Source organism: Muntiacus reevesi, chromosome 3 (genome assembly GCF_963930625.1).
Source record: "Muntiacus reevesi chromosome 3, mMunRee1.1, whole genome shotgun sequence".
Taxonomy (NCBI): Eukaryota; Metazoa; Chordata; class Mammalia; order Artiodactyla; family Cervidae; genus Muntiacus; species Muntiacus reevesi.
Window position 1 is genome coordinate 105891493 of NC_089251.1, and position 243793 is coordinate 106135285.

Here is a 243793-nt window from a genome sequence, read left to right on the forward strand (position 1 = left end):
ACAATAAACTGTTTGAAATTCTGTAAGAGATGGGAATACCAGACCACCTGACCTGCCTCCTAAGAAATCTGTATGCAGGTCAGGAAGCAACAGTTAGAACTGGACATGGAACAACAGACTGGTTCCAAATAAGAAAAGGAGTACATCAAGGTTGTATATTGTCACCCTGCTCACTTAACTTATATGCAGAGTACATCATGAGAAATGCTAGGCTGGGTGAAGCACAAGCTGGAATCAAGATTGCCGGGAGAAATATCAATAACCTCAGATATGCAGATGGCACCACCCTATGGCAGAAAGTGAAGAAGAACTAAAGAGCCTCTTGATGAAAATGAAAGAGGAGAGTGAAAAAGTTAGCTTAAAGCTCAACATTCAGAAAACTAAGATCATGGCATCCGGTCCCATCACTACATGGCAAATAGATGGGGAAACAGTGACTTACTTTATTTTTCTTGGCTCCAAAATCACTGCAGATGGTGACTGCAGCCATGAAATTAAAAGACTCCTTGGAAGGAAAGTTATGACCAACCTAGACAGCATATTAAAAAGCAGAGACATGACTTTACCAACAAAGGTCTGTGTAGTCAAGGCTATGGTTTTTCCGGTAGTCATGTATGGATGTGAAAGTTGGACTATAAAGGAAGCTGAGCACTGAAGAATTGATATTTTTGAACTGTGGTGTTGGAGAAGACCCTTGAGAGCCCCTTGGATGGCAAGGAGATCCAACCAGTCCATCCTAAAGGAGATCAGTCCTGGGTGTTCATTGGAAGGACTGATGTTGAAGCTGAAACTCCAATACTTTGGCCACCTGATGCAAAGAACTGACTCATTTGAAAAGACCCTGATGCTGGGAAAGATTGAGGGCAGGAGGAGAAGGGGATGACAGAGGATGAGATGGCTGGATGGCATCACAGACTCAATGGACATGAGTTTGGGTGGACTCCGGGAGTTGGTGATAGACAGGGAGGCCTGGCGTGCTGCAGTTTATGGGGTTGCAAAGAGTCGGCCACGACTGAGCGACGGAACTGATACTGATACTGATTATTATTACATGGTGATGTATAATAGACCACTCACCATAATTCAGAATCTGATAGGAGGCAGAACTTGGGTAGTAATGTGTGATGGGGAGCAGCTGTACATACAAATGAAGCTTCCCTTGCTAGCCTCCTGCTCACCCCCTGCTGTGTGGCCCAGTTCCTAACAGGCAGCGGACCGGTACCATTCCATGGTCCATGGTCCAGGGTCTGGGGACCCCTCTTCTAGTAGGTGTGTAATGACATCTCATTGTGGTTTTAATTTGCATTTTTCTAATAATTAATTACATCAGACATTTTTATGTGCTTGCTTGCCACCCACATATTTTTGCGAGGGAACTATTTGCTCAAATCTTTTCCCTATTTTTTAAATTGAGTTGTTTGCTAATTATTGAGCATTCTTTGTATATTTTGGATACAAGTCCCTTACAAAACATGTGATTTGCAAACATTTTCTTCAGTATTGTGGCTTGACTTCTCATTCTCTTTGTCTTTTGAAGAGCAGAAGTTCTTGATTTTTATGAAATCCAGTTTGTCAATTTTTTTTTAATGTATCATGCTTCCAGTATTGCATTAAGAAGTCTTTGCCCAATCTAAGACCACAGTCATTTTTCTCCTAGGTTTTCTCCCAAAAGTTTGATAGTTTTAGATCTGTGATCCATCTTATTTTTTCCCCAGTTTTATTGAGAAATAAAACATCCATCACTGTGTAAGTTTAAGGTATAGAGCATGATGATTTGATTTACATATACTGTGAAATGATGACCACAATAGATTTAATTAACATCCATCATCTCATATAGATACTAAACAAGTTTTTTTTAAAATTATCTGTGTGATGAGAACTCTTAAGATCTGCTCTCTTAACCACTGTCTATCACACAAGTTAATTTTTGTACGTGGTGTGCCAAGCACCGCCCTTTCCAGCCCTTCTCCCAGCTGCCTACGAACTGGTTAGGTACTTTTTTTTTAGGCCGTGTGGAGTGCCAGGTGGGATCTTAGTTCCCCAACCACAGATCAAACCTGTGTCCTCGGCATTGGGAACACCAAGTCTTAATCACTGGACTGCCAGGGAAGTCTCATTAGGCATTATTTTCACCCCCATTTTACAGATGGGGATCACTGAGGTGAAGATGCAGCTTACACAATTTTATCTTTCTCCAGACCTCCATGCCCAAGCACTAAACTCTTCTGACTTTTACCTCGTTCATGTTGTTTGACCCTAGAAACAACCTGGTGATTGGTGGGAGTCATTTCCCACCCTGAATCACAGACATTACTCCTTTTCGAAGAGTTATTCAAGAACAGTACATTTGGGAAACTAGCCTAGAAGACAGGATTCCACCAAGAAAAAGGAAAACAATTTGTAAAATAATCTCTAAGGGCCCTTCACCTCCCTATTTCTGTCTCTGGTATTTTCCCCGGGAACAGGTGCAGTCATTGCTGCAGTGGATACGTTCAGCCACAGCGGGGCACCAAGAGCACGGAATGAAGAAGGCAATCGGAAAGCAACAAGGCCAGGGCCTAGAGCAGGGAGATGAAGGAATAACGGCCCAGGTCCTAAGATTTAAAGGGAACCCTCAGGCTAACTGTGGCACCACATGGGGCTGTATCAGGGGCCCAAGTAAGCCCTAAGCCCTGTGTCTACCTCTGCCTCCAGCCCCACCTGGGAAATGCCGAATCCTCCTCCCTTCACCCCCATCCCTCTCCCCTCCCACCCCCCATCACCCATCCTTAACACCCACCCCTCTTAATTATTAATAGCAGCTGTTTCTTGGTGTATTAGGACAGGATGACTCAATTCAGGCTTGGGAGTCAGGTGCTAGGAGTCTTCCATCAGCTCTTTGCTTTGCTAATCACGTGCTTGCTGTCAAGGCCAGCACCTACCTGAGTCTCGGTTTCTCATCTGTAAAATGGGAAAACAGGAGTAGATGATTCCCCTGGTGTCTTCCAGCAGGAGTTCTATGGACCATAAAGAAGGCTGAGCACTAAAGAATTGATGCTTTTGAACTGTGGTGTTGGAGAAGACTCTTGAGAGTCCCTTGGACTGCAAGGAGATCCAACCAGTCCATCCTAAAGGAGATCAGTCCTGAATATTCATTGGAAGGACTAATGCTGAAACTAAAGCTCCAATACTTTGATCACCTGATGCAAAGAGCTGACTCATTAAAAAAGACCCTGATGCTGGGAAAGACTGAAGGCAGGAGGAAGAGACGACAGAGGATGAGATGGTTGGATGGCATCACCGACTCGATGGACATGAGTTTGAGAAAACTCCGAGAGATAGTGAAGGACAGGGAAGCTTGGCATGCTGCAGTCCATGGGGGTCACAAAGAGTCGGACACGACTGAGCGACTGAACAACAACTGCTGAAAAGCAAATATTACTACTCAGACAGGGTTTCCCAGGTGGGTCAGTGGTAAAGAATGTGCCTGCAATGCTGGCAACACAGGAGCTCTGGGTTCAGTCCCTGGGTTGGGAAGATCCTTTGGAGTAGAGCATGGCAACCACTCCAGTATTCTTGCCCAAAGAATTCCATGAACAGAGGAGCCTGGTGGGCTACAGTCCATGGGTCACAAAACGTTGGACACAACTGAAGAGGCTGAGCACACATGCACAGTACTCAGATTTACACAATATAGAAGTTTGCAGGAGAGAAACATTCCCCAGAAGCTCACTGGATAGGGAATATCTATAGTAGTAACAATTACTGAACTATCTACTATGCGCCAGGCACTGACTAAGTATTTTACATAGAAAATCATAAGTCTTTGATTCGAAGGAATTTTAAGAGTCATCCTACAATATCTGTAACTATATATTTGTCTGTATAATTATTCACTCAAGGCCCAGCTCCCCTGCTAACCTCTAAGCTGAATGACCCCAGGAGTATTTCTGTCTTGTTAACTGCTGCATCCTCAGTATTTAGCCCAGTACCTAGTATATAGTAGGTACTCAATAAATACTTGTTGAATAAATAAACAAACTCAATCCAAACTCACTCGCAATAGGAGAAGCCTTTCTACGTTGACCCAGAGATGGTCATCCAGTCTTTGCTTGAATGGTTTCCCTTGCCACTGGTTCTACTTTCTTGAGCTTTTGTCCATTTTGAGAGAGAGGCTGAATATAGAGTCCTTCTGCACACCTCAACAACATCGTTTGAGTTCAGCAAGTCATTAACTACCTAATTCTGATGAAGGAAAGAAATTTGGTGGCTAGGAAGGGTATAGGGCCGGGCGCGGTGGCACGCGCCTGTAATCCCAGCTACTCGGGAGGCTGAGGCTGGAGGATCGGGGAGCTCAGGGGTTCTGGGCTGCAGTGTGCTATGCCGATCGGGTGTCCGCCCTAAGTTTGGCATCAATATGGTGACCTCCCGGGAGCGGGGGACCACCAGGTTGCCTAAGGAGGGGTGAACCGGCCCAGATCGGAAACGGAGCAGGTCAAAACTCCCGTGCTGATCAGTAGAAAGGGTATAGGGTCAAATGAAGAGCTTTTCCTAGAGGTGGAAGGGAATTGTCTATATGCGAGGCAGATGGGATGGAACCTGAAGAGAGAACAGACTGTGGACACTGGTAGGAAGGGACAAACATAGGACCCATTGTGGGACCTTGTGCAGCAGGGCAGCCGACCTTGGCTCAGTCCCAGCCAGTCGTGATGGTCTCCCCCTCCTTGCCAGGGACTGGCTTGGGAATGAACACGTGATCCACTTCTGACCAATGAGCTGGGACAGAAGGTCTGCAGAGGGGCTTCAGGGAAGTCCTCTCTTAAGAAGCACAGACTAAAAGAGATGGTTCTTTTTATTCCCCTGACAAATGCAGGAGTTAGCATTACTGTCAGGCACAGCTGGTTCTGGTACCATTAGTTTCAACAAAAATTCTGGAATTTGAGTCTCATGGACTGCCTTGGCTCACATATCCATCCCTGAGCTAATTACCGAAGCCAGGGCAGGCAAAACACCTGCTAGTCAAGAAGAGAGCAAAAAACTGGCTTGAAACTCAACATTAAATAAACTAAGATCATGGCATCCAATCCCATCACTTCATGGCAGATAGAAGGGGGAAAAGTGGAAATGGTGACAGATCTTATTTTCTTGGGCTCCAAAATCACTGCAGACAATGACTGCAGCCATGAAATTAAAAGACCCTTGCTCCTTGGAAGGAAAGCTATGACCAACCTAGATAGCATACTAAAACAGCGGAGACATCACTTTGCCCACAAAGGTCCATATAGTCAATGCTATGGCTTTTCCAGCAGTCTTATACAGATGTGAGGCTTGGACCATAAAGAAGGCTGAGCACTGAAGAACTGATGCTTTTCAATTGTGGTGCCGGGGAAGATTCTTGAGAGTCCCTTGGACAGCAAGGAGGTCAAACCAGTCAATCCTAAAGGAAATCAACCCTAAATATTCATTGGAAGGACTGATACTGAAGCTCCAATACTTTGGCCACCCAATGTGAAGAGCCAGCTCATTGGAAAAGACCCTGATTCTGGGAGAGATTGAAAGCAAAAGGAGAAGAGGGCAGCAGAGGATGAGATGTTAGATAGTATCATCCATTCATTGGACATGAAGTCAAGCAAACTCAGAGAGATGGTGGAGGACAGAGGAGCCTGGCATTCTACAGTCTATGAGGTTGCAAAGAGTCAGACATGACTTAGCAACTGAACAATAACAGCAAGCCAAGAAGAAATGACACACCCGCTATTAGACATGTACAAGGAGATGGGAGCCCAGCGATCAAGGTGCAGTTCAGTTCAATCCAACAGATAACAGCTGAGCGCCTTCTATGTAACAAGCAGTCTCCTGGGCACTGTTACCTAAGGAAGGAGGGATGACTTCTCAGCATCCATTCTACCAACCATAAGACAAGTTAGAGAGACAGAAGCTCTGAGGTTACAAATGATATCTGAACAAGTTATAATCAACACAGTCATGTTCCCTAATTCGTGGCTTGTGTTACAACCAAGCCAGTTGTTGGCAGTTGTGAAATGGGTCACAGTTTACTTTCTTAGCCTAGAAACCTACTGACATTGACCCAGTTGTTTGTGTTCTTCAGGCTATGCCCATTAGTATTTAAATGTATTCGGCTAATTTGATCAAGTGATATGTTTCTAGCTTGCAATGACAAAATATAAGCAGAGTTTTTATTAGCCAATAATTCATTCAGTTACAAGTCATTGAAACTCAAGTCAGGCTAAAGACCAAGGTGCACCCAGGAGGAGTCTAGAGTACAAATTTAAGGGTACTCATTCTGAGGAGCATACAAGCAAGCCTGCCTTGCTGCACTCCTGGTCAGACCCAATTCAAACTAGCTTAAGCCAAAATAGAAAATTATAGACTGAATATTCTAAGCAGAAGAAGCACATGGTGAAGCCGGTCTCTAGGACACATGGATCCAGGGCTCAACTGCACCAGCATTTGCTAATTCTCTCCTTTTCTCCACTTGCTCTCTCCCTTCTCCTTGCTGCTGCTTTTCTCTGCCTTTTCACTTCCATCTCTCACCACCATTAGTCTTTCTCCTTTCAGTTAGATCACAGTTGCAAGCAGCATTAGGCTAAGGTCTTCATTTTGCAAGAAAAACTGGCACAGGTGAGGCAAAAGAGGCAACGATGAAGGGAAAAAAAAAAATCTCAGGGAAGACTTCCCATTGGCTATCCTGGGTCACATGTCTGTGCCTGGACCAATCACTGCGACCAAGGATAATATAATTGCCCGATCTGGAACAAGTGCTCACCCCTGTGGTCTAGAGGCTGAAGGTTGGGACCACAAGAGAGGAGGGTCTGGTGGGCAGACAAAGACAACTCTTACTATTTTAAATCTGAGACACTCTAGTCTTTGTTATTTTTCTATTGAAACAATTATTTTTAAACAACATAGCTTGATAACCTGAGGTTTCTAAAAATTGTACCAACTGACTTACAGAAAAATAGATTCCACCCTGGATCAGGAAAAGGTAGTGGCAAAAAAGACTGAAAAGATACATTAGAGCCAGATCATGGAGGTCCTTTCATTATTTCAGTAAATCTGTGTCCAAAGCCTTAGGTACCAGGAACTGTGGAGTTTGAACTCTCTTCTGTAAGCAGCAAGGCGCTTTTGAGCAGAGGCATGTCAGAATAAAATAAACTGCTGAAAAGTCACCAAATGATGTGACCATCAGCTGTCAAGGCTGGAAGAGAAATAACACACCCAGTTGCTAGAAAGGACTGCAGATAAATCTCTGGCTCAAATCTGAGGGAGACAAGGCGGGGAAAGACCACTAAGGCAACCCATCAGCTGAAAAACCCAAGTATCTTCAGCATTTACCACCCAGCAATCCCTTGGTCTGTGAACAACTTGGAACTCGTTGCTTTCACGGCCTTGAGTTTGCAGCCCACAGGCTGAAAGCCTTGCAGTAAACTCATCTTTCTGTTTTGTTGTATTTAGCGGACAGACTTTGGTCTGTCCAGAATGGATACACTGAAAGATCATCAGCCCTGACAGTACGTAGTAGTACAACCATGCTGACGAGGATGCTGAGGCTCTAAGGCGGCCACGGAGCCAGAAGGTGATGGAGCCTGGATGTGAAGTGAAACCAGGCAGTGCCACTCCAGAACCCACCCTCTTTAACTCAACTGCCGCCCAGTGCAGAGAAGTCCCTCGAAATCCTTCCATCTGGAGCCATGTGCTGTGCTGTGCTTAGGCGCTCAGTCGTGTCCGACTCTTTGTGACCCCGTGGACTGTAGCCCGCCAGGCTCCTCTGTCCGTGGGATTCTCCAGGCAAGAACACTGGAGTGGCTTGCCATGCCCTCCTCCAGGGGATCTTGCCAACCCAGGGATCAAACTCAGGTCTCCCACATTGCAGGCGGATTCGTTACCATCTGAGCCACCAGGGAAACCCAACGATATTGGGGTGGGTTACCTATTCCTTCTCCAGGGGATCTTCCCTAAGCAGGAATTAAACTGGGGTGTCTCTAATGGGAAAGCCTGCACTTCTTCAGGGAGGAAATATGAGCAGGAGTCCAAGGCCAGGAAGATTCTCTCAGGTCTCAGGCTCAGCTACTAATGAATATTGACAGGGAAAAAAGAGAAATCTCACTATTCCTTGATTCTAAGACATACTATCAATTTAATTGGAAGTAGGGAAAGAAAGGGTCTCCCTGGGGGCTCAGCAGTAAAGAACCCACCTGCCAATGCAAAAGACTCAAGTTCAATCCCTGGGTCAGGAAGATCCACTGGAGAAGGAAATGGCAACCCACTCCAGTATTCTTTCCTGGAGAATCCCATGGACAGAGAAGCCTGGCTGGTTACAGTTTATGGGGTCACAAAAGAGTCAGACAGGGCTTAGCGAATAAACAACAAAGGGAAATAAACATTTCATTGAATATATGATTGACGATGAAAAAAAATCCTGATTTCAGAAACATTATAACAGGGAAAATGTGCACCTTTGGTTAAGAGAATGGAGTACATAGTCCAAAATGTCTTTGAGAAACTTGTTAGAGATCTTTTCTTAAATGTTCCTCAAATATACATAGTGTGGCCAACCTTTTCTGTAAAAGAATTTAAAGCTGGGTTCTTTGATTTCCACCCCCACCAACATCTGTGCCAGAGCTAATCACTCCCTGCCTGCCCGTGCCTCACGCTCGCCTCTTCCAAGCCACGGAGTAATTTGTGTCTTTCCTTATCTCTCTGAAAGGTTCCGGGCAGGAGAAAGCGGCTCGCCGCCTAAATCACCTCCTAGACTCCTCTGACGCTCCAGCCCAGGACCTGGCACGCAGTGGGCTTTTAGCGAACATTTCCTGAGGGGTCACATGAGTGAATCCAAGAGCCAGTAAAGGCAAGAGCAGATGAAGAGTGACCCCTACACCTGTCACGTCCTCAGCCCGAAGACGGGTGTGTATGCACTACACCTGGTACAACCTGAGCACGTCTCCAGAGGTTTGAGCATCAAAGGCAGAAGGAGCGGAAGACAGACCTCCTTTCAAGCACGGGGGGTAGGGAGAAGCATTGGTTATGTGACCTTGTAGAAAAGAGATGCTTTCACCCTGGGCGGAGTGGGGGGGGGGGGGGTCCAACCTCTGACCCTGCTATTGCTAAAATCCTCAATGTTTCATCAATTCTGGAAGGAAATCTGGTGCTGCTAAGCTCACCTTCCCCCTCCTCACAGGAAGAAGGCAGGACACATTTTCTCCCCCAAAATATGCAGAATGGCGGTTGCCATGAGCACTGGGATCCGCATGTTACTTGACATCCGTTTTTTTAGAAGTTGGGTTGCCATGGTAACAAAATACCATTTGCCAGACTGAAGATACATCTCTGGCTCAAATCTGAGAGAGACGAGGCTCTTTCTAGACATCTCCTGGAGTGGCGGGGCGGAACCAAGCCTCCCACCTCGGGGACTCTGATAAACATCAAAGAATTAAAGTGCACTGAAGCAGCCTGGGGAAAAGAAAAAAAAAAATGGCTGATGGAAGGGAAATGAAGCTCCCATCAGGCTGCCTGGATTGGGGAGCTGCCCAACACACTCTCCAAAGCCAGCCCAGGCCGCTGCTAACACTGCCTGGCACACTGGGGCAGGTGATTTCAAACAGAGTCGCTGTTGCTGGTGGCACAGATCTCAAGGGCAGGCAAACACAGTCACAGCCCAAACAACAGATGTTCATTCAAGAAAATATTTATTGTGCATCTACTATTAGCCATGAATAGCCCTAGGCACTGAGGATACAGGCAAAAATCCTTCCTGAGGAGTCCAGATCCTCAAGGAGACAGCTGATGAAGTATTAATAATATGTGGTTTATTAGGAGGTGGGCTAGGTGAGGGGACTAAAACTACCCCCCTCCAAAGTTGTTCACATCCTAATCCCTGTGAATTTGTGAATACATCACCTTATGTGGCAAAAGGGATTTTGCAGATGTGATCAAGTTAAGATTTTGTTGTTGTTTAGGCGCTAAGTTGTGTCTGACTCTTTTGTGATCTCATGGACTGTATCAAGATTGCCTCAGACATGCAGATGACACCACCCTTATCACAGAAAGTGAAGAAGAACTAAAGAGCCTCTTGATGAAACTGAAAGAGGAGAGTGAAAAAGTTGGCTTAAAACTCAACATTCAGAAAACTAAGATCGTGGCATCCAGCCCCATCACTTCATGGAAAATAGATGGGGAAACAGTGGAAACAGTAACAGACTTTATTTGGGGGGTGGGGCTCCAAAATCACTGCAGATGGTGGCTATAGCCATGAAATTAAAAGACACTTGCTCCTTGGAAAAGTTATGACCAACCTAAACAGCATATTAAAAAGCAGAGACATTACTTTGCCCACAAAGGTCCATCTAGTCAAAGCTATGATTTTTCCAGTAGTCATGTATGGATGTGAAAGTTGGACTATAAAGAAAGCTGAGCATTGAAGAATTGATGCTTTTGAACTGTGGTGTTGGAGAAGACTCTTGAGAGTCCCTTGGACTGCATGGAGATCCAACCAGTCCATCCTAAAGGAGATCAGCCCTGAATATTCATTGGAAGGACTGATGCTAAAGCTGAAGCTACAATACTTTGGCCACCTGATGTGAAGAACCGCCTCATTGGAAAAGACCCTGATGCTGGGAAAGATTGAAGGCGGGAGGAGAAAGGGAGGACAGAGGATAAGATGGTTGGATGGCATCACCAACTCAATGGACATGAGTTTGAGCAAGCTCCAAGAGTTGGTGATGGACAGAGAAGCCTGGTATGCTGCAGTCCATGAGGTCGCAAAGAATCAGGCAAACTTAAAGAAAAAAAAAAAGAAAAAGAAAGTTGGTGGAGCAGGGTGGGAGCAGTGGAGGTGACAGGAAGGGTCAGATCCTGGACACACCTGAAGTGGAGCTGACATGAACAGTTCAGACTGGTGAAGGGTGTGAGGGAAAGAGAGCAGTCCAGACTGATGCTAAAATTCTTGGCCTGAGTAACTAACAGAGAGGCTGGCATGGCCATCCCTGTTTTTAGTCACTTGAATTTTAAGAAGTTTATCTGAGGTCCCAGAGTGGAGGTTCAGAAAGAGAATGGACTCAGAAATGGTCCAGGCTACAGACAGAATTTGGAAGTGAAGTGAGAGTTGCTCAGTTGTATCCAACTCTTTGTGACCCCCTGGACTATACAGTCCATGGAATTCTCCAGGCCAGAATACTGGAGTGGGTAGCCTTTCCCTTCTCCAGGGGATCTTCCCAACTCCGGGATCGAACCCAGGTCTCCTGCCTTACAGGCAGGTTTTTTACCAGCTGAGCCACAAGGGAAGCCCAGGAATACTGGAGTGGGTACCCTGTCCCTTCTCCAGTGGACCTTCCCGACCCAGGAATCGAAGCAGGGTCTTCTGTACTGCAGGCAGATTCTTTACTAACTGAGCTATCAGGGAAGCCCTTAGAATTTGGAGATGGTTAGTTAGTAAAAAGGGACTTCCCAGATAGCTCAGTTGGTAAAGAATCCACTTGCAAAGCAGGAGACCCCGGTTCTATGCCTGAATTGGGAAGATCCCCTGGAGGGGGAGCATGGCAACCCACTCCAGTATTCGCCCCATGGACAGAGGAGCCTCTCCCCAGGGACAGAGGAGCCTAATGGGCTACAGCTCATGGAGTCTCGGAGAGTCAGACACGACTGAGTGACTAAGCACAATCACAGCTTATAAAATGGTATTTCAAGCTAAGGACCTGGATGCGACCACGGAGGGAGCGTGAGGCATTTCCACCTCTCAAGGTCCAGGAGATAGGGAGAACTCAGCAGAGGAGGCTAAGACAAGTGGTCATTGAGAGAGGGGGACACCAAGTGAGGATGTAAAGGCAGAGCGTTCAGGAGGAAGAGGTAAGCTGTATCAGATGCTGCCGGGAGCCCAGGAAGGTCCGCGCTGAGAATCCACCGCTAGATACAGCAGCTTGGCAGTTGCCGGTGACCTTGAGAAGCGCAGTGGCAGCCAAAGCCGGATGTGAGCAGGTCCAAGAAAACTAGAGGGAAGAAACTGGACCTAAGAAGCAGAGAGCTCTTTATCTCATTTTTCTGTACAAAAAAGAAGCAAAGAAATAGGGATCGGCTGGAGAGATGATGTCAAATCCAGGGAGGGTTTTACTTCAGCTTGGTTTTGTGTGATGGGAGAAATGATAGCACGCCGGTACGTGGATGGGAAAATGAAACAAAAGGCAGAGGGGGTGGGTAATGATAGCACAGGAAGAAGTGGGGGGCTCCCTTGGAGTGACGGCCTCGAGGACACGAACAGGGAGAGGCTCCAGGCGCCAGCGGGGAGCTTTGGGCACTTGGCTTTGGGCACTTAGTCCATAGCACCGAGAGGGAGGGTGGATACAACGCAGATGCCAGTGGGCGGGTGGATGTGCGGCTGAGTCTGTCTGCTCCTCATTGCCCCAGTTTTCTCGGGGAACTAGGAAACAAGAGCCTGAGCGGAGAGTAAGGACAAGGAAGGAAGCGTGGGGATGTGAAGAGTGAGGAGGAGGTATGAGCTCATCAAACAGGAGAGGGAGAGAGTGAATGGACTAGGAAAATGTAGCAGAACTGCCTGGCAGGCCCAAGGGTCTACTCAAGACCAGTGGTCACGGCGGACTTCCCTGGTGGTCCAGTGGTTACGAATTCCCTGCCAATGCAGGGGACAAGGGTTCGACCCCTGGTCCAGGAAGATTCTATGTGACTCGGGGCAACTAAGCCCATAAACCACAGCTACTGAGTCCGTGCTCTGGAGCCCAAGCTCTGCAACAAGAGAAGCCACCGCCATGAGGAATCTGGCCCCGAAATGAAGAGCAGCCCTCACTCACTGCATCTAGAGAAAAGCAATGAAGACCCGGGGCAGCCAAAACTTAAGTATTTAAAAAAGACCAGTGGTCATGAATGTGGAGTGAGCTATGGTTTCTGTCTTTCTCCAACCAGGCTATGCTGCACGGGTGCAGACAGGGAGTAAGCAGACAGTTGGATGGAATGAGATTTGGGATTTTGCTCAGGATAGAAATAATAACCCAGAGAGAGGGAAAGGCATTTGAGGGGCTTGTGGGAGGCAGAATAATGGCCCCCTCAAAGATGCCCACATCCTCACTCTTGGAATCTCTGAATATATTAGACTAGGAGACAAAAGGGAATTAGAATAAAGTTGCAGACAGAATTAAGTTTGCTAACTAGGTGACCATGAAATGGGTCTTGAAATGGGGAGGTAATCAGAGGTTATCTTGTGTGGTCTTCTCTTGTGTTGTTGGAAGAGGGTATTTGCTATGACCAGTGCGTTCTCTTGGTAAAACTCAATTAGTCTTTGCCCCGCTTCATTCTGTACTCCAAAGCCAAATTTGCCTGCTACTCCAGTATTTCCTGACTTCCTACTTTTGCATTCCAGTCCCCTATAATGAAAAGGACATCTTTTTGGGGTGTTAGTTCTAGATGGCCTTGTAGGTCTTCACAGAACTATTTAACTTCAGCTTCTTCAGCATTACTGGTCAGGGCATAGACTTGGATTACCATGATATTGAATGGTTTGCCTTGGAAACGAACAGAGATCATTCTGTTGTTTTTGAGATTGCATCCAAATACTGCATTTCAGACTCTGTTGCTGAGTATGATGGCTACTCCATTTCTTCTAAGGGATTCCTGCCCACAGCAGTAGATATAATGGTCATCTGAGTTAAATTCACCCATTCCAGTCCATTTTAGTTCTCGGATTCCTAAAATGTCGATGCTCACTCTTGCCATCTCCTGTTTGATCACTTCCAATTTGCCTTGATTCATGGACCTAACATTCCAGGTTCCTGTGCAATATTGCTGTTTACAGCATTGGACCTTGCTTCTATCACCAGTTACATCCACATCTGGGTATTGTTTTTGCTTTGGCTCCACCCTTCATTCTTTCTGGAGTTATTTCTCCACTGATCTCCTGTAGCACATTGGGCACCTACTGACCTGGGGAGTTCATCTTTCAGTGTCCTATCTTTTTGCCTTTTCATTCTGTTCATGGGGTTCTCAAGGCAAGAATACTGAAGTGGTTTGCCATTCCCTTCTCCAGTGGACCACATTCTGTCAGAACTCTCCACCATGACCCGTCCATCTTGGGTGGCCCTACACAGCATGGCTTGTAGTTTCATTGAGTTAGACAAGGCTAAGGTCTATGCGATTAAATTGGTTAGTTTTCTATGACTGTGGTTTTCAGTCTGTCTGCCCTCTGATGAAGAAGGATAAGAGGCTTATGGAAGCTTCCTGATGGGAGAGACTGACTGAGAGGGAAACTGGGTCTTGTTCTGATGGGCGGGCCGTGCTCAGTAAATCTTTAATCCAATTTTCTGTTGATGGGCGGGGCTATGTTCCCTATCTGTTATTAACCTGGGGCCAAACTATGGTGGGGGCTTCCCTCATAGCTCAGTCAGTAAAGACTCTACCTGCAATGCAGGAGACCCGAGTTTGATTCCTGGATCGGGACGATCCCCTGGAGAAGGAATAGCAACCCACTCCAGTATTCTTGCCTGGAAAATCCCATGGACAGAGGCGTCTGGCAGGCTACAGTCCATGGGGTCGCAAGAGTTGGACACGACTTAGCAACCAAACCACCACCACCACCAAACTATGGTGGATGTAATGAAGATATGGCGACCTCCGTGAAAGGGGCCCATGCAGGCACTGCTACACTCAGCGCCCCCAAACCCGCAGCAGGCCACCACAACCCACACCTCCGCCCATCAGAACAAGACCCAACACAAGAAAAGACTCCACACATGGACATCACCAGATGGTCAATACCGAAATCTGATTATCTTTGCAGCCAAAGATGGAGACGCTCTATACAGTCAGCAAAAACAAGACCGGGAGTTGACCATGGCTCAAATTGTGAACTCCTTATTGCCAAATTCAGACTTCAATTGAAGAAAGTAGGGAAAACCACGAGACCATTCAGGTATGACCTAAGTCAAATCCCTTACAATTATACAGTGGAAGTGAGAAATAGATTCAAGGGATTAGATCTGATAGACAGAGTGCCTGAAGAACTATGGACAGAGGTTCGTGACATTGTACAAGGAGGCAGGGATCAAGACCATCCCCACACAAAAAAAATGCAAAAGTGCAAAATGGTTGTCTGAGAAGGCCTTTACAAATTGCTATGAGAAGAAGAGATGTGAAAGGCAAGGAGAAAAGGAAAGATATACCCATCTGAATGCAGAGTTCCAAAGAAGAGCAAGGAGAGATAAGAAAGCCTTCCTCGGTGATCAATGCAAAGAAATAGAGGAAAACAATAGAATGGGAAAGACTAGAGATCTCTTCAAGAAAATTAGAGATACCAAGGGAACATTTCATGCAAAGATGGGCACAATAAAGGAAAGAAATGGTATGGACCTAACAGAAGCAGAAGATATTAAGAAGAGGTAGCAAGAATACACAGAACTATACAAAAAAAGATCTTCACGACCCAGACAATCACAATGGTGTGATCACCAACCTAGAGCCAGACATCCTGGAATGTGAAGTCAAGTAGACCTTACGAAGCATCACTACGAACAAAGCTAGTGGAGGTGATGGAATTGCAGTTAAGCTATTTCAAATCCTAAAAGATGATGCTGTGGAAGTGCTGCACTCAATATGCCAGCAAATTTGGAAAATTCAGCAGTGGCAACAGGATTCCAAAAGGTCAGTTTTCATTCCAATCCCAAAGAAAGGAAATGCCAAAGAATGCTCAAACTACCGCACAATTGTACTCATCTCACACACTAGCAAAGTAATGCTCAAAATTCTCCAAGCCAGGCTTCAACAGTACATGAACCATGAGAACTTCCAGATGTTCAAGCTGGTTTTAGAAAAGGCAGAGGAATGGAGATCAAATTACCAACATCCGCTGGATCATGGAAAAAGCAAAAGAGTTCCAGAAAAACATCTACTTCTACTTTATTGACTATGCCAAAGCCTTTGACTGTGTGGATCACAATAAACTGTGGAAAATTCTGAAAGAGATGGGAATACCAGACCACCTGACCTGCCTCTTGAGAAACCTGTATGCAGGTCAGGAAGCAACAGTTAGAATTGGACATGGAACAACAGACTGGTTCCAAATAGGAAAAGGAGCATGTCAAGGCTGTATATTATCACCCTGCTTATTTAACTTATATGCAGAGTACATCACGAGAAATGTTGGACTGGATGAAGCACAAATTGGAATCAAGATTGCTGGGAGAAATATCAATAACCTCATATATGCAGATGATCCCACCCTTATGGCAGAAAGTGAAGAAGAACTAAAGAGCCTCTTGATGAAAGTGAAAGAAGAGAGTGAAAAAGTTGGCTTAAAGCTCAACATTCAGAAAACTAAGATCATGGCTTCTGGTTCCATCACTTCATGGCAAGTAGATGGCAAAACAATGGAAACAGTGACAGACTTCATTTTGGGGGGCTCCAAAATCACTACAGACGGTGACTGCAGCCATGAAATTAAAAGACGCTTATTCCTTGGAAGGAAAGTTATAACCAACCTAGACAGCATGTTAAAAAGCAGAGATGTTACTTTGCCGACAAAGACCCATGGTTTCTCCAGTAGTCATGTACGGATGTGAGAGTTGGACTATAAAGAAAGTTGAGCACCAAAGAATTGATGCTTTTGAACTGGGGTGTTGGAAAAGACTCTTGAGGGTCTCTTGGACTGCAGGGAGATCCAATCAGTCCATCCTAAAGGAAATCAGTCCTGAATATTCATTGGAAGGACTGATGCTAAAGCTATACTTCAGCAATACTTTGGCCACCTGATGCGAAGAAATGACTCATTGGAAAAAACCCTGATGCTGGGATAGATTAAAGGCAGAAGGAGAAGGGGATGACAGAGGATGAGATGGTTGGATGGTATCACCAACTCGATGGACATAAGTTTGAGTAAACTCCAGGAGTTGGTGATAGACAGGGAGGCCTGGCGTGCATGGGGACACAAGGAGTTGTACATGACTGAGCGACTGAACTGAACTGTGTGGTCTAGATAAGACCAAAGTAATCCCAGGGTCCTTATAAGCAGAAGAGGAAGGAAGGAGAGAGAGAACCAGAGAAAGGGCAGCATGAGAAAGACACAGCACAAGTTTGCTGGCTTTGAAGACGAGGGCAAGGGCAATGCACCAAAGGATATGGGTGGCCTCCAGGAGCTGGAAAAGGCAAGGAATCCTTCCCTAGAGCCTCTAGAAGGAACCTGGCCCTAGGGACACCTTGATGTTAGCAAGCGAGCCCTACTTCAGACTTCTAACCTCTAGAACAAAAGAGAACAGATACGTGTTGTTGTAAACTGTTAAGCTTAAGGTCATCTGTTAGAGCAGCAACAGGACGCTAATACAGAGACATGCAAGGCGTCAAGGGATTTCAGCTGAGGGAGGAGGAAAATGAGCAATGAGAAGGAGATAAAGGTGGCAAGATCCATGAACTGGATGCGCAGATGGGGTCAAAGCAGTGTGGCTGAACGGACACTAGAAGGTGAGTTCTTACCCTGTGGGATGCTTTAAATTGACATTATGTAGGGCTCATCTATGTATGAACCCTAGATGATGTAGAAGCTAGAAAAATGTAGAAGTTCGAACAGTGACACAAGATGACCCTAATCCCAAGGCAGGAACAGATCTGCATAGACCTAGAGAACGAACGTGTGGACACAGAGAGAGGTAGGGGAGGGCGGGATGAATGTGGAGATTAGGCCTGACATAAATGCACAGTCCCCCAGTGGGAGCCGGCGGTGAGGCACAGAGAGCTCAGCGCGGTGCTCCATGATGACCCAGGGGGGTGCAGTGGCGGCGAGGGAGCCCACAAGTGAGCGGGTGTATGTGTCCACGTAGCTGGCTCACTTCATTGTACAGCAGTAGCTGACACGACTTCGTAAAGCAATTGCACTACCAGTAAAAATAAATAAACTAAAAAACTGACATTATGTAGGGGTCGCAGGTTTTGACAATAGCAAGGTCAAGGGTATGACAGTGAGGATGAGGGCTGAGATGGGTGGAAGACAGGTCCTCAGGGGAGGGACAGGGAGGAAGGAGTGTCAGAGGACCACTCCATGGATGTTGAAGTGGCCAGGCATTAAGCAGGAGTGGCCGAGCCAGGAGCTCGGACCTTAAGAGAGATGGCCCCCGGGGCTGGTGGATGACTGGAGCAAAGAGAAGCATTGGTGGTGTGGTCTCGTGGCCTGGGAGACTTTAGGGAGGAAAAGGGGGTTTTCTATATGCAAAACAGAAAAAGAGACACAGATGTACAGAACAGATTTTGGGACTCTGTGGGAGAAGGCGAGGGTGGGATGTTCAGAGAGAACAGCATTGAAACAAGTATACTATCAAGGGTGAAACAGATCGCCAGCCCAGGTTGGATGCATGAGACAAGTGCTCAGGGCTGGTGCACTGGGAAGACCCAGAGGGATGTGATGGGGAGGGAGGTGGGAGGGGGGATCGAGATGGGGAACACGTGTAAATCCATGGCTGAGTCATGTCAATGTATGGCAGAAACCACTACAATATTGTAAAGTAATTAGCCTTCAACTAATAAAAATAAATGAAAGAAAAAAGAAAGAAAAAAATTTAAAACAATATGAGAAATTTAAATGCTGACTAGATCGTTGATGATAACAAATCAAGTATTTTAAGTACCTGGAGATGCCACTGCTGACTAAATAAACTTGGCATTTTTTAAAAAAAAATAAAAATAAAAAAAGAAAAGGGGGTTTTGACTTGGGAGCAACAAGGACATCTGTTCGTTTAGCGCATGTCCTATGACATATGGCCCCTTCCCAAGCAAGACTGTAAGCTCCAGAGTAGAGGACACGCATATGCCTTATTCTCCTCCATACCCTGTGCCTACACATCAAGTGGTCAGAAACCGTTGGTTGAATGGCCGATTGAGTGAATGAAGATATAAAATAGGTAGACAACAAGGACCTGCTATGTAGCACAGGAAACCATATTCTGTATCTTGTAATAACCTATAATGGAAAAGAATATGAAAAAGAAATATGTCATTTATATATTTATAAATATATATATAGCTGAATCACTTTTCTGTACAGTAGAAGCTAACACAACATTGTAAATCAACTATACTTCAATTAAAAACTTTTTAGTTAAAAAAGAGTGACTATATGTGGTTGGATGAAGGAGGCCAAGCCAGAGGGATTCACAGGGAGATTAGTGTCGGGACAAAATGGAGCCGACCTTGACATTGCCTCCTCTGACCCCGTCTTTGCTCCCACCTGCTCTGGCTCAGGGTCTGGGGGACTACAGTTGGCGCCTCTTGCCTGCATTCCTGAGATCCAGCTGTGTCCAGATACCAGCCTTGGTTTAGGCTGCTCTGTTTTGCAAACATGACTTTGCTTTGCACTGGACTGTAATTTGATGGATGCACCAGCTTATCTCACAAATACAGGTGCGCTGAAGGTAACATTTTCATCCATAACTTTTGCTCCCCTCTTGCATTCATACCACGCAGTACTGAGACATCTGATTGTAGACTAATGCTATTCTGAAGTCGCCTTTCTGCTGAAAATCCTTCAGGGTGAATAGTAATTTTGGTCACATTCCTCTTTTTCTTTATTTCTTAGTCACAAATGCACATGCACAATTTTTCCAAAGGTTAAGAACACGCCAAACAGATTTTAGTTGTGGATCTGTCAGTTACTAGCTGTGTGGCCTTAGGGAAGTAATTTCAGCTCTCTGAGTCTCTGCTCCCTCATCTGTAAGACAGGAATTATAAATAGCAGTAGTCCCTATCTCACAAAAGTAATAATGAGGGTTGGCTCTGATAAAGGAAAAGGTTTTGCATAATTCTGACCACTTAAGTAAACATTGGTTTGTTATTATTAGAAATGAATAGAGCTGAATGAATTACAAATGAAAACAGCTTCCAGAAAAGTCAAACAGTTACAGCTTCAAACAAATCTGCAGCAGACTTCTAGATGTTAATGAGCATTCTAGAGCAAACTATTCTTTAAAAAGAAGTGAAAGTGAAAGTCACTCAGTCGTGTCTGACTCTTTGTGCCCCCATAGATTGTAGCCTGCCAGGCTCCTCTGTCCATGGGATTCTCCAGGCCAGAATACTGGAGTGGCTTGCCTTCCCCTTCTCCAGGGAATTTTCCCAACCCAGGGATCGAACCCAGGTCTCCCGCATTTCGGGCAGATTCTTTACCGTCTGAGCCACCAGGGGAGCCCAATATGCGCACACAAATGTTTACTGATTTATCACCAAGAGGTGTACACACACACATACACAGACACACACGCAGACACACACACACACACGCAGACACACACACACGCAGACACACACACACACACACACGCAGACACACACACGCACACACACACACTCTCATAACTGAAATACATTCACATGGTAAATCATAGCTCACTTCTATTCATCACTTATATAATCGTTTACAACCGCCTGGATACTAAGAAAATTGTACTTTAAGAGCACTGATAAACCTTGCCAGCCTCTCTCTAAATGAGACAGCTTCCCAGCCTTCCAGAGAAGCATTGTACCCAATGCTATCTGCCTTCTTCAGAGAGGAAAGGCAAGCAGTCCAAGGTCACAAAATGAGTCACTGTCGGAAGTAAGACTTTAAAAAAAAAAGTATGTGCTGTCCTTTAAGAAAAATGTACTGACCAGCCATCAATTAAGGGTTGGCTCTAAGCTGTTTTTTTTTTCAGACTGGAGAGAATGAAAACTGAATCAAATAACGGAAACACATCTCACTCAGCTATTCAGCAACTATCTTCCAAGTTCCTACTATGTTCCAGATGCCATTCAGGGCAGTGTGGAGTTAGGAGTGCAAAAGATAGACGCAGAGGACTTCCCTGGGGGTCCAGTGGCTAAGGCTCCACACTCGCAATGCAGGGGGCCCAGGTTAGAATCCCTGGTGAGGGAACTGGATCCCACACGCCACAGCTAAGAGTCCACATACTACAATAACGATCCTGCATGCCGTAACTAGGACCCGACACATAAGTAAGTAAATATTTTTAATAGTAGATAAATATTTTTAAAAAAGAAGAAGAAGATGTATTCCCTGTCCTAGGAGTTCCCGAAGCCTTGGGAGCCTTAGGAGTAGAGCAGGGCAGGAATTAAATAAATGATTGCACAAATAATGAATTCATGACTGTCCTGATACATGTTTCAAGAGATACACCCAAGGAAGTCACGACAGTTCGTCCAGAGAACTATTTTCCTAAGAGAAATGACTTCTAAGACGGCTTGAAAGATGAACAGGCTAGAAGAAGAGACGAGAAAGAAGAATGGGGACCAGAGGGAACAGCATGTGGAAAAGACCTGGGGGGCAAGGTGGCGCTTAGAGGTTAGAGGCGCTGGGTACAGTACGGCTGAGGTCCAGAGATGGGGCAGAGGCACCTTGTAGGGAAGCTGGGCAGGGGGAGAAGGGGGTGCAGCCTGAGCTTTGGAGCCCCTGTGACAGACTGAGGATTATATTCAGTACCTTTTGGTAATCTAGGAAAACGGTACAGATGAACATATTTGCAAGGCAGAAATAGAGACACAAATGTAGAAAACAAACATATGGACACCAAGGGGGGTGGGGGGGTGGGATGAATTAGGAGATCGGGCCCGACATACACACACTGCTATGGATAAAACAGGTAACTAATGCGAACCTGGGCTTCCCTGTGGCTCAGATGGCAAAGAACTTGCCTGCAATGTGGGAGATCTGGGTTCAATCCCTGGGTCGGGAAGACCCCCTGAAGAAGGGAAAGGCTACCCACTCCAGTATTCTGGCCTGGAGAATCCCATGGACAGAAGAGCCTGGCAGGCTACAGTCCATGGGGTCTCAAAGAATTGGACACGACTGAGCAACTTTCACCTCACTTCCATGAGAAACTACTATATAACACAGGGAACTCGACTCCATGCTCTGTGGCGATCTCAGTGGGAAAGAAACGCAAAAAAGATGGGATATACATGTACAACTGTCTCACTTTGCCGTAGAGCAGAAACTAACGCGACACTGTAAAGCAACTCTACTCCAGTAAACATTTTAAAACAAAAATCCAAAGCATAGTGGCTTGAAACAAAAATAACTTTATTATCTCACAGTTTTTGTGAGTCAGGAGTTGGGGAGCAGCTGCTTGGCTGCATGATCCCGATTCAGGATCTCTCACAAGGTAGATGTCAGCTGGGGAGACAATCAGCTCGACTGGCGGGGAGGGTCGGTACCCACAGTGGCACCCTCACCGGGATGGTGACCTGGCGGAAGGCCTTAGCTCTTTGCCAAGTCCTCATGTGTCCTGTGTCCTCATGACATGGCAGCTGGTTTCGGCCAGCAAGAGTGATCCAGGAGAGAACAAGGCTGCTGCTGCTGCTAAGTCGCTTCAGCGGTGTCCGACTCTGTGCGACCCCGTAGACGGCAGCCCACCAGGCTCCCCCGTCCTTGGGATTCTCCAGGCAACAACACTGGAGTGGGTTGCCATTTCCTTCTCCAATGCATCAAAGTGAAAAGTGAAAGTGAAGTCTCTCAGTCATGTCCAATTCTTAGCGACCCCATGGAGTGCAGCCTACCAGGCTTCTCCGTCCATGGGATTTTCCAGGCAAGAGTACTGGAGCGGGGTGCCATTGCCTTCTCCAAAAACAAGGCAGAGGATGGAAGGGATGGGGACAAGGGGAGCAAGCTCAGTGGAGCAGAAATAACGGAAACCCAAAAAGAGTCAAGTCCTGTCCTGCTAAAGAGCCCCAGAAACCGAGGAACCCTACACCCCAGATGTCTCTGGTGACAGCAGATCAGGTATAAAAACTGAGGATCCGGGAGAGCCTGCAGTGAAAGCCCTAGGTACTCTCCCCTCTCTGCAGCAGCCTGGAGATTCCCACCCCACCCCCTGCATCAGAAGATCGGAGCTCTCCTCTCTGGGGAGCCCTAGCCCAGGTGCCTCTGGCCTGAGGACTCCAGGGATAACAGAGGGTTCGGAGACTCCATCCGGAACAGCCGGTCCACCTACTGATCAGTGAGACCTCCAGGAGGCCCCGTCTCCACTCTGCCCCCGGAATCCTGGCAGCCGGGTTTATACAACCCCGCCCCCACGAGCAGGAGGCGCCTGGAGCTCTCCCTGGGGACCCCGGCCAGCCCAAAAGGAGAGACCTACAGACCTCAACACTGGAGGGTGGTTAAAAAAGGAAGTGAGGGACCAACCTGGTGGTCCAGTGCGCGGGAGTCCGCCTGCCAATGCAGGAGACTGGGGTTCGGTCCTTGGTCTGCAAGACTCCACGTGCTGCGGAACATCTCGGTCCACGCGGCACTAATACCCAGACCCCGCGCTAAGCCACAGCTACCGAGCCTGCGCGCTGCAGCTACTGAAGCCCGGGCGCCTAGAGCCCGCGCTCCGGGACAAAAGAAGCCGGAGGACCCCAACGAGGAGTGAATCCTGTTCACTGCAACCAGAGAAAGCCCTTGTGCAGCAACAAAGACCCGCTGATACCATAAACAGGAAAAAAAAAATTTGTTTTTTTTTTTAAATAGAGCCGGATGGTGGTTAAAGTAGTAAAAACAGATTTTGGGGGGTCGGGGGTAAAAACCAGTGGTTAAAAAAAAAAAAGATTTTATTCAGGAATGATTGCAATAGAGAAACCTCAGGATAGAACTGGCATCGATTCCAAATACAACAAGAACAAAGGGGCATTTCAGGGCGGGCAGGGGTGGGGGTTGTAGTATAGGTGAAAGGCAAATTACTAAGAGGAAAAATCATAGCTAAGAGGGGATTCTAACTAAACCACGGAGACAGACCCGAGTGATCAGCTATCAACAGGGGGATTGAGGGGAGGGTGAGGAATTTGAGCAGATATCATCAAGGGTGATCAGATATCCAGGGGGGAGTCTCTCTACACTGACTTAACATGATTCTTCCTAAAATTGGGTGATGCGGGATAGGACAAGGATGGGGGACAAGCATGGGGTCTGGTTGAGAAAAGGATTCAGAGGAGCCTGAGTCAAGTCTGCTCAAGGAGTCTTTTGTTGGGGTCTCTTTGTAACCTGGCTGAGCACGGCATCAGGTAAGGAGGCCCACATATGACAAGTTCTGTTCATCACCCTCCATCTCCCACACAGTGTTTCTACCAGTGTGTGAGCCTCTCAGATAGGACTTAGATGACAGTGATTATCAGACATTAGAGGAAAGCTGGAAGCATGACAGAGTTGGATATCGTTCAATTAAAAAAACAAAAAATCAGGGAGAAAGAACTCAAGGAGCAGAGCAATGCATGAAACTGAAAAAAGAAAAAACCTTTTAAAAACAACTATAACTAGAAAACGCTAAAGATTCCACACACACACAAAAAAAACCTTAGGATAAATAAACTCAGCAAAATAATCAGGTATAAAATCAACACACAAAAATCCGTTACATTTCTAGCCACGAACAATTTCTGAAAAGAAAAATTAATTTAAAAATTCCATGTACAATAGCATCAAAAAGAATAAAATACTTAGGAATAAACTTCACCAAGGAAATGAAAACTACAAAATATTTCTGAACAAAAACTAAAGACAACACAAATAAAGGCAGTGAAGACCCTCGCCCGCATGGATCGGACGCTGAGACGCCAGTGCTGCCCAAAGCAATTTATAGATTTAGTGCAAACCCTATCAAAACCTCAGTGGCATTTTTTTTTCCAGAAAAAGGAAAATCCATCCTAAAATTCACATGGGATCTCAAGAGACCCTAAAAAAGACCAAAGTTGGAGGTCTCACACTTCCTGATTTCAAAACTTATTACAAAGCTAAAGTAACCAAAACAATGTGGTACTGGCATAAACACAGACATAGACCAAGAATAGAATAGAGATGAAAACAAATGCACATACGGTCAAATGATTTTCAATAAGGGTGCCAAAGCCAATCAATGGGAAAGGGACAGTCTTTTCAACAAATGGCACTGGGAAAACTAGATATCAACATGTAAAAGAATGATGTTGTATCTGTACCTTATACCATATGCCAAAACTAACACAAAAATGGATCAAAGACTTAAAAACAAAACCAAAAACTATAAACTCTAGGGGGTTAATATCCAAAATCTATAAAGAACTCCTGTGATTCAACAACAACAACAAAAGAATAATCCAGTTTTTAAACAGGCAAAAGATTTGAACAGCCATCTCTCTAAAGAAAACATACAAATAGCTAATGAGTACATGAAAAAGTGCTCAACATCACTATTTAGGGAAATGCAAATCAAAACCACAATGAGATACCACCTCACGTCCATCAGGATGGCTCCTATAAAAAAAAGAAAGAGTGAGAGAGAGAGGAAGGAAGAAAATAATGACTGTTGGTTAGGATATGGAAAAATTAGAGCCCTGTGCAATGTAAATTGGTGCAGCCATTATGGAAAACAGTATGGTAATTCTTCAAAATATTAAAAATAGAATTATCATATGATCCAGCAATTTCACGTGCCGTTATACATCCCAAAGAATTGAAACCACAGTCTCTAAGAGATATTTACACAGCCATGTTCATAGCAACATTATTCACACTAGCCAAAAGGTGGAAGCAACCCGAGTGTCCATCAGTGGGTGACTGGATACACAAAATATATGTATGCAATGGACACTGTCCAGCCTTAAAAAGGATGTAAATACTGACACATGCTACATCATGGATGAACATTAAGGACATTATGCTAAGTGACATAAACCACTCACAGATGCTCCATGATGCCACTTATATGAGGTATCTAGAGCAGTCACATTCATAGAGACAGAGGGTTAAATGATGCTTGCCAGGGGATGGGGATGGGCGGATTGGGGAAGAAATGGAGTATAGAGTTTCGATTTTGTAAGATGAAAAAGTTCTGAAGATCAATTGCATGACAATGTGAATATACTTAGCAATACTGAACTGTACATTGAAAAATGGTTAAGATGGTAAATGTAATCTTCCATGTGTTTTATTGCAATTAAAATTTTTAAAGCAACTATAATTCATATTTTGAGAGACACAGGAGATAATATTACATCCATGAATAAGTATAGGCTGTTATTTTTTAAAAAGAGTAAGAAATTGCTCTTAAAATGAAAAATTATGAGAAGAGACATAAAAATCCAACTATAAAATTTGGAAGTTAAAGTTGAGGTAACGTCCCAGAAAACAGGACGTTTTTCAAAATGGAAAATTGGAAAGAAAATTTTGAAAAAGTAGAGGATCAATCCAAGAGGTCCAACATCCAACCAAAACAGAAAAAAAAAAAAAAAAAAAGGAATGGATGAAATTAGCACACAGAAATGTCCCCAAGTTGATTTTTAGATTAAGAGATTGGTTTCCACATGGACAGGTTCACCCAGTGCCCGTGATAAATGCACATCTGAAACTTTAGAGCTCTGAGAGATCCTAAAAACATCCAGAGAGAAAAATCAAGTCACACATATACGCAGGATCAGATGTCAGAATGTCATCTGACTTTTCAACAGCAACAATGGATCATCTCTCCAAAATTCTGAGGGCAATTTATTTCTAGCCTAGAACTCTACACCCAGCGAAACTATCAGTCAATGCTACTGGAATACATGCTCTGCCGAAAACAAGGAAATAAATTCTGGCTGGGGGGAAGCAGAATTTATTCTTCACTGTGGCATGTCGGGTCTTTAGTTGGAGCATGCAAACTGTTTGTTGCAGCATGTGAGATCTAGTTCCTTGGCCAGGGATGGAACGTGGGCCCGGTGAATGGGGAGCTTGGAGTCTTAGCCACTGAACCACCAGCGAAGTCCCTGTGTGTTTGTTTGTCTTTAATGAGGTGATTAAATACCTCTAGAAAAGCAAAAATGTTGTCCAATAAGGAAAAATCAGATCATAACACACTTCGAGGTTCAGCTATGAACAATAGTTCCATAGTTATTAATATTATACTTAAACAATGAATACTGATGCAACAGCAATAAAATGCTATAACTAAACTGAGAGGCAAGGAGGGGCAATAATGTGTGGGATGAGATGATGAAGGGAATTACATCTTCATCTTCCATAGAAGGGAGGCAATAGACACAGTTTCAAAAAGTGGAAAATCTGAATTCAATGTGTTATTTAAAAATAAGAAGGCATATGACAGAAGTGCCATCTAAAATGTGTAAAAGAGGCGTTGTCTTTGGAAGTGAGAACTGAGATTGGGGAAAGGATGGGGCAAACGACTGATTTTTTAATTATATGCCTACGATAAATCAGTTACCTGACTTCTTCACCTAATGCGAGCGTAAACATGACAGATGGGCGTCCCTGGTTGCTCAGTGATAAAGAATTGACCTGCCAGCGCAGGAGACACAGAATCGTTCTTCTGACTCTTCTGAAAGATCCCACGCGCGGCCGAGCAACCAAACCTGTGTACCACAGCACCTGCGCCTGGGCTCCGGAACTCTGGAGTGGCAGTGACTGAGGCTGGGCGCCTAGAGAAGCCACCGCAATAAGAAGCCCGTCCTAGGCAACTAGAGAGGAGCCCCCATGGGCCATAGCTAGACCAAAAGCCCATGCGGCAATGAAGACCCAGCACAGCCAAAAATAAATCAATTCTAGAAATAAATTGAAGGTAGAGATTGCTTTGTGAAAAGTTTAAATCTTCAAGCAGCAGTCGGCTGTAAAAACAATTACTTTTCTTATAAACACTTAGATTATTACTGTCATCTGTAAATCCATTTACCAAAAAAGCACACATTACTTTTTTATTGCTTAGAAAATAAAATTATGCTCTAGTAAGTAAAAAAAATCCAACTACATGCTAGACTATGAAGCAGCCATGGTGCTGCTTTGGAACAGTTTGTGGGACAAGAAGCAGCAGTTAGAACCAGATACGGACAACGGACTGGTTCCGAATTGGGAAAAGAGTATTTCAAGGCTCTATTTTGTCACCCTGCTTATTTAACTTCTATGCAGAGTACATCATGTGAAATGCTAGGCTGGATGTAGCACAAGCTGGAATCAAGATTGCTGGAAGAAATATCAACAACCTCAGATATGCAGATGACACCACCCTAATGGCACAAAGCAAAGAGGAACTAAAGAGCCTCTTGATGAAGGTGAAAGAGAAAAGTAATAAAAATTGACTTAAAACTCAACATTCAAAAAACTAAGATTATGGGCTTCCCTGGTGGTCCAGTGGCTAAGACTCTGAGCTCCCAATGCAGGGGGCCAGGGTTCAATCCTTGGTCAGAGATCTAGATCTCGCACGCCGCAACTCAAAGAGCCTCTGCGCCACAACAAAGATCGAAGATCCCACGTGCCTCAGTGAAGACCCAGTAGAGCCAAATAAATAAATAAAATTATTTAAAAAAAAAAAAAAAAAACTAAGATTATGGCATCTGGTCACATCATTTCATGGCAAATAGATGGGGAAATAATGGAAACAGTGACAGACTTTATTTTCTTGGGCTCCAAAATCACTTTGGACTGTGACTACAGCCACAAAATTAAAAGATGCTTGCTCCTTGGAAGAAAAGCTATGACCAACCTAGACAGAATATTAAAAAAGCTGAGACATCATTTTGACAACAAAGATCCATAAATCGAAGCTGTGGTTTTTCCGTAGTCATGTATGGCTGTGAGAGTTGGACCATAAAGAAGGCTGTTGTTGCTCAGTCCCTCAGTCAAGTCCAACGTTTTGCAACCCCATCGACTGCAGCCCATCAGGCTTCCCTGTCCTTCATTATCTTCTGGAGGTTGCTCAAACTCATGTCCACTGAGTAAGCGATGTCATCCAACCATCTCATCCTCTGTCATCATGTTCTCCTGCCTTCAATCTTTCCCAGCATCAGGGTCTTTTACAATGGGTCAGTTCTTCGCATCAGGTAGCCAAAGTACTAGAGCTTCAGCTTCAGCATCAGTCCTTCCAATGAATGTTTGGGATTGATTTCCTTTAGGATTGACTGGGTGGATCTCCTTGCAGTCCAAGAGACTCTCAAGAGCCTTCTCCAACACCACAGTTCTAAAGCATCTATTCTTCTTTAAGGTCCAACTCTCCCATCCATACATGACTACTGGAAAAACCATAGCTTTGACTACACAGACCTTTGTTGGCAAAGTAATGTCTCTGCTTTTGAATATGCTGTCTAAGTTTGTTGTTTGTTGTTTGAATATGCTGTCTAGCTTTTGTTCCAAGGAGGAAGTGTCTTCTGATTTCATGGCTGCAGTCACTGTCCGAAATGATTTTGGAGCCCAAGAAAATAAAGCCTGTCACTGTTTCCATTGTTTCCCCATCTATTTGCCATTAAGTGATGGGACCAGATTCGATGATCTTAGTTTTTTGAATGTTGAGTTCTAAGGTAGCTTTTTCACTCTCCTCTTTCACCTTCATCAAGTCTCTTTAGTTCCTTTTTGCTTTCTGCTATTAGGTTGGTACCATCTGCTTATCTGAGGTTATTGTTATGCAGATAAAGAAGGCTGAGCAGCAAATAATTGATGCTTTTAAACTGTGTTGTTGGAGAAGACTCTTGAGAGTCCCTTGGACAGCAAGGAAATCAAATCAGTCAATCCTAAAGGAAATCAACCCTGAATATTCACTGGAAGTGTTCAGTTCGGTTCAGTCGCTCAGTCGTGTCTGACTCTTTGTGACCCCATGGACTGCAGCATGCCAGGCCTCTCTGTCCATCACCAACTCCTGGAGTTTACTCAAACTCAGGTCCATTGAGTCAGTGATGCCATCCAACCATCTCATCCTCTGTCCATCCCTTCTCCTCCCACCTTCAATCTTTCCAAGCATCAGGGTCTTTTCCAGTAAGTCAGTTCTTCGCATCAGGTGGTCAAAGTATTGGAGTTTCAGCTTCAATGTCAGTCCTTCCAATGAGTATTCAGGACTGATTTCCTTTAGGATTGACTGGGTGGATCTCCTTGCAGTCCAAGGGACTCTCAAGAGTCTTCTCCAACACCACAGTTCAAAAACACCACTGGAAGTGTAACAAGAGGGAAAGGGGCAGGTACAACTTTTGAAAGAGTGACAAAGCCCAAGGACACAATGTAAACCAATTAGGATCAAATGGGAGCAAGATGGCAAAGGAGACTAGACCTTGATCCTCAATCAGCAAGTGAAATGACACACCAGAGGTGCCCCGACAGTTCCAAGGCACTGTCAAAACACCACGGAGTGGGTGGTGGCCTAAATCCTGGAAATCTCCACCCTTTCCCAAAAATAGCTGGCATAATCCTCCCACTCATTTGCATATGAAATTACCCAGCCTTAAAAAAAAAAGAAAACTATGGTGTTGGACAAGACCCTTGAGAGTTCCTTGGACTGCAAGGAGATCCAACCAGTCCATCCTAAAGGAGATCAGTCCTGGGTGTTCATTGGAAGGACTGATGTTGAGGCTGAAACGCCAATCCTTTGTCCATCTGATTCGAAGAGCTGACTCATTTGAAAAGACCCTGATGCTGGGAAAGATTGAGGGCAGGAGGAGAAGGGGATGACAAAGGATGAGATGGCTAGATGGCATCACTGACCCTATGGACATAAGTTTGAGTAAACTCTGGAGTTGGTGATGGTCAGGGAGGCCTGGTGTGCTGCAGTCCATGGGATCACAGAGTCAGATACAACTGAGCAACTGAACTAAACTGACTGATAAAAACTAACCACACTCTGTCTGTGGAGTGTACTTCTCTCTGAATCTGAATAAATCCACATTTTACCTATTATTTTGTCTCTCACTGAATTCTTTCTGCAATGAGACATCAAGAACCTGAGCTTCATTGGGCCCTGAAACCAGGTACTGTGGGTTTTGGCTGGGTTCGAGTCCCAAACTGGGTTTTGCTGGGTTCAAGTCCCAGCCACATGGGTTCAAGTCCCAAGCAGGGTTTTGTCTGCTGAATCAGTCCTGAATATTTATTGGAAGGACTGATGCTGAAGCTGAAGCTCCAACACTTTGGCCACCTGATGCGAGAAGTCTCTGGACTTTCTGGAAAAGAGAAAACTCACTGGAAAAGACTCTGATGCTGGGAAAGACTGAGGACAGGAGAAGAAGAGGACGACAGAGGATGAGATGGCTGGATGGCATCACCAACTCAATGGACATGGATTGACACAAACTCCGAGAGATGGTGAAGGACAGGGAAGACCGACATGCTGCAGTTCACGGGGTTGCAAAGAATCGGACACAACTAGTGACTGAAGAACAATAACAGCCATGGATGGGAGAGAAGGGAAGGAAGACTTAAGGGCAGAGACAGCCTTGAGGTCTACCTGGATGAATGGGACCAGGCTGGCTTCTCCGCCCTGCTGAATACAAAGAACAGTGGAAGTTCTTGGGAAGCTGGGCCTTTCCAAGGAACAAGTTTAGAGGCGGAAGAGCTGAAGTGGCGAGGCAGGGGGGGGGGACACCAAGCCCAAGGGTGTAAGAAGGCCCCTGAAAGGAGGAGCGGTCCCAAGGAGGCTGTGGGAGGAAGGAACCCTAGCCATGGAGACCGAGGTGAGTTGTCAACAAGGTAACAAAGTGGCTAATGATGTCAAGTGCTGCTTCGCGATCTGGAGTACTTAACACAGACAAAGAACACTGCGCCCTGTGATCTCACACTGTCCGGGGTGACTGCCCACCACCACCACCCACAGGAGGCTTTTCCAAGAGCAGTGAGAAGGGACAAAGGCAGGGCTACGTGAGGGCGTCCACACTAGGCTCCCAAGCGCAGCACATTTCCACCCACAGCACCCCGTCCCTTCTAATTCTCTGGGAGGCAGGACGCTTAGTTACTGGATCAAAGGCATGCAATGCTTGGGACACACTTGGCACTAAAGAAATGGTTGGTCAGCAGAGATCTACATTGAACGGGGCTTCCTGGGTCACGATATGGGAACCCCAGCAAGCCCAGGAGGCTGGGCCTTCCCCAAAGCTTGGAGGCAGCTAGGCCGCACAAGTGCAGACTTTGCTGCTGGCCGCTCCCACCTGCCTCCTCATGCTCGTGGGGAGAGGACCTCAGAGGCAGTGAGGTTCACGGGGTGGCTCCTCCTGCCTCCCAGAGCCTGTTTGCTCATGGAGAAAGGACAGGGTGGGGACAGTAGGAGGCTTCCATGTCCTTCTTCAGTGATTTTTTTTTTTTTTTAGCCACAAGCACATATTACTTTTATAATGAGCAACAAAGAATAAAGACATTTTCAAGTTGAAAATAAAATGAGGCTGCAGGAGACTAGCCCATCTCTGAGGCCCCCTCCAAAGCTAAGATGCTGCAATTCTAAGTAATTTCCTATTCTTTATTTGCCTGTCCTGTGAGGAGCATTTGGTGAAGCAGCCTTGTGTGGGGGGTGGGGGATACGTTTGTATTCCCCCCACAGATGCTGGGCCCAGCCGGCTGGCCCCGGACGTATGTTGCCAGGCTGTGGGACATATCATCTTCCCAATGTCCCCACTCTGGGAGGTCACCTGGTGTGACGGGGCCTAGCCCAAAGCTCTGGGCTCATTCCTGGCCTGGAAGACTCCCCAAATGACCTGTTCTAAGGCCACAGAAAGGGCTTGGGTATGGGCCCTGTGGGAGACTCCTGGACCCCCATCGGAGCAGTCCTGGAGTTCTAGGGAGTTTGTTGTGGTTTAACAAATCCTGGAAAGGGGGAGTTGTGGCCCCACGCCCAGGGCCCACTGCCTCTTTCCCAGCACAGGAGAACTCCCTCCATAGTAAGAGCCCCACTGGAGGGTCACAGGGCAGGATAGAACATCCCCCATCCATACCCAGTATATGAAGAACTCACAGAAGAGGGAGGGCCCCCACGTGGCTCAGTCAAGCCTGAGTGGGACCCTAGTTCCACCTCCTATCAGCCCTGTGACCTTGGGCAAGGCCCTTAGCTGAGGCCAGGCTATCCTGAGATAAAGAGGTCAAGAATGCAACGCCCCCAGCCCCGCCCAGGTGGTGGGGAGCAGGAGAGGTCTCACAAACCGCAGTGTAATCTGTTTAATCCTGGGAGGGTCCAGAGGCTGCCCTTTGGCCAAAAGGAGCTTTTAATCTGCACTTCCCCCACAGACCCCGGTCGGCTCTGGAAGTTTCCCCACCCGCAAGGCGTCCCCTCCGGCGTCAGTCCAGGCGAGAGCCACCACCAGCCGCTGCAGCGCAGGACTGGTCTCCCAGCTCCGGCGCGCCAGGCGGGCCCACGACCTTGGAGGGACCCGGGAGAGGAAGCTTCACCGAGCGACAGTACTTTTCCACTGCACTGCTCGGCCACCTCGGCTGACTTTCTGCTGCGCAGATAGGAGGCAAAAGGAGCCAGGCCGGCCCCGGGAGGAACCCACCCGAACTCGCGCTCAGAGATGCGCGGAGGCAGGAGCTGCGGGTAAGGGGCAGTGGGCATCCGAGAAAGAGGAGGGGGGCACCGAACCCTGCCAGAGGGGCTGAGAGGGCGAGCTGAGAAACTTGCACTGTCAAAGCCCTTGGGTAGATTTCAAGCGCTTCCTGCTCCTTGACCTCCGACAATAATGATTAAACCCGACCCACCGCGCCTGTGCCGGGTCTCAGGCGAAGAGCCCCGCTGGCCGGCGCGGGGGGAGGAGACGGAGGAGGGGACGAGAGAGCTAGCGGTCCCGCCCGGTGATGTAGGCAGCCGGGGGAGGTGGAGCCGCGACGCCTGGAGGAGTCCCCACCGCAGTCGCGGCTCTCGGTCTACCCCTCCGAGCAGCCAGCCTCCAGCCCCGGCTCCGGCGACTTCCCCGCCGCCGCAGTTTGAGCGGCTGGGACCGCGGGGTGCCCCCCTCTTCGGATCTGGGGGGCGCGTCTCCACCCCGCCCAGCCCCTGCCCCTCCTGGCTTCCCGGACGGCTGGAGCGACTCCCGGGGGAAGCTGTTCCCGGACGCTCAGGGCCGTCGCCCGGGCATCTCGGCTGCCAGCCCGGCTGGGCACCGGGCATCTGCGAAGCCAGCTAGCCCTGCCTGGCACTGGGCATCTGCGGGCACCGATTGTCCCCGGCGCCGCCCAGCTTCTCGAACGCCCTGGGCCGCGGGCTTCTGGGCGCGCTCCCCTCCCCCGGCCGCCGGGCCGGCCGCCCGCGAGCTCCCGGCGCCCCCAGCCCCTCGGGCCGCCGCCGCAGCCGCCGCGATGCTGCCCTGGAGGCGTAACAAATTTGTGCTGGTGGAGGACGACGCCAAGCGCAAGGCCAAGAGCCTGAGCCCCGGGCTCGCCTACACGTCTCTGCTCTCCAGCTTCCTGCGCTCCTGCCCGGACCTGCTGCCCGACTGGCCGCTGGAGCGCCTGGGCCGCGTGTTCCGCAGCCGGCGCCAGAAAGTGGAGCTCAACAAAGAGGACCCGACCTACACCGTGTGGTACCTGGGCAACGCCGTCACCCTGCACGCCAAGGGCGACGGCTGCACCGAGGACGCCGTGGGCAAGATCTGGGCGCGCTGCGGGCCGGGCGGGGGCACCAAGATGAAGCTGACGCTGGGGCCGCACGGCCTCCGCATGCAGCCGTGCGAGCGCAGCAGCCCGGGGGGCCCCGGGGGCCGCCGGCCGGCGCACGCCTACCTACTGCCGCGCATCACCTACTGCGCGGCGGACGCGCGCCACCCGCGCGTCTTCGCCTGGGTCTACCGCCACCAGGCGCGCCACAAGGCGGTGGTGCTGCGCTGCCACGCCGTGTTGCTGGCGCGGGCGCATAAGGCGCGCGCCCTGGCCCGCCTGCTCCGCCAGGCCGCGCTGGCGGCCTTCAGCGACTTCAAGCGCCTGCAGCGCCAGAGTGACGCGCGCCACGTGCGCCAGCAGCACCTCCGCGCCGGGGGCGCCCCAGCCGGCTCGCTGCCCCGCGCCCCGCTGCGCCGGCTCCTCAACGCCAAGTGCGCCTACCGGCCGCCCCCAGCCGCCGAGCGCGGCCGCGGGGCGCCGCGCCTCAGCAGCATCCAGGAGGAGGACGAGGACCAGGACGAGGACGCGGGGCCGCGCGAGCGGCCGGAGGTGCTCAGCCTGGCCCGCGAGCTGAGGACGTGCAGTCTGCGGGCCGCCCCGGCGCCTCCGCCGCCCTCGCAGCCCCGCCGCTGGAAGGCCGGCCCCCGGGAGCGAGCGGGCCAGGCGCGCTGAGAGCCGGAGGTGGGGGGCGCGGGGCGGATGGACAGGCCTCGCGGCCCCAGAACCGGCCGGCCTGACGTAGAGCCTCCAGCCTCGGCCCTGCCCACTACGGCTTCCCCGTGGTCCCCCCACCCCGCCCTTGTCTCCCTCGTGGTCTCTGTCCGCCCCGCGCCTCATCCTGGCTCAGGGTGACGCCTGACATGCCCTTGAGTGTGGGGGGCGGCGAGCTGGGGGAGCAGCAGTATTCCGTGTTCGCCCCCCACGCCCGGAGCCTGCCGCCGCCCTCCACTGTGGAATTGCCTCCCCGACGCTTAACACCAAGTTGCTTTGCCCATAGGCCACGCCCTGCCTCCCCAAACATCCTCTCTAGAGAAGGGGGCTTGGGGAGGAGACTCTTCCAGAAAACCAGGAAGGTGGCCTTGGATCTTGGCCCCGGGGGGAGACGGTGGGTCTGCCCGTAGCCCGGGTAGCCCTGGGCAGGCATTCTTAGAGCGGGAAGAATAGTGGCCCCGGAGAGCTGAGGCCAGGCCCCAAGTGGCACCTGAGTCTACTGCCATACCACACAAGGAAGCGTGCCCAGACTCTACGCCTGGCCTCTCCACCCCTTGGAGGACTTCTGGGACTTGGCTGCTCTGCCTGTAGAGAAAACGGGGATGTTCCTACCACCCCAAACAACAGACGGCCGGGAACAGCCCTGTGCAGCAGGCCGCGGCCCAAGCCTGTGTCCTGGTGCCCGCAGGCCTCCTCACCCACCCTGTCTTTCTGCATACAAATGTGTGTGGGTCCTCACTCAGCGCCCCACAGCTAGGACCAAGACGTGGCCTCCAACGGAGGTAAGAGGACATCTGGCAGGTGTTTGAGGCACTGACCGGCCAGCAAATGGACAGGGGAAAGATGTCCCCAAGCCAAGGCTTGTCAGAGCCGGAGGGTACTGACGGCACCCAGCTTCTGACAGCAAGATGAGGCTGGAGAGTGCGGTGACCCCACCGGGGGAGCGGGCCCCTGCCCACGTGTCTTTTAACAAGGTCACTAAAAGCCCAAAGATCTATGTGTCACCAAATGATCATTGTAAATAAACCGTTCCTGCTTTTTCAGCCTGTCACCACTCTTGTGTTGTGCTTGATGCCAGGCCTGTTGACGATGAAAAGATGATCATCAGACCCTTGAAGGGCAGGAGAGGTCCCAGGAAGCATCCCCCGTAGCAGCTGGAGCCAACTCTCAGGAGGGGGGCAGAGTTGCTGCCAGGACCCTGTTCCCTTCATGTCAGGAGAGGAGACAGAAGCAGGTGCCTTGCCTGCAAATCACATGGGCTAAGCCTGGGAGGGGTGTCAGCTGTCTGTCTCGGGCTTCTGGAATGTCTGTCTGCCTGGGCACCAAACGCAAGTGTCTCTGGAGCATTTGGGCGGGGAGGGGGCAGGGGGCTGGGGCCTTCTCATGAGCTGTGTATCTTTGAGAAGGGGTGTGTGTGTGTGTGTGTGTGTCGAGGCAAATGGTATTTGCTGGGTCTCCTTGGGGATGTAAAAGAGAGGGGTGAGCAATCCAGTTTGCCTTCAGAGGAGCTGGAGAGGTCTATCGAGACCTTTAGGACAGCCTGAGTCCTGAGCTTGGATATCTTCTTCATTTCTGTGCTGAGTTGGGCACTGATCCCAGGCTTGTCCAGAGCCCAGACAAGCGGCCTCTGCAGTCAGCCGCCATCAGGACGGCTCTGTGTCCCGTAGACCCGAGGGCACCCCTGTCACTTCAGCCTGGCGGAACACAGGGTCAGGGGACTGTGAAGGGGCAAGCCGGGCTTGACTTCATCACGCGTTTGGGGAGTGACAGGGGCCCACTACCACTCATGTGGTAGCGTGTTCACTGCTTCCCTCTTATCAACCTCCAGGGATTTGCTGGGGTTTCTCCCCATACGGAGAGAGAGATAGGAGAGACCTGGGAGCGGAGGAGGGGCTGCAAGCCAGCCCCTGCTGTTGGAGGCAATCTCACCCAGAAACACGGCCGCAAGCACAGCCTCTTTAATCAGAAGTGTGCAGCAGAAATGTACTGAACGCCTGCCTTGGGACAGACGCTGAGCTAGGTCCCAGCGGTCCGGGAGGCCCTTCCCCGTGGCTCACACATTCTCAAGTGAAATGCACATAATTAAAGGAACAGTTGCAATGTAATAATTCACAAGCAGGCTCCCAGTCTTAGCCTCTGTGCCTCCGCTTGTCTCCAGCAGCCTCCCGAAACACGCACGCGCACACACACACACACACACACACACACGACTTCCTTCCCCCGTTCACGCTCTGTTCTCTAGATCGGGAGTTACAGGACCGGACTGCAAGGACTGTCTGCCTCCTTCCAGCTGTGTGATGCTGGGTAATGCGTTCAGCCTCTCTGGGCCCCGCCTTTATCGATGGTAAAGTGGGAGACAGCTGATTCCTGTTCACAGTCTGATTATAAGAAGGAAACAGAATGACGTCTGTGGAAAAGCTTTGGCAAATGACAATGCCCATATGAAGAACCACCATTTTACCCGTTTGTTACTGTTCAGTCACTAAGTCGTGTCTGACTCTCTGAGACCCCCAGGACCCCCAGCACGCCAGGTTTCCCTGTCCTTCACCATCTCCTGGAGTTTGCTCCAGCTCACATCTATTGAGTCGGTGATGCCATCCAGCCATTGCATTCCCTATCACCCCTTCTCTTGCCCTTAATCTTTCCCAGCATTGGGATCTTTTCCTATTTCACCCATAGGATTCTTCTGTTTAGGTTAGGATTTTTAGTCTGCCTTCCCCCAACCCCTACTCCACTCACCCCTGGCAATGGTGATTATAAGTCGTTTTTATCTCTCTCTCTCTCTTTGCCACACTGCATGGTTTGTGAGTTCTCAGCTCCCCCCAACCAGGGATTGAACCCGGGCCAAGGCAGTGAAAGCACAGAATCCTAACCACTAGACCACCAGTGAACTCCCACACCTCCATTCTCATTGTGTGTGATGGAGGGAGGCCCTGGTCCACCTTCCCTCTCGCAGTCGAGGATGAGATAAGCCACAAGCTGGCCGGTACAATGCCAACAGCCACCAGGCCCCAGAGGGGGTGTTGGGGGCAGCTCTAGCCCCCCAGGCCCCAGGCTTCATTGCTCCCAAGGGAGGGAGGTCCAGCCTGGGAAACACCCCCTCCTTCTCTGCACTGACTTTGCCTTTATCCCCTGAGCTTAGACACAAGCTCAAGAAGATCCCTGAACCGTTGAGCAAGCCATCCGGCGCCCATGTCTCATTTCTGGCATCCTTTGCCCACCTGTAAAATAAAAGTGGGAGCATTCTCTGAGTTCTGGGTTTCCCAGGTGTGCCCCAGGAGCTGCTGTGGGGAGTGATGGGGTGATGGAATAGGGAGGGCCCCCCAACCTGCTGTAACTGGAACATCTCTGTTTTCCCTTTGGGGTTTATGGGGTTCCAGTTGAATAATGGGAGCCTACCTCACCACGTCATGTCCGACTCTTTGCTGCCCCATGGACTGTAGCACGTCAGGCTTCCCTGTCTCTTACCACCTCCCAGAGTTTGCCCAAGTTCATGGAAACCTGCAGATTTTTCTTTTTGGAGGTCTTTTTTTGGGGGGAGGGGAGTAGGTTGGCCATACCATGCAGCATGAGTCCATGTAGCATGGAGGATCTTAGTTCCCCAACCAGGGATCAAACCTGTGTCCACTGCAGTGGAAGCATGGAGTCTTAACCAACTGGGCCAGAGAAGTAATGCTGGGATGTGAACATGGCAATGGAGGGCGTCCCAGAAACAACACAGCCAGGGACAACTCCGGCAGTGTGTCTTCCCGGGAGCTCTGGGGCCTTATCTGCTGCTCCCCTGATCCCACTCGGGAGGGGCTGGGCCGTGACCGGTGTGACTGGGCCGCAGCTCACAGCTCCAGCCACCCGTGCCTTCCTGACTCCTGTTCCTCCCCTTCCGTACACAGACATGCTCCCGGGTCCCCAGACCTTGCCGTGTGCGCCCACGTCCAGGCCCAGGCCCCTGCCATTCTCACCACCTCGAATGTCCTTTCCTTTGGCCGCACATGTTCAGCCCTACCCTCTCACAAGGCCCAGTCCCGCCTCCTCGGAACTTTCCTTAATGCACACCCCTCCTCCACTCCTGCCAGATCCAGGGGTCATCTCTCCTCTCAGACTCAGAATGGGGCCTGTGCTGTTCTCGTGGTCCTCATCAGATGACACTTCAGATTCCTGTTTTTATGGAAGTGTCTTACCTCATACTGCTTCGTAGATTCGTACTCATTTCCCCATCCCCTTCAGTACTCCTTGGCAGGAAAGTTATGACCAACCTAGACAGCATATTAAAAAGCAGAGACATTACTTTGCCAACAAAGGTCCATCTAGTCAAGGCTATGGTTTTTACAGTAGTCATGTATGGATGTGAGAGTTGGACTATAAACAAAACTGAGCACTGAAGAATTGATGCTTTTGAACTGTGGTGTTGGAGAAGACTCTTGAGAGTCCCTTGGACTGCAAGGAGATCCAACCAGTCCATCCTAAAGGAAATCAGTCCTGAATATTCATTGGAAGGACTGATGCAGAAGCTGAAGCTCCAATACTTTGGCCACCTGATGCAAACAGCTGACTCATTTGAAAAGACCCTGATGCTGGGAAAGATTGAAGGCGGGAGGAGAAGGGCATGACAGAGGATGAAATGGTAGGATGGCATCACCAACTCAATGGACATGAGTTCAGGTAAACTCCAGGAGCTGGTGATGGACAGGGAGGCCTGGCATGCTGCAGTCCACGGGGTCGCAGAGTCAGACACGACTGAGCGACTGAACTGAACTGAACTTCAGTACCTTGACCACCGCAGAGCAGAGAGTGAGGCTCCACAGTAACTTGTTGAATGAATACGTGAATGAATGAGCCAGACAGAGAGCCATCACAGGATAGGAAACCAAGTGGGTGGAGGAGCGTTCCTTCTGCCAGGCTTCTGCCTGGGGAGGCTGAAGGGGAGCTATCCTCAGATGCCCTGCTCAGGGGGACGGCTATTCTTGGGGAGGAAAACCGAGGCCCAAGAGATAAGGCCAGCGGAAGAGACCGCAGCCCCTGTCCCTGGGGTCCGCTCTGAGTTCCAAAGCCCCAGGTTGGGGCCTCCTCCCTCTCTGGTCTAGTCCAGCCCTGGCAGAGGGCTGCCACTCACAACACAGAGCAGCTCCTGGCAGACACCAGACACCCTCCGGGTTCGCAGTCTGGGCAGCTGGAAGATCATCCAGACAGATGCCGTCTCTAATTTAACACAGGCGGTCAGACCTTGGGCTTGGGCACAGGATGGACCTGACTGCCGGTCCCAGAGCTGCCACTTGATGATGGCTTTATAACTTGGAGCAGGTTTCTGAAAGCTTTCGGTGCCTTGATTTTCCATCTGTAAAAACAGGGGTGGGTGAGTTCCAGATTTTATACAGTGGTTGGGAGAATGAAAGCCTTGCACATCTGAATAATTTAGCACAGTGCCCAATGCACACAATAAGTTGTAACTGCTGCCCTTGTGTTGCTTATTATCATTTTTACCTGGCACTCTCCTTACTGACAGCCCTGGGATGAGGAGATTGGGTCCCTGAAGCACTAAATATGCTGCTTGTTCATGCCTTGGGGTGGCATCATCTCTAAATCACGGTAGAAGATACAGCTTCAGCTTGTCTTATTTTCATCTCCAGTTGTTCAGCCGCATGAGCGTGATTGCCTTAACACTAGATTAGATCTAGTATCTCATGCTTTTGCATCTCCTTCTCGCCTGAGCACCCGGCACAATGCCAGGCGCACAGTGAGCACGTCAGAGGTCAGTGAGTGAATGAAAGATTAGCTGCTGCCTGCAGCAGTGTTGGCACATGGTCTTCCCAGCTAAGGTCTTCAGAAAGCTGGGGTGCCAGTCCTTTGTGGTGATGGGCCAGCTTCCCTCCAGCTCCTGTCTGCCCTTAGCTATGGGCTGTGGGGCAGAGGAGGGCTTCCCAGGTGGCGGCTAGTGGTAAAGAGCCCACCTACTGATGCAGGAGGCATAAGAGACGTGGGTTCGAACCCTGGGTCAGGAAGATCCCCTGGAGGAAGGCACAGCAACCCGCTCCAGTGTTCTTGCCTGGAGAACCCCATGGACAGAGGAGCCTGGCGGGCTACAGTCCCTGGGGTCACAAAGAGTCGGACACGACTGACGTGGCTTTGCACGCCCACAAGCATGGAGCGGAGGAAGGTGCTGCTGGCTTAGAGACCAGTAAAGGTAGCTGAAAAGGATTGAGGGGGCTGACACGTGGATCTGAGGAGTCTTAAAATCAAAACTGTTCTCTCTGTCCCTTTGTTCCACTGCCCGCCTGTCCGCAGAGCAACTATGGGCTTGGCAGCTGATCCAGGATAAAAAAGCCTCCTCATCACTCAATGTAAGAATGCGAAGGAGGTTGGGTAGGCAAGGGGTGAAGGGGGCAGGTGGATCCAGACATCATAAAGGAGACCGCAGCTGGAAAGATTGGGCCAGTCCTGCTGCATGCCAGGGACAAAGGCTGAAGGACTTGGACTGTTCTAGAAGGCACAGGTGGGTCTTGTTTTTGCCTGCCCGGGATTCACCCACCCCTCTTTTAAGGTACAGACTGCCTCCCCTTTCTCCCTGGCACTGAGATGTGGTTATGTGACTAAGCTGTGGCCAGTACAATAGATGAGTGCCTCGCCCGGGGCCTGGACCTAACAAAATGTAACCTTTGCTTTATTCTCCCACAGACCTGTTGGATGTCATCAACCCAGGGTGTCCTGGGAAGCTAAGTGTTGAAGATGACAGAGCCTCCACCAGCCTGGGCCCCTGGATGAGCATAAAAAGTAGAGCCCCAGCCCTGACACCAATGGGAGCAAGAAATGAAACTGTATTGTGTTAGCTGCTGACGTGCTGGGGTGTTTATTGCAGCACGTGGCTTACCTGGGCTAACACACTCTTCTTGAGACCCACTGCCCTGATGCTCTTGGTAAAACCATCATTCTCTGCTTTTGGTCCCTGGGGCTTCAGGTGGAGCTTGACTTCACACACATGGGCTCCAGAGGGGGACATATGATTCAGGCCTGACCCATCAGAATTATCCCATATCCTTAGCCCTAGAGATCAGTTCTGGGGTGAGCATGTGACATGGTCAGAGCCACTGGAACTTTGTCCTGGGACTTCCATTGGAAACTCTTAGGAAGAGAAATGCTCACTTTATGCTGGAGTTGCTGAGAAGTAGGGAGAATGTCTGGTGGTGCTGGCAGCCACCTTGCCACCATGAGGAGAGAGAGAGAGCCAGAGAGCCAGCAGGGAAAAGCAGAGTGGGCCACAAGCCCCACGGCATTTGTTTGAGGCCCTGGACCTCACCAGGCCTGCCCGGGTCTGCCCCTGGAGTTTCAGTGCCTTGAGCCAATTGTTGTCGATGTTATTCAGTCACAAAGTCACGTCCGAGTCTTTGCGACCCCGTGGACTACAGCACTCCCGGTTCCCCTGTCTTTCACTCTCTCTGGGAGTGTGCTCAGATTCACGTCCATTGAGTCAGTGATGCTATCCAGCCACCTCATCCTCTGTCATCCCCTTCTCCTTTTGCCTCAGTCTTCCCCAGCATCAGGGTCTTTCCCAACGAGCCTGGAGCCAATGAGGTCTACTTTCCACCTAAGCCAGTGTGAGCTGGCCTTTCGGCTGTTGCATCTAAGACGGCTCTGGCCCTGCCAGCTATTCCATGTTCTCATCAGCTCAGCAGCTCTGGAAACGGGGGATTGTTGAAGAGCTGCAGGGTCTGTCGTGGGGCCCGACTGTGCGACATCCAGCCAGCTCACCGGATCCAAACGTTCCCGGCCCTCTCCCTCTCTGAGGTCACTGGATCTTCCATCCGGGCTGCCCCTCGCGCACCTTCCCAGGCCCCTCTCCCTGGAGCAGCCTCCTTCGCTGCTCGCAGCACCTGCTCCTCCACGCCTCCAATCAGCACGTGTCCGACCCTGACTCCACGTGCCGCTGCGCTCAGCCTCACCAGTCTCTGGCCTTCCTTCAAATGCTAGAGCTCGAGGCTGATCGGTACAGCCCAGGATGGTCACCACAGATCATGAACAAACCCTGGGCCGCTCTCTTGAGACTGGGGAGTCGGCTCATCAGATGTTAAGTGTGGCTGATTAAGCCAGTCTCCCAGGGGACCATCAATGGTGGAAGTTCCTTTCCTTTTTTTTGGCCACACTGCGCGGTTTGTGAGATTGTGAGATCTTAGTCGCCCTAACAGAGATCGAACGTGCATTCCCTGCAGTGGAAGCTTTGGAGCCTTAACCACTGGACCGCCAGGGACGGGGCATCTCTGATAATAGCGTGAGGTCTCAACAGGTTGATCTTTGGAGTCAAAGGCCTGGAAATGCTTGTTACTCATTTTGGGGACACAGACAAGTCACTTGACTGCTCTGCACCCCCATTTTCTCTGTAACACAGAGGCAACACTCCCAGCCATTCCTGCTGCAGAGGACTATTGTGTAAGGGGCTGTTCGAGTGGTATGGGGCGTGAGAGGGCTTTGAAAAGCATCAAACGCCCCACAAGGGGCAGGGTGCTTCCTTCCTGACGCCAGGACAAGCAAGTTGGAAGGAGGCTACCCTGCAACATCCAGGCTGAAGGGCTCCTACGTGTGGAGAGAAGCCCACAGCCAAGGGGGTGAACACAGACTGCAGCGAGGGTGGTCTAAGGTAGACATCTGCAGGGGTTCCTGGAAGGAGAGAGTGACATGACCCAGAAGTGGCTTCCCAGCTCGGACAATAAGCTCACACGCACCTCCCCGCAGGGCAACCTCGAGGGATGATTGGTTTCAATCAGTCTGCAACCAGAGGAGTGGCCGGGGAGGCCCCGGAAGACCCTTGCAGCCCAAGCGGCCTCTGAGGCCCCAAAGCAGGGGCAGGAAGGAGCAGGAAAGAGCGGGCTGGAGCATCTGCTTCTTGTGATGTCATCACACCTGTGATCTCAGATCCCACAGGCCCTGGGCAGCTCCCGCGCATCTCCAGGCACCAAAATCAGTCTCAGATTGTGAGCGATCGGCAGCCTTTGAAATAGAGGCTCAGATGCCAGGAGGGGAGAGGGACATTCCAAGGTCCAAGTGGATACTGCCCACGCCTGTCCCTCCCTACGTCCCTCAGTCTCCAAAGGACATAAGCTCAGAGACTGGCATCACAGCGCCCCTCTGCCAGAATCTCAGTGATACACAGGCGCAGATGGTGAGCTGGGTCCTGGGAGGTGGGCTGCCGTCTTTAGGGAAAGTGTGCACACACACACACTAGATAACTGATGTTACAGACTGCAGCTTACTCTCTCCCACCTCTCTCCTGACTTGTGAGCACAAACAAACCCACATATGTACATACAGAGATCTTTGTTGTTTGGTTTTCACAAAAACAGAGTCTTTGGCTAACACATCCTGCAACTAGCTTTATCACTTACATCACGCGCCTCCCCCCGGCTCAGTGGCTCTCTGCCTAACTCATTCATCTTTTAATAGCTGCACGATGTATCTGACCATCCCCTGCTAATGTTTGTGCAGGTTGTCTCCTGTTTTCAAAATCACCTAATACATGTCCGCTGTGTGCAGATCCTGGATGAAGGAGCAGACGTGTGCTGAGAAGATCCATATGTGGGCAGAAAACAGGATCAAGAGGAGTTAACACGAATTTCTGGAGCTGGGCTCTCTCAGCCAGAAAGGCCTTTAGAGCTTGTGGTCCAATCTCCTGGTTTAAAAATGAGAAAGGGGATTTGTCCAAGGTCATATCACTCACTACTGAAATATCTGGGGCTATGATTTAGGTCTTCTGACTCCCAGACTAGTAATATCCTGTCATCTATACAAAAGCCGTTAAAATAAAAATTTGAAATAGGGCCAAGAAAGGTTTGTTTAGGCTTGTTGTTGGACACTCTAAGTCGTATCCTACTCTTGTGACCCCCATGGACTATATAGCCCACCAGGCCAACTCTCCATGGGATTTCCCAGGCAAGAATACTGAAGTGGGTTCCACTTCCTTCTCTAGGGGATCTTGCCGACCCAGGGATCAAACCCTCATATCCTGCATTGATTCTTTACCACTGAACCACAAAGTTACAGATGCCTAAAATTTAGGGGTTGAATAAGGAGATAAGATGTTCTCAAATCCCTTAGAGATGACAAAGGGAAAGGGCCTCTTTTTAGTCTTCCTTTTGCCCTTCTCACCAGGCAAATTTGCCCAAACACAAGCTCATTTCTGCCTCAGGGCCTTTGCACTTGCCACTGCCCAGGGAGGGACCACACTTGCCTCAGATTTCTGCTTGGCTGCCGCCTTCTCACACACAGATCTCAGCTCCACCGTCCCCACTTCAGAGAGGCCGTCCTTGCTTCCACCATCCCCACAACTAACCAACCTGTTCAGCCCTCATGTATCCCATTATCCTGCTTGTTGTCATCATCTGTAAAGACCTCAGGCATGTGTGTATCTGTCTGCTCATTAACAGTCTCTTCCTATTAGAACAGAAGCCCCATGAGGCAGAGAACTTGCCTGCGGAGGACCCTGACTGGCACGGGGTTTGTGATTAGCAATGATTTGAATTGACAGAGCCCATGTCTCCTGGCTGCTTGTCCAGGGATGCTCCCACTGCACCCAGAGGTATCTGGGTTACATCGGGGCTAGAGAGGCTACTGGCCCTGGCTCCTGGAGAGAGTGCTGGCTGCCAGCTTCTGTGAGGAAGGGGGCAGGGATCCTGCAAGGATTCAGTTCAGTCAGTTCAGTCACTCAGTCATGTCCAACTCTTTGCAACCCCACGGACTGCAGCACACCAGGCCTCCTGTCAATCACCAACTGCTGGAGTTTACCCAAACTCATGTCCATTGAGTCAGTGATGCCATCCAACCATCTCATCCTCTGTCCTCCCCTTCTCCTCCCACCTTCAATCTTTCCCAGCATCAGGGTCTTTTCAAACGGGTCAGTTCTTCGCATCATGTGGTCAAATATTGGAGTTTCAGCTTCAACATCAGTCCTTCCAATGAGTATTCAGGACTGATTTCCTTTAGGATGGACTGGTTGGACCTCCTTGCTGTCCAAGGGACTCTCAGAGTCTTATCCAACACCACAGTCCAAAAGCATTAATTCTTCAGTGCTTAGCTTTCTTTATAGGCCAACTCTCACATCCATACATGACCAATGGAAAAACCATAGCCTTGACTAGATGGACCTTTGTTGGCAAAGTAATGTCTCTGCTTTTTAATATGCTGTTTGGCTTGGTCATAACTTTTCTTCCAAGGAATAAGCATCTTTTGATTTCATGGTTGCAGTCACCATCTGCAGTGATTTTGGAGCCCCCCGAAATAAAGTCTGCCACTGTTTCCACTGTTTCCCCATCTATTTGCCATGAAGTGGTGGGACTGAATGCCATGATCTTAGTTTTCTGAATGTTGAGCTTTAAGCCAACTTTTTCACTCTCCTCTTTCACTTTCATCAAGAGGCTCTTTAGTTCTTCTTTGCTTTCTGCCATAAGGGTGGTGTCATCTGCATATCTGAGGTTATTGATATTTCTCCCAGCAATCTTGATTCCAGCCTGTGCTTCATTCAGCCCCGCGTTTCTCATGATATACTCTGCATATAAGTTAAATAAGCAGGGTGACAATATACAGCCTTGATGTACTCCTTTTGCTATTTGGAACCAGTGTGCTATTCCATGTCCAGTTCTAACTGTTGCTCCCTGACCTGCATACAGGTTTCTCAAGAGGCAGGTCAGGTGGTCTGGTTTTCCCATCTCTTTCAGAATTTTCCACAGGTTATTATGATCCACACAGTCAAAGGCTTTGGCGCAGTCAATAAAGCAGAAGTAGATGTGTTTCTGGAACTCTCTTGCTTTTTCAATGATCTAGTGGATGTTGGCAATTTGATCTCTGGTTCCTCTGCTTTTTCTAAAACCAGCTTGAGCATCTGGAAGTTCACGGTTCACATACTGTTGAAGCCTGGCTTGGAGAATTTTGAGCATCACTTTGCTAGCGTGTGAGATGAGTACAATTGTGCGGTAGTTTGAGCATTCTTTGGCATTGCTTTTCTTTGGAATTGGTATGAAAACTGACCTTTTCTAGTCCTGTGGCCACTGCTGAGTTTTCCAAATTTGCTGGCAATACCTTAGGAAGCATCACTACGAACAAAGCTAGTGGAGGTGATGGAATTCCAGTTGAGCTATTTCAAATCCTAAAAGATGATGCTGTGAAAGTGCTGCACTCAACATGCCTGGAATACAGTGCATGCTAAGTTGCTTCAGTCATGTCTGGCTCTTTGTGACCCCATGTACTGTAGCCCACCAGGCTTTTCTGTCCACGGGGATTCTCCAAGCAAGAATACTGGAGTGAATTGCCATGCCCTCCTCCAGGGGATCTTCCCAACCCAGGGATCAAACTGGCGTCTCTTAGGTCTCCTACATTGGCAGGTGGGTTCTTTACCAGTAGCACCACCTGGGAAGCCCTGGGATATAGTAGCTTCCCAATAAATCTTTGTTAAGCGAATAAGTGGATGGATGGATGAATGGGGGATTCAAAGAAGAACAGGTTGGAGAATATAAGGAAAGAATAGAGCTACAGCTTTGAGAAGGCTTAAAAAAAAAAAACAAAACTGAAAAGCCACTGTCTTCTCTTTGCCTGTAAGGTTTTGCAAACCGCCTCCTTGGTCTCTAAGCCCTGTGGAGAAGCCCCTCATGGAAAGTCTAGCCAGGTGAGGCAAGGAGCCTGCCTCTCTTCCGGGATGCCCAGTTTTCTTGGCTCTGCCCTCTCAGTGATCGGTGGCCTCTGCGTTCAGCTGGCAGATGGGGAAAGCAGAAACAGGGCTTGCTCAGGGCAGGAATGGTAAAGAGGCTCTCACGCCACTGGCTAGAACACAGTCACATGGCCACACCCAGCAGCAAGGGGAGCTGGGAAAGGCGTGGCCCCTTCCCTGCAGGGAGAGGTGACGGCTATGGGGAGCATCTTGCCAGTTTGCCAGGACCATTTCCAGCCCAGAGATTTTACAACCTCGGAATTTTCCACTCATGGCACTCACTTTCCTTACACCACTCTACTTTTCCTTGATACAAATATCTCCTTCTAACAGAGATTTATTCATTTCCTGTGTTTCTTATTTCTTGTTGGCCCATGGAGACCACAAAGGCACAGAGCTTTGGCGTTCTGTTCACCACTGTCTCCTCGGGACCCTGGATGGGGCCTGGCATGCAGAAGGCACTTAACATTTGTCGGAAGAAGATTGGATGGTGCGGGTCCTTGGTTTGCAGCCTGATGGTGAGGGCACGGTCAGCCCTAGACCGATGGTCAGTTTCTCGTCTGCCTACTGGGAAGCCTGTGCTAGGTGGTGGGGAGTGGCCAGGCCTGGCTGGGAAAGGACGCTGTGTGTGAACTGTCCCAGGGCCACAGCGGTGAACTCACCCTGTGCAGGCCAGCGGCTCTCTGCCCCGACACGGTCCACGCCCAGGATGCCCGGACCCCTGAGTCCATTCAGGCCCAGAGGCTTGTTTTACTGAAGAAGAGGCCACAGCAGCCGAGCCACTGGCCAGCCGTCCTATGCACAGGGCGGTCTGTTCCAGTCTGTTTCCCCAGCCAGAACCTGGTTTTTAGAAAATCAATTTTACTTATTTGTTTTTGGCTGCCCTGGGTCTTCACTGCCGCGCAGGCTCTCCTCTGATTGCTGTGAATGGGGTCACTCTCGAGCTGCCATGTGTGGGCTTCTCATCGTGGGGGCTTCTCTTGCCATGGAGCACAGGCTCCAGGCACATGGGCTCGGTAGTCATGGCATCCGGGCTTAGCTGCCCCTCAGCATGTGGGATCTTCCCAGACCAAGGATCGAAGCCCTGTCTGCTGTATTTGGCAGGTGGATTCTCTACCACTGAGTCACCAGGAAAGGTTTGGGGTTTTTTTCTTAATTTAAAAAAAATGTATTTTATTTTAAATTTTTTTGACCATGCTGTATGGCTTGTGGGATGTTAGGTCCCCGACCAGGGATTGAACCTGCACCCTCTGCAGTGAAATTGCAGTGTCTTCACCACTGGACAGTCAGGGAATTCCCTAGAACCTGATTTTTAAAAATGTAAAACACAAAAGGAGGCTGGTTCTTCTTCTCCAATTTTGAGGGACAAACATGTCCCTCAGGTGGTAACTTCAGGGCATCCGAGCGATAGAGCCGTCCAGCTTTGGGAGCCTTCCTGTGCCTCATTTTTGAGAGGAGGAGACAAAGCCCACAGAGGTGAAGAGATCTGGCCGAGGCTGCCCAGTGCTCCGGTGACTGAGGACTCCCAGAGGCCAAGGCGTCCAGGTCCCCCTTCTGACCTCTCCCCTTCCCTGGGCACAGCACCAGGAATGCCCACGAGCAGGAGAAGGGGGGCTGGGGCACAGGAGACAAGGAGAGCTGGCTTGGGAGGGGGCCGCTCCGAGCTCCTGCTGGAAGCACGTGGTGGGGTCAGCGGCCAAGCAGAGAGGAGGGTGCAGGAAGCAGAGACAGGGGCTCTGGTCCTGGATTGGAGGGGGAGAAGTCGTCCGGATTTGTCACCTTCTAATCCTTGCAGGATTGAAGAAAGACAGTGCCAAAGAATGCTCAAACCACCGCACAGCTGCACTCATCTCACACGCTAGTGAAGCAATGCTCAAAATTCCCCAAGCCAGGCTTCAGCAATACGTGAACCGTGAACTTCCAGATGTTCAGGCTGGTTTTAGAAAAGGCAGAGGAACCAGAGATCAAATTGCCAACATCTGATGGATCATCAAAAAAGCAAGAGAGTTCCAGAAAAACATCTATTTCTGCTTTATTGACTATGCCAAAGCCTTTGACTGTGTGGATCACCACAAACTGGAAAATTCTGAAAGAGATGAGAATACCAGACCACCTGACCTGCCTCTTGAGAAATCTGTATGCAGGTCAGGGAGCAACAGTTAGAACTGGACATGGAACAGCACACTGGTTCCAAACAGGAAAAGGAGTACGTCAAGGCTGTATACTGTCACCCTGTTTATTTAACTTATATGCAGAGTACATCATGAGAAATGCTGGACTGGATGAAGCACAAGCTGGAATCAAGATTGCTGGGAGAAGTATCAATAACCCCTGATATGCAGATGACACCACACTTATGGCAGAAAGCAAAGAAGAACTAAAGAGCCTCTTGATGAAAGTGAAAGAGGAGAGTGAAAAAGTTGGCTTAAAAAAAAAGCTCAACATTCAGAAAACTAAGATCATGGCATCCAGTCCAACCACTTCATGGCAAATAGATGGGGAGACAGTGGAAACAGTGGCAAACTTTATTTTTCTGGGCTCCAAAATCACTGCAGATGGTGACTGCAGCCATGAAATTAAAAGACACTTATTCCTTGGAAGAAAAGTTATGACCAAGTCAAACAGCATATTAAAAAGCAGAGACATTACTTTGCCAACAAATGTCCATCTAGTCAAGGCTATGGTTTTTCCAGTGGTCATGTATGGATGTGAGAGTTGGACTGTGAAGAAAGCTGAGCACTGAAAAATTGATGCTTTTGAACTGTGGTGTTGGAGAAGACTCTTGAGAGTCCCTTGGACAGCAAGGAGATCCAACCAGTCCATCCTAAATGAGATCAGTCCTGAATACTCATTGGAAAGACTGATGCTGAAGCTGAAATTCCAATACATTGGCCACCTGATTCAAAGAACTGACTCATTTGAAAAGACCCTGATGCTGGGAAAGATTGAAGGCAGGAGAAGGGGATGACAGAGGATGAGATGGTTAGAAGGCATCACGGACTCATTGTATGTGAGTTTGAGTAAGCTCCAGGAGTTGGTTACGGACAGGGAGGCCTGGCGTGCTGCAGTCCATGAGGTCACAAAGAGTTGGACATGACTGAGCGACTGAACTGAACTGAACTGAATATTCCAGGCACTGTTCTAGGCGCTGGGGTTAGAGCAGTGAACAGCACAGACAAAAATCCCACCCCCCTGGCATCTCTCGCTTTCTGAGATGGCCAAACTGTGAAGAGTGTTTCTTTCTAAATAAATCCGCTTCTTACCTATCAAACAACAACAACAACAACCCCACCCCTCAAGGGGCTTACATTCTAGCACGGCCAAAACAGACAATAAACAAAACAGTAAGAAACGGGAGTTCTGTTACTAGACCCGTTTTGCACCTGAGCAGCCTGAGGCTAAATAACTGAAGCTGGTTTGATTCTGACTGACGATAATAAAAAGAGTATATCTGGGAGCCTGGTGAAGAGGAACTTGCATCATTTTCCTTTGTGGGGACTTGGTTCCTCACGGTGGGGGCTTAATTGCCTTTGCAAAAAATCTCTGACGCTTGAGAGCCAAGGATTTGTGTTCCACTCTGCCTTTTCGTTTCGTGTGACCTGGAGCATGTTTCTTATCCTTTCTGATTCCTGGTCTCCTCACCTGAAAAACATGGATAAGAACAGAGTAACCTGTCTGACGGATGGTTCAGTAACGGCCTCTGATGAATCCTCTCTCCCGTGTGAGTCCCCTCTCACCCTGACTCTGGGCTTGGCTGTGACTTCCTCTGGCAATGGCAAACGTGACTCAAACAAAGGCCCGAAAAATGCTGCACTTTGGGGCCTGGTGTCCTGGAACTCCGCCAGCCCCCGAAAGAAGCCCAAGCTGGGCTGCCGGAGACACGTGGCCCGGCCGACCGTTCAGCCTTTAGACATGTGAGCGAGGCCACTGTGATCCTCTTGGACCCATCTGTTCCCTTGGATGAGTGCACGTGAGTGACCCCAGGCAAGACCAGCAAGTCCAGTGCAAATTGCTGGCCTGCAGAATTGTGAGCAAATAGAATGGTTGTTCCCTTAAACCACTGCGTGTTAAGGTGGATTGTTACACGGCAATAGATGACTACTGATGCAACAGCCTCAAACTGTGTCTCTGAGGACTGAATGAGAAAATGTCTGAAGGGCATGTGAAAGTGTGTTTGGCCTGAAATGACAGCTCCGTCAAATATAATACTTGTTATTGTCAGACGGGGCCACGTTTCCGGTTTGTGGAACCCTCTCTGTTGGCCTTTCTAGTTACCTAAGTGGAGTGTGCTGACACTGGACAATTCCGTGAGGTCACCTTAAACCTGCCAGTGGTGGCGGCAGACCACGAGGTTACGGGCTGCCTCGGGTGGACTTCAGCCTGACCACTCTTGAATGGGGAGAGAAAGGGATTTCAGACAGAGACCAGGTGGCCCCAACCGGCAGTTATTTAAGGTTAAGCAACCAAGACTGACAAATCGACTATGGACTCTGGGGTCTTTCCTGGAGCTCCGGAGTCTGCCCTGACCTGTACTTTGGGCAGGGGCCGAGTGGTGATGCCCAGATGGCTCAGTGGTAGAGAACCCACCAGCCAATGCAGGAACCACAGGAGATGTGGGTTCAACCCCCGGGGTCCAGAAGATCCCCTGGAGGAGGAAAAGGCAATCCACCTGAGTATCCTTGCTGGGATCATCCCACGGACAGAGGAGCCTGGCAGGCTACAGTCCATGGGGCTGCAAAGAGTCGGACGCAAATGAGCGACTGACCACACGTGCACCTACTTTGGGGGCTTCCTCCCTCCCTTTCACGTTAAACCTCTCCTGTGCACCAGGCACTGGGTGCCCAGGAGGCAAGATAGACATTCATCTGTCATTCTAGACAGACGGACAATCAACTCATAACTGATGCTATCAGATAGCGATAGGACCTCTGAAGGGAAGGAGGGTAACAAGAGAGTGAAGGGGAGATGCAGTCAGGACACGCTCTCAAAGCAGATGCTGTTTGAAGACCCCCAGAAAGAGACATCAAGGAGAGAGAACAACCTGGGCAAAGGTCTTATGATGAGAACATGGTTCTCGTGTTGGATGCGACAAGCCCGTGATCGACTCGCTGAGCAGGAGGCCAGAGAGGTGGGCGGGACTGCCTAAGTCATGGGGAAGGCTTTGGGTTCTATTCCAAGCAGTGGAAACTCGTGGGTGGTTTGTGTTTTCAAAAGCTCACTCGGACCAGTATTTAAAGGATGGAATTGGGAGAGGGAGTCAGAGAGGAAGCAGGAGAACTGATCAGAGATCTAGCTGTGAACCGGTGCTGCCTTAGACTATGGCTGCAGAGGCGAAGACGGGGAGGAGTGGCTGGATTCAAAACAGGTTTTGAAGATAGAGCCAGAGCCGGGGGTGTGAATGGGGATGAAGGAAAGCGAGGCATTGAGGGTCGCTTCTAGGTTTGTGATCTGAGTCACTGATCAGACCTTTAACTGAGGCACCGACCAGGGCCAAGGCAGGGACAGGTTGGGGGTCGGTTGAGGACAGAGGTTTTATTTCAGATCTCCTCAAATCACGAGGCTAATAAACATCCAAGTGGAGAGGCTACGTGGTAGCTCGAAGTGCAAGACTATTTCCAAGAGCAAGGCAGGTAAGTCTGGAAGTGATGACTCTCATGGGAATTTCAAGCCATAATCCTGGGCGCATGACCTGGGAGAGGAGAGGAGTAAATGCAGGCAGGCGGAGACCACCGTGCTGAGGTAGACGAGCAGGAAAGAAGCCGAAGATGGAGACAGCAAAGTTGGGGGGGAACCAGGAGAATGTGGGCTCCCTGAGCGTGGAGGCTGCAGGCAGCTTGTGTCCGGGGCCCCTTAGCTGGTGTAACACCAGGACCCTCTGCACCCCAGAGCCCACCCCAGGGAGAGCAGGAGGCCCCTCCCTTTGAAGAATCAGCCCTGCTATGGAAACGGCCCAAGTTCCACTGAGCTGCCCAGGAGCAGGAGAAAAATTCAGCTGCGTTTTTGCCAAATGTTTTGCTGAACCTGTTTTCCTCTCCATGGATGGCATTTAGAGTCATAAAAATCTTGGGTCAAACCTTGGTTCTGCCACTGACTTGCTTGTTGAAGGACCCCGCACCACAGATGTCACCTCTCAGAGCCTCAGTGTCCTCATCTGTACAATGGGCAGCCTCCTTCCTTTCAGGGTGGCTGTGAGGATGGTAGATGGTCACAGCAGGCAGAGCAGGACCTCACACTCGATGGGCACCCGTCAAACTCGGAGGCCCCCCTTTCGCAGGTGCCCAATCCAATCAATCATTTGGGGTGTGTTTGATTGTCAGCTGGCCAGGGCTTAGAATACCCTCCCCAGCATCCTCTTCTGCTGTCCCCAGAACAAATCCACATACGTGACACTTTAAAGATTTTACCATTAAGGAATTCCCTAGCTGTCCAGTGGTTAGGGCTCCAAGCTTTCAGTGCAGGAGACACAGTTTTCCATCCCTGATCAAGGAACTAAGATCCCACATGCCCAGCAGCATTGCCAAAAACAAAAACAAAATATTTTACCATTAGTCGCTATAGAGAAACAGAAGTGGACAGCATCTTTGAGCCATTGTTCAAACCGTTCCCTCTTCTCAGAGACAGAGTTTTGGGTAAAGTAGAAAAATATAGTTTTATTGCTTTGCCGAGCAAAGGAAGACACAGCAGCTAAAACCCTCAAAACCATGGCCCAACTTGGGGAAGATAGTGGCAAGTTTTACTATAAAGGAGGGTGTGATCAGTTCATGGACAGTCTTCCGATGGGTTGGCAGTGAGGTTAGTAGGAATCAACCTCAAGATTAACTGGTCTGAGGTCTACATGCTTGCGGGCAGCAGACCACAACTTCTGCCATGGGGACAGGCTTTCAGCATCTGAAAAGCCACTCAGAGATGCTGTTGTGCGTATCCACTGGCGGGAAACAGGGCCTTGTCCCAAGGCTGCTCTTGACTCTTTCTCCCTGGTCTCGCATCCCCTTCCTTCCCTAATTAACAGTTGCTTACATCTGCCCATCGGAACTCAGGGAACTTCACGAAGGCTGAATGAAGGCTGTTTCCTATAATCAAAGAAATGGGGCTCAGCAGCCTTGAGCTAAGGGCCCTGCAGGGTCAGGCTCCTACAAGTTCCGGCTGCAGTGTCGGGTCCTCTCTGGGGCTTTAGCCGGGGCCCCCCCCGGGGCAGACAGACTCCTCCTCCCCACGGCCTGGTGGCTGTGACCAGTGAGGGCAGGCAGACGCCGCAGACGCTGCCTGGCACATCTTGGCCAGAGGTGCACCAAGGGGCCCCGCAGAGGGGGTGCCCGGGGGTCCTGCCCTCCTGCCACCTGCCCCACAGGCCGCCTCGGCCCCTCCCAGAGACCCCTGAAGGATCTCATGATCTCAGGGGCAGGAACTCAGCCCTTTGGACTCCCCTGGGTCACGTTAAAAATTAATCTGTAAGTGCCTGGTGCTACCCGGAGTAGGCCGCTGTGCAGAGCGTTCCAGGAGTTGTCCCTCCTCCACCAGCTCTGCCCTCCACCCTCCTGTCCCTGGGCTCCCAGTAGGGAAAGGACTGGCCCGGGAGCTCCCCTGGGGTGTTTGGAGCTTGGGGTCTGTTGTCCCTGGGCCCCAGGATAGGAAGGATAGGGACTCAAGAAAGGATTAGACAGGGGCTTCCCTGGTGGCTCAGTGGTAAAGAATCCACGTGCCAGTGCAGGAGACACGAGTTCGACCCCTGACCCGGGAAGATCCCACATGCCAAGCCCACAGACCACAGATACTGAGCATGAGGTCTAGGGCCCGGGCTCTGCAACAAGAGAAGCACCGAACTGTAAGCTTTGCCACCAACAACCACACCTTCCAAAATGGGACAACTGCACTTCCCCGATGGTACAGAGGCAAGAGTCCGCCCGCCAATGCCGGGGACACAGGTTCAATCCCTGGTCCAGGAAGATCCCACATGCCTCGGGGCTACTAAGCCCATGCACCCCAACTACTGAAGCCCGCACGCCTAAAGCCTGTGCTCACCAACAAGAGAAGCCACGTCAGTGAGAAGTCTGCACACCGCAGTGAAGAGTAGACCCCACTCACCGCAAGTAGGGAAAGCCTGTGCTCAGCAACAAAGACTCAGCACAGCCAACAATAAACAAACCAAACGGTGGGAGGAGAAAGACAGTGAGCACCATCCCTAGCTATATGCATGGCATAGCAAGGAAGGAAGAATATATAGATAAGCGATATCCTTCTCATCTCTGCTGTGGGTCATGAGACAATTGTAACATCCTTTCTCTGCTATCCATTCCATTTTTCCTTTGCCTTCAGCATGCTCCTCATGTGGTCAAAGGCCTTTATCTGGTGGGATCACTTGAACTTCATTCAGGAGGAAACAGTTCACGTTGTCCTACTCATCCTGAGTTGCTGTCATCTTCCGTTAATTTTGACCACTGACCAAGGAATTAGAAGGCAGCCCCAGAGGGTTTCATGGGACCCAGGGACACACTTCTCCCTGTTCCCACTGTGCAGCAAATGTATTTGCCCCTTGATAACTAGAATCGATCACTCCAGTCAGCACAAATCCTCAACCCACCTTTTTCTCCCTGCTCATCCAGGGGATGAGGAATCTGAAATTGCCAGATGTGAGTCTCAATTTCTGGGCTTCCCAGGTGTTGTTAGTGGTAAAGAACTTATCTGCCTGTGCAGGAGACATAAGAGACACTGGTTCGATCCCTGGGTTGGAAAGATCCCCTGGAGGGAGGCATAGCAACCCACTTCAGTATTCTTGTCTGGAGAATTCCATGGACAGAGGAGCCTCGTGGGCTGCAATCCATGGGGTTACAAAGAGTTGGACACAGCAGAAGTGACTTAGCACTCATAGTCTCAATTTCCAAATCAATGGGACTTCTGTGATATCCTGATAGAAACATTCTTCCTTTGCATACCAAGACCTCTAAACTGGCAGAGTCCATGCTCTAGGGAAAGGGGAGCGAAATTTTTTTAAGTCATCCAGCCCAAGACTCCCTGACCCATGGATTTTGGGAAAGAAAGAAGCATCAGAGCATGTGCCAACTTGGGCCAGCACTTCAGATTCACATAAGGTTGTCTTCTGGTCAGTACCAACCTTGTTCCAGGAGGCCATGCAACCCACTCATAAAGCCAGATGACTCTGGTGATAGGGGTGTGTGGCAACACCAGTGAATCTCATATTCATTTGCCAATTCCTTTATTTCTCTTGAAGAATGAGGTCTCTGGTCAAAAGCAATGCTATTTGGACTACCGTGGCTAATTTTTTATATCAATTTAGTTGTTTCAATTGGAGGCTAGTTACTTTACAATATTGTAGTGGTTTTTGCCACACATTGACATGAATCAGCTATGGGTGTACATGTGTCCCCCCTTTTGAACCCCCTCCCACCTCTCTCCCCATCCCATCCCTCAGGGTCATCCCAGTGGACCAGCCCTGAGCGCCCTGTCTCATGCATCAACCTGGATTGGCGATCTATTTCATATATGGTAATATACATGTTTCAATGCTATTCTCTCAAATCATCCCACCCTCGCCTTCTCCCACAGGGTCCAAAAGTCTGTTCTTTACATCTGTGTCTCTTTTGCTGTCTCACATATAGGGTCATCGTTACCATCTTTGTAAATTCCATATATATACATTAATATACTGTACTGGTGATTTTCCTTCTGACTTACTTCACTCTGTATAATAGTACTGTGGTTACTAATAAGGCACCCTGTAAATCTACTAATGAAGTTGCTGGCAGAAGTATGGCCAGCAGAGAATGTAAAACCTTAGCTGGAATAAATGTCTGTTGTATTGAGGGCAAGTCTAAGCCACTTGCATGATGAAAGGAAGCCAGTGCAACCAACCTGCCAGCAGATGGCAGGCCGGGCGTCTATGGGTCAGTTACCATATATGAAGGTTCAGAGCCACCGCTGCTGACAGGACACACCTGTGGTTGGGAGGCTAAGGTAGCGGCTGCTAAGAGTTGCTCAGTGTCCACCATCCTCTTCTTCCTTAGTATTAGTAAAATAATCCTAATGCCGTTCGGGTGATCAATGTGCCCAACCAAATGAAAGCATTTCATAGTTTCCTTCACTACTAGGTGAGACCAAATAACTAAGTTCTGGCTAATGAAGTATAAAGTGGAGGTGCACCTCTTTTAATTCTTCCACCATCCTTCTTTCCTGCTGCTTGGAATGAGTCTGTGAAGGCTAAAGCTCCAGCAGCAATCGTGAGTCACGAGATAAACTTTAAGATGGAAGTTACAACTAAGAAGGTGGAAACTGAATCCCTGATGACTGTGGAGTCCTAGACTAAAAGAGAGATATAATTATATCTTAATTAAAGTATTATCATTTGGAGTTTTCTATAGCATAAGTCAAACTTCATTTTAATTGATATTTATAGTAAATAAGATGGCAGGGAAAATCGAAGATATAGCAATAATTACAGTAAGTATAAATGGTTGAAGTATCTGATCAAGAGATATAGACTTATAGAAGAGATATTTATAACAGACACACAACAAGGGCCAAAATATTAAAAGACAAAGCAAGAGTTCTTATTGTGAGACACATGGACCCCACCCTTCCTGTCCGCTGAGTCACTGGATAGAATTCAGGGAGTCCACAAACTAGGAAGAAAAAATTATGCCTTTAATTTTACTAAGTTATAACTGTTAATAAAGTTTAGCATTCTCATCATTTATAAAGGTAGAGAACACATCACAGAAGTATTATAGTACCTGTAACTTTGTCATCAATATAAACCATATATATAAAAAATAAATAAATAAATAAATAAACCATATATATTTTCACATCATTTATTACAATATTCCCAAATACATTTTATTTCTAGCATGACTTGAAAAGTGACAGTAGTTATTAGGTTTACTGTTAGAACTTGCTATTTAATCTATTAATTTAAAAGTAAACAAATATTTTAACTATTCTGGTAACTGTATTTCTGGTACCTGTATTTCACAACTAGCTTGCTTTGGGGCTTCCCTGGTGGGTCAGATGGTAAAGAATCTGCCTGCAACACAGGAGACCTGAGTTCGATCCCTGGGTCAGGAAGATTCCCTGGAGAAGGAAACGGCAGCCCAATTCAGTATCCTTGCCTGGGAAATCCCATGGACAGAGGAGCCTGGTGGGCTACAGTCCACGCTCACTTTCCAGCTTGCTTTATAATTCTAAGCATTTAAAACATTTTGAGGGACTTTCCGGGTGGTCCGTTGGCTAAGACTCCATGCTCCCAACGCAGGGGGCTCAGGTTCTAGCCCTGGTCAGGGAACTAGATCCCACACGCAACAACCAAAAGGATCTCACATGCCAACACTAAAGATCCTGGGCAGCCAAATAAATAAACAAACAAATACATTTTTTAAAAAGTTTTTGAAAAGAGATTTATGTGGAGTCCTGCCTTGCAAGTCCTGCAAGGCCTTGCACCAAAGCCATGGACACGGAGCCCAGAAACAAAGTCGCCTCTGAAGCTGACTGAGCTCCTATGTCACCTCTACCAAAAGCCCCCCTGATCATCACCCACAGGCTTCCTGACCCCATACTGGGCAAAAATGCCCACCCCAGTACTCACCCTATAGCTCCCTAACCAATCACCTAATGCCAGCCTTCCAGCAAGAATTTTCTAGATCTTGAGGCTATAAAAATTGGCTACTAATCCATGAAAAGTGTCGACTCTCCCTGGTCCAGCAGGAGGTCGGCTGCTGCATTTGCAGCGCCTTGGTTGTCTTTGCTCCTTGCTCTTAATAAGCTCACTCCCTTCTGAAATACTCTGTGTCAGGAAATTCTTTGCCAACTTGGGTTTGGATTGCCATAACAGTTTGTAGGGGAATTCCCTGGTTGACTAGTGGTTAGAATAGTAGCCTTTCACTGCCATCACTGCCACGACCTGTTTAGTCTCTGGTCAGGGAACAGAGATCCCGTAAGTTGTGCAACAAGACCAAGGAAGGGGAAAAAAAAATAAAAAAGAGGTTTATAGACTCACCAGGCTGCCAAAGGCGTCTATGGCACAGTAAACTCCTAAAATAAAGAGGATTTCTAGAATATTAATATTAATATCAGGAGAAATGATATAGGGTGTTTTTTTAAATCATGAGAAACAAAAAGGGACATTATACATAAATATACAATAAATCAAAAAGACATAACGATCACAAATATATACCACCAAAAGATGCAGCTTCAAAAATACATAAAACAAAAACTGATAGGAATATATGGAAAGTATATATAGTAAACACATATATAATGAATAGTTGTAGTCAGACCTCTCCCCCAAACTGATAAATCAATTAGACACAAATAAGAAAGGCATAATTTTTTTTAAGAGCGTGATTAATAAGTCCCAAACATCACATAGAACTTTATGTCCAACAAACCTAAAATACACAAACTTTCCTGTACCTATGGGACATTCACAAAGATCAACTATGTGCTAAATCACAGACAAAGACAGACAGCATCAAAAATTTCAAAGATAGTGAGAATACCATATATAACTTGATGCCAACACTTTTTTTTTATGCCAACACTTTTGAAAATTTAGATGAAATTGACAAAAGCTTTAAAAACACACACACACAGTTTCCTAAAATTGATTCAAGAAGCAATAGGAAACCCAGATAGCTCTATAATATTTAAAGAAATTCAGTTAATGGTTTAATTTTTTTCTTAAAAGAAAACATGAGCCTTAGTACGGTTTTACAGGAAAATTCTTCCCAAAAGTCAAAGAATACATTACTCCAACTTTTTAGAAATTCCTTCAGAGGCTAGAGTTTTCAGCAGATATTGAAAAATTAATCATAAAATGTATAGAGAAGAGCAAAGGCCCAAGTGGCAGGCATGTGGAGGAAAGTGAGGGTATTTGAACTCCAGAAATCTGCTGCTGCTGCTGCTAAGTCGCTTCAGTCATGTCTGACACTGAGCGACCCCACAGACAGCAGCCCACCAGTCTCCTCCGTCCTTGGGATTCTCCAGGCAAGAATACTGGAGTGGGTTGCCATTTCCTTCTCCAGAAATCAACCTTTATCATAAAGTTATAGTAAAGACAGGTGTGATGGAACTTCCCTGGTGGTCCAGTGGATAAGACTCCACACTCCCAATGCAGGGGGCCAGGGTTTGATCCCTGATTGAGGAACTAGATCCCACATGCTACAACTAAGAGCTCGACTGCCTCAACTGAACGGTCCTGTATGTCACGACGACGATGGAAGACCCAGTGCAGTCAAACAAATACATACAAAGACAGGTATGGTATGGGAGTCGGAGCGGAAAAATTCACCGGTGGAACATAATAGAGTCCAAAGCCGTTTCTACTCACATATAGAATTGAAATTTGACATAGCTGTCCTTGTGGCTCTTTGGGGAAAGGACATGCTTTGTTGCTCAGTTCTGTCCGACTCTTTGTGACCCCATGGACTGTAGCCCACCAGGCTCCTCTGTCCATGGGGATTCTCCAGGCAAGAATCTGGAGTGGGCTGCCATGTCCTCCTCCAGGGGATCTGCCCAACCCAGAGATCAAACCCAGGTCTCCCACACTGTAGGCGGATTCTTTACTACCTGAACCACCAGGGAAGCCCAGGAGTACTGGAGTGGGTAGCCCATCCCTTCTCCAGGGGAATTTTGCGACCCGGGAATCAAACCTGGAGTATTCAGTTAGTGGTACTGGCATCACTGGGTATCCATATGGCAAAAAGTTAAATTGGATCTCTACCTCACAACAGAACTAATAACAATGTTAATTCCAGATGAATGAAAGACTTGAAAGTGAAAAGTAACACTTTATAACTTTTCAGAAAATACCCTAATACATATTCCTTTACGGGTACATGTGAGAGTGTCTCAGTTTACCTAGGGGTGAGATCAATGAATCTCAAGGTTAAACTCACACATAATTTCATTAAGTCCTGCTAGATTGCTCTCCGGAAGTATCAACAGTTTGAAACTCCAGCAGCAGTACCAGAGAGTTCCAGTCTCACCCTGTCTTTACCAATACTTCTCCTTCTACTACTTTATTTTTTCTTTTTGCCATTTTGATGGATATAAAGTAACATCTCGTTAAGTCAATTTCATTTTTATGACTCTAAGAAGGTTGAGCAAACACTTCCTGGCCATGTGCATTTCCCTTTCTGTAAGTTGCCTAGTCATAATTTTTGTCCATCTTTCCACAGAATTTCCCATCTTTTTCTTGTTAATTTGCCATGATTTTGTCATACAGTCACTGTGTTATTCATTTGTTACCATCTAGCCATGGAAAGTTATAACCAACCTAGATAGCATATTAAAAAGCAGAGACATTACTTTGCCAACAAAGATCCGTCTAGTCAAGGCTATGGTTTTTCCAGTAGTCATGTATGGATGTGAGAGTTGGACTGTGAAGAAAGCTGAGTGCCGAAAAATTGATGCTTTTGAGCTGTGGTGTTGGGAAGACTCTTAAGAGTCCCTTGGAGTGCAAGGAGATCCAACCAGTCCATCCTAAAGGAGGTCAGTCCTGGGTGTTCATTGGAAGGACTGATGCTGAAGCTGAAACTCCAATACTTTGGCCACCTCATTTGAAGAGTTGACTCATTAGGAAAGATCCTGATGCTGGGAGGGATTGGGGGCAGGAGGAGAAGAGGACAACAGAGGATGAGATGCCTGGATGGCATCACCGATTCGACAGACAGGAGTTTGAGTAAACTGTGGGAGTTTGTGATAGATAGGGAGGCCTGGCGTGCTGCGGTTCATGGGGTCACAAAGAGCGGACACGACTGATCGACTGAACTGAACTGAACTGAACCATGGAAAAGATAATTCTTTCCCAGTTTTTTAACCTTCTGATAGCCTTGTCTATGAAATTAATTGAATAAAACTCCTTAATTCCTTTAAAAAATTTGTTTAATTATTTTTGTCTGTACTAAAAAAAAGTTAAATAAAAAAATCTTTAAAAAAAAAAGTTAAATAAAAAAATCTTTAAAAAAAAATACAGAGTTTTGTTCAATTAACTTCATAGACAAGACTATCAAGGCTGTGCTGGGCTTCCCTGGTGGCTCAGATGGTAAAGCGTCTGCCAGCAATGCGGGAGACCCCGGTTTGATCCCTGCGTCGGGAAGATCCCCTGGAGAAGGAAATGGCAACCCACTTCAGTATTCATGCCTGGAAAATTCCATGGACGGAGGAGCCTGGTGGGCTACAGTCCGTGGGGTCGCAAAGAGTCGGACACGACTGAGCGACTTCACTTTCTTTGGCCATGCTGGGTCTTTGCTGTTGCTCACAGGCTTCCTCTAATCGCGGAGAGCAAGGGGCTACTCTGTCACGGCACAAGGGCTTCCCACTGCAGTGGCTTCTCTTGCTGTGGAGCACGGGCTCTAGGCACGCAGCCTCAGTAGCTGCCGTGTGCTGGCTTCAATGCCCTGCCGCAGGGGGAATCTTCCCGGACCAGGGATCGACCTGCACCTCCTGCACTGGCAGGCAGATCCTTAACCTCTAGACCACCAGGGAAGCCCCCAGTTAATCTGTACAATGATGAAGCTGAAGCTCCAATATTTTGGCCACCTGATGAGAAGAGACTACTCATTAGAAAAGACCCTGATGCTGGGAAAGATTGAGGGCAGGAGGAGAAGGGGACGACAGAGGATGAGATGGTTGGATGGCATCACCTTCTCGATGGACATGAGTTTGAGTAAGCTCCAGGAGTTGGTGATAGACAGGAAGGCCTGGTGTGCTGCAGTCCATGGGGTTGCAAAGAGTCGGACATGACTGGGCAACTGGACTGAACTGAACTGAACTGAAATCTTAGAAACTTACAGACTTCTTTTCACCCCCATTTCTTCTGTAAAATCGTTCAAGTCTTCTGCCTACTATCCTACTATCCTGAAATGTTCATCTTTTTCTTACTGATTTTAGGGATCCTTGATAAATTATGGATCCTAATCCCTCTAAGGGTGTTAATTCCCTAACATTTCTTAAGGTATTTAGTATAGGCTGAGCCCAGGGTATGCTTAAGGTTGGAAGCCAGGATCTCTCCACTAAAGCTGGAAGTGACCTCTGGGGTGGCTCAGGGTATCGAGGAAGCACTGGCAGCATTTACTGTACCCACTGATTAGTTTCCTAGGGCCACCATAACAGAGTACCAGAAACTGAGTGGCTTAAAACAATGGACATGCATCCCTTCGCACTGCTGGAGGCTAGAAGTCCAAGCTCAAGGTGTCAGCAGTGTTGGTTCCTTTGAGGGCTAGGAGGAAGAATCTGTTCCATGCCTCTCTCGCACCTTCTAGTGATGGCCAGCAATCCCTAGCTTGCAGGAGCATTACCCCAATCTCTGTCTCCATCGATATGTAGTACTCTCCATGTGTCTCTGTATCTTCACATGATCAGCTTCTCACAAGAAGAGCAGTCATTTTAGCACTTCCCTAAAATGGTCCAGTGATTTACAAATACAGCGCTCAATGCAGGGGATTCACAGGTTCGATCCCCGGTCCAGGAAGATTCCACCTGCCACAGAGCAACTAAGCCTGTGCAGCGGAACCACTGAGCCTGCGCTCTCGAGCCCATGATCTGCAACAGGAGAAGCCACCGCAGACAGAAGCCCTTGCACCACAATTAGGGGAGTAGCCCCCGCTCTCCACAACTAGCGAGAGCTTGCTCACAGCAGCAAAGACCCAGCGCAGCCAAAAATAAATAAATAAACACAATTTGAAAAAAAGAATGCCAGTCATTTTGGATTAGGAGTCCACCCTACTCCGGGATGGCCTTGTTGTGGTTTAGTTGCTAAGTCGTGTCCAACTCATTGCAGCCCCACGGACTGCAGCACGCCAGGCCTCCCTGTCCATCACCAAGTTCCGGACTTTACCCAAACTCATGCCCATTGAGTCGTGATGCCATCCAACCATCTCATCTTCTGTCATCCCCCTCTCCTCCTACCTTCAATCTTCCCCAGCATCAGAGTCTTTTCAAATGAGTCAGCTCTTTGCATCAGGTGGCCAAAGTATTGGAGCTTCAGCATCAGTCTTTCCAATGAATATTCAGGACTGACTTCCCTTAGGATGGACTGGTTGGATCTCCTTGCTGTCCAAGGGACTCTCCAGAGTCTTCTCCAACACCACAGTTCAAAAGCATCAATTCTTCAGCACTCAGCTTTCTTTATAGTCCAAGTCTCACATCCATACATGACTACTGTAAAAATCATAGCTTTGACTAGACGAACCTTTGTGGGCAAAGTAATGTCTCTACTTTTTAATATGCTGTCTAGGTTGGTCATAGATTTTCTTCCAAGTACAGTGGTTAGGACTCAGCATTTTCATTGCCAGGGCCTTGGGTTCAATCTCTGGTTGGGGAGCTAAGGTCCTGCAACCCACGTGGCACAGTCAAAAATATATATTGTTTATCTATAACTTAAGTCTAAGCAAATTTCCAATCTTACTCTCCCCCTCTAACTAGTTGATCATCCCAAGCCCCTTCTATAAGGAACTCTAGAACCACTGTTGACTCTCAAGCTCCACACAGCTGGGTATGCAATGGTCACTGTCCCCGTTTATGACCATGGGTAGTTAATGAGCTTTGAAGGCGCCAAGGGCCATAAGTAACCTGGAGGTCACCCATGTTCTCTTGGAACTGTGGAGGCTAGTAGTCCAGCCCCTGGCCTGGGTAGGGCCAAAAAGCTGAGCTGGGGTGAGCTGGGGTAGGTTAAGACACGGCAGCGGACAGTAACAGGACTGCTCAGCGAGGCCTCCGACAGGCCTGGCCGGCCGGCAGGGCACATGACTCTTTTTCCCAACCGGGATTCTACTTGACCACCAAAAGCTTTAGAATTATTCCCATGTCAAGTGGGTGCACACTGTCCCAGAACAGCCTTTGCTTTCTTCCCTCGAGCCTTGAGGGAAGGCCCTTGGGGGTGCCTGGGCTGCACAGGGCTGGAGGATAGGGGAGCCCTCCTGCTGCCTCAGACCTAGAAACCACTCTAGATGGTGGTGTGGATGTGTGGAAAGGGGGTGGAGGATCAGAGGAAGGGGAGGGAGGGGGAGGGAAGAGGAATCTCTGCAGCTGGGGGTCCTGAGTGTTCATGATGCTGAGCACACCAGGCTCAGGACACAGAGATGCTGGGCCACAGAACCAGAGAGCGTGAAGATGCTGCCTCATTTCCCCCCCTCCACTCCCCTCCGCTTCCCCTTTCCTTTCCCCACACCACCCGTCTAAGCTGAGAGAAGATGCAGATTCACTCCTGTTTGCTGGGGCTGTGGGGACACGTGATGCCTCTGGATGCCCCAACTGCATTCTGCCCCTCCTGTGTCATCTTGACCAAATCACTTAAGGACAGAACCCAGTTTGCATGGGTGTTCACATCATGACCTCATGGGATCCTCCAACCATGCTCACCGTAACACATTATATCTCATTCAATTCTCATTACAACTCTACAAGATTCTGTTAAGCACCCACTTTACAGAGGAGAAAACAGAGACTTAGAGAGGTGGTGTTAACTTCTCAAGGTCACATGGCTAATAAATGGCAGAACTGGAATTCAACTCAACTCCAAAGTGTGAGCTCTTCTATAATCTCAGAATGGAGAAAAGAGATGATCACTAACTATTCTCACCGTACAGATGAGGAAATTGATTCAGAGAAGTCAAGTCACTGCCAATGATTGTACAAAGGGGAAGTGGTGACGCCAGGGTGCAAACTCATTTCTTTTACCATCAGCCCAATGTCTATGTTGCCAACAACAACAAAGTGAGGCATCCTAAGTAGATGATCTCAGAGAGTCTCCAGTTGAGATCTTTTTACATTCTGGGTTGAGACAAAGAGGAATTGGAAGGAGGATGAGTGTAAATAAAACAGCAACTTGGTCTTATGGCTGTGCCTCACACTCCCCGACTCAGGAAGCCAGTGGGGCTGCCCCAGCCCTGCCCTTTCAATCTCACCACACCCCTCATTGAAGGAGTCATTCAACGAACAGGGCCGTCAACACTTGGAGCTTGGGTTTCCCAGACCACAAGCTGACCACTCCGCAGCCTCTCCCCTGAAGCCGGTGTGTCCACAGTCACGTCCTACACCGTGGCACCCATCCCCTGAGCTTCTCACTCATCAGGGCGTGCCGGAGTGGGAGTGGTCCCCAAAGGAGCGTATAAAGCGCCCGAGGACCCTGGGCATCCACGCTGGGACGGCACACACGCACACCCTCCGTCCCCAGACCTCTCCCTCACCCGCCCGGCCCAGCACCCCGAGGGGTGCACCTGGCCGCCTCCCGCAAGGACACACCCCGGGAGGAGGAGCTGCGGTCGCGGTGGGGCCCAGCCCACACCGGCTGCGAGCTCCCTTTCCGCTTCTCCGCCGGCCCCGGGGGATCGACATGGCCCAGGAGCGTGCCAGCACCGCCCTGGAGCCCCAGCACGTCCAGCGGTTGCTGCTGTCCTGCCAAGAGGCCAAGAAGTCCGCCTACTGCCCCTACAGCCGCTTCCCCGTGGGGGCCGCTCTCCTCACCGAGGACGGCAGGATCTTCTCGGGTAAGCGCGGCGCCTGGGGGTCCCCTCCGCGGCAGCCTGGGCGGGAGGTCAGAGGAGGACGCGGACTGGCGACAGGCGTGCCCCGTCTCCCCTCTCCGGGGGCAAGGCCGCCACACCCCCCGGGCCTGCCTGCTGTTCCAGACGGCCGGGATGAATATACTGCTCAAGCCCCATGGCTTTCCATTCCTGGGGGGCCCGGGAAGCCGAGACCAGATGGGGAAGGAAGGGGGGAGGGAAGACCACACATGCAGAGCCTCGGGCAGCTCCCGCTGCAGCCAGGAGGGAGAGGGTTAACACATCCTGAGTCCCGCCTCTATGTCTGGCACCCGCTGAGACTTCACGGCTGCATCAGCAAGTCCTCACCACCCCCAACCCCCACCCGTCAACGTAGGAGTTATGCCCATTTTTTCTAGTGAAGAGCCTGAGGTCCAGAGAGGTGACATGGCTTGCCCGAGGTCTCAGGGGTTTCGGTGACCAGAGCTAAGTGCGCCCCAAACTCTCCTTTCTTCCCGTCGCCCACCACCCAGGGGGCTGGCTGGGCGTGAGATCGAGGAATCCAGCGCTGACTCCTTAGTCGAGCGTGGGCCTTGCAGAAAAGGAGCCAGGTGGGGTTCGGGTGGCCAGTATTGAGTGCCCGCCTGGGGAGAGAGACAGGAATCTGAGCCGGCACTAATCTGTTCCTAAGCGACTTTTCTTTGGTTTGCTGGCTTCATAGAATAGCTCACTTGAACAATAATTCAGACTCGTTTTTGCTAAGCTTAGGGACATCCCCTTTAATGACAGTGGGAAACAGGGCGTGGAGGTGGCGGGTAAGCAGGAAGGCCAATTGCCCCTTCCCCCCACATTCCCACCGCTGCCCCACGCAGATGAGAACTGGTCCAGATGGATAGATGCGAATCCCCAGTCCTGCCCAGTCCTGCCGCCCAGAATCCCCCTTCCACCTGGCCGCAGCCATTTGAAGGACCAGAGGCTCACATGTGTACATCTCATTGGTAGCCCACACACACCCCAAGCATCCCCAGGTCAAATGTGAGCCCCTCCCCCCCACCACTATTCAGCTGGGAGTCTGGCTGGAGACCCACACCTCCCCCTCTGTGGTGGCCCTTCTGGGCTGTCCTTGATGTTCATCTCATCCCTTGTCTTGAGATTGGAACTTAGAGTTTTTCTGACTCCCAAGTTTGCTTTCCTGTGGGGGATACAAAAATCTCTGTGAGTATCATGTGGAAATTCAGGCCTGGCCCAGTGGCTCAGATGCACATTAAACATTAACCAATACCTCAAACAACACTGCAACCCACAGGCTCAGGGCCTTGAACACGCAATCCGCTATTGATTCCTCCAGCACCTCCATATCCCCTCTGGACGGTGTACAGAGAGGGGCCCTCCCCATCCTTGCATTGATCTATTCATTCAACACATGTTTGCCAAGCACCAATTATGTGCTGGGCAATGTATCAGGTGCTGGAGATGCCGCTGGGAGCAGAAATGACAGTCCCTGCCCCCACGGAGGTCTCTGCTCCTCTTGCACAGGCCATGGCTCCAAGTGGGAGCCTCAGCCAATGATTGTAGGAGAGAACTGATGAAGTGAGCAGAGGTGTGACCTGTTTAAATGGCAGGGAAGGACCTGGCGTCACCAGGAAAAGGGCCGTGGAGGCATTATGGGATGGGGTACAGGCCCTGGAGGAGTTAGAGTCTCCTGGGTTTGCATCCCGGCACTGCTGTTTCTCGGCTGTGAGTGACCCTGGGCTAACCCTCCTGAGTCTCAGCTTACACATCTGTGAATGGAGGATCACAGTGCCCGCCTTCCAGGATGGCGGTGAGCAGAGCTGGTGTTCCTGGCCCAGAGTCCTCCCTGATGGGTGGTGCCCCTGCTGCCTCAGTCATGAAAGATGTCAAATGTCACCCCTGAGTGTGAAGCTTTCCATGAGCGTATGCCTTTAAAGGGGCAAAATGCTTAGCACACAGTGTCTGGCCCACAATAGGACTGTCACCATTAGTGACTGCTTCTACTACTGCTAATTATTGGCATGATGATGATGGTTTAGAGGCAGATTGTGGAGGACTTTTGAAGGCCAAGTGGAGACAGTGAGATTTGATGAGGTAGAAAGTAGGGAGCCAAGAAAAGTAACATGAAAGTGGGGTTTGAGGACAGTGCGTCTGATAAGTACTCCAGCAGGACCGGGGCAGGGGAAAGAGCATCAAGGGGGTGATGTCTGTCTTGCTCACTGACCGCATGTTGCCTGGCCTATAGTTCAGGTTCATTGAATGTATGAAAGAGGGGTTTGGCCTACGTCACTGGCAAGTGGGGTGAAGAGGAAGGAATTATCTGGGAGGGTTGTACAGGACAGATGGACTAGACCTTTTATATGAGAATAAAAGGAAAGAATATCATTCTAGGGTTTCTAGCCAGGGAGACCAGGGGAAGGATGAGACAGAGTTGGATGGTGCCGGGACATCATGGGCAGGGACCAACAGTCATATTAATAACCACAATGGATTAAGTCTTCTCTAATCACTTCTTTGGGGCTTCCCAGGTGGCTTAGGGGTAAAGAATCTGCCTGCCAATGCAGGAGATGCAGGAGAGGTAGGTTCGGTCCCTGGGTCAGGAAGATCCCTAAAGGAGGAAATGGCAACCCACTCCAGTATTCTTGCCTGGAAAACCCCATGGACAGAGGAGCCTGGTGGGCTACAGTCCATGGGGTCGCAAAAAGTCAGACACAACTAAGTGACTGAGCACACACACACACACTCACACACAAACACTTCTATGAAAGATCTTTTTAAATTTCATAGCCACCACATGAGAGGAGACAGTGAGTGTCACATGCATTAGAGCACTTCGTGTTGCAAATGCCAGAAACCAACCAGAACCATAATAGGCGAAAGTAAATTTGCCTCAGGGACAGCTGGATCCAGGAACTCCAACGCCACCATGTTCTTCTTTATCCTGGATGCTGGTTCCTTTCTCTTATCTAAAGGTGGGCGTTCTCCAGGCATCAGGGAACATGAGCGCAGGCATCCCTAGTTTACATTCTTCCAGCCTAAAAAGCAGAGAGGGAAGAACGCTTTCCCACTAGCTCAAGATGGAAAAATTCCAGGGAAAGGCTCTGATTGGTCCTTCTCCAGTCACATGCACATCCCCGGGCCAATCACTGTTGTCACAGTGGGGTAGTGCGATGGGTCCAGCTGATTCATACACACGTTCCTCCTCGATGAAGAGAGGGTGGTCTGTTACCACAAGAAGGAGTGTGGAGGTAACAAGCAGACCTAACCAAGAGTCAAACGCACATTTACAAATGGGATCACTGAGGACCAGTTTTATCTGCTTCCAAATTCCTTGCTCTTTCTGCTGCCCCTCACTGCAGCATGGATGTGCAGGAGGGGGCAGAGAGAACTGTACTGAGGAGAGGGGACCAATGGAGGCCCTCTACCAGAACCCCTGGGTCTCCTTACTTAGAAGGAAAGGGAGGGCAGATGGCAGGAAGGCCGGGCTTGGAAAGGACGGGACATTGAACAACCAGAGGAAACCTGATAGGGCATCAGAGGGTGAATCAGAGATGATTAGGAGACAGACGCTGAAGATGAAGCTCCAATACTTTGGCCCCCTAATGCGAAGAGCTGACTCTTTGGAAAAGACCCTGATGCTGGGAAAGATTGAGGGCAGGAGGAGAAGGGGACAACAGAAGATGAGATGGTTGGATGGCATCACCAACTCGATGGACACGAATTTGAGGAAGCTCTGGGAGTTGGTGAAGGACAGGGAAGCCTGGTGTGCTGTAGTCCATGGGGTCGTAAAGAGTCAGACAGGGCTGAGCGACTGAACTGATAAGACAGGGCACAGCTGAACTCAGACACTGAGTTTATAGCTCAAAGCGTGATGGGTCGGCCCAGTTCTGTGACTCTCTCCAGCCTCACAAAAGACTGGCCCTCCGTGGAGTTACCACCCTCAGGGGCAGCTGGTGTCTTGGCCAACTCAAAAACAAGTCTGATAGCCTTGCTGTCACGATCTGGTCATAATGGTTTTATTTCCTCTGTCACCCCTGACGCCGGCCAGGGCCTTGTGCCCCTTGCAGCTGGACCACCAGGGTGGTAATTAGTAACTCCAACAACTACCTTCTGTGGTTGCTGTGGGGCGAGGAGAAGGGGAGGTGACCGTGGGGGAGAGAGAGCTGCTGGGGGCCTGGGGCAGCGGGACCCCGAGGAGAGTTAGGATGGGACACAAGGGGGTGAGGGTGGAGTCAGCCAGGGCCGCCCAGGAGCTGGTGCTCAGCAGGCATTTGTGGCCGGCCAAGTGGGAGGGGCTGGGGGAGACTCACGGAGGACCACCCTGCGGGCACCACCCAAGAGATGGGGGTTTCCTCTTCAGCTCATGCTCTTGGAATGATGGCCCCTCCCTGTCCTCCTCTCTCAGAGCGATTGTCGCACTCTATGTTTCATTGCCATGGATGGGGGGGGAGGTCATGGAGTCACTTTACTGGATCAGCTGTAATTAATTTGGGAGGGAAAAACCACATTTAAAAAAACTTAAGGCATTCTGGTTAACTGCTGAATGCAGCCTGTCTTGACTTAACCTTTAAAACTGACCCTTCATCTGTCTTCCCCCATCCAGTCCCTGCCCTCCGGATTCCCTCCCGGGCTCCCTTCCTCCCTCAGGACCGCTCTTTACGCTTGCTTTGTACAGCCCTGCTCCGCAGGCCTCCGGGTTCCCTAACCTGCTTTCTCTCCGGATAGCCCCGCCCCCACCCGAGCTTCATCACTGGTCCTCTCCACTGTCGCTCAAAAGCGGCTTATGGCAAAGACGGGCTTCGGAACACCCCTCAGCTCTCCGGGTGAGTTAGGGTAGAATTCATTAGCGAAAGTGCCGCGTTGCATTTGCAGTGGGCAGGGAGGCGGGAACACGGGGAGAGGGGAGTGTTCACACGCATGGCCGTGGCATTTGCCTTGTCCCGTGGCTCTGACGCGTGGTCCCAGACTCACAGCCTCCGGCACCTCCTGGGAACTTGTTAGAAGTTTCAGTTCATGGGCTCTGATCCAGAACTGCTAAAGCAGAAACTCAAGGAGTAGGACTCAGAAATCTTCTTGTTGTTTTTTTAATTAAAAAAAAAAAGTTTATTGGTTTGGCTGTGCAGGGTCTTAGTTGCGTCTCGTGGAATCTTTGCTCTTCCTCGCGACATGTGGGATCTCGTTCCCTGACCAGGGATTGAACGGGGGTCCCCTGCATTGGGAGCGCGGTCAGCCACCAGACTGCCAGGGAAGTCCCTCAGAAATCTTCTAAGAAGCCCTCCGGGAGATGCCACTTGCCTGAATGCGGAAGCCCTGCTCTTATCTTAAGATCCGTCAGAAGGCAGACTGGATGCAGATGGGGGACAGTGCTCGCTTCTCTGGGGGACTGGTCCCAGTCACCTCCTTGGGAATTCCTTTCCCTGGTGTTGTCTTGATGATATCCAACCCCAGCTCTGCCTTAAGTACCAAAACACCTCAAAACCCAGCCTCACTGAAATTCCACCAGGGAAAAGAACACTCTCTGTGTCTGTCAGGCCAGGACATGAGTTGGCTTCCTGCCCCTAGTCTCAGCTTTTACCTTCTGTAAAATGGGGTTATAATAGCATTTGCCCTACAGAACTGTTAAAAATTCCATGGAGTGCCTGGCAGATAAAGTGAAAGTGAAAGTCACTCAGTCATGTCCGACTCTTTGCGACCCCATGGACTACACAGTCTATGGCATTCTCCAGGCCAGAATACTGGAGTGGGTAGCCTTTCCCTTCTCCAGGGGATCTCCCCAACCCAGGGATTGAACCAGGTCCCCCGCATGGCAGGCGGATTCTTCACCAGCTGAGCCATGGGGGAAGCCCAAAGGAAGGCAATAAAAGAAGAGATTAGAAGAAAGCGATTAGTAGTAATAGCACTCTCTTCATAGTATTATTTTTGGTACAATCTTTTCTAATTATGGATTTCTAACTTGGAACCATCCCAGGCCGTCTCTCCTGTATGTTTGAGTCAGTGAGGCGAACACCAGGAATGGAGTTGGTTTGCCTGGATAGATGATGTTTTTGTTCTTTGGGCTCAGGGAAGCAAAACAAAATTGTCTGGCCTTTCAGGATTACAGTTCACAGCCAAGGATTTCCTTCCTCCCTTCCTCCTCTTTCTATTTTTTAAAGCAAGACTGGGAAATTACACTTGAACTTGCTAGGTGCCCAAAATACACTTATTTCTTTTCACCTCAGAAACTTGGCGTCAAAGTGTGAAAATCCAGTCGTTTGATAAGTAACTGAGCGCATCACTGTTCTAGGCTCTGGGCCCAGTGACTGTTCCAGGGCCTGAGTGTACTGTAATGCACTATACAGACCAAGTCCCTACCCTCAGGAATGTATACTTGGGGAGTAATGGGAAAATTAGATAATAGAGACATTTATTCCAGGCAAGTGTTAAGTGTTAAAGCTGGAGAGATGGATTGAGAGAGTTGGAGGTGGTAGAGGGAGGAAGCAATTTTAGATAGAGTAATCAGGGAAGGCTTCTCTGAGGAGGTGACATTTAAGCAAAGACCTAGGTAGAGTGAGCCATGTGCTTAGAGGGGGGAAGAGAGTCCCAGGCAGTTAGAACAGCCAGTGCAAAGGCCCTGTAGCAGGAGTATACTTGGGGAACAGCTGGAAAGCAAAAGGAGATGAAGTCCAAGAGGTAGGGAGGTTGGCACCAGATGACAAGGGACTTTTTGTAATCATGGAAAGGATTTCAAAGTGGCCTGAAGGGCAGAGGCAGGGTAACTGTCACATCGTGTGCAGAAGCAGCAGAAACTCAGCCCCACCACCACCAAAGCCTTGTTCATGCGATTAGGAATAGCCGCTCCAGCTACTGTGGATTTTCTCTGTGCCAGAGGTTGTGGTCATTGCTTTACATGCATGAACTCAACTCGTTCCCACCAGCGGCCTGCGAGGAAGGTGCTGTCATCTTCGTTTTACAAACTGAAAATGAGACATTCAAGGAGGTTCAGTCCCTTTCCCAAATTCTCAGAACCCACGGACTCTTTCTACAAAATCCTATTTGAACAGTAGGGTATGTGAGCGCACTCCCTTCTAAAACGCTTTCTCAAAAAAATTAAAAATGAATAGATAAATAAAACGCTTTCTCCCTCTCCTTAACTGGATCATTGACGTTTTCACACAGCAAAGGAAGCGTTCTCTATAAAAGGTCATTCTGAGCTTCAAAAGCAGACACAGGCAATTGTCTTGAGAGTCCGGACCTCCAGCAGTCTGGCAATTTGCTTTAAGAGCACCTCAGCAAAACCCAAGATTTATGTGAATCACGTCTAATGGGAAGAGTGTCCCTGAATCAGGGACAAGGCAAGGGCTCGGAGGCTTGCTAGACCGAAGTGGAGTGGGGAGCAATTCTCCTGGGAGCAGCAGTCAAACGCAAGGGAGCCAAGTCTCGTCCCGGCCTGGCAGACGCAAGGGCTGGTTCTTTCTGTTTGTGGCATTTCAGTGAGGCTGTGTTTTGAGGTGAGCTGGTGCTTAAACAAGGTCACAGGTCAGCAAAGGTGGGAGGGGCAGGCAGGTGCGAGCAGGTGCGAGCAGGCAAGGATATGTTTAAAAGAAGTCACTTCCGGTAGGCATCAGAAACCTGGCTGGGAGACTAGGTCGGGAGCAGGAAAGACTCGTTCATTTCTTCACTGACCTAGCAGAGCGGCTGAGCATTCAGGGGCCAGCTTTCCAGGCTGCAGTAACTCGCATGTGAATATGCTTTGCCAAAGTAGGCAGTCCATAAACACCAACCACTCCTTTCACGATTACAACTCCCTGATTGCACGCTGTCCTGTATCCCAACTGTATCCACTGATTTCTGTAGGGTTGCAAATGATACAAGGCATGCAAACTGTTTTAGGCAAAAGGAGGCTACACTGGTCCCTATAACTAAATGGTGGCAGGGCTGGCGTGTTTCTATACTTCAGGGGCAACCGGTAGCAGAAGGCCACACTCTTTCCCCACCAGCTCTCATCTGAGTTGATTACCATTTCACTGTCTCCTATTGGTCTCCTCTGTAAAGAGCAGAAACTAGGACGCCAGCAGGATCCAGGCCCAACTTACAATGTTAGAGAACAACTGAAATTCCCTCACAGAGGGGTAGTCTGATTGGCGCAGGGGGTCAGGTGCTCAGCTCTGACTGGCCCAGGGGACCAGGTGCTCAGCTCTGAGTGGCCCAGGGTAGGTCTGGTGCTCAGCTCTGATTGGTCCAGTGTGGGTCAATTGCTCTGCTCTGATTGATCCAATGAGGGTCAGGTTTCATCCAACACTTGCACTCATATCCCATTGGCCAAACCTATAGGACTCTATGAAGCTTCCAGGGAGGCTGGGAAAGCAATTTCTAGTTAGGGATGTGCCCAACTAAACTCCAGTGGATTTTTTTTTTTTTTTTTTTTGCCGCACCTTCTGGCCTGTGGGGTCTTAGTTTCTCAGCCAGGGATCGAATCCATGCCCCCTGCATTGGAAGTGCAGAATCTTAACCACTGGACTGCCAGAGAGAAATCCCTAAACTTAAGTGGGTTCTACTGGGAGTGTGAACACTGAGAACAATTAAGTCTTTGCCATTATAAACCCCCTGTGGCCTGTGAGTATCTGTGTACATCTTTCTTCACACACATTGGACCCACTTACAACTTCCTGAGGGTGACAACCCAAAGTTCACGCAGTCACTGCGTCCAGCCCTAACAGCAGGATCCCTTGGTGGTGCACAGTCCCTTCTCAGGTTGGGATGTGGCCCTGATCATCCAGGGCCTGAAAACTAAAAAACAATCATCTGCCCTCACTCCATACCTGCTGGGGCACTACACAATGTGGAGTAGAAAGACTAACCATCATCAAATCTCCAGTTAGGCAAAGGGAGCACCAGTCCACGCAGTTACCAAGCCTGTGGGGCAAGCGGTGTGAAGACTCTGGTGCACCGGAGTACACCTTGCCTCCCTTTCCTGCCCTGAGGGTAACCCCCTTGTCCACTGAGGCCACTGGCTTTGCTCTCTGGGAGTTTCTTCCTTGACCATTATCATCCTTGGCCGTACAGCCAAAGTGGGTGTCCAAGAGAATGCCCCCCTAGAGGACACACAGCTCTCTGAGCTTACTTCTGATAGTAGGGTCTGGGGGTCCCCAGATTTCTTTAGGGATTGAGCAATTAGGGTTAGGGCTTTTATAGACGACACCTTTGGCTTTGTTGGCTATCCAATTCTGTCACACCCAAAGAATCCTTTCTGCGCAGTAGTTCTTCAACCTGCCAACTCCCGTGTTTTACTAACTGACTTCCCTGCCCAGCCGTGCCCTGCTGCCTCATTTGAACAGTGGCTACCTTGAAGCACCCGAAACAATGGCCAGGTGGAAATGACAGCCTTAATCAGACCTTTGCCACACGGCGGTCTCACGTTGCCAGGTAGAAAAATCCTCTGAGTCGGTAATTTGGTTTGCCTTCCAGTTTTTTACAGGTTGCTGCTGCTGCTGCTGCTAAGTCGCTTCAGTCGTGTCCAACTCTGTGCGACCCCATAGACGGCAGCCCACCAGGCTCCCCCGTCCCTGGGATTCTCCAGGCATTATTACAAGTTGGGGCTTTATCAAATAATCTGCCAGGAGTATCAAGGGCCTTCAGCTTTCCTTCTTGCCATATCTTTGTTTTTTTTCACACTGGTTTAGGTGCTAAATCATGTCCGACTCTCATGACCCCATGGACTGTAACCTGGCAGGCTCCTCTGTCCATGGGATTCTCCAGGCAAGAATACTGGAGTGGGTTGCCATTTCCTTCTCCAGGGGATTGTCCCAACCCAGGGATCGAACCCAGGCCTTCTGCATTACAGGCAGATTCTTTACCAACTGAGCTACAAGGGAAGTCCCATTCCCAACTGCTAAACCATGGCCACTTGGTTTTGGGTTGGTTTTTTTTTTTTTTTTTTTGGTCACAGTTACATCTTATTTTTACTGCCAATTTCTGTTTTAGTTGGATATAGGTTAAGTTACTGTAACCAAAAGATCCCAAAATACAGAGACTCAAATTCTCCCGTGGCCCTGACCTCTGCTGGGAAAGTGACGGTGGGCTCATCAGCCCTGTGACACTGTGCCTGCTCCCAGGTTTTGCTTTAAGATGCCAGCACTGGGTAAGTGATGAGAGTGGGAATTCCTTGGAAAAACCACACCACGCTTGTGACTGTGAGTCACAAGCCGCCCAGTGCTTCTGGTCAAATTGCCCTCTCCTTCCCCTACTTGTTTTGAGTAGCGGGTCCCTCCCAGCTCTGCAATGGGGCAAGCGTCTTACTCAACACATGTAACAGGAAGTGGTTCTGCTGGTAACACAACTGGACTCGCCTCTCTTCTCAGGGTGCAACATCGAAAATGCCTGCTACCCGCTGGGTGTCTGTGCTGAACGAACTGCCATCCAGAAGGCCATCTCGGAAGGGTACAAAGAGTTCAGGGCAATCGCTATTGCCAGGTGAGTGGAAAAGGCCGGTCATAGCAATATTCGTTCATCTATTCAGCCAACGTCAACCACACACCTGTTACTCATTCATTCATTCATCTGCGGTGTTTATTCTGAACTTCCTATGTGCCAGGCACTCTAGGGGCTGGGCTGAGGGCTAAAAGTAGAAGATAAATAAGCAACAGACTCTGCCCTTGGTAAGCCTAAAGAGCAGATAAACAATCAGGACAACTCTAAGACAAAGGGAGGTGTGTTCTTGTTCTGATAATAGTGCAAAGTACAATAACATCCCTACAAGATACAATAGAAAGGCCACAAAGAAACCTAAAGTGAGAGGGACCTAAAAGTCACCTGATTAGACTTCCTGGCCACTGTACCCATTTTACAGTTGAAGAAACTGAGACCCAGAGAGGAGGAGGAGCTTTCCTAAGAATTAGTGGCAAAGCTGGGAGAGATAGATCTCTAGAGTCCGACTCCAGAGCTCATTCCACTGTGCTGTGCTGTGACGGGAAATGAAACCCTCTTCCCTGCTCTCCTTGAGCCGATCCTGGGATCCTGTCTTCACTGTGCAAGCTGACACCTTTGCTTGGCATCAGTCACCGCTAGGTGCAAGAACCAGAATAAAAGGACAGGCTGGTGGGGTGACGGCCAGGCAACCCAGGTTATGGTCTAAACTGATCAGATTCCAGTCTGAGTCCTGGCTGAACAGGAGCACTTATCAACTCTTTCTACATGCCCCAAACATAAATATCCAAGTTCCCACGTGTGCCCTCAAAGGGAATTCTTTGAGTTCTTCCTGGCCATGGACCCAGACTCATTGGCTTCAGGATTCAAGGGATATGAATGGGCTGTTTTATTAATTCAGACCCCCTTACACTTCTGATTTAATGATAAATTGCTCTTGTGTGTACCATTGCATTGTCTATGAGAGAGAGTTCTCTTAGCAGGATAACGGCACAGGGAAAATAGGTAGGAAATGTTGAATCTACCCAGAAAGAGACTACAGGGCTGACCCAGTGTTGGTGTTTAGAGACAACTGGGTGTATGGGTCATGGACTAGGAGTAAATGATCTCTCCATTGTCGGGGAGATGCAGGCCTTTTCTGGCAGAAATAGGAGGACCAGGAGCAAGGCTGATGGGGTCTGTATGACAGAAACCAGCCTCCATTTCTTTGATAAGATCCTCAATTTGGCTCGGTCTGGCCGCTGAGGTGATCCACATTATTGAAGGTTTTTTCCTCTGAGTGACTGGAGCCAAGGATGCGCTTCTGGAGGAGGGCCTCAGCTTCCGAGAGCTCTGCCTGGGACCAAGGTCTGTCCTGGCTTCCCTCCGGCTTTGGGAGGAATAAATGAGGCCACCCTGGGAACATTCTGTGCGGATGAGCGGAGATCAGGATGTGAATTACACTTCAGGGAAAAAAAAAAGAGATGGGGGGGATAACTCAATTTCAAAGCTGATCCAAGAAAATAATGATATTCTGGGGAAAAGGAGGCCAAAGTCAACAAAAGGAGAATGGCGAGGTGGCCCTGCTTTGTTTAGAATGTTCCAGTTGAAAGACCTTTTTCTCTTGTCTACTCTTCAACATGACTGGGTTTTGTTTGTGATGATTAGTCAATGTCCTTGTTTACACCAAAACTGCATTTTTTCCAGCACCCAACTGCTGCTCTCTGGGTGCTCAGCCGGCACTGGCATCCCCCGGCCGGAAAAGCAGTCATTACTGCACTAATGATTTGTTAAATTGAGGGTGTGGGTTTAGAGGGCAAATGGGAAGTGCCAGCTCCCTTGTTAGCGCTGGTGGGCGTGCACCGTCTCAGAGAGCCCCCTCGAGATCTGTGAAATGGAGTGTGCGCAGCTCAGAGGGGATTTGGCTAACGAGGAGATGAGCTGGCCCCACCGGGGTCCCTGCTGTCATCATCAAAGTCAATAGGTTTCCAGCCCATCAAGTCTGATAAGCTGGCCTCAGTGTGAGCCCAAGGTCAGCACAAACCACAGGAAACTGTCGATACCCAGCACGAGGCAGGGGAGGCAGAGGGTGGGGATGAGAGGAGGGAAGGTCCCTGCGCGCCCAGCACCTTCTGTGATGCTTCTTGTCCCGCCTCTCCCCTGAGCCTAATCATTGTCTGCCTGTAGCTGTCACATTTACACACGGATCTGATCTCCCTGCAGGTCCCTGCAGGCGGGGATTCTCCGACGGGTCTTTGTTGCTCCCTCCCAGGCTTACCTAGCGTAGAGCAAGCTCTCAGCCAACATGCCATGAAATAAAAAACAGAGACTTCCCTGGTTGTCTAGTAACTAAGGCTCTGTGCTCCCAATGCAGGGGGCCTGGATTTGATCCCTGGTCAGGGAACTTCCTGGTGGCTCAGACTGTAAAGTGTCTGCCTACAATGCGGGAGACCCTGGTTCAATCCCTGGGTCAGGAAGATCTCCTGGAGGAGGAAATGGCAACCCACACCAGTGTTCTTGCCTGGAAAATCCCATGGACGGAGGAGCCTGGTTACAGTCTACAGACTACAGTCCATGGGGTTGCAAAGAGTCAGGAAGATCTCCTGGAGGAGGAAATGGCAACCCACTCCAGTGTTCTTGCCTGGAAAATCCCATGGACAGAGGAGCCTGGTAGGCTACAGTCCATGGGATTTTCCAGGCAAGAGTACTGGAGTGGGTTGCCATTTCCTTTCTCCAGGGGATCCTCCAACACAGGGATCGAACCCAGGTCTCCCGCATTGCAGGCAGACACTTTACCGTCTGAATCACCAGGGAAGCCCACCCTGAAACTAGAGAAAAACCCATGCAGCAACAAAGACCCAGCACAGCCAAAAATAAATAATTTTTTAAACTTGGTTAAAATAAATAAATACAAAATAACAGAGTCCAGGACTTCCCTGGCAGTCCAGTGGTTAAAATTCTGTGCTTCTAATGCAGGGGGCATGGGTTCGATCACTGGTCAGGGGAAGATCCCAAGTGCTGTACTGTGTAGCCAAAAAAACCCAAGTCCAGCCTCCAAAGAGCTAATGAGAGGCTCTGGCTACAACATCAGCCGCTTGGTAACCAGAAGGGTTCATCTGGCTCATTGTGCATCCTGGGCAGGGGTCCCCACCCTCTCAGGTCCCCAAGGGATCCCTCTGAAGCTAGGAGTGGGAGTGTGCTCAGTGAGGACCCACCTTCCCATGAGCAGAACCTTTCTTTGACTGGACCCCCACAGGTAAAAGAGAGTTGTCATGAGGGTTAAATAAAGCAGCAGCCCTCCACTCTCTCTCCCCTCAGCTGCTTTATTAAATTCACAGAATCTGTTTCTAGCTGTAATTGATATGTGGTTGGCTGATAGGCCGATGGTTTGCTAGTTATCTGGTTCACCTGATTAGTCAAAAACTCCCGAATGCAGTGAATTTCACCTGTTTTGTTCACTGCTCTATCCCCAGCACAGACAGTGCCTGACATATAGTAGGTGCTCAATAAATAACTGTTTGTCAATTAACATGAGATAAACACTATAAAATACTTTGGAGGGTGTCTGGCACTTTCTAGGCATCTATTAAACAATATGATAATTATTGTTAATACAAAATAGGTAAATTAATTATATAATATTATACCATGTAAAGCACATAGTATATAATAAAGCTGTATATGACAAGGTATGAAAATTATGACAGAGCTTATCTATCTAAAGGAGTAATGCCCAGTGACTAGTATAGGCAGTAATAATGTGTGTATAGCATTCTAAAGTTTAGGAAATGCTTTGCACATCTTAGTTCATTTTATCCTAGCATTTCTACAATGTGGATGACATTATTCCCCACATTTTAAAGGCAAAGATAGGACCCTTGCACGGGTTAAAATGACTTGGTCAAAATCACATGCAATTAATGAAAGGAGGAACTGATTAAGAATTGAATTTTAAATCCTGTGATCTTCCAGAAACATCAGAGAACTATGGGTGTTAAAAGCGCGAAGATGATAGTGACTGCTGGCTTAACCTCTGATACTTTATCAGACTTGGAGTTTCTTATAGTTTCCTCTTTCTTTAAACACCATCCTTTGTCCTGCTCAGAACTGGAAGGCTGCCTGCAGGTGCCTTCATTCTCAGAGACAACCCCTTGGCTGTAAGCTTCTCTTCTCCAACTTTCTCAGATGCAAGGTGCCCAGTTTTCTCAAGGACTCACGTGTGTCTTATTCTTTTATGCCTCAGGACCTTTGCACATACTGTATCCCTGTCTGCAACAGAGAAAAACCCGGAACTTCAGAATAGCACTCTGTTACTTCATCTCAGTGAACCTGTGTCCTTGACGATAAAATGGTCATCTGGATGCTCAGGTTATACTGAGAATTACATGAGATAATGTCTGCCACTGCCTGGTCCAGAGCTTGGAGCAGAGCAGGTGCCCACTAATGATGACTTATGAACTCTACACTTCCTCGAAGGACCAGGTCAATGCCACCTCCTCCATGAAATACTCTCCCTCCCTAGTAGAGGATCATCTCCTGCTTACCGTGTGTTCTTGCTGCATTTTGTTTGAAATGATAGCTCATCTAGTTTTCTTTGTCACCCACTGGGCTGAAGGCCAGAGACAAATTCTCCTTAACCTTTGTGTCCCTGGCTTGTGGGTGATGTTAAGTGTTCACTACACATTCAGTGAACACACTAATGAAAAGAATGCTCCTACCCGTGGTCTCGCCCCTTGCAAGCGTGGAAAGCTCTGTCCACTTCTTCTCAGCCTCTAGGACGCGTCTCATCTGTGAACCAGGAACTGCCTGGAGGGATTTGACTTAATCTGCAGGCAGGCAGGGCTCCTGAATTTAAGCAGTCATTCTCATGTCTCCGAAGAGACTGATTCATGTTTTTGTGTCTCTGCTTCCCCAGTGACTTGCAAGATGATTTTATTTCACCCTGTGGGGCTTGCAGACAGGTCATGAGAGAGGTAAGCAACTTCCCTTTCTTTCTGGAATGGATTTCCCCCTGCTCTTCCCTGCTCTTCCAGGCCCCGGCAGCCAAGCCAGGCCAAGCGAAGAGACACAACGACTGTCCTGTTAGCTGGATTGGCTGACTCCTAACACCTTCCCAAACTTGCATGAATCACTGGAAATTATTCTTTCATTCAGCAAATACTTACTGAGTGTCTGCTCTGTGCTAGGCATTGACCTTGCTCTGGCGAGACAGTGGTAAAAAGACAGGCCAGGCCCTACACTCACAGACATTATAGTCTAGTGTAGAAGACAGACAAATAAGGAGCAAAATAAATCAACTGAGTTGCTGAGAGTGATGAGGGCCACAGAGAAAAAAAATGCAGAAGAAAGGAGTAGAGAGTGACAGAGGTGGAGCTGACTCAGTCAGAGTCAAAGGTCAGCAAACAACAGCCCGCAGGGAAATCCAGACTTCTGCTTGTTGTGGTAAATAGTGTTACTGGCATGCATCCACACCCACCAATTCACACGTTCCCTCTGGCTGCTCAGGTCCTACCAGGGAGAGAGAGGAATTACAACACGGACCTAATGGCCCGCAAGGCCTAAAATATTTACTATCTGGCCCTTTATGGGAAAAAGTTTGCCAACCCCTGCTTTTAGATGGCCGGGAAGGGCCTCTCTTTGAAGATAACATTTGAGCAGAGATATAAATAATGAGAAAAGATGAGACAGACCAAGGTCTCGAGATTTGCAGGTGGAGGAAGCAGCAAGTTTAATGCTTACACACTTGGTGAGTTGCATGAACAGTATGAAAGTCAAAGAGGCTAGAACACCGGGGCAGGACTTGGGGGTAGTAATTGGTGAAGACAGGTGGTCAGGGGCCCATCACACAGGGTCTAGTAGGCTGTGGATAGAGGGTATATTTCACTCCAGGAGTAAAGGGAACTGAATCGTACACTTAAAAATGGTTAAAATGATAAACTGTATGTATATTTTATGATATTAAAACTCAAGTTGGGGGAAGAAAAGAATAAAGGGAATTCAGTGGCTGTTTTTAAGAAGGGATTCAAAGGATCTGATGTACTTTTTACAAAGATCTTGGATGGAAGGCTTCAGCTTCTTCAATTCTAAAAACCAAGGGGCTGGATTCGGTCCTTTCTTCTGAATCTGGGCTCAGTGAGGTTCTTGATGTGTATAGGTACATTTGAGGAAGAGGGGTGTCAGCTCTGGTGGACCCTCAAAGGGGCCTGTGCCCGTCAGAGCCCCCAAAGGCTAGAGCCACCAATTTGAAGAGTCCCCAGGCCTTGAGCTCTGATGAGACATCCTCGACCCCTCTAAATACAGTATCTCATTTAATCCCCACGCCCCACATGGAGGGAAGTGTGGGTCGTTATCCCCATTCGTCAGCGAAGCAAGTGACCTGCTGAAGGACACACAGCCAGCCGGTCAGTGGTGAGCTGGCACTCACTATAGCCATTCCGGCCCACACTCCCCGCCGGCCCCCTCGCTCCCTTTAAGGTCCTACAAAAGAGACAAATTATTTTTAGCCACAGTGGAGATAAAGTGATGCTGTGCAGAATCGGAGTAGCTTGTTCCATGGGGGCTTCAGCTTTGGGAGCTGCTGGAATTTGGGGGGAGGTGGGGGGGTGTTTCGGCTTTGCTGTTGCACTTTGCGGGGTTCCTAGCATCTCTGGAACACACAGACATCTTCATCCTCCTGCTGCTCTCCAGGCCTGCAAATCAGGCACAGTTAGCAGGACTCATTTCCCAAATCTAGATGAAAAATGCCACCAGGAAGGCTCTGAATTCACATTAGGGACTTCATTCACCACCCCCGTTAGAGGGGCGCAAATGGCCGCCCAGCACCACGGCGTGTCCCAGGCCACAGACAGCAAGCACATGGGGATGCCAGCTCCCTGACTCCCCAGACCCTGCTGGCGTCTAATTGCTCAAGGCTGTTTTCTCCACACAGATCAGATGTTGGCAAATGAGAGACAGCAAATGGAAAAGCTGAAGGAGAGAGAAGCAAGACGGAAACCAAAATGCAAATAATAAGATCTGAAGCTTGGGGGCTGGAGGCCTGGCACTTAAACTCGCCTCTGCTCAACTTTCACCCACACCCCCAGGCAGAGGCCGCCAAGCAGAAAAATTTCCTTCCTTAAAACATTAGCCTTAAAAAGACGGATTGTGCCTGGTAATAATTTGGTGATTCAGGCCGAAGCATCAACAGCAGGCTGCAGACCTGAGCCATCACCAGGAACCTCTGGCTGTCACTAAAAATGGCTTCCACTGGGTATTTACTACGTGCAGGCCCTTTCCACCCATTGCCTCCAGTGCTCACGGCATCTGGCCAGGTAGAGCCTCAGGCTGTTGACTGCAGCTCCCCAGGATATTCTCCATTACACTGCTGATTTAACTCTCCACCCAGGACACATAAGTCTTTTGTCTCTAAAACCATTTCACAGCTCAAGACACCAAAGAGTTTCATCATTTGCCCCCATGTTACTCTGCAAAGCCTCAGTCTCCTTATCAGTAAAATGGGAATAATATCCACCTACCTCAAAGGGCAGATGATGAAATCCTGCATGTTCATTGTACAGTGTGTGATGAGGCAGGCATGCCTCTCTAGGTTCTCAGGAGTTATCAAGAGGCCCCAAAGGAAGAAGATATGGGTTGTTATTTGTCACAACAGGAGGGGATCTGGCCCCAGGGGTTAGATATTGTTCTTATAAAGTCCTACTGTTGTTCAGCTGCTAAGTTACATCAGCCTTTTTGTGACCCTATGGACTGCAGCACGCCAGACTTCCTGTCCTTCACTATCTCCCAGAGTTTGCTCAAATTCATGTCCATTGAGTTGGTGATGCTATCTAGCCATTTCATCCTCTACCACCCTCTTCACCTTTTGCCTTCAACCTTTCCCAGCTTCAGGGTCTTTTCTAATGAGTCAGATCTTCATATCAGGTGGCCAAAGTGTTGGTGAGTCCTAATCACAGAACAGAGCATTTACTGCCCTTTAGCAATGTGCCAAGTTCTGTGCTAACTGCTTATGCCATCTTTCACTGGCTCCCCCCTCAGGCCCTATGAACCAGGTATGATTATTATCATTCCCATTTTACAGGTGAGAAAACTGAGACACAGGGAGGCACATTAGACAGTAGGAGGCACTCAACCCAGGCCAGACTCAAACCAGGGCAGCCTTCACCCCTCAGCCACACTGCCTCCCTCATGCTGGCTCTGCCTCTTTTCCAGTTTGGCACCGACTGGGCTGTCTACATGACCAAGCTGGACGGCACATATGTTGTCAGGACGGTCCAGGAGCTGCTGCCTGACTCTTTTGGGCCCGAGGACCTGCAGAAAATCCAGTGAGGGATGGAGAGCACCCTCCGCCCGGGAGCCCCTGCGTTCCTACACGGGCTAAAGGGGACGACCACCCGGAGGACTTCATGAAGACATTCTCACAGACCTGGGGACACCTGCCGAACGGGCCCCAACCCCCCGGGCACTGGGCAGAGACGATTTTTCCAATTAACACTCGAGCACCAGGTTTCTACGAAGTGATACCGGGTTTCCCTTCCGGCCTCCCTGGCAACCCGTCTCGTCCTCCCCGGAACTCAGGGCACCCCGTCCCTCTCTCTCCTTCCCGTGGGCCTTCTTTCAAATTCCAACCTAGTCTGGACTGCTTCCCCATCTGCCTTCCCAAGGTTCTGTCCTGCTCTGGGTGACTTTTCTAATGATAAACATCACAAAACATTCAAGAGAGGCCTTTTGCTCCATCTCAATCCTTGCTGTAGCTCTCAGGAAGGGCAGTCTTTATATTAAATAGAAAGACCTGGACTCTTCCTGCCAGGAACAGAATCAGACACCTTGGATCTGTGTAGCTGGTGTGGAGAGCTGAGTTTTTAGGTCTCCAGCCCCTGCCTTCTTCCAATGGGGGTCCGCTGGGCTGGGTCTTACTGCGAACGGCCACTTCCAGAGTCTGTTCTGGGCTAAGTCAGACCCGGGCCCTGGATGCTGTCACCCCCCAAGTATAAAGGTGGGGAAGGGCTGTTTGTCTAGATGGCAGAGCAAACATCTCTATGAGGACCTGCTGTGTGTCCAGTGATTTTACCTGGATTATTTTGTATTTAAAGTACTCAACAACACAGTAAAGTAGCTATCTCCTCCTTCTTACAGTTGGGGGCCCTGGGCCTCAGCGAGGTTGAGTAACTTGCTTTCGGATCACAGCAAAGTTTAAACCAAAATCCAGGTCCCATCACTCCCCCTTGTAAGGTATAGTTCGGGCCAAGGCGGAAAAGGAAAGACGACCTCAACGGAAGTAGGTTACCTTTATTCAGGCAAGGAGGGGCGACAGTCGACCAGGCTGAGCGCCGAGAGGGATCAGGGAGACTCCATATTTATAGAGAGGTTTGTGGAAGCGATAAGGGAAACGTTAATCAGGCGGGATGTTTTGGGTGTTCTTTAGTTGAGATGGCATTTGTAGTTGGGCAGGGGATGATAAGTCTTCTGGGCAGGTGTAGGGGGTGGAAGGTTTCTGGGCAGAGGGTGATAAGTCCCAGATAGTTTAAAAAAAAAAGTCCCAGATAGATGCAACCGGCCTGGAGCTTCAGGGCGGAACCTAAAGTTCTGTTTTGTTTTCTCCGAAGTTAGATGATTCAGCAAGGGCCTTTGAGACTGTTGTTTTCTTTTCTAGGCCCAAAGACTCCTTCACCCCTAGGATCTAGAAACAGTGCCTGCTCTTTGCCATGTGCTGTGATGTAGCAGACCTGGAATCTGAACCAGGTCTGACTCTGAGTCTTTTTCCACTTTTTCCGCAGCTGATGTCTGGCTGCCTATATTTACTGAGTCTTTTCTATATGCCAAATACTGCAGAGAAAGATGTATAAGAAACAGTCTCTGCCTCTGAGGAATTTGCAATCTGATAGAGAGATGTAAACAGGACTCAGGCTCAGAAATACACACTGTGATCTAGGCTGGTAGCAAGCGCAGGGGGCAGCACGCTGCCTTCTGGGGAGTGAAGAGGGTCAGAGAGGGAACTGTTTGTTTCCTTGGTGCAATTAGGAAGGTGAGGGCTGAAAAGGGAAGGAGCTGGGCTGGCTCGGAAAAGGGGCTGGCAGCTCTAGGTGTCCTCCCTGGAGGAGCTGGCCTCGGGGCCCGTCTTTGTGGCTAGGGTAACAGTAGAGCATGGGTTTCCTCTTTCTCCCCTTCCCTGGGAGTCCTTTCTTTTGAGATCAGAGCATCTGCAGGGATTACTGGTGCGTGCGTGCTAAGTCATTTCCACTGTGTCCGACTCTTTGTGACCCCATGGACTGTAGCCCACCAGGCTCCTCTGTCCATGGGATTCTCCAGGCAAGAATACTGGAGTGGGCTGCCATTTCCTCCTCCAGGGGATCTTCCTGATCCAGGGATCAAACCTGTGTCTCATACACCTGCCTATATTGACAAGCTAGTTCTTTACCACTAGCGCCACCTAGGAAGCCCTACTGTCTGATAAGACTGGCTTTTCCAAAAAATAAAAAAATAAAAAATAAAAAAAAAAAGACTGGCTTTTCCATTACCCACCCAAACTTACCTGCTGCCATCTCGAGAGACAGAAAAGTAGTATTTCCAACATTCTACATGATGCAAGACTGCACCCTGCCTTTCTCTAGAAATGGTTGCTGAGAACTTCAGCATACTCTTCTGGATGTTCTCAACCAGGAGAAGTGAAGAAAGAAAAAGAAGAGAGGAAGCAGGAAGAAAACGGGCCAAGACATTAACATCAGTTAAAATTCTGATCAGTGGGAGTCTAGAGTAGTGGGTTATTTTCCGTTGTACATATCTGGATTTTTTAAATTCCCAAAGTATTTCTTTTTCATTTAACAACAACAACAAAAAAGATAGTACGACATAATGGAGTTAAACAGCCTCCGAACCATGTGGCGGCCAAACTGTGTGATTTCATTACCCTGAGTCTCAATTTCCTCATCTGTAAATCAGTGGTGACAGTTCCCAGGGAACAGCATTGTCTATGGATCAAAGGAAAGAGGCCTTATTGAGAGCCCGGTGCTGGGTCCGCAATAAGCTCTTGATACATGCCAGCTATTCCTCTTGTGAAGGGTGACAAATCTGGGTCCTTTGCAGATGGATGTGATTTTTGCAAACAGGCTTTTACACTTGTTTAATAATTTTTTAATTGAGTTCCTGCTGTGTTGTAGGGCTGGGGCCACACCCTGGGGTTGCAGCAGTAAAGATATAAAATCGCTGTCCTCACAGGGCTCTGTCTGCCTGTGGGAAAGACATCTAAGTCAGCGGTTCCCAACCTTTCAGGCACCAGGGACCAGTTTCGTGGAAGACAATTTTTGGGGGATGGCACTTTGCAAAGAAGGATTCCAAAAATTATTCGAACAATGTCCCCTTGGAAGAATGACACTCATTTGGCTGCAGAGAGGCTGGGATGTTTGTTTTAAATAAAAGCACTTTCATTTTGCAGTCCTGCTGTTCTGAGGGCTGTGATTGCAGAGCAGCACGTGTTCCATTGTTTAAGGCTGTCTGTGTTTTTTAGGACCCTAAAGCTAAGTCCCAGATTCCCATGGACATAAATAGAAGCATGTATATCTCTGCTGCTCTTGCCAGCTGCTGCTAACTGCTTATGTAAACTACAAGATTCTTTAGGATTTCCTTTTGGCAGGGAGGAGGGAACAAATATGATTCATAGATGCCAGGGGCACTTTGGGTGCCTGCGTCTGAAATGAAGCCAGAAAATGCTGTTCAAGAATAAATAATGGAATGGCCTAATAAGTCTCACATGTGTGAGTGCATGGGAGAAGGCAATGGCACCCCACTCCAGTACTCTTGCCTGGAAAATCCCATGGACAGAGGAGCCTGGTAGCCTGCGGTTCATGGGGTCGCTACGAGTCAGACACGACTGAGCAACTTCACTTTCACTTTTCACTTTCACCCATTGGAGAAGGAAATGGCAACCCACTCCAGTGTTCTTGCCTGGAGAATCCCAGGGACGGGGGAGCTGGTGGGCTGAAATCTATGGGGTCGCAGAGTCAGACACGACTGAAGTGACTTAGCAGCAGCAGCAGCAGCATGAGTGCATGCTAAGCACTCCAGTCGTGTCTCTGCGTGATGCTATGGACTGCAGCCCGCCAGGCTCCACTGTCCATGGGATTGTCCAGGTAAGAAGGTAGGTTGCTGTACCCTCCTCCAGAGGATCTTCCTGACCCAGGGATCAAATGCACATCTCTTACATCTAACCTGCATTGGCAGGTGGGTTCTTTGCCACTAGCACTATCTGGGAAGTCCAGTAAGTCTCACACATATATAATATTTTTTATTGGATTATATGAACACAGAAAATACTTGGAAGGAATGCTTAGTCTGTTGATAGTTGTTGAGGGGTATGGGAAGGGGAAGTTAAGGGAGGACAAATTAAAAGCTCTACAACTAAACAGAAAAAAAAAATGTCATAATGATAGTGCTAGCTACCTATGGCTGTGTAACAAATTATGCCAAAATTTAGCAGCTTGGGACAACAGAAATTTATTACCACACAGTTCCTGCAGGTCAGAAGTCTGGGATGAACTGGGTCATCTCAAAGTCTCATACAAGACTGCAGTTAAGGCATCACTGGGGCTGCAGGCTCATCTGAAGGCTCCACTGGGGAAGGATCAACTTCAAAGCTAACATGTGTGGCTGTTGGCAGGACTCCTACAGGCTGTTGCTGTTACTATTTAGTTCCTTGTGACATGAGCTGCTCTACAGGGCAATTCACAGCACAGCAACTGGCTTCCCCCAGAAGAAGCATGAGGGGGAGCCAGAGAGAAGCCAGAGTTTTTCGGTAGCCTCATTGCAAAAGTAATATCCCATCACTTTGCCAAATTCTATGCCTTAGAAGATGTCCCTGAAGTCCAGCCCACAGTTAAGAGGAGGAGATTCCACAAAGGCATGGATACTGGCATGGGGTGGGTGTCACTCTAAAGATGTAAAATTTGGGGCTTAGAGTCTACACATGGACATCACCAGATGGTCGACACCAAAATCACATTGATTATATTCTTTGCAGTCAAAGATGGGGAAGCTCTATACAGTCAGCAAGAACAAGACTGGGAGCTGACTGTGGCTCACACCATGAACTCCTTATTGCCAAATTCAGACTGAAATTGAAGAAAGTGGAGAAAACCACGAGACCATTCAGGTATGACCTGAATCAATATGATTGTGACTATGACTATACAGTGGAAGTGAGAAGTAGATTTAAGGGACTAGATCTGACAGACAGAGAGCCTGATGAACTATGGACAGAAGTTCGTGACATTGTACAGGAGACAGGTATCAAGACCATCCCCAAGAAAAAGAAATGCAAAAAAGCAAAATGGCTGTCTGAGGAGGCCTTACAAATAGCTGTGAAAAGAAGGGAAGTGAAAGGCAAAGGAGAAAAGGAACGATATATCCATTTGAATGCAGAGTTCCAAAGAATAGCAAGGAGAGATAAGAAAGCCTTCCTCAGCGATCAATGCAAAGAAATAGAGGAAAACAATAGAATGGGGAAAACTAGAGATCTCTTCAAGAAAATTAGAGATAGCAAGGGAACATTTCATGCAAAGATGGGCTCAATAAAGGACAGAAACGGTATGGACCTAACAGAAGCAAATGCTGTTAAGAAGAGGTGGCAAGGATACACAGAAGAACTGTGCAAAAAAGAGCTTCATGAACCAGATAATCAGCCAGACATCCTGTAATTCGAAGTCAAGTGGTTAGGACGCTTCACTACGAACAAAGCTAGTGGAGGTGATGGAATTCCAGTTGAGCTATTTCAAATCCTGAAAGATGATGTTGTTAAAGTGCTGCACTCAATATGCCAGCAAATTTGGAAAACTCAGCAGTGGCCACAGGACTAGAAAAGGTCAGTTTTCATTACAATCCCAAAGAAAGGCAATGCCAAAGAATGCTCAAACTACCGCACAATAGCACTCATCTCACACGCTAGTAAAGTAATGCTCAAACTTCCCCAAGCCAGGCTTCAGCAATACGTGAACCGTGAACTTCCAGATGTTGAAGCTGGTTTTAGAAAAGGCAGAGGAACCAGAGATCAAATTGCCAACATCTGCTGGATCATCGAAAAAGCAAGAGAATTCCAGAAAAACGTACTTCTGCTTTATTGACTATGCCAAAGCCTTTGACTGTGTGGATCACAACAAACTGTGGAAAATTCTTCAAGAGATAGGAATACCAGACCACCTGACCTGCCTCTTGAGAAACCTGTATGCAGGTCAGGAAGCAACAGTTAGAATTGGACATGGAGCAACAGACTGGTTTCAAATAGGAAAAGGAGTATGTTAAGGTTGTATATTGTCACCCTGCTTATTTAACTTCTATGCAGAGTACATCATGAGAAACACTGGGCTGGAGGAAGCACAAACTGGAATCAAGATTGCAGGGAGAAATATCAATAACCTCAGATATGCAGATGACACCACCCTTATGGCAGAAAGTGAAGAGGAACTAAAGAGCCTCTTGATGAAAGTGAAAGAGGAGAGTGAAAAAGTTGGCTTAAAGTTCAGCATTCAGAAAACTAAGATCAAGGCATCTGTCCCATCACTTAATGGCAAATAGATGGGGAAACAGTGGCTTACTTTATTTTTGGGGGCTCCAAAATCACTGCAGATGGTGACTGCAGCCATGAAATTAAAAGACTCCTTGGAAGGAAAGTTATGACCAACCTAGACAGCATATTAAAAAGCAGAGACATTACTTTGCCAACAAAGGTCTGTCTAGTCAAGGCTGTGGTTTTTCCAGTGGTCATGTATGGATGTGAGATTTGGACTATAAAGAAAGCTGAGTGCCAAAGAATTGATGCTTTTGAACTGTGGTATTGGAGAAGACTTTGAGAGTCCCTTGGACTGCAAGGAGATCCAACCAGTACATGCTAAAGGAGATCAGTCCTGGGTGTTCATTGGAAGGACTGATGCTGAAACTGAAACTCCAATACTTTGGCCACCTCATGCGAAGAGCTAACTCATTTGAAAAGACCCTGATGCTTGGAAAGATTGAGGGCAGGAGGAGAAGGGGATGACAGAGATGAGATGGCTGGGTGGCATCACCGACTCAATGGACATGGGTTTGGGTAGATTCCGGGAGTTGGTGATGGACAGGGAGGCCTGGCGTGCTGCGGTTCATGGTGTCACAAAGAGTCGGACACGACTGAATGACTGAACTGAACTGTGGCTCAGTAGTAAAGGATCCTCCTGCCAATGCAGGAGACAGGTTTGATAGAGTCAGGGAAGATCCCATACGCAGCGGAGCAACTAAGTCTGTGTGTGACAACTATTGAGCCTGTGCTCTGGAGTCCAGGAACCGCAGCTCCAAAAGACTGCACCCTAGAGCCTGCGCTCCACAACCAGAAGAACCACTACCATGAAAAGCTCAAGTACCGCAACCGGAGAGCACTCACAGCAGCAAAGACCCAGTAGAGCCAAAAACAAATAAATAAAGTCATTTTTTTAAAAGGTGTAAAAATTGAAAAGGCACGTGGGCAAAGAAAAGAAAAGATGGGTGGGTAGGGGTGTGCGTTTATGTGTACGTGTGTGACATGATCAGCTTTGTGCCTTAAATAGCTCAGTCTGTCAAATCAGGAGATGTTAGAGATCTGAAGGAAGATAAGAAATAGCCATACGGGCAAAATAGCATGCTTCTGGGCTTAGGGGGAGTTGGAACAGCTGACTGTTTGCTTGTCGTGATGAGTGTATCTCTATATACTGGTAGTCTTTTTCAAACCATGTGTGTGTATTACTTTAAATTAAAAGACTTTAATTTTATGTATTTATTTAGTTTAATTTTGGCTGTGCTGGATCTTCGTTGCCTTGCTCAGGCTCTCTCTAGTTGAGGCCAACGGGGGCCACTTTCTAGTTGCAGTGCTCGAACTTCTCACGGCGGTGGCTTTTCTTATTCCAGAGCATAGGCTCTGGACACTTGGGCTTCAGCAGTTGCGACTTGTGGGCCCTAGAGCACGGACTCAGCAGTGGTGGCCCGCTGGGTTAGTTGCTGTGTGGCATGCGGAATCTTCCCAAACCAGGGATCAAACCCATGTCCCCTGCAATGGCAGGCGGAGTCTTATGCACTTCACCGCCATGAAAGTCCTTAAAAGACTTTTTAATTAAGAAAAAAAAGAATGAAAAGAGAGAAGCTTGTAGAACGGAGGTTCATTTAGCAATAATCTAGTGTATTAGAGAGCAAAGGCAGTAGTTAATTCTATTGGGGGTGGGGGTGAGCTATTTAACATTCCTGATGTTGCTGGACCACTCAGGGAGGGGAAGAGGGACAGCAAGAAAGGCTAGCGCCAAAGAGCGAAGAACATTCTCTGGCAGACTAAGGAGCTTAGGCTTTATCCTGAGATCAATGGGCAAAGTCAAAGAGCCTGTGAAGGAGTTTAAGCAGCAGGTGACATAGCCATATTTGTATTTTGAATAACCACTGCAGGGCAGCAAAGTTATTGGACTGAATAAGCCACGGACTGTGTGAATGTCTCCACAACACTGCACCTCCACAATCCGTCACATCACACTTCTTTCCAGTGAAATCTCATTCTCTGCCCACAGTTGTCTGATCCTAACCTCCAAAAACTACAGCCCAGGAGTTCTAAGTAGCTGGATTTTGATCTGGCAGCAGCTTTGCTCTGTCAACAGTTCTAGCAAAAACTCCTTCCACCTCCGCTGGCAATTTACAGATAGCATTTCTGAGATGGTCTGTGGATAAAGGATGTGGCTGCCCTGGGAAAACGTGTCTGTCTCCTGCCGGAGGAGACAAAGATCTTTGAAATGCTGCCAAAGGACATCGTCCACAAGGGAAGGTCAAACAGCCCTCAACAGTTCTCTTTTTTGCAAGTCTTGTCTTTTTCCATTTTCACATTAGCGTCAGCCTTCCTCCCCACTACACATCCCCCCGCCCCCGCCATGTCCTTTGGGGAAAGGTTAAATGATGCTTCTCAGGAATATTATGCACTTTATCAAAACTATGCAGTCTCGCTGCCTGGAGGGAGAAGGGTACAATGAACACACGCGGGGCCCCCAGAGCAGAGCATATACCAGAAAAGAGTCCTGTGGCCTCTCGAGCAACCCCCTCCATTCCCCGCCAATTCTCGTGGCGGAGCAGATCAAAGCCGGCCTTTGATGTTTAATAAATATGCTCTGAATGAATGAGACTCTCAGACAGAATATTAAATCTGCAGTATAAACAGATATCTTCGCAGAAAACCACATGCCAATTCGTCCACGTCACCTGTGTGGGATACCACTAAAGAGACAGAATATGTTATGGGAGAACCTCAGGATGAGACCCCTGAGACCCGAAACAGGGCACCTCTATGGAAGACTTCCTTCTCAGGAGAACAAATGGGAACAAGGGAAGCAGGGCCGTGATCCCAACGAAAGACAGCCCCTGTGCCCCAAACAATAAGGCTGCATCTCTGCCCTGAAAGGGGAGGACACAGAACCCCGTGAATCCTGACGGCAGCTTCTCTGTGCAGAAATCCCCCCATTTGCCCTTTCTATAGTTAGGCCTGCTGAAGAATTGAACTTCATCACATGCTTGCTTCAGACCTGTCACAAGCAACTTAAATTTTTCTACAGAAGGAGAACCCATCTAGTGCTCTCTGTTGGGCAAAAAACTTCACAGTCTACAATGGAGGGTTAATTAACATCAGCCTGGCGTTTTCATTTCTGCAGGTGGGTAGCTTAAGCATCACAAGTCTGGCAAGTTTATTTGTGGCTTAGAGGAACAAATCCGGAAGCTGATAACAACCACCCTCTTTAACTCAGAAACACCAACACAATGTCTCTTTGGCGAATACATGTTACAGGCTGCATAGTCATCACAAGCCTTGTGGTAAAAGGTTACATTCCTAGTGGAGTAAAGAAAATCCTTTTAGTTAAAATATTAAACATCTCAGAGAAACTCTTGCTCCTTTTCAGTAAATATTAACAAGAAGAGCTGTAATGACAAGAACACACATCAGATGGGTAGGCTTAAACTTTAAAGGAGGTCTTTGCCACAACTGACTAAGTTTCCATGGGTGAGCCTGTGGTCACTTGCATGACATTTGTGAAGTTTCTCCAACCTTCTCTTCCTTACCTTTCTCCAAAGGACAGTTTCAATGGAGCACTTTAAAATTGTAATTTAAAACTCTCTGAGATCAAGCCAAAAACTTAAAGATAATATCTGACTTCCATGCACCTCCATAAATAAATTGGAAAGAAATTCATCTGTTTACCTACTTATGTCTCTCCCAAATAAACATGACTGCATATGACATGGGCCCTGGTGTTTCTCCCCATAGGAGAGATCAAAACACCCATACTGCTGAAACAGTCAGCCACCTGTCTCTAGCCAGGGATCCACCCCATGGCCAAACAAGCCTGGAGCTAGAGCTCTTCAGAGGACTGAAGATCCCTCCAGCAACAGCTGCTATGTACCTGTCCCTTAATTTCATATATAAGTAGGAAGGAGGGGGCGTGAAGCCTTTTGCATGCTCTCTCTTGGTGTCTTGACTTCCATCACACCCTCATCAGAACAATCAGAGTGAAGATGCTCCCCAGTGTTGGCTGGCTTTGAACAGTGGAGAGTCCCACCCTCTCTTCATTCAGGAAAAGGCAGTTGAGGTATACAACATAGTGATTCGTATGCTTATAGTTATTATATGCTTATAATAACTATGCTTATAGTTATTATAGAATATTGCCTGTATCCCCTGTGTTTTACAATATACTCTTTTGCTCATTTATTTTATACATAATGGTTTGTACCTCTTAATCCCCTACCCCTAAGTGTCCATCAACAGATGAATGGATAAAGAATATGTGGTATGTTTATACAATGGAATACTACTCTGCCATACAAAAGAAAAAATTCTGCCATCTGCAACAACAATGGATGGACTTGGAGGGTATCAAGCTAAAGTGAAATAAGTCAGACAGAGAAAGACAAATACTGTATGATGTCACTTACATATGGAATCTAAAAAATAAAACAAACTAGTGAAAGTGAAAGTTGTTCAGTCGTGTCTGACTCTTTGCAACCCCATGAGTATAGTACACGGAATTCTCTAGGCCAGAATACTGGAGTGGGTAGCCTTTCCTTTCTCCAGGGGATCTTCCCAACCCAGGGATGGAACCCAGGTCTCCCGCATTGCAGGTGGAAACAAACTAGTGGATATAACAAAGAGAGAACAAATTAGTGGTTACCAGTGGGGAGAGGAAAGGGGAGAGGGGCAAGATAAACTGAATTTTTCAAAAAACCTTTCATTATATCAAGAAGCTTTATGTAAAATGTTTACTCAATCACCACACAGAGAAAATTGCACAAATCGACTGTACATCTAGGTGAATTTTCATCACATGAACATACCCAAATCAGGAAAGAGCATGTCCTCAGCACCTCAGAAACCTGGCCCCTAACACTGTAGATTAATTTTTTCTGCCTTAGAACTTTGTATAAATTGAACCCCATAGAATTTATCACTTTTTTTTTGACTGCCCCCCCGCGGCATGTGGAATCTTAGTTCCCCAACCAGGGATCGAACCCAAGCCCCTTGCATTGGAAACACAGATTCTTAACCACTGGACTGTCAGAGAAGTACCTATTTATTGCTTTTTAGGTTTGCTTTTTTAACTGATCAGTGTATTTATAAAATATGCCTATATTGTTGCCTATAGTTGTAGACACTCTTCTGGCTGAATATACCACAATTTATCCAGTCTACTAAAGATGGTCATTTGAGTTGTTTCCAGTTTTACACTATGTAGAATAGCATTGCTATAAACATTCTTGGGGAAATTATGTTTGCATTTCTATGGGTCTATGCTTAGTAAAATTACCAGTTTCTCATTACATGTATGTGTGTGTGTGTTTAAATTCACCAATTCAAAGATGGATCTTTTTGCAGTTGCCTTATTTTTACTCCTATTTACTTCTATTTTTCCTTACTACTCTACAGCACAGAACCAGGGCTGTGCTGAAGGTCACAAATGAGCCCCAAAATAAATGGATTAGGTTGCGCCTTTCTACCCAAGCAATGCTGAGATAGTTCTCTCACGAGACAAATGTCTCCTTGCCCCGAAGCTCACCTGTCACACACAGATATTCATGGCTGTTCATTGTTTAGTTACTAAGTCGTGTCTGACTCTTTGTAACCCCATGGACTGCAGCAGGACTGGCTTCCCTGACCTTCACTATCTCCCGGAGTTTGCTCAGACTCCTATCCATTGAGTCAGTGATGCCATACATACATGGCTACACCTACAAAAACATTTTATATCTTTTCCAGGGTCTCTGATCCACAACTAGCCTTAGGGGTAAGGAGAATGTTACTGAATCCAAGCTCAGTCGGCTTGTTGAAGACTGATTGACCAAGAGACTAGGAGTTGAGGCAAGAAATACAACTTTATTCAGAAAGCCAATTGACCAAGAAAAAGGCAGACTAATGTCTCAAAATAACTGTCTTGTCAGGATTTAGATGCCAGGTTTTTTTACAGGACAGAGATGGGGAGGAGTTGAGGAAATAAACGAGTCCATCCTAAAGGAAATCAGTCTTGAATATTCATTGGAAGCACTGATGCTGAAGCTGAAACTCCAATACTTTGGCCACCTGATACGAAGAAATGACTCATTGGAAAAGACCCTGATGCTGGGAAAGATTGAAGGTAGGAGGAGAAGGGGACAACAGAGGATGAGATGGTTGGATGGCATCACCAACTCAATGGACATGAGTTTGGGAAAACTCTCGGAATTGGTGATGGACAGGGAGGCCTAGCCTACTGCAGTTCATGGGGTCGCATAGAGTCAGACACAACTGAGAGACTGAACTGAACTGAGGAAATAAAGATAACTATCTTGCAAATATCTCCTGGAATGGACAACCTCAGGGAGGAGAAGTGTTAATCTCTTCAGGCAGAGATTCCCTCTTCAGGCAGGGTTCCCTGAGGCAGGTCATTATATACAATTACAATAACAAAAGCAATGAAAAAAAAGGTTAAAGTCAAAGAAACAGATTCATCTTGGAGTCAGAATTGGCTCTTGCCTGCAATAAACAGAGGTACCTATTGTCACAGCAACCTTTTTTTAATGGAAGCACAATAAAACATACCTCCTTAGCTTAGGGAAGGCACAGGGCTTTTTCCAAGTGGCTCAGACGGTAAAGAACCTGCCTGTAATGCAGATTTGAGTCTGGGTTCGACCCCTGGTTTGGGAAGATCCCCTGGAGAGGGGAACCACAACCCACTCCACTATTCTTGCCTGGAGAATTCCATGGACAAAGGAGCCTAGCAGGTTACAGTCCATGGGGTCACAGAGTTGGCCACCACTGAGCGACTTTCACACTTCCAATATTCTTGCCTGGGAAATCCCAAGCACAGAGGAGCCTGGCGGGCTACAGTTCATAGGGTCTCAAAGAATTGGACACAACTGACTGACTGAGAGAGAGCAAGAGAGATGGAAACCTTGTCTGGATCCCAATTTGAGTAACTGTAAAATAAAACAGCACAATAGGGAAATTTTATATTGACTGAATAATAAATGATAATATGGAGTTAATGGTAATATTTTTAGTGGTGGTGGTTCAGCCGCTCAGTCGTGTCCAACTCTTTGCAATCCCTTGGACTGTAGCCTGCCAGGCTCCTCTGTCCATGGGATTCTCCAGGCAAGAATACTGGAGTGGGTTGTCATTTCCTTCTCCAGGGGATCTTCCCGACCCAGGAATTGAACCTAGATCTCCTGCGTTGCAGGCAGATTCTTTACCAAGTGAGCTACAAGAGAAGCTCAATGGTTTTAGAGCTGATAATAATATTTTTGCTTTAAAGTTGGGGGAATGGGGAGTATGAAGATCTGCATAGGTGAATAAAATAACGACTATTTGTTGATAACTGTTGAAGCTGCATGATGGGTACATGGGGTTCACTATATTATTTCATTATTATGTTTTTGAAAATTCCATGTTTAAAAAAAAAAAGGCAAGAAAAAAGAAATGAACAGGAATTCCTTTAACAACCATTCCTAATAGTAGGAATGGGTAACAGGGCTCTGCCACTGACAAGCTGTGCAACTCTGGGCGAGTCACTCCACTTCCCTGAGACTCAGTTCCCTCTCCTTCCGGTGTGATTTCTCCTGGGGAGTGTCAGACACACTGGGGGAGTGTCTCCTGAGAAACCAGCAGACACTGGAGAGGAGCCTCCGGGCACTGAGGGATAAGGACTCTGCCACCAGGCCAACGTGAACTTTAACCTCAGTTCTGACACTGATGCTTTTCAACTGTGGTGTTGGAGAAGACTCTTGAGAGTCCCTTGGACAGCAAGGAGATCCAACCAGTCCATTCTAAAGGAAATCAGTTCTGAATATTCATTGGAAGGACTGATGCTGAAGCTGAAACTCCAATCCTTTGGCCACCTGATGCGAAGAACTGACTCCTTGGAAAAGACCCTGATGCTGGGAACGATTGAAGGCAGGGGGAGAAGGGGACGACAGCAGATGAGATGGTTGGATGGCATCACCAACTCAATGGACAAGTTTGGGTAAACTCCAGGAGGTGGTGATGGACAGGGACGCATGACGTGCTGTGGTCCATGGGGTGGCAAAGGGTGGGACACGACCGAGCGACTGGACTGAACTGGCATCGCATATGACCTGGGACCCTCGCAGCCCTTCCCTTGCTCAGTATTTTTATCTATAAAAATGACATTCCATCTCATTGGTGGGAAAATTAACAAAGGTAGAGTGTCTAGCACAGTGGGGGTTACTCAATAAAAATTCCCTCCTCAACGACTCGATTTTGTTAGAAAGCAGCCAAGTTCACACCCCTGACGTCCTGGACAGGCCATCCCTTAGACGCTGCGGGCAAAAATCTGAAGAGTACGCGCCGGCAGGTACGGGCACAGCGCCCTCGCGCGTCCAGCCGGGAAACTGCCGGAGCGACGGCCCCGCCCACCGGCGCCCGCGCCTGCGCAGAGGCTCCGCCCCGTTGAGGCGTTGTGTCAGGCGCCCCGGACGCCGGCAGGTCCCCAGGGACCGGGCGGCGACGCCATGGCGGTGCGACAGGCGCTGGGCCGGGGCCTGCAGCTGGGCCGAGCGCTGCTCCTGCGCTTCACGGCCAAGCCCGGCCCGGCCTACGGCTGGGGCCGGCCGGAGCGGCCGGGCCCCGCGGCGGGCTGGGGCCGCGGAGAGCGCCCGGGCCCGGCCGCGGGACCCGGCACGGAGCCGGGCAAGCTCGGGCTCGGGCTTCCCGGCCGCTACCGCTTCTTCCGCCAGTCGGTGGCCGGGCTGGCGGAGCGGCTCCAGCGGCAGTTCGTGGTGCGGGCCCGGGGCGGTGCGAGCCCTTGCGGCCGCGCTGTCTTTCTGGCCTTCGGGCTGGGGCTGGGCCTCATCGAGGAGAAGCAAGCGGAGGGTCGGCGGGCCGCCTCAGCCTGTGAGGAGATCCAGGTGAGTGCCGGCGGCGGGCGGGGCGGGGTCGGCCGAGAAGGGGGCGGGGCCCCAGTTGGGTGCGGGGCGGGGCCGGGGAGGCCGGACTGGGGGCGGGGCTTAGTGCGGGGGCGGGGGCAGAGTTGGGGGCGGGGCGGGACTGGGAGGCACTGACTGCCTTGGGGCCTGGTGTCAAGATTTATCTTGTTGAGTTCAGTCCAGTCGCTCAGTTGTGACCGACTCTCTGCGACCCCATGGACTGCAGCACGCCAGCCTTCCCTGTCCATCTCCAACTCCCAGAGCTTACTCAAACTCATGTCCATCACGTCGGTGATGCTATCCAACCATCTCTTCCTCTGTCTTCCCCTTTTCTTCCTGCCCTGTCTTTCCCAGCATCAGGGTCTTTTCCAAGGAGTCAATTCTTCGCATCAGGTGGCCAAAGTATTAGAGTTTCAGCTTCAGCATCAGTCCTTCCAATGAATACTCAGGACTGATTGTATTTACCTTGTAGCTGGGAATTCCTTGGCAATCATTGATTAAAGCTCATTTGTTACTGATCTTCTGGTGCCGGGCCAGGACCTCACTTTTGTTTTACTATCTTCCCTTCCTCAAACGGGGCTTTCCTGACAACTCAATTGGTAAAGAATTCGCTTGCAATACGGGAGACCCCGGTTAGATTCCTGGGTCGGGAAGATCGGCTGGAGAGGGGATAGGCTACCCACTCCAGTATTCTGGCCTGGAGAATTCCATGGACAGTCCGTGGGGTCACAAAGAGTCAGACAGGACTGAGCGACTTTCACTTTCACTTCCTCAAACAGCATGGTTTGAAAGATATACTAATTATATAGCTCCTGTGGCTCCAAGGCCAATGACATTCTGTAAATTTTCTAAAATTTAAGGACAGCTAAATCCTAACCCTTATGTTCCAGAGGTAGTTGTCATCCCCAATTTATGGATGAGGAAACATACTTAGGGAGGTGAAAAGCGAAGTAACTTGCTGAAGTCACAAGTCTAACTTGCACAGAACCTGTGTTGTTAACCACTTGCCAGCCAGGCAGCCGCCACAGTTTAGCCAATTAGTGATAGAGCTGAGGTCGCAGTAAAAACCCAAACAGCAGGCCTAACGGTTTTTATTTAACAGCCTGTATAGAGTTATCAGGGGTGACTAAGAGGCTTAGTTCTTGGGCTTTTTAAATGTTTTAAAGAGCTCAGAGGATTCTGTTTCTACTCAACCAAAATCTCTACTTCTCCAAAGAAACAGAATGAATAGGGTGTGTTTATTAAAAGGCAGCTTTATTTGAGGGCATTGCTGTTCCCAAGTCTGGCAAGTTCAGACTGCAGGGCAGGCAGGCAGGATGGACACCTGGGGAAGAATCATTGTTAAGTTCAAGTCTGAAGGCCATCAGCTGGCACCGTTCTCTCCTCTTCAGGGAGGTCATTCTTCCTGGGGTTTGGAACCATTCGCTGCCTTAGTACAGCCCCAGCGTTTCACAGCTTAGCGCTAAGGTGGTGCAAGGTGGGGTGACCTGCCCAAGGACACAGCCAGTTAAAGACCAAGCAGTGTCTCCCATGTTTCCTGGCTTTCAGTCCAGGTCGTGTTACTCATCACCAGAGCGTTTACGCTCTGGCCCCTTTGAGGCAACAGGTGACGCCTGACCTAGTCCCCAGCCTCTGCCCCTGTCTTTTGTTACATACAGCTCAGCCGGCAGAAGACAAGGGCGGCCGACTTGACTAACCCTACTTAAAATTACAGCGGCTGTTTCTAAACTGAGGAGCTTGACCCTCCTAAGCTTACCATCTCCAAATCCTTTCCTCAAACTTCACTCTTCTGTGTCTTAAATTTTTTAATTAATTACCAATTAATTTGAAAAATTCTTGCATTTGACTTCTTTGGAAAGAAAATCAGAGTACCAGATTTGGCAACGTGTGTGCTAAAATTCTAATTCTAATGCTAATTAGAATTAATTCTAATGCTAATTCCATTTGGTGTCATACTGGAATAGAGCAGACTAGTCCCTTTAGATGCATTTGGAAAGAATTTTGTGGGGAGAACCCTTTATAAAATAGGCCAAAGATATGCATATATATTTCACCAAGAGGAGATACAGATGCCAAATAAGGATAGTTCAACTTCATGAAACATTAGGGAAATGCAAATTAAAAATACAATGTGATATCTCTGCATACTTATTAGAGCAGCTAATATTTTAAAACTAAGCGATAATAGCGAGTGCTTATGAGGATGCAGAGAAACTGGACCAATGGTGAAAATATAAAATAGTATAACCATTCTGGAAAATAGTCTGCGGTTTCTTACAAAACTGAACATACATTTGTTTATCATATGACCCAGCCATTGCAGTCTTGGGCATTTACCCAGAGAATTGAAAATTTATGTTCACACAAAAACCTGTACATGAGTAGCTACTATGGGAAACAGTATGCCAGTTCCCCACCAAAATTAAAATTGTGATCCCAGCAATTCCACTTCTTAGTATATATCCAAAGGATTGAAAGCAGGGACTTTGAACAAATATTTGTACACCTATGTTCATAGCAGCATTATTCACAATAGTCAAAAGGTAGAAGCAACCCAAGTGGCCATCAATGGGTGTTAAATCTTGTACACTAGTGTTTATGGCTGCATCCTTCATAATAGCAAAATATTAAAAACACAAACATCCTTTAGCTGGTGAATTGTTAAACAAACCCTGGTATATACAGTGGAATACCAGGAATAAGAAATTAAAAGGAATCAGCCATTGATACAGGTAACAACTTCAGTGAACCTCAGGGGCATTATGCTGAGTGAAAAAAAGTCAGTTCCAAATGGTTGCATCCTGTGGTTCTATTTATATAACATTCTTGAAATGACAGAATGGTAGAGATGGAGAACAGGTCAGTGGTTGCCAGGGACGTGGTTACATGGGGCATGGCGGGGGTGGTGCAAAAACAAAGAGGCAGCTCAAAGGAATTCTCCTGTGATGGAACAGATCTGTATCTTGATGGTGATTACATGAATCTGTAGGTGGGGTGAAATCTAATAGAGCTACACCACATGCACACGAGTGAATGCGGGTTAGAAAAGATGGTGAAAACTGAGTAAGATCTGTAGCCTAGCTGTACGTCAGTTGGGGGAACTGGTGAAGGGTACACAGGACACTTTGTTGGTTTTTTTGGGCAGCTTCCCATGAGTCTATATTTATTTCAAAATAAAGCTTTAAAAAATTTATCTCATTCTCAAAACTGTGGTTGACTGAGGATTACACAATAGTGCTTCGGCTCCACAGAATTTAGAAACTGGTTGGTAAGGCAAGACAGACTTTCATTTTTTAAAAACATTAAAAGTTCTCATGTGAGCTATTTTAGCTTATAGACTCCAGTGCTTTAGGAATCTTACAGAAGGAAAGACTGTTGCGGACAAGGTTGTCAGCCCTGGTTATAGGGGATGCAGGAGCTTGAGTTGGGACTTGTTGGATGAGTAGGGATGAGCAGGCTGAGCAAAGACAATAGAAACAGGGGGCGAGGAGAGGGGAGCAGTTTGAGCAAAGGCTCCGGGAGAGGCATGTGAGAGACCAGCGTGGGCGGTACAGACCGGCCTGCAGGACAGTTTTCACATGTAGGAGTGTCAGGACCAGGACAAGGCGCTGAATAACTCGTAAGGTAGACTTTTTTTTTTGGTGGTGCTGGTCTTCCTTGCTGCATGCAGGGGCTAATCTTTGTTGCAGTGCACAGGTTTCTCATTGCGGTGACTTCTCTTGTCATGGAGCAGTGCTCTAGGGTGCACAGGTTCAGTAGTTGCAGTACACGAGCTCAGTAGTTGTGGGGCACTGGCTTAGTTGCTCTGAGGCTTGTGGAGTCTTCCCGGACCAGGGATCAAACACACGTCCCCTGCATTGGCAGGCAGATTCTTATCCACTGGCGGCTGCTGCTGCTGCTGCTAAGTCACTTCAGTCGGGTCCGACTCTGTGTGACCCCATAGACAGCAGTCCATCAGGCTCCCACATCCCTGGGATTCTCCAGGCAAGAACACTGGAGTGGGTTTCCATTTCCTTCTCCAATGCATGAAAGTGAAAAGTGAAAGTGAAGTCACTCAGTCGTGTCCGACTCTTAGCGACCCCATGGAGTGCAGCCTACCAGGCTTCTCCGTCCATGGGATTTTCCAGGCAAGAGTACTGGAGTGGGGTGCCATTACCTTCTCCCTTATCCACTGGACCACCAGGGAAGCCCATCAGTTAGGTTATGATGTGACATTTGAAAGCAATGGGCTTTCATTGGACTCAGAAGCAGGTGAAGGAAGGACCTGAGTGGGAAAGTCTGGAGGCAAGTGCCTAGCCATAGAAAGGGAGGGATCAGCAGCTGAGACGGGATCTGAGGAGGAAGGCAGAGTTTGGGCAACTGGAGGAATGATGTCACCTGCCTGAAGTAGGCAAGAATCCCAATTTGGGGGAAATGGCCTCTTTTCCCATGCACCCCCACCTACACTTCCATCTAGTTCCATCAGAACTTTTGTACTCTTTGTCTCCTTTCTGTAAACAGAATGGCCCCCCAGCTTCCTAAGAGGTAGAAACAGGGAGACAGATGTATGGTCAGACCACTGAAGATCACAGTTCTCTTGCTCTCTGTACATCCCCTGTGGGACCAGTCCCTGCTTCAGCTACATCCTCCTCACAGGAATATGCTTGCCCCCTGTCCCAGCTATGATTGTTCTCAGCTTTGGGCCAGAGCAGCTCCACCTGCTAATTAATTAACAGCTTACTGACCAGAGACATTAATAATACGTCTTTTGTTACCTAATTGTTATTGACCAGAGTCGTCTTTTAATATTCACTTATATAAAAATCGCCAGCACAGTTGTTAATTTCTGCAAAAATCCCCTAATTGATAATATGTTAAAGGGAAACATCTGTCCTCGTGATGGTCGTTAACCCAAGGGGCTGTGAGGGACATGCCCCAGCCACCGGTTTCCCTGGTGACTGATGAGCCAACCTGACTTCAGTTCCTCCTGTAAATAGCAGTACCCCACAGCCCCCGGCAGTGAAGGTTGCTGCTGGGTCCTGCCTGCTGCACACGGCGGGGTGTTGCTCAGGGACCTTTCGCTGTAGACATGTAAGGTTCTCTGTCACTGTCTCCGGGCTTTTTGCTTCAGTCATCTGAAGCCTGGGCAACTACAAAGCCTGAGGGCCTTGAGGGTGCCACCTAAGAATTGGTGAGCTGGCCGAGAGGCCGAGAAAGTGCCCGTAAACACCAAGATGTCAGGAAGGGACAGGGAGCTTTGTTGGGGAAAGGAAAACTGTTGGGGAAATCCCAGGGTGGCCGCCCACCAGCTTGTGAGCCCCTGTGACAGCTGACTACCATGAGCGGTATCTTTCTCTTCGATTATATCACTGCTTTCCCCGTTAACCTCAGAGTCTCTTTCTTGTTTAAATGTAGCAGCCCCATGCTCATGGTTCATCTGATTGCACAGGGTTGGCTGATGAATAGACAAAATGCAAGGGCCTGGATTGTTTGTAAAATACAAGTATACCCCTGACCCATCACCCCCAAACAATTTAGACACAGGTTTAGAGTTATTAACTCAGGGACAGGCTTGTGAATTGCACATGGCCAGTTTCTTGCAAAGGCTTGTTTGGGGCCTGTGGCAGTGGCAAAACAATTAAAGCATACCCTTGGGCTTCTGGTCCCAGCTTTGAAAGGGAGCTGAGCAGTGATAGTAGTGTGACGGAGCAGCAGTGATACGCAGCCTACAATGCGTTACAGCTGATGGAAGACATTACAGAAGGCCTTCCTGTGTCATCGAGTGACACTAAAGACCCACCTTACCAGTCACGAAGTTCAGAAGTGGACCAAAAAAATACGTAACATACACTGGCACGTCCATCTGCCTTACAGCCCCACTGCACCTGGGCTAATGGTACAGATGAAAGCGAAAGTGATGGTCACTCAGTCATGTCCAACTCTTTGTGACCCCATGGGCTATACAGTCCATGGAATTCTCAAGGCCAGATGTAGGTAGGTAGCATTTCCCTTCTCCAGGGGATCTTCCCAACTCAGGGTTCAGACCCAGATTTCCCACATTGCAGGTAGATTCTTTACCAGCTGAGCCACAAAGGAAGCCCCAAAATACTGGCATGGGTAGCCTATTTCTTCTCCAGCGGATCTTCCCGACCCAGGAATCGAACCGGGGTCTCCTGAATTGCAGGCAGATTCTTTACCAACTGAGCTGTGAGGGAAGTCCAATGGGAGGGATAAAGGAACTATTTCAACAACGATTAAGATGTGAAACCCACTCTCTCACCGTGTGACCACATGTGACCCAGGAGGGTGACTCCAGCCCTACCAGCTATAACTGAACATCTCAGGAGTGACCGGCCCCCTGCCTCTGCCACAGTAACCCAGAGGCTGCTTGTCAACACCCTCTAAGTTCAGCTAAGTTCAGCTGTTGACCACCAAAGGACCAACCCGCCAGGGAAATATTGTAAAGTGGTCCTGGGACTGGAAGATAAGACCCTGGTGGCTTGGGCTTGCCACCCTGTGGGGCATGGGATTAGAATGGGATTTACAGATCTCACCTTCTTATGGATCTTCTACCCAGCCCCACCTAAGACTACTTAAAGGAATTAATCTGGGTCCCTACTGGAGAAAGGCACCATTCTATTAACCCTGGGGTCTGTCACACCACCTCCCCAGGACTGGCATCGGTCGTGGGGACTGAGAGTGGGCCGGCGGTGTGGTCCCACAGGCCTGGCCAGGACGGAACCACAGGACGGGTGGGCTCTCACAATGCTGGCACTGCTTGTATTTTGCCTAGTGGTCACGACGTTCCCTATATTATGTGAATGTAAACATCCTACGTTTTGTCCCTTGTCTGAGCAGAGAGAATCTGTCTGGGGACTGGGCGACCGCGGTGGCCTAACTGTGAAATGAGTCTGGGAATTTCCCTGGTGGTCCAGTGGTTAAGAATCCGCCTTCCAGTGCAGGGGACGCGGGTTAGATCCCTGGTTAGGGAACTAAAATCCCACATGCCACGCAATGAAGCCCTTGCGGCCAAACTAAAGAAGCCAGCACCAAAGACCAGCATGCCTCAGAAGAGACCCAGCACAGCCAGAAAAATGAAAAGCGTAGAATTGAGTCTGACCAGCGGGTCTCCAGCAAGATGCCCTGTCCTGCGCGTCCCTGGGCCTTCCGTGCTCTTAGCTGCTGGTGTTCGTGTTGCGTTTGTGGTGTTTGGTTGCACTGCACCTCTGCATACCTGACCCCAGGAGAGGGCTGGACCAAGATTGTAAGGGCCGCGCAGGGTCTGTGGGAGTGGAGTCTGTGGTCTGGCCACTCAGAATGGCCACTCCCTTGCTCTCGGTTCATCCCCTGCTGGACCTGCAGGGCCAGGGGCCTGGACCAGTGCCTGCTCCCCTACAGCCTCTTCACAGGAGGTGTTGACCCCCTGCCCCAGCTATGGTTGCTCTAAGTCTTGAGCCAGAACCGCTCCACCTGCTGGTGTATTAAAGGGAAACATCTGCCCTGGTGATGGTCATGAACCTGTGGGGCTGTGAGGGACGCGCCCCACCCACCGGTTTCCCTGGTTACAAATGAGCCCACCTGACTTCAGCTCCCCCTGTGAATGGTAGCTGCCTCCTCCCCAGAGTAGCGAAGATGGCTGTCAGGTCCTTCCTGCTGTCTGCTGCACACAGTGGGATGTTTCTCCAGGACCCCCTGCTGCAGACATGTAAGATTCCCCATCCAGTAAACCACAGACGTCATTGTCACTGGCTCCAGGCTCTTTCTTCAGTTGCCTGGAGGCTGGCCGTGTACAGGAGCTGCAGGCCCTCGGGGTTCAGCCCAGCAACAAGCTCCAGGGAGCCTCCTGGTTTTCACCCACTTGCTTGCCAGAGCAGCCCAAGATCATTCACAAGGAGGAGGGGCGGCTGTGACCACATGCTCCTGCCCGTTCACAGCCCCTGGTAATAGTCCCGTAGCCGCCTGCCGAGGCCTTTGCAGAACGAACCGTCTCCATAATCGGAAACCTCCAAGGTTGGGCTGGTAGCCTGACAGGCAGCAAAGGAGCAGTGTGCCAGCTGCAGAACTGGGGAGTTGTGACCTCTTAACTAACACAGTGTTCTGTGTTGGACTGTCGCGGTGGCTGCCATGAAGTGACAGTTTGAGAAGTATTCTGAATAAGGAGAGAGAACACAGGCTGGCTTGAGCCCAGGACCAACAGTAGCACCCAATTTTAGTTGTTTTATTAGCACTCAATCTTGTCAGTGGAGATTTGGCCTCGCTGTACCGCTCCATCCCTTCACTGAAGCCTCACGGGGCTCCCGAGCTCACAGTGGCTGCTCGTTTTCTTCACAGGCAATTTTCACCCAGAAAAACAAGCTGCTCCCGGACCCGCTGGACAGCAGACGCTGGCAGGGTTTCCGGCTGGAGGAGTACCTGATCGGGCAGTCCATTGGCAAGGGCTGCAGTGCCGCCGTCTATGAGGCCACCATGCCCGTGCTGCCCCAGGGCCTGGAGGAGGCAGAGCGCCTGGGCCAGCTTCTTCCAGGGAAGGGCCTAGAGATCCTTCCACGAGGAGAGGAGGAGGCGCCGGCCCCACAGGCCCCGGCCTTCCCCTTGGCCATCAAGATGATGTGGAACATCTCGGTAAGGGCGGGGCCTTCCATCTCTAAAGTCATCCTTTTTCAAAATCACCTTCTTGTGGGGGGGTAACCTGACGACACTTTTTCCCAGGAAATAAATAGGAACCAGCAAGATTCTCCACAGGACAGGCGCCTCGCGCTCTTGTGCAGCGGTCTGAAGCAGTGTGTCTCAGATTGTAACATGTCCACACGTCAGCTGAGGTCGGGTCAGAAGGCAGGTTCTGAGCGCAGGTGTGAGGTGGAGCCCGAGTCTCGCCTCCCTGATGAGCTCCCAGGCTGCTGGGCCGCGAGCCACACTGAGTGGCAAGGACCCGGGGCGTCCAAGCCAATGAGCGCATTTCAGGGCTGCGGTCTGCTCCGTCCTCTCGGTCCCTGACCTGGTCGTGGGGAGGGAGAAGCCACGTGCCTTCCTCTGAGCTCACCTCCCACCACACTCCAGACCCAAGGCTGGTGTGTCAGCTCTCTGCTCTTAACCCTTGCAGAACTCAAGGCTCTGGGAAGTTGAGTATTTTTCCCACCCCAAAACAAAGATTTCTGTCCATTTAGAGTAGTTTCTTTATCTTGCCATTACATGGTGGGAGGAGGGTTAGGAAATTCATCAAGAGTTGATTGTATTTTCTCCTGTCCTGAGCTTCTCTCCAAGGCTGAGGTGGGACACAGCCACATAGCTCATGCTGGACCCTGAAGGATGTGGTTTGTGCCTTGATTTGGGGAATGAAGCTTATTAGACTGTACTTCCAAGCAGGGCTGATAGCTAACAAGTAGCCAACCCCCCACCCCACACCCACCCCCAAGAAACATCCAGTCTTAACATCAAAACTCCCACTGGTTGGGGCATGACAGCAAGTGCATTCACAGAAGCTAAAAGACTTAATTCTTAAAGGATTCTTTATAAGTGTCGCCAGTCCTAAGGGCTGTTCATAATGAAATGAGGAAAATATGGTGCTTTTCCTCATTGTTGCTTTTTGCTGGTCGATAGAAGGCTGTTCTGTGATTCAGCACAAGCTTATCCAGGGCAGGCTTGTCGGGCTCAGCCTGTCTGCTGAAGGGAGCCTTCACAGGTGAGCGGTAGTGCTCAGTGGTCCGGTCTGAGCCTGGTGGTGCCCGGGGGCATCTGTGGCAGGAAGAGGAGCCCCTGCCACGGTCGTCTCGGCATCTCCTCTTGCCCTGGGCACCTGAGCTGCCGAGAGCTTGAGGCATGGGCAGCATCCTCTGGGTTGGCATGAATGACAGCTCTGCCTCTGCTTGCCACTCAGAGAGGTTATGAGCTTGGAGGTCAAAGCCAGTTCCAGGCAGTAGTTGTCCTGGTCCAGATTACAAGGAGGGTCTGGACTTCTTGGACCCATGTAATTCTGGACCCGCTGTGGATATGTTCCAGGCAGGCTCATCCAGCGAAGCCATCTTTAGCACAATGAGCCAGGAGCTGGTCCCAGCCAGTCCAGTGGCCTTGGCCGGGGAGTATGGAGCGATCAGTCACAGGTAAGCAGCCATCTGCCCCTCCCTCCGCCCCGTCACAGAGCAGAGCCCCCTGTGCCCTCCGCCCAATGTTTGATGTGACACACACACCCACAAATACAATAAACGCTCACTGAACAGTGTAGTCAGTGATTGGGTTTTCAGTTGGTGGATAACTGGGAAAGACTGTAGATAGTCTGACCCCAGCTGGAGATGCAGGTGGCTGACTCACGCTGGAGCAGGGAGAGAAGGCCATCGAAAACCATTCCCCATCCTTCCGAACTGGGCGGATCTGATTTATGACTCCTGAGTGATTCCCAGGTAGAGCACCACCATTTTGTACGAATTGAATTCTGTCTGTCCCCAGCAGAGGCAACACTCATTTTATGAATAACCGCCATGACCTGATGGTGCCGAGGGATTCTTTTTTAATGGCCTATTCCCCGAGAGTGCTCTTGGTGGTGGAGGCGCCTGAGAAGAGGCAGCAGAGTCCAGCGTGGTCAGTGCTGGGACGGCGTATGCTCCGGTGTGAGGGAGCCCCGTGGCGGCGTGTGTGCAGGGCTTGGGGGCCACTCAAAGGCCTCTGAAGGGACAGTTCATTCTCTCTTTTAAAAGATGGCTAGCTGTTAGCTTGGCAGAGGAGCAGGAAGAGAGACGCCCTCCACAGAGGGAAGGGCAGGTAGACGGCAGCTTAACCTCACCGCGGCTTTGCAGACCCACAGGTTGTAAACGTTAGCGCTTATGGCAAAGGAGATGCTGGGCTCACTTTAGTGTTTGTAGACCACGGGAAGAGGTGGCTGCTGAGCTCTCGGTGGCTTACTCAGGGTTGGCTTGTAGATCAGAAGAAGGAAGGTAGAGACAGAGACCTAAGGACATACACACGGGAGTCCCGTCCCGGGCTCTGAAGGTTCCCGTGTGACGGAGGGTCGGTGCGGGCCTCGAGAAGCAGACACTCGGTGGGCTGAGCCCTGACCTCCTCAGCTCCTGATGCTTTTGTAGGGACGGCTGGGTGTCAGCCGACCCCTAGGGGCTAGTGTGACCCTCCGGCGCCTCGTGGTGCTGCCCTGCAGCTGTGAGCGTGTCGTGTCTCTGCTGCCCACATCTCCCATCTGAGGCAGGCCCTGCCACTCTCCAGTCCTCTGCCCACTGCGTTGTTTCATAGCATTTGTCTCTATCCGTCTTAAATCATAGGTGTCTGTTTATTCACCACTCTCCGGCTGAACCGGAAGCTCTCCGAGGGCAGCACTTTTATGTTTGCTAGGTATGCTCACAGCTCAGTGAATGTCTGTGGAACGATTAGCTGAACACGCCAGGAGGTCTGCTACCTCTAGTCCTGATGGCATCAGCTCTGTCTCAGGAGAAAGACCCTGAGAGCACTGGGTGGGTTTCTTCCTAGCCTTTGCTCATCTAGGGCCTCAGACTCAGCGTGTGCGGTCTGCTCGGTGCCTGCTTCTCCCACCTGCTCTCTGATCCTATCCTGCTCATACCCTCTGCTCCACCACACTGAGATCATGTGTCCCCACCCCACCCCACCCCCAGATGACTACAGGCTGGCTTGTGTGTACGGTTGGCTAGGCTTGGTCCGACCCCGTCAGGCCTCCTGTCTGGCTCCAGTTTTCCGTTCCAACACACACGCCCCTCCCCCGTGCAGCCACACGCCTCCCCTGGGCTCTCGCGACAGCCAGGCCGCACTTTGCCACTATGGCGCCCACAGCCTCGTGCTGGGAGCCTCGTTCTCCTGGTGGCTCTAAGGGCCCCAGGCCGGAACGATGCTCTAACGCCTTTGATAACCTAGGACAGGGGCCCATGTGGACAGACCCCAGAGGAGCTGTTGGAGCCACTCATGGCCTGGCTGAAAGCTCGAACCTGAGGCAGCTCGGAGGACAGGCCGGGCGTGGGGCTCTCCCTGTTGCCTCCATGTCTCTGGGCTTCCGCTCCATCCGCCTCTCTCTGCCACCCTGCGTCCTCATTTCCTGCCCAAAGCTTTACTTCCGGCTTCCCTCAGGTCTCGTGGTATTGTTACCAAAAGCAAACTCCTGTGCCTGACGTACAGTGAGGCCAAACAATACCAAAATGTCAGAGTTTGGAACAGAGAAAGGTTTATTGCAGGACCATGGAAGGAGACGGGTGGCTTATGGCCCCCAAACGTCAAATTCCCCGAAGGGTTTCAGCAAAGTATTTTTAAAGGCTGCATAAGGGAGAGGGGGTCCCAGGGTATGTGATGGGCTCGTGAACAATTCGGTAGATGGTGAGGTGACAGGGCAGTGTCACTGGTTAACAGACTCAGTCCTCAGGCTCCAGGAGGTCTGCAGGCTACCTGCTCACGGTCACCAAGCAGTCAGCATCTTCATTTGGTGGGGGTTTTAAAATCTGTGAAACAGCTCAGGAGATGTGCATCAGATACTGTTCAGAGAGGAGCTCAAGCGCGGTTACAGCATCCTTTCAAAACCTCGGCTCCATCTCCTGTGCAGTTACTGCCGGTTTTTCCTCACGCTCTCACGCTCCACGCAGAGACCTCCCCTTTTCCTGGCCACCACTGGGACTCGGGCAGGACTGCAGGCCCTTGGTCGCCCTTGGGTCAGGTGCGCACGCTTAGTCCCGGCAGCTCTGGGCAAGGGCGGGGCTGTACCCAGCGGGCAGTCCTGCGGCCCTGACAGGGCGTCCCGAGGGTAGCCTCTGTGTCTGAGCAGGGCGGTGGGCTGGGGCTCCCGGAGCGGCAGAGGCCTGGGCAGGGCATCTGACACGGCAGGGGAATCGCTTCTACAAATGGCCTCCGTGTCGGCTTACTCAAAGGCTGACTGAGCTCATGCCAGGTGTTATGCTGGGGCCTGGATCAGGGAGATTCTGGGTCCTATTAACCACCTTACAGGGTATGTTACCACTCTATGCCCCTTTTGCATTTGAGACTGAGCCCAGAGAAGTTGGGCAGTGTGGCCAAGGACTTGGAGAGGCAGGCGTGGGGTTCAACCCCAGGCAGCCCGCTTCCAGGGCCTCCTGCCCCGTGCTCTACCTCATGGGACGGACGGACGGTGGATGGACGGGTGGGGTCAGCAGTGTGATGGGTCATCGCGGGTTTCCCTTCCAGCACCCTGCTCTGCACTTGGCACACACTTGGTATAAATACGGGTGGAGATGAGTGTCAGTGTTGATTGTGGCCTCAGGCTATTGTATTCTCAAGTGTCATATCTGCTGCTGCCCTCCCGTTTGTCCCACCTGGCTGAGACAGAAGACCCAAGGGAGGTCCCAAGCAGCTGGCCCCGCACCCCAACATCATCCGGGTCTTCCGAGCCTTCACCTCGACGGTGCCGCTGCTGCCAGGGGCCCTGGTCGACTACCCGGACGTGCTGCCCCCGCGTCTTCACCCCGAAGGCCTGGGCCACGGGCGGACTCTCTTCCTTGTCATGAAGAAGTGAGTGGTGGGACCTGGAGTGAGTGGGAGCTGGTCACTGCCTCCAGGAGCCTGGGGTCACAGGCAGGAGGACCCTCTCTCTGGGAGACAAGGGCAGACTGAGGGCGTATGTCTGCCCTGAAGCGCAGTTCCCTTTGGGACGGCCTTTCAGGAAAACAGAAGTGCATGTTCAGTCAGGTCATCCCTTCCATCTAGTGCTCTCAGTACCTTTGACCATCGCCCCCTCTGTGCTCACCTTTCTCCTGCTCTTTTTTTTAAACATAGACTCTTCTCCTTTCCTCCTCCTCTGTGCCTCTGGCATTGCTATGTGAGTGTTTTATGGAAACGAGAAGCTAGCTGTCCTGTGACTTCTAGCGTGTGAGGCCCCAGCTCTTACTTCCTAATTCCAGGACGGTGGATAGAAACAGAAAGGCTACTTAGGGAGAGAAGGAACCAGAAGAAAGGCCGTCACCCTAAGAGGAAGTAAGGTGCTCGGGGTGCGTGGCGCGCGGTAACTCGTGCCCTGTCACGCTCCCCACCAGCTACCCCTGTACCCTGCGCCAGTACCTCCGCGGGAACACCCCGAGCCCCCGCCTGGCCGCGGTGATGACTCTGCAGCTCCTGGAAGGGGTGCATCACCTGGTCCAGCAGGGCGTCGCGCACAGGGACCTGAAGTCTGACAACATCCTTGTGGAACTGGACTCCGGTAGGTGCCCCGCCCTCTCTCCTGCAGGATGGAGACTCTTTGTTTTGGTCTTTGTATTGTAAGAATATTTTCAGTGAGTACTGCTTGACTGTCAGCCCAACTGCCTCTGGCAATGAGCTCCCCATCATGGGAATCATTCAGGCAAAGCTGGGTGGCTACTTGGCTGGGGGTTCTGTAAAGGAGAGTCATTGTTTTGTTGTTGTTGAGTCGCTAACTCGTGTCAGACTGTTTGCAACCCCGTGGACTGTAGCCCGCCAGGCTCCTCTGTCCATGCGATTTCCCCGGCAGGAATACTGGAGTGTGTTGCCTTTTCCTTCTCCAGTGGATCTTGACCCCGAGATCAAACTCGTGTCCCTGCAACACAGGAGGGTTCTTATTTGGTCAATTTTGAAATAAAGGACTCAGGATAATTAAATATGCAATTAAATTCTAGAGGAACTGACTTTTAAAGAAAGTCTGCGTGAATCCTTTTCCAGATAACTAACTGATAAGGCACTGATTTTGTCCAGTTCTTGGCTGGGGGACCTTGATTTCCTGGAGGCACATCCATATTTGTGTTGCTGGTCCCACTCAGCTCTGGCGAGTGGGCAGCTGTCCAGGCCTTGCTGGCCTGTGTTCCTGGGTCAGCATGTCCTGATAGTGGCTTTTGTTGTTGTTCAGTCACTCAGTCAGGTCCGACTCTTTGTGACCCCGTGGACTGCAACACGCCAGGCCTCTGTCCATCACCAACTCCCAGAGTTTACTCAAAGCCATGTCCATCGAGTCGGTGATGCGATCCAACTATCTCATCCTCTGTCGTCCCCTTCTCCTCCTGCCTTCAATCTTTCCCAGCATCAGGGTCTTTTCCAAGGAGTCAGTTCTTTGCATCAGGTGGCCAAAGTATTGGAGTTTCAGCTTCAGCATCAGTCCTTCCAATGAGTATTCAGGATTGATTTCCTTTAAGATGGACTGGTTGGATCTCCTTGCAGTCCAAGGGACTCTCACGAGTCCTCTCCAACACCACAGTTCAAAAACATCAATTCTTTGGCACTCAGCCCTCTTTATGGCCCAACTCTCACATCCATACATGACCACTGGAAAAGCCACAGCCTGACTAGATGGACCTTTGTTGGCAAAGTAATGTCTCTGCTTTTTAATATGCTGTCTAGGTTTGTCACAGCTGTTTTTCCAAGGAGCAAGCGTCTTTTAATTTCATGGCTGCAGTCACCATCTGCAGTGATTCTGAAGCCCAAGAAAATAAAGCCTGTCACGGTTTCCATTGTTTCCCCATCTGTTTGCATGAAGTGATGTGACTGGATGCCATGATCTTAGTTTTCTGAATGTTGAGCTTTAAGCCAACTTTTTCACTGTCCTCTTTCACTTTCATCAAGAGGCTCTTTAGTTCTTTCCTTTCTGCCATAATGGTGGTATCATCTGGATATCTGAGGTTATTGATGTTTCTTCCAACAGTCTTGATTCCAGCTTGTGCTTCATCCAGCTTGGCATTTCGCATGATATACTCTGCACATGAGTTAAATAAGCACAGTGACAATATATAGCCTTGATGTACTCCTCTCCCAGTTTTGAATCACTCTGTTGTTCCATGTCTGGTTTTAACTATTGCTTCTTGACCTGCATACAGGTTTCTCAGGAGGCAGGTCAGGTGGTCTGGAATTCCCATCTCTTGAAGAATTTTCCATAGTTTGCTGTGATCCCCACAGTTGAAGGCTTTAGTATAGTCAATGAAGCAGAAGCAGATGTTTTTCTGGAATCCTCTTGCTTTCTCTATGATCCAACAGATATTGGCAATTTGATCTCTGGTTCTTCTGCCTTTTCTAAATCCAACTCGGACATCTGGAAGTTCTCAGTTCACTTACTGTTGAAGCCTGACTTGGAGAATTTGAGCATTACATTGCTAGCATGTGAAGTGAGCGCAGTTGTGCAGTAGTTTGTTCCTGGGTCAGCATGACCTGAGGGTGGCTTTAGTGGAAGTATAGGAGGGCCTCGAGGTGCGGGGAGGGGAGGAGACTTGGCCTCTCACCTCTGCACTTCTCCCCGCAGACGGCTGCCCCTGGCTGGTGATCACCGACTTTGGCTGCTGCCTGGCTGATGAGCATGTCGGCCTGCAGTTGCCTTTCACCAGCTGGTACGTGGACCGTGGCGGAAATGGCTGCCTGATGGCTCCCGAGGTGAGTCCCACTGAGCGTGTCATGTGCCACCAGCAGAGCCTCTCCCACCAGGTTTCCTCCCTGTTTACTCAACACTTCAGTCTTTTCTGACCCATGATTTATCAGAAGTTCCTTCCCTGCCTCTTTGCCTAGAACTGACGCCCCAGGAGAGATGAGTTTTGTCAGCCTGAAGTAGGCAGCCTGAGCACATTTTCTTGTATCTGAGCTACAGTTCACTCCAATTCTGGGTCCCTTGGGTCAGAGTCCAGACTAGTCTGCAAATCAGGTGCCGTGCAGGAGCACAGATAGGTTTCAAGTACCAGCAGCGTGATTGCTCACTTGTTGCTTTCCAAGCAGGTGTCCACGGCCTGCCCCGGCCCCAGGGCAGTGATCGACTACAGCAAGGCCGACACCTGGGCGGTGGGTGCGCTCGCCTACGAGATCTTCGGGCTCCCCAATCCCTTTTACGGCCAGGGCAAGGCCCACCTTGAAAGCCGAAGTTACCAGGAGGCTCAGCTGCCAGCACTGCCCGAGCGGGTGCCGTGGGACGTGAGGTGCCTGGTGAGGTCGCTGCTGCAGCGGGAGGCCTACAAGGTGAGGCGGTGCAGACTTACAGGGGGCTTGTGGATGGGAACCTCACGTCGAGTTCCAGAGTAAAGGGCAGGGCTGGGCAGGCACTGGAGTGAAAACTGGCTCCTCTGTCTTACAGAGGCGATGGCCATGGACAGGAGAACACACAACAGGCTGGAATAGAGATGGGAGCAGGGGAGCTGGCCACCAAGTTCGGAGTCAGGATTCTAGCAGTCAGCTCCTCTTGGCTTTAGTCATGTTTAATAAAGATGTAGAATCAGCTGAGATCTAACCAGACAGGTAGGATGAACTCTCCTAGGGGATCTGGACATTTTGAAATTAGTCCAAAGGCTAACATATTTGAAACCTTAATAGGAGTGGCAGGGCCAGCGCGGGTGGCATGTGGAGTGGAAAAGGATGGACAGACCAGGGCTCAAACCCACCCCACCACGTGCCCCTCACCATGTGCAGCAGGCTGCCACATAGTATACACTGCCGTCATGAAGTTAGGACAGCTCCCCTCACCACAGACACAGCTCCTGGGCCTTCCAAAGGCCCAGGAGGGACCTCCCTGACAGTCCAGTGCTGGCCTCCCAAGATTCCAATGCAAGGGACACATGTTCGATCCCTGCTTGGGGAAATAAGATCACATATGCCATGCTGCATGGCGAAAAAATCCTAATCAAAAAAAGGCCCGGGATGGGGAGGCTATTCCAACAATGTCCCCTCCCCCTCCCCCACCCCAAATCTTGTACCCCTGGGAAAGCCTGGGGCGTGGGTAGAATCGGCCAGTGTGTGTGCAGGGTGCTGCAGGACAGGAGGGTGAAGAACATGCTCGGGGCCAGAGAAGGGCAGACCCTGACACAGGCGGCACTAACAAAGCAGGCCGTGGGTGAAGACTGTCAGAGGTGTTCTAAGCTCCGGCTCCCCTTCCTGTTACAGAGGCCATCCGCCCGAGTGGCTGCTAACGTGCTTCATTTAAGCCTCTGGGGTGAACACACGCTCGCCCCGAAGAACCTGAAGCTAGACAAGATGATCGGCTGGCTCCTCCAGCAGTCGGCTGCCACTCTGCTGGCCAACAGGCTGATGGAGAAGAACTGTGTGGAAACAAAAATGAAGATGCTATTTCTGGCCAACCTGGAGTATGAAGCGCTGAACCAGGCGGCCCTCCTCCTCGACTCCTGGAGGGCGGCCCCGAGACAGCTGCTGTAGCTGGCGAATTACTAAAAGTTTCCAGTATCTGTGTTGTGCTGGTCTGTGAATGCTGAGTGAGTGCCTCCTGGGTGAGGGGACGGGGGAGTCAGAAGCAAAGATGGCACGCGGAGGGTGAGTCAGCGAAGAGAAGGCCTCAGGTCTGGCAGATGGAAGGAGCAGCTCGAGGTTGCGCTTTAGCCGCTAACGCGTTCTAGCTGTGTGATTTTGTCTAGCTGTGTGATTCTGATGCATTGTCCAAGTTCTCTTACCTGTGAAATGAAGACGCTGCTCTTGATAGAGGTCAGCAAACTTTTTCTGTCAAGGGCCAGTGCTCAGGCTGTCCCAGCTACTCAGCTCTGCCATCGTGGTGCAAAGGCAGCCTTCAATGTGTGAACAAGTTCAGCTTCACTTAGGGACCCTGAGATTTGGGATTTCGTGTGTCACTAAACATTCTTAATTTTTTCAACCACTTAAAAGGTAAAAACCATTTTTAGCTTGCAGGCCTACAAAAATCAGGCAGCAAGCCAGACCGGCCCACAGACCAAGTCTGCCAACCCCTCGTCTAGATGACCGCAAAGGGCCTAACCCTCAAGAGAAACGCTACCCAATCACCAGGCTCCTTTGTGCATCAGTGCTGACCACGTGACCAGCCCTGGGCACACAGATCCCAAGGATGAGCTCTGTCCCAGGCGAGAGGCGGCCCGGGTGTAAACCGCTGACCAGAGTCCTGCCTCCCTACACCTCTGAAAAGTCAGTGGCCGAGCGGGTCTTTAGGTGAGGCTGAGCTGAGGAAGGTCAGACCTGTGCTGCGGCCAGAGTTCACGCAGGTCAGGACAGTGGGGTGTCAGAGTGAACAGCGCGTGAGCGAGCCCCGAGGCAGGGGCCGCTGCAGTCAGTCACGTGTCCCGGAGCAGCGCTGGGTGCTGGTGACAAGCATCGCGCAGAGCTCGCGCAGCCGCTGACTTGAGTCCAGCAGAGCGCCGGTGACTCATGAAATGGAGATTAACAGTGCAGTGTTCCGAACCTGCTGATTGTCCCTTCTGACTAGCATTTCTTACAGGAGTTGTGACGAATTAAATGTATACTGACAACTAAAAAATATGTAAGTGCCTCAAACTGAATACTTGGCTCACACTATAAAGACAATCATAGTGGAAATGGATCATACAACTTTATGTGTGCTTTTTAGAAACACAACTAGTGCATAAAGCAAGGTGAATACGATGAAAGGCTCTTTTCAAACAAGCAGTCTATAATTCTATTAAAGTCAAGTGCTGTTACCCTAGCTTTCCCATCTCTGTGATGTCCCCACTGGCCTTTATTAACCTTATTTTTCTCCCCTTGACATTCAGCAGCTCTGTAATTTCCAGACCAACAAAACTAAAAACGGCCACTTACTACTTTCTACCCCGTCATTTCACAACAGCACCCTTCCATCAGCAAAGTACAACAGGGGCCAGATGAAATGTGAGGACCATGTTTCTCTTTATTTTAGAAATGAGAGTTGATGTCACATATGAAAAAATACACTTAGCGTTCAAGGTGAAAAAACAAATTATTCCCTAACCCTCCACCCCTTGGTATTCAATGTTCCATCTCCCACTGAGGTAAAGCTGTACCATTGTCCGTGGCTTTAAAAAAAACAAAACAAAAAACCGCCATAGAGGAGGAGGAAAACCAATCCTGTGAAAACCCTCCGCCTGTTCCCAGGAGTGCAGGGCGCCAGCCCCTCAGTCGGACTTCTCCTTCTCCTTCATGTGCAGGAAGACGACGCTGAAGATGAAGAGCCCCAGCATCATGGAGAAGGCGCTGGCGTAGTAGGGGTAGGCCGAGGGGATGAAGCGCTCGTACTGCGTGTGCTGCAGCGGCCGCACCGACACCTGCGGAGGGCAGCGTGCTGGGCCCCGGCCACACGGGGCGGCGCGGGGTGCGGGCAGGGAGCCGCCAGCTTACCTGAGTGGAGGAGTACAGGTGTGTGTAGCCTAGCCGGTTGTAATCCACTTTGAACTGGAACACACCATACACGTCAGGCAACTTGAACTGGACGCTGTATTTGCCACCTGGGGAAGAGACAAGACCCATAACCAGGAGGGGCTTCCCAGGCAGCCCGAGGCAGGGATGGGCTTCCAGAGCTGTCTCTCGCCAGAGCTGCGCTCACCTTTCCTCTTCAAGAAGGTCCTCACAAAAGGATCGATGCGGACAAACTCCAGCTGAATGTCATCGCCATCAAAGGGGACCCACTTGCCGTCCGAGAGCTGCTCAATGACGATGCTGTACTCCTGAGACCAGCAGCCGGGGTAAGCCCGGTGGCCACTGACCGGAGGACAGCCTCGCCTCCTGCTGCACTGAATCCCGCCGTGTCTCGGGCAGGAGCCCCCCAGGAGCCTGACAGCTCAGGCAGGCCCCCCAACCCCAGACAGTGGAGGCCGCACCCAGCTGGCCCAGCCCTCTGACCTGCCCGCGGGAGCCCGCAGCAAACCGTCTCCCTGAACGCACCGGCACGCCTGAGCGGCCCTGCTTCCACAGTCGCCACGCGAGCCTTTCCTGACCGATTCTCCAGACCCCACTCAACGTGAATTCTACTCCCAGCGGAGTAAACCAGCAAAGCCCTCCCCACTGCGCTCCCACAGCAAAAGCACACCTCCTCCACAGAAGGCCGCCTGTTAGGGTGCGTTTATACACCAGGCTCTCTGCACCCAAGCTGACTTCTTAGGGTGAAGATGAACTTATTCAGCCCTGTGTAGGCGCTTCAGACCCAGCACGGGAGTGTTGCGTGCTTTTGAGTGGAATCAACTTGGCCCAAACCCAGGGGCCCTCCAGCGCCAAGCTCTTACCACTAGGTCAGTGACGGTGTAGGCGTTGGGTGGCGCTGTCTCGCCCACCCGATGATGGGACACTGGCCCCACCCGGAGGACCCCCTCCTCCTTGAACACCCAGCGGGAGAGGGCCACAGCCAGCTCGTAGTTGCCGGTCTGGGAGTACCTGCAGAAGGGGGAACGGGGAGGCTGCAGCCGGGGACCAACTTCCCTCCAGCGGTGCCTGGTAAACCAGTCACCACGCACCGGATAGACCACACCCAGCCAGGCTCTGCCTAGAGGCCACACATGTCTAGGGGTCCTGCTTGAGGGGAACACAGGAAAGGACGACAGGCGTGATACGCTGCTCTGGGTGTCACCCACACAATAAACACACAGCTACCGGAACATCAGTGACAGGAGTTTGAGCAAACTCCAGGAGGTGGTGACGGACCGGGAAGCCTGGTGCGCTGCAGTCCACGGAGCTGCAGAGTCGATCCGACTAGTGACTGAACCACCACCACTACATCTCCAGATGAGCCATCACTACTGTGAACAGTCTAGGTTGCCAACAGCAGCAATATAGTGACAAAGTCTTCAAAAAAGCATCTGAAGATACTCAGCCTCCAACACTTTTAGCTAAAAGGCTCCTTCCTCCCCCTTGGCACAGACCCACCCTCGGCGCCCCCAATCTCCCGCATCTACCTCTGGGAGCCAGGTGTGGCCTTCTGCACCGCCGAATTGAAGAAGGCGTCGCTGAAGAAGTCAAGGGAGCCGCTGAAGATGACCCGGGCGTTGTTCCGGGCCTGCAGCCCCGCAATGAGAAGGGTGTTCTTCCCCACGGCGTGCGGGTACTGGAGCAACAAGAGGTCGTCGGCCGGGAGGGCTGAGACCCACCCTGTTGCTGCCCTCACCCCCGCCCACCCATTTCTCATCCCACTGCCAAGGCTTTCCTGCTTGCTGCCCACTTTCAGATAAAAACTGCTGCTGCCCCAGGCCCAGGAGCCGGAGGCCTCAAGGCTGCAGAGGCCCTCACCTGGGTGATGGGTTTATCCGGGAAGAAGGAGTAAGAGGTGGAAGAACCTGTCAGGATGTCCAGCACCAAAGGATTGTCAGGGTCGGCCACCATCCTGGAGAAGGAAAGGAGAATCGCCCAACTCTGACCCCAAAGGACCAGGGTCCCCCAGGAGCCACTTCTTCACAGGAGTTCATCACACTTCCTAAAAGCCAAACCCCGAGCCCTCCTCTTGCTGTGACGATGGAGTCTGACTCAGTGTCACATTTAATCTCACCCACGTGCTCCAAGGGAAGGAAAGCCTCCAGACAAAAGTGACTCCTCCTTTCCCCAGGCTTCTGCTGGCCCCTCCTGCTCACTCACCCCACACCCCGAAAGAGGATGGGATTCAGAGATGATTTCCCAACGATGGTGGGGGCCTTCAGCAAGTTCTCCGTGTCGGCCACGATGAGCGTGTGCTGCCCGAGCAGAGGAATATCAAATCAGGAGACGGTTCCTCAGGCGGGAGGGCGCCTCCCAACCCCCTCCTGGTTTCGAGGCTGAGCTGGTTACCTGGCCAAGGTCTGAGACGTCATAGTTGTGATGGTCGATAACAGCTGTTTTCTCCTCGTCGAACTCAATCCCACACTCACTGCCCAGCTCTCGGAGAGGGTCGCCTGCAAAGACCCGACAGATGCCTGACTGAGCCCTGAAGCCGGGACCCTGGGGCGGGCAGTGTCCCTCCTGCCGGCATCCTCACGACTCACTCTACCAGTCACCCCCGGGCCCCGCAGCCTCACCAAGCCGGGCGCAGCCCCACGACCCCTGAGCAACAGCATGGTGTTCTGCCTGCGGGAGTCAGAATCTGAACTAATAAACCACCACCACCTGACCCCTCGCCTCAAGTACACAGTGATCTTGGTTCTGCACAAAAACTTGCTTTGAAGCAAAGTAAATACCTTGGGCAAACTTCATCTGGATGAGCCGGGCTAACAAGGTTTCTCTCCTCTTCATCATCATATGACCAAGAGCCCCACCCAACACAGTTTTAAAAATCTACCCACACTGGAGGAAAGGAAACAAGAGTTGCCGGCGGTGCTCACTGGCGCAGCTGGTGGTTAAGTACGTGGGGCTCAGGGTCCTACTCCCCTCTCCCTGCTTCTAAGTACGTTTGAAAATGTCCAAAGTAGGAAACAAAAATCTGTTAAATCTTCCCTCTTGCCTTCTCTTTGTAAGAGCCGCCAAAAAAACAAGAGAAACAAAAGGAAAAAGCAAAACGAAGGAAAAGAGAAACAGGGGTCCCAGCTCTTAAAACAGGACCTGCTTCTCACCTCCCTGGCTGTGGTCACGGGAGTACAGAAGCGACTGAAGGGCGCTGCAGTCCCCTCCGTCCCTGGCGGGGCTCCCCCACCGCCCCACCACGAATGCCCCCTTGGCAGCTTCCAAGTGTAAAGCTCTCAGCTCCCGGGAGAAATGGTGGGAAACACCACAACCTCCCGGGTCAGACTTACCGATGTCTGAGCTGGCAGCTACCAGGACACTGCCTCCACCGTCGATAAAGGTACTGATGGTCTCCACGTTGATATTTCCTCCAAAATCTGAAAGAAGCACCAGACTCAGGACCCAGAAGGTTCCTCTCACTACCTCTCTGACATCTGGCTGGGGAGGATGACCCGCAGACTATGCTAAGTTGCTTCAGTCGAGTCTGACTCTTTGTGACCCCAGGACTGTAGCCCGCCAGGCTCCCCTGTCCATGGGATTCTCCAGGCAGGAATACTGGAGTGGGTTGCCATGTCCTCCTCCAGGGGATCTTCCCGACCCAGGGATCGAACACTGGCAAGCAGGTTCTTAACCAGCTGAGCCACCAGACACCAGGCATGACCAATTAGAGAATAGCACCCTCTGGAGGCCCAAAGTAAGAGGGACCTCTACCATACATGTCCCGACATAGGACGATGTTTCCAGTTCCTCAGTGTCAAGATCCAAGAATAATGGCTCAAATTCATAAACCTTTAGAAGTACAAATGAAACACTGAAACACCTGCCAATTACAGCTGTCAAGTCAGTCATACACATTTCAAGTCACACATGAACTATCCATCCAGAAATGTCACGTTTTTTTACTCCCATTTCATGAAACAACTTGCAGCTTATCACCTGCACCTTTCACATCAGTACCTTCATCTTCACTCTAGCCACTCCTGAGGCCCCTGGCAGTTCTCTAGAGTCCATCAACCTCACCTTCAGTGAGCCCGTCTGAGAAGGAGCACTCCTGAATCTCAGAATGATGCTGTCCCGTGACACGGGCAATCCTCTGCCCAACCTGAGAAGATTTTTCCCGTTAATCCTACAGATTTAGGTCTAGCAGTCATAACAGGACCACTTCATATACTGTTTTAAAGTGAGCACCAAAAAGGCACGTGAACTTTCAGCACCTGTAACTGTAAGATCATACCCTTTTCTGGTCAGTGGGTCAGGAGAGGCCGTAGCATCCAGAACCGGCACTGAGTGGGGCTGCTGCAGCTCAAGTGCTAAGTTGCTCAGTCTCTTGTGTGACCCCGTGGACTGCAGCCCGCCAGGCTCCTCTGTCCTCCACTACCTCCCAGATCAAATCCATGTCCCCTGAGTTGGTGATACTGTCTAACCATCTCATCCTCTGTCGTCCCCTTCTTCAATATTTCCCAGCATCAGGGTCTTTTACAACGAATCACCTCTTCGCATCACGTAGCCAAAGGATTGGAGTTTCAGCTTCATCAGTCCTTCAAATGAACACTCAGGACTGATTTCCTTTAGAATGGACTGGTTGGATCTCCTTGCAGTCCAAGGGACTCTCTCAAGAGTCTTCTCCAACACCACAGTTCAAAAGCATCAATTCTTCAGTCCTCAGCATTCTTTATGGTCCAACTCTCACATCTGTATGAATGAAACTTAGATACCTGGGCTTAACTCCAGGATCATGCCTTGAAAACCCAGTGAACAGCATGAAAAGGCAAAAAGATATGACACTGAAAGATGAACTGCCCAGGTCAGTAGGTGGCCAATATGCCACTGGAGAAGAGTGGAAAAATAGCTCCAGAAGGAATAAAGAGGCTGAGCCAAAGTGGAAACAATACCCAGTTGTGGATGGGTCTGGTGGTGAAAGGAAAGTGTGGTGCTGTAAAGAACAATACTGCATGGGAACTGGAATGTTAGGTCCCTGAATCAAGGTAAATTGGAAGTGATCAAACAGGGGATGACAAGAATGAACATCGACATTTTAGGAATCAGTGAGCTAAAATGGACAGGAATGGGCGAATTTAACTCAGATGACCATTATATCTACTACCGTGGGCAAGAATCCCTTAGAAGAAGTGGAGTAGCCCTCACAGTCAACAAGAGTCTGAAATGCAGCACTAGGGTACAAACTCAAAAATGATAGAATGATCTCTATTAGCTTCCAAGGCAAACCATTCAATATCATGGTAATTTAAGTCTATACCCCAACCACCAATGCCAAAGAAGCTGAACAATTCTATGAAGACCTACAAGACCTTCTAGAACTAAAACCAAAAAAAGATAATTTCATTATAGAGGACTGAATGCAAAAGTAGGAAGTCAAGAGATACTTGGAGTAACAGGCAAGTTTGGCCGTGGAGTACAATATGAAGCAGGGAAAAGGCTAACAGAGTTTTCCCAAAAGAATGCAGTAGTCATAGCAAATACCCTCTTCCAATAGCACAAGAGACAACTCTACATATGGACATCACCAGATGGTCAATACCGAAATCAGACTAATTTATATTTTTTGCAGCCGAAGTTGGAAAAGCTCTACACAGTGAGCAAAAACAAGACCGGGAGCTGACTCTGACTCAGATCATGAACTATTTATTGCAAAATTCAGACCTAAATTAAAGAAAGTAGGGAAAACCACTACACCATTCAGATATGACCTAAAGAAAATCCCTTACACTTACACAGTGGAAGTGACAAACAGATTCAAGGGATTAGCTCTAATAGATAGAGTGCCTGAAGAACTATGGATGGAGGTTCATAACACTGTACAGAAGGCGATGATAAAACCATCCCCAAGAAAAAGAAATGCAAAAAGGCAAAATGGTTGTCTAAGGAGGCCTTACAAGTAGCTGAGAAAGAAGATAAGTAAAAGTCCAAGGAGAAAAGGAAAGATAAACCCATTTGAATGCAGAGCTCCAAAGAACAGCAAGGAGAGATAAGAAAGCCTTCCTCAGTGATCAATGCAAAGAAATAGAGGAAACAATAGAATGGAGACTATAGATCTCTTCAAGAAAATAAGAAACAACAAGGGAACTTTTCATGCAAAGATGGGCACAATAAAGGCCAAAAACGGTATGGACCTAACAGAAACAGAAGATATTAAAAAGAGGTGGCAAGAATACACGGAAAAACTATACAAAAAAGATCTTCATGACTCATATAACCACGAATGTGGTTATACAAAACTATACAAAAAAGTTCTTCATCACTCAGATAACCACTCACCTAGAGCCAGACATCCTGGAATGTGAAGTCAACTGGGCCTTAGGAATCATCGCTATGAACAAAGCTAGTGGAGGTGATAGAATTCCAGTTGAGCTATTTCAAATCCTAAAAGACGATGCTGTTAAAGTGCCACACTCAATATGCCAGCAAATTTGGAAAACTCAGCAGTGGCCACAGGACTGGAGAAGGTCAGTTTTCATTCCAATCCCAAAGAAAGGCAATGCCAAAGAATGCTCAAACTACTGCACAATTGCACTCATTTCACACGCTAGTAAAGTAATGCTCAAAATTCCCCAAGCTAGACTTCAACAGTACACAAACTGAGACCTTCCAAATGTTCAAGCTGGATTAAGAAAAGGCAGAGGAACCAGAGATCAAATTGCCAACATCTGTTGGATAACAGAAAAAGCAAATTCCAGAAAAAAATCTACCTCTGTTTCATTGACTATGCTAAAGCCTAAGACTGTGGATCACCACAAACTATGGAAAACTCTTAAAGAGATGGGAATACCAGACTGGTCCAAATCAGGAGAGGACTACGTCAAGGCTGTGTACTGTCACCCTGCTTATTTAACTTCTGTGCAGAGTATATCATGAGAAATGTCAGGCTGGATGAAGCACAAGGTGGTATCAATATCAATAACCTCAGATATGCAGATGACATCACCGTTATGGCAGAATGCGAAGAGGAACTAAAGAGCCTCTTGATGAAAGTGAAAGAGGAGAGTGAAAAAGTTGGCTTAAAACTCAACATTCAAAAAACTCTTGATTGTGGCATCTGGTACCGTCACTTCATGGCAGATAGATGGGGAAACAATGGAAACAGTGACAGACTTTATTTTTTTGGGCTCCAAAACCACTGCAGATGGTAACTGCATCCCTGCAATTAAAAGACACTTTCTCCTTGGGAGAAAAGGTATGACAAACCTAGACAGCATGTTAAAAAGCAGAGACATCACTTCGTCAACAAAGGTCCGCTCAGTCAAAACTATGCTTTTTCCATTAGTCATGTACAGATCTTAGAGTTGGACCATAAAGGCGGCTGGGCGCTAAAGAATTGATGTTTTTGAACTGTGGTGTTGGAGAAAACTCTTGAGAGTCCCTTGGACTGCAAGGAGATCAAACCAGTCGATCTTAAATCAATCCTGAATATTCATCAGAAGGACTGATGCTGAAGCTGAAGCTCCAATACTCTGGTCACCTGATGTGAAAAGCCAACTCACTGGAAAAGGCCCTGATGCTGGGAAAGAGTGAAGGCAGAGGAGAAGGGGATGACTTCTCTGCCATCATTACCATCACCAACTTGATGGACATGAGTTTGAGTAAACTCCAGGAGGTGGCGATGGACAGGGAAGCCTGGTGTGCTACAGGCCATGGGGTCACAGAGAGTCAGACACGCCTGAGTGACTGAAGAACAACAAATCCAGGCAACCCCTTCACCTTTCTGAGCCCACTTCCCCATCTATAAAACAAGGACCCAGCGTTTCCCGGGCACAGAGGACATGGTAAGGATCCTTCTCGTGTAGTCATTACTGCATGTGCCTTCAGAGCTTCCAGATCCCAGAAGAGCAAGGAACCCGCCGATACGTGGAGGAGGAAGCCAGGCCCGTGTCCTCACACCTGAGAGGGCCTAGTGCTCACAGTACCGCAGAAGGGCCCTCAGACTGGGGACCACCACTTATCCTGAACACCCCTGACCTCCAGAACATGCTAGCCTTCTCCCTAGGGGTGTCTGAGAGGGTTTCTTACAAGAATGGTCCCCACCTTGCAAGAGGCAGGAAAGTTCACCACAGAGATGCCAGGCAGGGCTTCAAATAACACCGAATCTCAGAGACACTATTCCATTTCGTTTCCCTGCTTCCTCCATCAGAGAATGGGCACAGTTCAACACTGGCCTTAACACCTCTCTCAACCAGCTCATCTCCCCTTTTCAGAGGAAGCCTCAGGTCCAAAGCCTTCAGCAGTTCAAGAATCAGCTAGAACTTGACAGCGCTGCGCTCACTGTTATATTTTCCTCTTCAGAAAGCAAATGATAGTCCAGTACTGGCTTTCCATTTTCAGTGGTGACAATAGGTTCGTTACCAGTTTTCTTTTAAACTGGGTTATGTTTTTTTCTTTTTTTCTAAGCAGGTCAATTTGAAGAAAAACATTACTGGCACAAATATGGAAAGTGGTAAAGATCACAAAGTGGGGACAGAAATGAATCCGATTTCTGAAGCAGTATCTTGGGCTCTGCCCCTTCTCCCACTGACAGCAGCCTACCTCAGCCTCCTCAGCCCACCTACCACTTCCCTCCCTCTCAGTGACCCTTCAAAGCCCAACTCAGACAGTCCCTCCCCTCCATCTGGGACATTCCAACATGTGGTCTGGTAGCTCATCTCAAGTCCTTGTTTATCTTTCCTCACAGACAGGCTGAGAGAGTCCTGAAGGGCAGCCTGTCCCTATTCAGTACTGCTTTCAGAGTTCCAACACAGCAGCAGTCCAGCAAACACCATTTAACCAGCGACAGCCATCATTCGCCTGCCCAGCCAACTTGAAGATTTTAATGCACAACTGAACTTGCCTCTGAAAAGCTAATTCCAAAGGCACATGTTACAGGAGAGTTGGGAGCACCTCACCAAGTACTGCGAACCTAGGGAAAATGCATCAGGGGCTTGGCAGATCCCAATCTCACATGAACCACAGAGAAGAAAGTCGATGCCAGTGAAGTGACAGCCTTCCTAAGCTTCATAAGCTGAACAGAGAGATGGCAGTCCTGACTCACCCCGGACAGGGACAACTTGTGTCCTCCGAGAAAAAGATAAACTGAAGCCACTAAAGAATGACTAGGATGCTCACCGAAAAAGCACAACAAAAAGGGAAACAACCAAAGGAACTGGGGTTATTTAGTCTGGAGAAGAAACAACTGAATAATTCAGGACCTGATTATGCGAAGGCTACGCCTGTAAGCAAAATAAGCATTAGACCTATTCTCTTAGGCCCTGGGGAGTATCAGAAACCCTTTTCCTCCTTGCCCCAAATAAACAAAGCAGGAAGTGGAAGACAAGTTCAGTTTAATACATGATCTTCTTAAGAGAGTTGTACAGTGGCAGCCTATTTTAGGAGTTGCCTCCTAAAACAGTAAGCTGTCACAGGAACATCAACTGGAAAATCTAGTGAAGATGTTCATTTGGCTCAACAACTAGTCTTCTGCTAAGCCCTGGACATATCCATCCAGCCTCAAATAGTTTGGACTAGGTAATCACTAAAGGGTCTTTTCAGTCTAACTGTGACTCCATCTGAATTCTCAGGATCAACTACCACCAATGCCCCTTTACAGAAAATCAAGCTTAGAGCACAGCCATTTTCTTGTTCCACACAGGCAAACCCAATCAGAGAGTGAAGGAATGTCTGTCTTTCTTATCAGGCCCTTTAACGGAGAAAACCCCTTCTCAGAGTAGCAGAGCCAGGAGTTCTAACGTCTGCAACAACACCTGATCCCACAGTCCTCAGCTCTGTCTTCTGGTAAGGACATATTCTCTCCTAAGCCCAGAGTGAAGTGAGGTGAACTGACAGTCACTCAATCGTGTCCGACTCTTTGCGACTCCACGGACTACAGAGTCCATGGAATTCTCCAGGTCAGAATACTGGAGTGGGTAGCCTTTCCCTTCTCCAGAGAATCTTCCCAACGCAGGTCTCCCGCATTGCAGGTGGATTCTTTACCAGTTCAGCCACAAGTGAAGCCCAAGAATACTGAAACGGGTAGCCTATCCCTTCTCCAGCATATCCTCCTAACGGAGGAACCGAACCGGGGTCTCCTGCATTGCAGGCAGATTCTTTACCAACTGAGCGTTAGCCTTTTCCTCTTCTCTGGGAGCAGCAGCGCCGAGGGCTGGCGACCCACTCCATCCCAGGACATGCCCAAGATCCTGAAGAAAGCTGATAAATCAGAGTCCTGGGAGCGACCGGCAGCTCTTACCTTCTACCGAAGGGGAGAAGATGATGAGATTGTCATAGAGAAATTCCCCGTACTTAATGAGGGACAGGCTGGGATCATCTGCGGTCTTGAATGTGAGTACAAAGCCACGATCTGGAAAAAGAGAACGAGGGAGCTGAGGCAGATAGGAGGCAAAGAGAAACCACCACTGCAGAGACCGTGACCGTCCTGCCCCCGTCCCCCAACCAGCCCCCTGGCGGCAGGTCGGACCTGGAAGGCCAGCTCGGGTGGGAGGGAGAGGTGTCGGCGTCTCGGGGCTCAGGGACCTTACCACCCCCTCGGGCCCCAGGCTCACCCTTCAGGCTCCGGAAGAAAAGCGAATGGGTCTCCCGGAGGTTGAGGTTGTCCAGCAGTACCAAGGTGCGAGGACCGCTGGCGCCGGCCAGGCCAAGCAAGGGCAGCAACAGCAGCCACCAGCGGGACCACACACGGGCCGCGCGGGGCGCCATCTTACTGCTCCAAAGAACCCAAGGGCCTGGGCACCGGAAGTGTCTCTTCCACGGTCGCCCAATCGCGGCTCGTTGTCTTGAAGTATCACCCGGAAGTGATTCGAGAAAGCCAGGGCCGGGCGTCCGGAGCCGCTGCTCGGACGGCGAGGCTCGAGGAATACGGCCGGAAATGTTCCTGTGGGAGGCGGATTCTCGGCACACTATTGGTGAAAGTGGCGCGCGGTCCCGCCCCCCCGAGAGGAAAAGGCTCAATCCTAGAGAGACAGCTCTGCGGCCGCGGCCAATCAGTAGGGCCGAGAACCCTTGGGTTCCGCCCATTGCCGGCTCCCGCCCGAGCCTGGGGCTCCCGCCTCCTCATCCGATTGGTCCGGGTCTGGGCCGCGGCGCTCGGGTCAGAGACCCGGGCAGAGGGTCCCTGGACCGGGACAGGTTCGGCTGGAGCCAGGCCCCACCTCCACTGTCTCGCGGGAGGAGGTGGTTGGAAAAAAGCCGGGGACGGGTCGCGGGCGTGGGGAAGAAGGCCGGAATCTCTCCCGCTGCTCACGGGCGCAGGGCCTTGGCGCGGGCCCGGCCCACCCAGCCTGATGACCCAGGCCGGAGGCAGTGTGGGCTGGGTGAGGAGTCAAAACCTGTAGCTGGGCATATCCGCGCCCAGGCTCGCACCAGCCCTGTAACCCGGGCGCTTCTCTGGTTTCCAGGCCGCTTCTGGTGGCTCAGAGGGTAAAGAGCCCGCCTGCAGTGTGGGAGACCTGGGTTCAATCCTTGGGTTGGGAAGATCCCCTGGAGAAGGGAATGACAACCCACTCCAGTATTCTTGCCTGGAGAATCCCATGGGCAGAGGAGCCTGTCGGGCTACAGTTCATGGGTCCCCAAAGAGTCGGACACGACTGACCGATTTCACTTGTTTCCAGGCCGCTGTCCTAGGCTGGCACTGGAAGCGATGAGGCCCGGCCCTACTTACCTGTGTGTGCCTTTGGGACCGCCTGGGCTCTTGGGAGGACTACCGCGGGTTTCGAAAGTGCTTCGTGCAGAGCCAGGCTGAGCCTCCACTCAGTTCTGGCCCCACACCCCTTCTGAACTGACAAACAGGGCAACCAGCTCTCCTCAGACCACCGTGGGTCTAAGTAAAAGCTACCACAGGCATCTCCAGGACTTAACTGTTCTCTGGGGCTCAGCCTCAATCTTGGAGTGAATGGTGAAGGTAACTGTGGAGAGAGAAGGTAGCCATTCTTTTCTGATGTATTCTCCTTGTCCACCAAGCCAAGAATGTGGGGGCAAAAGTCAAAACCTCCCTCTGCGCTTCTCCTCAACCAATCTTGCCCTCCATCCCCACTTACCGCACCCTGAACTTCTGCCCACAGCCCGCCCTCCTGCCTATGATGCCACATCAACCCACTTCTCACTCAGACCTGATGGTGTGGACAGAGTCACTGAGCAGTCGGCCACAGCTCACGGAACCCAGAGGCTCTTCATGCGGGTCTGCACCTAAACTCGTCTTGTCAGCCTATCTCCTCTCAGTCCCTGCTCAGGCCTTCCATGGAACAGGTCTCCTCCCACCTTTTACATACCCTGACCTTGCCACCTCCTACCTTTTGTTCATGAGGACCCCTCTACCAGGAGCCCTTCACGCAGACCCCTAACCAGGAACCCTCTCCCCACATTCCCATCTTAAGGGGTCGTCTCCATCCTTCGTGGCAGCCCCACCCGCTGCTGCTCCCTTCAGAAGGGCACTCTGTTCCCCATACGGATCTGACTTTGCATCCTCTTGTTCCAAGTGTGCACTGCAGCCTGCCTCCCCATAGGCCAATCTCTGGGTTTCCTAAGCATCTTCCGCCCTGGCTTCTCCAGAACATGAGCTCCTTGGCCCAGGCAAGTAGCTTGGGGCAGGTACCACAGTAGTTAATACAAATATGGAAGGGGAGGACAGGGGGACTAACAGAGCACCTGCTACAAACCAGGAGCTCCACACACTATCTCATTTAACCTTCACAGTAATCCTGTGAGGGCTTCCCTCATAGCTCAGTTGTAGAGAATCCGCCTGCAATGCAGAAGACCTGGGTTCGATTCCTGGGTCAGGAAGATGTGCTGGAGAAGGGATAGCCTGCCCACTCCAGTATTCTTGGGCTTCCCTTGTGGCTCAGCTGGTAAAGAATCTGCCTGCAATGCAGAAGACCTGGGTTCGATCCGTGGGTTGGGAAGATCCCCTGGAGATCACACAAGGAACTCTACACACTGTCTCATTTCACCTTCACAATAACCCTGTGGGGTTGGTATTATCCCCATTTCATAGATGCTTAGCATGAAATGAGGCTCAGGACAGCACCAAAGCCTTTTCCCTCAGACTGTGGGCCCCTCCCACAGAGCAGGGCTGGGATACAGTGGGCGAGGGGATGGGTCAGTCTTATACAACTGGGATGGCCTGGATTCGTTTCTAGAGATGTTAGGATGCACGGTTCCAACACAGCCCCTGAGGGCATCAAGACCTGGGTCTTCTCTGGACCTCAGCCAGATGTGGCCTCTATTTTCCAAACCAAGGAGTTTGCTTTCCTGGGTCACAGATCCTTTGAGAGTCTTAACAACGGTTCACATTCATATGCTCTCTGCTGAAAACGCTGCACTTGCGCTCACAGTTGCGGGAGTTGCGGAGACCTGGAGCCTGCAGGCGGTTACAAAGCCCTGCTCCAGGCTTCCCCAGTGGCTCAGTGGGTAAGAATCTGACGGCCACTGTCGGGGACACTGGTCAGATCCCTGGTCCAGGAAGATGCCACATGCCACAGAGCCATTAAGCCCATGAGCCACAACTACTGAAGCCCGTGCATCCAGAGTCCTTCTCTGCTACAGAAGTCATCATCACAAGAAGCAGCCTGTGCATCACAATGAAGAGGAGCCTCCACTCACCCCAACTAGAGAAAGCCCATGTGTGGCAGTGAAGACCCAGCACAGCCAAAAATATACACAAACACACATACATAAAAGAACCCCTGGTCTGAAAGAGCGTCCCCATGGAGGCCAGGGAGGGGCTGTGGGACGCTGTCTGAGGGTCGGAGCAGCACAGTTGGCCGGTAAAAGGCAGTTTATTAGGGCAGCTTAATGTGGAATGGCCTCCCCTGGGCCGCAAACCACCTGGGAGTGGGCAGCCCGGGACTCCTGGGCCCACCCCCCAGGGCGTCCCCAGCAAGTGGGGCCTACTGGACAGAGGAATAGTGTTCACTTTGCCAAGAGGTTGAGTCTGATCCACGTGGAAGTCGCTGACACTCTGCTGGGATGCTGATGGAGGCCTGGAGGCAGAGCTGAGGTCTCTGATCCCATGGAGGCACGGAACCGCACTGGTGGGCACAGCGGCGGGCCAATGGGAACACTGATGTGGCGTGGGTCCAGGCTCCGAGGGGCTCACAGCCTGGGCAGAGTGGGCTCTCTGGGTGGCAGGGAGGGGAGTGTGCCTTCCCAGGGACAGGCCCCCTTGGGTGCCCCGGTCACTGTCGGGGCAGGCAGGAGGAGGCCTGGCTGGAGCTGCCCTGGGGGGGCCTGGCGGTCTCACGGGAGCCCAAAGGCAGGGCGGCAGCAGGCAGTGTGTTCACAGGGGCTCACCGCCAAAGCTGCTTTTGCTTTTCTTACGCTTGGCCTTGGTGAAGGGGATGTCGAGGGACTCGAGGCGGAAGGGCCGAGGCTGGGGCATTTCGGGGGCCTGGGCGGGAGGGGTGGTGGAGCTGCCGCCGAGAGGGGAGCTGAGGCCTGGTGGTGAGCTGTGGTGTGCTGGGGAAAAGCACAGAAGGGAGACGCGCTGGTTAGCCAGGATGCAGGGGTGGAGAGGAAAGACTGTATGCGGGGTATGACCCCAGCCAGAGGCCCTGGGACCCCAAGCTCTGAGAACCTGTTCTGGCTGTGGCCTTGGGCCCAGCACTCCCATCTCTGCCCAAAGGGTCTGGGCTGGGAGCTTGGATTTTCAAGCCTCAGACTGTGCAGCCTGGGTGTCAAGCCAGACAAGCCTGCTGCAAAATCCTGCTCCGTCACTTTGTGGGAGGGTAACCTTAGGGAGCTGCTTCTCCTGAGCCTCGGTTTCCACATCTGCAACATGAGCACGATGCCAGGTACTCATCTGATGTGAGTGTCTTTACCGTCCGGCTTTCCTCTCCTTACTCCTCAGCTCCACCCACTCTGTCTCTGAATAACCTCAGGACAGATCTGAGATTTCCTTTTTAATTGGTACTGGATTGGAAGCTCAGTGTCTTTGGTTTTAGTTTTAAGAGCAAAGTGTCTTTGGACTCTTGCTTGTAGAAGCGTGTTTTGTTTTTGTGGTCCTGATTGCCCTGCTTTGGGAATGAGTCACCATCTGAGGAAGCTGGTGAGGAATTGACTGAGTCCTGGGCAGCCCCAGACTGGGGTGTGCTAAGGGGCTGCTGTGTGTCAGGAAGACAGAGGATCCAGCTCGCACCTCACCCCCCAGGAGATGGAGGGGGACAGGAGGCGGGAGGTTGTGTACCAAGCACTCCCCGCCTCGTCACCAAGCACTCCCCGCCTCGTCCCACCGATCACAGAGGAGGCAGCTCCCCTCAGTTGACAGCGGAGGAAACAGGCTCAGAGAGAGAAAGGGGTTCCTGGCCCAGCCTGTGTGGCTCCAGAGCACTCAGGGAGGGGCTGGAGGGCAGGAGGCGGGCGGGACGCTCACCCAGGCTCTTCATGGGGTCCGTGCTGAGGATCTGGCTGGCCCGCTTGGGCCGGAAGTAGTTACTGGCTATGTTCTCGCTGTCACTGCGACTGAGCATCAGCCGGTAGCGGTCCTCCTCCTGCTGAGAGTCCACGTCCTCCAGGTCAGGACCCTTGTTTGTGCGCTGCTTGTACCCCGTGCCCTGACCCGGGGGGGTTCCACGGGCTCTGCCGGCCTGGGCAGCGGGCTGACATGAAGCTCACTGCCCATGTTGGGGTGCCCTCCACTCCAGACCCCGACTCCTGCAGTGGGATGCAGGCAGCTCAGGCAGCAAGGAGGGTCACCGTCTCCAGTCTATACACGCTCCTCCCCACCCCCACCTTCCAGTGCTCAAAACCAGGTCCATCAGGGGAAAGGAGATACTACATACCCCACACCCAGGACAACATACTCTTACAGTACAGTACTCAGCTCACGAGCACATTTATGAACATCAGAACTGGAGTCCTCTAACATGTTCATCACCAAGCACTAGTAGCCAGGCTTCAGCAATACGTGAACCGAGAACTTCCAGAAGCCTAAGCCGGTTTTAGAAAGGGCAGAGAAACCAGAGATCAAATTGCCAACATCCACTGAATCACTGAAAAAGCAAGAAAGTTCCAGAAAAACATCTGTTTCTGCTTTACTGACTATGCCAAAGCCTTTGACTGTGTGGATCACAATAAACTGTGGAAAATTCTGAAGGAGATGGGATACCAGACCACCTGACCTGCCTCTTGAGAAACCTGTATGCAGGTCAGGAAGCAACAGTTAGAACTGGACATGGAACAACAGACTGGTTCCAAATAGGGAAAGGAGTACGTCAAGGCTGTATATTGTCACCCTGCTTATTTAACTTATATGCAGAGTACATCATGAGAAACTCTGGGCTGGAGAAAGCACAAGCTGGAATCAAGATTGCCAGGAGAAATATCAATAACCTCAGATATGCAGATGACACCACCCTTATGGCAGAAAGTGAAGAACTAAAGAGCCTCTTGATGAAAGAGGAGAGTGAAAAAGTTGGCTTAAAACTCAACATTCAGAAAACTATGATTGTGGCATCTGGTCCCATCACTTTATGGCAAATAGGTGGGGAAACAGTGGAAACTGGCAGATTTTATTTTTGGGGGCTCCAAAATCACTGCAGATGGTGATTGCAGCCATGAAATTAAAAGACGCTTACTTCTTGGAAGAAAAAGTATGACAAACCTAGACAGCATGTTAAAAAGCAGACACATCACTTCATCAACAAAGGTCCATCTAGTCAAGGCTATAGTTTTTCCGGTAGTCATGCATGGATGTGAGAGTTGGAGCATAAAGAAGGTTGAGCACTGAAAAATTGATGCTTTTGAATTGTGGTGTTGGAGAAGACTCTTGACAACTCAAGACCCCTTGGACAACAAGGAGATCCAACTAGTCCATCCTAAAGGAAATCAGTCCTGAATATTCATTGGAAGGACTGATGTTGAAGCTGAAACTCCAATACTTTGGCCACCTGATGGGAAGAGTTGGCTCATTTGAAAAAACCCTGATGCTGGGAAAGATAGAAGGCAGGAGGAGAAGGGGACAACAGAGGATAAGATGGTTGGATGGCATCACCAACTCAATGGACATGAGTTTGAGTAAACTCTGGGAGTTGGTGACAGACAGGGAGGCCTGGCGTGCTGCAGTCCATGGGGTCATAGTCGGACACAACTGAGCAACTGAACTGAACTCAGTACTTTTCACTGCTGTAGTGGTTCTGTTTTCTTCAGCCTGAATCTCTTCCTTCAGGGAACTACCTTTCACCCACTGGACATGGTCTTGGTAGGTTATGCATTCACAGCACCCTAATACCACCACTGCCGCTTGCCCATCCCCTTACTACACACCTGGACACGTGACTTAGACTGGACCAATCGCAGAACTACATCTTCTGGACACAGTCATTGGTCTAAGAGTAGGCCCAACCCAGGCAGAGCCAATCAGAATCTTGCCACAAGCCTTGGTTTAAGGACGCTCCAAAAACCCACATCTCTTTCCTATTTGATTACTGATTGCTAGCAGCCGTCTTTCCTGCCACACAGAGAAGTCCTGCCTACGTCCAAACCCAGGACTCCAAGTGAAGCAGAGCCAAGAGGTGAAGAAACCATACAGAACAGGACTGTTTGGGCCCCTTGATCCAGTCGTGCCTGAAACTGGGCCACTTAACATAGACCAAGAAAATCCCTAATTTGCTTCTGATTGTTTGCTTTGCATAGGTATCCGTCACCTGGAACTAAAAGCATTCAAATATAACCCATCCATAACCTCAGATTAAGAATGGCTTCTTTCAGGAACAACTTTCCCTTTTCTTTTTTTAAAACAAAGTTAGGGAATCAAAAGCAGCCAGTCAGAACCTTAGACCAGCCTGTGTTGCTCAGATGAAGACGCATTAACCTATGAGTGACCTTATCATGACTGCAGAGGTATGTTCCATGTAGGTTTTCCAAAATATCTGTAATAGTTAATGGTGAGGATCAGCAGATTATACAGTCTATGGGTCAAATCTGGCCCACAGGCTGTTCTTGGAAACTTCCTCTGGAACGCAGCTGGGCTCATTCATTTACCCAGGGGATGGGGTGGGTTCGTGCTCTTGTGCAGCGTTGTGAGAGACCACACCCAACCCCTAAAGTATTTCCCGTGTGGTCCTTTAGAGAAAAGTTCGCTGACCTGCTTTAAGGCTGTGTATTTTTTGTAATACAAAATAAAGGCAATATGAAATAAAGTGACTTCAGAATCGCAATGACTGTTTACAGAAACTTGAGGATGCTTTCTGTCTAAGAGTACCAGCTGGGGCCCAGGGAACCGGGATGAGCTGCTTGGGCTCTGGGTTTGCGGCTGAGACCTCGGTCCATCACCAGCAGGGTAGGCTGCCTTGAAGCCCTGCTCCTTCTCTGCTCTTTGTGCACACTAAAGTGCCTTTGAGTGAGGCCCAGAGGAGGCAGGGGGTCTAGGTGCAAAGAGCGACACAGAAAGGGCCCCCGCTCAGCCCCCTGATTTAATCCTTAGGTCACCTGGAAGCACAGTCCAGATCCTACAGCTCCCCGACCCACTGCGCCGTGGGGGCCAAGCTCCCACTCCCCACTGGCTCTCCCAGAGACCATACCATGCCTGGCTCGCCGTTGTCCGCTGCAGAGGCTTTGCGGGCTGGTCTGTTCTGTGGCCCTGTTGAAACTGCTACGAGAAAACAGAAGCTCAGGTCCCTGCTGCCTGGTAGGAGGGGCAGCGGGGCTGGGGGAGAGGCTGGGTGCTCGGGCCTGGCTCAGGCTTGGAGCCAGGGGAGGACACTAGAGCCCACCCCTAGAGAGGGGATGGCTCTGAGAGACGTCAGGAGGCTTAGGCCAAAGCAGCCATCCCCCTGCCCCCAGGCAAGACTGCAGGTGAGCATGGGGAGACAGGCCACGCTGCCTGCAGCCTGCGAGGAAATGAGGCAGCTGCCGTCTCACCGGGGATGGTGCCACGCAGGGGTTAACAGTCGCCTGTTGCTCTGGCTGAGCAAGGAAACAAAACCATGGGAAAAGAATGAAAGCAAGATAGAGCAATTAAGTGTAATCTAAACAGAAGTGCATCGGCGTGATGAGTTGGGGTCGTCATGCCCTGCTGAGCTAAGGAAAAACATAGTGGGACCTTGGAACGCCGGGTCGGCGCGAGTTCAGAACACTGCTTGCTGTGCACACCAAGATGTTTTTCCCAAGGCATATGTGGGTTTCGGGCCTCCAGCTGGGTGATACCCTCTGCACGAGAGAATAACGACAGTTCAAGGTCATCAGTAACATGGGCGACGGGATCAGGGACAGAGGAGGCTGATTTTATCGTTAACACAACAGATACTCTACATGCGAAGATGCTAAATAAAAGTGAGGTGGCTTGGAGGAACAGGGCTCTTGATCCCTGAGATCTTGAGTCCCCCGGTCCCATCTTTAAAACTAATTCTGTCTCTAGTTTCTTTCTTCCAAACTGTGCGTCGCCCCGCTTTTGCTCCCTGCCCACTGAGCTGGCCGCGGCAGCGCCCATCCCCCCGGGTCATCAGAGATGCAGGACCTAGGTGAGCACTCCCCGAGCGGGGGGTGCATGGGTGTGGCCCCGCAGGCCCGAGGAGCCCACAGCTCCCTGGATGGGCAGAGCCGCTGGAGACAATCCACTGCGAGTCTGAGCCTACTCTGAGACCCAGTGAGGGCTCGGTGGCTTTCAGGAGTATCTCATCCAACCCCTTTTCAGTGAAGATCAGGCGACCAAGGCCCAGAGAGGGACAGTGATCATCATAAGGTCACACAGGAGATCAGCAGCAAAAGCAGAAGGTGAGCCAGGCCTGCAACTGCCCAGCTCACTTCCGTCCCTGGCCTATGACTCACTGCTATGATTGTGACTCCAGGTAAGTCACTTACACTCTCTGAGATTCCTCATATGGAAGACAGGGGTGAAAATCTTTACCCCTTCAGGGTTATTGTAGGCTGAAGTAAGGACAATAATGATCGTGGTAAGAAAATGCCTCATGCATTTACAATGTGCCGGGCATGTTTCCAAGGATTTTACATGTCATAAGACGTTAAACCACCCAGCGATCTTTAAGGAAGGTGCTGTTATTAATCCCCATCTCACGGATGAGAACACTGAGTCCCCAGAGCTGACACAGGGACTGCGGGAGCCAAAATTCCAACCCACGTGTGCCTGACTCTTAGGCCCCCAACATGCTGGGTACCCAGGGTCACCTGTCTGCTGCCCCCAGAGCCAGCAGGGAGAGGTGCGTGGCCCCCTGCCAGCCTGCAGGAGAGAAAACTGTGGAGAAGGGAGGGGGAACAAGGAAGTGGGTGGGCAGCGGGGAGGTGAGGGAGACAGCAAAGCTCCTGACCTACTGGGAGGCTGGTTTTTATGATGATGGGCTCGGGAATCTTCCAGAAACCATTGTCTTCATCCCAGCAGGACTCTCGTCGGATCTTCTCCAGGTTGCTATAGTTACAGTCCCGGCGAATCAGGGGCTGCACCTGCTCCAAGAGCTGCTGGAAGAGCAGAAAGTCACGTTCCTGCCGACGGATGGTGGCCAAGTAATCGATCTTCTCCAGCTCAAACTCCGACTGCAGATCTTTGATCTCCACCTCTGCTGCTCGGAGCTGAAAACAAAAGATGAACGAGCAATGAGCAGGAAAGACAGCCAGAAGGAAAGACATTCCCTCTCCTGCACGCCCGCCCCCCTGCCCTGCCCCCCGCCCATCAGTCACTCACCCCCACTCACTGATCCTCTCACCCATCCAATCTGATCGTCTACCCTGTCATCCTTCCACTGATTCATTCACAGTCCCTCCCACCCCTCCACTCAATACTTAGATGAGCACCTACAGGGTCCCGAGCCCTGCAGAAAGCAGGAAGAGAGGCTGGTCATCCACTCCCACCACCAGCCCTCAGCCACTATCCCCACTCGTACGTTTTATTCAGAAGCCATTTACAAGGCTCCACGTGTAACACTGTAGTTACCACAGTCCTCGAGATCTCAGAGAACTGTACAGATTCATTCTTCTAAAAGAAGCAGTAGGCAGGACTTCCCTGCTGGTCCAGTGGCTAGGAGACAACTGTCTGCCTGCGGATGCGGGGGACAGGGGTTCGATCCCTGGTCCAGGAAGAGCCCGTGTGCCACAGCAGCTGCAGTCTGCGCCCCAGGGCCCGCGAGCCGCACCTGCTGAAGCTTAAGCACCGGGAGCCTGTGCCGCGCAACGAGAAGTCACCACAGTGAGACGCCTGCGCGCAGCAATGAAGACCCAGAACATCCAAAACTAATGAATTCGTATTTTAAAAAGCAGCCGTAGGCACAGATTCTCAGACAGCAGCCCTCGCTCTCCCCGGCTATCACACTCCTGTTGTTCCGTCGCTCAGTCATGACTGACTCTTTGCGACCCCATGACCCCGTGGACCACAGCACACCAGGCCTCCGTGTCCTTCACCATCTCCCGGAGTTTACTCAAACTCACGTCCACTGAGTCAGTGATGCCACCCAACCATCTCATCCTCCGTCGTCCCCTTTCTAAGGAGAGGTCAGAAAGCATCCTTCAGTGAACAATGCAAAGAAATAGAGGGAAAAATAGAATGGGAAAGACTAGAGATCTCTTCAAGGAAACAGGAGATATCAAGAGAACTATTTCATGCAAAGATGGGTTCAATAAAGGACAGAAATTGTATGGACCTAACAGAAGCAGAAGATATTAAGAATACACAGAAGAACTGTACAAAAAAGATCTTCACGACCCAGATAATCACAATGGTGTGATCATTCACCTAGAGTCAGATGTCCTGGAATGTGAAGTCAAGTGGGCCTTAGGAAGCGTTACTACCAACAAAGCTAGTGGACAGTGATGGAATTCTAGTTGAGTTATTTAAAATCCTAAAAGATGATGCTGTGAAAGTGCTGCAGTCAATAAGTCAGCAAATTTGGAACACTCAGCAGTAGCCACAGGACTGGAAAAAGTCAGTTTTCATTCCAGTCCCAAAGAAGGGCAATGCCAAAGAATGTTCAAACTACCATACAATTGTGATCATCTCACACACTAGCAAGGTAATGCTCAAAATCCGTCAAGTTAGGCTTCAACAGTATATGAAGAGAACTTTCAGATGTATAAGCTGGATTTAGAAAAAGCAGAGGAACCAGAGATCAAATTGCCAACATCCATTGGATCATAGAAAAAGCAAGGGAATTCCAGAAAAACAACTACTTCTGCTTCATTGACTACACTAAACATTGACTAAAAAAAAAAAAAAAAATTGACTGACTGTGTGGATCACAACTATGGAAAATTCTTAGAGATGGAAATGCTTGACTGCCTCACCTGTCTCCTGAGAAACCTGCATGCAGGTCAAGAAGCAGCAATTAGAACAGAACATGGAACAAGAGAATGGTTCCAAATTGGGAAAGGAGTACATTAAGGCTGTATATTGTCACCCTGCTTATTTAACTTCTATGCAGAGTACATTATGTGAAATGCCAGGCTGGATGAAGCACAAGCTGGAATCAAGATTGCCGGGAGAAATATCAACAACCTCAGATATGCAGATGATGCCACACTAATAGCAGAAAGCAGAGAGGAACTAAAAAGCCTCTTGATTAAAGTGAAAGAGGAGAGTGAAAAAGCTGGCTTAAAACTCAACATTCAAAAAACAAAGATCATGGCATCCAGTCCCATCACCACATGGCAAAAAGATGAGGAAAAAGCGGAAGCAGTGACAGATTCTATTTTCTTGGGCTCCAAAATCACTGCAGATGGTGACTGCAGCCACGAAATTAAAAGACGCTTGCTCCTTGGAACAAAAGCTATGACAAACCTAGACAGTGTATTAAAAAGCAAAGATATCACTTTACTGGCAAAGGTCCATATAGTCAAAGCTATGGTTTTTCCAGCAGTCATGTAAGAATGTGATGTGTGAACCATAAAGAAGGTTGAGAGAAGAACTTTTAAACTGTGGTGCTAGAGAAGACTCTTGAGAATCCCTTGGACAGCAACGAGATCAAGCCAGTCAATCCTAAAGGAAATAAACCCTGAATATTCATTGAAAGGACTGATGATGAAGCTAAAGCTCCAATACTTTGGCCACCTATTGCGAAGAGCCAACTCACTGGAAAAGACCCTAATGCTGGGAAAGACTGAAGGCAAAAGGAGAAGAGGGCAGCAGAGAATGAGATGGTTAGATAGCATCAGCAACTCAATGGAAATGAATGAGGACTCTCCGGGAGATGGTGAAGAATAGGGAAGCCTGGCATGCTGCAGTCCATGGGGTCCCCAAGAGTCAGACACGACTGAGCGATGGAACAACAAGCAACTGACTTAAAAATAAGGAGATTGTCCTAGATTACTGAGTGGGCCCAATGTAATGTATATACCACGTGGGAGAGGGAGCAGAGAGAGACGGGTAGAAGAGATGCAATAAAGGAGATGCTTGGGAATTCCCTGGTGATCCAGCGGTTAGGACTCCACGTTTAGGGGCGCGTTCAATCCCTCGTTCCACAAGCAGAGTGGCACGGTCACAAATAAAGGAGAGATGCTTCAGAAAAGTCAGTCAGGACAGCCAAAGAGACGGGAAGCAGGAGAGAAACTGCACAGGCCAGGCTGTCTTTGGAGGGGGCCAGGCAGCAGGAAATATAGACTGCCTCTAGAAACTGAGGATGACCACGGCTGACGGCCGGCAGGGAGACGGGAATCTCAGTCCTTCAACCACGCGGGGTTAAATTCTGTCAACAACCTCAAATGGACTGTCCCCTAGGATCTCCAGAAAGAAACGCAGCCCTGCCAACACGTCGAGTTCGGCGTTGGGGAGTTCCAAGCGGAGAAGCCAGCCAGGCCGTACCTGGAGTCTGCCCTACAGAGCTGTGGGATAACGTTTTTAAGCATTTATCTGTTTTTCGCTGCGCTGGGTCCTCCTTGCTGTGCTGGCTACTCTGCAGTCGTGGCGCCCAGGCTCCCACCGCAGTGGCCTCCCGCGTTGCAGAGCACGGGCTCTGGGGTCCTTGAACTTCAGCAGCTCTGGCACGTGGGCTCAGCAGCTGTCGCTCACAGGCTCAGTACTTGTGAGGCACGGGCTTGGTTGCTCTGAGGCATTTGAGATCCTCCCGGGATCAGGGGTTAAACCCGTGTCTCCTGCACCGGCAGGTGGATTCTTTAGCACTGAGCCCCGGGGAAACCCACTGTGAAAGAACCAATTTGTGTTGTTTCAGGCAACAAAATGTGTGGCCATCTGCTACAGCAGCCACAGGAAACTAATGAAGAGCTCTATTTAAAGCCACACTTCTCTGTGGACAGAGGAGTATATCATTGAGTCAGCCACCCCGGACCTTTACCTCCGTGTGGCTGTCAGCACCGCTGACACCGCCTTGGGCCCGTTCAGCTCCTCCTGGCCTTCCACTGACCCCACCTTGGGCTGTGCGTGTGAGCTAAGCCGCTTCAGTCACATCTGACTCTTTGTAACACCAAGGACTGCAGCCCAGCAGGTTCTGTCCGTTCCAGGCAAGAACACTGGAGTGGGTCGCCATGCCCTCCTCCAGGGGGTCTTCCTGACCCAGGGATCGAACCCGCATCTCTTCTGCCTCCTACATTGGCAGGAGAGTTCTTTACCACTAGCGCCACCTGGGAAGTACTGTGTAGTAAATTTCTTCTGTGTGGTCAAGGGCCTTGTAGTTAACAGATGCTGTTTAATTGTGATTAAGTCCAGGTGGTCTCTATGCCCTGGTAGTTGCTAAACAACAATGAAGACCTTTCACCGACATATTCCCAGTGCCCACAAGACTAGTTACCCATTCATAAATCTTGACCTAAGAGTGCTCTTCCTGGGGCTTCGTTGGTGGTCCAGTGGTGGAGAATACGCCTGCCCATGCAGGGGACACAGGTCTGATCCCTGGGCTGGGAACTAGATCCCACAGGCCGCAGAGCAATGGAGCCCCAGCACCCCAGAGGGCATGCTCCACCACAAGAGAAGTCAGCACAGTGACGGCCCGCACGCTACGGGGAGAGAGTGGCCCCAGCCACCAGAGTCAGAGAACATCTGCGTGTAGCAACGAGTATCTAGTGGAGCCAGAAAAACAAAAATGGATGCTCTTCCTGTTGTAAAGTTCCTACCCCCGCACCCTGGGTAAATACAGAATCATCCTGGTGGCCCCTGGGTGCCGGGAAGCACAGCAGCGAATGCTTCCAGGCTGTCATCCGTCCGGTCCCATCCCGTGACTACCTTACCCTAAAATCAACTGACCCACCGATTACATACAGCCGCCTGCCTCGTTTTTGGTCTCAGGGTACCTTGCTTTGGTGGGTACTTTTGGTTCCCTCCCTCCTCCAACAACTTGGGCGCTCAGTTGTTACTGAGTGCAGAAAAACATGACGTTATGCAGTAAACAGAAGCGAGCAGATGTATCTAATCAACGACACTATTAAGAAACAGGAAGTGAAAATCAAAAGCATTTCAGCAGAGGAAAGATCCCACCAAAGCACAAGCATATGCAACCAAACGTTAAAAATATAACTCGACGCCCCAATGTGAATAGTTTCCTTAAACACAAATTCGTAGGTGTGAGATTTTCAAATCAGAAATCCAAAATCTTGAAATGGACAAAAGTGAAGAAGATGCCAAGTGGGACATTAATACAAAACCAGCAAAGTTTTTTTTTTAATTTAGATATGTAGACCAAAGTACAAGAAAGACCAAATTCAATTAAAAACAAGAAGCATAGTAAGAAAAGGCAAGAAAGTAGCCAAGAAAAAAATTAAAACTAAAGACCAAAAAGTATCAGCTTTATGCTCTGGCAAGATCCCTTGGTTGCCACGCTGAGTGGGGATGAGGAGGGGGTAGCAGGCGGCCAGGGAGGGCGCTATGAGGCCCAGGCCACCTGGAAGATGCTCTGAAGGCCACGCAAGTCTCGGTCACAGATGGCAGAACCTCGTTTCCTTCCAGTCCTCTCTCCCCATGCTCAGCCATGTGGCCGCCTTTCTGTTTCCTGAACCACGGGCCGCATTCCAGGCACCTGCCCGTCTCTTCCGCTAGACCGCTTTCCACTAGGTCCCACCTGAGAAGTCACCACCTGTGTGGTCCTCCTATCTGAAGTGGCCCTGGGAACTTCTGGGGTCCTGCTAACGCTCAGAGCCACGCACACACTCCACTACTGCAGAGATGAACCTGTCACCATGACAGCTTCCAGAACAGGGCGTGGCACACAGCACGCACGGAATACAGGCAAGGTTCAAGAGCTGCCGTGAACGCCCACCTAGCGCGCCCTGCCCGGGGAGCGGGGCCTGCCGGGGCCGGGGCCTGCCCGGGGGCGGGGCCTGCCCGGGGTCGGGGCCTGAGCCCGGGCCTCACCTTCCTCTGCATCTTCTCCAGCAGCTTGCTCTTGGCCCTCACTTCCTCCTGGATGGAGTCGTAGACGTTGAGCAGCACCCAGTCCCCGCTGTCCTCGTCCGAGTTCTGCAGGGCCGCCACCAGCTGCTTCTTGCGCTCGTCCGCGTACCGCTTCCGCCGCCTGTGCTTCTCCTTCAGGTCCTTGTTCTTGGCCTGCTCCCCCCCGACCACCTGCTGCTCCAGCAGCTGCAAGCTGCCGGCGGGGAGGAGAAAGCAAACGTGACAGAGTCTGCCGATCACTGAGCACTGGCTGTCCAGCCTGATCGCCCCGACTCCTTCCAACAACCCCACTTCACAGACAGGTACACTGAGGCCCGGGGAGGTGGCTGCTGTTTGCTCGGGGACAGACCCAGCGTTCCTGCCGGCTCTACCCGACTCCAGCCCGCAGTTCTCCGCACAGGAAGGGCGAGTCTCCCTCCGCCCAGGGCTGCCCCACCCACACCCGGGTGCTGGTGGTCCTGCCACAGAGCAAGGTCCTGGCCGTGCTCCCAGAGAACCTGCAGATCAGAGTACCCCTGGGTTGTGGGGAATGTTCCTTACGGTCAGTGCATAATGTTTCATCAGGGACACGAATAGTTCTTTTATTTTTTTTTAGTATTTATATCTAAAATGCTAAAAAATGTTTACAGAGTTTTGCCTTTTAAAAGCACAAATTTGAAATAACTACAAAGTCTCAGGTGGAACTCCTCACTCTACTAAATCACCACAGAAGTGTTCTGACTGTGCCTCTTCCCAAAAGGATGTAAGGTCGGATAACTAAAGGCATGGCACGGGCTCGTAACAGCATAGGAGACCACGCTCAGGGGAAAGAAGGGAACCGCGCAGACCCAGCCACCAGGGCAGACCCGCTTCAGGCTCGGCTCTGAGCTCAACAGCAGCCGGGATACAGGTGAGCCACATCCAAGTCGCTGCTCTGTTTAAAATCCTTCTAGGGTCCCCATCAGGACGGAGCCCAAGCCCGGGGGCACATACGTCTCCCGAGGAACCCTACCACCCCTTCCTCGCTCCAGCTTTAACCCGGGGCGGCTGCTTCTCCAAACACCCAGTCTGCCTCCACCCCCGGAACCCACCCTGCGCCACCTCAGCTGTGCCCTGTCCCTCGAATGCCACCCCTGAGACATCTGTGCTGCATACCTTCTTCGAGGGCCCCCTCTTCTGAGAAGCCCTCCCTGACCACACTCCAGACCACACCGTGAAAACCGACACCCGTGCTGTTTCTGTGTGCCCGACACCGAGCTGCTGCCTCTCGGGGCGTCGTGTCGTGTGACCCTCACAACACGCTTCCCAAGCGGGCACTCTCGCCGTCACCCACTGTGCCTGTGAGGAACTGGGGGCCAGAGAGGTAACCTCAGCCCAGGTGGCGGAGCTGGGAGACGCTGGAGGCAGACGGGAACACAGCCAGTCTAACCCTTCCAGAGCCTGACTCCCCCTGGGCCGAGAGCTTCTTGAAGGCCAAGGTGATATCCCATCCATGCTTGCATCCTGATGCCTGGTACATGGTAGATGCTCAGTTAGTGTTTGAACCATAGTCTGTGGGCCCAGGAGGAGGCTGAACCGCTGGCTGTGGGGCTGACTCTGTCCTGCAGACGGGCTCAGAGATGGTAAGTGACTTGCACAAAGCTGCACTGCAAGGGAGGAAAGTGCAGCTGGGCAGGCAGCCCCAGGGTGCGCTGGGAGTGGCGGTCCCTAGAGGGAGCACGTCTTCCAAGAGGGAGGGACTGGAGGCGCGGCGATGTTGTTGATGTGCCAGCCGCCCAGGGGTGTCTGACTCTTTGCGACCCCACGGACTGTAGCCCACCAGGCGCCTCTGTCCGTGCAATTCTTTAGGCAAGAATACTGGAGTGGGTAGCCATTCTCCCTGACCAGGGATTGAACCTGGATCTCCCACATTGTTGAACCTGAGGTCAGTTCAGTGGCTCAATCGTGTCTGACTTTTTGAGACCCCATGGCCTGCAGCACGCCAGACTTCCCTGTCCTTCACTAACTCCCAGAGCTTGCTCCAACTCATGTCCATTGAGTCGTTGATGCCATCCAATCATCTCATCCTCTGTCGTCCCCTTCTCCTACTGCCTTCAGTCTTTCCCAGCATCAGGGTCTTTCCTAATGAGTCAGTTCTTCGCATCAGCTGGCCAAAGTGTTGGAGCTTCAGCTTCATCATCAGTCCTTCCAATGAATATTCAGGACTAATTTCTTTACGATGGACTAGTTGGATCTCCTTGGCCAAAAGGGTGGTGATATCTCCATATCTGAGGTTATTTCTCCTGGTAATCTTGATTCCAGCTTATGCTTCATCCAGCCCGGCATTTTGCTTGATTTCTGCCTCCCACAATGTAGGCAGATTCTTGACCATCTAAGCCACCAGGGATGCTCTGGAGGCTTGGCTGGGACCCCGGGGAAAGCCTGCATCACCTGCCCTGAACTCCTGAAACCTGCATGGTGGCCCGAGAAAGCCAGGCAGGGACTGTTGCCTCCCTCCCCCGGAGTAGCTGCTCCCCCCACAAGCGTCTGATGGGATCTGGAGGCACCTGAGCCGCTTCATCAGTGGAAAGCCCTGCCACCCGGCTGACCGCATGCTCCCACCCCCCGCACCGCTCCTGGGTAGGACCGGGCCCCCGGCAGCCACGTCTGGGGGAGGGCTGGGTGGGGCTCAGGAAGGATCTCTGGGCCCTACCATCCACCCCTGGGCCTGGGGCTCCCTCCTGCCACCGTGGGGTCCCATCACGCCCACCCCCTGCCCCCCGGGTCCCACTGCTCCGGGCTCAGGCGCTTACCGGGCAAGCACCTGCTGTTGGTCCAAGGTGGGCAGGAGGTCATCGGCGAGCGTGGCCACGCCCTCCCTCCTCACACCGGCCCCGGCCAGCAGAGACCGGGGCTGAGCCTCCAAGGCCGCCGGCACTTCAGCCTGGGCTTCCGCGATGGGTTCTGTCACCAACACCAGTTCCTCCGTCGCCCCCGGGCCCAAGTCAACCTCCTAAGGGCAGCGAGAAGCCAAGATGGAGGCGGGGGCCAACTCCTCGGCAGGAGCTCGCCGCAGCCTCAACCCCAGCTGAGATGGCCCTGGCGGCCCACGACATCGACATCGCTACGGGCTCGGGGACACCCGTCATTAAACACATGCACCCAGTCAACTTCCCGCCACTTTTCTGACCAACACCCCCCAAAGCAGCCCCCAGCTCGCTCTCCCTCCCGCCCCTTACCATCTAGACTCCACACAGCAGCTAGGGCCATTTTTGTTTGTTTTTTGGCCTTGCTGTGAGGTTGGCAGAATCTTACTTCCCCAGTCAGGGACTGAACCCATGGAACCAAGCCCCCTGCGGTGGAAGCACAGTGCCATAACCACAGGACCACCAGAGTTCCCCGGAATTTTCTTAAACTATAAATTGGTCCTTCGCAGACCCCCCATCCCATCTGCAGTCAAAGCCAGTTTCTTCCACAACCTGCTGCACCCGCGGTGCCCACCCCCCAACCCCCCATCCACCCCGCCACTCCCCTGATCTCCTTCTCTGGCACTGAGAACCTTGAGATCTTTCCGGCCACAGAAATCTGGCACCTGCAGCCCCCGCCCCCACCGCCGGCTCGGTGCTCTCTCCCCTGCCGCCCCGGCCCCTTCTTCCTGCTTGAGTCCCACATCTCAGTGTCACCTGCTGCCCCGGGGACCCCTGGCCTCCCCGTGTGCCCTCTGCCGAGAAGCTGCAGGCTGGCTCCTACCCAGTAATCAGGCGCAGAGGCCAGCAGGTCGCTTTCTCTCTCCACAAACATGGGCAGATTTAAAGTCTTCCTCCGGCTCCCCTTGGCTAGTTGTGTTTTCTGAAGCAGAAGTGGGGGGAGGTGGGGTCTGAGAGCAGCAGAGCTCAACACGCCCCCCCGCCCCCCGCCGCCTCGGGGGTTCTCTGCCAGCGCTTCTGTGGTCCTCATCCACCACACATGCTGGGCCTCTGTGCTTTAGACCAGGGCTCCACCGCTGAGCAAAGGGTGAACATCACCCTGGAACAGCGACCTCTCGTTAAATTAATAAATAAAGAGAGAGGTGAGGACTCCTCTGATTTGCACGCTGCTTTGTGCTGGGGGAGGGCCGGGGGTACTGTCCCCATTTTACGGGTGAGAAAACTGAGGCCAGAGAAGGAAGAGCGGCGAGAGCATCCCAGGAGGAATCAGGCCCCTGGAGCTTCCACCCCCCACTCAAGGCCGGGCGGGGGCACTCACAATCCTGGGCGGGAGGTCCTCGGCCACCGCAGCTTCAGACCCGAGGTCAGCGGGCTCCAGCAGATCTGTCAGGGAAGGGTGCTTGCAGGAGAACAGGTTGGGGGAGCAGGGGTTGGGTCAGGATCATCCTCTGGGACCCCGCCCCGGCCTTCCCGCCAGCTCCCCGCCGGTTCCCCAACCGCACCTGACCTCAAAGGACGCGGGTGTCAGCGTCCCCATTTAACAGATGAGGAAACTGAGGCCCAGAGAGGTCACACAGCTGAGTGACGGGTAGAGCTGGGATCTGAACCCGGGACTCTGATTCAAAGGCCTGTGCTCTTTAGACCCACACAATCTCATACACAGAGAGAGACAAAGGAAAGGAGAGGAGAAAAGAGAAAAAAGAGTTTTTAAACATAAAACAGAGGGTTGAAAAGTGAGAGAAGGCCTTGGACCGGGAGGCAGGATGGAGGAGAAGCAGCCCCCCTGGACCCCTGGGCGGCCCCTGAAAGGTAGCCAGACTCTCGCGGAACCCCCGCCTCCCTATGAGAACAGGAGGGCTGTCGCGCCATGTAACCATGGCAACCAGCAGACGCCCCACCTGGGTGTCCCCGTGTCAGCAGAACAGGGGCCCACCCGGCGTCGCCTGGGATCGCATCCCGACCTTCCCACTGGTTTACAGGGCCTTAGCCAGAGCTCCCCTTGCCCAGGCCCCCAAGCCCCGAGGCGCAGCCACGCCGCAGGCCCCTGTGCGCCCGCGCCGGGGCTCGGCCTCCCCTGAGCTCCCGCGCGTCAGCCCGCGGACGCCAGCTACCTGCGTGGTCGCCTTGGGGCCGTCCCCCGGGGGCGCGTCCGGCCCGGACGCCGTGGAGGAGAACCTGGCCAGCCTGGCCGCCACCTCGGCGTAGGGGTCGTGCAGCGTCGGCAGCGGGGGCTCCTCCTCCAGCGGGGGCTCCGCGGCGCCCCTGCCGGCGTCGTCGTCAGGCAGCAGGTGGCGGCCCCGGGCCTCCGAATCAGGCACGGAGAACTCCAGGCCGCAGGGCTCCTCGGGCCCAGAGAAGGCCGCGCAGACCGAGCTCTCTCCCAGCGTGGAGGACTCATCGCGCCCCAGAGACGCCTCGGACTTGGAGGCTGCCAGCTTGGGCAGCTCCTCAAATCCGGAGGAGACCTGAGCCTGGAGCAGGGGGTCAGGCACGGAGCAGATCTCTGGTCTCTCGGCCATCTTGAACTCCAAAGGGGGAGAGTAGTCCGAACTGCTGGCAAACTCAGCCCTGGACAGGACCTCAGCCTTGTAGAGGACTTCCGCCTTCAGGACAGCCTCTGCAGGGAGAGACTTCCTTTAGCTTGTTACAGGGTGGACTGGGGCGGAGGGCAGCCCTTCCTTGGAAGCTGGCCGCAGGCCCACCATCTTCAAGAGACCAACTTTAGAGTCAGAGCCTCCAGGCCCCCAAACGCTGACTTCCCATGTTTGCCCCTCAGAACTCAAGCCCTATCTCCTTCCACCTCTTCCAGGAAGTCCTCCCTGACCAGCTCCATGATGTCTCCATTCTCTAACCGCCCCAGCCATTAGGGGCTGGACTCTTACCCCTGTGCCTTGGGTTTGCTCTTTATACATAAACTGGCTGTCCTACCAGTATTATTGCCTCAAAGGCAGAGAGCTCCTGACCTAAATATTTCAACTAGTTGTTCTGCCGGTATTATTGCGTCTAAAGGAGAGAGCTCCTGACCCAAAGATTTCACACCCAAGACCCTCAGGGCCCGCTCCTGGCATAACCAGCTCAAGGCCCTTGTCCACAGGACAAGCTAGAGCCATTGGGGTTAAATGAATGCTGCAGATGAGTATTAGCGAGGTCAAATAAAATCCCTCAGAGGCCTGATACTCAAAGTGGGCTGGAGGGAACACTCTCCAGGAGAGAAAGTGCTACAACCTGCTCCTCGGCCTTCCCCTGGGGCTACATCTCCCTGCCAGCTGGGGTTGGGGGATGAGCCCACGGGCCTCCTGCTGCAGCTCACGGGCAGCTCCTTCGGGTCCATCCACTCCTTTGTTACCGTGCCCTGGGCCCCCCCGAGAGAGCCCCGATGTCCCCTTTGCTAGGGTCGCTAACTCGCCAGCTCAGGGGTCCCCAAGGCCCAGAAGCCGGGCCACACGGCCGAAGGAGAGCAGTGAGTGAGTGAACGGAGTTCCTCCTGCCGCACCCCATCGCCTGCGTTACCCTGAAGCACCGCCCCCTCCGTGGAAGAACTGTCTTCCACAAAACCGGTCCCTGGTGCCGAGAAGGTTGGGGACCGCTGTATGTAGCTCACGGCCTGAACCTTTCCAAGCCTTGGTTTGCACACCTGCCGTGTGAGGAAGCAGTGAGTCCCAACTCACCGAGGGCTGGCAGGGGGAGCGCCTACCTACCCAGTACCTGGCACACAGCAATGCCCATATACGGGACCAATGATATGAAACCGTCATCATTACAACGTGGATTTTATGGTATTTATGGGCTTCCCTGGCAGCTCAGATGGTAAAGCGTCTGCCTACAATGCGGGAGACCTGGGTTCAATCCCTGGGTCGGGAAGATCCCTTGGAGAAGGAAATGACTACACACCAGTATTCTGGCCTGGAGAATCCCATGATCGGAGGAGCCTGGGGGGCTACAGTCCATGGGGCCACACAGAGTCGGACGCAACTGAGCAACTAACACTTATAGTGAGTACTAGGAAGTCTGGGATGCCTGGCAGCACAGGGTGTTTGAAAGATAGCGGTGGGATGGAACATTCTAGAGTGTCAAACAGCAGACAAAAATTCCCAGGTAGGTAAAAGCTCTTGCTAAGGATTGCCTCAGCAGCAGAGACATTACTTTGCCAACAAAAGTCCGTCTGGTCAAGGCTACAGTTTTTCCAGTGGTCATGTATGGATGTGAGAGTTGGACTGTGAGGAAAGCTGAGCACCAAAGAATTGATGTTTTTGTTTGTTTGTTTGTTTGTTTTGAATTGATGCTTTTGAACTGTGGTGTTGGAGAAGACTCTTGAGAGTCCCTTGAGCTGCAAGGAGATCCAACCAGTCCATCCTGAAGGAGATCAGTTCTGGGTGTTCATTGGAAGGACTGATGCTGAAGCTGAAATTCCAGTACTTTGGCCACCTCATGCGAAGAGTTGCCTCATTGGAAAAGACCCTGATGCTGGGAGGGATTGGGGGCAGGAGGAGAAGGGGACGACAGAGGATGAGATGGCTGGATGGCATCACTGAATCGATGGACAAGAGTTTGAGTAAACTCCGGGAGTTTGTGATGGACAGGGAGGCCTGGCGTGCTGCGATTCATGGGGTTGCAAAGAGTCGGACACGACTGAGCGACTGAACTGAACTGAACTGAAGGACTGCCTAGTTTGGGATGTAGTTGCCCTGGTGACAGATGGGCTCTAAAGTGGAAAAGAGACTAGAAAATGCAGAAACCGGGGGGAGGGACTTACCCGTGAAACTTGGGTGACATGCTGCCACTCTAAGTCAGCCTCGGGCAGGAGCCCAGGCTGCGGCCAGGGTGATACAATGCAGGGCTGTGGGTGAGGACGCTGACCCCGAGATCAGGCTGCTGCAGTCAAATCCCAGCTCTGCTTTAAAAGCCATGTGACCTCGGGGAACTTCCTCACCCTCTCTGGGCCTCAGTTTCCTCAACTGCCCAGTGAGGGCGATGGAGGTGCCTGCCTTGCTGGGGCCCGTCGGCGGGGGGCGGGGGCAGCAGGCTGGGCTCCCTCCCGCCTGGCGGGGCCGGCCCACCTGTCTCCTTGCGCAGGTTCTGCTCCAGCGTGGACAGCTTCACGTCGTACGAGTTGCGCATGGCGGTGATGTCCTCCTCCAGCCGGGCCCTGGACTCCTGCTCCGCCTCATAGTCGGCCCTCAGCCGGGCCAGGCGCTGCTCGTACTCCTGGAGAGGCGGGCGGGGAACAGAGGGGAGCACTCTATCACCGCTTCCAAACCCAGCTTTCGGGAATCCTCCTCTGTCCAGCAATCCAGGAAACGCAGCTGAGCCCAAGGAACAGAATTAAGATTATCACCCTGATAATCTAGGGTGATTCCTGGCTGGGGAAGACCCTTCTGAACTTTCGTCTAAGCATGTTTTAACACGCTAATAACATCTGCCTGCGTGCTAAGTTGCTTCAGTCGTGTCTGACTCTCTGCGACCCGGTGGACTGCAGCTCGCCAGACTCCTCTGTCTGTAGGATTCTTCAAGCCAGAGTACTGGAGTGGGGTGCCGTTTCCTCCTCCAGGAGATCCCGATCCAGGGATCAAACCCACGTCTCTTATGTCTCCTGCATTGGCAGCTGGGCCCTTTACTGCTAGCGCTACTTGGGAAGCCCGTATATGTGTCTAGAATCTAATTTTTCCACAAAGCAATAGATTACAAACACCTTTCTACATTGACAAATACGGTTTAACCAAGCCCATCAAAGACAAAATAAATCACTATACTCTGCTTAGCCATCCATCTTCCCCATCACCAGTTCCTGCCCAGACCTGGTTCCCCGCCTCTACTCTCACTCCAGACCTTCCTCCACAGGGCAGTTTTGCGTCCACGGATCGTGCTTCAGTGGCTTCCGATGGCTGAGGATAAAATCTAACTTCCTGCAGTCGACCTCCAGCCCCCGGTGACCCGGACAGCCCACCCCATCTGTCACACTTGGGCGCGCCAGCCCCTTTCCACTCCTCGGCACACCCACTCCCCCGACCCCCGCCAGCCTCAGGCCCTCTGCGCTCGCTCCGAGGCAAGTTCACCCCTTCGGGCCTCAGCTCAGCGACATCCGCTCAGAGAGGCCTTCTGTGAACGCCCTCTCGGGAGATGCCCACCGCCACTCTACGTCACTTTGCTCAGTTCTCCTTAGCCTGGCTCAGAAGTTCCACCGTGCTCTGCACTTTGATTATAGGTTAACCGCCTGGCTCCCCGGCCAGAGGGCGAGCACCGTGCCATCTTGCAGCCGTGATGCCGGGCACAGAGGGGCACCTCTGAGGGTTGCGCCACCGAGTCGGCACGCGCGTGAAGCAGGACGGCTGGGGGGACAGTCCAGGCGTCTGCTGCGAGCCCCCGGGAAGGCCGGGCCTCTGCGAGCTCACGACACCCTGTGAGCCGCGGCCTTCCGGGCAGGGTGGCCCTGCAGCGGCAGTGAGCCGGGGGTGCGACAGGGTTAGAGGGTGAGCCCCTGCGCACGCCCAGCCGACCCCCGGGAAGTACCGGACCAGCGCAGACCCCCAGCACAGCACAGCCAGCCAGCCCGGGCTCTCAGGGCGGGAGAGACAGACCATCATGAAGACCCAGCGGTTTCCGCAGCACGGCCGAGGTGCCGCTGACCCAGGGAGGGCCCGGCTTGCCCAGAACCACACGCAGCTCCTGGCGGCCCCCCTGAGACCTGCAGCCCTCACCCCACCTACCTTCTGCCCTCGAACCCACGCCCACCCAGCAGAGACCCCAGGCCGGCACTTCAGCCCCCACCCCAGTTCAACCCGGGCCTCAGCCCAGCAGCACCTACAGTTTAGCAAGACCTGACTGGAGACACACACACTTCTCTGCACACACGCACACGCCGTTCTCACGCGTAAGCATGTGACCCCCAAATTACAGGAGGACATGTGACCCCCAAATTACAGGAGGACGTGTGACCCCCAAATTACAGGAGGATGTGTGACCCCAAGTTACAGGACATGTGACCCCCAAATTACAGGAGGACGTGTGACCCCCAAATTACAGGAGGACATGTGACCCCCAAATTACAGGAGGACGTGTGGCCCCCAAATTACAGGAGGACGTGTGACCCCCAAATTACAGGAGGACGTGTGGCCCCCAAATTACAGGACGTGTGACCCCCAAATTACAGGACGTGTGGCCCCCAAATTACAGGAGGACGTGTGACCCCCAAATTACAGGACATGTGACCCCCAATTACAGGACTGTGACCCCCAAATTACAGGAGGACGTGTGGCCCCCAAATTACAGGAGGACGTGTGACCCCCAAATTACAGGAGAACATGTGACCCCCAAATTACAGGAGAACATGTGACCCCCAAATTACAGGAGGATGTGTGACCCTCAAATTACAGGAGGACGTGTGACCCCCAAATTACAGGAGGACGTGTGACCCCCAAATTACAGGACATGTGACCCCCAAATTACAGGACATGTGACCCCCAAATTACAGGAGGATGTGTGACCCTCAAATTACAGGAGGATGTGTGACCCCCAAATTACAGGACATGTGACCCCCAAATTACAGGACTGTGACCCCCAAATTACAGGAGGACGTGTGGCCCCCAAATTACAGGAGGACGTGTGACCCCCAAATTACAGGAGAACGTGTGACCCCAAAATTATAGGACATGTGACCCCCAAATTACAGGAGGATGTGTGACCCTCAAATTACAGGAGGATGTGTGACCCCCAAATTACAGGAGGACGTGTGACCCCCAAATTACAGGACTGTGACCCCCAAATTACAGGAGGACCTCGAAGTGTGGAGTGCCCCTTCCCGGCCCCTCCATCTTCCCTCCCCTCAACGCTCCTCTGCCTCCATTCCCGTCCCTTCACAGAGGAGGCATCACTGATGCGATGGCCATGAGTCTGAGTAGGCTCTGGGAGTTGGTGATGGACAGGGAGGCCTGGCGCGCGCAGGCCATGGGGTCGCAAAGAGTCGGACACGACTGAGCGACTGAACTGAACTGATGACAAAAGTTTTACCAACCAAACCACTTAATCCTCACCGCACAGTTTTAGAGCAAAAGTTTTCTGATCTGCACAGCAAAGTGATTCAGTATGTCTGCAGATTATACTCCTGAAGAGGTCACCCTCTCTTCACATCCTCGTTTTAAGATTTTTTTTTTTTTTGATGTGAGCCATTTTTTAAAGTTTTTATTGAATTTGTTACAATATTGTTTCTGTTTTATGTTTCGCTTTTTTGGCCAGGAGGCAGGTGGGATTTCAGCTCCCCAGTTGGGGATCAAACCCGCGTCCCCTGCACTTGAAGGCGAAGTGTCAGTAACTGGACACCAGGAAGTCCCTCTGGCATCCTCCCAGGGCAGAGGACAGTCATCCACGGCCAGCCCCCCAAGGGAGGACTCCGCTCCCCCACACCGGGCTGCCCGCTCGGTCCCCGATCACTCCCCCCGTCCCTGAAAGACGCTGGCCACTTCCGATCTTTTTTTTTTTTTTTTTGGCCATGCTGTGCAGTTTGCGAGATCTAGGGCCCTGACCAGGGACTGAAGCAGGAGCCACCTCCCTCCAAGAGATGGAAGCACAGAGCTCCAGGGACCGCCAGGACATTGCCAGTATTTAAAACAGCACAGCCCCGCCCCGGCCGCACAGCCGCCTCCAGCCGCATCACCTAGCAGCTGCGCGCCAGATGCTTGCGGGTGCGGGAGGGGTGGAGAGAACACAAACCCAGACCGCCCCCCACCCCCGGGCCCCGGCGGGCACCTTTCACACCACCCAGAAACGCTGCTTTCTGTCCACTCCCAGAGATGAGGAAGGGCTTCCCTGGGGGCTCGGATGCTAAAGAATCCACCCGCGATGCCTGCGTGCGTGGTCGCTCGGTCATGTCTCTCTGCAACCCCGTGGACCGCAGCCCACCCAGCTCTTCTGTAAATGGGATTTCCCAGGCAAGAATACTGGAGTGGGCTGCCATTTCCTCCAGGGGATCTTCGCGACCCAGGGATTGAACCAGCGTCTCCTGCGCGGGCAGCATCGGCTCCACCAGCAACCCGGCCAGCACAGCGGCGCGTCTCCCCTATGACCGCTAGGGGGCGGCACTGCCCTGCTTCTCACGCGGCCGGGACCCCCGCCCGCCCAACCCAGCTTCCCAGGCAGGAAGCCTGCATCCCAGCCCCAGGCCCACCCCCGCATCCCCGCCCCCACCCCCAGCCCGCTCCGGGTCACCCCCCGGCCCATATGTCTTGTGTCCAACGTCACCCCTCTGTGACTCTAAAACCCTCCATGAACCCAGGGCGTCACCGCTCTCCTGTGGGCTTGTGCTCAGCCATCCCCAAAGGCCCCCTCCTCCCAGGACCCCCCAGGAGCTGGGTCCAGGGCTCCAGGGCCAGCCTGACACCGACCCCGCCCCGGGGGGCAGCAGGGGAACAGTTAGAGTGAGCGGCTGCGCCCCCAGAACCTTCACGGGGGCCCCACTGGGGGCTATTGGGGGTTACATCCAGACCCGAGCCCGCAGAACCTTCACGGGGCCCCACTGGGGGCTATTGGCTACATCCAGATCTGAGCCCCCAGAACCTTCACGGGGCCCCACTGGGGGGGCTGTTGGAGGTTACATCCAGATCTGAGCCCCCAGAACCTGCACGGGGCCCCACTGGGGGCTATTGAGGGCTACATCCAGATCTGAGCCCCCAGAACCTTCACGGGGCCCCACTGGGGGCTATTGGGGGTTACATCCAGATCTGAGCCCCAAGAACCTGCACGGGGCCCCACTGGGGGCCATCCAGGGCTACATCCGGGCCCTCACTCAAGCAGTACAAGACCCCGCCCGTCACGGGCAGCTGGGGGTTCTTCGGTCGGTGTCCCCTAGCCCTCCAGCCCACAGCATAGAGATCCCCCCAGGCCTCACCCGGTCTGCCTCCCAGAGGCTGGGCCCCAGGCCCCGAAAGCCTGCCCGGGGGCTTCCGGGGGCCCCAGGACTGAGCCCGTCTGAGGTCAGGGGGCCACCGAATGTCAAACCCCACCCCATGCTGGGGTCTCAGGATGTGACCTCTCAGAAACCAGCAGGGCCTGGGGTCGGGGCACAGCTGAAGGCAGGGGTGGGAGGCTCTGGGTGTCTGGCTCTGTGCGTGTCTCTGGGGCAGCTCCGCGCCTGTCAATTGCTGTGACCTGCCCTGCGGGTTCCCAGTGCCGCAGGGAGGCAGGCACGCAGGCGGGAGGACCCAGGGCGCCGAGGCGACAGCTTTTTCTCGGAGGCCACACGTGCCGCTGGGGGCTCCCTGCGGCCCGCCCGGGATGCCCCACTCTCAGCCCCCAGCCCGCCCACTCTGACCTCGGTGCGGACCCGCCAGCCCCACTACCAGGGACGGCCCCTCCTCGGCCGTGATCCACTGCCGGCCCTTCGAGCAAGACAGACGGCGGATGGACAGACGGCGGACGGGGCCCGGCAGACGCCTCTCTTCTCCCCACACCGGCACTCACGCTGGACGGACTGTGCTCCGGAGGCGGGAACCCCAGTTCAAATCCTGGCTCAGACTCGCCTCGGCTGTGTGACCTTGGGCAAGCCTCGGCGCCTCTCGGAGCCTCAGCTCTCTGAGCTCCGAAAGCGAGCCTGGAGGACCAGCCCCCAGGGGAGGGCGGCGGGGAGGCGGTCTAGTCCCGGAGCCCGGTCCACCTCCCGCGGGGCCCACCTGCCCGCCCGCCCCGCGCCTCACCTCCCGGATCAGCTGCTTCTCAGCCTCCGCGTCGTGCTGCGTCACCGGTGGAGACAACGGCTTTTCCTCAGCCTGGACGGGGCTTGGGGGCACCTGACTGTTCAGCAGAGCTGGGAGAAAAGCAGAAATGAGGGGCTGTGACCAAGCTGCGCATGGTCTGCCTGCGCCGAGCCTGCATGCACGTCTGCATGCTCAGAGTCATGGCTGACTCTGCGACCCACGGACTGCAGCCCGCCGGGCTCCTCTGCCCACGGGACTTCCCAGGCAAGAATACCGGAGCAGGTTGCCATTTCCTTCTCCAGGGGGTCCTCCTGGATTGGGGATCAAACCCATGTCTCCTGCATTGGCAGGCAGGTTTTTTCCCCTCTGAGCCACCTGGGAAGCCCCTAGAAACTAAGCAGAAAACCATAAAATGACGCCAATGTGCTCATTCAAACAAGACCCTCAATACTGAACTGATTTTGAGCACATCTCTATGCAAAATGCCAACGTACTCATCCAGCAAGCCTTTCTTGGGCACCTGGGGGTTTGGCACTGAACAGAACAGACAGGACTCCACACACATCATTTCCAACTGGGAAAGAAAGGTGAGCAAAAGGCATACCATATTACAAAGTGATACTTTCTAAGAAGAGAAAGAAAGCAGGGAGGATGTGGAGAAGTAAAGACCAGGGCGAAGGACTTCAATTTAATTCTTGTGGACAGGAGAGACCTCTTAGACAAGGTAGGCGGAAAGCAGTGATCTGAAGGAAGTGAGGGAGAGGGGCAGGCAGAGATCCCAGGGACAGACAGAAGGGAGCTGTGAGTGCAAAGGTCCTGTGGCAGGCAGGGGGCCGTCCCAGGAACAGCCGGGAGGCCACTGAGGCTGCAGCAGAGTGAGCGAGGGAGAGTGTGAGCCAAGGGCACACTGAGAGGGAAACACGCTGGCCTTGGCGAGAACTCTGGCTTCAAGTCTGAATTCCACCAGCCCACTGGAGGACTTGGGCAGGGCAGGACTCGCGTCTGAACAGGAGTTCCCTGGCTGCCGTGTGGAGAATGTACCAGGGGACAAGAGCATAGCCAGGAGGCCTGCTGGGGGCAGGGGGCCCTCTGCAGTAATTCAGCTGAGAGATGCTAGCGGGGTTGCAGGCCACGGGGTTGCAGCGGACAGCGTCTGGGCCTGCTCCAAAGGTTCAGTTCAGTTCAGTCACTCAGTCGTGTCCGACTCTGCGACCCCCAGGCCTCCCAGTCCATTACCGACTCCCGGCGCTCACTCAAAGTCACGTCCTTAGAGTTGGTGATGCCATTGGCTAAAGGTTTAGACATCATTCTAAAGGCAGAGACAACAAAAGCAAGAGGGCAAAAGTGAGAAGCCAAGGATGATGACGCCAAGGCTTCTGGCTTGAACATCTGGGAGAGAGGTGCCACCAGCCGGGGGTGGGGCGGGGGGAGGGAAACAGCTGCAGAAGAAGCAGGACTGGGGAAGATTCAGGGCTCAGTGTCCCATACATTAGGTTTGGAGTGATGATTAGATAGATGGCAGGATGTTCAAGACTGGAATTTGGAGGAGATGATGTATAAATCAGGTTTTAATGATGTTTTTAAGACTAGAATTTGGAGGAGATGGTGTTATCAATCAGGTTCATTTTAATGATGTTTTAACATCCTGGGGAACTTGATGGTCTGGAGGAGACGGTCCTTCCCGGGGTCAGCCAACTCCTAGGGAGAGTCAACACCTTGTTTGGAGGAGCCCACCTTTCATACGCACACCAACCAACCTCAAGTCCAAGGCCGCCTCTAACTCTCCCACCGGGAGCCAGTATTTCCTCTGCCCGAAATCAGCCAGGGCCAGCACCACGCAAGCAAGCCCAGCATTACGCCCTGATCCCGCCAGGCTTCCTCAAACCGGTCAGTCCTGGGCCCTTTCTCCTGCCTGCTATGGCTTTCCACCAAAACCTCCATCACGGCTCTGGCTCAGGCTTGCCTGGCTCCTCTGCAGCCTGACCCCCCTGGTGCTTCCCCCCCACCCCTGACCCTGGTGGTCCCGCGTGACCTGCCTCTCATCGCCCAGGTAGCTGAGGAACGTTAACCCTTTCTTGTGATGACACTGACCTCTCTGTGTCACCACTCAGTCACCTATATAAATTAAAAAGACCTGGGCACACATCACACAGCCAGGATCGAGGTCCATGAGCGGGGAGGTGGTGGTTAAAGCTGTGAGACCAGGAGAGCGAGTGTAGACAGAGAGGAGGCTGGAGGACCGGCCCCGGGACGACCTGCCGTCAGGAGAGGGGAAGACTCGTCCAAGGATGAGGAGGAGCAGCTGGAGGAGAGGAGGACTGGGGTGAGGGTGTCCAGGAAGCAAGGGCTTCAAGGACGAGGGAGGGGATCCTCTGAGTCAGCAGATGCGAAGAGGGCAGGCGGGGCCTCCTCGGGCCGATCGCTGGATTTAACCACCAGGAAGCACGGGTTCGATCCTCAGTCTGGGACGATCCCAACGTGCCTCAGAGCACCTGAGCCTGTGAACCACAACGGCTCAGCCCTCACACCGCAGCTACTGAAGAGCCGGGGCCACACGGAGAGAGAAGCTCTTGCAGTGAGGAGCCTGCACATCGAAACTATAGAATAGCCCCCAGCTGGAGAAAACTGCACGCAGCGACAAAGACCCCATGCAGCCACAAATAAATAAATAAATGATCTTTTTAAAAAATCAGGAGGTGGTTTCTGCGGGCTGGGAGCACGGGGCCTGCCTAAACTAGGGGCAAGTGAGCATGGAGGGTGTGAAAACAGACCAGTGTCTCCAGCGTGGCTAAAAAGGGGAGACAGAAACATGCCAGCGGCCAGAGGGACCAGAGAGACCAGAGGGAGGGCTGGGGCCGAGAGGGCGCTGGCTCACGGGGAGTGCCGGGCGATGCGGACACCCGGAGCTCCGAGTCAGACACCCCTGGCTGGTCTCAAGGCCCAACTCTGAAGTTAAAGCGTCAGGAACAGTCTGTGGAGCCTTACGGGACAAGTTCTGGGCTAAGCCCCCACGTGAACCATCTCAGGCAGTCCTCCCAACTGCCCCATAGCCGTCACAAGGCGGGTGACCCATTTCACAGATGAGGACACTGAGACTCAGGGTGGGTCTAAGTCGCTTCCCCGAGGAGCCAGACTGCAAGCCAGTGGTTACTGCCTGGCTCTCGGCTCTCTGCCTGCCCTGCACCATCATCCCAGCTTGTTTGGGCTCCACGCTGCAAATCCAGGGAGACGGGACACAGACAGCCCCCACCCAGCAAGTCTGCCGTGGTAACCACAGGAGGTCTGCAGGAATGTCAGCTGCTGCTTCGTTAGGGTTGGGGGGGGGTCCCAACAGAGTGCCCCAGCAGACTCCCTCCCGGACCTCTCACCACTCCTCCATCGAGCGGCCCCTTGCTAATCCTGGGCCCGGAGGGGAAGAGGAGAAAGGCACGCTGCCCAAGGGGAAGCCGTCACCGTGGTGGTCAAGGCCCTCTCCACGCCGCCCCTGCCAGCCCCTGCCAGGCCCTGCACCTGGGCACCTCCCACCACCCAGATTCCCAGGCAGCCAGCGGATCTCTTAATCCTTGAGGGTCTCCAAAGGCACCTGAGAGTCTTGTGCTTCTCTGCACAGACTGACCACGCTCATCTAACAGGAGACTTCTCATCCCGCCAGACTCCACTCAAGCACCCCTCCTCCTCTGCGAAGCCCTCCCTGAGGCCCACCCCCCCACCCCACATGCTCCCTTCTGCCCTGAAGTGCCCGATCAAGCTCTCTGCCCGAGGGGCACACGCTCCTCTGCGGGAGTGTCCTTTCCCTCCCGGGAGACTAGTTAACCATGAGGCAGAACCTGGATCTGCATCATCTCTGGGTCCCCATGCCAGGCCCAGGGCCACACACAGACGGGTGTGAATGGGTGGCGGGAGGTGAGAGGAAAGGGAGCTACGAGGATGGATGGCAGGATGGAGTGAATGAGCAGGCGGACGTGTGGAGAGGAGGGTAGATAGGGTGGGCGGAGAGAAGGGGTGGGGGGGGTGGGGGGTAAATAATGGAGTGGGCGGGGGTGGGTGGGCTGGCTGGCTGGATATACGAGTGGATGGGTAGATGGATGGGGGGATGAGTAGATCAGTTCAGGCAGAGAATGGATGGATGGGTGGGTGGAAGGATAAATAATGGAGTGGGTGGGAGGTGGGCTGGCTGGCTGGATAGGTGGATGGGTAGATGGATGGGGGGATGAGTAGATCAGTGAAAGGAGAGAATGCATGGACAGAGGAAGGTAGGGAGGCGGATGAATGGATACATGGACTCAGGCTCTCTGGTGCTCCCTTCCTCCCAGGAATTCTCAGACAGAGACGACCCTGGAGCCCCTCAGCCGCACAGAAGGACTCTGCAGGCCCAGGCTCCAGGTCTGGATTGCCACCTGCTGGGTGACGGCCAAACACCTGGGTACAGAGAGCCGCCGTCCCAAGGTGCCTGCCTCACTGGGAGCGGAGGCAGGATGCGGGGGAACGGGGGTGCGGGACGTGAGTCACCCCGCTGCTCAGCAGCACAACATCACGACTCTGTGGCTGCCACGGAGCCAACAGGCAGACAGGCCGGAGGCCCGATGCGCAGCTTGGAGGGAGGGAACGGGGGCGGGGGGCGTGGGGAATGGAGCCTCCAGCTGCTGGGACAGGCCGGATGGACCAGCCTCTCCCTGGGGCATCGGTGGGCAGACACCTCCACGCCCAGGGCCGTCCCCAAGCAGGGTTCCCCCTGGCTACTCACACGCAGCTGGGAGGAGGTGGGGCATGGCTTCCGGATGAGGAAGGGGAGGCGGGCAGACCCGGGGCGGGGGCGGGGGTGGGGTTCCCGGCGCTCCGCCGCCCTGCCGGTCCCCCGCCGCGCCGCCCACCTGACAGGCTGCCGGGGCCCAGCTGCTGAGCCAGGATGGCCTTGAGCGTCTTGATCTCCTCCTGGTACTCGCGCAGCAGGGCGTCCTTCGGGTCCTCGTTGATGCGCGGCTTGTTGCGGATGTTCTTGGCGCGGTTGGCGTAGCGCAGCGTGCTGAGCGTCTCGTCGTAGTTGCTGTCGGCGGGCGACAGGCACGCCAGCATCAGCGTCCGGGTGTTGCCGCCCAGCGAGTCCTGCAGCAGCCGGGTCAGCTTCGAGTCCCGGTAGGGGATGTGCCTGCAGCGCCCGTCCACCAGGGCCGAGATGACGTTGCCCAGCGCCGACAGGGACAGGTTGATCTTGGTGGCCTCCTTGAGCCGCTCCCCCGTGGCGCCCGTCTTGGACTGCCGCTCGCTGCCCGCCAAGTCCACCAGGTTCAGCTTGCCCGCCCGGAGGTGGTCCTTGCCCCGCTCGTCTGCAGACAGGCCAGACGGAGGGGTGAGGGGCCTGGGGTGCAGCGACCCCCTGCAGAAAGGGGGCTCTGGGTGCTCCCCACCCACCGAGGGCCTCATTTCGGCCGCACGGGAGCCCCACGAAGGGGGCTGCTAGGATTGTGCCCACGTTACAGGTGAGAAAAGTGAGGCTCAGAAAGGGCGTGTGACGTGCGCAAGGTCACACGGCTGGCTAAGCAGCAGAGTCAAGGTCAGGACCCAGGGCCCACCCTCCAGGGAGGTACGCGCTGTTCCGAGTGCTCCCTGCCCCTCCTCCCTGGGAGGTGAGGCGTGGGGTAACGTGTGTCTGGGTCACCAGGAAGCTGCCGCCCTTCAACGCAGAAAAACATCGGCTTCGAGACCCTGGGACCCAGTTCCTGTCCGAGTCCTGCCTCCTTCTTGCCGTGTGACCTTGGCAGAGCCATATTCTGCCCTGATCTTCGATTCTCACACCAACAAAATGAGGCTAACGACAGCTCCCCGCCAGGGAAGCTGTTGGCAGGGGTAAACGGATAGCACTATCACAGAGCCCACTCGGGGCACGGCACGCAGCAGGGAACACGTCCAGGTCTGCGGGGACCACGGCTGCGCTGGCAGGCAGACCCGGGTGCCGGGTGCCTCGGGAGCAGGGGCCCAGAGCATCACTTGGGAAGACCCAAGGGATCCAGTCAGGGTTCCATCCCTTGGGAGCTGCGGGCCTCAGGGAGCTAACTGAGTCTCAGCCTTTCTCTCGGTAACTCGGGAACCCAAGACCACCCTCAAGGGTCGCGCCTGCCATATAGCAAATGCTCCTGGAGCAAGATGAGGGGAGGGGAGGGAACTTCTACGTTGGTTTCCTGCTCATTGAAACCAGAATTGTCCTGGCTTTGCCCACGAACACAGTTACCCAAATGAAGAAAAGGTCTGGCTGATGCCCAGTGGAGGCCTGGGCATGCAAGGGGCTTGATTCTTTGGGCTTTTTTTTTTAAGCAGTAGCAGGCAGGAGGAACTTGGATACACCCTTTAGGACAGTTCTTTGTAGAAAGTACCAGGTGCCTTAGACAGGTTTGCACCCTCACCCCAGGAGGCCCGCTCCAGGAGCCTCTAAAAGCAAAAAATCTCTAAAAGCAGAAAAGGCTTTGCGCACAGAGATGCTCATCGCTGCATCATTTACAACACAGAGAAACCGGAAATAGGCATCACGACCTTGTAGAGGGGTGGGGAGAGGAAGACCACGAGGCACCTCCATCCACCTCCCGAGGTCAGGAAGACGCGGCAGGAACGATGTTGGGAACATTTGTAAGGACGGCATGGGGAAGAAACTAAATAGAGCTTAAGATTCAGTTGTGTTTAAAATTTTCATAGGAAAAAAAGGACCAAACGGGTATATGCTTAGATGTTAATAGTTGTGTTTGTGAATAATTTCCCCTACCTTTCTCTTAACTCCTAAATATCTTTATCTGAGCTTCTTTTATCATGAAAGCAATAAACATCTTAACAGTTCTTTAAAATCCTGCTTCCAGGCAGCCTGCCTCGTCCTGCAAACTCATCTGCAGAGACCGAGAGGCTCCCACAGCCGAGCTTCCCTCCCCTCCTCATCTGTCCTCAGCCGGCCGGGTCCCAGCTCCCCACCCACAGCGTCATCACACGAGGATGAGACCACACCGTCATCCCAGACCCCATGTCTACACCCGGGGGAAGACTCTGGTCCAGCCAGCCCCAGGGGCTTGGCCTGCGGCCAGGTCAGCCCGCAGCTGGGCATCGTGCTTCGGGGGGCTCCATCGACCCAGGCCATGACCTTGGGCCAGGATCTCTCCAGAACTACATCCCTATGTGAGCGAGGCTGCTCCCTGCCCACTGCTCTCCGGAGTTCTGTCCAGGATGAATGAACCACACACTCGGAGGCAGCCGCAGTGTGAGTGGGGAAAACCCAGATGGCAAAGCAACCTGGGTTCAAGTCCCAGCTCCACCTCCTAGCAGTTAAGTGGGCCTTGAACCAGCAGGTCACTAATCTCTCAGAGCCTCCGTTCCCTGCCCTGTCAGTGGGAGTTACAATGTCTGCCTGCGTTTAGGACTCTGCTGTGAGGCTCCAGCGGAATGAAGTGTGAGAAGGATTCGGCACAGCATCCACAGGTGACCTGAAATAAGCGAGTACTTCTTCCTATCTCTCCTCTTCCCCTTCTCAGTAACGCTTCCAGGAAGAAAAAAAAAAAGGAAGAGTGAGGCAGCTCAGGAGTAGAGAGCGTCCCAGAAAGAGGGGAATCCAGAGTCCTGGGTGGCAGGGACTTCCCCGGTGGTGCAGCGGTTAGGAATCCGCCTTCCAGGGCAGGGGACGCAGGCTTGATGCCGGTGGGGAACTGTGATAATAAGATCCCACGCGCCGTGGGGCAGCTAAGCCTGGGAGCCACGACTGGAGAGCCGGTTCCACAGCAAAGAGCATGCGCGCAGCAGCTAAGACCCGACGCAGCCAAAATAAACAAATATTCTAAAGTTCTGGGTGAAAAAAAAAACAAGAGTTCTGGGTGGCACACGCTCTGGGGGACAGACCCCTGGGACAGAGGCCCAGCTCAGAGACTTTCTAGTTGTGTGACCTCAGTTTCCTCATCTGTAAAATGGGGATGCTATCAGTATCCACCTCCTGGGGTGGTAAGGAGCAAGTAAGGAGTAAGTGCACCAGAGTAACTGCCAGTGTTATTACTGGTGGTGGTAATGCTCTCTCTCCTTTAAACACGGGTCCTGGCACAGGGATGGTCCTCGTGTTTCCCCTCCGGGCGATCCCAGCATCTCTTCCCAACTGGGGCCCTGGAGGCTCTGAGAGGTGAAGGGTCTGGGCTACTACTTAGGAGTGGGCACCCGGCTCGGGAGGCCCGCCCCCCTCCAGCCCCGCCCGGCCCCACGCACCCATGGCGTAGATCTCGATGCTGATGGTGAAGATGGAGTGGGATCGAGAGGAGTCCTTGTTCATCAGAGTGTAGCCCACCGCGCGGTTCTTCCAGCCCGCCTCCATGATGCGCTCGCACTGGGCCACGCTGTGCACCGTGTGCATGGACAGCCCCTTCACGTACACCCCCTTCTCCGGGTGCTCCTTCAGCTGCGGGCAGGAGACGCGGGTCAGGGCTCCCCAGGGAACCCGTGGGAGGGGCCCCATCGGTGCCCACCACCTCTGCCCTCCTGCGGGGCAGGTTGGCACCTCGAATTCCCTGTCACAGACCAGGCAGAGCAGCCTCAAAGTCACCCCCGCCTCTTCCTCATTGTGTGACCTTGGGCCAGCTACATCAACCTCCCTGGGCCTCAGTTTCCACATCTGTAAAATGGACATTTCCTAGGGAGACGGTGAGGACGCTGTAAACTAAGGCCCGTACAATGCCAGGCATCACCTGGCACCTGGCAAGTGCTCCATAAATGGCCGCCCTGGGCCTCATCGCTGCTGTTGGCGCCCTAGCTGTAGAGGCGGTTTCCCGTCTGGGGCTTTAGCCCCCGGGGAGCTGACCTGGTGGTCGTTCACCCAAGGGCTCTGAGTGCTTCTCCCCTGCTGTGCCAACGTGCCTTCTGCCCACATCTCTCTGCCGCAGCTCCAGAGCAACAGGAATGTTCCCAGACCTCGTGGACCACAGCAGGTGAAGGGCCGCCTGCTGCCCAGAGCCCCCGCTAGCCGGCAGCTCAGCCTGGCCCGCGGCTCCCTCCAGCCCTCAGCAGGACGGCAGCAAGTAAATTAATTTATCTGACTGCTCCCCGCTCGCTCTCCAGGCAGCCAAGCTGTCATGCTGCTGACACAGCTGTGAAACGCAGTATTTTTCCGGTGTGAGAGGAAATCCGAACTGCTCCAGCAGGAGCAGGAAGGAACCGGGACAGAAGTCATCTGTCTGCTGCTCTGGGCCAGGGCAGGCTCGTATGTTGTGCCCCGGGGCGGCTTCAGGGTCGCAGGTGGGGCTGGACCCCTGCTGCAGAGTCGGGGGCGGGTGGGGCGGTGAGTGAGGGTGGCCAGCACTGGCTTGCCCTAGTGGCCCCAGTCTGGAGAAGGAGCCAGACCCAGACTGAAGGATCGGGTCTCAGGGAACAGTTAAACCACTGAGGCACAGAAAGGTTGAGTGAGTGACTTGCTGGGAGGCCACACCGGGGTCCCCAGCAGTGGACGACTCCAGAGGCTGCCGCGGCTTCCCCAGTGGCTCAGCGGGTAAAGAATCCGCCTGCAGTACTGAAGACATAGGTTCGATCCCTGGGTGGGGAAGATCCCCTGGAGAAGGGAAAGGCTACCGACTCCAGTATTCTGGCCTGAAGAATTCACTGGACTGTCCAGTCCAGGGGGTGGCAAAGAGTTGGACACTGAGTGACTTTCACTTTCACTGCACCGCCCTGGAGGAACTGAGGTTTGACAGGACACAGGGCTGACCTTGGCCTTGGAGGTGCCTATGAGCCTGGAGCTCAAAGGCCAGAAGCAGGAGACTCGGCCAGCGGAGCAGGGCCTGAGGGCGGCCTGGGAGAAGGCGCATCCGCACTGCGGCCTGCTCTGGGCACTGCTGCTCCCCCAGAACCTAGATGCCTAGATAGGCACACAGTGGGTGTGTGTGCGGGGATGGCGGCTCCCAGCCTCGGGAAGAACGCAGCTTCTCGTCTGCACTCAGACGGGCCCAGGCTAGACGCTTCGTCCTGGCTTGCTACCTTTTAGGGAAGTCACTTTGCCTCTCCTGGCCTCGGTGGCCTTATCGGTAAAGTGAAAGTGAGGTTGCTCAGTCATGTCTGACTCTCTGCGACCCCATGGACTGTAGCCCACCAGGCTCCTCCGTCCATGGGATTCCCCAGGCAAGAGTACTGGAGTGGGTTGCCATTTCCTTCTCCAGATCTTCCCAACCCAGGGGTTGAACCCGGGTCTCCCTCATTGTAGGCAGACGCTTTACCGTCTGAGCCCCCAAGGAAGCCCATCTGTACAGTGAGGGTGATAAACCCTATTCCCCACAGGGCTGTTGGGAGGGTTAAGAAGAGAGTGGATCTAAAGGAAGCTCTGTGGGAGCTTGGAGGGGGTTCAGTGACCCCAGATACTGAGGAGGTGAGGCTATCTCTCTCTGTAGAGCGATGACCCTGACATAAGGGTCTCCCCCACCCCTATTTTTAGGCCCCACCTCACCTCCTGAGCCTTCCGCCCCGCCCCCGCTGTTCCCGCCCCCACCCTCCTCCGGAGTGTCAGCCGCCAGCCAGCTGTGCCCCGCGTTCCTTGGTAACTGCTCCTCCAAAATGCCAGGCCGGGCCCGGTCGCCATGGCAACCAGCTGCGATGTGACCGGGTGGGCGGGCGCGCTGCGCGCAGGACCAGAACCACGCGGCCGTCCGGAGTCAGGATGCGTCCCGGCGGAGGAGGGGGGTCCTGCCACACTGGCGGGATGCCCGCAGCCCCTCAGCCGCCTCCTGCACCACCCAGCGCCGAGCAGGGTTCCCTGAGGGCGGTTCGTGGTGGTTGGGGGGAAGGGGTATAATCCGCTTCCCCAAATCCCTTGCTGACCCCAGCTGATCCAACCTCCTCTAACGACCAGAATGACCAGGCCCTGCGCTGTGCCGCAGAGCCTCGCCACCTGGATGCCACCTCTGTCCCTTCCTGACTGTGCCCTTGGGCTGGTTCGCACCTAGGCACTAGGAGCCTCAGGCTTCTCCTCTGTAATAAAGGACAAAAACAGCAGCTCCTCCTGAGGCTAGGGTCAGGCTTACCCGAGAACCCAGCTGCACCTCCCGGGAGAGAGCCTGGTGCACCCAAGGCGGGTGTCTCTGAGCACATCAGTTATAGGCAACCCTCCACCTCCAGGCAGCCTGGTTTACCAGGCTGGAGGCCTGTGGCCCAGCTGGGCCAAGTGCATGCAGCTGCCAGCCCTGGGCACCCCCGCCCCCCCGGGGCCTGGTTAACCTAGCCCATCCTAGGGTCTGGGGTGGGGAGGAAGGGGAGGGGGGCCCCCTGATGCTGTCCCCATTTCCCTGTCTGGGGGCTGAGTGATGACTCAGCTGCTCCAGCTCCAGGAGAGAAAACAGTGCAAAGACTGCCGGGGGGGTGGCTGGGGGCTCCTGTGTGGAAAGGGCAGAGCACCTTGTATCTTCAAGGAGCTGAGGAGGGGTTGCTGGGGGCAGGTCCTGGTCTGGACGGGGACTGGGAGGGTGGGGTGGTTCACAGTCATCTTTGTTGAATGGATGCATTGACTCATGGACGTCCCTCCCTTGAAAGGAACCCTGTTGCCGGCTTCTCATGGCCCCCCAGGTTTCCTATATTGCCCACCCCAAAAAGTCTGGGAGGAAAAAGCACCTGGCCACTCAGATCCTGCAAGTTCTGGTACCAACACCATTGCTAGTAACTTGCTGTGTGACCTTGGCCAAGTCCGTTCCCCTCCCTGGGGCTCAGTTTCCTCATCTCCACCACGAAAGGACTGTGGACTTAGGAGCTCTCTAAGGGTCTTTCTGGCGCAAATTTTTAAGGATTTTTCCGCCACGTGATCAGTACAAACAAGTGGTTTTTTCAAAATAGTTGCTCCTTGGGGGTCATTTGTGTTCCGGTGGGGCATTTAATGGTTGCAGGCCAGAGAGGAACTCATGGTCCCTCCAAATGAAGCCAGGACAAGTGCGGGGGTGGGGTGGGGTATGGGGTGTCTAGAGGCAAGTGGGGGGCTCTGGAGCTGAGCAGGGAAACAGCCCTGTCCCACGTGGATGGGGGTGGGGCAGGAACCGGGTGGTCACAATGTCCGGTCCAGTCTGGAGGTCGGGGAGGGTCCAGAGGACTGGACCTTATCTGCTTCTGGACCTTATCAGCAGCCCCTTATCTGCTTCTGCCCCCCACCCCTCACTGGAGGTCAAGGCCTGTGCCCCAGTGAAATTTAGGCAGTTTGAGTCACGGAAATGTCCAACCCTGGCTCTGAGGCTTCCTAACCCAGTGGCCTCAGGCAGGTCCCGTCTCTTTCCCAGCCTCCCTTCCTCATCTACAGGATGGGGATCTCCATAGCAACCTCCCGAGACTGATGCTCATTAAGGACTGACACTCCCCCAGTGCAGGCACTCTGACTCTGGACTGGAGAAGGTAGGTCAACCCCCACCGCTGGTTTGTGGGCCTCGCGGTGGGAAGATCCAGTGGTCAGATAAGAAGCCCAGAGTCTGGGAGCAGTCACTGGCACGCTGGCCACAGACCCGGGCCGGTCTCCCCTTCTCAGGCTCCTCCTGGAACTGGTCCAGCATTTAGAGTCCCGGACAGGAGACATAACCAAGCCTTGCCCAAAGGTCCCAGACCTGGTCCAGCCTTGCTAACCACCTGGCTGTCCAGTCCTGGCAGGTCACGTGATCTCACTGGGCTCCCCTAGGGATCAGGCCTGCTTTGCCCATCTTGGCAGGGCTGGGCAGACTAGCGGGCCCTGGGGACCCTTCCCCACATCTCCTCCAGCACCCCCACCTACCCTGGCCAGGGCCGCACCCAACCCACCTCCAGCTTCTGCTTGGCATCGGCGCCCAGCAGGTCCCGGACGTCTTCATTGTAGATCTCCAGGTAGGAAGCCCGGACCAGGAACTTGGTGTTCTCTGCACACTGCAGGGAGCGGCCGGGAAAAACAGACACCCCTGAGCACCTGCTGCCTGACCGGCACGGGAAGACCTCGCGGCAAGACACGGCGGCAGGGGGCGGGACGTCCAGGGGAGCGGCGTCCCCGACCTCACCTGGCCCTGCCTGCCTAGCAAGCGGTCCCCTCCTCTCTGGCTGGCTGGGCCCTCAACGTCTCAGAGTGGCATCATTTCCTACTGCTAAGGAGTCACACTCCCTCTGCACTCTACAGGCCTCCTGGGAAAGGAAACAGGAGAGGGGTCCCCACTGTGAAGGTGGAGAGCCTGAGACTGTGCGTTTAAGGCCTGGTCCCAGCACCGGCCCTGGGCTAAGCCCTGGCAGCTCTCCCAGTTGCTTGCGGGTCCTCAGAATGAGTCCCAGCTGCAGCACAGCGGCTCTGCAGCGGACTAGCCCCTGCTTTGTCATCTCTCAGATGCCGGGATCTCTGAGCCTTCACGGGTGGGCAGCAGGGCATGTCTCACCTGCCATCTGGACCCCAGGATCACTGGTCTGGGCCCAGCCCGTAAGGGCTCCCGGTCTTGGCTTCCCTCTATCAAAAATGAGGGCAACAGCTACCTCCTGGGCTAGGGTCACAGCGCGGTAATTATGCAAAGTGCTCTGCACAGCGCTTGGTCTGCAGCAGCTGGTCCATGAAAAGGGGAAGCTCTGATCATTTACGCCAAGTCTCGGGCCAGCACTCTGGGCCACCATATCCACGTGAAAAATCACATGAAATGTTAAAATTCCAAAAACGGCAGGAGAAAAACGTAGAACTGGTAGGTAGAATTTTCTCAGCTTTAAGTTCTCCCATCACCGCTTCAGACACTAGAGCCTGCCTCTGCCTGTCTGGGCCACAGACGGGTGGGCTCTGACCATAGCCCACATCCTGGGTCAGAAGTGCTCCGGGAGGGCCCACGGTAATGCCTGGGCGCCCAGCCCCGCCCTGCCACCCTCCAGGCCCATCACCTGGACGCTCTCGAAAACGTGCTCGAAGGCCCGGGGGATGATGCCTCTATGGCAGGCCGGGTCCGGCAGGCCCTGCATGGTGAAGGACTTCCCGCTGCCCGTCTGGCCGTAGGCAAAGATGGTGCCGTTGTAGCCTTCAGTTACGCCCTGCGAGGAGGACACAGCCCGGCGCTCAGCTGGCCTGGCACGGCGGGGCTCGGGCCCGGGCCCGGGGCTGCGGGGCTACCTCCTGACGCAGGGACCCGGCGCCCCCCAGCCCCTGGTTCTCCCAGCATGGTGGCGCCGGGTGGGGTGGCTGTGCAGAGATGCAGGCGGCACCGCTGGTGGGGTAGCAGACCGTCTCTGTGTCTGGCTAAGAGCCTGGTGCCATCCCGTCCTGCCTGCGCCCTTGGCCTGTTCTCATCCAGGGACGTGGGGCCCCGGCGTCCTCACTGGTGACCAAGGGTCAGAACAGCGCCTCCTCTGAGGCTGTGGACAGGGGGGCTTGCTGCTGCTGTTTAGTCGCTCAGTCGTGTCTCTCTCCGACCCCATGGACTGTAGCCCACCAGGCTCTTCTGTCCATGATTTTCCAGGCGAAAGTACTGGAGTGGGTTGCCGTTTCCTTCTCCAGGGGATCTTCTCAACCCAGGGATTGAACCTGGGTCTCCTGCACCGGCAGGCGGATTCTCTACCGCTGAGCCGCCAGGGAGGCCCGTTGAGAGCTGTGCATGGGAATGATTTCCTGCCCTGGCACTCGGAGTGCTGGCACACGGAGGTAGGTGCCCCCCGAGTGTCTGCTGGAACGTGTGGGAGATGGGCCTTCTCCTTCTGTGAGGTGCAGGTGCGTGCAATTGGAGTTCAGGCTGGGAGAGGAAAGTGCGGGAAGAGCTGGGCAAACTTTCCAGGCAGGTGGGCGAGAGTGGAGAACAGGGGAACAGAAAGGGTGGCTTGGATTTCGACAGGTGAGAGGAGGAAGAAGGCTGGGGTGAAGGCTGGAGCAAAGCCTCGAGGGGAGGGGCGGGAGGCTGAGAGCAGGCGGACCTGGAGCGAGGCGGATGGAGACAAGCTGAGAAGGAGGCGGCGGCAAGCCAGGGTGGCATCCCCCCGGGCGACCCCCGTTCACAGAGGCCATTGTTCACTGCTTAGTTTCCCACTCTCTTCTCTGCAGGGGACCGTGCTCTGGCTGGGGACCGAACCCCGAACAAGGAAGACACCCCACTCCCTGCCCTCGCCCCGCTCATGAGGCCACATTCTAGAATTTAGCACGGGGAGCGGGACTCTTGTGTCAGAATGTGGGCCCAGAGAGCTGTGCCCAGGCCCGAGGGCCCAGCTGGCATCTGCGAAGACCCATCCTGCAGACCACGGCGGGGCTCAGGGTCCCCAGGGGCTGCAGGGAAAGTAAGACTGGAAGTCACCATCCACAGCTCATCAGACGGCCGGGGGGCGGGGTGCGGGCGGAAGTGATGGCAGACCAGTCACCCAACCAGAAGGCCAGAGGCGGGGGCACACGGAGCCCCAGGGACGACACGATGCAGGGCCTGGAGAATCAGTGTCACCCGGGCCAGGAGGAGGGTTCCATATCAAAGGAAGTATTTCACACGCGCGGTGCAGTAAGGCAGCCACAGGCACACCTGAAGGGTGCCTCATGCCACTGAGAAAGGTTAAAACTTTAAAATATTTTTTAAAAAATTTTTAATGGAAAATTTTCCATTTTCCATTTAAAACCCAAAGCAGTGTAAAACAGTTTCCCGTTAAACATGAATTTACTTTTTGTGTTTCATTCCAACTGAACTGTTGACACTTTAGCACCTAAATTAAGACGTGCTGTAAGTGTGAAACACATAGGTGATCTCAAAGGCTTACAGTGAAGAAAGAATGTAAGGTATCTCTCTGACAGCTATTATGCCACGATAATATCGATTATCAGGCTTTCTTTTTTCCTTGTTTCCTTTCGCTTTTAAAAATGTGCTGTGCTTAGTCACTCAGTCATGTCTGACTCTTTACAACCCCGTGGACTGTAACCCGCCAGGCTCCTCTGTCCATGGGGATTCTCCAGGCACGAACACTGGAGTGGGTTGCCATGCCCTCCTCCAGAGGATCTTCCCCACCCAGGGATCGAACCCAGGTCTCTCACATTGTGAGCAGATTCTTTACCATCTGAGCCACCAGGGAAGCCCAAGAATATTGGAGTGGGCAGCCTATCCCTTCCCCAGAGGAATTAAACCGGGGTCTCCTGCATTGTAGGCAGATTCTTTACCAGCTGAGCTACTAGGGAAGCCCTTTTAAAATGTGGCTACTAGAAAAATTTACATTCTGTCTGTGGCTCATGTTACATCTGTATTGGAAAGGATGGCTTGAGAGTTGTGCCATCCCCAGTGGTAGCCACTGGCCATATGTGGTTACTCAAATTTAACTTACGATGAAATAAAACCAAGATTCGGTTCCTCAAAAACATTAGCTTCACGTCAAGTGCTCACTTGCCACGTGTGGCTGGCGGTCCCTAATTGGACAGCCCAGATCCAGAACATTTCCACCACTGCAGGAAGTTCGGCAGAACCACGCTGCTGTGAAGTGGAAGACAACGTTACCTGCACTCTTAAGGCAAAACATAAAATTTCAAAAACGCCTCACCCATTAAGTGATACTCCAGACCTGCCAGCGACACGCGCAGACACGGAGCAGGTCCAAGTGTCATCCACTCTGTCCACCCAGGTTTGGCCAAGGTCCCCCATGTTACTGTTTACCGAATGATTTTCATTAAATCAAACTGTTAGTTGACTGTCTTTATAACTTGGTGTCATCCTCAGCAATAACTCCTGTGAAGCTGCTATTAGAGGTCGGATGTGCTACATAACTTTTCTACCTAGCATCTGTGCTAAATTGCCTCATGCCGCCTTTCTGTCCTCTCCCAAACCAACAGCTCTGTGTTCCATCCAGGGGCCAAATTCTACTGTGTTGCTGTCTCTGGAAACCGGGCCTGTCCTTGGTCTGTCCCGGTAGAAGGCATGGTACCAGGCCCCTGGGTGGGTTGGGCCGTGGCTCATCAGAGGTGACTCTAAGGCTGTGGGTGTGAAGGAGGAGGATGCGGACAGGGAAAAGCCACTGGCTGGGGAAGAGCCCAGAGACCAAGCAGAAGGCCAGGTGTGGAGGGGACGAGCTCAGGGTAGGTCGTGCTGAGGTGGCTGAAAGATGGGTCTGGGGTGGTCAGCTCCCAGGAGAGTGGAAGAGGTCACTCAGTGGCAGAGAAATCAGGAACCCAGTCTGGATTTAAGTGGGAGAGAAGGCGAGGCAAGGGGAGGGACAGGAGTGGAGGGCGGGAAAGGTCAGTCTGAAGTGCTGGAGGCTCTGTGCAGCAGGATCTGGAGGGAAGGACCTGGGCAGGAGGCTCCCTGGAGGTGGTCAGAGTCCAGCAGGACAGACACACAGCTGCCCAGCCTAAGGGTGCAGCTGCTCCTCGATGTGCTCTGCGTACGATTCACAGGACGGAGCTTGGGGACCTAGCCCTGCAGTCAAAATCACCCCTAACTCATTCTGGGACGCTCAAGGCTTCCATTTCCTCATCAGGAATGATAATCCCAGTTTTAAGTATGTTCATGGAGTCTGGTGAAGATCAAATGATTTGGTCTCCACCTGAAAGGCCCTTTCCTCCACCTTCTTGCCTGGCTGACCCCCCTCATCCTTCTGGCCTCAGTTTAGACCTCACCGCTTCCAGGAAGTCCTCCCTGCCTGCCCATCCTCTCCAAGCCCAGGTTTGCTAGTCTTTGTTCTGCCAAAGTCCCCGTGGCTCCTCTTCCCATTCATCACCCTGGCTTGCAGCTACTAGCTTAGCTGCTCCTCTGCCCGGCTGTGAGCTCGATGAGGGAAGGCGCTGTTATTGCTACATGCCTTGGATGGGGCCTGGTACCGCGATGCTCTTCGTTGGCTGAGTGAACGAATGAAAATGGGACGTATGTCCTCCTGAGCCTGAGGCTCCGTGGGATGCCCAGAGGCAGATGTCCCTGTAGTAGAGCCCTTGCGACAGGAGTAGGGGCTGGAGATCTGAGGTGTTCCCCCTCTGGGCTGGGGCTTCTTGGGGACCCCGACAAGGGAGGTGTGCTCAGGGGGGTTATTTCCAGGGTGAGGAGGCAGACGCATGAGCAAGACTGAGCCGCTGGAGAAGCCAAGGCCAAGGAGAACTCAGTCTCAGCATCTTCCCATGTCTGAGGAACCGACCCTGGACCAGGAAGCAGAGGTGTTCTGTGCGCCCCCGGACAGAGCCAGGGCAGGAAGTGAAAGCGTCAGGGAGTCGGGCTCTGATTCACTGTGCAGAAGGCTCTCCCAGGAGTGAGGAAGCGAAGGGGAGGGCAGGCTTCTCTGGGAAGAGTGAGCGCCTGCCACCACGTGGACAGTCAAGGACCCCGGGGTGGGGGTGGGAGCAGACCACCCATTCCAGTCCCTTAGAGCCTGAGAGTCCAGGATGGCAGGGGAGCCTGGCCACCCCCAGTGCCCAGGGCCAATGTCGGGGCAGACTTGCCCTCTTCCCCTGGGCATCACCTCCAGTCACACCCTCACTGCTGGGGGCTCCAGAACACTTCAGCCCCCACAAAGGGTTCTGACCACAGCCAAAGGAGGTGTGCTGGGGGATGGTAGCTGGCCTGCTGGCCAAAGCAGAAAGACTCCACGGGAAAATGCCTTTTGGAAACACTGGGTTAGAGAAGTCAAAGTAGTTTCTCTGCTGCAGACTCCCCAGAGCTCAAGTATCCTCACCTGCAGGGGGATATAGGCAGCAGTTCTCCAACCTTTCCTTTTTTCCTGGAACAACACCTCACATCCTGACATCTCCACTAGCAAATTCGCCGCACAACTGGGAAGGTGGCAGTAGCAAGGAAACCCTTGGCCAGAAGACAGCAGGCGTAGCTCCAGCCCCATCTCCTCCAGAAACTCTCTGCGGGAGCTCCGAGTTTCCTCCCTCCGGGCCTCAGTCTCCCCATCTGTGACATGGGCGCCTCCCTGCCCGAAGCTCCAAGGAGCTCCCTAGTCTGAGGGGGTGAAGAAAAAGCAAAAGACCTGCAAAGGGGTGGGAACTGCTGTTGCCTCCCCCTTCTTCCAGCGCCAGGGAGACCAAACGCCAAGGGGTTCCGCTCCTCCCAGACCAAGGCTTGGCCAACAGCCTTCTCTCTGCAGAAGTGAGACCCCCCCCCCACCCTGCTCCACACACACACATAGGCTTGTACCCCGACAGGCCTCTCAGGAAGCTGGAGCGGGGGTGAAGAGGGAGAGGACTCCAGGTGTTGAGGGCAGAAAGAGGGGGGCCAGGGCTCGGGAGGGCGTAGAGGCGAGAGGAGAAGGGGGAGGCTGAGGAGGACGAGGCCTGGGGTTCCTGGGAGGCTGGGGGAGTGACGAGAGCTTTCAGAGGAGTCTTGAGGCTGCCCGATGAAGGTGGGGGGCAAGTGGTCGCAGGGGCTGGAGTTCCTGTGGGGAACGGCGGAAGGATGGGGTGAGAACCAGCCTTGGCACCAGGGGCAGTGGGGGACCCAGACAGACACTGCAGGTGGCTTCCAGCAGTCTCCTGTGGGGACGGAGGTCTTCAGCCTGCTGCTGTCCACCTGCGGCCCCTCCAGAAGGGCCTTCCCGCCCGGCCCGGGGGGCAGCACCGGCCCTCAGGAGCCCTCCGAGGGGCCCCAGGTCCTGCCCAGCGGGTCTCCTCGGGAAGTGGGGGCCCTCACCTCCACCAGCGGGTAGGCGATCTCGTTGTAAATCTGCTCGGTGAAGTGGTCCATGTAGTAGGCGCCGTCGAAGGTGAACTGCTTGGGGGGCTGGTCCGCGGCGCCCGGGTTCTGGATGAAGCACTGGCCACGAGCGGAGTCCACCGTCACCACCAGCCGGCAGTTCAGCTCCCGCTCCCGCTGGTTCATGGGGCGGCAGCGCACCACCACCTTCACCGACTCCGAGGCCATGGCGCCGCCGCGGCGGGGGCGGTCCCCCAGGGCCGGCCCGCACGGGCCCCCCACGCAGCCCGGGCCAGGGCGCGGGGCCAGCGCGCGCGCGGCGGGGCCGGGGCCGGGGCCGCGGCGGCGGGGGGACCGGGCTCCTCGGAGGGCACCCGGAGACGAGGAGGAAGCTGGGCGGCGGGGCAGCCGAAGGAGCAGAGCCGGAGCCGCCGCCTCCTCCCGCGCCCGGGCTCGCCCGTCTCCCTGAGGCCCGGCCCGGGCGGGGGCGGGGGTCGGGGGGGCAGTGGCGGATCCGCGCGGTAGGCGCCGCCGCAGGACCCGGGCCCCGGAGCCGCCCCAACCGCCCGCTAGCTCGCGCGCAAGTCGCCGCGGCGTCCGCGGTTGCTGGGCAACGCCGGGGCGTCACACTCCCTGGCGCCAGCGCCCAGCGCGCCGGACGGAGGAAACCGCACGTGTGAGGTCCCCAGCGCGCGTGCTGAAGGCTGGTCCGCCGGCGCGGGAGACCTGCGCTGACTTTGTCCACGCGCATGCTGACTCAGTGCCAGGCTCTGCAAGTTCAGTTCAGTCGCTCAGTCGTGTCCGACTCTTTGCGACCCCAGGGCCTGCAGCACGCCAGGCCTCCCTGTCCATCACCAACTCCTGGAGTTTACTCAAACTCATGTCCTTTGAGTCGGTGATGCCATCCAAGCATCTCATCCTCTGTCGTCCCCTTCTCCTCCCGCCTTCAGTCTTTCCCAGCATCAGGGTGTTTTCCAATGAGTCAGTTCTTCGCATCAGTATATCTGTCCAAAGTATTGGAGTTTCAGCTTCAGCATCAGTCCTTCCAATGAATATTCAGGACTGATCTCCTTGCAGTTCAAAGGACTCTCAAGAGTCTTCTCCTACACCACGGTTGGAAAGCATCAGTTCTCCTCCGTTCAGCCTTCTCTATGGTCCAGCTCTCACATCCATACGTGACCACTGGAGAAACCATAGCTCTGACTAGACGCTGCACAGCCGTCCTCTTCCAGTCCCCGCAGCCCCGGTTCTGAGAGGCTAACCACCTTGCTAGAGGTGGCCCAGGGGAGCCCCCCCTCCCCGGAGATATCAGAGGAGCGGCCTCCCTCGGGGGTTAGAGAGTTACCGACAAAGGGGACAGGGACCTTGCTGCCCTTTATCCACATCCCCGTATTGACTCGGAAAGGCTGCCCCAGAGCCTGTTACCGCGCCCCCGGCACCCCACACCGGGCGGCGCTGGAGCAAAGCTTCCCTGTAATGCTGTCTCTTGTCTTTATTAAGACTCAAGCTGAAGATACAAAACAAAAAATTTTGAGAGCGAAAGTCCTTTGGCTGGAGAGGCTGCCTGGCCTCTCTCCCCACCCCGACCCCGACCCCCGCATAAATCCCTCTAGAGGAGCCCCTGGTCGCACCTCCTCTGGGCTCCCGTTTGCATAGAAATTGTTCGCTATGGGCCAGGCACGGCAATAGATGCTGGGAGAGAGCTCAGCCCCTGCCCTCCAGTGCACCTGTGGTCTAGTGGGGGAGGCTGACATCTGAAACAAATATTCCACAAACAAAGATCCCAAAAATAAAAGAGTATTAAGAAACTGAAGGGACAGATGCACTGAATAGTTGGCCAGGATACCTCACCCAGCCCGGGCAGGGGGCCAGGGGGCAGTCAGGGCAGGCTTCCTGAGAGTCAGAGATGGTAAGGTTGAGGAGCTCATCAGTTAAAGGAGAGGAGGGCAAGGAGGCCTGTGCAAAGGCCCTGTGGCATGTTGCAGGAGCAGAAGGATCAGCCGAATGGCCAGAACATACGGACTCGAGTCTCTTCCGTACAGGAAATACCCACCGAAGGTTTTAAGCAGGAGTCTTTGTTTGAAGCTACCCACGCAATTGATTCAAGACCTCCTGAGCCCCTGAGGACAGGATCTCTGTCTGGTTCATCATTCAGCACCAGCGGAAGGGACGGTTGGCAAACGAAAACAAAGCAGGCAAGCTGGACAAAGCCCTGGCCTTTCAAAGGAAAAGTCTGTACTCAACAAGCCCAAGAAATGCGCTTTATTTGTTTCAAGTCCACACAGTAAGGAGGCTGGGCTACCCAGCTGGCACTGGTTGCAACAGAGGAAACTGTGGTCTGTAATGAAGACAGTGAGGTGTCTGCCCAGGTGGATCAGAAACCTGGCCTCGTTTGTGCCACGTGACCCAAAGCGCCGTGTGAAGGATGCTCAAGTACTGTGGGGACGCTCCCGACACCCTGTCCACACAGACAACCTGTGCAACAAAATCTGTCCCTCACAGAGGTCAGACCAGATAGCTGGGCTTCCTAAATGTGTGCGGCTCCGGGGCGGTAATCCTGGGCCCCACATCACCAAACCCCTCTCCTTGCCAGGGAGACGGGAGGCTGGGGTCATGAGGGGACAGGGCTTTGCCCAGGGAGGAGGTGGCTTCTGGTAGCAAGGGCTGTAACATGAGTCCAGGTTCCCACTCACATTCAGTACAAAACCACTGCTGCGGTTCCAGTGAAACAAGCCCCTAAGGACGGCTTCCTCCTTCCATCTCTTGTGACAAGAGTGACAAGGCCCCAACCAAGAGCCTTTACTGAGCCGGAGGGTGTAAACTGGGGACGCCAGGCCTGAACTTCTGAGGCTCCGCAATCTTTTTATTACGATGGGGCTGCTCGTTTTTCCAAGAAACAGAAGTGTATTACTTTCAAGGCGCCACGCAGTCACACCTGTCCCCAGAGAAGGGAGGAGGCAGCCCCCAGACTCACGACTAGACCCCTGCCTCAGGAGTAGAAGTTCATCCACCATGAACTTGCTCCCTAGTTTGGGAGATTCATGTTTGCCTGTCAAGTTTACTTATAAAGGGGGATACCTAGAGCTGTCACCGCGGGGCCATTTCCCTGGATGAACGCCCCCCTGCCAGCCGAGGCCAAGTGTCCTCTGGCAGGGCCCACACTGGTTCTGCCTTTAGATGGTTCCTCCCTGACCCTCACCTCCAGTGGGGCTGACCTAGTGACGTGGTCCCTGACAGATGCCCATTAAGGGAAATGCCACCATGGGGCGGGGGCGGACTTCCCAGGCAGCCACCAAACCCAAACCCAGTGTGGCCTGCAGGATGAGTGGGTCAGGGCCCTAGTCACCCCCGTAAGCCTGTAGCTTACTGCTGGCCCCTCAGAATCAAATGGCCAAAGGCAGTGAGCCTGGGCATGGGGGGGTCTTGATGGTATTCAGAGGGTGTGTGGGAAGAGACGAGTCTGCGACATCTCTTCTGTGTGAGCAGGAGGCCCAGCTCTGCGGTTCTGAGCAGACAAAGCAGCCTTCCTGATCTGAGGTTCACTGGGATCCTCTGCCCCGTCAGCCCGCTCACACTGCTTTCTACACACAGGTGTCCACCTGGGCTCTGGGTGACTCGGCTCCTCTCTGCAGCCTCTTAACCCCCACCCTTCAGGACTCAAGGGCAGACTTCTCTCACCTCAAGGGACGTGGGAAATAGGATGTGCTCCGTCAGCCTGGACGTCGCCCCCAAGTTCCACCACGTTGTCCCTGCTTCTCTCATGGAGAGGGCGACTTGGCCCACACCTCCGCCCAAAGTGAGAACTCCCTCCTGCCTGCCCACATGCCTCTCCCTCACGCGTCTGGCTGCCTTGGCCCGGAGCTCCCTGGGGACGCCCAGTCAGGGCCCCAAGGCCTGGCCTCCTTGGGGGAGGGCCCCACCTGCACTGGAACACCCTTCCTGCCCCCTTTGGAAAGCTCCCCACCCAGGAGGGAGGTGAGACCCAGAGAAGGCAAGCATCAAGTCACCCGGCAAGTTCTGAGAAGCCTGGAGCTTGGTCTGCTGCGCTTGTGATCCTGACGGCCTGTGTCCTGGGGAGAAGCCCCTGGTGATCCTCACTCTCAGGGCCCCCCCACAGGCAGGGAAGTGATGGAAGACTGGTCCCAGGGGCAGTGACTGGATGGAACTGGTGCCCAGCAGGGTGGAAGAGGCCAGAGCTGAGCAGCCCGCTGAGGCTCGGGAGCCAGGGTACAGCGGGGCCTGTTGGCGTGGGGCCCCGCCTCCTAGCCCAGACCCTGCAGCTCTGCCTCGGACTTGGCGTGGCCCAGGGGTCTGAGCGTCCGAGGAGGCCGGCCCTCGGGCCCGCAGTCCTGCTCCTCGTAGCCGGGGTTCAAGCGGCCCATGTCGAGGGAGCAGAAGAGGCTCCGCTCCGTTCCAGCGTGGTGCTCCACCAGGGCTTCCAGGCTGGGGAACTCAGCCGGCAGGTGCTGGGGAGGGGGCAGGGCAGGAACTTCAGTTCCAGCCCCCCTTTCCCCACAGATCACGCCTCCAACTACCCCATCACCCTAGATCCTGCCTCACTTTAGAGGAATTCAGAGAGGACACTGTCCTGCTCCCAGCAGAACTACACCCCTCTCTTTTTCTCCCCCAGGGCCTGGACAAGACCGAGGCACTTAGCGTGCAAATAAGACTGGGCATTTAAAAAGCCATGCCTGTCCACCCCGGTCCCTGGAAACGTGTGATCAGGCTAGGACTCCAGACCTAGAGACTGTGTGAACTTAAACGCAAGCCTCGACCCTCTCTGAGTCAGTTTCCTCCTCTGCTAAAAGACGAGTTAGGGTGTGAGAAAGCATGACTTCTAAAAGCTGTGATTGATGTAAAAATGCGAGGCATGACCCTAGCCCAAGACTCCACTGTGTGTCTGTGTGTTAAGTCGTTTCAGTCGTGTCTGACTCTTTAAGACCCTATGGACTGTAGCCCACCCGGCTCCTCTGTCCATGGGATTCTCCAGGCAAGAATACTGGAGTGGGTTGCCATCTCCTCCTCCAGGGGGATCTTCCCAACCCAGGGATGGAAGCTGCATCTCCTCTACGTCCTGCATTGACAGGCAGGTTCTTTGCTACCAGCACCACCTCAGAAGCCCACGACTCTACTTGAAATACCCTACTCTGGTGAGAGAGGGGCCTTAGAGTGGATCCCAGAGTAGAAGTGGGGCCAGAGCTGGAAGGATCAATGACTGAAGAGCTGGGTGGAGTGTTAAATAGGGGGTGGAGCGTTAAATAGGGGGTGGGGCCAGAGTGAGCCAATGAGGGACCGGGGTGAGGTGTGAAAGGGGCGGGGCTTGATGGCGAGAGGCGGGGCCGGGAACCCTCTCACCTCCACGCTGTAGCGGCCCACGTGGTTCCGGAAGACCTGATGCGGCACGACACCGCACTGCGTCCTCACCGACAGGCACCACTGGCCACTGGCGCCCGGCTCAGGCCACAGCAGGAAGGCCCCCAGCACGTCTCTCCGCAGCAGCGCGAGGGCGCTGGGCCTGGGAGGGCCGAGGCCAGAGGCTGAGGGCCGGCCCCTTGTCGGGACCCAGCCTCAGTCTGCTGAATGGCCTAACAGACCCACAGCGTCGGAAACACGGTGCCTGCCCAGGGTATGCCTTCCAGGAAAGGACGCTGTCTGACTGCCTCTCAGAAAGGCTTCCCAGGGTTACCCTAACTGTTGCCCCACTAGGGAGAGAGGTTTAAAGTGCAGGCATTTAGGAAGGCCGTTCCCTGTGACAGGCTTCACCTGAATAACCTTATTTGATCCCCTCCACAGCCCTGCAATGAAGGTCTGTATATTTTATTTTTTTAGTTGTTTTTATCTTTTGGCTGCACCGCACAGCATGTGGGATCCTAGTTCCTGCACCAGGGATCGAATCCATGCCTCCGGCACCGGCAGCGCAAAAATCTTAACCACTAGACCACCAGGGAAGCCCGAAAGGTTCTTTTATTATCCCCATTTTACAGAAAACTGAAGCCCTGGGTGAGGAAGTCTCTGGCCTAAGGTCGGAGAGCCCTCCGTCCAAGGGCAGGGATGCACATCTCGGGCCCCGGGGGAGCTCACAGCCTAGTTCCCCGCCCCTCCCAAAGGGCTGGGCACCACTCCTACCTGGAGATGCCAGCAAAGGCCCAGATGTTCTCCGTCAGACTTCCCTCGCTCTCCACCAGGCACGAGGGGCCCCCGGGTGCCCGGGGCCAGGCCTCCCACGCGGCAGGAACTAGAGCGAGGAGAGGGAGGGAGGTCGTCCTCTCCCGCGCCCATCCCTATTTCACCCCCACAGGCTTCGGCACCCCCCCACCGAGCTTGTCTCTTTACCAAGCCCCCCGCTCTCCGCCCAATCTGCACACATCGTGCTTCCGCAAAGACACAGGCACACCCAGGCACACGCCTACGCACACCCACTCGCCACTCACAGCACTTCAGCAGCTACGCCCGCGCCTCGGCCGACAGCAGCTGGGCCTCAGCCCCGAACGCATCCTCGCGCACAGAGCCCTGGCACTCTCAGGCTTCTATAGTCACAGCCCGCAGACGCTGCCGCTCAGGCCCACCCTCGCCCAACCCACGCCGGTGCACGCGTGCCCGGCAACTCACGGGCCTCCCGGGCGGACAGCTGCAGCTGCGTCTCGTAGGTGCAGGCGCGGTAGGCCCCGGAGCGGAGCACCTTGCTGCGGATGGCCTTCTTGCGCACCAGCGTGGGCGAGCAGTACGGGTTCCCCAGGCGTGCGTGGCGGGCGCCCCCGCGGCTCCCCGACTCCAGCAGCTCCTTCTAGGGAGGGCCCCGCAGGGGCGCCCAGACTCAGGCCCGCCCGACCATAGCCCCTCCCACGGAAATCCGGCACCCGCCCCTCTCGACCTCCAGACCCTCGACCCGGTCCCCCGGTCCCCTGCCCACTCCCTGGCTGGGGTGCTGCATACCCCGCTGCCCCCAGACCCCTCTGCCGGCAGCCGCCGGAAGGAGACCAGCGCGTTAACGTTCTGTGAGAGCTGATCCCGGCCGAAGGGTTCCCGTACTAGGCCAGGGGAGGGGCCGGGGCCGGACACCGGCTTCAGGGGCACGTCCCCCACAGTCCCCGGGCATGGCTCGGGCCGCGCCCGCTCCTCCGGGTGCTGCAGGAGGTAAGCGAGCTGGAAGGAGCGGCAGAGCAGCAGGTGAAGGATCTGGACCTGGGGAGGGAGAAGGAGGTGTGCTCAGCTGGGGGGCTCCTGGGGGATCCCTGGGCATCAACCCACCCAGGGGTGCCTGCAGCCCCCTGGCTTGATGTGCTCTTCCCTATTCTTCCTGAGAAAACGAATACTTAGCCCTCAAAACCTCACCACCACGCAGCCTCCCCTCCCATCTTCCTTGATTCATTTAACAAACAGGAAGCATCTACTTTGTTCCAGGCGTCGTGCTTGGAGCTGGGAATACATGGGCTAAATGTACTTCTAGCCCTCAGTTACTAACCCCACCTATATCCTCTTAGAGGCGTGGCTGAGTCCAGACCCTGAAGTCATAGGACCTGGGATCTGATCCTGGCTCTGTCACAGAGGAACTGCTGGGTGACCCCTGGGTACAGCATGGCATCTCCGTGCCCCTTTAATGACATGGACCACAGGAAACCTCCACCCCCCCCCCCAGGGGAGGCCCAGCACTCTGAGACCTGAACGTTCGATCCATTACACATGCAGCATCTAGCCCCGACATGGAACTGTGAGCTCCAAAAGTTCAAGGGTCATGGCTTGGCCACCAGTAACCCCAAGTAGCCACACAGGGCTCAACACACAGACGGCAAAGGCCTGCTGCTTGGAACCAAGCCCAGGCCCTGCTGCCCAAATGGCTGGCTGCCCCGGCTCCGCTGTTAGCAGCGGTCACACTGGCTTTGACTTTTAGGATCCACCCGTCCATCCTCTCTCCCCACAGGGCCAAGCAGCAGAACAGTTCAAGACCCAGACCCAGCCTGTGCCCTCAAAGAATTCCAGTGACTGCAGTGAGGGACAGACAGATGGCAGAGTGCAGTTCAGGTCACAGGATGGCAGAAGGCGAGGTGGTCTGGGGGATTCAAGCTGGGCTGAACCTCAAAGGGCAAGCTGGAATTTGCCAGGATGGGGAGGGGGAGGGGCGTGGAGGCAGACAGAACAGCAAGGACGAAGGCCTGGCAGTGTAAGCCTCCCGGCCTGCTGCCCGTCTCCCAGCCCGAGGCATGCTGAGTCCACTGACTCACACTGGGGGGTTCCTCCGAAGGCAGAGCCACAGAAGGAGCCAGGGTGATGAGGGGTGCAGGCCAGGGGGTGGGGGTGCTTAGGCCAGCTCGCTGAGCCAGCCATGGCCTCGGTCCCTGGGACCCACGTGGAAGCACAGCACACCGCCCCCCCCCGCCAGCCCCAGTGCTGGGACCCTGCCCTGGGCCCCGGGTACCTCTCCAGGCTGGCTGCCCACAAAGAGGTGGCAGAAGAGCTTGCTGGCCGGGCTCCTGGGGTTTCGGGCCATGAAGGCGAACTGGCAGTCGGCTGGGCACCAGGTGGCGTAGAGGATGCGCTTCAGGGCGTGCGCCATCAGGAGCACCTGGGAGCCAGCAAGCCCGGGGCTCCATCAGACCTACCATGTGGCCCGCAGATGCCGCCAGCGCGCAGCCCCGCGGGCGCCACAACCTGGCCGGCGGCCTCCTGGGTCTGCCCTCCAGCCTGGGTGCCCAGCTGGGGGCCCACCCGGCTCCTGGGACGGAGAACTCTGCCCTCCTTCCAGGCCTGCCCAAACCGTGCTTCCCACGTGCACCCTCATCCTTTACACGGACCCTGAGCTCGGGGCCCCTGCCCTGCGCTGCCAACCAGCTGACTGGGGTGGTCGTGCCGAGTCATGGAGCCGAGGGGTAGAGCATTCACGGCCTGCAGGGTCACAGGGACAGGCAGTAGTGGCCGGCCCTGGGCTTGCACTCCTGGTCTCTGGAGTCAGGTGACCAGGGTTCGAATCCGGGCTGTCACTCACTCTCCGGTGCCTTGGGCGGCTGAGTACAGCTCTCTGAGCCCTTGCTGGGACCAGTGTTAAGGAGGGACAGGACCCCTCCGATGGGGCCGTCAGAGGGCATCAGTGAGACCTCGTGGAGGTGGCACAGGTGCTGGCCCCAGGGCCCCCACCGTGCCAGCTCTGGACGCGTTGGCACCACACCCTAGGTGAGTGGCGCCAAGTCGTGGGGCACCCAGCCTGGCACACGGGGCTAGAGTTCATTTTTTGGGGCTGGTTTTTCACCAAGAGGGGGATGGGTGACCAAACAGGGGCTCCCAGCCCGCCTCCAGCCTGCCTGGCCCTATTCCACAGTCATGAGACGCTGGCCACAGCCCCCTGGCCCAGACCTCATGAGGTCGGCTGGGCCTGACGCTCAGGCTAGGAGCTGGTCCCTGGAGATTCTAGGGCTGGAGGCAGGGGGTGAGGTGGGGTGGGGAGAAACTAGGGAGAGGGCCCTTGGAGAGAGGACGTCCAACGGCCCAGGGTAGGCTGGGAAACCCGGGAGGCCGCAGGGCTGGGCGGAGGCGTGTCCCTGGGGAGCAGGACACCCGGGGGTCCTCACCTGCACCCCCCGCCCCCCGAGGGCTCCTACCTCGCCCTCCCCACTGTAGATCTTGAGGCCCTGAAGGCTGAATTTCAGGATGACGGCCCGGCGACGGGGACAGTCCTGGGTGGGAGAGAGTGAGTGGGGGGCGTCGTCACCTCCCGGGCCTGCCCAGCCTGGCCTCTGCTCCCAGGGCTGGTCAGCAACTCTGCCCCCCTTCCCCCACCGCCGCAGCTGCCAGGGGGGCGGAACCCTGGACGGGGAGTCCCCGGGGGTTGGCCCAGCGTGCATGGCTCCTGGCAGACCACCCCCTGGCCGGTGATGACCGCCCCCCACATCTCCCATCTGTGGGGCCTAGGTCACAACTGCCGGGGGGGAAGGGAGCCTCGGTGCATGAATAACGTGGCTCCAAGAGCCCGCGTGTGGTCCCAAGGGTGCCCACCTCTCAGAAAGGCTTTGGTTCTGCCCTTCCCTGGGTCTCACTTGCTCGGTATTTCTGAATGGGGGGCTGGGGTGGACCCAAGGGCCTCAGAGGTCATCCCCAGCCCGGCGCTCCGGGGCTCTGAGCCCAGCGGGGAAGCGCCAGCCCGCTACCTTCAGTGCCCACAGCTGCTGTTGGACCAGCCACACGCTCTCCTGGGGGTCCAGGTCGTCCACCGGGAAGGAGCCCACGTACTGCTTGGGGGCAGGGGTGCGGGGTGGGGGCGGGGGAGTCAGGCCCCTGGCCCTGATCCCCACTCTCCACGTGACCCTCCTCACACACACTCTGCGCTGTGGGGGAGGCTGGTGAGTGGCAGAAGGCATCCCCGGGGCCAGGCTCCACACCCCCCCCACCCAGGCCCCATGGCCTCATTTGCGGGCACACACTCCAGAGCCAGGCCCCCCCCCAAGCTGGGAATCCATGGGCCCGAGGCTCCTCCCCCCGCCCCCGGGGGCTGACCCCACCCACCTGGGCAAACTTGGTGATGCACCGGGGCCGCTGAGGGGCAGGGCCGCAGTCCGAGGCCCTCCGGCCCCCGGCCCCCGCCCTCTGCATGGCCCCCAGGGCGGCCGGCTTCCCGCTCCCACGGAGAGGAGGCTGCAAAGGGCAGGGCGAGGAGGGCTGGCGCCCAAGGCTGGTGCCCAACCTCGGAGCACCGGTCAGAGGCTCCCCTCTGCGCTCCGGCGTCCAGCAAGCTGTGCCTGGGCGCCTGCTGTGTGTGCCAGGCAGCGTCCTGGGCGCTGGGACACAGGGGACACACACCCCAGGCAACACGATAAAGTCCCCACCTGCCCTTGCGGAGCCGACATTGAATTAAGCCATCAGTAAGATATGGAATGTGCCAGATGGTGATAAGGGGCTTCCCTGGTGGCTCAGCTGGTAAAGAATGCACCTGCAATGCGGGAGACCTGGGTTGGGAAGATCCCCTGGAGAAGGGCAAGGCTACCCACTCCGGTATTCTGGCCTGGAGAATCCCATGGACAGAGGAGCCCAGTGGGCTACAATCCATGGGGTCACAGAGTCGGACACGACTGAGTGACTAACACAGATGGTGATAGAGCAGAGAAGAGGCCATGAAGGGCAGGCTGGGGGGTGACCACGGCAAAGAAGTTCTCACTGAGGCGTGAGGTTGGAGGAAGGGGGAGCGGACATGTAGCCAGCTTGTGCGAAGTGCCAGGGGAGGGGCACCCTGGGAGATACCACCCAAGAGGAGGCATGTGACAGCAGCCTGAACAGGGTCTGCGATGGCCGCGAGGAGCTGGGCAGCTGGGGCCCCGAGGCAGAACTTACCAGAGCAGCACCCGGGATGGGGTCAGTCCAAACCGTCACACGAGGGGACTGAGGCGCTGCCCCATGGGCAGCAGGGAGCCACGGCAGGTGCCAGGGCAGGACGCCTGGAGTTCACGGGGCAGCGGTGGCCCCTGAACTGAGGTGACCCTGGCTCCTCCTGCCCAGCCTGACCCCAGCCCCTACCCAAAGTGCCCACCCCAACCAGAGCCGGTACTGGTGCTGAGTCAGAGGGGAGGGAGGGTGGACCCAGCCCAGCCCGGGCGCTGGTGTTTCCCAGATCTCCCGGATCCCCCAGCAGAGAAGAGGAGGGACACTGCCTTCCAGACTGTCCTCAGGGGCAGGGAGGGCGCGTCCTTCGCCCTCAGAGCTCAGGGCATAGCTGATGTTCAGTGAACGCAGTATGAACGCGTCCTGCCACCGCAGAGCCTGCGCGTGGCAAGTGGAGAAGCTGATGCCCTGCCACGGAGAGCCAGGTCTCGGGAATGAAGACCCAGCGCGGCCACAACATAAATGAAAAAACAATAGCAACAGCAGCAACAAACGCATCACCAAATAGAATGTCTGAATGTCTCTGCCGCAGCCCCCGGACTCAGCTCCCTCAGGCTTCCTCGGGGCTGATTTAGACACCCGCGTCTGTCCCCCATCCCGGAGGGCTCCATCTTACCAGGCCGCTTGTAAATCACTGCATTTGGGATCAGAGAGACCCGGGTCCAAATTCTGTGTGATTTTGCATAAGCTGCTTCACCTCTCTGAGCCCCCCCATTTCCTCAACCCCAAATGTGGGATAACGTGTGGCACTGATGAGACCTGAACGCAGGCACAGAACCGAGCACGATGCCCGCCAGGGTCAGAGCTGTGGCCGACAAGGACGGTCTCGTACGGAATGTGGTTGTTGGTGTTCAGTCGCTCAGGCATGTCCGATTATCTGTGACCATGGCCTGCAGCACGCCAGGCCTCCCTGTCCATCACCAAATCCCGGAGTTTACTCAAACTCAGGTCCATCAAGTCAGTGATGCCATCCAACCATCGCATCCTCTGTCGCCCCCTTCTCCTCCTGTCCTCAGTCTTTCTCAGCGTCAGGGTCTTTTCCAGCGAGTCGGCTCTCCGCAGCAGGGGGCCACAGTATGGGGGGACTGGGGACCCACTCAGGAGGGGATCTCAGGGACAGTGAGGCCTGATTACTGTCAGGGCCCTCCTTGCAGCAGGCCGCACCTGAGAGGAAACCCCCAACCAAGGAGGGCAGGCATGCCTGGGGCCACAATTCCTGCCAAGAGAGAGCAGGGATCAGACAAGGCGCTGGGCAGGAGACGGGTGCACCGTGGGTGTGCTCCAGCACCTGCGGGAGTCCTGGACAAGGCGGGTTTGGGAGATTGCCTAGAGCCCGGGAATGGCCCCTACCGCAGCCTTGTCCGTGACCATCAGCCCCAGCCGCTGGCTCAGGCCCGCTGGGGGCACTAGCAGCATGAAAGGGCACCAGTGAGCCCTTAAAGGAAGCCCGGACCGTCCCCTCGAGGGCTTCCTGGTTCCGCCCTCCTGCTTTCCTGGGCCTTCCCACCTCTCTTCACATTTTGATCCTAATTATTTTTCACATCACGACCATTACCTGCCATCATTTCACGTTTAAATACAGCAAGGTTAGGGTGTAACTGGCACAGAAGCTATGTGGCCCTGGCTCCAGGTACAGAGACGGGGCTTCCAGGGAACGCGACCTTCAGCCCATCCTGAGCTGGGATGCCTGGTGCCTGCAGGCAGGGGGAGGGGGAACAGAGGCGGCAGAGACCAAAACCCAAACCAAATGGGGCAAAAGGGAGAGAGGGAAGGAGCAGAGGATGAAAAGCATGACACACCCAGACAGCATATTAAAAAGCAGAGACATTACTTTGCCAACAAATGTCCATACAGTCAAAGCTATGGTTTTTCCAGTAGTCATGTACGGATGTGAGTGTTGGACTATAAAGAAGCTAAGCGCCAAATAATTGATGCTTTTGAACTGTGGTGTTGGAGAAGACTCTTGAGAGTCCCTTGGACAGCTAAGACATACAACCAGTCCATCCTAAAGGAGATCAGTCCTGAATATTCATTGGAAGGACTGATGCTGAAGCTCTAATACTTTGGCCACCTGATAGGAAGAGTTGACTCACTAGAAAAGACCCTGATGCTGGGAAGGATTGAAGGCGGGAAGAGAAGGGGATGACAGAGGATGAGATGGTTGGATGGCATCACCGACTCAGTGGATAGGAGTTTGAGCAAACTCCAGGAGATAGCGACGGACAGGGAAGCCTGGTGTGCCACAGTCCATGGGGTCACAAAGAGTAGGACCCGACTTAGTGACTGAAGAAGAAGAAGTGGGAACAGAGGAGTGAGAAGAAAGACAATGGGAAGAGAGATAAGGGAAAGATGGGAGGAGGGAGAGGTGGGGAGCAGGGAGCACGTCTCACTCAGAGGGTGGGAGTGGAAGGAGGCACCGGGGCTATGACCCCTCCCACAGCCAGGACAGCCGTGTCTGAGGCTGCAAACAGCCTCCTCCCCAGAGCCACAGCTTTCTTGGGGACACCCCGGGGTGTAGGCTGTGGGGGTGCAAGGCGGAGACCAGGCCACTGGGCCCTCTTACGGGTCCCACTTCACCCCCACATCATCTGATCCTTCTTCCCCCAACCTTGGAAAACTGGAAGTTTCTCCCTCCTAAGCCCAAGGGATACAGTACCTTTCAGCCCCAGACTGCCCAGGGAACCAGGGAGGGGAGAGGCTCACAGAACACTGGAAACAGACCCACTGACCTATTCCAGGCACAGACATCCACGGATCCCTTTGATCAGATCTGTTTTTCTTAGGTTTTGCACAGGAGCCTGGCTCTGGGCCAGAAGCGTCCTAAGGGGACACATTTGGAACAAGGCTGGGGCCCTTCTCTTGCTCCTCTGACGTTTTCCAGGCGGCCGCTTGGAGGCCGGGCCTGGATGGGTTGACTGCCTCGAGGGGCACGGATGGAGCCCTCTGCTGCGCTGTACTGCAGCCAAGTGGTATCCTAAGGAGGGTCCGCCTTCCAGCGTCACGGGAGGCCCCTCAGCCTGCACACTCCGTGCTTAGCAAATGGTGGCTCAGGGGGTGAAGTCACCTGCCCAAAGTCATAAAGCAAAAGGGGAGCTGGGAACCCACTGTGGGTCTATAGGGCTCTTCCCCCCTCCCTGCCCCCCCCATCCCCGCTATGGCAGTGCCCGCCCGCAAGAAAGCAGGTGTCCTCCTCCTGAGTTTGGTGGGTCCCAGCCTACCCAGGGGCAGGTGAGGCGAGGAAGCAACAGCAGCAGTGCTGGGGGTGGATGTGATCAGCTGCTTTCTCCTGCTGCCTGCCTCCCAGGCCAGACGGTCTGGGGCTGCCAGAGGCACGCCAGACTCACCACACTGTCTTTGGCTCCACAGCACAGAAGAGCCCCCCTATTCCCAGGACAGCCCCCTACCCCCAGGGCAATCCCCCGCCCCGTGCCAGCCCTGCCTGCCCTTGGCCACAGGCTAGGAGTGACTAAGGTCAAGACCGTGGGTGGTGGGGTCCCCACGACATTGGCTGATGTCACCAGCATCAGCCTCCATGTCCTCAACCAGAGAGTGGGCTTAATGATAGCAGCTGCCTCCTGGAGTTGTTCATCTATCTGTTCCTTCTGAGAACATTTCCAAGCGCTACGTTCCAGGTGAACAAAACAAAGTCCCAGCCTCAGCAAGCTGGCCCGAGGAGGGGCGGGGGTGGATACTGGAAATCAACATTTCAGGGAAGCTGAAGCGACTTGGAGAAAAATACGCAGAGTGAAGAGGACCTGGGATCTGCGTGCGTCTCTGTCGGGTGGGGGGGGGGAGGTGCCATCAAATATAGGCTCCCCGCGCAATCGACAGGAAGAGGAAAGTGCTGTTTTCAGGATTAAAGTGGGGCCGAAACCAGATGCGCGGCGGTACAGAACGCTCCGCAGCGTGGGGAATTATTCCTATCACTGTAATTCCCAGGGAGCACTGTCAGGGTCCCCGGCCGCCCCCGGGGGCGGAGAAAGTCTTGCCCACCCCCCGCCCCCGACAGAGGGGCGAGCGAGGCAGGACGCTAGCCAACGGGATGGTGGAGGTGATGGACGGTGATGGTGGAAGTGACAGATGACGACGGTGATGGGCGAAAAGGAGACAGGCGACTCCCCATCCGACACGCGCCCCCCCACGCAACCACCCACGCACCTCAATCTCCACGCCCCGGAACCGAGTCCCGCTTCAGCCGATCCGCCAGTCCCAGCCCCCGCCCGGCTCCCCGGACGCTCACTCACCGCGGGCCCGGAGTCCCGTCCCTGCCACCCGGCGCTGCGACCCGCGAGCCTGCACCGCGCGCCCCTCCCCTGCCTCCCGCAACTCCCAGCGCAGCCCCCACGTGGCCTCGGCGAGCGGCTCCCACATCACCCGGCCCTTGGCCTCACCCGTCCAATCGGCGCCCGCGGAGCCGCTCCGCACGCCCGCGCCGGCCAATTGGCGCCCGCGAGGGGCCCTGGCTCCGCCCACTTCGTCTCGCGCCCCGGCGCTCCGCCTTTAAAGCCAGAGCCGGGGGCCGCTCACCGCTGGTCATGACGCTTCTTTAAGGGCTGGTTGGGGGGATCTGAGTGCTAGGGGCCTCGCCGATGGTTCCCCCCTCCTAGGGCGTCTCCAGACCCCCTCCAGATCCCCCCAAACCTCCACCCCCCACCCCCACCCCCGGCTATTGCTCCTTCTCGTCATCTCGGCGGCGGCTGCGGCAACACCTCCTCCGGGAAGCCTTCCCTGACCACCACCGGTGACCTCACCTCCTTAAAGCTCTCGCCACTCCTGTCAGCCTAACTAACCCATCTTACTAGAGGGCCCTCGGCCCCGGCCCGGAGACGCCTCTCTCCCCAGAGCGCAAGCACCCGCTGGCCCGCAGTAGGCTTGTACCGGGCTTGTCGTCTTAATGATGAATGAAGAAGGCGTCACGATCCGGCCTCTGGGAATCCCCCACCCCCACCCCCGGCCAGCCTCAGCCCTGGTTCCCTCAGCCCCAGAGGGGTGGGAGGTGTGGCACAGCCCTTTCCTCGCCCTCCTCCTGCCGGCGTTCCTTGTAAGAGATTTAACTGCCCAGGTGGCTCCAAGAAATCTGGGCAGTTAGCTCTGCAGGGGGGCCATGACCTCGTCCTTTGGGTTACATGAAAATCCACCGAGATGGGGTGAGCAAATTCAGCGCAGAGCGTCAGCACAGACCCTGTGCTAAGTCGCTTCCCTCGTGTCCAACTGTTTCGTGACAGCCCACCAGGTTCCTTTGTCCATGGGGTTCTCCAGGCAAGAATATTGGAGTGGGTTACTATTTCCTCCTCTAACAGACCTTGCAGGTGCCACAGAAATAAATAGCAAGCCCGGTTCAGCCCAGTCTTTGGCATGTATGACATCTGAATTCTGTAGCGGTAACGCCAGCAGCTGCCACATGGCAGGAAAGCAGGCGGGCACCCTGAGGGAGGTGGGTGGCACTGCTGAGGTCTGACTGCCTCAGGGGAGTGGGGGAAGAGGTGGGTGTGGGCCCTGAGGGCCTGCTGGGCATCGCTTCATCTCACCAAAGCTTCTGGATGCCTTTCCAAGAAGGGCAGTGGTGAGGTGTGGTGCTTAGAGACTTGGTCCCAAATCTGGACACTTCCTCTGACTGCACAGATGTGGGACCTGAATCACTTTAATCTTCTAGCACCTCCTCTGGAAGTTTTACTAACACCTGACTCCTAGGGGCATGAGGATTCCCATGCGCTCAGTTCAGTTGCTCAGTCGTGTCCAACTCTTTGCGACCGCATGGACTGCAGTACACCAAGCCTCCCTGTCCATCACCACCTCCCGGAGTTTACTCAGACTCATGTCCACTGAGTCGGTGATGCCATCCAGCCGTCTCATCCCATGCGGTAATGTGGGCAAACTGCTCAGCACCCTACCTGACCCACGTGAGTGAAGTGCTCAGTGGGTATGAGTGCTGTTACTCTTTTCTTTTCAATGTGATTGAAGGGCAGATGCTAAGTGCTCTGGAAAACACTTCATGGAGGTCATGTGACAGCCTTGAACCCATTGATGAGAAGCATCAAGATGGTTTACAGTTTGGTCCTGCTTTCCAGAAATCCCAATTTATGAAACTCAGAGTACACGAAGGATGAAGGGTTAATTCTTACAAGCTTTCTTAAAAGGCATGTAAATTTTAGAGGACTTGCCAATTACTAGACCACAGTCCCCATTTTGAGACCCTTCAGAGAAAACAGGAGAAACCAAAACAGTATTAATTACTGACTCTAACAAGTTCCAGAGACACACAATTCATTCTGATGCCTACAATTAAAAAAAAAAAAAAAAGTGACAGGAATTTGTTTTAGGTCAAAATGAAAAGACCAAGGAATTAAATTCAGATGGTGAAGCCGTTAAAACCCGGTGGGGCGGGGGGGAGTTTTGCCTTCTAAATCTTGCTCAGAAGGGGGCAGAGGGTGAAGGTCTGAATGGCAGGCACTGCGGTAGGTCCCAGAGATACAGAGATTTACTACAAAAATCAGATCTGGGAAGATACATGTGTGGGAAATGTATGTGACATTGACTCCTGACTTTGTGACCACCAAGGATCCTCTTCTTACTGGTCTTCACTTATTCCTTCACTCAGGAATATGTTTCAAAACCAAATGCATTTTATGGACTGCAAGTTCACGTCTTCATTTTTATTTGTGTATCAGAGTAATGTAACTGCCCATCTGAGCTGGTCTTCAGGTTACCAAATTCAGTGGACTTAGCTCCACCCAAAGCACAGAAACTCTGATCTTCTACCATGCATGTAGCCTTAGTAAAGCTACAATAGATGTATCAGCTCAGAGGTTTACATCAAGGAAAGCAAGTGTCAGCAGGAGTCAGCCATCTCTTGGGCGAGCCAAGCTGGTCCATTCAGGGCAGCATGAAATGGCCACCACCGCATAATTATCTGCCCCAGGTATCCAATCCTACATTCACAACAGCACAAGTCTTGGGAGTCACCAGGTAGAGAACCTCAACCGTCGGATAAATGACTCACTTTGCAGGAAGACGGGAGAAATCATCTATACAGAGCAGGGGAGGGGATGACAAAGAAGGCAAGGTGGTGGGGTTGTGATCCCTGAACGTGTGAGGGCACACGGCCCCGTCTTGGCATTTCCTGGTGAGTCAGTGACAGTGACTAAGCCTCACCAGGTGTGAGCTTGCTATCGCAATCTTCTCTGTTCACTAAAAATCCCAGAAATCTGGTACTGGAGTTGCTAGCTGATGAATGTGTGTGGGAAGTAACATCACATCATTAGCAAGCCCGTCTCCAACAGCAGGACTCAAACGGGAGCCAAGATGGTGAGCTTGGAACAGGCCCTGGCTCAGCATCTCACACACATCTGGTTTTTATAGCGCGTGTTTCCACGTCTCCTCAGTGACACCTTCCCATACTGGCAGCTACTTTCAGCCTTGAGCACCTTGCTCTCCTTCTCTCAGGCGTCTCCCAAAAGCTGTCCCTGCAACTTACTGTGCCTCCCAAGTGACCTAGAACAGAGTTTGTTTTTTTTTTAATTCTGAGATGTTATGGGCTGAATTGTGTCCCCTCTCTCCAAGTTAACATGCTGAAATGCTAACACCTGGTGTCTGAGAGTATGACCGGATTTAGAGCTAGGGTGTGTAAAGAGGTAATTACATTAAAATGAGGTTATTAGGGGACGCCCCTGGTGGTCCAGTGGTTGACCTTGTGCTTCCAATGCAGGGGGCACAGGTTCAATCCCTGGTCATGGAACTAAAACATCCCCCCTCCTCAAAAAAAAAAATAAAAAGAGGGTTCCCAGGTGGGCACTGATCCCATCTGACTGGTGTCCTTTTAAGAAGACGGTATTTGGACAGACAGGAAAGACAATGTGCTGGCAGGGAGGAGACAGCCGTCCATGAGCCAAGGAGAGGGGCCTGGAACAGACCCTTCCCTCTCTCGCTGGAAGGAACTAACCTGCTGACGCTTTGATTCTGGACTTGGAGACTCCACAGCTGACAAATTAAATAGCTGTTGTTTACGCGATCTGGGTTGTGGTGTTTTGTTATGGCTCAAGCAGACTAACACAGTGACTAAAATAAGACTCCTTTTCATCCAATTGCAAAGTGATCCAGACCACAGCACTCTATGGCCAGATTCCTCCTTCTGGTATTTTCTGGGTGGCAGGGATTGTGGAGGTTCCACGATCAGAGACATGTTATCTAGTTCAACTCTCTCCTTTCCAGTTGAGAACTAGAACGTTCCACGGCTGGCCTGAGGCTGCACTCTTTCACTTCCAAAGGGGCACAGACTGCAGGCACCTCCACTCACCCTCTCAGCCAGTTAGGGTGGTGCTTTTGTTTTTGGAGCAGAGGGACCGGGCACACCCTGGGGACCACCTGGTAGCGGCTGAGTGCCGCTGCTGCTCTAGTTCCAGGTAATCCTGGATCTGAAGTGACTACTATGGACTTTGCACTTCCTTCCACTTGTTTCATCACCAGTAACATAAAGCACTCCCTCCAATACTCTGGAGATAAAGCGAATGCCCCAGAAATAGGTATTTAATCTTGTTGCTACCTGTACCCCATTTGAGAAACAGGGAACAAGGAATAGTTCCAAGTACTTCTCCACCTGAGAAGTACAAGTCTAAAGAGGACCCCTCCCTAGAAACACTTGTGAGACTCTCGTCACAGACCAGAGTCGAGGGATGCACTTCAGAAAGTAAAGAAAGCAGGGTATATCGAATACTCTCCAAAGCCCCATCTATGTTGAAAACAAACTGGTAATAACGTTTAGCAGAAACCCTTAAAAAGACTGCAGTGAGGAGCTGGTCTCCCCTGCAGCCCCTCTGTCCACCACAGCCAGCTGGGGCCCCAGGTCGGCCAGGTGGCGGGTGACGGTGACCCTGGCCTAGGAAGGACTTCTTCTCTTACCCAGCGGGCTGCCCTTCTCTTCTGCTCCCTGGCATCACCTGCAGCCCTGGCAGCTCAAAAGCTGTATTTTTTTTTTTTTTTTTTTAAACAAGTAAGCTCCTAGCGGTTTGAAAACCTAATTGGAAAAAAATCTGTTCACCACTGCCATTTATGGCACGTCCATCTTGTAACTTGTTGCCAGACATCTTGCTTCCTGAGCTGCCAGAGTATAAACCTGCTAAGGAAAGTGTGAAGGCAAGTGACTGGTCAAGTCTGCTATGCCTCGGTTTGTGTCTACTTCCACCACTTGTTACTTGTTTAATCAGGGGAAATGAACCAAAATCTGTTTCTGAAAGTTGGGCATACTGTCACATACTTTGAGAATATATCTCTAAGCATCTGAGGTAGTGTGATAGACAGGTCTAACAACAGGAACCTACCATGAATGGTAAACAACAAAGCTGAACTCGTAAAACTGGATTTTGTCTCATTTATTAAAAAAAAAAAAAAAAATTTCAGCCTCCTAAAATCCTAAAATGTCTTAGTAACCTTAGTGAATATGGTTCAGTATTTGATACTTGATAATCTCACACTGCCTTTGGGTGGCTATTCTAATAAAACACCAAGAATTGTGCATCTGAACCTATTTTATGGGAGGAAATTAAGCTCAGGAAGCTTGTCTTGGCCAAGGTCACACGGCTGGTTAAGTGACACAGCCCCCAAAGACCACAGCTATGCATGTTCTTAGGATGCTAGGCTGAGTGATACACTCTAACCAGGAGTCAAACCCAGTTTGAAATTAATGTCTTGTCTACAGACTGAACCAGCAAATTTAAGTTATGCAAACAACATAAGGGATTTAGGTTTGACACGAGAATTTCATCAGTGCAAAAGTTCTCAAACAGTAAAATGGATGAGCAAGGATGCTGTGTAACTCTGGGTTTTAGGGAAAAGAGTATCTGCTGGAATTGGGCAAACAAAGCAGACAGAGCAAGAGAGACAGGATGAGTAAGGTTTCTTTCAGAATCAAGAGCAAGAATTTCTAATATTCCAGGTCATGACTACTAAGCTGGTATCATGTCCAAAAAATGCAGTTGTCAGACAATCCCCTTTCTGGAATTTCTCTTGGTAGGCCTCATAGAACACAAGTGCATAGTTTGTAAGGTGTGAGGGCATTGCTCACACTTAGCAACATAAAAGTTCTAATTAAAAAAAAGTTCTGATAGAAGCTGTGGTTCTTGGAGGAAAAGCTCTCGTAAGTGTCAGTAGAATCTGCCTGGAATAAGTAAACTGTGAGGACCAGAAAGAGTCCCATGGCTAGGTTCTGAGAGTGACCAAGTGCGTGCAATGTCCTAGGAGAAAAACAAAACAAAAACAAATAAAAAACCGCCTTAGGACAGCCTAGCTAAAATTTCCCAGTAATCCAAGATTTAATTTGAAAAGTTCTTACCAAACTTAAAAGTCACACAGACTCCTACTGGAAAATTTAATAATTTCATTTCATTTCCAAATCCCCTGCATTCACTGGGCTGTGAGATAAGGGGAGAATTCAGAAGCTTGAACAAGGTCAAAGAGAGACGGTGGAGAAGAGATGCTGGAGACGGCTCTGCACTCACAGGGCCTGGGTGTAGTTCTGGCTTTGCCTCTTACTATGTCCTGGGGTAACTTTGTGAGCCTCATTCTGTGTCAGTTTTCTCTTCTGTAAAATGGGAATAATAAACAGGGACCATCTCACAGGACTGCTAGGGTTAAATGAGTTAATATATGTACAGAGCCTGATATGTAGAAAAAATTCAGATAGTGTTAGCTATGATTGTCACCTGAGAAATCTGTATGCAGGTCAAGAAGCAATAGTTAGAACTGGACATGGAATAACAGACTGGTTTCAAATCGGGAAAGGAGTACATCAAGGTTGTGTATTGTCACCCTGCTTATTTAACTTATATGCGGAGTACATCATGCAAAATGTTGGGCTGGATGAAGCACAAGTTGGAATCAAGATTGCCAGGAGAAATATCAATAACCTCAGATATGCAGATGACACCACCCTTACGGCAGAAAGCAAACAACTAAAAGGCCTCTTGATGAAAGTGAAAGAGTGAAAAAGTTGGCTTAAAACTCAACATTCAGAAAACTAAGATCATGGCATCTGGTCCCATCACTTCATGGCAAATAGATGGGGAAACAATGGAAACAATGACAGACTGTTTTGGGGCTCCAAAATCACTGCAGATGGTGATTACAGCCATGAAATTAAAAGACGCTTGTGCCTTAGAAGAAAAGTTATGACCGACCTAGACAGCATATTAAAAACCAGAGACATTATTTTACCAACAAAAGTCTGTATAGTCAAGGCTGTGGTTTTTCCAGTAGTCATGTATGGATGTGAGAGTTGGACTATAAAGAAAGCTGAGCACCAAAAAATTGATGGTTTTGAACTCTGGTGCTGGAGTAGACTCTTGAGAGCTCCTTGGACTGCAAAGAGATCCAACCAGTCAATTCTATAGGAAATCAGTCCTGAATATTCATTGGAAGGACTGAAGTACTGAAACTCCTATACTTTGGCCACCTGATATGAAAAACTGACTCACTGGAAAAGACCCTGATGCTGGGAAAGGTTGAAGGCAGGAGGAGAAGGGGACAACACAGGATGAGGTGGTTGGTGCCATCACCGATGCGATGGACATGAGTTTGGGTGAACTCGGGAAGTTGTGATGGACAGGGGAGCCTGGCTTGCTGAGTTCATGGGATCACAGAGTCAGATACGACCGAGCGACTGAACTGAATGATTGTCACTATTATTAGGTTACGTAACAAGTCGAATGACGACACGCTGTCAAACATATTCAAGGCACCAAAGAGAAAGCACTCAACTAATAAGCAAATATTTAACAGCTGCTGCTGCTGCTAAGTCACTTCAGTCGTGTCTGACTCTATACGACCCCATAGACGGCAGCCCACCAGGCTCCCCCGTCCCTGGGATTCTCCAGGCAAGAACACTGGAGTGGGTTGCCATTTCCTTCTCCAATGCATGAAAGTGAAAAGTGAAAGTGAAGTCACTCAGTCGTGTCCGATTCTTAGTGACCCCATGGACTGCAGCCCACCAGGCTCCTCCATCCATGGGATTCCAGATTTAACAGCAAATGGTGTTAATTACACATTTACATTCAGTATCAAGAGAAAGAGCTGCCATTTTTGGAGGAAAATATTTTGTGAAGGTTACCTTTAGAAACCTCCTTTGACATACCAGTTGTTGACAAAACTATTAACAGAAAGTTAAAACTAAGCTAATACATTTAAGTAGCCAAAGGCAGAAAATTCCTGCAACAGAAAAAAAAAGTCACTGAAGTTAAGAATCTTGTGGAAAATGACAGAAGGCAAGAATATTGTAATAAAAACGGCAGGAATCAGTTTCTTAAAAAAACAGTGCAGTAGAGGGGTACCATTTAGCCTCTTCCCTGGCTTCTGAGTATGCATCCATCAAGCAGGTCCCAGGCCCAGAGCTTCCAACAGTTCTAGTTCTCTAGCTTCAGCTCTGCAGAACTGAGTACCATCTGTTCTATCGCAAAAATGCAAAAGCAACTCTACACGTTGGGAATAGAAATGTCAGTCAGAACCTCTGGGGAAAATAATGAATGATCTTTACACAATTAAGAACAGAATTTCTGGGTCTTCCCTGGTGGTCCAGTGGCTAAGACTCCATGCTCCCAATGCAATGGGCCTAGGTTCAATCCCTGGTCAGGGAACTAGATCCCACATGCAGCAACTTAAGAGTTCACTTGCTACAACTCAAGATCCTGTGTACTGCAACAAGGATTGAAGGTCCTGCATACCATGACTAAGACCTGGCACAGCTAAATAAATAACACATAAAATTAATAAATATTAAAGAAAAAACCTACCTCTTAAAAAAAAAAGAATAGAATTTCTCTTCATGGATAAAATTTGAATTTTTGCTTGATCCAAAGAAAAATAAATATCATTTATCAGGTTCCAAAAATGAAAAGCTTCAACTATAATTTTAAGTTTTTGGATTAAAGGTTCTTTTAGCTGGTGTTTAGTTAAGTACAGCAGTTCATGAATAAAGCTGGCTTACCCTCTTTCCCCTGACAGTTTAGGATGGCAAAGTACCTCAGCTTGAGTAAGAATAACTTCTTAGGTATAAGGACAGGTTAGCAAGCCTAGACTGGGCTGACAAAATTTTACAAAAGAGGAATGACGGAAACAAAAAATGTCCAAGGTACAGGTATATTACCTAGCCCTTGTTTTCATGTGATTTCCCATTAGTTATAGCCAACAGACAGGACTGGATCAGGCTTCCCTTAGTTAAATCTACGTGGATAATTTGGATGGAGTTCTCCCTGCGTTGAAAGCTTGTCATAATTTTAAAAATATGTCTCCACCGTTCTCTGAAGTGGTATCTCTTTTTCTCATTGGAGCTTTAAGAAGCCAACCCTCTCCCAGCACCTTCCGGGAGTCATCTATCACACGCTGTCTGTGGGTGGCTGAAGGACACGTGAAGCACTGCACCTGAGCTAAGAGCCACTGTCAGTACTGAAGCCACTGGGCCAGGCCAGGACTGCTGGCTTATCTCCTGGGTTTGGTTTGCTGTTTACCTTTCTGTAACATGGAAGCAAAAGCTGTGCCTTCTCCTCCTTGAGAACGCCTGGAAGGGGAAAAACCCAAACGTCCCTTTATGTCACCATCAGGAAGGCACGCATCTCGGACAGCTGGGGATCTTCCCTGGAACAGTGCAACGGCCCTCTTGTCTTTTCCCTTTACATGATGCTAGAATCAAGGACAGGTCTGTCTTCACCTGAATTCTATGAATTTAACAGAACGTCAGGGTGGAAAGGGACCTGAAACGATCTCAATGTCTCACTCTACGCGAGAGTGCCTGATACACAACATCGCCACCAGATGACTGGTTCAGACAATCTCTTTACAACAAAACACAGAAATCAACCAAAACCCTCACTTCTGATTCCAGAAGAGTAGAGAATTCTTAGCACAGGAAGGATTATAATAACAACTATAATATTAAGAATTATTGGACTTCCCTGGTGGTTTAGTGGTTAAGACTCTTGAGCTCTCAATCCAGGGGACCTGGGTTTGATCCCTGGTCGGGGAACTAGATCCCACATATTGCAACTAAGACCCAAATAAATAAATGATTTGAAATAAAAATTTAAAAAAAAATTATTACCTGCTAAATAGCATAACAGAAAATTAGATTACTTTCTAGAAGGTGGCAGAGGATTTATCAATCTTCTTGCAATGCTGTGTTTTTTCCTAGTTCAGGGACATATATGAACACTAAATATGAAAAACTGGAATTTATGACCTTGAAAACAAGGACCTTGATAAAACACAAAGTGATTTTTAAAAATCCCTTATGCACTGAATAATGAGGTTCAATGTACTAAAAACAAAAACATTCACCATCCATTTAAAAATTCAAAAAAGTAAATAAACTGGAGCTTGTTGGAGCTGGTATTTAAAAAGGAAAATGGATGACAGCTGGTACAAGCAGCAGAGAAGGCTCAAAGTGAGTAAAACACTACTTCTGAGGAATTCTAGAAACTTTTAAATACAAGCTACAGTTCAGCAGCTTTTAAAATTCCATGTTTATTCATATTTTTCAAAATATATGTACATAAAAAAAGGAAGATTTACAACAGGAAAAGATTGCCTTACATGCAACACAAATTCCAATAAACTCATGATGGGATCACACATGATTCTGGATCTAACTCAAGCCAGTCTTCTCAAGTCCAATTCCCAGCCAGCCTCAGGCTGCAGACGGGATCCCAGGAGACAATGCAAATGGAATGGATTAAACAAACATATTTTGCCTCTGGCAGCACTCGGGCCAGAAGATGTACACCAAAAAATTTAAGACAATTAAAATGTCAAGTGCCACAGGGAGGATAAATGATAACCGGAAATCAATATTTCTTAGGAAGCTAATACTATTTAACACAACTTCACGATACTAAAACAAATACAAATAAGGAAGGGTTAGGTAGTCAGGCTTCATTTGTCTTTTTCTTTTCTCTTTTTAAATAACTCAAAAAAGGAAGCCACTTGTTTGTTATCAAAAGTGCTATGGAAAGAAGAGGGGAAAAAACCCACAGATAGATTTGAAATATTTTAGCAAATCGTATGTTTTTTCATTTCACATTTCTACATTAGCAATGATGTAACTCTCCAACATTTCTTTATAAAAAAGGAAAAGAGGAAGTGACAACTCATGCTCCAAATATTAAAAATATATTTAACTATCTGATCAAGATTGTGTTTTAATTTTTGGTAATACAGGTGACACCAGAAATGACAAATTCAGCATGTTCCTATATTTCCTCTTCAGTCAAAAACCAAGTGGTGGAGAGACCTTGTGCTTGCTACTGTGGGAATGCGATACCCAGGGATCAATGAAAAATACCTGGAAATTGAGCAATGGAAAAGTGGCCCAAAGGAGTCATGGATCTTCAGAATCTAATGAGATCAGGGTGCTTTTGGCCTATTCCCACAGCTAAGACATCTCTGTTTATAGTTGGATAGAGAGAGGGTTAGCAGAGTGGTTTTATAAATAAGATTAGTTATTATAGCCGTAAGTGAAGCCTCCAAGTAGGAGGCTTTATGATTCAGTCAGTGCTATGCTGCCTCCTTTTTACATCCAGCACCTGACCAGCATCCCATTCTCGATGGTTTCTAACAAATATTGCAACTGTTTAGATAAAACTGGAAGGGAAAAAAAAAGCCAAAGCAGACCATTAAAAAAGAAAGAGGGCTGGGGTGGAGGGAGAAAAAAGGACAAGTACAGACTATACAGTTGAGGAAAAGTCCAAAATTATCGCAGAAATTAAAATGACTGGGAGGGGGAGGGGCAGGCACCAAGAACAGCACCTAAAGCTAACAAATGGCTAAACTGGTTTATTTATATTCCCTCCCCAGTGTTCATAAGGGAGGAAAAAAAATGTAATTTTAAAAGCATCAAAACTAAAACAAATGCACACTGACCTTAGAAAATAAGATTTTGAATTTCATCATGATACCCTTTTTTCCTATAAAATTTACTTTTTTGCTTTGAATGACTTCTTCATGGTAGATTTGCCCTTGCCAGGCAATTTCACTTCCTTTCTCACACTGGCTGCAGGCTTCTTGGAAGAGCTACCACTAGGTTTCTTGATGACTGAGGGTGAGGGTCTGGCTTTCTTGGCAGGCGTTTTCGCTTTAGGAGGGGCTTTCTTGGGCAGGGGTCTCACTTTCCCTCGCTGGGCAGCTGGGACTTTGGGTGCCAGCTTGGACCCTCTTTGCTTCATGGCTGCAGCCTTCCCTGGTGACTTGGCTGGGGTTTTCTTCTGCAACCTGTGAGACCCAAAGAGTGAAGGCAATCACTTAGGACTTGACAGATTCACTGCACCGTGATGACGAGATACTTTGCCAGAAAAGAAACATCACAGGTTCAATCACCTACATTAAGAGGAATGTGGGTTATAACCTTTCACCTAAAATTGTATAAAAATTCAACCAATTCTGGAAGTCTACACATACATACTTTAGTTCTTCAAGTAACTAAACTACACACTACACATACACACACACACGCATACACACAGGTCTGACCAAAGAGTAATTAAATATTCACAGTGTTTCACAAGTTCAGAGCCTCTAAATACTCAGGAGAGGCTAAGTTCAAACGTCACACAGAGCACTTGAGAAGGATCCGGAGTTGCTGACACGCTTCTTCTCACAGCCTCTCCTGTCACAGACTCTCTCAGCTCTAAGAAATCGTTTCCCACACACTCGCACCTTCTCTTCGGTGGTGGCTCTTCATCTTCAGAGTCTTCCTCTGATGAGTCATCTTCATCTTCATCCTCATCCTCATCTTTAGAATCATCTGGCTCTTTCTTTGGAAACAGAACTCCTGGGCTAATAAGAAAAAATATTAGATAAACAGAAGTCCCATCGGGACAAGAAAAAGGATGTGAACCTAGATATGCTCTTTCCTGGACATTACCCACTTCCTCCCACACTTGCCAATTAAGTCAGGTTAGGTTACAAATACCAGGTCACACTTTAAACCTATTTTGAACACTCAAATGAAGTTATGACAAATGCATAAAAGTCTCAAACATAACTCATTCTCTTCCTCCCTCCATTTAATAAAATTGACACTTAATCACTTATTTAGTAAAGTTATTTAAACTCCGGATGTGTGTTCGGCACTGTATCAGCACTGAATATACAGCAGTGAACAGTCCATACAGTGGTGAACAGTCTACATAGCAGTATGTATTTTTTGCCCTTATGCTATAAGACCTCATAAAGCCTCAATCTCTTCAAAGTTTTTGAAAAATTCAGCAAGGATTTTCTAACTTTTCTTTGTCTTTAATGATAGAAGACTTGGTACCACTGATTAATAAACCCTTAAATCATAACACTGTATATACATGATTTTAAGAATTATCTTTAAAGCTAAACATTTGAAAAATTCAAATACTATACATTCAATGAAGTAACACTTATGTTTATGCACCTAGAAAAGGAAACGGCAACCCACTCCAGTGTTCTGACCTGGGAAATCCCAAGGACAGAGGACCCTGGCAGGCTACAGTCCATGGGGCCACAAAGAGTTGGATATGACTGAGCTCCATGCACGCAGCTCCTACACAGAAAGGTGTAGAATATGACGTGGCATGTTTATGCATAAAGAGCAATATAAGAAAGCTACACACTATATGCCTGCCAAAATAGGTTTCAGTGTTAACTGTCATGGCACTTGATTGGAAATCAAAGTAGAAAAAGGCAATAGCCTGGGTACACAGAAAAATGCCTGGTCCATAGGAGGTGCTCAATACATTTTTTGGTTCAATGAATAAATAAGGCATGTATAAGAGAGAAGCTTTCAAAAAAATGTCCTTGTCTCTATAGCATGAAGAAGGCAGATTAGGATTCTTAGAAGTAGCCAATGTTCCCCCTACTTGGTACTGGACAGTTAGAACAAATAATCCTCTAATAATCTTCCTGTTATCATCATGTACTTTATTTCTTATTAGCAGGAATGAACATGTTAATGACTGGCCAAGGATCTCAAAGAACTCAATGCTTGATTTCGGGAACACTTGGCTAACAATGAGCTTCAGCAGGATAGGCCAAATCAGTCCCCTGTTACTATATGAAAACGTTATGCTCCAAAACAATACTGCCTGAAGAAGTCTTTATTTTCAAGTACATTCTGTTCAGTTTAACGGTAATAAGGGCAAATAAGTGAAGCCAACACCAGTAATCTGGAGTCAGATTTTTAAAATCTGCAGTAACCACTACTTCACATTATGGGTTGGGTGCTTACCTGGGATAATAGGGAAAACAGAGCTGGAAGGTGCCACTGAATCCTTTACCAGATATCTGTTCCATCCACCCATTCTTTTCACATCTCTGCAGGGTTTTCTTCAGCAAATGCACTGGATAAAAGTCAGAAATGAAGAAAGTAATTGTTTATTCGGATTTGATAATTCTCTCAACTACAATCTATTATACATTAATTTATTATCTTGTCACATCCAGTATTCTGGCCTGGAGAATTCCATGGACTGTATAGTTCATGGGATTGCAAAGACTCAGACATGACTGAGCAACTGTCACATGCTAAATGAATCCTTTGTGGTCAAAGGGATTATCAACTAATTTACTGAATTATTATTACATGCCCATGAATTTGGCAAGAATTAATTATAATGGGATGAGACTTCAGAGACCCTTGTGTCAAATTCCTCACTACACAGAAAGTGAAACAGCAGCCTAGAGTGACTAGTGACCTGCCCTACAGTTGCACATAAATGGGTAACTGTTGACTTAAAACTCAGTCTCTATTTCTATTATTTTAAATATCTACTGAGTGCCTATAAGTATTGATAAGCACTTAGGAGAATGTCTATAAAGATAAACCATGTATCACATGAAGCAGCAAATAGTAACAAAACAGTATCATGGCTTCTAATGGCCTCACCAGTCCTCACCTTTCACACAAAATCACCAAGCATTCCTTCAGAACATTAAAAAACACATATTGCATATGTTAAAAGTCACCATTAAGACCTGGAAACTGTTTCACTTAAAGCAATATACTCCAGTTGGAATCTTCTGTGGCCTAATTTCCAGGTTCCTCACCCTACACCACGGTGCCTACCCTCACGGCTGAGTGACAGATCCCTCTCACAATCCGTCAGAGAGAATGCTGGACAGCAAGCTTTCTAACCTCGACCGTCACCTGACAGGGTAAACGTATCCACTGAAGAGCGTTTTCTGTACAGGGGTTAAGTCAATAAGAAATCACATAAGCAGTATTTTAACCCACTGGTTTAATTTCAGGATGACACTAGATGTTTTGGTAAACATTCAGAAGAAGGTAAAAAGATACTATACTTGAGAGATTTTTTTGGCCATGCCACATGGACTGTGGGAAAACCACATCCCCTGCCTTGGAAGCTAAAAATTTTAACCACTGTACTGCTGGGAAGTCCCACCTGAGAGGTGTTTTGAACCTAGAAATGTATCTGTATTACAATAAAAATTAGCATAAAAAATCTTTATAGTAAAGTGAAATCAAATTCTAATCCTCAGCAGATACTATAAATTAAGGGTGAGTCTTGATTACTTTTGTCTTTTGTAAATAATAAATTTATAAGGTTGTTCCCTCTTGGTTTTCGGTCAGTAGTTAATGCTCTTTCATTAATAAGCATGATCTCTAAGGATATTTCCACAAGATAACTTCCCCACCACCTTCCCCGGGTCCCCACTGAACGTGTGCAGCTCTGAGTCTTACTTTGATAGTTAGAATTGGTCCCTGGGTGGTTCTCCAGGACATACTTCTTCAGAGCAGTGGTGGAGCAGGTCTTCGGCTCATTCATGGCAGCAATGGCAGACAAGATTGCATATTCCATCAGGCTTCCACCAAGCAGGGGTTTCTCCCCTGATTTCTTCAGCTGTTTTCCAAGGAGGAAGAGAAAAGCATCAAGACAACACTCTCCCAAAGCAGCTCAAGACAAGACTCCTCTGCACCAGGTGGGTCGGAGTTCCTGCATTAGCACAGATATGTTTTACAATAAATTGTCAGGTTAGGGACTTTCTCTTCCCACTCATCAGGTATTCAATCTAACTGAGGAGTCCCAACCCTCCTGTGGATATTTTCTCCTTCTAGCTATCCCTCTATCCAACTGAAAATAGCAAAAGTCAACATAATCCAAAGAGAATGACAACTCTACTCCAAAAAGGAGGTTATCTGGTTATGTTCCTGATAAATGAACACTTTTGAGACAACTTCCTTTTTTCTGAACTTGAAAAATGGGAGTATTTACAGAAATAATAGTATTTTTAATCTTGTAAGGAAAACAGCAAAAAGTCTGACAAACATTTGGGGTATAACAGAAAATTATATATCATATTTCAAGGACAAAAAGCACCAGTGCTAACAAAGGTGGCAGCAGTAAGCAAAAAGGTCAAAGAATAAACTGAGGTATGATCTATAATAGTGATTCTCAAAAGAAAGGTCCAAAAACCCCAAAGGGTTCCTGAGACCCTTTCAGAGGATCTACAAGGTTAAAACTGGGTTTTCATAATCATTCTAAGATGGGTTTGTCTTTTTCACTGTGATGACATCTGCACTGATGGTGGAAAAACAATGATGAGTAAAACTACTATTACTTTACTACAAATCGTGGTGGAGGCAAAGAAATATACCAGTAGTTAGTGTGTTTTTTACTACTATATATTTATGGAAGAAAAATAAGAGCTAGCTTCAAACAGCAATGTCTTTGATATAACAATGATTTTATTAAATCTCAACTCCAACGCATGTCTTTTTGATACTCTATGGGGCAAAATGAGAAGAATGTATAAGGCATGCCAGCTGCATGTGGAGGGATGGTGATAGTCTCAAGGAAAATCACCTAGTGATTGAGTTCTGAGCCGAATTAGCAACATTTTTCATGGAATATCCTTTTTACTTGAAGGAACAATTAATAGATAAATCTGTGGCCATCCAGACCTGGGTATCTGGTAGACATTTTCTTGAAAAAGAATTAAGTAAGGCTATCAGCTCAAGGAAAACAACTAACAGTATCTGTTACCAAATGATAAATTTAACTTTTCAAGAGATAAACTGTGGAAAATCTGCACCTACCATTTTGAGCACAATAATTTCCCAACACTTAAATGTTCTGATGAGATCAGTAGGTGATATTAATGAATATGATTTGTGTTATTTTTGATGAAGTATGTCAACATTTAAAAAATCTGCATGATTCAGTGCACTACTATTTTTCAAACGACTGTGTTATAAAATTACAATTAAAAGAGATGCACTCAAAGTTCAAGACAAACCAAAGAAATTTAAGGTTACAGAGTACAAGGAGCTCACTAATATGGTTTCAGGCTTCACACGGCAATTTTAATGTAATTTAAGAAATACCACAAGATCAATTAACATAGTATTAACAGAACTAAGGACAAAAAGCATATGATCATCTCCACAGTTTTAGAACAGTATGTGAGAAATCCAACAACCATTCATCATAAACTTCCAACAAACTAGTAGTAGAACTTTCTCAATCTGATAATACGCATTTACGAAAAATCTACAGCTTTAATGGTGAAAAAAATGAATGTTTTCCCTTTAAGATGGGTAACAAGACAAAAACATCTATTCTCATCACTGTAGTAGACAGTCTATCTAGTGCACAGGCATGGAGGGGAAAACAAAAAAAGACATCCAGATTGGAAAAGAAGAAGTAAAATGGTCTTTATTTGCAGATGACATTATCCTATATGTAGAAAATCCTAGGGAATCCACCCCCAAATTCCCAAGGAACCTACAAAAAATTCTAGACTAGTAAATGAGTTCAGCAGATTGCAGGATACAAGAACAATAGATAAACCAAATGTATTTCCTTTTTTATAAACCAAATGTATTTCTATTGGACAGCAGTGAGCACTCTGAAAAATGAAAATAAAGTTCCATTCACAATAGCATGGAAAAAGAACAAAATATTTAGGAATAAATTTAACAAAAGAAATGTAAGATGTATACACTGAAAACTACAAAGCACTGCTGAGAGAAGTTAAAGATCTAAATAAACGAAGAGACAATGCTTGTCCGTGGATTGGAAAACACAACATTGTAAAGGCAGTGATTCCTTCTGGATTGATCTATAGTGTTCAATGCAATTTCTACCAAAACCTCAGGTGGATTTTTATGATGAATGAATTGTAAAAACCATATGGAAATGCACAAGACCCAGAGCAGTCAAAGCAATTTTGAAAAAGAGAAGGTTAAAAAAAAAAAAGAAAGAAAAAGAGCTTAAGAGAGGACTTATATTTCCCAATTTCAAAACTTACTATAAAGCTACAGTCATCAAGACAGTGTGATCCTGACATGAAGATTCACAATGGAACAGAAATGAAGAGTCCAGAAAAAAAACCCTTACACTCATGGTCAATTACATTTTGATAAAAGTGCGAAGGCAATTCAACAAGGAAGGGACAGTCTTTTCAATAAGTGGTGTTGGGACAATTGGACGTCCACATGCAGAAACATGAATTTATATCCTTATCACACATCATAAGCAAAACTTAACTCAAAATGGATCACAGATCTACATGTAAGAATTAAAACCATAAACTCTCAAAAGATAAGAGTAAATCTTGGGATTTCAAGCTAGGCAATGATTTATTAATAAGTCATCAACAAACAAGCAACTTAGGAAAATGATCAACTGAACTTTACCAAAATTAAACACTTCTGTGCTTCAAAAGACACCATTAAGAAAGTGAAATCATGGGTCACAGAATAGGAGAAAATATTTGCAAATCACTTATCTGAAGAGGATCTTGTATCTAGTTATATAACTCTTATACAGAGGCTTAAATGGGGCTTCCCTGGTAGCTCAGAGGGTGAAGAATCTGCTTGCAATGCAGGAGACCTCAGTTCAATCCCTGGATTGGGAAGATCCCCCGGAGAAGGGAATGGCAACCCACTCCCATATTCTTGCCTGGGAAATCCCATGGACAGAGGAGTCTGGTGGACTACAGTCCATGGGGTCACAAAGAGTTGGACACAACTGAGCAACCAACTGACTTTCACATATAACTCTTATAACTCATAATAAGACAAATAGCTCAATTCTAAAAATAAGCAAAGGATGTGAATAGACATTTTACCAAAGAAGGCAAATAAATGTCCAATAAATCCAAGGAAAAATGGTCAACATCAATAGTCTTAGGGAAATGCAAACTAAAACTATAATAGAAACTGCTTTCTATCTACTAGTATGGGTATAATTTTCAAGACAGTAAGAGAGTTGGCAAAGATAAAGAGAAGCTGGAACTCTTATACACACAGTGCTGGTGGGAATGAAAAATGATGCAGCCACTTTGGCAGTTTCTTAAAATAAATTTACCATGTAGTCCAGGCAGCCCACACTCCTACTTTACCACAAGGGAAATAAAAACATATATCCACACAAAGATCTGGACATAAATGGTCATAGGCAATATTAATCACAATAGCTAAAAAGCAGAAATAATTCAACTTGTGAATGGATAAATAAAACATGTCACATTATGCATTATCATTTGGCAATAAAAGGAATGAAAAGTATTGGTTTCTGTTGCAACATGGATAAAACTAAAAAAATATTATGCTAAGTGAAAGAAGTCAGACACAAAAGAGCACATATTGTATGATTCTATCTTTGTGAAAGGTGTAAGAAGGTAAATCTACACAGGAAGGAGAGATGAGTAGGCTGGATGGGGATGGGAATGAGAGTGATGCAAATGGGTACTGGAGTTTTTTGGGGTGATGGAAATGCTCTAAAATTGGATTGCAGTGATAGGTGTACAACACTAAACTTACTAAATTTTACTGACTCATAAATTGTAATGTAAAATGATTATACCTTATAGTATACAAATCATACTTCAATAAAGCTATTACAAAAACTATCAGTTGTTGAGTATTGGTATATTATCAAAGAATAGTATTGACTCCTGAAAATTACCCCAGTTACTTCACATTTAAGTACTCGGTGTGAGCTGGATTTTTTTCACAGATGTAACCCCAAATATATTAAAAACAGATACCAGCTGTCTTCTATTAAGCTAGACAGTGAAGACTTTCCTAAAAACGTAACAAATAGTAACCTTCTTTCATTACGGGAGGAAACGCAGTTTTCATAAAAAGTGTTATGTCAACATGTAACAGGTTTATTACTTTTAAAATGAGTAAGTATCTAAAAAGGTCCTCAGCTATAATTTCTAATATGGTAAATATTAGTATGTATAACCCACATAAACACAAGCTCTTGGGGTCCTCAATAAATTAGAGTATAAGGAGGTCCTGAAACCAAAACTTTTGACAACTACTCTACAACCAACCCTTTGAGCCTCTAACCTGGAATGTTCCAGAAGCACCTTTGCCAGTTATTTGTTCTAACTGGCCCCTCTCTACTGCTCTCTGCAGAGCATTCTTCAACAGCTGAGGCCTGCAGAGAAAACATAAAATAGCGATTAATACATCAATGAAGCAAAGATTTGAAAAAAACAGATCCACTGTCATTCTAAACAACTGAAGTTTTGATTCCTATCACACGTGTAGTACTTTGTTAAAATGGACAATAAAGTAATAAGCTGTTGGCACTCTTAGTAAGTGGTATTCTTTTTTCTTCAAGCAAGAAGCTAAATTATTACAGAACCAGGTACCATACAGAACTATGTAGTGCATAAGGAGGTCCTGGAAGCAAGACTTCTGAGAGGTACTTCTCTAAAACCAAGCCTATGGGACCAACTTCCCACTTGCCAGGGCACGCCAAACACCTCTTTATTACCATCAGACAACAGCAACACGACTTTGTAATCAAGCAAAGAACAGGCATCTTTATAGTCCCAACTAATTCTGACATTCTGAGGCAAAACTCCTAGATCTAAAATACACGGACACACACACACACGTATATACACATCAACAAAACTGGAGTCATGTTTTGCAAACCAGTTATCTGAAGTCAGTCGAATAAAATATAATTCCCTGAGAAAGAAAAAAATATATATATATGTATGTATTTAGCATAGTATCTCTGCCTTTAAAGGGCTGTCGTTTAACGCCACACACATACACACACAACCCAGGTCATCAAAATCAAATGGCAAGCATGAGGCAACTGAATTTCATTAAAAACATAAAAATAAAGTGTTGAAGCAAAAGCTACTCTGTCAAGGGACAATGGTCTGAGTGGTGGGTGGAGAATCTCAGGTGCAGGGAGAAATCAGTCAGGGTGACTTAGGGCTTAAAGGGTCTGCGGTACACAACAGGGCAAAATGGAAAGCTACAACCCAGGCTACTGACAGGACAGCCAAACAAACAAGTTAACTGAAACCCAAAAGGTTAGTGATGTGTTTTGCCACACCTCCACAGAATTAGTAGAACAGCACTAAATCAGCAGAAAATCATGAGACTTATTTGAAACTGATTACTTGATAAGTTAAACTGAGAAGGTCAACAACTTGGCAGCCCACTGAGGAGCAGAATAATGAGGGCCAAACTATTACCACTTGACGTCCTTTACTGAGCTTTGATACGTTTCATCAGAGAAGAGACTTTAAATCTTTTATCTAATCAATAAACATTACAGGTTGAGTTGACACTAGAATTACTGATTACATTATCCATGTGATTGGAGAGGAAAAGTAGAGATCTCATGTCCTAATAGGATGCTAAAGAGGAGAAATCATGGGGCTTTCCTGGTAGTCCAGTGGTTAAAGACTCCAGCTTCCAATACAGGCAGCATGGGTTTGATCACTGCTTCAGGAACTAAGATCAAACATGCTATGCAGTTTGGCCAAAAAAAAAAAAGAAAAGTAGAAACCATACTAACAAATCATGTACACTGTGACACTTCAAATAAAGAAACTCCCTCCCCACCAAATCACAGTCAAAATATTTCTAAGCCAATGCTGTTTCATTCAGGACAAATATGATTTATGTCATAACCCAAAATATACTCATTCACCCCATAAATATTTACTTAGTATTTACTACGGTTATGCAGGAATTAACACTTAGATCCAGTCACTAAACTTAAGGAATTTAAGAGATGATGAAAACATAGTAATTATGGCAAGGAATTATACGGGTCAGGGTTGAAGTATGTGCATAGAGCTTTGGGAACACAACCGAAGGCATGATTTAACTGCCAAATGATTTTTCTATTAGTTGCTCTGTAAGTTAGATTCCAACAGAGGATTACATAGTTTAAGTGAAACACTGAAATCCTAGACTCTTATATCAAATTAAATAACTCATCTGAGAAGAATCTTCTTAACCAAGGTTCAAATGCTCTAGGAAATGAGTTATCAGTTAAGCTGGTTCCCTTAACATTTTGTTTCCTCAGCAATACCAATCATTACCCGGATATATACCTTACCCTAGGCCTTTGGAAATCTCCAGAGTTCTCTCACTCACTCCTACCTTCAGGTAAACCATACTTATTAAGTGCTTCAAAACTTCTCAGGCCCTTTCCCTCTCATCACTGCTATAACCTTAGCAGAGGGCAGGCCCCCTTCTGGGCACCGTGCGGCTGTTTTCACAGTGCGCACCACCATCGGGTCATCACATCTGTGAAGGCCTCCTTTATCGCATGACTCGACCGACAGGTGTCAGCTTCACAGTCTTTCAAGGCCGCGGCCCACCTCTTGTCAGTCTACAGCCAGGCAGACACAAGCTTCTTCTTTCCGTTCCCAAAAAAGAATGCCAACTCTTGCCTCTAAACTTTCTCATGAAGCTCCTTTAAGAATGCCTTCACCACTTCATCATCTGATCTAAATTCTACACGTTCTTCTAGAGCCATCTCAATGCGATGGGACACAACGGGATGGGGCCCATTCAAGTCCCATCTCTGTAACTTGCTGTTGACGGCCAGGCACAATTCCCTTTTCTAAAAAATTCTACAGGATATATATATATCACAACATTTTGTACATATGATGGTGCTAAGTGTTGCTCTAAATGTTTTACATGTGCAGAATAAAAAAGAGACAACAACCCAAAGAAATAGGTACTACTACTGCCCACGCTCCATAGAAAACTAACCAAACTGATCACATGGACCACAGCTTTGTCTAACTGAATGAAACTATGAGCCATGCTGTGTAGTAAAAGATGTCTGCTCCTCAGAAGAAAAGCTATGACCAACCTAGACGGCATATTAAAAAGCAAGAAACATTACTGTGCCAACAAAGGTACGTTTAGTCACGGCTATGGCTTTTCCAGTAGTCAGGTAGGGATGTGAGAGAGTTGGACCAAAAGAAAGCTGAGCTCTGAAGAATTGATGCTTTTGAACTGTGGTGTTGGAGAAGACTCTTCAGAGTCCCTTGGACTACAAGGAGATCAAATCAGTTCATCCTAAAGGAAATCAATCCAGAATATTCAATGGAAGGACTGATGCTGAAACTCCCAATACTTTGGCCACCTGAGGCAAGAACTGACTCACTGGAAAAGACCCTGATGCTGGGAAAGATTGAAAGCAGGAGAAGGGGACAACAGAGAATGAGATGGTTGGATGGCATCACTGAGTCGATGGACATGAGTTTGAGCAAGCTTTGGGAGTTGGTGATGGACAGGGAGGCCTTGCGTGCTGCAGTCTATGGGGTCGCAAAGAGTTGGACATGACTTAGCAACTGAACTAAATTGCTCATGCTTTACTGAAAGGGAAAAGTTAAGTGACAGAAAAATTAAGTCATTTCTTCAGGGTCACACAGTCAGGCAGTGGAAGAACCAGATTATAAACATGGGCAGTCTGATTTCAGATTCTGCATTTTTACTATGCTAGGCCTGCACTTTCAGTATGTTAGTGAACTGTCCAGAACAGTGGAAAAAGCAAGGTTATAACCAAAAAATGAAATATAGTTCTGCTTTCACCAGTGAATAGCCAGGTAACCCAGGGTAAAACTTACCCAGGGTTAAGACTTTTATTAGCAAAATTGAGGTAGGAATACATATTTCTTAAGTCTATTTAGAAAATTACAGAAAACATGTAAACAGAAGTAGTCTTTTTTTTTTTAGTAACATTTTAAAGAAGTGCCCATTTTTATTTATTTAAATTATTTGGACGTGCCATGAGGCATGTCAAATCTTAGTTCCCTGACCAGGGATCAAACCCATGCCCCACGCTTGCCGTGGGAGCCCAGAGTCTTAACCACTGGACTTCCAGGGAAATCCCCAAAAGTGTTTTCAAAAGCTCTGTACAAATTTAAGGAGCTGTTTATATCAAGGTTTTTCATTTTTCTTTTTTTTTAAAATAAGATGATTAAGCAAGTCTGCACTGAGAAATAAATAAGAAAGTAATGCAGAGTGAATGGAAGGTAAGGCAGAGAGAGTTTCCAAGTGTCAGGATGTAAACAATAGAGTTACATCAATCTGTTAGATCAATTTTTTAAAAATGAATATGACGAAGTTACACCATACACAGGATTAAATATTAAGATTTTATTTCTAATGCCATGTGGCCGAATTACCTTTGAAAAACACCTTCTTAGAGGCCAACCCAAAGCCCATGTAAAGCTAACATACCTAGTTTTTCTTTAGGGTTGCAAAAAAAAATCATTGTCTAAAAAAACAACGAGGTGACTTACATGTTTAAGTCACCTTAGTGAAGTCGCTCAGTCGTGTCTGACTCTTTGCAACCCCATGGACTGAAGCCTACCAGGCTACTCCATCCATGGGATTTTCCAGGCAAGAATACTGGAGTGGGTTACCATTTCCTTCTCCAGGAGATCTTCCTGACCCAGGGTTTGAACCCGGGTCTCCCACATTGTAGGCAGATGCTTTACCGTCTGAGCCACCTTTAGTCACTATAAACATCAGAATCATATTTAATATTTAGTATGCTGTGATGCTCATACTGTAAGAATTATGTTGGAATTTGTGTGTGTGTTCAGTTGCTCAGTCATGTCTGACTCTTTACAACCCCAAGGACTGCAGCCCACCAGGCTTGTCTGTCCATGGGATTGTCCAGGTAAGAAAGCTGGAGTGGGCTGCCATTTCCTCCTCCAGGGGATCCTTCTGACCCAGGGATCAAACCTGTGTCTCCTGCACTGGCAGGCAGATTCTACACCACTGAGCTACCCGAGAAGTCCTACGTTGGAATTTAGGCTGACTAATACTACTAACATTAGCTATTTTAAGCAGTTAACATGTACAAAGGTTCCTAACAACCCTTGAATTATACAGTTTATCAATGAGGAAACCAAAACACAAAGGAATAACTTTTTCAGAGATATAAAGCTAGAAAATGACAGACTCAGGATTTAAACACAGGCATCTGGTTCCAAAGTCTGTCCTCTTTACCACAATGCTCTACAACCTCCAATACATGGTAGCAGAAATTCATGTCTCATTTCATATGCTCCAAGGCATAAATTCCTTGAGTGAAATGCCCAGGTAAAGGACCCTCATTAGCTCACTTATTCGAGGCTTGGGGAAAACAGAGGTCAACAATTTACAAACTCTGGCCTTTAGGAATCTGACATTTTAATGTGGGTGTGCATGCAATTTTTTTACAAAAGGAGTAAATACATAGTATATTAGAACAGGATGAATGCTATGCAGAAAAGTAAGGCAGAGACAGAATTCTCCACTTTGGGTGAGGAGGGAAAAGGTTGCAAATGTAAGTTAAGAGGTCCCATCAACCAAATGCAATGTGTGGACCATGTGTGGATATTAACTTGAAAAAATAAATCATTAAAAAAAGTCATTTGGGAGACAACTGAGGACATTTGAACATGGTCTGGGTACTGGATAATGTTTGAAAAGTTAAAGTGACGTCACTCAGTCGTGTCCGACTGTTTGCGACCCCATAGACTGTAGCCTACCAGGCTCCTCCGTCCATGGGACTTTCCAGGCAAGAATACTGGAGTGGGTTGCCATTTCCTTCTCCAGGAGATCTTCCCAACCCAGGGACTGAACCTGGGTCTCCCACATTGTAGGCAGACGCTTCACTGTCGGAGCCACCAGGGAAAAGTACTATAATGTTCAAGAATAATGCTTAAGGAATTATAACTTAGTTCAGAATTATGTTAGTATCATGATTATATTCTCTCTACATTTATGTTTATGTTTGAAAACTTCCAAAATAAAATGTTTAAAAATAGTAAGATAGTCAATGCAAGCATGTGGAGTCTTACTCCAAGTTTTTAGAGTAAACACTTAAAGGAAGAGAAAGAGTAAAGTGGATTATGGCAGAAAACCACCCAGGCAAAGCAAACAGCAAGTGTGAAGTCTCTGAAGCCAGTAGGGCAGAGAAGAGCAGTAGGAGATTAGGTCAGAGATGCAATGAGAATGTAGTGCAGACCATTTTAAAGACTCCACCTTTAAACAATTAAAACTGTGAGGTGGTTGAGAAGCCACTGGAAGGTTTGAGGAGCAAGACGGTATCACCTAACTTACATTTTAAAAAGTCTCACTCTCAGCAGAGCTCCAGTGGCGCAATCGGTTAGCGTGCGGTACTTACAAAAAGTCTCACTCTCATAGCTATGTTAACAATAGACTGAAAGGGAGGGAGTATGGGAAAAGCAGGGCCTTACTGCTCTAACACAGGTAAGAGATGATGGTGGGCTTAGAAAAGATTGACAATAGTGGAGGTAATGAAAAGAGGTCTGTTTATGTATGTATTTTAAAAACAAAGCCAAAATAACTGTTTAGAGACCAGTATAAACCCAAGGTTTTTGACTTCAGAAGCTGGAAAGATGTTATTGCCATTAACTGAGATGGAGGAGGTATGGGAAGTGCAGGGCCTTTCTGGTGGCACAGGAGGGACAGGGCTGGGGAAGAGGGGGATCATGAGTCTGGTTTTGGACACATCAAGTCAGACATACAAGTGGTGATAGCCAATAGGTATCTGTATAAATAAATGCGGGCGAGATTTATGTATCTATACACTAGTACTGTATAGGTGGTATTTAAAGCTTTGAGAATGAAAAGAATTATCCACTCTGTAGGCATCATACAATGCTTATCAGACCCAAAGTTGTATCTGAGGGGCATAATCAGGGTTGTAAGAATGACAGGAAGCCTAAGGTCTAACCCTGGGACACTCAGACACTAAAGAGGCAGGTGGGAAATCTGGAATCCTTAGGAGATTGACAAAGAATGGGAGGAAAAACCAGAAAGATGCAGTGTTCTGAAAAGCAAGTGAAGGAAGTGTTTCATGTAGATGGGAGCCATCAACTGGGTCAAATGCTGGTACAGAGACTGGACCAGCAAGTATGTCAAGGACTATGAACTTATTACTTCTTTGATTCCCATTTCTTTGGCACTTTATGGATGGTCCTAGAGATTCTCTTACTGAGTGAAGACAGACAGACAGAAAGACTAACTGGCCACTCTGAAGACCACTGATTGCTTTTCTGAACACGTGGCTTCTGAGTTGAAACCCCAACAATTCTAATTCTATACCTCAGTAATCCAAGGTAAATACTGGTACTAAACTATAATAGGACAATGTGCATCCAATACAAAGATTGTCTATAGAAAGGACTCTGGATTACAAACACAATTTCCCAGAGGTCAACATAACAAAGAACTTACACAAACATTCAAAACATAAACCCCGTGAATTTAAAACTTAAACAAATTAATGTGTCTGCACGAATCCACAAGGACATGTGACAATCTAAATCAGTCTAATAATAAAAATAAAAACAAAAATAAATGGTACCTAATTAAACTTAAAAGCTTTTGCACAGCAAAGGAAACCATAAACAAAATGAGAAGAAAACCGTCAGAATGGGAAAAAATATTTGCAAAGAAAGCAACTGACAAGGGATTAATCGCCAAAATACACAAACAGCTCATGCAGTTCAATTAAAAAAAAATAAAAAAATAGAAGATCTAAATAGACATTCCTTCAAAGAAGACATATAGGTGGTTAAAAAGCACATGAAAAAATGCTCAACATTATTGATTATTAGAGAAATGGAAATCAAAACTACAATGAGTTAACACCTTACACCCGTCAGAATGGCCACCATCAAAAAAACTACAAACAATAAATGCTGGAGAGGGTATGGAGAAAAAGGAACCTTCCTACACTGCTGGTGGGAATGCAAACTGATACAGCCTCTACGGAGAACTGTATGGAGGTTTGTTCCTTAAAAAACTGAAAACAGAGCTACCATATGATCAAGCAATTCCACTTCTGGGGATGTATCTGCAGAACATAGTAACTGGAAAACATACATCTACCTCAATGTTCACTACAGCATTATTCACAATAGCCAAGACATGGAAGCAACCTAAAGATCTAGCAACAGAGGAATGGATAAAGATGTGGTACATATATACAATGAGATATTCTTCAGCTATAAAAAAGAATAAAATAACACCATTTGCAGCAATATGGATGGACCTAGAGATCCTCATACTGAGTGAAGTAAGAGAAAGACAGATACATGATTATCACTTATATTTGGAATTAGAAAGAAAAAGGTTACAAATCAACTTGTTTACAAAACTGAAACAGTTACAGAGTAGAAAATACACTTACAGAGGGGGCATAAACTGGAAGAATGGGACTGACACACACACCACTCTATATAAAAAGAGGCCTGATAAGGACGGTCGTCCAACACGGAGCACTCTCTTCTTCGTCATGGCCTACACAGCAAACAGACGGGGAGAAACTGGAAACTGACATTTTCTTGGGCTCCACAATCACTGTGGTGACTGCAGCCATGAAATTCAAAGACACTTGCCCCTTGGAAGGAAAGCTATGACAAATCTAGACAACATGTTAAAAAGCAGAGATGTCACTTTGTCAACAAAGGTCCTTCTAGTCAAAAGCTATGGTTTTTCCATTAGTCATGTACAGATGTGAGAGGTGGACCATAAAGAAGGCAGAGCACCAAAGAATAGATGCTTTCAAACTGTGGTGATGGAGAAGACTCTTGAGAGTCCCTTGGATGGCAAGGAGATCAAACCAGTCAACTCTAAAGGAAATCAGCCCTGAATATTCATTGGAAGGACTGATGCTAACACTGAAGCTTCAATACTTTGGCCACCTGATGCAAAGAGCCAACTCACTGGAAAAGACCCTGATGTTGGGAAAGACTGAGGGCAAGAGGACGAGGGGGCGTCAGAGGATAAGATGGTTAGACAGTATCACTGACTCAACAGGACATCAATCTGAGCAAACTCCCAGAGACAGTGAAGGGCTTTGGCGTGCTGCAGTCCATGGGGTTGCAAAGAGTTGGACATGACTTGGCGACAGAACAACGACATAACAGATTCAGTCTGCTGTACACATGAAATGAACACAAACACTGTACATCAATTACATACCAATAAAAATTTAACAAGATTTAAAAAGAGAGTTAAATTTTCCGAACAGCAGTGACATTAAATGAATCAACAGCAAAAGAAAAAAAAATCAGTCTAGGTGTTTTTAAAGTGGCAATTTTTTAACAAATGAATTACTATCAAAATTCTCTCTGTTTTACCTGAAATGTTTGAATGATGAAGATATTATGCTATTTCTATGTAGAAGTGCTACAGAAGCCTGAATTCTCCTATATTCTGGATTATAACTCTAAACAATAAATGAGCTACCAACCAGTTCATTCCCGTCAGCATGGCTACTGTCAAAAAACAAAAACACACAAACACACACCAGAAAATAAGTGTTGGTGAGGATATGGAGAAATCAAAACTCCTGTGGCCTGATGGTAGAAATGTAAAATGGTAACAGTCACCATGGAGAACAGTGTGGTGGTTCTTCACAAAATTAAAAATAGGATTATCATATCATCCAGAAATTCCACTTCTGGCTATTTGAAAATAGGGTCTCAAAGAGATATTAATACACCAAGGTTCACAGCAGCATTATTTCACAACAGTTAAAACATGAAAGCAACCCAAATGTTCAATGACAGATGAATGGGTAGATAAAATGTAGAGTGTGTGTGTACACACACACACACATATTCATTCTTAAAAAGAAAGGAAATTCTGACACATGCAACAATATGGCTGAACTTTAAAGGACACTATGTTAAGTGAAATAAGCCAGTTACAAAATTACTGTATGATTCTACTTACATGAGGTAGGTTCCTACAGTAGTCAAAAACCATAGAGATAGAAAGTAGAATGGTGGTGCCCAGGGGTGGGGGGATGAGGGAGAATAAAGAGTTCGTATTCAATGGGTACAGAGTTACAGCTTTATAAGACTGAAAAGAATGCTAGAGATGGGTGGTGCAATCAAAGGTGACGTGAAGTGAAGTGGCTCAGTCGTGTCCGACTCTTTGTGACCCCGTGGATTGTAGACTACCAGGCTCCTCTGTCCATGGGATTCTCCAGGCAAGAATACTGGAGTGGGTTGCCATTTCCTTCTCCAGGGGATCTTCCCGACCCAGGGATCGAACCTGGGTCTCCCGCATTGGAGGCAAATGCTCTAACCTCTGAGCCACCATGGAAGCCCACATTAAAGTGTTTAAGAGCACTAAACAATGTGCTCTTAAAAATGGCTAACAAGGTATACTTTACATATTATCTGCATTTTATCACAATAAAAAGGTGAAAAATTTAACAATAAGCAGCTCAAAGGACATGGTTTAATGCTGAATATTCTAGCAGTTGACCATGAAAAGTTATTCTATGGTAGTCTTATGAAGGTCAACATGTGGTTGGAGTTTCAAAAAGAAACTACATATGGAGATATGAAAAGGAAAATATCATGGGACAAAAAAAGAAACCCACAATAAAAGGTTTAATTCCTAGCTCACCTAGCAGCAATCCTTAATAAATATTTAATCTCTCTCCTTTCTCATGAAAAAGCGGCTAAGGAAGTAACAGACATGTGTGCTTTAAAGCACAGGCCTCTGGCTTTTACCTGATGTCCACTCTAAGTTTGGGATAATACTGAGACACATATTTCCTGATGAGACTGTAGGAAGCTTCTTTAGGTTCACAAAGGCGAGTAAAGGCCAGTGGGAGGATATCCTCCAGTTTTACTTGTGGTTCTGGATCCACTGCAGAGCTCCTGTTCTGAAATGTAGTATCAAAAATGATCATCATTACAGGTTTCTGCTCTACTGTTTCTATATTCAACACAAGGGCTTTCCTCAGCTGACTGCCAAATCAACGAGCCCAAACAACAACTACCCCTTTTTAGCACATCCAAACAAATCACTGCACCATCATGCAAGGCCGCTTGCGTGGCGATTTCTTTGAGGTAAAAATTTCAAACTGGGACAGTTAAAATATATATATAAAACTGTAAAAACAAAAATGTAGAGGAACAGTCATGATTTCAATCACTGACTCAGAGGAAATACTATACATTTCACAGTTATTGTATACTTTCCATAAATGAACGTATGTGTCTGGTGGAAGGGTAGTGTAGTTAGTACCTACACTAAAGAAAAACTGCCTCGAGGTATAGTACTTTTAGGATCTAATGTTGGGTAAAAATGTATTTGTATGCCTCTTCTAGTTTAAAAGGTATTTCACAAAAAAGCAAAAAGCTGTAACTCATACAGCTGCCCGTGACTCAATATAAGGTAGTTAGACCCGCAGCCTCTGGCTAAACTATATGAGCAAATGAATTACCACCTCTCCAGGCCTTCATAGAAACGTAACTCCCTGCCCAGTGCACAAGGAACACTCAGTAAACACTGTTTAGTAGCACCAACAGTATTACAGTGCTCAAGCAAATTGGTACAGGCTTCTTACCTTTCTGTTTCTGGATTTCTGAGGCGGTTTTCTCGATTTCTGGACCACAACAAAACTTCCGGAAGCACCTTTTCCTTTTACCTAAAGTAAATTAACTTTAGTTGCAATAACCAGTGTTTTTACTTTAAATGATTCTGGTAACCATATTAGTAACTTTAACTAGACTAAATTACAGGGCATGGTGATGCAAGAACTAATGTAAAATGCTGTTAAACTCTTCAGAGAAAAAAGAGTGGATGAGTCAAAAGACTTGGGATAGAACACTATTTATGATATCATCTAGTTATGTAATACTAGACAACTCATAAACTCTCTCAGCTTTTGTTTCCTCATCTACAAAATTGGAGAAGAATGAAGAATGCTATTGTGATAACAGGTTAAACAGTCTACTACAAGCTTTAAAAAGAGAAGTCCCATGGAAGAAGGGACACCATGTTTTTGGAAAATGAGAAAACCTCTACCTTAAAAGGAAGACAGTTCCTTGACAAAAGTTCAGAGCCTAATCTCAGGCCACAATGCTTCCTATAGTTTGTCCATTAGAGATTATTACTGTATAAGGGAAAAGTTATCTAATTTTAGACACTACACATGGTAATATGTGCAAGTCTTACCACATATTTCCAGTTTACAAATCACTGTCATAGAACTCCAGGTTAACCTGAGTCTTCTACACTTTGGCTTTACTGACTAGGGATATAGCAATCAAATGCTTTCAGCCTATAAACTTGTTGAAGCACCAAACTGAGGGCCAGCCTATGAGGCAAAATAGGTCACAAACTATATCATCATGAAGAAAAACATGAAGCTAGCTCACAAACTCTGCTGACATACTATGATACAGGTCTCTGGTTCTAATTATATCGGTTAGATAATTCTTTTTAAGCAGTGGTTACTTTAAAGGCTAAACATTAGATTTACAACATTTGAGAAAGCTGGAATATAAGCTCCACAGCAAGAAACTGTTTTCCTCACTGATGGACCCCCAAGCACCTGGTACACAGGAAACATTCAATAATGTATTTGTGAAATCAAGTACTCATTGAAAGTTCCTAACAGGAGTTTAAATGGCTGAGCGGCACAGAATTTTGTATTAATCAAACAATGCAGAAAGATACAGAAAAAAGGCAATAGGACTCTGGGACTGCAGTGAACTAGATCCTCGGAACCATCTTTGCTACTACCACGGGACCTCGGGAGTTACTTCATCCCTCTGGACTTCTGAAGAATGTGGAGACAAGAAAGTTCATTCTGGCATTAGAGTGTCATGATCTTGTCATGTGGAGTTTAAAAAAAAAACAAAACAAAACTGAAGTACAGATGATTTACAATATTGTACAGTTTCAGGTACATAACACGGTGATATATATTTTTACAGATTATACTCAATTTAAAATTATTATAAAGTACTGGCTATATTTGTTATGATATACAAAGTATCCTCAGCTCTAAGTAATGCTTTGATATACTAAGCAAAGTAATATGGATTTATGTCTGAAATCAAGATTGGTTTTAGTATTATTCTCAACTTACTCAGGTTTATCCGATGCTTCCAAAAGCTTTAACAAATTTAGGTACTAGTAAGTTAAGGTAAACCTATTTACAAAGCTAATTTATGATCACCAGTCTAGTCACAGAAGTTAGGTTTTAAAACTAACAAACCTAAGACAAGAACAATGATCTTTTTTGGTGCTGCAACAACAGGATATCTCAACCCCACTTCTCACCTTTACCACTACATAATCGTAAGCACTAGCAGCCCCCAAAGGAAATCCAATTAAATGTACAGGCAGGGGTTTTCCCTTGTGGTCTGGTGGCTGAGACTCTGTGCTCCCAATGCAGGGGATCCAGGCGTAATTCCTGGTCAAAGAACTGGATCCCACATGCCTCAACTAAAGATCCTGCATGTCACAACTAAGATGAAGTACAGTCAAATAAATAAATACTTTAAAAAAAAATTGTACAGGCAGCGAGAAAAAATTTACACTATCATATTGCTTCCGTTCTTTAGAATACTTATTAAAGTTCATTGGCACCAGTGATTTTTAAAACCAGGTTAAGCATAAGCCCCTCATCATGTCAACTTATTTTAACTAACTCACAATGCACAAAAAGCGTAAATGTTACTATATATAGGATTTATAGCTAATATATGCTTATTACAAATAAACATTTAATACCTGTTTGATAACACCTCTATTTAATTCTCTTTTCAGTGCCTGTTTAAGGAGGTAGCCCCTTCTCTCCAGCTCCAAAGAAGGGTACTTATGGATGATATATTTTCGAATAGCAACCACGGATGCACCACTCTTCTGGAAGCATGCCTAGGAAACAGATTATTAAACCATACACATTAATTTAAAATAGCTGTTTTTCATGTGTTTTCTGACACGTATGTTTTCAAAATAAATTATTTTGGAAGTGAACGCGATAATGGATGATAAAAATGGCAGGAAAGAATGAATAATATTTCTGGTAACTTCAGTTCATCATGACTGTGGAGAAATACAGAATTAGCAATATTTCTGCAACAATTTTAAATTGTTCAAAACAGCCAAAGAGAAGATACAACATGTGAACAACGTTCTGTGTTAGTGAAGAAGCTCTTCCCATTCTAATTCTATTCTGTACCTAGAAGACATCTTTAGCATTAAAGTAAGGAAACCAGGACATCCTATAGCTTGTAGGTTCATAGATTTGGTCCACTTTACAGAATTACCTTTGGCTCACCAAAACCAATTATTTCTCTGCAGGCTTTGTGGGATGCTAGCAGATAATATAAGCAAAGACAATCTGAACAAATGGCATAAAACTGAGTTTACAAATGCAAAGCTTTAAGGGGAGTTTTGGACAACAATGACAACATTCAACTGCTATTTCAAGTGCCCTCTTCCTTTCCCATCCTATTTCTCTATACCTCATCTGACTAATGTCCAAGGAAGATTCAAGCACGTCATTAGGCCACAAAGGTAGCAATTTTTTTTCAAATGCTTTACATTTTGAAATACCCACGCAGTATCTGTTGTCCACCAATTTTGTGTAGCTGTTACCTATAAAGTGACCGTAGGATTTAGTAATTGTTATTGGATAAAGACTTCGGTGAAAGCTTATATACTGACAGTAAAGAAAAATGTCACAGACAGATGGACCAGGAAAGACTTTACAACACAGAACAGGTTAATATGGACTGTGTTAATAAGGATCATCTACTTCAAGCAAATGTCTCCAACCTATTACAACCGATTTAAGTTTACTCCTGATCTTACAAGAGAACACAGAGTAAAGAATATCAAGCAGAAAAGAACATTAAGGCTACAATAATCCCCTGCTCCACCAAACTGACAATAAGATGAAAACAGATACCATCTATTTGACAGATGATTTAATTCAGAAAAAGATATCTGGAATTATAATTTGTTACACTGCATGGAATACACATGACCCATTGGATAAGATCTTACAGAGAAACACAAATGAACATTTTGGTAAACCCAACGTATATATTCATTTGTATAAATACATATATATATTTAAATACATATAAATAAATATGCATAAACATATTTAAACTATTCTTTAGAACTGCACACACTGTTTAAATGTTTTATTATTTAAACACTCAGCCTCTTCTTCACCTTCACTACAATCCTGCTTCAAACCTGGGCTGAGCAATCACAGCTCAGTCTCCTCAGCAACTAAAAGTCGTTCAGTCCTGTCTCTTTGCCACCCCGTGGACTGCTAGCCTCCTCCGCTTATCCCCTCGGAGGGATTCTCCTGGGGGGATTCTCCAGGCAAGAATACTGGAGTGGGTTGCCATGCCCTCCCTCCAGGGGATCTTCCCAACCAGGGATTGAACCCAGGTCTCCCAAATTGCAGGCTGATTCTTTACCTTCTGCGCCACCAAGGAAGCCCAAGAACACTGCAGTGGGCAGCCTATCCCTTCTCCAGAGGATCTTTCTGACCCAGGAATCAAACTGGGGTCTCCTGCATTGGAGGCAGATTCTTTACCAGTTGAGCTATCAGGGAAACCCAATCACAAAGTGAAATCCTTAAAAAAAAGGCTACACAAAAATCAGACTTCTCACTACAGTCAAGCTATCTAACCCAAGGAAGTTCTCTTAGTGTGCTGAGAGTAACCTTGAAGGAACGCAGGGAGAGGCTAGAAGGTGAGCTCTTTCCCAGTTTCTGTGTCACTGCTGGCTTCTCGATTTCTAAGCATGACCAGGAGACTCCGCATTCCTACCTAGGTCACTTTTTGTTAAGTTTACCTAAAGCTTTCTCTCCCCAGTTCTGACTCAGATCCTAGCAAAAGGAAATCAGAATCTATGGCTTCTATTTTAACTACTCTGTCATGTGATCACATAAAATCAACACAGCAAAATTAGCCAGAAAAATTTACGCACAAAAAGGCAAGGTCAGATGAGAAGATTCCCTTAAAATAGGAAAACAGTATCTGATGATCACACAAGCTAATGAAAGTCAATGAATTCTAGTAAAGTTATAAAGCTATGGAAGGAGGATAGTTTTTCCAAGTATTCTGGAATGACTAGGTGATGAAACAAAGTATTCAGGTTTCTGAAAGTTTCCTGTAAGTTTTTCCTATACGTTTTCTAAAAGTTTCTATAAGTTTTCAGGTGTGAAAGATAACCAACTACTAATGTTAGACATAAGCTCTGAAAATGAACCTAAGGATAGTATGCTGCTGCTGTTTATTCGCTCAGTTGTGGCCAATTCTTTTGCAACCCCTTGGACTGTAGCCTGCCAGGCTCCTTTGCATGGGATTTCCCAGGCAAGAATACTGGATTGGGTTTCCATTTCCTTCTCCAGGTTATCTTCCTGACCTAGGGATCGAAACCCCCTCTCCTGCACTGCAGGTGGATTCTTTAGCGCTGAGCCATTGGGGAAACTGTAAAGATAAGTATACATTTTTAAAATAAAAATTTTCACGATGTTACCCTGAGTCATAAATAGATTTTATAAAGGCAAAAACTGTTTGTCTTATTCTATGCTATATCACTAGTGGGATTACCTGATACAGAGAAACTAGTCCATAATGGTGTGATTGAATTAACATGGTTAATCTTCAAATAAAAACTACATTTAAAAGAAATTCAGTTAAAAAAAAACAAAAAGCTAAAAATACTTGCTATAGCAAATCGGAGTTATTAAAAAAATTAACAGCGCTCTCCAAATATGATATTATAAAAACATGAACTTTGCAATGGCTCTCTTCTATTTAGATCTCTTTTAGGAAGCAGAGCAAGATTTCTGATGTCTGCACAGGAGTATTCCATTTTCAAATACGCAAGAGACAAACAGAATAAATCTATGATGAACTGCTTGAAATAAAAACTTGCCTTGATGGCCTCAGTTAGGATTGCATCCATCTTGGGGCGTGGGGAGGAAGCCATCGGTGTCTGTTTCTGGGCCCTGGCTAGCTGGCTGGCAGAAAGGGTAGCCCAGGAAGGTATTGTTTTTTTCACTTTCTTCTCCTTTTCTTTAGACTGATCTTTCTCACTTTAAAACAAAGAATTGTTATTATGCAAGATAAACTCTTCAGAAAGAAGTATAAAGTCAGAAAGAAGAAAAGACTGGAAAGAAATAAAAATCAATGTTTTAATTCATTTTCATATTGAAGTGATATGTATAGTAAGCATTTTACAAAATAAAACATTTTTAAAAATTGGGTACTATAAATGAACCAAAAAGGTGTGTTCTCTCAGGTGCACACAGGAAAGAGAAGTTATATAAATTAGAACTAGTATGAAGGGCCAGTACATAAAAGAAATGAGAATTTTAAAATGTATTCCAGTAACAACTACAACAGATGCAATTCAGTACAGTGCAAAGAACTCAAGGTCTGAAGTCAGAAAACCTGGGTTTGACTCTTAGCTCTAGCATTTTACCTAGCAAGTGACCTGAGCCTCAGTCTCCTCAGCTTAAAACAGAAACATGATACCAAGTACTTCACAAGGTGCTTCAAGAAATTATGCGATTATATTTATAAAAAGTTTTGTGAATCATAAAGCATTATACAAATTTTATTCTAAGTAATAATAAAAACATCCCATGCATCTAAAATACCAGGTAGCTGCTAAAAATTCCACAAACCTTACAAATACCTATGATACTGGGATGAAGGATTAGAATTCCACCTGAAAGGTACAGTTATTTCTAAATCATCCTTTTATTTTAAAAGTAATTCCTAACTGTTCTCACCAATTATGAATGAAATGTTACCAGCCGTCCTGCAAAAAGTAATTTTAATTAAAAAAGAATCACCATTACACTGTACAGATTATTGAGAGCAAATTCTGCTTTCACATTCTCCAAGTCACCCTCCAACTGAATACTTCTTCAAATATATACAGAGTTTTAGGTCACTCTAGCAATGTCCTGGTATAGATTAACACTTTCTAACATAGACATGTAAAAATAACTCACGCCTGGCATAGAGGGAAAAATAAAATGATGGAGTATCTCCCAGGTCAGACTTTTAAAGTCACGTTTCATTTCTTACTGTAAAACACGTTCTGAAGCCGAAAAGAATGAATTATACATTAGTGAAATCATTGTTCTAACCACTACAAATTCTAATAGGCCATACAACTACATCATAAGCCTATTTCAAAAGATAATTCGCCAAAAAGTAAATCTAAATATCATATATCCAGCATAAATTAACATTATACCACTTAAAAAAAAAACCATCTGATCTATACTCCTTTTATATAGTCTTCAATTATAAAAAGCAAGAAGACTTAAATCCTTACTCCTTTTTGGTTTCCTCAGAAGGCTTGTTTTCTTCCTTCTCTTCATTCTCAGGTTGCCCCTTTGGCTGCTCTGTCTCACTAGATGTAGCAGGTGGAGTTTCATTCTCTTGTTCCTCTACAGTAGAGATAGATTCCTCTGAACTTACATCTGGTTCTTAAAATAAACCAGTAAAACAGGTGAGTAGAATTGCATCAAGTAAATACACTAGAGCCCGAGTCAATAAAAGGATAAAAGTTCATCTCTTTAAACAGGTTAAGTCAAATGTTCCAATTAACATTCTAAAATGAGTAAATGACTACGGGAGTAGTTTTTTTCCTTCCTATCACTCAAATTGTCTATATAATGGGTTGCCGATCCAAACCATTATGTGAGAAAAGGAAAAGAATCAGGAAATTACATAGCAAGTGAAACTCCTTTTACTCCAAATCGAATCTCTTATTCTACTCCATAATATTAAGGATAAGACTCGTAATTAAGAAATTAGCCATTTTATAGTTTAACGAGCATTAGTAAGGGAATAAATCATAAAAAATTAAAATGAAATTTTCAAGTCAAATGATTTGGGCAAGGGTAGAAATATGAGTGGGGGAATACTGAGGCCTGCAGTTGCCTGTCAAGTCTCTTCTCAGGAGGTCTCTGAGCAGCTATTACGAAACACAGAATCCCAGGAAATGATTAAGCAGAGACTATAAAGGATGTCAGGGGCCAAAATCAGGCAAAAAGAAAAAAAGGATATGTTTGAAGAGATTGGTCATTTAAATTATGTGCACTTATTACTGGCATAATGAAGACTTCTTTGGAGCCCTCACATAAATATTTCCTTCTCTAGCGGGTCTTCCCGACCCAGGAAGCAAACCTAAGTCTCCTGCATTGGCAGGTGGATTCTGAGCCACCAGTGAAGCCCAAATTTCAGGACAGTCAATTGTAATTTGTAAATCATCCTGGATTATGCTCTTCAACCAGACATGAAGATAAGTAAAAAATTCTCCTACGTATGTTCAACCAAAATCAAGGCTCTAGGATCAGATATATCTGGATTCAATTTCAGAGTTTCTAATGTTCTAGTTCATTATCTTGGGGCAAGTTCTTTGACACTTAAGTCTGAGTACTCTTACCTCAGAGTTGTCAGAAACATTGTATAAAATGGTTCAGGGAAAACCTGTAGGCCAGCACTTGTATACTATGATTCCCATTCTCCTTTGGTCTCTTCTGCTGCTTCTATAGCTGTTTGGCAAATATTAAGGCTAGAACTTCACTATAACAATAGTATCTCGTGATACAGATAACTACAAAATATTTTTTTTTAAATCTTGATGCATCTCTTACTGCCCTATGTCTCAACTATTTGACCTAACTGTTCAACCGAACTGGCTGTGTAACAACTTAGTCAGTCATGTTTACTTATTTTTACGTTGCCTTACTTCAAAAAACTGAAAAGCTAAGAATGTTTATTGAGATCTATCAAACGGTAAAGAATCAGCCTGCAATGCAGGAGACCTGGGTTCGACCCCAGTGGGGATGATCCCCTGGAAAAGGGATGGCAACCCACACCAGTATTCTTGCCTGGAGAACTCCATAGATAGAGGAGTCCGGCAGGCTACAGTCCATGGAGTCACAAAGAGTCGGACACAACTGGGCGACTAACACTTTCACTGTAACAACAGAGCTACAAATTAAATTTCACTTTATTTTCTCCTAAAAGTTTACAGTTTAATAAAGGTTCAGTTGCTCAGCTGATAATGTGTATTTATTACATATCAGACATTATTTCCAACTCATTAAACTATTCTATCTTTTCAGATTTATAAAATTTAAAACATGAGTGAAATCCAGTCATTTTCATATACAAAATACTATATAAAAGGACAGAGATAAGACAAATAAACAGAACTTGGGAGTCTATTATTGGTCCTTTATAAATTCTTGGTTGACTTTCTTAATATCTCTTACATCTGAACATTGGTGTATTCTGAAAACTCATGTTATCAGTGACTTCAGCTGGCTGTTAAATGTGGATTAAGGTAGGCCATCAAGTGGTTTATCCCAGTGCTGGACAAAATAACCTTCCCTCCAACTCACCAGTAACTATTTTTTTTTAATATGCTAATTCCCTTGTCTCCTCACCGCCTTAGGCCAGAGTACCCAAGATGTTTACAGTATTCATCTGAGGATTCTGAGAGAGAACTCAGGCTTAGCTAGAAAAGAGTAGATCTCTGGTGCACCAATGATAAAGGCAATAAAGATGCATGGTTTATTTTATTCATAATATATGCTGGTCAGCAAATATTCAGTTCTAATAGTTGTAACAGGGACAGCACCATGTGCTCATCCCTGGCAAAGAAGAGAGAGAGAAGGTCACGAAAAGAACAAGAAGTGCAGCTACACTTGAAGAAGTGGTCAGATATGCAATAAAGGGGCACAAATACTCCAGATTGACAGTTCTACCTTTTTCTCAATTTACTATGTTCCCAGCTCTATCTGGCCAACCTTCTCTCCACCAACACCAAAGTTACAAACCAACACTTTAATCACCCATTTGCTCCCTTACAGCCTCCTCATGACTTCCAGTTGAGCCATCCCCTGTCCATCTTGAAGGCCCTAGTCCTTCATTCTCCCAGTCTTCCTCCCCATGACATTGTATGCCCAGAAGCTATGCTTTTGACCATTTCTGTTCTCTCCAACAATCTTTCCATTTTTAATCCCAAGAACATGAAATTTTCACCTTCTAGAAATCTTTAGAGACAAGGTGAAATTCTTTCTTTGCCCAGAGGGTCCGGAAATGACATACCAACTTGTACCACTTCTCTCTCCAAATGCTCCCCAAGGGAATTTATGGGACACTCTAACCTGGAGCAGAAACGCTGGCCTTTGTAACCTGTCCACTGCTTTACTTTACCTGGCTTTTCTTCTACTCCTTCAGCGAGCTTGCTCTTGGGAGGAGTTTCCCGGGTAGAATTCACAGCTCGACGAATAGGCATGGTGTTATCTTCTACCTTCTAAGAAAAGAAATGGCCATAATCACACATGCAAAAACAATTATCTTTCCTCTCTTTCTCAAGGGGGGCTAACTAGGTGTCAGAAGATGTAGAATTCTTCAAGTCGACTCCAGGATCTGATGCAAATTACTTTTTAACAAGTTTTTTTGAAATGAAAATATGGTTCTTAAGAAGTACTCTTCAAAATGTTTTATTTTAGCTAGAATTTCAAATGGAAATAATTATACTTGATTTGAAATAAATTTAGAAGCTTGGAGGTTTTCTCAGGAGTTTGAGGGGTAAGGGAAGATGAAAAGAACTTTGTATCTACTTGATTTTTTTAGATTCATAACCCAGACTCCCCAAAATAGAGGAAGGAACAGGTACCAAGAAGGACCCAGCAGGGCCTGGAAGTCAGGGACTGATCCAAGAGTGAGCTTCAAGAATGTGTCAGCCCCTACCTCACCTAACTTGTCCGCGTGGATCAGCTGAGCTCCTACTATAAGTGGGAGTGCCTTAGGATGGACGAGTTCACCTTGAGACGTATCAGTCGCCATTTAAAATAATTTCTAGGCCCGAGTACAGGTTACACTCTGAAGCCTCTGCTGTTAACCACAAGGATTTTTCCTAATGGTTTCAGTGTGAAGCATCAACCTAAAGCACAGAAAAGACCTGGTGTGAAGATTACAGAAACAAAACTAAACTAAAACGTCTAAATTTAATATATATCCAAAGGGGAAAAAAATTCACTATAAAACTTATAGTTAAATGACAGATGACTTGGTCAGTTATCATTCAGAAAGATAAAAATTACTATCAAAATACAGACTGTGTAAAGCAGCGACTAGGACAAACGCACAGGCCACAACAGCTGTTGCACCTTCCACATGAACAAAGGCAGCAAGGACCAGAAAGCTCATGAAGAACCTAACTCCGTCCTCTCTCCTACCATCAGGAGCTGAGAATAGACTAAAAAGACCCAGAAAAGTTTCGTCTATGTTTACTCAAAGATCATTTTACTAAAGAGAGAAATGTTAATGTTCTCAAAGGGGTCAGGAAACTTAACTGCAAACTTAACTCCATCTCCATCAGAGAAGTTATACAAGGACAAAAATAGTGCTGAAGAACACTAAAAGCCTCCAGACTCAGAAAAGCAAATTCAGACCATCAACTAGGTGATTAAGCATGCTTCTAAGACCTTGTCATTATTTTTAATGTTAAGCAAACTTAATACAAAAGAACAAAATTAAATACTGAAAAATAAAATCTATATAAGATCACTCAAATTTACCTAATCGCTTAATACCCTCTGCTCCCCCCATCTCATCTGAGAATCAAGGACACTTTATAATAAAAATTTCTCCAAAAGAAAATGATCAGTTAGGTGTTTAGATCTTTGTGCTAATGAACGTTAATGAAGAATTGGGCAAGAGGAGACTAGTCATTCAACTTCTGCTTTAAGCTCTAAACTTGTCTAGGAATTTAAGAGCTTTCAATTTGTCAGGTAATAGTTATTAACTGTTACAAAGACTACTTAAAATGCTCACATAGAAATTTATGTCAAAAACTATAAAACACAGAAATAAAAACAGTTGTTTTTTGGGGGCATTGTGACAACCTAGATGAGTGGGATGGGGTGGGAGGTGGCAGGGAGGCTCAAGAAGGAGGGAACATATGCATACCTATGGCTGATCCATGTTGATGTACAGCAGAAACCAACACAATATTGCAATTATCCTTTAATTAAAAATAAATAAATTTAATAAAAAATAAATATACTTGCAAAAAAATTCTTGTTTTCTAATCTGTGGGCCTAAGGGCACTACTAAGGTTTGTGAAAGCTAAAAGTCTACCTTGGAAAAAGGTCAATACATAAAACTTGCTTACTTATCCAACTAGCACTTACAGTAATATACTTTCCTTGATTAAAAAAAACACAAATCTGATGATACTTTTACATTTAAATGCCATTCAGAAGCACAATTTCATGATCAGGTTATTCTTGGTAAAGTGATACTACTAATTCATCTTTCTTAACCCATGATAATATTAGCTAGGCTGAAAAATGATACTGCGAAATTAACAAAACCTTCAGCAGTCTCTTTCCATACAGCATCTTAAAAGAATATATATTCTCCCTGTAAATAAAACACTAAAAAAATGTGAAAACCTTTCCAGTCAACTCTATATTTACTAATTGCTCAAAATTAAAACAAGTTTTAGAAAGGGAGTGGGGGTGCAAGTAAGTTAATCTCAATGCTAAAATGATAAAACTGACTAAAACCGGGGTAACAAGTACATGGTCCATAGACACCCGACATCACTGACCCAAGAACAAGAACATCAGTTTAAATTGGGTCAGGTAAGCAGTATGCCCAAGGTAGAATAAATGAAAAATAAGTTGGTTTGCCAAGCTTCCTGAATGCATCCACCAAAATAACATATCCTGACACTCTCCTGCTTATACCTCCCCATGACTCTACTCTGGACTCCAGACACACAGATCTTTTTGTCCTCAGTGTTCTACACATGCTGTGTTCTCATACTGCAACATTCTTTCCCTAAATGCTTCAATCAGGTTCGGCCCAGTGTCACCCCCTCAGAAAGCCCTCCCATCCTTTTCCTTTTTCTTCTTAAGGTTTCTTCACAGCATTTAACACCACTTGTAACTCAATGTATGTCTATTTGCTTGTTTATTATGTGTCTCTCCCAGCAGAATGTAAGCACTACAAGGGCTGGAACTAATTCATCACTGCATTCCCAGTACCTAGAAGCATGCCCAACACATAGTGGGTGCAGCATAAATACTGGGAGGAGGGCTTCCCTGGTGGTCCAGTGGTTAAGAATCTGCCCTGCAATGCAAGGGACACTGGTTCGATCCCTGGTCCTGGAAGATCCCACATGCTGCAGGGCAACTAAGCTACGACTACTGAGCCCAAGTGCCTAGAACCAGTGCTCCACAATAAGAGAAGTCACCACAATGAGAAAGCCTGCACCCAGCAACAAAAATCCTGTGCGGACAAAAACTAAAAAAAAAAAAAAAAAAAAAAAATACTGAGGGGCAAATGTTGAATGAACAAGGACACCTGGCAGTGTTATTCCTATGTTCAACACGTGTGAAAAACTCTTAAAAGATAAAAATTTAAAACTTATTATAAACATTAAGAAATGTATGCCTCAGCTCTGAATTTCCTTAATAAAGGTCATGCAACTTAAGGCTCTCTTTATAATAGGTTGGTTAATGACTTATTTCCTCAGTTCATGGTTCATCACAGAGCTGACAACATTACCTGGATGGTTAACTTACAGCTGCCTTAACAAGTACCCATTAATCTAACTGTTGATGCTGCTACTTCTGAATGATCAGACTCTTAGACTGCCACACCTGTTCCCTGACAGAGCTCTTATCTGTCTGGTTCACTGCCCTATATTTCCTGCCCAGGAAGCATAATAGGCTCTAAATAGGTGCTCTACAAATACTTGTTAAAATGAAAGAATAAATGAAATTTAAGGAATAAACGAAACTTGCATAGGTTTTTCATCTGGGTTCTTATATGTGACAAACCAATCTCAGTTTACCTGCGGTTTGTCTGGACTTCCTGTGGTCATGAATCTGTTTTTGTTTTTTAAGTTTAATGTCAGATGAACAATACAAAGATCTGCTTTTGTCAAGGGAAGTGCTAAGCTGTTTAAATACAGGCAGTAAAGAAAAGGTTGTAAAAGTAGAAAGTCCATAATTTCAGAGTTTTAATTTACTTTCTCTACCTTAAGAGCAAGCACTAGAAAAATAAGGAGTTCAACATGTATTTCAGTTTTCCGGTAACTTTGAAAACATGCACTTTAAGGAAAGTACTATTATTTCGTATTTTACCATAAAATGTCTGCAATACCTTACATATTATGTCATGAGCCTTGCACTGATTACCCTAAATTGTTTCCAATCTAAAGTCTTTCACTATATTCATACTTATGGAGTAATGTCACAAAAAGTATACCTATAATTTGCTAGAAACTTTTCTTTCCACTTTCATATTTCAAATAAATCAGTATTACTTAATTAGTATCTATATCGCACACAGATACTCTGGACACTACGGGTACCTCCTCCTAAGATAAGCACAATCTAACTGGCTGAAGAGTGAGCGTTTTTCATCTATACACGTAGAGTTCAAGACGCTTCCTCCAACTTCTCGCCCTCAATCTTCCAAATCGACAAGGTCAAAAATACCCTTTAAAAATGTCACTTCTACTTTGAAACACGCTGCACTAGATTTCTAAAAAGAGTAATGAAATTTTAAAAGCTCCTAACAGCTTCACGCCTATACCGGATTAAACAAATCTTCCAAAGTCAAACTAGCCACGTCTAGCTTCACTCTAAGTCAGCTTGACAGTGAAGCCCCAGGGGAATTCCCACCAGCACTTGGAACCAGACTGCCACTTTTCAACCTAACATAAGATCAGGACGCATAACCGCAGAAAGAAAAGGTACACATAGAAAGAGGGGTCAAGTTCACCTTGGCCGTCCTCTGTGCGGGGGGACGGTCCCTCAAAGAGGCGTTTCGATCATAGTGTTAGTCGCTCAGTCGTGGCCGACTCTCTGCGACTCCATGGACTGCAGCCCGTCGGGCTCCACTGTCCATGAGATTTTCCAGACAAGGATACTGGAGTGGGTTGCCATTTCCTTCTCCAGGCGATCTTCCCGTCCCAGGGATCGAATCCGGGTCTCCTGCATTGCAGGCAGATTCTTTACCAACTGAGCTACAAGGGAAGCCCTGTTTCGATCATAGATCAGCGTCAATTCGTTAAAAAAAAAAGACAAAAAAACCCCACACCAACCCTCTGATCTAGGGCTCTCGCTTCACCCCTCCTGCCTCCAGCTCTTTACAAACGCCCCTACTCACAGGCTTGACTTTATTAACTAAATCGACCTCGTCTAAGGAGCAGTGAGTCACAAGCTCGACGAAAGCCATGGGAAGGGGGGGAAAACGAAAGCTGAGGCCCGGGTGGCGGTGGCAGCGGCAGCAGCAACAGCAGCAGCAGCAGCGGCGGCGGAGGCTTTTCAGGGGCGCCAACAGCTGACTTCGCGCCGGGCCCGAAAACCCGGGCGGAAAGACCAGCAGAGACAAAGGCGGGGAGCTTCGAGCACAAGGCGGGGGTGGGGGGAGAAAGAGAAGACAGCGAAGCCGGGATGAAGGCTGCGAGGCAAAGGGCGGCGGGCTCAGCGCGAGCTCCAGCTCCGGAAGGCCGACGCCGCGACCAGGGCAGCGCCCGCCCGCCCGCGCGCGCGCCACGCAGGAGGCGGCGGACCGCGAGCACCAGCCCCCCGCGCACTCACCGCTGGGAGCTCCGTAATGGCGGCAGCGGCGGCGAGGGCGGGGACCCCGGGGGGGTGGGGGGGGGGGGGCGGGTCCGCCACAGCCAGTCACCGCCGCCGGCATCTTTCGAACCGGCTCCGAAAACCTCTGAGGGAGTGGGTGAGGGGAAGGGCGGGGGGGGGGGGGAGGGGGCGCCGCGCGCCTCGGGAGCATGCGCGAGCCCTCAGCCAATCAGAGCCGGGCAGGAGGACGCCGGCGCAGGCGCGTTGCGAGGCAAGGCCCTCGATCTGGAAAGCGCTCCCTCACCTCCCCCCGGTCCAAACAAAACAAGGGCGGGAGCGCGTGCGCGCGCCAGAGGGCCCCAGAGGCGGCTTCCACCTGAAGGGCAAGGGGCTCGGTTCGCAGCGAGGGTAGGGGAAGAGGGGGCGGAGCGGCCGGGGAAGGCAGACCAAAAAAAAAAAAAAAGCGCCACCTCCGGGGACGCGAGCGCCCCGCCCCCTCCTCTCAGGGAGCGGCGTCGGCGCCCCGGGCGAGCGGTCCCTGCCGCCCGCCTTCGGGGTCCAGCGGGCCCGCGCCCGCTGCCCGCCCGCCCGCCAATTCCGTCCCGCGTTACCTCTGCGCTCCCCACTTCCTGGCGCCCGCGTGCTGCGAGGCTTCTCGGCTCCGCTTCCGCTGCCGCTCACCGGCTCCGCCACCGTTGTCCTCCAGGCCCAGCCGCCGAGCTCTGCCGCCCCGCCCCCCTGCTCGCGGCCCCGCGCGCGCACTCGCGCGCCCATCCCTCGCGCCGGCCCCGCCCCCCCGCGCGCGTCCCTCGCGCCGGCCCCGCCCCCGCCCCCCCGCGCGCCGTTGGCCGCGCCCCCCACAGCCCGTGGGCGCGGAGGGTGCGCGCGAGACTCGCCTCCCCCCGGTCGGGCACGCGGGGGCGCGAGAAGGCGGGCGGGGCCGGCGCGAGGGACGCCGGGGCGGCGCTGATTGTCCGCGCCTCTTCCGCCGGCGCCTCTCGGGTGGCTACCGTCGTCTTGGCTGGCGCTGTGTCGGTGTTCTCGGGTTCCATCCCTGAGTTTCCACTTCGGCGCCCCGTCTGCCTTTGGAGGGGACTGGCCTTTCCCGCTCCCTAGTTGAGCACAAGAACGACCCTCTTCTTTGAAGACGACGAAATGATTAGAAACTCAGAGAGCGTAGAGTGTGCAGTTACCTCACGTTCGTTCCTATGAAGGCTCCTCACAGGACGCAGGAATGCCTCAGGAAAAGAACTGTAGAAGTTGCTTTTCTGGTCAATGAAGCGGTCTCCTAAT

General features: G+C 50.1%; 7 protein-coding genes across 15 annotated transcripts; 3 read left to right on the forward strand and 4 right to left on the reverse strand.

Moving 5' to 3' along the window:
- The first annotated feature begins 33406 nt into the window (after positions 1-33406).
- Positions 33407-36043, forward strand: FAM43B (family with sequence similarity 43 member B). The gene has a single exon (XM_065927500.1). The coding sequence runs from the start codon at positions 33992-33994 to the stop codon at positions 34961-34963; it is 972 nt and encodes a 323-aa protein (XP_065783572.1). The 5' UTR covers positions 33407-33991; the 3' UTR covers positions 34964-36043.
- Positions 36044-66831: 30788 nt separating this feature from the next.
- On the forward strand, positions 66832-88042 carry CDA (cytidine deaminase). The gene is made up of 4 exons (XM_065929966.1): positions 66832-67183; positions 77527-77638; positions 82485-82542; positions 85775-88042. The coding sequence occupies exons 1-4, from the start codon at positions 67030-67032 to the stop codon at positions 85889-85891; spliced, it is 441 nt and encodes a 146-aa protein (XP_065786038.1). The 5' UTR covers positions 66832-67029; the 3' UTR covers positions 85892-88042.
- A 12480-nt stretch (positions 88043-100522) lies between these two features.
- Positions 100523-120327, forward strand: PINK1 (PTEN induced kinase 1). Of its 2 annotated transcripts, none has more exons than XM_065929967.1 (8): positions 100523-100972; positions 109301-109591; positions 110966-111066; positions 114269-114451; positions 114973-115136; positions 117177-117304; positions 117638-117877; positions 118796-120327. In XM_065929967.1, exons 1-8 carry the CDS (start codon positions 100577-100579, stop codon positions 119063-119065), a joined length of 1773 nt encoding a protein of 590 aa, XP_065786039.1. In that variant the 5' UTR covers positions 100523-100576; the 3' UTR covers positions 119066-120327. The 2 variants fall into 2 exon arrangements, with proteins under 2 accessions (XP_065786039.1, XP_065786040.1); XM_065929968.1 differs by having other exon boundaries at positions 117641-117877.
- A 186-nt stretch (positions 120328-120513) lies between these two features.
- DDOST (dolichyl-diphosphooligosaccharide--protein glycosyltransferase non-catalytic subunit) lies at positions 120514-131794 on the reverse strand. Its single transcript, XM_065929969.1, has 11 exons — positions 131605-131794; positions 131292-131402; positions 124348-124434; positions 123410-123513; positions 123221-123315; positions 122879-122972; positions 122548-122696; positions 121882-122029; positions 121206-121326; positions 121001-121107; positions 120514-120927 (listed from the first exon to the last, which is right to left on the reverse strand). The coding sequence occupies exons 1-11, from the start codon at positions 131756-131758 to the stop codon at positions 120778-120780; spliced, it is 1320 nt and encodes a 439-aa protein (XP_065786041.1). The 5' UTR covers positions 131759-131794; the 3' UTR covers positions 120514-120777.
- Positions 131795-134953: 3159 nt separating this feature from the next.
- Positions 134954-180650, reverse strand: KIF17 (kinesin family member 17). 2 transcript variants are annotated; one of them, XM_065927502.1, is made up of 15 exons: positions 180420-180650; positions 174736-174882; positions 173656-173757; positions 169117-169306; positions 165768-166220; positions 160897-161006; positions 155272-155419; positions 152326-152831; positions 151533-151613; positions 150101-150300; positions 147291-147522; positions 141316-141574; positions 139573-139640; positions 136425-136542; positions 134954-135511 (listed from the first exon to the last, which is right to left on the reverse strand). In XM_065927502.1, exons 1-15 carry the CDS (start codon positions 180648-180650, stop codon positions 135333-135335), a joined length of 3024 nt encoding a protein of 1007 aa, XP_065783574.1. In that variant the 3' UTR covers positions 134954-135332. The 2 variants fall into 2 exon arrangements, with proteins under 2 accessions (XP_065783574.1, XP_065783573.1); XM_065927501.1 differs by having other exon boundaries at positions 139573-139643.
- A 2057-nt stretch (positions 180651-182707) lies between these two features.
- Positions 182708-196094, reverse strand: SH2D5 (SH2 domain containing 5). Of its 2 annotated transcripts, XM_065927504.1 has the most exons (10): positions 196028-196094; positions 190914-191042; positions 190559-190639; positions 190013-190087; positions 188836-188982; positions 187356-187604; positions 187032-187203; positions 186549-186657; positions 185778-185937; positions 182708-184888 (listed from the first exon to the last, which is right to left on the reverse strand). In XM_065927504.1, exons 2-10 carry the CDS (start codon positions 190998-191000, stop codon positions 184685-184687), a joined length of 1284 nt encoding a protein of 427 aa, XP_065783576.1. In that variant the 5' UTR covers positions 191001-191042; positions 196028-196094; the 3' UTR covers positions 182708-184684. The 2 variants fall into 2 exon arrangements, with proteins under 2 accessions (XP_065783576.1, XP_065783577.1); XM_065927505.1 differs by lacking the exons at positions 190559-190639; positions 190914-191042 and having other exon boundaries at positions 196028-196073.
- A 10172-nt stretch (positions 196095-206266) lies between these two features.
- Positions 206267-243247, reverse strand: HP1BP3 (heterochromatin protein 1 binding protein 3). 6 transcript variants are annotated; one of them, XM_065929971.1, is made up of 14 exons: positions 243112-243179; positions 238866-238920; positions 237645-237837; positions 237105-237204; positions 234208-234361; positions 232792-232951; positions 229615-229758; positions 227438-227518; positions 226596-226750; positions 216109-216199; positions 211486-211645; positions 210013-210124; positions 208473-208592; positions 206267-208028 (listed from the first exon to the last, which is right to left on the reverse strand). In XM_065929971.1, exons 3-14 carry the CDS (start codon positions 237738-237740, stop codon positions 207734-207736), a joined length of 1668 nt encoding a protein of 555 aa, XP_065786043.1. In that variant the 5' UTR covers positions 237741-237837; positions 238866-238920; positions 243112-243179; the 3' UTR covers positions 206267-207733. The 6 variants fall into 6 exon arrangements, with proteins under 6 accessions (XP_065786043.1, XP_065786044.1, XP_065786042.1 ...); XM_065929972.1 differs by lacking the exon at positions 238866-238920 and having other exon boundaries at positions 237105-237201; positions 243112-243247; XM_065929970.1 differs by lacking the exon at positions 238866-238920 and having other exon boundaries at positions 243112-243247.
- Positions 243248-243793: the final 546 nt, after the last annotated feature.

Excerpts from the sequence above, each read along its gene's own strand:
- DDOST (XM_065929969.1), bottom strand. The coding sequence starts at position 131,758 with ATGGCGCCCCGCGCGGCCCGTGTGTGGTCCCGCTGGTGGCTGCTGTTG. Across the intron at positions 131,403-131,604 it reads TTTCTTCCGGAGCCTGAAGG|ATCGTGGCTTTGTACTCACA; the intron begins GTGAGCCTGGGG and ends CTCTTTTTCCAG. Across the intron at positions 123,514-124,347 it reads AGCTGCCAGCTCAGACATCG|GCGACCCTCTCCGAGAGCTG; the intron begins GTAAGTCTGACC and ends GGGTCTTTGCAG.
- FAM43B (XM_065927500.1), top strand. The coding sequence starts at position 33,992 with ATGCTGCCCTGGAGGCGTAACAAATTTGTGCTGGTGGAGGACGACGCC.
- CDA (XM_065929966.1), top strand. The coding sequence starts at position 67,030 with ATGGCCCAGGAGCGTGCCAGCACCGCCCTGGAGCCCCAGCACGTCCAG. Across the intron at positions 77,639-82,484 it reads AGGGCAATCGCTATTGCCAG|TGACTTGCAAGATGATTTTA; the intron begins GTGAGTGGAAAA and ends CTGCTTCCCCAG. Across the intron at positions 82,543-85,774 it reads GCAGACAGGTCATGAGAGAG|TTTGGCACCGACTGGGCTGT; the intron begins GTAAGCAACTTC and ends CCTCTTTTCCAG.
- SH2D5 (XM_065927504.1), bottom strand. The coding sequence starts at position 191,000 with ATGCAGAGGGCGGGGGCCGGGGGCCGGAGGGCCTCGGACTGCGGCCCT. Across the intron at positions 187,204-187,355 it reads AGGGGTCTGGGGGCAGCGGG|GAGCTGCTGGAGTCGGGGAG; the intron begins GTATGCAGCACC and ends CCTCCCTAGAAG. Across the intron at positions 184,889-185,777 it reads TGGGCCGCTACAGCGTGGAG|CACCTGCCGGCTGAGTTCCC; the intron begins GTGAGAGGGTTC and ends CCCCCTCCCCAG.
- PINK1 (XM_065929967.1), top strand. The coding sequence starts at position 100,577 with ATGGCGGTGCGACAGGCGCTGGGCCGGGGCCTGCAGCTGGGCCGAGCG. Across the intron at positions 100,973-109,300 it reads CAGCCTGTGAGGAGATCCAG|GCAATTTTCACCCAGAAAAA; the intron begins GTGAGTGCCGGC and ends TTTTCTTCACAG. Across the intron at positions 109,592-110,965 it reads AGATGATGTGGAACATCTCG|GCAGGCTCATCCAGCGAAGC; the intron begins GTAAGGGCGGGG and ends GATATGTTCCAG.
- HP1BP3 (XM_065929970.1), bottom strand. The coding sequence starts at position 237,740 with ATGGCGACTGATACGTCTCAAGGTGAACTCGTCCATCCTAAGGCACTC. Across the intron at positions 229,759-232,791 it reads TCCTAACTGAGGCCATCAAG|GCATGCTTCCAGAAGAGTGG; the intron begins GCAAGTTTTTAT and ends TCTGTTTCCTAG. Across the intron at positions 216,200-226,595 it reads AAACTTAGAGTGGACATCAG|GCCTCAGCTGTTGAAGAATG; the intron begins GTAAAAGCCAGA and ends TTTTCTCTGCAG.
- KIF17 (XM_065927501.1), bottom strand. The coding sequence starts at position 180,650 with ATGGCCTCGGAGTCGGTGAAGGTGGTGGTGCGCTGCCGCCCCATGAAC. Across the intron at positions 174,883-180,419 it reads TCGCCTACCCGCTGGTGGAG|GGCGTAACTGAAGGCTACAA; the intron begins GTGAGGGCCCCC and ends TCCTCCTCGCAG. Across the intron at positions 169,307-173,655 it reads ATGCCAAGCAGAAGCTGGAG|CTGAAGGAGCACCCGGAGAA; the intron begins GTGGGTTGGGTG and ends TCCTGCCCGCAG.